The sequence below is a fragment of the Ruditapes philippinarum genome, unplaced genomic scaffold (genome assembly GCF_026571515.1).
Source record: "Ruditapes philippinarum isolate M1 unplaced genomic scaffold, ASM2657151v2 ctg1963_1_1_1_1, whole genome shotgun sequence".
Taxonomy (NCBI): Eukaryota; Metazoa; Mollusca; class Bivalvia; order Venerida; family Veneridae; genus Ruditapes; species Ruditapes philippinarum.
The window spans coordinates 1-202,500 of NW_026864594.1; the positions used below are offsets into that span (position 1 = coordinate 1).

The 202,500-nt window shown below is 32.5% G+C and overlaps 5 protein-coding genes and 1 long non-coding RNA gene across 7 annotated transcripts; 2 read left to right on the plus strand and 4 right to left on the minus strand.

The window, feature by feature from the left end:
- The first annotated feature begins 2,620 nt into the window (after positions 1-2,620).
- On the plus strand, positions 2,621-8,177 carry LOC132726222 (tubulin beta chain). Its single transcript, XM_060711498.1, has 4 exons — positions 2,621-3,100; positions 3,344-3,796; positions 6,606-6,908; positions 7,918-8,177. Exons 1-4 carry the CDS (start codon positions 2,795-2,797, stop codon positions 7,978-7,980), a joined length of 1,125 nt encoding a protein of 374 aa, XP_060567481.1. The 5' UTR covers positions 2,621-2,794; the 3' UTR covers positions 7,981-8,177.
- A 13,410-nt stretch (positions 8,178-21,587) lies between these two features.
- On the minus strand, positions 21,588-31,544 carry LOC132726224 (protein phosphatase 1L-like). The gene is made up of 4 exons (XM_060711499.1): positions 30,988-31,544; positions 24,643-24,796; positions 22,940-23,070; positions 21,588-21,974 (listed from the first exon to the last, which is right to left on the minus strand). Exons 1-4 carry the CDS (start codon positions 31,498-31,500, stop codon positions 21,594-21,596), a joined length of 1,179 nt encoding a protein of 392 aa, XP_060567482.1. The 5' UTR covers positions 31,501-31,544; the 3' UTR covers positions 21,588-21,593.
- Positions 31,545-35,166: 3,622 nt separating this feature from the next.
- On the minus strand, positions 35,167-45,006 carry LOC132726225 (dynein regulatory complex protein 9-like). Its single transcript, XM_060711500.1, has 10 exons — positions 44,867-45,006; positions 42,126-42,263; positions 41,294-41,538; positions 40,770-40,898; positions 40,142-40,253; positions 38,963-39,094; positions 37,908-37,982; positions 37,357-37,488; positions 36,536-36,637; positions 35,167-35,713 (listed from the first exon to the last, which is right to left on the minus strand). Exons 2-10 carry the CDS (start codon positions 42,258-42,260, stop codon positions 35,603-35,605), a joined length of 1,173 nt encoding a protein of 390 aa, XP_060567483.1. The 5' UTR covers positions 42,261-42,263; positions 44,867-45,006; the 3' UTR covers positions 35,167-35,602.
- A 153-nt stretch (positions 45,007-45,159) lies between these two features.
- Positions 45,160-51,581, plus strand: LOC132726226 (large ribosomal subunit protein eL33-like). The gene is made up of 5 exons (XM_060711501.1): positions 45,160-45,218; positions 46,594-46,656; positions 46,999-47,151; positions 48,409-48,556; positions 51,503-51,581. The coding sequence occupies exons 2-5, from the start codon at positions 46,607-46,609 to the stop codon at positions 51,524-51,526; spliced, it is 375 nt and encodes a 124-aa protein (XP_060567484.1). The 5' UTR covers positions 45,160-45,218; positions 46,594-46,606; the 3' UTR covers positions 51,527-51,581.
- Positions 48,416-50,320, minus strand: LOC132726227 (uncharacterized). The gene is made up of 2 exons (XR_009625167.1): positions 50,169-50,320; positions 48,416-48,600 (listed from the first exon to the last, which is right to left on the minus strand). It is a non-coding gene; the product is annotated as an uncharacterized LOC132726227 (long non-coding RNA).
- Positions 51,582-55,874: 4,293 nt separating the features above from the next.
- LOC132726228 (TSC22 domain family protein 2-like) lies at positions 55,875-148,357 on the minus strand. 2 transcript variants are annotated; one of them, XM_060711504.1, is made up of 3 exons: positions 106,795-108,513; positions 70,721-70,766; positions 55,875-63,409 (listed from the first exon to the last, which is right to left on the minus strand). In XM_060711504.1, the coding sequence occupies exons 1-3, from the start codon at positions 107,979-107,981 to the stop codon at positions 63,218-63,220; spliced, it is 1,425 nt and encodes a 474-aa protein (XP_060567487.1). In that variant the 5' UTR covers positions 107,982-108,513; the 3' UTR covers positions 55,875-63,217. The 2 variants fall into 2 exon arrangements, with proteins under 2 accessions (XP_060567487.1, XP_060567486.1); XM_060711503.1 differs by lacking the exon at positions 106,795-108,513 and adding an exon at positions 146,683-148,357 and having other exon boundaries at positions 56,680-63,409.
- Between the last annotated feature and the right edge of the window lie 54,143 nt (positions 148,358-202,500).

Genomic DNA, 202,500 nt, shown 5'->3' on the forward strand with positions numbered 1-202,500 from the left:
ATGTTTTAAAGACAAAAATTTTGATATTAATTTTAACTATTTAAGTTAAAAATTTAACAAAATGTATTTAAAACATTTACTTATTTACTTTATATATGATTATTTATTATGATGTATTGCATAATTTTATATAAGAAAAAAGGCACATCATAATAGATATCATCTCTGCCCAGCATGATCTGGTCTGCTAAGTGTATATAGGACAGACTGGCTTAGTGTAAAAACGTTTTATGATACGAGCATACAACTTGTTGATAAGCAGGCTAATTAACAAACTATTACTTTTATTGATTTATAACTATGATAATGTGTTTTCTGATTGATAATATGTTGTTTGATTACATTAATAAAAAGATAGCTAGTCAAATACAATGTGATTTCAGATATCTCTTACCAAAGTCGTATCATTTACATGTATCAAATGCCATGAATCATTATCATAATATAAGAAACACATGGTATGCTAACAGTATAGGTAAAGTACTTCAATTAACAAAGTGTAGTTTAACAACTACACAGATATCAAAATCAAACTGCATCTGATACATGTGTAAATGACTGGCCCCTCATATAAGGGAAACTCATGTTGATAAGAAATAAGATGAAATTTTATTTACCAGCATTTGAATATTAAGAGTCTTACGTACTGCATTTAACTTTTTATTGATTTCAATTGCTAGGATATTTCCTACCATTGATTGTGCATTTATTTGGCATGGCGATATAGTGTGGGAAAAATGATCCGATTATATAGACAGCAAATGATAAAGTGTTCTTACGTGGAAACAACAATATTTATCTCGCGAAATCACGTTACATTAAGTTTTACCAGTCAAACATTTCAATGATCAAATAACCATCGAATCCATGCAAACATGCGGTAAATTAGCATTGAAAAACAATATATAATGTTTGCCTACCTTTTTCTTTTGTTTTGAATAATTATACAACTTTGTCTGTCAACCCGTCGTTTTTTTGTCCGCCAATACAATTGAATTTCAAATCCGATAAGTCGCAAATTCGAATTTACTACATTATTTACCACTATAAAATGAAGCCCTCAAAAATGATAACAGCTTCATTGTAAATTATATAAACACTTCTTAGACAAATTCGAGGAGATAAGATATTATTTAAACGAAAATAGAGCAAATATATTTCATACTGATCTGCGACTATCCGTTTACAGAGCGCCACCTATCGAATATCGTACGTTAGCCACCCACGTGATACTGTTGTTTTGATGGAGAAAATAAATATATAATGTTCCCTTTCTAAACTTAAACTTAAAATTCTCGCTGTTTATGCTTTCATTTATATATATATTGGTTTCATAAATTAAATTCACCTATTGTCAGATTACCGACCAAAACCCGACGTCGTGTCGACGTCAAAATAAAACGTCTGTTAGACGTCGGGGATTCAACGTCGATTTGACGTTGTATGAAGGTCACCGACGTCGCGACCAAATTTCAACGTTGATCCAACGTTGGGTCAACGTCGGGTGTTTGCTGGGTAGAATTATTCCATCATTGAAAGGTTTGTCCTATGAACAAAGACTTGTAAGGCTTAATTTGCCAACACTTTTATATCGTAGACAACGATTTGACCTCATTCAAATTTATAAAATAATTAATGGGTTTGATAATGTTGACCCGGATAAATTTTTTGTGTTCAATGATAACTGTACACGTGGACATATATTCCAGCTATTTAAACCAAGTGTGAATAAAACACTAAGGAAAAATTCATTTCCTATTAGATGCATTGACCAGTGGAATAACCTACATGAAAACATTGTTCTCAGTGAAAGTATTTTGACATTTAAAACTTTACTCGACCAGAGCTGGCAAAGTCAAAGATTTAATACAAGTGACATTTACTGAAGTTAACTTGATAATACTGTATAGGAGGAGCTTACAAGCCATCTTGGCTTAAATGCTCAGAAGAAGGAGAAGGTAAAGGTAATTACATCTTAGCTTAGCTTATAAATGCTCAGAAGGTAAAGGTAGGTAATCCCCCCCCCCCCCCAGACTTAATAAAATCGAAGATCATCTAACACGTTGATGTAATTTGACTCAGATGAAAATTGACACTACATAAAATTTCGCTTCAAAAGTCGTTGAAATCGGATCAAAAGATGTGAAATTTAAAATGTCTCTTAATTTACTTAAATTTTCCACACAAGTTAGTGGTGTGGGCCTCAGTCTCTGGATTTGTGGAAAAAATAACCCTGGGAATTAAAGGAGATGGTATGAAAAAACAGATTTTTGGGAAATCTTCATGATTTTTATGGTTAAATTTGTTGAATTTTACAGGCACAGACCACAGACGCTTGGGGTCAGATCCTGCCCCCCTCCCCCCCACTAACGTGATACGCCCGGCCCCTGTAAACACTTACAAAAATATTGTAATATTTCAACACGAATTGGACATCTGTTACATCAATAAAACTGGTTTTCAAACAATTTTTACATATATTTCAAAATTAATGTTATAAATACAGTGACAGGGAAAGGATTTTTTTTATGAGACAATATGTCTCATGTTCCTGAAAAAGTTTGAGACATTTTGGAAAATTTTGAGACATTTATGAAACTAACACTTATCTAAATTGTGTTTTATTTCATTTCAGTTTTGGGAAGTTATCTCAGATGAACACGGTATTGATCCCACTGGTACATACCACGGAGACTCGGACTTACAATTAGAGAGAATAAATGTGTACTATAATGAAGCTACAGGTGGTAAATATGTTCCTCGTGCTATATTGGTTGATTTGGAACCAGGTACAATGGACTCTGTCAGATCTGGACCTTTTGGACAAATTTTTCGACCAGACAATTTTGTGTTTGGTCAAAGTGGCGCAGGAAATAACTGGGCAAAAGGACATTACACAGAAGGTGCTGAATTAGTAGACTCTGTATTAGATGTTGTACGAAAAGAGGCTGAGAGTTGTGACTGTCTTCAGGGATTCCAACTTACACATTCACTTGGTGGTGGTACTGGCTCCGGTATGGGAACACTTTTAATCAGCAAAATCCGTGAAGAATACCCAGACAGAATCATGAACACATTCTCAGTTGTGCCATCTCCAAAGGTATTATTTATATTAAATGCTTTGTGTTGCACCTCTTTTCAAGCACTCTTTTACCAGAACTTCAATGAAAAACTTTTTGATATGAAAAGCAACAATTAATTATAATCGTACAAAAAGCTTTTCAAAAGTAGAAAATAAGATATTAAAAATGATTGAATTCTATTAATCTATTAATTATGATTACAAATTGAAATTGAAAGTATTGCAAGAGTGTTATTGTATAGTTCATGTTTTATATTCTAGGTATCAGACACTGTAGTTGAACCATACAATGCCACCCTCTCAGTCCACCAGCTTGTTGAGAACACAGATGAGACATATTGTATTGACAATGAGGCTTTGTACGATATTTGCTTCAGAACATTGAAGCTCACCACGCCAACTTACGGTGACTTGAACCATCTCGTCTCTGCCACTATGTCTGGAGTTACCACTTGCCTCCGTTTCCCAGGTCAGTTGAATGCAGATCTCCGTAAACTGGCTGTCAACATGGTTCCCTTCCCACGTCTCCACTTCTTCATGCCAGGATTTGCTCCCCTGACCTCTCGTGGAAGCCAGCAGTACAGAGCTCTCACTGTACCAGAACTTACTCAGCAGATGTTTGATGCCAAGAACATGATGGCTGCCTGCGATCCCAGACATGGAAGATACCTCACTGTTGCAGCAATGTTCCGTGGCCGAATGTCCATGAAGGAGGTAAGAATTAGTTATCAACATAACAGTTCTTTCCCAATATTAAACTATGAACATGAATTTTGTGGATGTTTAAAGTTTTTCAGCTTTTTTATATAGACAAATAACTTAAATTGATAACATTTAACTTTTCCATTTAAAAGCTGTTCTGTTTTTAGCTCACCTGTCGCATGGTGAGCTTTTGTGATCGCTTTTCGTCCGTGCGTCGTCCGTCCGTAAACTTTTTCACCTGTCACAAAGTGACATGGTGAACTTTTGTGATCGCTTTTCGTCCGTGCGTCGTCCGTCCGTAAACTTTTACTTTAAACAACATCTCATAAACTGCTAAGCCAATTTCATCCAAACTTCACAGGAATGTTTCTTTGGTAGTCAACTTTAAAAATTGTTCAAAGAATTTAATTGAAAGCAGAACTCTGGTTGCCATGGCAACCGAAAGAAAAATCTTAAAATAATTTTTAGAAAACTGAAAGAGCTAGAGCTTAAATATTTGGCATGAAACATCATCTAGTCGGTGTCTACCCCAGGGGGGGGGTCATTGTTTTTCCCTTTATGTATATAGTAAAAACTTTGAAATCTTTTAAAAACCCCAAAGAGCTAGAGCTAAGTTATTTATCATGAACATCTTCTAATGGGCGTCTACCAAGATTGTTCAAATAAAAGCCCTGGGGTAAAAATTGGCCCCGCCCCAGGGGCAGTGTTTTTTTTCTTTATATAACTACTACCCTAAAATGGTACTGTTCCCAATAGAAAATAGACATTCCAATGTTTAAATTCCCAAAATGGCTGTTCAAAATAACCACAAGGCCAAGTGATTTCTCTGAAATCATTTAAATCCAACATATTCATATCAATCACCACTCAATAGTTCTTCCTGGACAGTGGAAGCTGTTAGCTATCTTTATTACATGCTTTTTGGTGGTTTATAGAAATATATCAGTGATATAAAACTGGTAATTTCACTGTTTCAAACAGTGAAATTACCACTTTGATAATTTCACTGTTTTGAATTTAAGCCCCTCACGTTGTTTCAGTGAAATACCAGAGTGCACAGTACTGGGTACCAACTTAATGACGTCACGTATTATTATTTGGCGCGCTTTTCATTCAGTATTAGGTTTACAGAGATCTGCCAAGAATTTGAAAGTACTGGGCCCTGGGCCCACTTGGTCTGAAAATGATGGGCCATTTTTACCAAAGTATGGGCCTTGGGAAAATAAGTAAACATTGACCAAAATAACTGTTAAAAAGTTTGTAGATACATGTAATTGAATTTCCCCGGTAATAAAACTTAAATCATATTTTATGACAAGTGGTTCACTTATAATTCAGTACTTTACCAATAATTAAAAATTATGCCTACATGGTAACTTTCTAACTAATATTAATTGCAGGCAAAAATGAAAATATTTTTTTAATGGCTGCTCAAAAATTTGATATGCAAATTTATTCACATAATTGCTGGTTCTTACTTGTAATGTCTTATATTGTGCATTATCCATTTAATTGTTCCTACTTTGCACAAAATGTCCCTTACCAATGTATATTGACGAATTTTATTGCCCCTTGTATGCCTCTGTGTAGACAGCATACATCAAAGACATTTGCCGACAGACCTTTTGATCATGAAAAAAGTCATGCACAATGTTTCTCTGATTGGTTAATCACCCTGTCAAACATTCTGATGACGAAATATACATCTTTTTTTACACTTCATCAGCCAAAACTTGCGTGAACTTGAGTGACCTTAGGGTTGATCAAGTTGAACACCTGTCAGATTATACTGTAACTTACAGCATTTCTTAAAATAGCAACACTTTTTTTCAGTTACCGATAATCATTTTAAATATTAAGTAGTTGTATAATTTGTTTGTTTGTTTTATTGGATTAAATTTACGGTAGTAGAATTAGAAATGAGTATCTGTGTGGGAAAGGGATTATGAGAAGAAATGCGGTAAGTAGATAACATGGACAAAAGCTATAGGGGAATGGATAAACTAAAGAATATGCGTAATTACAGGAGCATGGGTAACATGTTGCTGTTGGTACCAGTTTTGACTGGATGACTAAATAACCCAGCAGACAGTTTTGTTTTCTTATAAGTCTGGCACAGATTTTAGATGCGCCCATGGCCCTTTGCTGCCGATTTTCCTGCGCCATTCTAACTTTTTTAGCGCCAATGGCGCAAAATCGCGTCTTCGGCAGATCTCTGGGTTTAATGTCTTTTTAAAACGTTTCTTTGCATGTAATAAAAAGAAAATTTGTTTAGTTTAGTGTAAGATCGAAATATATTTCACCTTGTGAACACCAAAAGTTCATATTTCACTCGTGGCTGCGCCACTCGTGAAATATACCTTTTGGTGCTCACTCGGTGAAATATATTCCGATCTTACACTGAACTAAACAAATATCCTCTATATATTCATGATGACTAATCTTGTTTCTAGCTGAAAAAAATGCTAAAAAAATTCCCAATTTAAGACAAAATAACGCATTTTTTCCCAATCAGTCTGGTACCGGCACCATTCCCAAAGTAGAGAAAAAAAAACACTGAGGGGGGTCATTGTTTTTCCTTCTATGTATATAGTAAAAACTTCCAAATCTTTTAAAAACCTCAAAGAGCTAGAGCTAAGATATTTATCATGAAACATCTTCTAATGGGTGTCTACCAAGTTTGTTCCAATAAAAGCCCCTGGTTTAAAATTGGCCTTGGCACAGGGGCCTATATACAGGTGAGCAATTTCAGGGCCATCATAGCCCTCTTTTTTAATTTCATTCCTTTAGCTGCGTTAAATAATTTGTTTTTTCTCTACAGGTTGATGAACAAATGTTGAATGTTCAAAACAAGAACAGCAGCTACTTTGTGGAATGGATCCCCAACAACGTCAAGACAGCTGTCTGTGACATCCCACCAAGGGGTTTGAAAATGTCGGCAACTTTTGTTGGTAACAGCACTGCCATCCAGGAACTGTTCAAGCGTATCTCTGAACAGTTTACTGCTATGTTCCGTCGTAAGGCTTTCTTGCATTGGTACACTGGTGAGGGTATGGATGAGATGGAATTTACTGAAGCTGAGTCCAACATGAATGACTTGGTCTCTGAATACCAGCAGTACCAGGTAGGAATTATTATAATTCTTTCTACTTCATTTTAGCGAAAGGAATGTTATATCCAAGTTTCTGCCAGTGCCTGAAATAATGTTTTCTTGCATAGCAGACTAGCGCTTCCGTGAGTTTTACCCATGTCGGAAATTTCATCTGGCACATGGGGTGCCAGATGAGTCGTGTGCCAAACAAAAACATCATTTTAGCACACTTTATGGATGATCCGCGTTAAAATGAAGTCGTTCTAGAAGGGAAATATGTGGTTAGGGTGAAGTCATTTCGCCATTGTTATTTAAGTTTAAATTCGTATGCTATTGTAAGAAATTAGTTATGGATGAAATTACTTTAATTTCCATGAACTTATATCATATTGAGGTAAACAAATTTAATATGAAATGATATAGCTGAATATGCAAGAAAAAATATCTGACGTGTTTGCAGTTTGGATCGGAATATCAAACCCTCGGGAACCCGCCCATGGACGGGTCCCCTCTGGACGGATATTTCAATCCGAACCGCAACATGACAGATTTTATTATTCTAGCTCTAGGGACATTAACAAATTGAGCTGAAAGTTAAACAGTACATATGATTTTAAAGTTCATAATGTTATGTTTACTCTTACCATTTATTGTTGTGTTTTGAAAGTAACATTAAGTTTATGAATATTTCAAAAAGTACAGTGATTAACTTCAGCTAGTATAGAATTGGTAGGCAGGACTAGGAAAAATATATTTTAATTGAAACAAAAGTTTTTGTTAGTTTAGCAAGATTTTTTGTGGTAGCAGTGATTTTTGTTGGCAAGTACTTGGAGTCGAAACAATATTTTATTTGAGCCTTGTTTTTGAAGATGATGGCATTTATTTGTAAATATCTGTCAAATATATTGTAACTAAATAATAATTATTGTCTGGTTCACTGTTGCAGATTCTTCTGATATCAGATTGTAATAATTTTGACAAAGTGACCCTCAAATAATGTACTTGTCTGTATTTTTATATTGTATTAATATATAATTTGCAGGATGCCACAGCAGAAGAAGAGGGCGAGTTTGATGAAGAGGAGGAAGATGGTGAAATGGCCTAAATTAATATTCCATCATATTTAGTGTAGAAACATCTTTGAATATATTTATTTTTGGACTAAGACCCTTTCAGTATTTTTGGAAAATTTCAGGACATTAAGAATTCCAACAATATTTTTGTGTATTTTTAAAATTTAGATATATTTGAATTCTTAAATTATGTTATGTCTCAGGAAATTAATAAAAATCAGTATTATGATTTTGTTTTTGTTTTGTTTTTGCAGATTTTTCTGTCATGAAGTATTGCACTGCTTCCTAATTTGTTGTATAACCTCAGACACGTATTACATTAGCAATACTGAATAGTGGTATTTCTCAAATGATATAAATATACATTTTAGCTTGACTATTAAAAATAAATGGGGACAGATATTGTACTCGCCAAGGTGTCTGTGTCAAATTTTGTTGAGTTTTTGCTTGCAAGTTTGTTATCTCCAAAACTACTGAAGGAAATGTGCTGAAACTATAACTATCCAACAACCATAACTCAACAGATTTTGGCAGAATTATGGCCCTTTTTGAACTGAGAATATTCTACAGTACATTATCATAATCAAGGTACTTGTTTTACTGTCAAGCACACTCTCTTACTGATGTCTTTTTTTTTCCATGTAGTCTACCTGTTGAATGTCTCTCCAGAATGTAGTTCTTCAATTTATGTCACCTGCATTTAGATTGTGTCAAAAAAGAGCATGCCTCAGATTCATGCCAACTTTATGAAAATGTATTTAAAAGTAACCAAAGCAAATTTGCAGTCATATTTACTGTCTTGGATTGACTAAGTAGCTCTGGAGACCTTAAACACCAGTGTTTGAAATTATCAGTAGTCTGATAGTTTTCTCCTTGGGCTACCAATATTTAGCAGAAACAAGCCCAACCGGACTACTTACTGCATTTTTTAGAGGCAATATAAAGAACAATTTGGAACGAATGCCTCGTTGCTTTGCCCAAGTAGGTGTGTCGATTGTCTTGTTAGTTGATCAAATTCTGCAGGGTACACTGTATTTATAGGAGAGATTTGAGCAGAAGTGTGAATATCATTCCTTCGATTATAGTTCAAGCATGCTTGGTAATCAAAATGGCCATTATTGAATTCCTAAATCATATCTGTGTCAGAAATATTTCGTCCGCATGATGTTGAGGGTCATACCAGTACCATATACAGACCACATGTTGACTTGGATTCACATACAGGAGTAAAAAGGTCGATGTTAATGACATTTAATCAGTGTTTGAAATTAGCAGTAGTCTTATAGCCCCTGACTACTAAATTTCTCCTCGGGCTACCAACTTTTCACAGTAACAAGCCCGACCAGGCTACTGTATTTTCAAAGGCAATATAAATTAAACAACTGTTTTGAACAAATAAATCGTGCTAGTGAAATGTCTTGTGGGCTAGTGAATATTCCAATCTGGTAGTCAGACCAGCCTAGTGGTTTCAAATCCGAATTTCTTACACTGTTTAATTGTGCTGTAATGTATACGATACATACTGTGAAATCAAATTTCCCTTCAGAACAAATTTCGTGTAATCATCATTTTTGGATTTCAGCTGCATCTCCAAATTTGATAAAAGCTTTCACATGTATTTAAAGAAGATTAAATTTTTACGGCTGTCTTATACTTGCATATTAATTGGAGCGCAAAAAACGTCTACATGAGGCCAGAAAAACTATTTATTACATGCTTTTCGGTGGTTTATAGAAATATATCAGTGATTTAAAACTGGTAATTTCACTGTTTGAAACAGTGAAATTACCACTTTGATAATTTCACTGTTTTTGAATTTAAGCCCCTTACGTTGTTTCAGTGCAATACCAGCGTGCACAGTACTGGGTACCAACTTAATGACGTGACGTCGTAAATGACGTCACGTTGTATTATTATTTGGCGCGCTTTTCATTCAGTATTAGGTTTAATGTCTTTTAAAAACGTTTCTTTGCATATAATAAAAAGAAAATTTGTTTAGTTTAGTGTAAGATCGGAATATATTTCACCTTGTGAACACCAAAAGATCATATTTCAGTCGTGGCTGCGCCACTCGTGAAATATACCTTTTGGTGCTCACTCGGTGAAATATATTCCGATCTTACACTGAACTAAACAAATATCCTCTATATAACAAGGGGCTCACAAAAACCTTAAGATCTGAAAACAAGTGAATTGGTATTCACATAGATTTCAGATCTGTAATCACTCCAGCCATCAGTATTAACATAGGTTTCAAATCTGTTATCACTTCAGCCATCAGTTTTCATTACCAAAAGACCTTAAAATTGAATTATTCTGCTGTACTACATATACATTCTATCAATGAGCAAACACATTTGACCGGGGGATGGCCATTTTAACATGGCTCTTGTTCATCTCTTTACACCAATTTATATACAATCATAAAAGGAAAATGTAAGAGTCTGCGGGGGAAAAAAACGATATTTGTCTTATTTTGTGATCATGATTTCTGCGAGCATCTAGAGATACTGCTCCAACATTACACTGTTTAAATCCTAAATTAAGACTGTATTATTTAAGTTACACTTCACAAAATTTTTGCTGCAAAAAGTTCTTTTGTCTGCCATTTTTTCAAACTAGACTGTTTGTCACCTAAAACTAGGTTTTATGTACAGAGACGGGCTGGAAAGGACTGCACAGATGTTTGACAATTGCAGACCTAGCTGTGTTATATGCTTACTTGTGAATTAAAGTAGCATTATGAAATCCGCAAATAAATTGTATTTGGCTTCACAAAACCTAACAAAAAAGTGCCTTGTTAACTCCTTTAACTGCTTTAGCCTGCTAAAGAGTACGGTAGCCACAAAAGGGATCACTTCTCCGTCATAACTTGCCCAGACAACTCAAGAATAACTGGTGCAATTTCATCCAGACTATACAGGAACGATCATTACCAAGTCTAGTTGTTCATATTGTGGGCATTTCCCAGTTCAATAATTTTTGTCAGAGTTATGGCACTTAACGATTTTTATTTTAAAAGTTACTTTTGTTATACTACAAATGCAATATGAATGAAACTATAAGATTGATTGGTATATCAAATACTTTGGCATAAAGGCTTTACACATTTAAGTCTTCCTGTCTTGAAACTACTATGCTTAAGAGTTAAGATATTTGACATGTATCATTGCCTTGTTCGCCTCGGCAAAACTGATATTAATCAACCCCTTAGGTCAATGATGGCCCTAAGGGTTTAGGTATTTGGCAATTGTAGCATCAATTTGTAGATTTCTACAGGTCTAAATTGGCCCTGCCCCAGAAGTCACTTGCCTCATGTAGACTAACGTATAGGAAAACACATCTTATCTTTTTGTGGAAAATACAATGCCTCTATATTTGGCATATAACATTGCCTAGTAGACCTTAAATCAAGTTTTATGAATCATGCACTTGGGTTAAACAAGACATGCCCATGGGTAGAATGTCAAGCCCGCTTGTCTTAATTCATACCTGAACCTATACGCTTCAGATCAAGGAGAAAGATGTATACATAGGTGAGATGTGCACAACATCCTCTTTATTCTTTACATTGCATCATCTTATGTGACCTTTACCTCTGACCTGGTTCATGTGCATTACAGGAAGTCTCATGATGAACATTATTAATTTGTAATTCTTTAAGGAATGAGCAAGATACAGCCCCAACAAACAAACTTTAGTATTTTTATTAAAATTGTGACCTTGACCTTCATTTTGCGCAAGACAACTCATCTCAACATGGAGAATATTTGTGCTAAATTATATAAAAATCCCTCCATGCATGTAGTTGCGCCCCGGACACGGATTTTGCACTGACCCCCAAGTGTGACCTTGACCTTTGAGCATGGGACCTGGGTTTTGTGTTTGACACACCATCCTATTGTGGTAAACATTTGTACCAAATTATTTTGTAATCTTTCAAAGAATGAGCAAGATATAGGCTGGACAAATCCAGATGGCCGCAAATACAGCCAGCTTGACAAAAATGCTTCCAACTTGAAGGTCTGACAAAAATGCTTCCAACTTGAAGGTCATAATATAGTATCATAATGATAATTAAGATAAAACATTTTTAGACAAGTTTCTTGATCAAGTCTCTACCCTATTTAAAAGATTTTTTGACTAATCAGACAAACTTACATTTGGGTGTATATTGCGCAACCTTTGCGGTGCTCTTGTTAACTTGGTTAGTCAAGTGTCTTTGTCCCTGAGATGGTTTTGATAAATAAACAGCAAATTTGAAGAAATATCTACAAGAATTGTATTTATTTCATAATGAGAGACTTGCATGACAAGGGAAAGAAATAAGACAAAATTACAAGTTTTGTTCTCTTTATAGTGCACAATAAATCATACTTTAAAAAACATATTGAAAATGCTTACAAGTGGAATGGTTTAAAATACCAAATTGACAAAAAAGAAAGAAAACATACAATATCCTAATATTTGCAGGTTAACAATGAATGACGGGATTTTAATAATGCTAAAAAAAGTTTTATTTTAAATATTTGCTCATGATAAAATGTTAAATTAGGTTCTAATTTTGTAAATCAAACAATTGATCTCAAACCATATGACATTGAATAATGGTAATTAAAGTTTTGCTTTTTGTGATGAAAAATAAGAACACATTTTCATATCTAACAAACAATAATGGATCTACTGGTTACATCAGGAGTCATGGTCATGTACATATCAATAATGATATTATCTACTATACTATCTAATGTATCTAAGTATTTACATAAAATCTCATTTACACTGTAACCCTTAATTAACAAGCTAAAGTTGAATTATGATTTTACCCTGAACTGTCCATTGTTCATGTGAGGTGAAATCCTAAAAGGCACTACATTTCTACAATGTATATACTTCAAGTAACATTAATGAGGGGTTAATGTTAAAATGCTAAAATTGCACTAACAAGAATATAATGCCTGGCTTTGTCGGCTAGTCACAATAAAGACAAATCGGGTTGTACAGGCTGGTCTGGCTATATACTCCAGTTACATACACAAATGCTGGTAGAGTCAATTAATTTTACTGCTTACATATGATTAATTCTCAAAATATAATGTATCCTAATTTACATTTCCAAAATAAAATTTTCTGTGTGTTGCTGTGGTTCAACAAATTTGCATACATGTACATTTATTTTTCAGATTTCAGAAAATAAGATGAATTATCAGAATGGTTGCTATATACATCAGGTTTAGTACAGTATACAGCAGTGCATTATTTACTTGGTGATGATTGTAACATTCTCATCTAAACACATTCCTAACAAATCACCCATCACCCATGATCATCTCAGAAAAAATAACAAATAAAAGAAACTTTGATGTCAACAAATTCAGAACATGTAATCTAAATGCAAACTAAGTAGTAAAGAAGTTTTTAAAATAAAATATCTGTTCTGACTATACCCTTACTATTGCATTCCTAAGTAATTGGCAGAAATGAGCTGAAAGTTGCGTTTGATCTCAATAACTAAATAAAAGTAATTTCATGTTCCTTAAGCAACACAACAAAATTATTTATAGGTGACATAACACAACACTTGTAGAATTTACTTGTCATTTCTATGTAAATAGTACATGTATTAATTTCTAGTTCACTTAAATAATTAAGATTCATGAACATTTAACATACAAAAACAATTGTATACATCTGTCTGGGAATCTGGTAACATAATCTATAGAATATTTCTCTCAATATATCTAAGTATGCAAATATGAAGAATTTACAATAAATGCTATAAACATGGTCTGTGCGACCTTTGTAGGTTATTTAGAATAAAACTCGGATCAAACAATAATAATTATAGCACATTTAAGTACACAAACATTTAAAACACATGTAAAACAAACAACTATAAAACAAAAAAGACACCAAAAAAAATGCAAAGTTTAACAAGACAAATTATCTATACCCTGATAATTTCTAGTGCAGTGAAACATAAAGATGATGGATATCGTAATTAAAATGTCCTTCAATGTCAGGATTAGAGTTACAGAAATAAAGTTTATATATGACAATGAAGCAAGATCAAATTTTAAAGATACTACATTTAAAAAGAAATAATTTATTTCATAACCCTCCGCCTGCATCTATACATGTGACCAGTGCAAACCAAGATCAACCTGCCTGATCATTATCTGCACTGTTTCCGATTCAGTCAGTACATTTTCCAATAAATAATAAATGATTTTGTTCAGAATTGAAAATGGACATGTTCATGATAATAATATAACATGGGATGAAATGACCATCATACAATGAGAGTTTTCTAATTAAAAGATGATATATCCCCAGTTGTTTCATATGTACATGTATTTACATTTATAGCTCTACTGGCCTCTAAAATAAGTTAAATAGTAAATTACCAGCTAACATTTGTTGCAGGCAGGCACACAATGACTAAAATGTAAATCTGAACAGTAGATTCACAGGAGTTAACCATAGTTGATACTGGAAGAAGCTTATAAGAATCTTACAACAGCTCCCATTAAGACTTGAATATCTAGCTTGAGGGTAACTGTTTACAGTGGTAACAAGGCTCTGTAGAGTTACCGCTTAACAGTTACCAAAGAGCTAGATATTCCTGTATGCAACAACAGCTTGATTCTTTTTTTTCTTGAAATTCAGTGAATTTACATGAATCGTATTACGAAAAGAAATTACGAAAACTTATAATTTCCATTAGCACTGATTTCTTACAGAAGCGTATAATTTTACAACTTCATAGTTTACATAATGGCAAAATGATGTCATCCTAAGAATGCAATTCATTCATGCTAACTGAAAAAACATGCGACTTGTCTAACCTGGGGGTGTAAGATAGGTTTTTCTAGTACCAGTGTATACAGTAGATAATCTTGTCTGATATGCAAGAAAACAATTATACTCGGTTCCTATGATATCAAGGGTTCTATAATATCAAGGTATTTAATTTTTCTGTGACTGCTAGTAAAAGCAACACATGATGATGCTAATATTTGTAAAACTTGCACACTAGATTCATTTTCATCTGCCAATAAATTTAATTTGATGAATAATGAATGTATTTGTGACAAGAAAACTATTTTATAAAACCTTCATAGTTGACTACCATTTTCCTTAATGGTTTTTACGCAGTCAATTAAAATATGTTATAAACACATATACTGACATATAGTCTGTTCATATAGTTTTAATTTAATAGCAAGTTAACTGTTGGAAGTTTTTCACAACTTAACTTGAAAGTTTTGACCCATCTATCCTTCCATACTTGCTTTTTGGGGGATTACCTTGATACCGTAGTAACCTCCTCTGAAATTACCCAAAATGGCAGACATTGAAAATATTCTAAACAAGAGGGCCATGATGGCCCTGAGGTCGCTCACCTGTATATAGCCTCCCCCCCACCCCAACACTCCCATAAGAAGATGTTTCATGCTAAACATCTAAGCTCTAGCTCATTGGGCTTTTTAAAAGAAGACTTTTTTAAAGTTTTTACTTTACACATATAGTTAAAAACAATGACACCCCTGGGGCGGGGCCAGTTTTGACCCCAGGGCTTTTATTTGAACAAACTTTGTAGACACTTACTAGAAGATGTTTCATGCTTAATATCTAAACTCTAGCTATTTGGGTTTTTTCAAAGAAGATTTTTTAAGTTTTTGCTATACACATATAAGGGAAATCAATGACCCCCGGACGGGGCCAATTTTGACCCCAGGGCTTTTATTTGAAAAAAGTTTGTAGCCACTTACTAGAAGATGTTAAATGCTTAATATCTAAACTCTAGCTATTTGGGTTTTTTCAAAGAAGATTTTTTAAGTTTTTGCTATAACACATATAAGGAAAATCAAATGAACCCCGGGGCGGGACAAATTTTGACCCCAGGGCTTTTATTTGAACAAACTTGGTAGACACCTATTAGAACATGTTTGATGCTAAAATATCTTAGCTCTAGCTCTTTGAGTTCTTTTAAAAGAAGATTTTTTAAGTTTTTACTATATGCATATAGGGAAAATCAATGACCCCCTGGGGCGGGGCCAATTTTGACCCCAGGGCTTTTATTTGAACAAACTTGGTAGAAACTCAATAGAACATGTTTCATGCTAAATATCTTAGCTCTAGCTCTTTGGGTTCTTTAAAAGAAGATTTTTTAAGTTTTTACTATATGCATATAAGGAAAATCAATGACCCCCTGGGGCGGGGCCAATTTTGACCCCAGGGCTTTTATTTGAACAAACTTGGTAGACACTCATTAGAAGATGTTTCATGCCAAATATCTAAGCTTTAGCTCTTTGGGTTCTTTAAAAGAAGATTTTTTAAATTTTTACTATATGCATACAGGGAAAATCAATGACCCCCTGGGGCGGGGCCAATTTTGACCCCAGGGCTTTTATTTGAACAAACTTGGTAGACACTCATTAGAAGATGTTTCATGCCAAATATCTAAGCTTTAGCTCTTTGGGTTCTTTAAAAGAAGATATTTAAAGTTTTTTCTTTCCGTTGCCATGGCAACCAGAGTTCTGCATGGAATTAAATTCTTTGAACAATTTTTAAAGGTGACCACCAAAGGAACATTCCTGTGAAGTTTGGATGAAATTGGCTTAGTGGTTTATGAGGAGATGTCATTTGAAGCAAAAGTTTACGGACGACGGACGGACGGACGGACGCCGGACGAAAAGCGATCACAAAAGCTCACCCTGTCACTTTGTGACAGGTGAGCTAAAAATGTCATTTTTATTGGTTCTTTTGAAATATTTTTTTGACAAACAGTTCTGGAAAAGGTTCACTTATAAGATGGAAGAAAAATCTCATTCTCTTATATTTATATTTTAATATTTTCCGATAAACGTTAAGTACCTTGATATCATAGAACCCCGGGCTACTTACACTGGACAACATAGCTCCCAACCTATATATTTGATCCCCATGTGAAATAGAAAGTAGTTGAAAAACTTTATTTACTAGCAAAACTGTAACCTATATCAATATAAAAAACTTTTATTTTATCCATGCATGTACTTCTAAATCACAGTTTAACATTATCACTAACCAAAGTTTGTTTGTTTTGTTGTGATTTTTTTTTCAAAAAAAAAAAAAAAATCAAAAAAATCTTAACAATCATAAAATAAATCAATGTTAAAAAGTGCTATTCTTTTTTCTTAACACACAAGAAGTTTGGCACAGAACTTGAGGTAAAGTTACTAAAATTACAGACTAAAAAAACAAAAGTTAAAATCAAAATAATCACATATTAAATTTTCCCCAACTATTATATTTTAAATATATTAAATTCATATAACAAAAATAATTACATCTAACTTGGTTTGTCAAAGTAAAACTGTTGTTCATCTTATTTTTTTCAAACATATTAATTTGGTGTATAAAAAGTTTGTACTGGGCAGACAAAATACATCAAACAATACAATACAAAACAGTTAAACTGATGTATAAACCTTAACCTAATGGAACTGAAAGTGACTAGCCCTTGCCACTTGTGTGGAGCCAGGCCAGCCTGAACATTCATGCAGTCTAACCAGGCTCTATACTGGTGGTGGACTTGTCTTTAGAATTTTCATCCTGACATCCCTACAGTTAAATAATGTACAGTTCCGGAAAATAACAAACAGAAAACTGGTTAAGTCTGTTTAATAAATTCTGGAGGATAATGGCTAAGCCTCCGATCAACAGCAGTAAAAATAAACGAAAAAATTCAGATCTTGTGATGTAATCTCTATAAGACAAGAGGACAGAAAACAAACTACCTACATGTATTTTATCTATAGATTTACACATCAATTTAAGCCCCAAGCAAAAATGATTAAAATACAAAACTTGTACAATCATGTATCATGTTTTCAAATGAACATGTTTAATAAACAAGCTTTTGATCAGTGTATTATTGACTAGCTTTAACATTTTTCAAATTGTTTTACATATCAAGCTGGCATAATGAATTGTCATAAAATTGTCATAAATAAAAAGTACACTTGCACTTCAAATAATATTCAGAGGAAAACCATATCAGTTTTTCCTCTACCAGCTAAGCTGAAAAGTTGCTGTAATTACTAAAACAGCTTCTGTTTCAATATTGGTCAAGAATTCTAACATGGCCAATCAAGTTAATTTACAAAATTTTACATTTCCCAATTGATAGTTGAAAGTTTCAAAAAGGAAGTTGGAAAGCTGAGACATGAAAAATGCAGTTTTGATAGTAATGTCACAATAATTAAAAAAAAAATAATGCTGAACATACATGTGTATTTTCTTGGTGAAAAATTTGTATATTAATAAGTCATACATATGTACTTGCACATGTAAATACCTGCCAACAAGACAAAAGAATAATAGAGAAAAAACAATGTCAAAATTTACATTAAAGGAACTCCACTGAGGTCCAAAAGCCTAAAAATATAAAATTTTGATTTTCTTACTTAGATCAACTTGGGCACTTTAAACAGAATGATATGCAAAAGATATTTAAGAAATATACTCAAAATAAATTGGAAATTGTATTTTTGTGCTTTTTTAGGCAGATATAAATGAAAAACATTGCAAAGCTTTACAATTTCAATTCATTTTTAAAACTTAGAATTATCATTCTGGAAAAACGGAGTGAATGAATGATCTGAAAGTTTGTACAAACATTATTGGTCTAGATCTACATCAAATGTAAATTATTCTTGAAAAATTATTTCCAGTCTTGTCTTGTCAAAAAACCTCAATAGAGTTCCTTTAAAATCTTGTAATTTTTTTCTCTAAAATTGACTACAATAATCTAGGTTTTATAATAAAATTTGTGGATTCATTGCAGCAACATTGCAACTTGGTTATCTGAGTAAAGTAAATATAAGAAAATTAAGCCAGTATGTATAAATGAGGGGAATATATCACTACAAAATAATAACAAACTTTGTAAAATTGAAACATCAATAAAATACACCCCAACCTATATTGTTAATACTGCAAAATTAAAACAATTTACAAGATTTTTGTCTACAAAGTTTAAACTTTAACCTCTATTTCCTTAATTCCTTTTCTTCTAAGAAAATTCCTTTTAATAATAATCATAAGATGATTTGAGAAAAGATTAAGATGTTTGTTTGTCTGTTTTTTGTTTTTTACGCCAATTTTAACACATCATTTCTTGGGTGTTAATTCACCTAACAGGCATTCTTGGATAACCAACCAGTAATTGACAACTTCTGCACAAGTGACCGACTACTAATCTCACATAATTTCTGAATCAGCGGTGGGAGATAAATGACCATAAGACTTAATGTCAAAGATCAAATGTCTCAGAGAAAATTATGCCTTGCCCGAGGATCGAACCTGCGACCCCTTGAATTAATAATCTGATGCTCTACCTACTGAGCTAAATGAGTGAACAGATAAACATGTAAAATATAAATAAAGGACTTTAAGTAGATACATTGTAGTTTGTAAGTGATACACATTGAAATAAGCCATTTAAGCATTTAAAGCCTATTGTCTGTAACACCAACTTGGAATAAAAAACCCTGAACAATCAAATCCTATTATAGTTTAAGAAATGCCGACTCAGCAATTGAGACAAATATTTCAAATAGGCAAAGAAAAGATTCAGAATGTTTTTTTTTTTTAATCTCATACGGTTACCGTATGCTATTTTATCTACTTATGCTAGAAATTAGGCCTGAAAATTAATAGTTTCTTTAAATGGAGTTGAATAGACAGTTAAACATTAACAAGAGGGCCATGATGGCCCTGGATCGCTCACCTGACACAACCGCATCCAAGCAATGTCTTAAACAAGCATCATGACCAAGTTTGATGCGACTGAGTCAAACATGTGACCTCTAGTGTGTTATAAAGACTTTTCCATATTTGGGCGATGTGACCTAATTTTTGACTGGACACGACCTATATTCAAACTTGACCTAGAAATCATCAAAACAACCTTCCTGACAAATTTCCAGGAAATTTGGATCAAAACTGCAGCCACTAGAGTGTTAACAAGCTTTTTCTATTTTTAGCTCCTGTGACCTAGTTTTTGACCAGACATGACCCATCTTCGAACTTGACCTAGATATCATCAAAACAACCTTCCTGACAAATTTCCAGAATATTTGGATGAAAACTGCAGCCACTAGAGTGTTAACAAGCTTTTTCTATTTTTAGCTCCTGTGACCTAGTTTTTGACCGGAGATGACCCATCTTTGAACTTGACCTAGAAACCATCAAAACAACTTTCCTGCAAATTTCCAGAATATTTGGATGAAAACTGCGGCCACTAGAGTGTTAACAAGCTTTTTCTATTTTTAGCTCCTGTGACCTAGTTTTTGACCGGAGATGACCCATCTTTGAACATGACCTAGATATCATCAAAACAACCTTCCTGACAAATTTCCAAAATATTTGGATGAAAACTGCAGCCACTAGAGTGTTAACAAGCTTTTTCTATTTTTAGCTCCTGTGACCTAGTTTTTGACCGGAGATGACCCATCTTCGAACTTGACCTAGATATCATCAAAACAACCTTCCTGACAAATTTCCAGAATATTTGGATGAAAACTGCAGCCTCTAGAGTGTTAACAAGCTTTTTCTATTTTTAGCTCCTGTGACCTAGTTTTTTACCCGAGATAACCCATCTTCGAACTCGACCTGTATTTCATTGAGAAAAACATTCTGACAAAGTTTGATGATGATCCAATCAAAACTGTGACTGCTAGACTGTTAACAACCCAATTGTTAGAGTGTTAACAAGCTTTTTCTATTTTTAGCTCCTGTGACCTAGTTTTTTACCGGAGATGACCCATCTTCGAACTTGACCTAGATATCATCAAAACAACCTTCCTGACAAATTTCCAGAATATTTGGATGAAAACTGCAGCCTCTAGAGTGTTAACAAGCTTTTTCTATTTTTAGCTCCTGTGACCTAGTTTTTGACCCGAGATAACCCATCTTCGAACTCGACCTGTATTTCATTGAGACAAACATTCTGACAAAGTTTGATGATGATCCAATCAAAACTGTGACTGCTAGACTGTTAACAAACCAATTGTTGACGACGAACGACGCACGACGACGCACGCCGGACATAGCCCCATCACTATACCTCACCATGACCACTTCGTGGTCAGGTGAGCTAAAAACACTGACATTGTATTAGTTTATGTGCTATAACAATACAAGATATAAGAAATTGTATGTGTCATTTAAAACTACATATTAATTTTTTTTGCTGGATTTATTTTATCATCTATTTTTTGGTCAAAACATCAATAAATATTTTTTGTCAAACTTTAGAAAACACTTAAGTGTTATAATCAAGAAATAAGGAAAGTCAGGAAATTGCAAACATATTTCTTTATGGCTTAAAAGTTACTAGATATTAATATTTTTAAACTTGTATGTTACTTAGAATAGCACAAAAACAATATCTAATTAACTACAAAACTAACTACTAAAATCATAAAAAAAAAATTCCTTTAACCTTACAATAAAAAGTTTGAAGTATCATTTGAATCACTGGATATTTGTAGAAAGACAAACAATGAAACATTATAAAGTTAAATAAAATACATGAATACTAATGCCTAGCCTTTATATATATAATCATCATAAATTATAATTACAATTGTGACTAGCTTGTTTTAGTTTCAAAATTACTTTTATCGAATTTAACTACCATAACTGTTATATTATCTAAAGATCCACGATAATATGCTTGTAGAATAAGGCTTTTAGCACCAAAATGTGGTTCGTCTAAACGTTCTAAAATAAATTGCACTGCCTCCTCGTTTGAAAAACAATCCCATAATCCATCTGTAGCTAAAATTATAAATTTAGGTTGAACGTCGTTTAGATTAAATGTTAGAATGTCAGGTTCAGCAATTATAAAACGTTTGTCTTTTAACGGGTAATCTCCAAGTGCCCTCGATGTAGCTAGAATCCCTGCTACTCGCCATACACCGTAAAATCCTACAAAGCCACCAGCGTCTTTAATTCTTTGATGTTCCTTCGTCTAGAATTGAAATAGAACATAAACTGTTTGAGCTAGCATTCAAAGAAAAACATATTTACGAAAAGTGAAACTTACAGACCACATAAAGTATCTTCAAATATAATTAATGCTATCTGTGTAAACCTTAAATAAAACTACAATGATAACAATATTACATTTTGATGGCTTAGTGCAATACTGGTCTAACTGCTATTTTTGAAAATTTTCAGGAAACACAAAAAAACTTACTTTATATGCATGAACTTATATATCAGCAAACATTTTTTTGCTAAACTGACATGAATTAAGAAATGGTAAGAAATATTGCAAACCCTATAAATTTTTTCAAGTTCTGTGGTCGTCTCCAGACAGTTACATGTATTTACTAACCATAAATTGAATCATCTTTTACTTCTTTTGTATTTTAGCATTTAGTACAATTATAATGTATTAATATTTTGTATGGAAGTCAGTTTCTGTATTTATAACACCTTTATCAGGCCACAATACAATATTAGAGAAAATGCACAATCTAAAAGTGATTTACGTAATATCGATACTGTGACAGACTGACAAGTCACAATGCAATTGAAAACAAAGACCTGAAGTGTTCCACCATGCATTTTTTTCATATTAAAGCCAGCACCTTAGTAAAAATTACTGACATTAGGCCAGCCAACATAATATTGTCATCACAATGAGAGACTTCAATCAGGTCAATGACCCTGCCTGGCAATATCAGAACAGGTCAAATGTTCTTATATACTTCACCATCAATACCTCCTTATATATTTGTGGATGTTGGATACTGAAACAATACTGAAAATTCTTTACTTTGAAAATTTTGTTTATAACTTTATTCAGAAAAAGATGGCTTTTGGGAGTACATGTATAAAAAAAACCTAAAATTCAGTTATAACTCTAAAAACTTTCATTCACCCATGTTTAAATATATTTTCGGGATTTTTTTTTATACTTATCTTTACCTCATTAGGTTTATGATCTACAGACAGTGGAACTGTTTTACCATCCTTATCACACATTACACCTCTGGAATCACCTACATTAGCTACTGTCAGTGTATTGTTGGTTACCATAGCAACTAGAGCTGTTGACCCTGAAATAAAAATAATATTTTACATTTGGAATGAATCAAATTCAAATTTTCTGCCATACATAGATTTCCGTGCAGAGACACACTATCTATACCATTACACACATTCCAGTAAATGTATAAATTTTGTAAATTTGGTAAAGTTTTGCATTAATAAAATCAACATTAGATTCAGTTTGTAAAACATGAACAAACCACATGAAAGGTAAAAGTGTAGGCAAGTTTAGAAAGCCTTGACATTCAGCATAATTTTACCTTGACCAATCTTCAGTCCCTTTTCTGAAACAGTTTTGTAAGGACCTTATTTTATTGGCAGGGCACAGGCCCTTCCAAACATGGAGAAAAATAACACAGTATTTTGCAAACATAGTACATGTACATTGATTAAAATATGACCCTGGTCAAAGTTTATACTCTGTAACCTTAGAAGCTGTTATAAAGTTCACCTTTATTCATCAAAATCAATACTAATTATACTAACAAAGGCATATCATATTGATTCAACCTACACTTTACCCGAGTTATTACATTAATACTGATATAGACAGCTTCTTTATACAAAACTATTAAAGCTAATATTTCAATGAGGAGGTAAACCTAAAAGATTCTTTATTTATAATAAAAGAAAGTCGGTTACCACAGATTTTCATACTTTGACAATATATATTGTAATTTCCAAGTATTGAAACAAGAGGGTTAAACAATCTCGCGTATCTTCCCAACCTGTCACAACTTAATTATTCACCATACTGAAATTAAGGCAACATATGTAGATCAAAATGCCAATGTGTACCTTTCCCAACCACCCACCAATCACTCAAACAAAGAAATAAATTGAACGCAATAATAAAATCAAGTAACATATGTACATCAAGAGGCCTGTCATACAAGATTTTTCAATCAATAATTAAAACAGAGAAGTCACTGTGTTACTGATTCAGCAAACATTTCTCAATAAAAAATTGTCAACAATTTACTGCAAAGGTTAAACATTTTATCTATTTCCTGCTCTCTATTTTTCCTCTTTTATTTCCTTTTTGGTCAGATGTTAAAGGAATATAATATTATATAATAATATAAAAACTGGACACAATTTTTCATTTTGGCATAATAACAGTAGTTTGTGAAGAGTTGTTCAACTTAAAAACAAACTAGAAATGTATTCATAGGAGATTGATACCCCCACATAAATCACACACTCCACTGTTTGTCAATCTACTGACTCCAGGTCAAATATTTTTGGGCTATACGCAACATAAGTCGAAAAATGCAAATCTTTTACTAGGTCAAGGGCAATAACTCTGACAACACTTAATAAATCCACAAACGAAAACCTAGATGAGCAGCTTCACAAGCTGATCAACATTCCTGTAAACTTTGTTGGCTCTAGCTTAAGCACTTTTAGAGCTACATGACACAACATGAGAACTGATGGTCAGACAAGAGCAAATCTAAATGCCCCCCACCCCCCTCCCCCCGAAATCCCTAAACTAACAATTCTAGATGGTTCCAAATTCAAAGCAAGACATATCCATTATAATAATTCAGCCGGGTTAAGGTAAAATTTCCACATACCTGATAAATCATCTTGTTTTTTTGTTTGTTGTAAAATCTGTTCATCCACCTCTAAGATTTGTTTGGTTAAAATCTCCCCATGTTCTTCATCATTGTCATTCACATTGGATAGCACCATGGAAAATAAATTATCTTTTGCGTATTGAGCTACAAACTGCAATAAGAAAATAATAATAGTTCTAATAGTGTGCAGACTTGTTAACTATTGTTGATTCAGATCATTTGAGATTGAGCAACAAGTGGAACTGTGTTATTGACAGTATACCTGAAAGGAACTTTCTGGTTTGAATAACAGTAGAGTGGTTTTATATATTAATGTGATTTAATATCAGATTACACAGTGACAGTGAACTTTTAATAAATTATATATCATACGAACCAAAACCTATTTGGATTTGTTGTTACTTTAATTTAACTGCAAATACCCAAAGGTAACATATAATTCCTATATTATGCTTTTTTCCCTCTTTTGGTAATATAAAAAAAACAGCATTTCCTTGAAAAATTCTCAAACTCGTGCTACAAATATTTTAAACAGATGTTTAGTAATATTTTGTTGTACTCTTATCAGAAATAAATTTTTGTTTCTTACTCTTTCATCATCGTACACCACCAGTATAGTGCAAGGATACTTATGGACCTACTTAGATTGATTATGCTGATGGGTGCTCAAGCTTAAACATTTCACCTGCTTGAACCAAAAGTGATAAGCCTTTTCCACCAGTATAAAGTCTGGCTAGCTTAATTGTGCTCATTTGTGTAGACTAACCAGTGAGGCACTATTTTTTTGGTTTGCTCAATATTTGTATCTTGATATTGAAATCTCTTCAACTTTGAATGGAAAGTTCTAAATTCAAAGAACAAATATTTAGTGATATTTATAGTGTTTATCATTGGACAAGCCTTTTTGTTAAGTAAAAAGTCTAATTTGATATGTATTTAAAGGGACTCCACTGAGGTGTTTTGACATGATGGGACTGAAAATATTTTTTTTATATTAATTGTACCATTTGATGTAGGTTTAGACCACTAATCTTTGTGCAAAATTTCAGATCATTCGCGCACACCGTTTTTCCAGAATAATGATTCAAATTGTAAAAAACTGACCCAAACTGAAAAACGTTTAAACGCTTTTCACTCAAATTAGGCTAAAAAAAGCATAAAAATACGATTTTCAATTTATTTCACGATTTTCAATTTATTTCAAAGTATATTTCTCAACTATCTTTGCATATATTACTGTTTAAAGTGCCCCAGCTCATTTATGTAAGAAATTCAAATGCTATGTTTTTAGACTTTTAAACCTCAGTGGAGTCCCTTTAATAATTCTTTGATAGACGTTTGTGCTGATTTTAGTATCTTTAACAGAAATATAGCAGAACTATTTTTACATCACTCAGTATGCAAAGAAAATATTTTCAATGACTTCAATGGAATAAATTGTAAAAATTGTGAAGTAGTTTACACTTAAGTCCTTGTTACCACAATTTTAATTGGCATGGCTGAATTTGAAGTGTGTGGTAACAGAATTTAGCATACTAGTGATTAAGATGGAGAAGAAAATCTAGCACTAATATCAACAAGAGGGCCATGATGGCCCTGGGGTCGCTCACCTGTACATAGGGCCCAAGGGCCGGGCCAGTTTAAACCAAAGGGCTTTTATTTGAAAAAACTTGGAAGACACCCATTAGAAGATGTTTCATGATGTTAAGTTTTTACTATACACAAATAATGAAAAACAATGACTTTTGCCCCCCCCCCCTCCCCCTGGCAGGGCCAATTTTAACCCAAGGGCTTTTATTTGAACAAACTTGGTAGACATCCATTAGAACATGTTTCATGCTAAATATCTTAGCTCTAGCTCTTTGGGTTCTTTAATAGAAGATTTTTAAGTTTTTACTCTATGTATATAGGGAAAATCAATGACCCCTGGGGCGGGGCCAATTTTGACCCCAGGGCTTTTATTTGAACAAATTTGGTAGACACCCATTAGAAGATGTGTCATGCTAAATATCTTAGCTCTAGCTCTTTGGGTTCTTTAAAAGAAGATTTTTAAGTTTTTACTACATGTATATAGGGAAAATCAATGACCCCTGGGGCTGGGCCAATTTTGACCCCAGGGCTTTTATTTGAACAATCTTGGTAGACACTCATTAGAAGATGTTTCATGCTAAATATCTTAGCTCTAGCTCTTTGGGTTCTTTAAAAGAAGATTTTTTAAAGTTTTTACTATATGCATATAGGGAAAATCAAAGACCCCCTGGGGCGGGGCCAATTTTGACCCCAGGGCTTTTATTTGAACAATCTTGGTAGACACCCATTAGAAGATGTTTCATGCTAAATATCTTAGCTCTAGCTCTTTGGGTTCTTTAAAAGAATTTTTTTTAAGTTTTTACTATATGCATATAGGGAAAATCAATGACCCCCTGGGGCGGGGCCAATTTTGACCCCAGGGCTTTTATTTGAACAATCTTGGTAGACACTCATTAGAAGATGTTTCATGCTTAATATCTTAGGTCTAGCTCTTTGGGTTCTTTAAAAGAAGATTTTTTAAAGTTTTTACTATATGCATATAGGGAAAATCAATGACCCCCTGGGGCGGGGCCAATTTTGACCCCAGGGCTTTTATTTGAACAAACTTGGTAGACATCCATTAGAACATGTTTCATGCCAAATATCTAAGCTCTAGCTCTTTGGGTTTTTTAGAAGAAGATTTTTAAAGTTTTTACTATATGCATATAAGGAAAATCAATGACCCCCTGGGGGGGGGGGCCAATTTTGACCCCAGGGCTTTTATTTGAACAATCTTGGTAGACACTCATTAGAAGATGTTTCATGCTTAATATCTTAGGTCTAGCTCTTTGGGTTCTTTAAAAGAAGATTTTTTAAAGTTTTTACTATATGCATATAGGGAAAATCAATGAGCCCCTGGGGCGGGGCCAATTTTGACCCCAGGGCTTTTATTTGAACAATCTTGGTAGACACTCACTAGAAGATGTTTCATGCCAAATATCTAAGCTCTAGCTCTTTGGGTTTTCTAGAAGAAGATGTTTAAAGTTTTTTCTTTTGGTTGCCATGGCAACCAGAGTTCTGCATGTAATGGAATTCTTTGAACAACTTTGTTAAGGCTTCACACAAGGAACATATCCCTGTGTAGTTTCATTATGATCTGCCTTATGATTTCAGAGGAGATGTCGTTTGAAAAGTGTGAACAACGGACGACGTACGACGGACGACAGACGAAGAGTGATCCTAATAGCTCACCCTGAGCATATGCTCAGGTGAGCTAAAAATATATTTTTCTCATTAATGCAGAAGGGATTATTAACTATCAACATTTTTAAAAAGTAAGAAAGTATATCACACAAACAGGGCTTCTATTAATTTGAAAACCAGGGACTGCAAAATGTTTGATATTGGAAGTTACATTATATAGGTAAAGAAGGAAAAGCATTATATTGTAAAGTCACACGTCAAGGAGTATAATTTGCTCCTAAACTTCCCTGACAAACAAGACAGGGCCTTTTCACTAGTTTTGGGGAAGGCGCCCTAGCCCTTTTTGTGGGCAAAAAATGCGCGATTTTCACACTTTTTGGGAAAATATCATATTTTCACACACTTCGGGGGAATATCATAATTTATTTGCATATCTTCCTCCAATCACATTTAAGGTTTACTATAGTACTAAGCTTTCTGTCCAACAGGAGTAAAAGACATTTTTTACAGATCAATTTATTGCCCCTTTATATAAACTCATATTTCCTAATTAGAGAATTTTACGTAGGTCATGTGAGGGTTCTTGCTTTGATTCAGAGGGAACATTATTATCAGTTCCCACTGTATTACTTGCACTGTTGTGCTAGGCTCGCTTTTTCCGACAGTTGGGCATGTTGTGCTACTAGGACACAGGGAGTTTCTAGGGGATACATGTATTGGATTCTGTTGCACTTACAAGGTCATCAATTCATCCAATTTGTAATAAACAATTACAAACGTCACTCAATCGTATTTTCTTCATGTTCTGTGACATTGTTTACATTAGCGACACCGTAAATCGGTCGCCATATTGTCGTAAAAAATCACATGTGCACTAAAAAATAAGGCAGGGTTTTCCCATGCTGTTTTTAGAAAGTTGCAAACTCAGACCGAGGCTCTGAGTTAACATCAATTGTATTAAATCAAGGTATCCCTCTATTGCGTATTTGAATTATTAGCTTTCATTGGAGAAAACAACTATCATTTTTTTACAAGTTTTATTCTTCAGTTTGTCTTTTCTTTACAAGGGGAAATATTTGCCAGAAGGGGAATTTTAGACTATTTTTGGGGGAAAAAAGGTAGTAATTTGGCTTGGGGAAGTAGCCGGATAACAGCTACAGCAAAGAAGGGTAAAAAGGCCCTGCAAGAATAGCTAATAAACATGATATGTTATAAGGTTATATATGTGTCTATGATTTGATATAGGCAGTCAGTAATTACCGCACCAATCAGTGAAATACAGCTAATTTGATTGTAAAATACAGCCATTATCATTAACAAGTAAATGAAATATAAACATGTTTCTTAAAAGAATGCAAGTCAATACTAATCTTTGGCTCTTTCAAAGTTGAAACTAGCAAAAATTTATATTGCAGCTTAAGACAACATTAAATTCTAGGCATGCAAATTTGCTTTTGTCTTATTTACATTTATATGTACTGAAATATGTAAATAAACATGCAATGATATATGTATAATAATGATCTGTAAAGTTTACAACAAACCACAGATGTCGGGCAAATAAATCATATATTTTATATATATATTTTATGCCCTATGATGAAAGTAGGCTTCTACATGTAAATGATTGGCAAAACATCATTTAGTTATCAATCATTTGTCATAAATATAAAAATAAGAAAAAAATTCAAGATTGCTATGTTTCAGTTGCAATTCTGATGTTAATTAACACAAAACAAGTGGAAAGAATATTCTCGAATCAATGAAAAAAACATTATTGTGAGATTTATAGCAAATTTCTCTTAAAACAAACAAGCATTGTAGATTATGTGTTTGGTGTTAAACATTATATCACTAGTTACCTGGCAACACGTTCACCCAATTGTGAACACTGCAAGATCTACATTAATTAATAAAAGTTTGTGACAAGTTATTTTAACAAGCATCTAATGATGCCCAGGCACATTGCTTTAGATAAATTTTTGACATTTGACTAATTGTGATAACTGATTTTGACTTTTGGGTAATTTGAGATTCTAATAATAATGCAAAAATCATAGTTAATGATAAAGAACATGTGACAAGTTTCTTTAACAAACTTGTCCAGACAAGAAAGTTTAAACCAATATATAACATTCAAGTTGAGATTAAATGTGACCTTGACCTACATGTACAAACATTTACCATTTGGCTATCAACACAAAATAATCATTATTGAAGTAGTAATTATTCTGTAACCTACCAAATATTTCCTTTAAGTAATGAGTGTTAATAAATCTTAAACCTGCTAAATGTCTTCCATTTACAAATTTAGTACTGTCTTTTATCAATTTTATGTTATCTAGATGAAAATTTGAAGCTGGTTATCAAAAATAGGGTGTCCGTTTGACCTTTGAAATGGCTCTTTGACCCTTCAAATTTCCAAAAGGCCTGATATGACCCTTAGGATTTTAACTGGAGGGTCAAATCTTTGTTAAATTCATGGGGATTTGACCTTGTAGTCGGTAAAACTAACTAAAAATGACCCTCAGGATTTAGTGGCTAGTGAACACCCTGTAAAAGAAATTATTCGGACAACCACTTTGTATTTTGAACAACAAAATTTTCTTGAACAGGTTGCCCGAATGACAACCATATCTAAATCCTAATTTCACAGACTGAACTTCTTGCCTGTTGCTGCATCACAATCGCCAGATCATCTGACATCAGAACATTGCACCTTGATCTATCTTTCTTGCATTAATGTCAAATTCCATTGCAAGGAAGTAGACATGACTCTAGACTTCAGATATAAGGGAATCCTGGAACCAATCCCTAGCTCTTATTGAATAGACCCCTTGGTTCTTTTACATGCCCAGTGAATAGCACTGATAAATGCGAGGATTTCCAGGATATCTTACCAGTACACCTCTCAGTAGGTGGGAAACACTTAAAGCATCTCTGAAAAATCCCAACAGTGTTACCAAGGACGTAAGGGGTGACAGTCAGTGGTCTAACCAACTGAGCTATCGCGATCTACCCACAAATTTTTAATAAAAATAACATTTGGAAAATAAAATAAATTCTTTAAATTTAAAAAGGTATACATTTGTACATGCGTAAAGAAGTTAAGTTAAAGAAACTACTCACATCACCACCGTGTCCATCAAAAATTCCATATAATGAAACTTCACTGCCATTATTATGAATTCGAAATCTATCTTCCATATGCGGCCTACGTCCTTGTATTGAATAGGCAGCTACATTGCTACTTTTAAAATCCCATGAAAATCTGTTAGGGTCAGATGGCCAGTATAGATCATCACTTCTTTGTGAACTACTGCCACTTTGATATATAAAATTCCTGGAAGGAATCCCTAGTTTTTGTTTCGCTCGTCTCCATAGAGGTGGGACGTTCACAAATGTGTTGTAAAGAACCACTAACAAAACTATGAGAATAAATGACTCAGGACACAATATATATCGACGAGCCATTCGCCACAAATAGGACCAGTACGACATTTTACCATAGTTAGTATGATTTATTCCTTGTTTGTTTGACTTGGCAGCAACTTCCGGGATTCTGCTTTCATCTGCATCACCTAATGTTTGCTTATCGTCAGATGTAATGATCGTCTGCATAACTTTGAATCTTGGGTTCATGACCACTAAATTTATTCCTTCAGTATTCGTTATGCAGAGTTATTGCTTTTAGAACTATATCTAAAATCTTATTATTTAATATACAAAAAGTTTTATTTTATCAACATCACACATTGAAAAGAAAATAATTTTATTCTAAAAGTTATTATCTCAAAATGATTGTTAAAAAAAGAAAAAATAACTCAGGACTGTGGTTGTTAGCATTAAGTATCTAATAAGCAACTAGCAGAAATTTAGATCAACAACTTAGAATAAGCAGCTGACATAAATTAAATGGCAACTGGCAATAAATACATTAACTGGAAATTGGCAAAGAATAATCCATATCTTGCAAATCACAGGTATTTCCCAACTTTCAGAGAAACAGCATGCCTATTGCCTACTTTCATATTAAAAGGGAGCCTTAAAATATGTAATCATTGTAAATAAAAGGAGAAATGTTCATAAAAAAGAGAAATGTAAAGCATATACCTGTACAAGATAATTTCAAATTTAATTAACAGATGACAATAAGCAATAAGCTTAATTAAGGTATTTATAGCAATCATTAGTTGTCATTCAGAATTATGCAGTTATCAATATGCAAATGGTATTATGCTATTGTCATGTCCCTGCATGTATATTCCATAACTTAAAACACACATTTTCATTAATTCTTCATAGCCCCAAATCCCAAAATTGCCTTTTATAAGCAAAGTGTATACATGTATAGTCAAAATTAAATAAAAGTGCCTTGGTGGCCCTAGATTACTCACTTGAAAACAATTATTGCAAAAAAAGCTATAATTTCTTTTATGCATATGTTAGACATTTGGGTCATATTTAAAATCATCAAAGCCATTCAAGTTTATAAATTTTAAAGATTGACCCTAAAAGTAGGTCACTTTGTCTCCCTTGTGTTCATCAAAGATCCAAGTTCAATACAATATAAAAAATTGCTCTTCAGGTTCAAATTTAAAGACCCTGGCTTCAAAATTCAAAAGTAAGTCAACAGGTTAAGCTCAATGTTTTCCAATGTGAAAAGTTATTTGGTATACACAACTCTATATCTGATTTTAATTTGAAAGTCGTTGATGGTGGAACATACTTAAATATAATAGTCAGAAATGTTTTGAGTATAAAAATCTAACAAAGATTTTGACACTTTTCTCAACAAATCCATCTAACAATATTACCCGGGGGAGGGGGGAGCAAACATATAAGCTCTGGGTAGTTTCTGTAACATGCACCGATAGAAACATGCTTTTTATGTATTGAACTCTGCTGCCCTCACTACATTTGCCTTTTTTATATTGGCATGTTTACATATTTTGCATAATTATTCCATAATTGCCAAGTGTTCATTTTAATAAGAAATATTTAAAGTATGAATGTCTTATAATTAAAAAAAGATCAATAAAAAAATCAAAAACCTATGATTGAGGAAACAGTAAGTACTGACTACACAAGGATATTGCCTTAAGTGTTACTGTAACATTGAACTAATGACTTTTAAATAAATAGGGGTCATCTACTGGCTGTACCAAGTTATAGTAAACCACCCTTCTCATGTTATTGATTAGACAAAAATAACAAAATGTACATACTACATTAAGGTAACTGATGCATGTACTGTCAGGGACCACCCCATTACAGTTGGTCCACACTGTTAGTGGGAGATAAAAATGAATTTATGTGTCATAATTTACTGTAGTGTGCAGTGTATATGCCAATTTACTATAAAAATTAACATGTTTATTTATACATGTGTATATGTCAGCATCTGTATATGATTTAGTGTGCAATTCTAACTGCAACTTTAAAAAACCTCAAAACATTAATACACCTGATGGCATTCTTTATTCCCTTTTTTTACCCTGAACATGAGTAACCGATACAGCTACAGTTTTAATGACTATCCTGAATACATTGTAAACATTAAGTCAATAGTCACCTGGTAAGTGAAAAGTAAATCCCTATATTTTCAAACTGTTTTTACAATATTCAAACTTTCATGACACTTTAGATACTAAGTAGTAAAATAGTCCGATATTTTCTTTATAGAATTTTTTATAAAACCATTCAGGCACAATGTAACATATGTAATACACTTTTTTTCAATACATGAATTTTACCTATACGTTTATACATATTTTTTTAAATCTCCTTTCATCAACCTTTTGCACTAAATTAAAAAAATAATCATCATTATAAATTGAATCTCCAAATCTCCTAATCTTTGACCTATGAACTTACATTGTATTTGACAGTTCAATGAAAAATTAAAGATAGAATTTAAACTCTAAACATTATCCAAATAACTCATTCCTTTGTTTGAGTATAAGAATATAATAAATTATTATATTATCTTGTAAGACAAGCTTTATACCTTAATTAAACACCTATATCCAATAAGATAACAGTTTCAGCTGATTTCTTTACACAATCATTAATGCATTTGAATATTGTTAAAGAATTGTGGTTTGTTGTAACTTATAATATTGTAAACATTAGTTGTAAACATTTTCCAAAGCGTTATAATTCTATTAAAATAATTTGCTTACATAAACACATAAAAACATCAGTTATATTATGAAGTGTACCTTTGAAAACTCTTTTGACAAAATTTGCTTATAAATATTATAAACATAAATAAAACAACAGTTACATTTATGAAATGTACCTATAACTCGCAATGTAAATCAATTAAGCGATTTACATTTTAATCCAAGACAAAACAACAGCTGTGCATCAATTGAATTTTATTTTAACACGGATTCAATATTGAAATACAAAAGTAACAGGCTTCAGTAGTTTTGTTTTTAAAAAGACTCTTATATTCCAAAATTGGTGGAAATTCAACCGTTATAGCTAGATGTATTAATAATACTGCAGATTTGTAATGGCGTGTTTCATTGAATAATCACGATTTTTATATAAGCAGTATACATGGCTACTAAACTGTCAATTTCTGAATTAAATTTATTTTTTCTCAAAAAAGGGAAGGTTATGTATTATAAATTTGTGATAAAAGTTCTTGACAGGTAATATAACTGTATATATAAGGTTGTTTTTAGTTATTAACTATTTAGCAGCTCTGATTAAACAACCATTTATAATAGGGCCAATTATAACCTAGCGCAATGTAAAATAAAAAAAATAAATAAAAATCTTTAAAACTATTATTGTGAATTTTGTGGACATGAAATTTCATGGTTTTGTCACAAAGAACAATTTTTGGGGTACATAAAATTCATGGACTGTTTATTTTTCCAAAAGGTTAGATGTAAATAATGTGAAGCAAAATAATCTTACAGCAGATGAAATGAAATTTTGCTGGATCTTAAATTTGTGGATTGACCTATCCACAAAAACCACAAAAATTAGTGCCCCACTTTGATAATGATCTTGCAGTAATATATTAACTTATTAAGTAAGGTCACATTAAAATTGGCAAGGTCAAATTTTAATTTCAAGCTTTACTGGTGAGAGAAGACCTTATCATAAACAAAGAAAAGTTACAGCTAAAAGACTGGTCAGAGTAAAACTAAATCTTGTGATCTAAACAAACTATACAAAATAATTGTTTGCAGGCAAATATTCAGAAGTTCTGGGATACGAGGACAGTAAACATTTTTGGGCAGAATTAGACAGTTTTTAAATTGTATACTTTGACAAATAACACAATTAAAAGTTTAAAATAAATTTATTATTGAGTTCATAATGTTGAAGCCAGTGCTTCAAAACAAACTTAAGAAAAAAAAGTAATTAATACAATAAAGTAAATTTTTTAATCACAAATTATTTTGTACATCTAATATATCTGTTAATCACAATAGTCTAATACTATATAACCTTTTTAACAATGAATATCTTTTTTTGTAAATAAAAAATGGGATACATTTAAATGTTAATATATATTCTTTCCCTATCATATTTAAAATCAGCAGCAAATTCATCAGCATTTTGAAACATTTGATTTTTTTTAAAAATCTTTATATATCACATTATTATAAAGAAATATAAAGACACAAATACAAAATACATATAAAACAATACAGAAATGCACATGAATTTTGGTCCATAAAAATATCAACAAATATCACAGTAAATATTTCACAGTCTACTTCTTTTTCTTTCCCTTTTTGCCTTTCTTTCCTTTCTTCCCCTTCTTCTTTTTGGCATAGGGGCCATAACCCTTCCGCACCATAACACCACGCCACCATGACTGGACCTGGAATATGTAAAGGTACACATTTAGCCTGTTTATTTTCTAGAATAGACTTATCTAACATAATAGTCCATTATTGATTCAAGGAATATCATATTGAAAACTTGAAACTTAATCATCAGACTCTACAGATATGTGGGCTGACTTGGATTGGTGACAAACAAAGGCCATGTATTTTTGGTTACATCATAAATATCAAATACTAAAATAGTTTATGTTATAATGTGTTTTTTTTATTAATTACAAGATAAGCAATAATTATAAAGATGAATTTCATTTATTTAATATATAAATTAATCATAAGACCAATGAAAGATGAATAATAAGTAACTAGACATTTCTAACACAGATCATTTGATTATCCATGAGTCGACAAAACTTTTTTAGCATAAGCAGGGCTTTAAGTTAGACACAAGAGCAGCATATGTGTAAGCCAGCGCCAAAGCAATCATAATAGACAGCCAAGCCGAAAATGAAAAAATTCAATACCTTCCTTACTTATATGACAACAAAGGCAATTCATTTCAAAAATGTGATTGTAAGAGAAAATACAAATATGGAGTGATAATGCAACTGCCAAAAATATTTTGCCTATGCCATCAGTTTCATATAGTCTGTCCAGAACATAAACTATAGGCTGCTTAGTACTTTGAGCTTTCTGATATCAAATTCCCTTCAAATAGCAACAGAAAATTCTGAAAGTCCATGTCATAAGTGAAGGGTTAACTTTGTGCTTAATGAGTAGCAATACCACAGAATGCACTAAATAAAATTAGAAAAATGAAAATTATTAAACAAGACATGACAAATGATAATTGGACAAACCTTGATAGAAGCCTTCAGCTCTATAGCCTCTTGTTCTTGCTTCCTTCTTGTCTTCTCTTTCTCTATTCTGTCCTCTACAACAACTTGTTCATATTCTCGGTACTAATAAAATAAAACAATAATAATTATTGTCACTAGCATTTTTGTTTTAATTAATTCTATTGAGCTCATGCATGAGGGAAACTGATGACTTGACAAATATACTTGTTTCAATAGTTCTGTTTCCAGTGCAAGGAAACAAATGAATATAAAACTTTGACAAGTTTGTTCAACATTTGGTTTGACTTTTTGTATATCTTCCTTAAATCAGTACCTGGAATCTTTATCAGTGTACGAAACCTTGAACCATTTCTTGCAATAATTAAATGTTATATCACAAGCATAGACGAAAGACAGCATGAATTCCACCCAGACTACCCAACTTTATATTGTTGGCTACTAAACTGTTTTTTGGTCACTAAATTCTGAAAAACAATCATTCTTTAGCTTCACACTATTCCCCTATCAAACAGATAGGGCAATCAAGTGCATTTTTACATTACAAATGCTTTGTAATTAATAATTCAGGCATATTGGCCTTTCAGATTTTTGTACACATTCCTACGCATTTGTACTCAAACTGTGCATTATTCTACAACAAATTCAATGCACTCAAAATTGATAAATATTTCCTAAATAAATTGCTCCCAATTCAGGAAAAATAAATTTCAAAGTCTAGATATTTCAAATGAACCAATCAGATGGCAATGTCAGTGAAAAGTGTGACTGTTCTTCAATTTCAAGCTTTAAATCAGTGAGAGCTAGATATAAATATTACATACCAGTTTAGTTAATTCTTGAAGTTTTTCTAGATCTTTGGCCTTAGAAGCTTTCAAGACATCAAGTTCATGCTGCTTGGCTTCCACATCCTTCTCATATTTCTCCATCCAGAAATCTACTTTTCTTTCTAACTCCTGCATAATAAAAGGATATATGAAATTACTTTTGTTCACTCACATTATATATTAGTTATTACTTTAAATTCTATTGTCGCAAAATTTTAATTTGTAATTGATTTTTTGATTTGTATACATTGTATTATGTATTTAAAACTGAAACCTGGAAATAAGCCCCTCCTATATAAGTAACAAAGTTAAAAAAATCTTCATTAGATTTTGAATAAGCAATTAGCTTTCTTTTCAAAATTGTAAGGATGAATTAAACACAGGCGTTCAGCAAATAATAACTATCCAGCACCTGTTTACTGAATAAAATATATATTTTATATATTAAACTGTATTGTCATGGAGTACAAATAAGTTATGTATTGATCTAAACAGTTTAATCCAACACATTTAGATGTATCACTCTCAAACCAAATCTAGATACTCACTGTTTGATGTGTTCTCAAGAATGATTCAATTTCTGCGTTACATCTGATCTCTTCATCTATACCATGTCGTAATTTCTTTAAAAAATAATAAACATAGCAATGCAGTTTGTTAGATTGCATAAAACATTAAAGCAGAGATAAGTTTCTGTTTTATTTTTGTGCCAGTTTATGAAAGGGTATAAAGCTATATGTTATAAAATATTTTTGTAAAATTTATCAACAGTAAAATTTTATTGGTTTCATAATCTTATGGTCAATTCTTTGTTTTGTTTGGTTGGGTTTAATGTCACACCAACACAGTATAAAACATATGGCGACGTCCCAGCTTTACTGGTGGAGGAAGACCTCAAGTGATAGTCAATTCTAGAAATAGTTGAAACATAGGATGTCCTTGTTATTTATTACATGTAAATATTGTACTTTAACAAAATAACATAACATTCTGTTATTTTATGAAGGTTTTATCATACAGGCATTTTGGAAGCATTCTTTTTTAAAATTCTGCAGTAGATATACAGTATAGCTTTATACACTATTTAGTAAATTCAGTGAAATATTGGTAGGTAGTTACATACAGTATCAAGTGTTGTTGGATTCTATACTTTATCTGCTTTACTGTAAATTATAGCTTACATTATCACCATAATTATGTTTTAAATCAGCTATACTTGAGAATGATGTTTGGCAAGTATATTTTTGCAACATGATCATATGCCAACTTCAAACACCAAAAATTGAAGATGTTTGTTTGCTTGTTTCATTTTACGCCTTTTCCCAACAGTATTTCAGTCATATAGGCGGGTAGTTTCCAAACCATCGTTCCTGGAGAGTTACACCAGTACTAGACTACCTTCCTCCGTGCTAAACTACCAAAGCAACTCAAACCCACGTCAGAGAGGTAACTGGATTAGAAGTCATCGACTCTAACCCCTCGACCACAGAGGCGGTTAAGGATGTAGATCCAGTCACCATTCAATGAGCTAATAATACATGTCACAATAAGTAAAAGTACAATTGGATAATAAAGCAGGTAATGTGATACGCAGGTTCAATACCTCTATTTCATCTTTCATATCCTTCTCGGAGATTGAACACTTTTTCTGTGTCTGTGCAACACCAACTTCCGCACATTTCTTAATGTATTTACCTTCCATGTTTGTTTTGGCCTTCATTTCTTGAAGTTGATCCTGTAAATAACAAGATATTAGATAAGTTTTGAGTTGCATTATAAACAATAAAATTTAGGTCTACATGTATATAGCAATCCCTATTCTATTGGACAGAATAAACAAAATAAATAAATGTGTCAGTATGTATTTAAAAATTTTAATTATAGATCCTGTAGCTCAATTTTTTTTATGGTTTTACATCCTAAATATAATGCTCAAATGAAGATTTATTCCAAAAAATGATTTTTTTTAAAGATATTTCCGAATTTACATTTCGTGTAAATAAAGGGAGGTAATTATAATTAGTAATTCAATTTGATAAATTCTCAGCAAAAGTTTTCAGTAAAAAATGAATGCATATATTTTAATTATTACATGTACATAAAATGCGCATAAACATTTGCAGAACATATTTAACATATTTATACATATATAAAATTTCACAATAGTGTTGTTATATCCTTAATTACAGCATACAGTATCTTTAAAGCCTCTATAGTCTTCAAGAAAACAGTTTATCAGATCAGACTTTTATCTAAAATATTGCCAGGAAACAAGTTTAAAAACTAGAAGAATGCTAAATATCCAGTTCCTGTTGAAGTTTCGATGAATAGGTACTGTTGTCTTCCAAAAGAAGCATTTTAGCAATGAAAACAAAGTTGAAATTCAAGACAGTGTTGTGTCTTCTTTTAGCCATAATATATTGTTTGTTTTGGTTTTATGGTTCACCAACACAGTATAGGTCATATGGTGCTGAAACAGGAATGATGATTTTGGCTAACCTCAGGGGTAAAAAATTCAAAGCAACACCAGGGATCAAAACCATCTAACGTGCTGGAGCTAAGAGATGCATAGACTCCAGTTATTCAAACCCATTTAGTCTCCTCTTACAATTAAGAAGGGATACACTTCAATTCTAAAACCTTAACCATTAATGGCAACCCCGCAGTCAAAACGGGCAGCCATAATGTAATCAAGCAGCACATAATGCATGAGAACAATGTTGAATGTGTATTTTGTATGGTACACACGTAAATCAATATGAAGAATCAGAGAAATTTTTACCTTTAAATGAGCGATCATTTCATTTCTTTCCTGTATTTCTTTTTCTTTCTCCTTTTTAATATCTCCAAGCTGCTTTTGTAGAAGTTTTACCCTCTTACGACCATTCTCTTCCCTGGTGGACATAAAGTTATTTACCATTTAACTACTTAATTTGTATCATGTATTTGTCTTGAATTGAATTTGCAGTTGTTTAAAAGGAGGTTCAAAATAATTTGAACAAACTTTGTAGAGGCCATTCAGCTTGAGCTATATCTAAACAAATGACTTCATCAGTTCAATTATGACCATGTGGAAGAAGTCTAAATTACAATGCCCACATACCTAATGTCTTAGCTCTAGGATTTCACGTTTTCATACAAGATTTTCATAGTTTTTCCATTGCAACAAAGTTCTTCATAGTATGGATAAAATCATAAAAGTATGCATGATACATTCCTGTAAAATTTCATGAACACTTCCCCAGTCAAATAAGAGATCCTGATTAAAGGGAAATTTAAGCTGATATAATGGGTACACCATTTGACAAAACTGTAGATGTATTATTTTTAAACAACAATTTTATAGATTCTTATTTCTGAACTGTAAAGCTTAGATGTTAAGGATAATGAACAGAAAATGTTAAACTTACTTGAGGATAGTTTCTAGAAGTTGTGCCTTCCTCTCTTTCTGTGTGTTTACTGCCTCTCTTAGCACTTGAAATGTACAGTTCTGTATAAGCTCTGACAAAGTCTCGGCCATTACACCTTCCACAAACAATCTGTATAAAGAAACCACTTGCAAATTATGTTCTTACACATATCCAGTGATTTACTACATCAAATAATCTATAGGTGCGTACAAGACAGTGTATATCCAAAATACCAACTTCTATAGTACATTTCTATTCAAAGTATAAGTATTAGTGAAGTTAATAAAAAAAAAGTATAAGTATTAGTGAAGTTAATAAAAAAATTCATGTAAATTCTCAACACTCATCTATACATTTCTCTTGAAATGAATGGCAAAAGATGAATGATCTAATTATATCATCAAAATGTAAAGAAAAACATATGCCAAATTCAGTGATCGAAAGTCACATTAGTGATAAAAGGTTCCATAAAAGGTAAAATGTCAGTCTGAAAATGAAAGTGCTTTGTAAAACTTGTTTTGTACCTATCATCCTGTATTTTAACAGTGTTATCTCCTGTGAGGGGATTTTGTCGGACACTGCGAGTAAACACATGTGTACTATTCTTCAAATCTCCACCAGTCTCCAAAACCTCTTTCTCCATTTCTGTTAATTTTTCAGCATTTCTTGTTGAATGTTTAAGATCGAGTTTCTTGGCAAGTATTGACTGATATCTTGACTCCAAGTCGCGCTGACTGTCAAATAATTCTGTCATCTGTGAGTGCACCATCTATATAGAAAATTTATATCACTACAATTATTTTACAAATAAATACAAAACAATTGTAATGTATGACTGATTTATACATTTAGCAAACACTTCAAAAACATTGATATTGTAGACATCATTCAAATAACATCAGTCATGTTGCTTTCTGACAGTTTCTTATCCAACAAAATTATATACAATTTTAACAAGAAATTGTGCGCCAGGGCTTTTTATTATATAAACAATGGTCGCCAACAGCTATGTAATGTCAATTTTGTAAAATTGGTCTGTCTTACAGTCAAAATATTGACTCTTAACTAAAGGAAACCCTTAACTGTCCCGTCAATAGAAATGCCATTGAGCAAATAAATCATTTTGACATTATATATACATTTTTAATATTTTTGTTGGGTTTTAGTCACAATTACATCATAAGTTAAATGGTGAATTTCCAGTTTAACTGGTGGAAGAAGACCTTGGGTGCTCCTCTAAATGAATCATTCCATGGTATCCGACATCAAACTCTGGTTAGCTTGTTTGCTTCCTCCCAAAAATGATCTGATAAAGCCCCTTTAATTTTCTTTAAAATAAAGTACTTGTTAACTTACACTATAAGCATCTGGTCTACCATCATAAGAAGATGGCATAATTTTACCAAGAACTGAAAGCTGGTCCACACAATCCTCAAGAACTGTGGCAATATGAATTGCATCAGACCCTGCTAACAACTGGTCCGACGCCATTGTCTAAAATAAAAACATATAAGTAACATATAAACATATATAACTAGCATATAAACAAATGATGGCAACATTATGATTATACTTATTGCTTGATGGTAAAATAAGGGCCATGCAAGAATTCCTTAGTCTACAAAGGAAATTAATTCAATCTGTGCAAGAGTCATGAACCTTGGTCTGTTTAATTACATTTATGCCCATAAAGAATTATGTGAGTGGTTGAGTTGACAGACTTTCAAAACAAAACATTGGAATAGTCAGAAGTCCATAATAAAATGAAACCATACAAGTTAAGGTATTTTTTGGATGCATTTTCCAAAGTTGTAAACAAATAACAAATCTTTAGTCTGATCAGCAGTGTTTAGCAGTAGGGGTGTAACAATATGGCAAAAACCGTATTGCAATATATTGCCATTTTGCTGAAGCGTATTGCAATATATTGCAATACGTATTGTCGTGTTTACAAATGTTTTGATGTAAAGATGGAGTAACATTATATATTATTATTATATGTATATATTTTTAGTAGAAAATAAAATGTAAGAAATAAATAGAAAGTAAAAGTGTCACACAATTTGATAAACAAAACTAGTCGCGGGTGACCTTTCACATCTGGGTCGCTTATTGACTTTTAAGTGTACTAGTTGTTGGATTCTTTTATCTTACGTTGGCGCCAATAAAATTCGCCAATGAAAGATTTTATGTAAAATTTGTACAAAATTAGAAGGCAATTAATTGAAAATTATGATTTTTATAAAATACCGGTTCTCCACAAATCGTACCATGGTACGAATTTTTTTTATTCATATTGCAATATATCGGTAAACCGGTAAACCGTTACACCCTTATTTAGCAGTATACAAAGATAAATAATGTATTGGTTCAAGCCCTTGCTAATTTCTCCGTTGCATTTTTTTAGTGAAACTCAAATGAAGAAAAAGAAAACCAAATCAATTTTAAGGAAATACATATATTGGAACATCAATGTTGACAAGATTTTGATTCACACATTACTCAAGATTATCTTAGTTTTCTCTTATTGCTAATGGTATTTTTATAGAATTATTTACAAAGCAAAACATTACAAAATGACCGTTTTTAATTTTTGACTTTGGGTAAAAGCCAGCTGGAAGAGCTGGCCAGAAGGGCCTGTTCGCAAAGAGAGATTTACGGTAACGCGTTGCGAGTATCTGCTAGATATTAATGAAAACTTTCGTCTGAAGTACCGAATTGACACATCGCAACTTTCCGAATTACAAGATAACGATAAAAGCTTAAGTATTCTGATTGAACACAGAAGCGTAAACTGGTGTCCTGCGCACTTATATTCTGAGCATGGACAAAAAATTTCTAAGGATGATCAATCTAGCTTCAGCATGTCAAAATACAATTGACATGATATTGAACGATTCACTAATTAGGGGACATTTAGTGTGCAAGCGGTCGCGGTAGAGTCCCGGTACTATATTTTGAAGGTCCCAATCAGGATGCACATATGGTAATGTAACGATTCGCCACACTAACGATTCGCCACATAACGATTCGACACAGAGTAATAACGATTCGCCACAGTTAAATAACGATTCGCCACGTGTTCAAATACAAACTTTTTCACACCTGTTTTCAAATTGTTGATGGAATTTTTTTTTAACATAACATAACATATTGTAGTAACTCTACTAATTTATACACATTTATATAACTAACATATTTTATTACAAAATTTACATAAATACATGTAAGCTTAATTGCCGCATTATATTGAAATCTGCTCACATTGTCAGATAATTAAAGGATTATTTCGGCGTCAATTAAATATTTCTACAACAAGCTTAAGATGATTGGCTTATTAAAATTAAAGGTGTGACAAATGTTTTAGATATGCGTTCTTTAATCAATTATCGTAAATCAATTTTCGTAATGATCACTATCATGTTTTTGCAGAGACATAGATAACATTGTTATCTATGTCTCTGGTTTTTGCAATATTTTCTTTTTATGAAATATATATTTATATATATAAATATTAATTGAAATTTATGTTTATGATTAATTCAATATTTATTTCAACATATAATTACTTTCTTGTAAATGTACTTCTGTAATAATGTTACTTTGATAAATTGAAAATCCGCGATGGGGACTTTAAGTTCATGTTACTTGTATTAAGAAACATTATCAAATTATTGTCGTTGTCAAATTATTAAAACAAAAGGAAAAACTTTGTTGATAACTTAATAAAAAATCATTGTTAGATCTATAATCATACTGTGGCGAATCATTATTTAACTGTGGCGAATCGTTATTACTCTGTGGCGAATCGTTATGTGGCGAATCGTTAGTGTGGCGAATCGTTACTAATTCGCACATATTTCTCACCCTGTGACTAATTTGGCTGGATGCTTAGAGTTAGATGTTACTGTAGGCATGTTATTTGAATCCGGTCAGCTCGGCCCTAAAACGTACTCGGCCCCCGAGTTGACTCTTTTCCTGTTATTTTGCTTACGAGTTTCAAAATATAATCGCAACTGTGTAACTTGAGTAAGAATTCGACGTTCTGCCAAAAATCTTTAAACAAACTTTTTATTAAATATTGATCTAATATTTACCCTGTTTTCCTTTTTCTAGTCAGGACATAGACTAAATATAAGAAATGCAATTGAAGCTGTTGATTCGTCACTAGGAAAGCGATCTTTGTCGTTAGACGTTTGAGGCGGACTTGATTGACAGAACCTGTTCTATCTCTAAAATAAAACACATAACACATAATTAATTGTTGGATTCTTCTAGAGTTATAAAAATTTCAATTTAATGATTCAAATAACAATTTCTTGTGAAAATAATTCAAAATAAAGCAAATTTTGGGAAATGAAAAGGAAACTCGATTAATCAAAGGGTAATATTGCTTAAAATGAATCAATATAGTCTCAGCACTTCCTTTTCCGGTTATATACTTTCTAAGTATGTTGTTAAATTTGTTTTCGCCTTTATATCCGATAAATCCATTCTATTTATCAACGGATCTTACCTGAAACCGACAATAATGAAAAGCTAAACTATGTTCCTGCATCACTTGTTGTTATTTTTAGTGCAACAGTTGTCATCCTGTGAAAATCATTCGTTTTAACTCGATACCCTAGATAGTTTGTTAGAGTTACTGGTTTGGTCATTCACTGGTGTTTGTCCTTTTTATAATACCAAACACTTTTTAAGAGAACTTTCCATCTTACATTTAGTCCTACACTCCTGGTGGACACGTAGTGAAGGTGCTAGAAATCTGCTTGATAAATATATATATTTTTTGTCAATAATGAGCAGACACTGGACTGTCACTGTCAAACGCTGATCGTTTTTGCTCGTCATTTTTTAGTAACTTTTAACATGAGTGGGACAGGCCTCTTACAGTCTTACATTTGGTTCACTTTCTGCTGGAATTAAAGCCCCAAGTAGAGATTGGAGACTCTAAAATTTAAATATGAAATGTGTATCTTCGGTATCTAATGTAGTAATTAAACCCAATCTAAACCTTGATTATTGATGTATCAATGATATATGAGAAGAGCTCAGATATTCTACATTGCAATTAGTGAGCTTGAACCTAGTCCTTTTACATAAGACGTTTCCGTTAGTACTACGTACTCCAACGTCTTATCGACTTCTTCATAAGTTCCTTTAGCTAAACGCGCAGCGATTTTGAAGCGCTATAATATTAACTATCATAATTTACTACAAAAACAATATTTTGAGTCAAAAGATATGCAGACTGTAAATTGAAACATTTTTGCATCAATGTGCAGCAAAAAAATAAATGACTCTCCTTTGAATGTAAATAAATCCAATCCAATACATATTATACCACTTTCACCGCTATATACATTCGGCCATATTACCTGCATGCATGTGAGCGCATTTTGCTAAAGGAACTTATGAAGAAGTCGATAAGACGTTGGAGTACGTAGTACTAACGGAAACGTCTTATGTTATAGGACTAAGCTTGAACCCAGACTGTGTATAGCAAAGAAAGATGACAATCTAAAGCCAGGATCTTTTCTCAATCTGGTATTGGTTTGAAGTCAATCTGCAAATTTTACTTTATAAAGACTTGCTAGTGAATTGGATTCTTTTTATTTGCCTGGACAATGTTTTTAAACAAGTATTATGATTAGGGTGGATGCCCAATTTGTATTTAAACTTAAAATGTTAAAAGTTTTTGTTGACAGTATATATGATATTTTTATTAAATATAATCACTGCTCTGATTTCTTTAATCTTGCAGTGTTTTATGTTTCACAAAGCAGTATTGTGTTCCATACTAAAAATTGAATTTTCATTTCAGGTGAAGCCACACAATGGCTGAAACAAAGGCACCAGAAGCAAATCCCCCAAAGAAGTCGGGCAGGTTTGTATTTATTGTCATTTGCACAGCTAATTGTAAAAAGGTTTCAGAAAATTTTAATAGTTAACACTGTTACAAAAAGTGGGTTGATTTGCTCCTCTTATTGATGATAGTAAATTCAACCAGAAAGGTGAAATTTCTTTCTTTAAGGTATCTTATTTAACTGCCATACAAAGTCAGTTGTTCCATTCAGATTTCTTATTTATAAAGAAAGTTTGTGGAGTAGCCTGGAAGACTAAGTTATCAACTCTGTAAGTGAAAAGTTGTCTTAGCTTTTTTACTGGAAAACATATAACAGAAATTGAATTAATGATTAAGTTTTGTATCATCTATGCTTTATTTCAGATTGTACTGCAAAGCTGTATTCACAGGATACAAAAGGGGGTTGCGTAATCAGTATGAACATACAGCTCTTCTAAGAATTGATGGTGTAAACAAGAAAGCTGAAACTGAATTCTACCTTGGCAAAAGATGTGCATACGTTTTCAAGGCAAAAAAGTAGGCAGTTGTCCATTAATAAAATCTGATATAAAGCTAGAGCTGTCATTGATTCAGTGCAAAGCATATCAACGATATATCGATATCAAGTAACAAAAATCAACGATATATCGATAATATCCTATACTCACTTGTCTGTCATTCACTTTCATACCTGTTTCAATGATTTCAGTCAAAAACATGTTCTGTACAGTGTCTTGTCCACTGCATGATTTTTTCCAGACAATATTTTTTGTCACCATTGCTATGAAATAATTCCACTATATAACAAAAGCATAAAATTAGATATAAATAATTGTTTCTGCATATATTTTAGGTGAATTGTATAATTTCTAGACATTTAATTTATAAGTCAAAAGTATCGATTTTTTAAAATGTGTATCGATTATTGATCGACAAAAAAATATCAACGATACATCGATATTGTCGATATCGATGACAGCTCTATATAAAGCAAATACATACAGAAACTGAAAGTTTAAAGCTCAAATTATTTAGCTTGAGCAATCAAAGATCGATTGTATGAGGGAGAGCTATTGCACTCGTCTTGGTGTCACAGTTTAGTTAAGTTTTTGTGTGCAAGATGGTATTTCAAAATTTGAAACATTTCACACTTATTAAAGAGCATAATAGGAGATCACTATCCAAGGTTCATTACACTAACATTGATATTGACAGAATTATGGCTCTTAGAAGTTTTGAAATGTAACATTATTATCCAGGCTCTTGTTTTACTATTAAGCACTGAGAATGGTAAAGCATGCTGTCCTATTGACAGCTCTTATCTAGTGATAGTGATGTACTTTTTTAGCCGCATGTAACTGATATTTGAGTGTTTAAAGATCATAAGCTATATCTAATGAAATATTTTCACAAAATTTACATCGGTACAATTATACTGTTTCCATATACTGAAGTTATATTCTTAAGAGTTGTAACATAGAATGGCTTCTATTTAACACACATAAAATATGTAAACAGAATAAAATGTACTTTTATATAAAGATTTTTAACTATTCTATTCATCTATGATATTGTGCATGCGCAGTGTCATTTGCTCAAAAAGAAATTTACAAACATATTTCTTGCAAAAGGTGTTTTGGACTCGTTCTTTTCAAAATTCAACTAAAATTTTTGTAACTCTGGGTGAAAGATATAGCTATAAAATTAACTGAATTATTATCATTTATCATGTTGTTTGATATTGAACAATATTGTTTGTATGCATATGTCATATTAAATAATTTTGTTATTCAGTAAGACAGCATGTCCAGGTCACAAGGAAGCTAGCAGACTACGTGTAATCTGGGGTAAGATCACCAGATCACATGGTAGCAGTGGTGCTGTTAGAGCAAAGTTCAAGAAAAATCTACCAGGTTCAGCTATGGGCAAAAGAATTCGAGTTGTAAGTTATTTAAGTGTGGTTGTTTTTGTAACTGTAATTTTTAGCTCGACTATTCGATAAGAATAAGTAGAGCTATTGCAGTCACCCGAGCGTCGGCGTCGGCGTAACCACTTATTAGCTCGACTATTCGATAAGAATAAGTAGAGCTATTGCAGTCACCCGAGCGTCGGCGTCACCACTTATGTTAAAGTTTTTGTAATAGTTCAAATATTTTCAAAGTCCATAGACATATGGCTTTGAAACTTTGCACACTTGTTCACCATCATGACCCCAACCTGTAGACAGGAGGAGGTAACTCTATCAAGCATTTTGACAGAATTATGCCCCTTTTTCGACTTAGAATTTACGTTAAAGTTTTTGTAATAGTTCAAATATTTTCAAAGTCCATTGACATATGGCTTTGAAACTTTGCACACTTGTTCACCATCATGACCCCAACCTGTAGACAAGAGGAGGTAACTCTATCAAGCATTTTGACAGAATTATGCCCCTTTTTCAACTTAGAATTTACGTTAAAGTTTTTGTAATAGTTCAAATATTTTCAAAGTCCATTGACATATGGCTTTGAAACATTGCACACTTGTTCACCATCATGACCCCAACCTGTAGACAAGAGGAGGTAACTCTATCAAGCATTTTGACAGAATTATGCCCCTTTTTCGACTTAGAATTTACGTTAAAGTTTTTGTAATAGTTCAAATATTTTCAAAGTCCATTGACATATGGCTTTGAAACCTTGCACAGTTGTTCAACATCATGACCCCAACCTGTAAACAGGAGGAGGTAACTGTATCAAACATTTTGACAGAATTATGCCCCTTTTTCGACTTAGAATTTACGTTAAAGTTTTTGTAATAGTTCAAATATTTTCAAAGTCCATTGATATATGGCTTTGAAACTTTGCACACTTGTTCACCATCATGACCCCAACCTGTAAACAGGAGGAGGTAACTGTATCAAGCATTTTTTTTACTATCAAGCACTAAGAATAGTCGAGCGTTGCTGTCCTACCGACAGCTCTTGTGTTAAAGTTTTTGTAATACCTCAAGTATTTTCAAAGTCCATTGACATATGACTTTGAAACTTTGCACACTTGTTCACCATCATGACCCAAACCTGTAGACAGGAGGAGGTAACTCTATCGAGCATTTTGACAGAATTATGCCCCTTTTTCGACTTAGAATTTATGTATTTAAACAGTTTTGTAATACCTCAAATATTTTCAAGTCCATTGACATATGGCTTTGAAAGTTTGCAATGTACTTGTTGACCATCATGACCTCAACCTGTAAACAGGAGGAGGTAACTCTATCAAGCATTTTGACAGAATTATGCCCCTTTTTCGACATAGAATTTACGTTAAAGTTTTTGTAATATCTCAAATATTTTCAAAGTTCATTGACATAAGGCTTTGAAACATGTTGAAATTTTATACTCTTCTTTGAGAGCATAATAGGACTCTCTCCAAGGCCTATAACTGTAATATGGATTTAAAGAGAAAAAAATTGCCTTTTTCTTTACTGAGAAAATTTTACCTTTTAATCAAGGCTTTTTTTACTATCAAGCACTAAGAATAGTCGAGCGTTGCTGTCCTACCGACAGCTCTTGTTACACACCTAAAGACATGTCATCATGAAGTCTTATGGTATGAAATAGTCTGGTTTTATAATGATTGTGCCTTTGTCAGATTTGATTTTCTCTGTAAAACAACTCATTATTGATTGAGTTTGGCCCCTTTTTTTGCAACAGAAAGGTTATTGAATTGTTGTTAGCTTCAGTATATGCAGGATCACTCTTCAAAAATTTAAATACTTTTGTTAACATTTGATATGTCAGAGTGTTTTAAATATCAGAACACAAGTTACATGTAATTTTCTCCACTATCAACACATTTATGAGATTTATGCCCCTTTTTGTGAAATTACATGCATTTGCTTTTTGAAAGATATGTATGGGTCACATATAACTGTGTGTGTAATGTTCAGATTAATGAAGTATTTCATTTTAACTCGGTTTTATGGCCTGGCAAGGCAGATTTGAATTTATCATTAACAAGTAAATTTTTAACATAAGCTTTTTGTTGATACATATGACATAGAGTTAGTTCAATTTGTGAATAACTGAATTAGAAAAAATATGTATATTTTCCTTAATATTCAATGAGAAATCCGTGTCATTTACTGTAATGACTTGATACCTTTAAGTCATTGGTCATTTATTGATGTGCATCAGCAAAGCTCATGTTGAATTTATATCAGAATTTTTTAACAAACCATGAGCAGTTCAAAGGAAAAGCAGTGATTTTTCACATTGTGAAATAGGGGCCTATAAAATGTCTTTTCCAAATCAAAATTTTCTTAAAAGTCTTGCAGTTTTCCCCCAAAACCCCTAAAGAGTTCATTGAACATGTGTTTTCAATATGCACAGATGCTTTTATCATTACATGCATTTCAGAAAGTTTTCTAAGACTGAAAGAATGTGATTAATTGGAGATTATTATTAAAGATCCACCATTTATGATCGATTAATCACTAACATGTGGATTTGATTATTTACAATTCGAGGTCCTACTAAATGACTACATGTCAATCTACTGTATTTTTGAAAGTAAGGTATTATTTTGAAGACTGGAGAAAAAATCTGGACTTAATTGTTTTGCTGTAATGTAATGTTATAATTGCTGTAATGTTATGTTACAATGTAACATAGAGAAAGTGTGATATTTTAAAAGCATGTATATATCTATTTGTAAGTGATTCATTCAGAAGAAATTAATGAATATGATATAATCTTGAATTCAATATTTTCTGTTATTTCTGATGCTATTTAATTATCAGAAATAATTCATTTTCTTTACATAATTTGTGACATATCCTACAGATTAAGTTTAGTAATATATTGAAAAAAATTGGATTTATCTAACAATGATTTCTCATTTATTTTCAGATGCTGTACCCATCAAGGATCTAGATTGTAAATGCTGTGTAAAAAGAAAAAAATACAAAAATACCGAAAAAAAAAACAAGTTTTTGTTTTCATTATCTTTGTTAAGGTTTGTGTCTGTCATTTTCATGACTTGTAGAGAGTACAGTGTTCGAAATTAGCAGTAGTCCTATAGCCCCTGACTACTAAATTTCTCCTCGGGCTACCAACTTTTCACTGCAACAAGCCCGACCAGGCTACTGTATTTTCAGAGGCAATATAAACAAATGTTTTTAACAAATGATTCTCGTGCTAGCGAAATTTCTTTTGGGCTAGTGAATATTCCATTCTGGTAGTCCGACAAGCCTAGTGGATTCAAATCCTAATTTCTAACACTGAGAGTATATGGGCAATATCAACTGAATTGTTGACCACTTGCCTATCACTGCTGTAGGTTCAAAACGTGCCAGTGTCTTCGAATTCTTTAATGTCAAAAACCTTATAAGCTAGCTTATTGAAGTTGTTACGTTGGTGGTTCTATTCATGTGCCTGAAATAATGCACAAAAGGGCCAATTAGGTCTTCCTCCACCAGTAAAGCTGGAAAGGCACCATATGACCTGTTACGTTGGTGCAACTTAAAACCAAAATAGACACCAGTATATTGAAGAGCCAGTTTGCCAATTTGCATAAAACTAAACATTGGATAAATCCATTGCCTTAAAAGAACATATTTAATACTTGAAGTGACTTGAATTCACAAAACTTGAATAGCTGTTGAAACGTTTAATAAAAACTTTTTCTTGCATATCAGACTGGCGTTTCCGTTAGTTTTACCCATGCTGGAAATTTCATCTGGCATGGGGGGTTCCAGATGAGTCGCGTGCTGTACAATGGCACGATAAAGATGACGTCATTTTACCGTTATGAATGATTTTGTAATTCATACGCTGTTGAATGAAAGTAGTTATGGTTGTAATGATATAAATTTTCATTGAAAATAAAGATAAAGAATTTAAAATATAATGGAATATGGTAGAATATGCAAGAAAAAATATCTGACATATGTTTGCGGTTCGGATCGGAATATCCGTCCCTCGGTCACCCGCCCATGGGCGGTAACGAGGCTTGCGGGTCACCTCGGGACGATTATTCCGATCCGAACCGCAAAATATGACAGATATTATTAATCTCCACTGCAGGATTGCTTGTATGATAAAAGTACTGTATATTTAACACTGCAGGCTTTCTCCACAAGTCTTGATGTGGAGAACTGGTAGTGGTAAGGGCATGAGGTATATAGATTGCTGAACATTTGTTTTAAGACCACATTTTCTTAACACAACTGACAATTGTGATTAAAGATTACTTGTCCAAAGGTACTGTTGGTTACCCTCATTATTTCATAGGAGGAAAGCTATTTAGCTAGCTTACAGAAGGTCAGTGGTTCAACTTGGATGACGACTTGTGCCTATAATATTGCTTGAAGTCTTCTTACAGCAGTAAAGATGGAGAAGCGCTTTATGACCAGAGTTCACAGTGTTGGTGTAACCAGAAAATTAACAACAAAGATTGAATTGAGTAGAAGACGCCTTGTTTATTTAAATTAGGCTGCAATGTTTAACTTCAAAAAGAAATCAGATTTAGTTGGATACAAGAAATGTTCTACTGGTACCAATGGCTTTATATGATACACAATTACTCACTAATATCAGGCCAATTTGGGAAATCACATAACATAGGTTTCTACGTGTATTTTCTACAGTAAGCTCCCTTTCATCTTTATGCTACTCGTACTTAACATATGTATTTACTTATTTCCCCCAGTTATTTCCCTTTATACATTTAAGAAATTAGTACAAGGTTTAATCTATTTGCATGGAAAGCTGCTTTATAACTATATACACCCCTATTATGGAAATAACTTCAACAGTCATTTTGTATATTTATTTTCCCTTTATGCACTTTCAAAAAAGGTTTGATAAGTTGATACAGGTCAGTTGCAGGTACTGGTACTGATGGGCTCCATATGAACTCCAGTGACATTATAGGATGAATATCCATGCTCAATCCATGCACACTTTACTTGTGGGGAAAAAGGTATGGGGTTCAAAGATTAAAATAATAACCCTGTAACATCAACTATGTCCGTCTGTCACACTTTGTGCCCAGTCCATAACTTGTCTTTTCATCAAGGGATTTTGAAACAATTATGAAATTATTTGGCACAAATGTTCACAATAATAAGACGCTGTGTAATGCACAGCAACTGGACCCCCCTCAATATATTTATATACATGTAAATTAATATCATAGCCAATTAAACCATTAATTTATTTGACCCTTAAGGTTCAGGTCATTAATGGGTGAAGGTCATAATTAATTTAGTCTAAAGGATTGTTGTGTCCGAGTTTGAAGACGGCACATTCAAAAATAACAAAGTTGTAAAAATCTATCTGACCTTGAAGGTTAAGGTCATTTATCAGTCAAGATCAAGTTCAGTGTCGTCTGCTTGAAGGTCTTGTCCAAAGTTTTGATGTGTCCAAGTATGATGACAATCCATTAACAAGAGGGCCATGATGGCCCTGAGGTCGCTCACCTGTATATAGGCCCCCCACCCCCGGGCCAATTTTTACCCAAGGGCTTTTATTTGTTTATTTGAACAGACTTGGTAGACACCCATAAGAAGATGTTTCATGCTAAACATCTAAGTTCTAGCTCATTGGCTTTTTTAAAAGAAGATTTTTAAAGTTTTACTATACACATATAGTTAAAAACAATGACACCCCTGGGGCAGGGCCAGTTTTGACCCCCAGGCGTTTATTTTAACTAACTTTGTAGATATTTACTTAAAGATGTTTCATGCTTAATATCTAAACTCTAGCTATTTGGGTTTTTCCAAAGAAGATTTTTAAGTTTTTGCTATACACATATAAGAAAAATCAATGACCCCCCCCCCCCGGGCGGGGCCAGTTTTGACCCCAGGGCTTTTATTTGAACATACTTGGTAGACACCCATTAGAACATGTTTCATGCTAAATATCTTAGCTCTAGCTCTTTGAGTTCTTTAAAAGAAGATTTTTTAAGTTTTTACTATATGCATATAGGGAAAATCAATGACCCCCTGGGGCGGGGCCAATTTTGACCCCAGGGCTTTTATTTGAACAAACTTGGTAGACACTCATTAGAAGATGTTTCATGCTAAATATCTTAGCTCTAGCTCTTTGGTTTCTTTAAAAGAAGATTTTTTAAGTTTTTACTATATGCATATAGGGAAAATCTATGACCCCCTGGGGCGGGGTCAATTTTGACCCCAGGGCTTTTATTTGAACAAACTTGGTAGACATTCACTAGAAGATGTTTCATGCCAAATATCTAAGCTCTAGCTCTTATGGTTCTTTAAAAGAAGATTTTTTAAGTTTTTACTATAGGCATATAGGGAAAATCAATGACCCCCAGGGCGGGGCCAATTTTGACCCCAGGGCTTTAATTTGAACAAACTTGCTAGACACTCACTAGAAGATGTTTCATGCTTAATATCTTAGCTCTAGCTCTTTGTGTTCTTTAAAAGAAGATTTTTAAGTTTTTACTATATGCATATAGGGAAAATCAATGACCCCCTGGGGCGGGGCCAATTTTGACCCCAGGGCTTTTATTTGAACAAACTTGGTAGACATTCACTAGAAGATGTTTCATGCCAAATATCTAAGCTCTAGCTCTTACAGTTCTTTAAAAGAAGATTTTTTAAGTTTTTACTATATGCATATAGGGAAAATCAATGACCCCCCCGGGCGGGGCCAATTTTGACCCCAGGGCTTTTATTTGAACAAACTTGGTAGACACTCACTAGAAGATGTTTCATGCCAAATATCTAAGCTCTAGCTGTTATGGTTTTTTAAAAGAAGATATTTAAAGTTTTTTCTTTTGGTTGCCATGGCAACCAGAGTTCTGCATGGAATTAAATTCTTTGAACAATTTTTAAAGGTGACCACCAAAGGAACATTCTTGTGAAGTTTGGATGAAATTGGCTCAGTGGTTTATGAGGAGATGTCATTTAAAGCAAAAGTTTACGGACGGACGGACGACGGACGGACGACGGACGGACGGACGGACGCCGGACGAAAAGCGATCACAAAAGCTCACCCTGTCACAAAGTGACAGGTGAGCTAAAAAGTAAAATAATAGCATCCTGATTAGCATATAACTTGATTTTTTTTTGTGCAAAAGTCAAGCTAAAAATGACGAAACATTTCACTATGGTTTAAATTTTTTGATACTCATTTAAACAGCTTAGAAATGGCAAATTATCTTCATAAAACTGATGAAACTTTCAGACATTCACAAGGTAATAAAGAAAGCAATATCGGGGGATATATGAAAGAAACAACAAACACCAGGTTACATGAGGAATTCTGATTTTAATTCTTCAAGACTTGAAACATGCATTCCTTTTTTTAAATAGATAGGTCTTTAAAACCTTTTACCCAATAGGCTATAGTTTTATCTTTTTTTTTTTCAAACATTTTATAACCATTTATTTTTTTCTTCACATAATTATCTTTTGTTATACAATAAACAAACACTTGATTAAAATCCACAATGACCAGATATATAAATATACTGACAAATAATGTATAATAGGAATTTCATCTTGTTCTTACAAATACTTATTACAATGTAATATACTTAATTCGTGAGTGCAAACATATACATGTACAAAACCATTTGAAGTAAATCAATTAATTTGATGATGGCCCACCTTTTCTGCTTTGTTCAATCTTATGTAAAAAAAAAAAGAAGAAAAAAAAAATACAATCATCTAAGTGTTCTGCTCTTAATAAAATAATTCTAAGATTATTTTCATAGGAAAAAAAAAGATGCATATAATTATATTAATTGTAACAAATTACTGCTATTTCTCTTAAATATCACATTACACGTTTTCAACAAAAGCTTAATTAACTTTAACAAGAACACATTTACAAAAAAATCTTACTCATAGAGTATAAATATATGAGCACAGTCACAACGAAACCAACATAATGGGTTTGCGACCAGCATGGATCCAGACCAGCCAGCGCATCCGTGCAGTCTGATCAGGATCCATGCTGGTCGCAAACCCATTATGCTGGTTTTGTCGTGACGCGGCTCAGATGTTATTACATTTTTTAATTTTTTGCTAATTTTAGCTTCTTTTTTTAAAAAATCTGTTTTAAGAAAATGAAATATTAACAAAACACCTGTTTACAACACTAAAATATAATAGTAAAGCCAATAAGCAAGAACTAATTTTGAAAAACGAAACATTTACTATTAAATATATGCTTGAAAAGTAATGCAGAAATTTGATAATACTAAAAGTAAAATAAATAATTAGAAAGTAAAATTAATTATGATGTTCATCTCAACCCTTAGACTTCTGGGTGGCGATTAAATTTACCAGCCCAGCCAGTGCAGACCAAGACAAGCATGATTTCTGATCATAGTCTGCACTTTTCACTCAGACATTGTATTTTATTCAAATTGTTATTTGTCTTACTTTGAGAATGAGTTAAATTTTTTTTAATGCAGTCTTTTCACCAAATTAACAAATTTGCTGTCTTTTTTAATGCAGAATACACAATTTTGCAATCTTTTGTAAGATGCAATTTACATTTTTTTGCAGTCTTTTGGAAGACCAAAGTAAATTATTTTGCAGTCTTTAGTAAGACAGAATAAACAATTTATGTTAAAAAATGGCTGATTAAATATGAAAAGCATGAACTTCGCACAACAACAAAAAGTAGAAAAGCATGGGGCATATCATTGTTAATAGCTGTAGAATCTGGGTCAGCATCACACACAGGTGGGTTCAGGAAGCAGAGAAAAATGCAACAAAGGGTTCCGCAATGCTTCAAATGTCTCAGAAATAAAGTTCATCAGAAATATTTGAATCCTCACAACAGGATTAAAAGTAACAAGTTTGACTCCAACAAATCTTTAAGAACAACAGAAAAAAAAAATAGTATTATGTATTTTCTTTGTAATTATATATTTACATATGTACAGACTATTTTGTCACATTTGTTCTGTTCAAATTCTATATACAATGTACATGTATACACACTGGCCACTTAGCAATTTTTCTTACATTTATTCTACAGTAAAGTCATACAAAATTTCACAAAATAGAACATTTTCTTCAAAAAATAAATTTGACATAAATTTCCTTATTAGAAAACCAATTTACAGTTATTTTATTTAATATCATTAACTTACTTTTCAATTGAAATAGATCAATAAGTGCAAAAGAATCTGAAAGAAAAAAATTGTTACCAATTATGAGGGTAAAATATTTAATGTAAAATCTAAAAAAAAAAGCATAAAAAATACTGAATTTTTCATCAAATATAAATTTGATAATGTAATAAATTTGTTTAATCAAAAGGTCAAATGTTACACACCTTCATATAATGAAAATTACGACAGATACTGCCAAGAATTCTATTGACCTAGTTATGTAATGACCTCTTAAATTTTGCCAGTAACTGTTATGCATTGACCTCTTTAATATTGCTAGTTATGTATTGACCTTTTTAATACTACCAGTTATGTATTGACCTCTTTAATTTCGACACTCAATTGACAGTTTTGAAACGGTTAGTAGCTGCCAGATTTGCACTGACTTCTTTTGAATATTAATACTTTTGTATTGCCTACTCTTAGATTGCCAGTTTTGCATTGACCTTGTGATTCCAGTTCTTAATTGACATCGCTCTAATAAATTGCTGATAAAGTTTTGCATTGAACTGTAATATTATATGAAATCTTGTAGTCATACTGTATTTGACATACTTGTTAGCTAATTTATCATCTCACAATATACACAATCTTTCTATCATTATTCATAATGAGCTGATATGTACATATTGGAATTATTTATAAAATGTGAACAAGACATTACTTTCACACGATTCTTTTTGTATGATAAAATTCATACTTCATGTTTAATTAATCAACAGTTCAGCAATACATAGGTGTAAGTAGATCTGCAAGATCACTTGAGTTAACAGCACAAACTTGAGTTAACAGCAGGATCATAGAGTTAACAGGAAGACAACCTAAGTTTACAGCACAGTTATCCCAGTTAACTGCATGATAATCTGAGTTAACAGCAAAAAAAAATGGTGTGCTGAACTATCAAATGAGCCGCGTCACGACAAAACCAACATAGTGCGTTTGCGACCAGCATGGATCCAGACCAGCCTGCGCATCCGCGCAGTCTGATCAGGATCCATGCTGTTTGCTTACCAACCCTATTACAAGTAGAGAAACTGATAGCGAACAGCATGGATCCTGATCAGACTGCGTGGATGCGCAGGCTGGTCTGGATCCATGCTGGTCGCAAACGACCTATGTTTGGTTTGTCGTGACGCGACTCTAATTGCTTTCAATTAATCAAAATCATTTCCGCAAACTAAAATCAAATAAAACTATACACAATTTAATCATACAAATTTTGTTTATTCTTTTCATATCTTAATGCCCTGGGCTTACATGAACAATAATAAAATGCCAGAATGGTAACATCTTAAAATATACAAATACACAGAAAAAAACCCCAAAAAACAACTGGCCAATAAAATGATTTCCTTTTTATAGTATAATACAAATGACATTAAAATTCTGTTTTCGTTAAAATATCGAGGAAAACCTTTGTTGAGATTGAAAAAGTAACATTTGAATATTTTGCTGCATACAAATTCTAATCCATTTGTTTTTTCTTTAAAATTATTGCTACCTTTTTGAGAGGATGGCCACAGATGCTCCATTTAATTCAGGACATATTTAGCACAATTAAACTAATTTTACTTTTAGGCAGCTCTATAATTTTCACTCAAATCTAACCTTGATAAATTTGTACAATGAACGTGTCCTTTTCTGGATTCGGAATTATCCATTTTTAGTTCGAGGTTTTTCAGAATTGAAATACTAAAATGGACTAGGCCAACAGTAAACAGTCTGATTAGACTGTATTTGACATTTTTTTAAGCCATATCTTAAATGTTTTTACCTTATGACAACAATTTTTATCTTATAGCCCCCTAGAAATCCCTATAATAATTTTGAAACAGATATTCTTGTATTGAATTTTTCACAAAATATTTATAATCTGTCTTCATGTAAAAAATGATATAGATCTATACACAATATAAAGATTAACAAGTTAAAGAACATTGTGAAAGAATTTTTAAGAATAGCACTATCTCAGTTCTCTCCCTTGAACTATAAATGATATAGAGAAATTGGTTGTCAAATAAAGAAAAACATTCTTATTTGTAACCATGTCAGTTTGAAAAAAACGGATATTGAAACTGTCCTGGTTGAATAAATTAAACTTAAAACAGAATCGGTTTGTATGACAGACAGGTGAATTGTCACTGTTCGAATAAAAATAAACATGTGTTCATACTGAACAAAAATCTTAGTCATCATTCAGGTTGAATACAAATTTGTCAAACCTTTTTATTTATATATAAATCATATCTTGAAAGTTCTCGGATATTTCCTCACTGAATCGATAAAATCAGTTACAGAAATTGAATACCTATCAAGAAAGAATAAATGCATGTGCGATTTGAGTCGATCATTTATCAAGTTTTTCCATCAGTCAGTTTTATCCATCAATAACTATTTCTTTTTAACTATTTCAATAGAAAGACCGTAAAGATGTATATGACCAAGACTTCATTATATTTCAGGGTCTATGGAAAGGTCTAAGCTTCTCCCCGACTCTCCGTTACTACTTTCTACAAACATTTCGTTAAACTCTGTTAAGCGAATATTATGAAAACTAATCAACACTTGGCGAAATTGGAACAGTATTTTTCCATCAGCCTTTACTGTTATCTTAAGTTATTTCACGCTTGATGAATTTTTACAAAATGTTTGCAAATTTCGTAAACAAAATTTTAAAACTAGGTCACAGAAAATGTTTGCAAGTAACTCATTAATTATTCATCAGCTGTATCTATAATGCATTTCCTGTGAAAAATTTCGTGTTTCACTGCTCGTAAATTTGACGACATTTCGTAACATCTCTCTACGTATTTTTTTAATATAACAAATACTCGGATCCTCGTTAATATCTCAAATTTATTACACATAGAACATTCAAAACTTTATTACACAGTTTTCAATTAACATAACATAAAATCATGACATTCTTTATATTTTAACATGAACTTTATGCCCTTGTACACATTTACAAATTACATATTGTAAAAACTAAAGCCTTCACCACAAAAATCTAGATTTTACTCGTTTAAGACATGTTTTGTTTTCTTTTGATTATGTATTTCAAAAAACTCAATAATTACACATGAATAACTTCTGATGTATAACCCTGAAACTGGTTTTAAAAATGCATTTTCATCATCTTGATCAATGACTTAAGGTCGTCTTGGTTTGATGGTAAACCAAGTCACATGACAACACAAAATGTTGTGGGCGGAAAACCTTTAAACCACGAAATAAAAAACCGCAACTTTAAAATGAAACAAAGCACTTGGAAAGGCGGTATTCCTCTTAACTGCATATATAAACACACGAGTCATTATTCTATAAATAGATATACAATTTGTTGAAGGAAGTCCTATTTTTAACTTGAACATTTTACGGTTGTTCTAAATTTTTCATTTACATTAAAATTTTGATATAAATTGAATGCATTAATATTATCATAAAACATTTATTTCCTCCTCATCAAAATGAGTAACAAATAATCATGATTTAAACAAGGGCTTTGGACATGTTATATGAAGTATTAAGTTGATCCATCTTGACAAGTCTTTTGAAAGGCTGATCTAAATCATCTCAGTAATATTTGCCCCCTGTCCAGTATGTGGTCAGCAGATGATAAGAGTTCATATCATCAAGTCACCTGTGTGATAGAACAACTAATGTGCCACCTGTTATCTGATATTAAGGTGAAGGCTTTAGTTTTCAACCCTAAATACTAGATACAGTAAACCCTGCATTAAAAGACCACCTCTGACCACAGGTCATTTGTCGTCATTTGACTAACCACCTTTTTTATCCATGGTTTTAAACAACTCAGGGTTTCCATTCAAAAGATTAACATAACTGTCATGAAAAAATAACTCTTTGAAATCATTTCAACCCAAGCCTCAAACATTTAAGTTTGTGTAAACCTGCACTATATGACCACCTCCACCAACAGACTGCCCTGAACTCATTAATAAAGAGATCTTTTAATGCAAGGATTATTGTAGTTATCACAAATAACTCTTTATGATATCACTGTTTGACATACGCTGTCAATAATCTCATAATGTTTTCATTGCTTTAAAACATACAGATTTCAGTTTCCTCTCTCCAAATAGTGATTTAAAGATCGCAATAAAAAAAAAAGAACAGGAAACAAAACAACAGTTTTTTCTTCTTTTTCTTTTCAATTCAGAAACAGAGAACATATTTTAACACCAAGATATTTATGATTATATTACATATATGATATTGGTAAGGGTTAATCACAACACAACACTTTACTCATGGAGTTATGGTAAAGTAGCGTGAAACCCTTATTTCATTTTTTAAATGTGTAATAATCATGAATGTTTTTTGTTTTTGTTTATATAGTATAATGCCGGTATGACATGGACATGCATGTAAAATAGTTCATATTACAAAAATTGATCTTTATGATTAAACAAATTGTCACCTTATTGCAGTAACAGGTTAACTCCTATTGAATTATATAAGGTGTTACCTTTTACTGCACTAAGGTGACTTTAAGATATGACTGCTGTACAGTAGCCGACACAGCCACTTGTCAGCGTTTCTGATAAAAAAGCTAAAATTCAAAAACATCTCAAGTCAATAACTCCAGACTAATTTACAAATGTATGGAAGAGAAAGTCTTCGTAAGTAGTGGAAAGAAATAGAGAAATGATTCTGTACATAATTACAAATCCAAACATGGATGTGCAAGATTAAAAGTAGACATGTGAAAAATAAGAAATCTTAGAAATAGAATGAGGAAAAGATTGATAAAATTTGATAGGCTACAGTTGGTTTTTTTTCAGCACGATTTCTTTCATATAAAGCACTTAAATGGTGATATATGGCTAGTTTAAAAGCAAGAATGGCAGGGTAGGGTTGGGGCTTTATTTTGTATAAGGAGTAGAGTCTATCACTGGATCTTCCACACAAACATCCCAGTCAGTATGGAACTATTAATGTTTTGTACAGGTTTCCATAGTCCTACTAGGTCAGTTCCATTTATTGTTCTTTACTGTCTTTTTATTCTTTTCCTTTATTTCATACCCATCAATATTTCTATTTTATGTTATATCCTGTCATAGTCTTACTCATTAAGCTGGTTTGTTTCCATCCTTAGTCACTGAACTAACTTCCTTTAGACCATATTTGACATCTCTTAAAACGTTGAATAAACGTTGAATCGTTCTCATATTTGCATACATAACATCTGCAAACAGGAATTCATTGAGAGAACACGTCATCGGTCTTATCATTCTTCATTGCTCCCCCTTTTTTTCATGGACTGTTCACAGTTGGAATACTGAACAAAAGGGAGACCATTCTTCCCTTACCATTTCCAAGGCAGGTAACTTTCACATTCTTATTTTATCATTATGAAGTTACCTCCCTTAAATCCAGTGTTGTGAGCACTGAGTATAGAGTGTAAGCGATGTGTATAAATACATCTTGCCGTCCCTTCATGATGATGATGATGGTAATGGTTGTCGAGGTTGTGCCAGTTTAGCTAACGTTTCCGGACTCGCAGCAGCGCGCAGGATACCGTTCTCGTACTCGAGTTGATTGTTTCTCTCGATAAGCTCGGCGATCTGCTCCTTCAACACCTCAACTTCTTCTCTTACAGCAAACATCAGATGACTCTTCACCAGATCCTGAAGGTAGAAAAGTAAATAAATCATTAAAACAACTAGCTTTATTGGTACAAAATAACAACATTCCTTAAAATGGTAGAAAATTGCATGGAGACGGCAAATTATTTTCTTCAGTGCAAATCAAATATGTCTTAAACTTGAAACAAGATCAATTTCATTTCCTGGGAAGTGTCAATGATATGCTGAATATTAAAATGATGATGTTATCATGTACTTTAACATTTGTTATCTTGCCACATAATAATCAGATATTTATTCTTTTTTAATATTTGATTTACAATAAATATAAATCATAAATGTCTCCTATAGAGGAGATATATTATACACAGCAGTTAACAGTAATTATTTCTTCTATTTTCTGTTGATTTCATCTTTAAATAAATTAATAGTTACAAAAGTTACAATTTTAATTTTATAAGAATTATACAAATTTAAAGTCAATTTCATTTCCATTATGTACAAACCCAAGATAAACTGATTAAAGTAATTGTCACTCCAGGTGCTTAATATTTGCTATTCTTTATTGTGGATATGTATACCTGTATTGTGAAAACCTGTATTGCGAAATCCAATAACAAAAGAATATATACAATTGCAGAAAAGAACACCTTACCAAAATTTAGGAGCCTCTGACCTTGCGAAATAATGACTATAAACTAATCAACAAGAAAATAATTAAATTTTTATTTCAAGCTCTTACCAGATAATGATCGTCCCTTAATTTCTGCTCAATCCTTTGAATGAGAAACTGATCGATTCCGACAGCTTTAAACTGAGGAGCCAATCTCAATATATCAGCCATTATTTTCATTTAATTTTAACTATCTATGCTATAAATATTTCTATTCCTAGAACAACAACTTCCTATTTGCTTTAATTTTCCAAAAATATTTTCTCTTCTATTTCAGTTGTGTGTGTGTTCACTACCACTGAAGAGCGTTAAATGAACTTTTGTATCGGCAACCAATACACTTTATATATATACACAATCATACCGACCAGAGGTGATTCACAGTTCATTATACCGCCCAATGTTTAACATGGCCTACTTTACTGCCACATCCTTGAAAATACACACAACACATTCATGTTTTTGCCAGTGGTCAATAACTCTAAAAGGACTTGTTTTGCAAGCTTTTACAGATTAATCAATATATCACTTAAAGCACAGTACTCCCACTATTAAAGCATTTTTTCAATATGATTATTGTCAATATTTACTTGCAGTTGTTAAAAATAATTTTACAGATTTTATGACGAAGTTTATATTGTCAGCTTTCTAGAAAATTTCCGTTTTAAAGCGAAATAGACCTAGAAGGCTTTGATAAATCAATAACATGTGAGATTTCCCTCAATGGAAAATTTTGCTTGATGGTTGCTGAGTCTGTTTGTTTGTTTGTGTTTTGAACTAATATTGGAAAATAGAAATTAGAACAACAGCAGGCTACATTGAGTATGATTGCAAAATAACTTGTAAATGAAGATTGCAAGATAAGCTTTCTATGGTACAAAACATACAATTTTCTGATGAATATGTCGCGAATAAAGCAACACAAAATAAGAAATATTTTGAATGTAAATTTGACACTTTTCAAGTATCAACGCCGTCTTCCCTGCAGTTTAGGACTACTGTGCTTACTTAACAGAGATTTAATATGAGGTTTATTAATGCTAATGGTTTTATACATAAAAGTCTGGCCTTAGTTAGCCAGTTTCACGTTGGTTGATATTTGAAATATGATTAATAAAGGTCAGTCTTCCAGCTGACCTGATTGTGATGGTATGTGGTCCAGCAAGCAATGATTTTGACATCCACCGAAGTGGGAGTTTATTAATAACCTTGACCTATATAACAGTGTCCAAGCTCGTATACAATAATGTCTGACACATGACCTTAAAAGTGTAGGTGTATTAGTATCTAATGTGTTTCAAAAATATTTTTTTGGTCCTGGATTCTGACAGAAGGAGGGAAAGAAGTTTCTATAACAAGTTTCTCGTGTCATTAACAAATGAGTTATAACAAAAAGAGAACCAAACTATTAGCTGTTTTAGTTTTTCTCCTAACGTCACAACAGCAGGCTTTACGACTGAATAAAATTTGTGTTGCAGAAAATACACTCGCTTGACGGATGTTTATAGGTCAACCTTCATAACGCAATCCTATTAAAGACACATTTTCCTTTGTGTTTGACAGCTTAACCTTAAATAAATCATTCCTCTTTAGCCTAAAATAACTTTAATTAGTATGCATGCCTTTAACTATTTCTTGTCAATAGCACACAAGGAAAAAACTAAGGCTTGATAAAAAAAAATCAGTAAGATTACGTGTTGACGCCCTGCCCTAATCTATGCAAATTCAAAGGAAGTTCTTATTTAAATCTACAACAATGACTAAAATTGCTATTTATAGAATTGATAGTAACTGCTGAAAATTTATCAGCTGATTTTTCAAACCACAAATATGTAAAATCACTCTATCCACAACACCTACAAGTTAAGTTCCTGTTCAATCTAAAACCACAATGTTTGCTTTACAAAGGGGTGCATCTATGACATAAACAGATCTGCCTTAAGTCATCTTTAAACAAACATGTAAATCAGGATGTTTACACTTAACAATACAGGTGTTCTAAATGCATACATGCAAACTTTTTTTCGATGATCAAGTTGGAGATTTTCTTCAAAATGAGGGAGATTATAAACAAAGAAGAAAGTTCTGACATCAAAAAAGAGGGAGATTTCTTTAATTTGTGAAAATACCCCTTATTTTAAGAAATATGTTTGAAAATATGGCTGCAGAAAGTGGGAGTTTCTCGCTAAAAGTGGGAGAGTTCACATGTATGTAAATGCACATACATTTATCTTATTTGCAGATCACAATACGTTTCCTTTTATCTTATTTACATATTTCAAACAGTTTTAAATGTTTGTGGGGGAGGGGAAGGGATATGAACAGACAGATACAATTACTTTAACTGTAAGTTTTAAGTTTTTAATGGACTTACGTACACACAACAAGAAAAACCAAGTGTGGCCAAAGCATAGGTCAAAGGTCATTTCTGCATGTTGCAATTCATAAAATACTCTGCATCTCAAACCATAGTCAACTTTTTAAAACTTTAATCCATAGCCCTGCTGACATTTAAATCTCTTACGTTTTAGAATATACAGAAGTACAGAAACATTTATCATCAGTTTATAAATGACCATCAAAGATAAGAATATAAATCTTGAGCTGTACTTATAATTGGAACATACAGCATTGTTTCCTGACCTTGTCATTGTGAAAGACACTCTCGTTTATCATGTGACCACAGTAAAGGTCAGCCGATATTAGACTGTTAAATAAACAAAAATAGCTTGTCTTAAAACCAACATGAGTGTACATTTTAACACTTTATCTATATTGTAAATTTAAACATAACTTTCTAAATACTGAAATGATGGTATATCTGTAACCTTGACAGGTGAAGTATAGGACTTAAATTTCACCCTCAAGTTATTGACCATGCACCAAACAGAGGATATCTATTTACAGGTACATGTATTGTACATTCAAAATGACAACAATATCCGTTTGTGGACAGCACCATCCCCTATGCTAAGCAGAAAAGGGGCATTATTCTGGAAGTGTTTGGTAGACTTATCTGCCCTTACAGTGAAAAAAATATTTTGAATATGTTAACATTTTCAAAGAAAAATCACAGAAAAAAGTCCACAATGGGTTATAATTATGCCCTTTAAAATGCATTCAAATTTTGATAATGAAAAAATGTTACAAGTCTGAATGATAGTTCTAAGAAATGAACCGATTACAAAAAAATCAAATTGTAAAAGGGAAATAACTTTAAAAAAATTAAGTATCAACCCTTTCACAAGCCTCATTACCACTCAATTGGCAAGTGCTCATGTAACTGCAACACATGACAGATATTATCACATTATTTTTCTTGTTACACTTTGCATTGGCCAAGCTGCACATCTGAAGTAAAATGGATATGGAACATTATAGATTTCAGACAAGATAAACTATTGTCATATAAATCAGTTACCTAGAAATAAGACAAATGAAGAGTGTTCACTCTTAAAACAATAGCTCCATAATGAACAGACCAAGGTTACCATTTTTTATTGATCATGACTAGAAAATGCCCTGTCTATGTATGACACTACATAATATCTCACACCCACAACTTGGCCATTACCATAAAACTGTGTCAACCTTTTCATACCACCCATTTACTATGTCCACTTTCTGTCAGCAATTCCCAGCTTCTAATATAAATCTAACAAATCTAATGTGCCCCAAATGAAACACCCACGCTGGATATTTTTCACATTCACATGTAAAACCTATTTACTTTGATAAGTGAACATTTACCTTTTAAGGACAAAAAAGCACTGGCAATCATTTATGCTGCTTGAGTGAACATCTAAATTGCATTACCTTGCTTTGAAATTATCATAAATAACTTTAAGGTTATTTCCCTATTTAAAATAAATGTTTTTGTGGTTAGAGTAGCCAAGCGGGCAATAAAAATTTTGTTTACACATTTTAAATTAAGATTAAGTATGAAGAATGAACACCTGCATTTTTTTACAACAGATTACCATATATGGTATGTGCATTTTAGCTATAACTCAGCCCAGGGCACGACATAAATCTTGCAAATTCAGGACATTAATGACAATAATTTGTGCAAGTTTTTAATTTTGGTTTATTTTTGTGTCATTTAATCCAAAGAATTAGTTTGTCCTATTTTACATTTTTTTCTTTAATGCTGGAAAGATCAAAGCACTTTATTGCGGGCAGGTAACAGTTTAGAATATTGAATGCAAGTAGCTTTAGCATGGACTTGCCTTGCTTTTAGATGTGTGCATTGTTATTTTATGGGGTTGCATAACAAAAAGCTAATATTGAGCACAGACCAGTTCAGTATGTGATAAGATTGTGTGGATGTGGTTGTCAAAATTATTCACCTCCAACATTAGGTCATTATGAGTACAAGTCTTACAATATCATACCTTAAACTGCTGTCTCCCTTTAATTGCCTTTGTCCAGTATTATTCAAGATAAAAAAAATAATTGAGCCGCGTCACGACAAAACCAACATAATGGGTTTGCGACCAGCATGAATCCAGACCAGCCTGCGCATCTGATCAGGATCCATGCTGTTCGCTTACAAACCCTATAACAAGTAGAGAAACTGAAAGCGAACAGCATGGATCCTGATCAGACTGCACGGATGCGCAGGCTGGTCTGGATCCATGATGGTCGCAAACCCATTATGTTGGTTTTGTCATGACATGGCTCATATGATGGTCAGCTAACGGTATAGAGCCTGGTATGTGTAGGCTAGCCTTGCTGCATGCTCAAGGTATCAAGCAAGATAAGGGTTAACTTGAATATGTTCATTCTTTTCAAATTCATAACTGAATCGCAAAAGTTATTTGCTAATTTTTTGTTGGTTTGTTTTTGTTTTTCTTTTTTAGAATTTTATTTTTTTAAATTCCAGTCTGTTAATTTTTCAAGTAATTAAGAAACAGGTTTCTCATGCCCAATGACATAATTACATTAAATTCTTTTATTTTTGGAAACTTGAAAATTTGCAACTTGGCAACCGATTGTTAGATAGAAAACGCCACAATTCTAATGCAGTTTTTTCAAACCTTCTATCACGATAAATAACCAAAAATAGCGCACTAACTGCTTGTTTGTTCCACAGGTAATAACATCAGCTGATTACAAAAAATTTCTAAGAAAACCACATTTTTTAACCCCATATTATTTTTTGCTTGTTGTTTTGTAACGATTTTCCCAGAAGGATCTAATTAATAACGTAAGCCTCTTTCTGACAGAGGTGTGCCAAACTCAATTAATAGCAAACACATAATAAATAAATCATTAAATTCTGAGCCAATCGCTTCTGCCTGTTTTTCCAGGTAATTAACTTTGTTTGCTCTCGGAAAATGTTGCAAAATAGCAAAATAACAAGGATCAGATCTATTAAGCGGAGCCATTTATTTTCAGGTGATATGGTAGAATAGAAAGAGATATCTTTGCCAGACTGTTCTTCTTTGTTTTCTGTCAGGTTGATAGATTTAAAGACTTCTATTCTCAGTTAAAATATTTACTTTGGCATGTTTTTATTTGTTGATGCACAAAAGAGATCTGTAATGTCTCTTTGCATTAATCTCAGCTGACTTCATGACCTAAATTTATAATTTCAATTTCGGTCTAAGATCCTACCTAACTATACCCTTGTTATTCTTACAAACCCCTAACAAATATTGTTAACTTTTAAGATGTGTCTTTTGTGCACTAATTGCATGTATTTTGTATTGACGTTAAGAAAATTCACTTCTTAAAGTTTATATATATGTTAATTTTTTGTTTGGTTTTACGGAGCACCAACACAATTTAGGTCATATGGCGCAGAAACAGGAAAGATGATTTTGTTTTAACATCCTACTCACATGCCAGAGCTAAGAGTTGCAAAGACTCCAGTAATTCAAAAGCGTTAAGTATCCTCTTAAAATCACACAGAGATAAACGGTGGCTGCAAATCTGATGCCTCAACCCTTAAGCCATAAAGGGGTATACATGGACTAAACTAGTTTTAATAGATGGTGAATGACATCCATCTGTGCATTGTAGCAAACCAAACAGGCATTAACCATGGACTGAGTAGTATGATGCTGCTTCAGAAATGGTCTGCACCATGATCACCAAACTGTCAATATTAACTTATACATTTTTTAAGAGTTATGGCCCTTTAATATCAATTTAAATTGCACAAATTTAAGATAATAAAGCTCAATTAAAAGCATTATGTCAACTTTACACAAAGTTCCTCCCTTAAATTTTACTTTTCATTTTATTTTGTTTCTTGATATTTTGTAAATCTACATTTAAGCTATGAATATGTTTATGGAATTTTTACGTGATAAGTATATGTAACTTTCCTAAAGTTTACAGTTCATAGGCTTTATTTACATCATTTTAGGTCAATGATCTACTGGCATAGTTTATTACTATTTATTAAATCATACTTACCTGTATTAACAAACAATCTCTAAATGGGACAAGTTCCGCGTCATCAAACTATTTTAAAGGTACTCACCTTTATCAACCATCTATCAATTCAGTCATTCACCTCTTGACATATACTTTACCTTCATTCAAACTAAAAAATATTTGCATCTAAACTGAACTTATTCTTCAGGTCTGGGAATATAGCAATCAAGCACATCCTGTCTGTCTTGGATCAAATTATATTTTTTCCCTTAAATAAAATCAAGCACACTTACCATGGCTTGCTCTATCTTGTTATCTATAGCCACTGTACTTGATCCACTGAAAATAGAAAATGGGAAACACTTAAGTCATGGCTGACAGATTGGTCAATACTTTTATAGCTATCCAGGGAGTCATTAAAGACCTTCCCTGTAAGACAATTGTTCCACAAAAGTGCCTGCAATGAAATTTACTTTTATAGTATGGTAAACAGCAGTTAAATGCATGCCATATCTCTGGTCTAGACCCTGTGTAACAGTAAAAGCAGTTAATAACAAATAATATCTAGAATACAAAACAGATATTCATATTTTACAGATTATGCTGGCTTAAAAGTTCAATATTCTGAGAGTTTATATTAGCTAAAAATACTTTTTTCACCTAGCAATGAAAGATATATTCAGTATCAAACAATAATTTCATATTCCTGTTTCCCCACTTCTGATAAGAAACTGATAATATTTATAAACAGTTTTCATAAAGTCCTAGTAAACAGTTCAGGTATCAATGTAAACAGTTACAACATAAATCCTTTGGAAAATGTTGAAAACAAAATTATATTTAGAAGAAGAGAAACTGAAGCCTTGTACAAATTGTATCGAGGACAAACACTTGTCTTTTGAGACAGGTTTTTCATAATAAATCAATTTAAATTCAGTGTTTCATAATAATGTAATCCTTTCAAAAATTGACACAATCAAGCATTGCCAATGAATTAGTTCCTGCCAAGTTGAGCTAAAAATATATTTAAATGAAATTAACCTGGTGTTCTTGTTCTTTAAAACCAGAACAAAATGAGCATCCATCATGAATGTAAAGGCAAAAAAATCCTGCATTTATAATCCCAGAAAGAATAGAAAATACAAATATAAATTTCCGATATCTGACTTTTTGTTGACAACTTTGCCCCAATTTCTGGGACTAATGATTATTTGTCTATACACCCTGATACAGTAATTCAGTTTCTAGCACCAAATCAATAGTCCTTGTTTTTTACTATGAGAAGGGAATGTCAAGAACTTTGTCTGTTATCAAGGGGGTAAATATATATACAGTTGACTCTCGGTAACTCGAAATCCAAGGGACTGGGCATTTTACTTCGAGAGAAACGGAATTCGAGTAATGTGGAACTACCGCCATTACGTTGACATTCGTACATGTATATACATGTGCCTGATTGAATGTGTAAAGAAGTAGGTTGTTATTGTTGTTAGCGGCAATGCTGCAATATTTGACCATTGAAATGACGGTAAATAACTTACAACTACAAATTATAGATGAACAAAAATATATCATTCAAAATTTAATACATGTATATAAATAGTGAAACATAAACACACAATTATATTTGATTTAATTGATCATCGGACGAAAATGAAATTAGCAACTATCGTGAACCGGAAGTACAAATTAATGTATGCAATATGACGGAACATTAATTATACAAATGTTATTTACGTTGATAACACACATCAATATCTAGGCTTTTATTTGACTACCACCCGTCAGACTGGCACGAGTCAACTTTCTTAAAGCAATGTAATTAAATTTTAATTTAGTTATCTAACTGTTAAAACCAATTAAGTCCTGAATCGAATTAAAGCCACTTTTACGACGTGTTAATAATACATGATGACCGGCAATTAAAAATTACTATGAAACGTGTAAATCACGAGTGACAACATCTCACCTTGATGTCGCCGACCTTTGATCAGTCGGCTGTTTTCACACTTCGACTAATAGAGATGAAAATATGTTGTTCTTTAATTGACGGGACCAAATTTTCTTTTCGACTAAACAGGAGTCTTGGTTAGTCAAAATTTGACCTAAGCGGAGTTAAAATACAAAGTTAAAGAAGGAAATTCGACGGGACTTTAGAAATTTTTCGACTAAGGCGGAATTTTGAGTAAAGCGATTTTGACTTATTGAGATTCAACTGTATATGTATATATATATGAAAGTACTTAATTACATCTTCTGGGACAATAACTATAAAAGATAATTTTTTTCTCCCTCTAAATAACAGTATAATAATCAGTATTATAGCGACCATCTAGCAAGAATCAATATTAATTGCGCTTTGCTTAATCAGTGGTATTTTAGACCTATTACTCATAAGTAACTTCTTTTCCAAGACTTTGTAAAAACAAAATCATGACAGTGATTTTTCTCACTTAAATGAGAAGAGGCCTTAGCCTGGCCTTGTTTTTGGGGAAAAAATATTGCTAAAATTGCTCATTTGGGAAGTAAAAGAGCTGGTTTAAGTTCAGATTTTTGGGAAAACTGCATGATTTTAAAGAAAATTTCAATTGGGAAGAGGCCTTTTTCTAGAGTCCAATTATATAAGTAGGAAAATCACTGCATGAGTAACTATTTTTCAAGATTTTGTAAAAAAATCACCAAAAAAACAACAACATTACTTAAATGAGGTTTTTCCACAGAGAGGTAGTTATTTAAGGCATATAAATGTCATCATGAGAGTATTATTGTCTAAAACTGTGATAATGAAAGTATAATTTAATTAATGGCTTCTGTCCTGTTATGTCAACTTGTTCATATACATTTCTGCATGCTTAAAATTAACCACATAACTTGAGCTATATTAACCATATAATATGTGTAAAGTCAACCACATAATTTGTGTTTATATTAACCACAAAAATTGTATTTTATTAACCACATATCTTGAGCTATATTAACCACATAATCAGTGTTGTATTAATTAACCACCTTATTTGTGTTAAATTTACTACATAATTTGCCTAATATTTGCCACATTATTTGTATTATATTTACAACATAATTTGCCTTAATATTTACCACGCAATATGTGCTATATTTACCACATTATTTGCCTTATATTTACCACATAATTTGCCTTATATTTACCACATTACTTGCCTTATATTTGCCACAAAATTTCATATTATATTAACCACATTATTTACATTATATTTGCCACATTATTTGCCTTATATTTACCACATAATTTGCCTTGTATTTACCACATAATATGTCTAATACCACATAATTTGCCTAATATTTACCACAAAATTTGCCTTATATTTACCACATAATTTGCCTTATATTTACCACATGATTCGCCTGATAATAACCACATAATTTGCCTTATATTTACCACATAATTTGCCTTATATTTACCACATAATACGCCTGATAATTACCACATAATCTGCCTTATATTTACCACATAATTTGCCTTATATTTACCACATAATTTCCGTTACATTTACCACATAATTGAATGCATAATCATATAAACCACATTATTCCTTAAAATACAAACCTTACAGAATTGTGTGAAATTTTCCAGAAATATTAGCAAACAGAATTGTATTTGCAAACATTCAATTAAAATTCTAAACTATAATCATTATCTGACAGAAACAAGGTTGCATGAATTAATAATCAAAACAAGGAAGAACATACTGGATAATTATATACGGGCAATATTGATTTGGTTGGTGATATAACAATATGTCACTAGTGTATCATATATATTTTGTACTTAATTGCAGGCCATCATAATTCTTTCAGTCAGAACATAAAATTATCACATAGATCAATGTATGTCTTTAGTTAGAATTTCTTCTTCTTCAATAAATTGCGCCACATGCATGCATTGCAACTGCACCTGGAGCAAATCGATATATTTTTCATAAGAACAGTTACCATATAAACCCATCCTTATAATCCCTTTATAATATTATGTTTACATCCCTGTTTACATCATAATATTTCATGCGAAATGGAAGATGAAAATCAGAAAAAAATAAATATATTGGATAATAAATCATCATGGCGTTCCAAAAATAACTTGTTTACCTTGATGAAAGCCTCCGCCTCAATGTAGGAGAATTAACATATGCAACAACATGGCAGCTCATTTTTTCCTCTTTTAATATCGTCTACTTTTTACAAGGTATCTCTCAAACACAACAATCTTTTCCTTAAATATATTGTATTTATCCTATTTCTAAAAATTCACTATATTCCTTCTTTCTGTGTCACTATGTTATATAATGACATCGAAATATTTGTGTAACCTGTTTATGTAACCTGTACGGCCCTATCAATTAATTATATTCCAGATAGCTTGGTATTATCACAGCAATCTATTTTCTTATCTTGCTAAATGTATAACTTCCTTTCAAGACCTTATATCATTTTTAATAGCCTTATTGTTTAGAGATATGGCAGTTTTTTGTGTCTTTTTTTTCTTTATCTTAATTTCTTATCATCCAATCCATCAGAACCCCTAGCTATGATAATAAGTATCTCAAATCTACTTTATCTCAGTTTACCATCAAAAACCCTGAATCATTATGTAATTTACATCCAATTGATCATTATATGCAATTATCATCCAATTAAGTGTTTAGTTTTCTTTTTTCAAAATGCCCAATCAATACTTGATCCGTCTGACCTGATTCTGTTTGTTAATCCCTATTTGAGTAAAACGTTTCTGATATATCCAATTTTCATCTGAACACAGCACATGTTGCTTTAATTGTTTTATAATTATCCTTTTATGTCGCCACAAAAACGTTAATCTTCTCAAATATTCAGATCAACTTAACATTCACAGAAATACATAAGACATGAAATAACAGAAAAATATACAAACAAGCATATCACTTTTGCTGATAATGTTTGAAGTCGGCTGTATACAGTTATATATTATATATAACAGTGAAATTTTACCTGTTTTTAAAGAGCACAGGTATTATAATACACACACATAAATCTATCTTAAAATACTTACAAAACAACCTTGACATTTCTAAAAAAAAGCCATAAAGACATAAGCGCATCAGCTGTTTTTCAAGTTACGATATTTTTGTTTATTTAGAGACTTACGTAACCTACTTTGTTCCATCTATAAAACCTACATAAAATATAGACTTCACTTGGATTTATTGATTTCCCATGTTTATCAATGCATGTGCATTCAATCATATCAGAGATCTACGATGGCGGAAAAAATCAGCATTTATTTTTTTAAAAACCTGGCGGAAAAGGGAAAAGCTTTGCATGCGGATCTGCAATAATACATTTGATGATGAGAATCTTGATTTTCCTGCATCTTCAAAAGAGCACTAGGGAGAAACTTACTGATGATAAAGACCTTACAGATCTCCGAGTTCTTTGATTAAATATTAAAATTTTCCATCGTCATGACAAATTTACGTGCAGAAATTACAAGTATTAAAATTAAGCTCTAACGCTGGCCCCTAGGATTATAGTCTACAAGCCATGACTTTTGCAATATAGAAACAAATTATCTTAGTAAAATGCATTACAACAAGATCATTAACGAAAACATGACACTATTACTAGACAATACAACAAGTTAAAATGTCCTCTATATTGGATAAGATCTTACAATGCACTGAATGATGCTCTTGTTTATTACTAAGTGCTGCTTTACTTTACGACCTATAAATATATGTTTAAGAGCACTGATATAAGTTATAACACATGAAATGGAACTTCAGTGCATCAAAGGCACACTTAAAAGACTTATGAAGATAGAATAACAAATATAACACATTTTGTAACGTCTTCACTTTTGTCAACAGTCCTACATCAAGAACAATAATGTCACCCTGACCTTGCTAAATCACTTCTCTCAAAAGTCAAGTTATCTTATATAAAATTCTGCTTTCTCTACATAGTAAATGAGAATAACCAAAATTTATTGTAACCCCACATAAGAAACAAAGTCCCAAGTTAAAGAAACATTATCTTTCGCTTTGACAATATTTGAAGAACAAAAAGGGAGACAATAAAATTTCAATACCTTCTAGTCCAGCCTGGTGACAGACAGACAGTTGTTAAAACCTTGTTTCCACACTGAAACTTCAAAGTTTTCCTATCTTGAGGAACGCTCATTTTTGTAAAGACCTATTCTTTGATAATTATAATCCAAATTATAACAATTTTAAACACTCAACAGAAACAAGGATGCAAATCACGGAAATGAACCTGAATTTAACTTCCTAGAAGGAAAATAAAGTCATGTAACATAAGATAACTTAGATAATCTGACCAATCAATATTCTTTCTCCGAATAAGTGAGAAAAAAAAAGCAATAACGTTATTGACCTAGATTTTATCGACTTGGGAGTCAGAATTGCGTCAAGCAGGCATTGATAACTATTGATTTACAGTTTATGAATGATGAATTCATCAAGTTTCATAATTAGATTATTTGTAATAACTTATTTAAATATTACCTCCCTTTATTATTACAGAAATGATTATCGTAAGAACAATTAAACTGCCAAAATTCATTGCAAAGTAAACAAAATTCATTGCAAAGTAAACAAAATCCTTAAAATCAATTTTTTGAGAAAGTACTTCTCATATACCTCATTTTTCTTAAATAAGTAACGATTAACACAGTTTATCATTACCTCCCTTTTATACAATTAGAGCCCAAGTTCTTTTTTCTCCTACCTATCAAGAGTATCAATCCATTCAGGTGAAGGGAAGAAAATATTTCTAGACTATTTAAATTAAACAAATTCCAGCTGAAGAGCATTGCAAACAAATAAAAGAAGCCGATTCAGACATAATTGCAGTCCTCTAACAAGAAACAAGCTGTTGATAATATATTTTCATTTCAACTTGATAGCTCAATGGTTATATAAACAGACATCTAGAATTCACCAAGTACAGTATACAATTTCAGCAGCTGATAATTATGCCTCTCAAACAATAACCCTTTACAACTGTTTACTTTGTGTTGCAAACTAAGTTTTAATTTTTTCAAAGGAGATCTTCATTGTATGCTGTTCTTGAGGGCCATCTCAAAGTTGTGTGTGCATGTATACTTAAAAAAAATATTTCTTTTTCGTGACTCTAGAATAACTTGCGCATTAATAAAAGAAGAACTATTTTCGTGACTCATACCGCGGGTTTAGCTGAATATTCAGCAGTTATTAATAAATTAGATACAGTACAATGGTTAGCATAAATATCTATTTTTGAAAATGCATGTAACAAGAGGGTTTTCAACACTTTTCCACCATGTAGTCTTTCATTGTTATTTTTATTGAAGGAAGTTATAATATCAGTTCTACTTCCGATTCTTGTGGTTTGTTTACATATTTTTCTAGGTCACGATATGAGTTAACCTTCGCTATTCTAAAAATAGATTCTGCTGCACCTGTGCTGATTTTCGGACAGGCGATTAGTACATGTAATAAACCAGCGGATACTTACTTTATTAACATGCAATACTTTTAGAAATTCTATACAATTGTAAGAAGCAAACAAGTTGAAAATTGAATTTAGTGTGAAAATGAAAAGGACAACTAAACACCGTAGTGCTTTTAAAAAGTGACATTTAAATTCAAATAAAAACGATGTGCTCTGGCCCTTGTAAATAAAAAAAAATCTTAAAAAATACACTATTAATTGCGGATGATTTTAACCAAAAATATTTTTAATGAGACATATCTAAGAGAAATAAAAATACAAATGACTTATATTTTATTGTCTATATGCCCACTATGTTATAACACGAAGCAATTGTAAATTTAACATTCTCATATGTATAATGTATCATGCTTGAAGTTTATTTGCATGGTTTTATTTTAGAAATATTTCATTGACAGTTTTTTTTCTATTTACATATCATTTCTTGGAATAAATCGATAAGGACACTGATTAGAGTTTTTAGGCATAAATTTCATTCTGTATTTAAATGCTTGAAAGTAGAATATCTGAATTATATCAGATTGGGACACAAAATGTATTGCTCTACAAATCTCGAACTTGTATGGAACAAATTTTCTCTGTTATACATTTTGTGTTTTATTTTTGTTGTTATTTTCTAAAAAAAGCCTTAGTGTCTCTCCGGTTGCATGTCCGTCGCATTCAGTGCTGCAGCACTTTGATTTAAATGTGTGGCTTCTCTTAAAGAAATTTGTAGAAAGTATCTATCAAAACAACAACAACTGAACAACAACACTTATTAGCTAATTACCTCCCTTACAAATATTTACACCATTTGCCAATCTTTAGAATTTTCTTTGTATTGTATACTTTATTATACTTTTTGTAAAGAAATACTTTAAAGTATTGTTCAACAAAAAGCAGGAAACACAAAAGAACTCATTGTTCTTCTTAAAAGGAATTTTACTGACTTTCAGATGTAAACAAAAGGCGTAAGTCTAACCAAAAAACAAATAAAACTTTTCTATGACTTTAAAATTATGTACTGCCTTAAAACTGCTTCAAACAATAACATAAGAAATGTGAGACTATCCCCAGTAGTCTGACGACCCTTCAACATGCAATAGGAAGATAAATAACTGGCTGACATCACTGCATATCATTGCACAATTCTTGTTAATTTAATCAATTTTAATTAAGGTGCAAGTGTAATTCAGGTGTAAGTACAACCTAAGCAAATTAAGCTTCTAGATTGCTAGAAGAAATAATCAAGCCAGATTGTACATCAACTAAAGTGTCCACAAGGCATTTTTTGGTTAACTTCCCTGAAGTTATACTGGTTTATACTGGTTAAAGACTGCCAAAACTAGTCCTTCACATATTAAGTTCACCTGGTCAAAAGGTCGATTATTATGACGCAATTAGCAATAAGTTCAAAATGTACCAATATAAAATAAACATTGTCTATGATCGGCAAAAGTTCTGAATATAACTACAAGTATTAACAATTTTTTCATACCACCTAGATACTGCTTGCTTATTTAATTACATCACACTTACAATTTGGCAATACAAAAAAAAAACCCAATCAAAATTGCAACATATGCATTTACCATTAGATAGAGTAACTACATTATTATACTTACAAAATATTAAGCTCATTGGTCAGTAAAGCTGCAAACACATCATTCATATTTTCACCATTCTCTTGGGAAGTCCCTATACTATCTTGCACTTACTGTTCACACAATGCATATATCATCAAATTCAACACTTTTTATGTTCTTTAAAAAAGAAAAAACTATCGCACATGCATCACAATTAAAAATGCATCAAACTCTACAACGCTCCACTGCACTTGTTATATAACACATGTATCGTTTCAAGTCAACAGCTTATGTACATGAAGAAGTTTTAAAACATTCAAGTCGGAAACATAAACGATGCACACAATGACTACTATTTCGTTATTCTTTGCATCCAAATAAAATCGCCCTGAGTATAAGCAATGCTGCACATTTTTTAATGAATCCCCTTTTTAAAGAGTTAAGCAGTGCCCCTCACGTTGTTATTGTATGATTCAGGTATAAAAATCAATGCTCATCAGAATGTATAACTTTCATATTCAATTTTGGTGGTCAAAGAGGGTTCAAGGTCCTATGATGTTTGCATGTACCCATTAATACACTTGAGTATATCTGACTGTTATGTATCAGAAAATTCTCCCTCAAAGGTCAGTGCCCTCTTGAAAACTGAACAACAAGTGTTGTAACTCCTGTAAGTAACTTTGGCAAGGTTGATCATGTTTAACCATTAGATCAGTGTTGATTACTTTGAAATCCTATCACTTTGTAACAGGGCCTATAACTGTAATTAATGACATTAAGTGACATCTTTTACATAATTCCATGTTGGAGGTTGAAAGGGCAATGGTAGTGCCATTATTATACATCACTTGTTTGTATCGCAAAAGGCTCCCAACCCTTAGCTAAATGATGGGGAAGGGGCAAGGGAAGGTGACTGAGGTTTAACCTTCCTTACTGTAAGTACATTATTTTTTTTTCATTACAAAAACTTTGGATGAATATTGCCTACACTGCAGTTAAAGTAGGCCATTGAGCATGGATTGTAACATTTGTTCCTTGCCTCATCCCTTCCTTTCAAGGGTTTCTCCAGGTGTATTTAACAGACTGAAGTCATGGTCCCCACTAATCCTAAAGCTAGCTTTCACCAGGTCACCTGGTTAAGAAGACAAAAGGCTCTAGTATCATTATACATTCATGATGATCAATCAAGATTTGTCATTAACTGCCTTTCCATACCATCCATCATGCATCTAACCTACATGGTCATTCACTCTTCATTGTTAGGATTTATTAACAAAATCACTGCAGCTACATTGAACTTGTTCACACTGTCAGTCCAGTGATGAAGGTATTTTGTTTGTTTGTTTATTTGTTTGTTTGTTGGGATTTACATGGTACCAGCACTGTATAGGTCATATGGCACTTTCCAGTTTCCTGCCTCCCTGATAGAACCACCATGTTTTTTAATTAGATGGATATTTTCTCACATAAAAAATAAATGGCCGCCCCATGAAAAAAACCAACAAAAGTGCATTTCGACCACAGATCAGACCAGCCTAATCAGGCGGGTTTTCCTATCATTTCTCTACTTTAAAGGGGGTTTGAAACGAACAAATTGGATCCTAACAGACTGGCGGATTCGGGCTGTCTGGACCCTGCTGGTTAAAACACACTATGTTGGTTTTGTCATGGCGTAGCTCAATTATAATGTCCTAATGGACTGATTTGAACCAACACAGAGAGAGAGGCAAGTGGTTTGAAGTCAATGACTATAAACATCCGCCATGGATGCCCGGGCAAGTAATTCTTATGATATATGGATAAGTATGAGAACACTGAATAAAATTTTATATTTCCTACACAGGATGTCTTAAATAACAATTTAACGACAATAGCTTGACAGACATGTAAATTAAAACAGCACACATTTGGGTTATTTTTAACGCCTCAAGGCCAGATTTTTGCATAAAATTATAACATTTAATTACAATCTAAATTTAAAATGTAGATGTATATTTACGAGACCAAAAACTGTCAACAAATACCATCTAAATATGTAAATTGTGAAATGGTGTTCTCAAAATAAAAATCTCCATAAATTGTGAGAAAATATTTTTGATTATATTTTTTACTATTATCTATGTCATTTTTTCTTTTACATTTTAAGTGCTTTTGTTGATCTATTTCAGATTTCTGAAATTTGCTTTTTATGCTTTTGCACTTTAATTAAGTTCTTTTATTATTCTTAAAAGACTATTTACATGTCCTGGATTCACATATCAATTAAATTCCTAAGATTTCATTTATCAAATCTGTCACATAAAACATTATCAATTACCAATAAGGAAATCTAATTATAGAAAACATTATCCTAAAGGAAAACATTTTGAACTTGACATTTTTATATGCATATTATGCTGAAAATAACAGGAATTCTGTATCATTAATGGACACCTTAATCAATTTTTCATTATTTAGCAGAACATGTTCATCAGCCTTGATGACATATCTGCAAACCAAACAAGCCATTTCAGATAAAAATAGATATCTGTGTTTGATTGATCACTTGAATGGTTCTGGTGACTTAATCAAATTACATTATACATATTGTACAAGGTTGATGAACTTGGGCAAAGTAGAATTAACGGAGGCTTCCCATGTCCCCTTTCAATGCCCTTTTAATGACCTGGTCAAACTTTTGTTTAGCATAAACATATTTTCAATTTCAACTTAATATCTCTTGCATGCTCTGACCATTATAAATTATTGACCTGTCCATGAATCAAGTCCAAGAATATTGCTGACCATGCGATGTACCTGTACTAACTCTAGTCCAATTTTTGACCTGCAGTGATCATGAAAACATCAAAACATCGAAATGACCTTGCACAGCAAACAAAAGCTGTTCCTATCTCAAATGATATAACTCATGAAATATTTAAAGGTTGTTGAACTCGTTTCATCCCATGACCTTGAAATACCCTGCGCTGATAAGGTATCAGACCATGGTTTATCTATGAGACTCAGCCAATACATGCATAAAATTTTGTTTACAAACTGCCTGCGGTCTTCCTTTATCACCAGTTAGTTAAATAAATATTGTTTATTACCAGATTATCAGAAACAAACACAAAAATGTTTTAAAAGGTTAAAAGGTTAGTTTTAGACACATGTTTAGTATTAACACATGTTTAGCAAAAGGTCAAGAGCAATCTGTGAAAGTGTTAGTGACAATATACAGTGTCCATGAACTTTTAAGGGATAACAATAAAAGCCTTAATTACAGGGTCAATAAAGAGGCTTTTGGATTGAATTTGATTTGGTCTTATTATATTATTGATTTCATATCATATGGTGGTAACCTGTCCCAGTTGCTGGCTAACTAAATTTCCATAAATTCCATTTTTTTGTTCTGATTTATACACAGATTTTAACACATGCTTTTAGTTGTATCTCGGCCATTAATCCACCTATGCAACCAGCTTTACTGAATAACTAGCCAGTATAATAACCTGTTTCTCCACAAGTGATCTACTACAAATTCCACATGATTTCTGAATTAGAGGTGAGAGACAAATGGCCATTTAGACCCGGGGATGTCCAAGATTACTTTGTCACAGAGAAATAAAGCCTTGCACGAGGATCAAACCACCTACCCCTTAGATTACTAATACAAGGCTCTCCATTTTTGCACTGGATACTGAACTTCAGAACAGTATTACTACATGCATTATAAATCAATTACTACATGCATTATAAATCAAGACAGTTTCAAAACTAGAAATATGTCCAAATGAAACAGAAGCCCTAACATATCACTGCAGATATTTAGTGTGACAACATGATATTGCAAGTTGCGAAAAAGACGCAACAAAATTCTGAGTTGCAAAACATAGGGTTGACTATGAACCATTTATGAACAGTTTCATCAATTATCAATTTAATTCTCTTAAAGCAGTCGTTATTCTATTAGAGAGTTAATAATACTTGATTGAAAAAAATCTGAAATTAAATCATCATTTAAGACCATTAATATATTATAAATTATATACAATAATCAAAAGATTATCTCATTGATCGAGCAATAAGTCATTAAGAAAAATACCAGGAACATCAGTATGTGAGGTTAACGCCCTAGTAAACCACTTGATTTACACTTCACGCATGTCCTGAACTTCAAGTCATTGATATTATAATCAGAGATAGACAGAATGACTTGTGAAGTAATCATTACTACTTCAATAGTCCGGCTAGTTCAATGACTCCTTCTATATAAAGCAACCACTTCTAGTGTAACCGCACACACACGCATGTCATAATTATGTGTAGTAAGTAGATTTGTAAAGCATGGTTCCCACATCAAAACATGAAAACAAATCTTCAAAATACTGCACTTTTACTTAATAAACATGCACAGTTGACTCATCTGGAAGAAATTGTTTGATAGACATTAATGATGAAATCAACTGATGTAATAAAACAGAACAAACAAAACAAAAACCCATTATGACAAGATAATGAAGCGTACATGCAGTACTTTTGTTGCGCTTTTGTCATTTGAAATTTTTTTTTATATTTTTCACAAAAAAACTGAAATAGTTCAATGTTATTTTATACATTTAGTTACTTATACTATATAGTTTAAGATTTCATATTACAATAATTTATAATGTATTATCAGAATATCAGTAATAAAAGATTGCACAACATCACATAAACCTTGGGATTTATATTGGAAACACAAAAGAAACTAACTAAAAATAGAAAGTTTAAAAACTCATGAGTAACGAAGTAACAAAGAAATCCTCAAAGCTGCTTTTTAATGATTAAACGTAACATTTAAATCCCAAATAACCCCCCCCTGCAAAATTGAATAATTTCATATCCATAAAGTTTTAATAATGCCAACCGACAAGCCACCAACCGACAAGCCATTGGTCAAATCTGGATCCATTTCAAAAGTATATATGTAATATAACATTATTAAATGTAATCTAGGAATTATAATGCCTCATATTTGTAAGACAATGCAACTGTTAGTCAATAATCAAAAGCAGAACATTACGATTATGAAGGTTCTTTAAGGATTAAATTAAATGTCTGACTTAGATTTATCAGCTTATACACACTGTACCCTTTATAAAATGTAATGTAACAAACTTAGTATGGAAAGCTAAATTGACGGCCTTGCTATTGTGTATATTATTTAAAAACTAATCTAGGATTTAAAGACAGTTCACTAACCTTTATCTGTGTTACATAATGTAATTTTTATGTAAGATCATGTAACATGTAAGCAGACAAATTTTACAGGAAAAATAAAATCTCTCTAAAAACTGCCGATTCATGATTCATTCACACTGTTTTGTAATAGGAGATCCAACCTGCAAGCAGTAACACCCAATAAAATTGTCCATAAACCAGGACATACTGCATACTTGACCTTGAAAACTTGTAAACAGCTGATCATGAGGTTGACTAATGGTCATGCATGACTGTATACAAAACCATACAGTACTGACAAAAACGCTTCAAAATACCAAAAGATCCATAATTTACAATCCACATGTACTTGACTTCGGGTAAACATGACATTCAGAAATTCAATAAAAGGAAAGAACAAAATATGGGTCGAAAACCGGCCTATTAATTAATCTAGACATTCCGTTCTAGCCATGCAACAAATGACAATACAAAAACAAAAGACCCGCTGATACATACATAATGCAATTACTTCAATCACGTCATTGATTAATCATTCAATCCCACTATAAATTAAGGCATATACTTTGAAGATAAAAAAACAAAGGCATTAATTTGCAATTTTTTTTTTTTTTAAAGTAAATCGCATGGGTAATAAAATTTGCATTTAGAATATTTGTTACCTAAATATGGTAATATGCAGTTTTAAAAACCATATGACTCAGAAATTAAAATCTAAAGATGGAAAACTAATGAATCATTAAAATGCATTATGATTTCTTAACAAACAAATTATTTTTCTCAAAAGCTTTTTTATGAAAAAATTCTATAACACAGATTGGAGTGTCAGATAAAATATATTTGTATTCTATTAAAATAGCAGACGTAATATTGTCAGTAATTTAGGGAAGGTACAGATAATTTTTGTTGTTATTATATTGGATATCAAATAGATCACATTTATTATATTGGTTATCAGACTTCATATTTATCTCATGATGCAACTGCTATTTTTTTTTCTACTGAATTACTGAATATGTAAACAACATGTTTGTTATGTTGATAAAGAAATGTGCAACTTTCAGTTCATCATAACAGTCAATGCGAAAGTCAAAATTTTTTTCCAGCCACAAGGACTGGGATCCTTAGATTTATTTCAGGCCCTGATGATTTTTTTGCGGCCCGGACTCTGAAAGGTATTTTTTGTAGGGGTGGGTGAGGGATTATTGCCATAATTAACAAAAATATTCAGCATATATGAATTATCAGACTCAACTATAAGATACTATGAAGAAAAAAAATACAGAAACATAATAAATAAAACAGTTTTGCATATTTTAGGCCAAAAATTGTTTCAAACTGGCTGAAATTTTATTCGGACATGAGGACTGACTGTATCGAAATTTATCTCGGCCCTCCTGATTTTTAGTTGGCGAGGTCCGAGGACCGACAGACTTTCGCACAGACTGCATAACAATACATCAACATAAATTTTCCGAAATCAATGGTAAACAAACATTTTTTTATTTTTTTTTAACAACATCCCGTCCTCCCCACCCAAAAAAGACTGATTGCTATGGCAACAGTTAGGTAATATTTTCCAAAATATAAACAAACAGGTGAGTGATTCAGATTTTTTAATCTCTAATCCTTGATCTACCTTGGCTACATGATTGTAGTCTCTAAACTTGGTACCTGACACAATTCTGTATAATAAATAATCTCTTAACCACTCATACATTATTTTTTGTATGCCAACAAGTGGAATATGTAGAAAATGCTATTCAGGTAATTATGTAGAGTGACAGTTGTTTCCGAAGGTATCACAAAAAATCATGTTCTTTTCATTACAAACAATCAGCTCTGGGGAAATATTGTTTGACATAATTCCAACTCTCTGTAATCACTCCAGTATGCCACTAATCCTGGGCGTAGTCAACTGTTGACAACAGCAGTTCCAGAAATTGCCTCATGTATTTTATTGCCTAATGTAAACAAAGCTTTAATGAGCTCCAAACTTGTGGTGTGCTTGATTGTTTGATGTGCATGATTATCAATACAGAACATGTTCTCTGTGCTTGACATGTTTGCTCTCTACTGGGAATAACCAAAAAAATTTCTGATGCATAACAAAGTACATGTTCTAGCATTAATTACATCTACATGAAACAACAACTATAATACATTATGCTTAGCATGCAAACTATACTTGATATGCAATTAAAATGGAATCTGCATTACCTAACCCTATCCATTCCATTAACATTAATTACATAGCAAAAAGCAACCTAATTGAACAAGAGCCATAGCAATTTACAAAGTAACATAATTTTATTCATTATAAGTGAAAGAAAAAAAACCTACAAAAAATGTTATAAAAACATTTGTATCGATTTTGGTATTTGTTTAAAAATCAACATTTCAACAATGTTTGTGAAATGACACTGCTTGAAATCATGGCCATAAAAAACATATTGACGCAAGTCTTCAAGATTTGTTTGATATCTGTTCTTCAAATATTTTATCTAAACAGGACATTCATAATTACAACATCTGGAATCAGGACCGAAGTTTATCTTCTTATAAGATTGAATTCAACCGAGTCATTTATGTTTATTCAATCATTCTACATCATATTCTATTTGAGAAAAAAAATTATAGAGCAGAGTTCTATTAAAGACGGTACTTAGTTAATCTGAACATAGAAAGTAATAACTATTATATTTGACCCCTTCCATAGGTAAATATCAGAAATGGCCCTGATCTTTCAATCTGGACAAAAGTGTTCATCATCTTTAAGGAACATTTCAAAGTATGAACTGACTGAATAGCGGCAATGTAAACAGTGCAGACCATCATCAGGTGGTACAGAATTGTGCCGGCTGATCTTGGTCCGCACTGTTTACATTCGTAGAATCTGTTGCTGACAGCACGCTCAGGAACAAGAATTAGTTGGAAGACCAAAATTACAATGGAATGGAGAGCCAAAGTGGCCTCATTCCCCTTTTCATTAACCTAATTAAGTCAGGATATGATTGACTCAACAGGTAAAGAACTCAAATCACTATGGCTATCATTCCTGATATAGTTCTCAAACACACCTTCCTGTCTTCTACTCAAAACCACTGGGAAAAATGATACCAAATGCCCTATTTTCAATTTTTTTCAGTGCTTTTACTTCCTGACAGAACTATAAGAAAAAGACTTTGATGGATATGAATGTGTAAGGTGCATAATAACATATCTTATAAGTCATGCAATATGGCAATTTACAGTCTCTGAAGAGGAAAATAAATGCCAGTATCTGCCAAATATGTCGGGAAAACTTTCCATTTCTTTTTGAGATATATGGCTATAATTTTTAATCATTTTATGACATCTTTAGTACCTAATTTTACCAATATGATAGAAGCAGAAAATATACACTTTTATCATATTGTGAGGCACAGTAAATTCAACATGGCTGATAGCCATGTCCAAGTTGTTTCTGACTACTTCTTTCTTTTTTAAAACAACATATCATACATAACATGCTTCTAATAATATACACTTATATAACCTTTTCACACTGATAAAGCTTCCCTTATATTAATATATGAACATTTTTTGGATTTTTATAAAGCACAGACAGAATTTTATCATATGCTGCCAAGATCCAGTATTTTTCACCTGAGATTTTTGTTCAAGTGGGTGATATGGGCTATAAAACGTTAGGAAACAGACAAGATAGTACACATCAAAGGTGTAAAATATATTTTTAGCACACACAGGAAGTAATGTAATGGATGGCAAACTGAGTTACATGCATTATACTGATAAGTAAATCCAAGAAAATCTCCTAAGAAATTTAAATGAAAGAAGTTTTTTAATAACTAGTACCCATTTGATTGTATGGTTTTACAGCACACCAACACAGTATAGGTCATAATTGGCACCAAAACACACCTGCAGGAGCATGCACTAAGTCTCCAGTTATTCAAACCATTTAATAGTCTCTTACAGTTACCCAAGGATAAATGGTGGCTTCAATTCTTGTGTCTCAACCATTAAAGACAACTCCTCAATCACAAGGGACCAGACCTCATTTAACAAAAGTCAAAATTCAAATTATAAAGGAAAGGTAAGAAGGGAGGTAAAAAAGCAAATGGAGCAAAGGAAACAAAGGGAGGTAAAAAATGAAAAGGTAGCAAAGGGAGGTAAAAGGAAGCACAAAGGCAAAGGGAGGTTAACTGGAAGCAAAGGGAGTAAAATGGAGACACAGGGTGGCAAAGGCATCAGGGCAATAAATAGAAAGTACTGAATGACAAAAGTGTTTTACGGTGAAGTCTGCTTATGGCTTATGCATCTTAGACTGCTTAATAATATTGTGATCAATAATCAATTTAGCTTTATCTGTCATTGCAAAAAGTGCAGGTTGACCTGGCTCAACATCATTATGACATTCAACAATATGTCATTATCAACATGTCATTAACAACAACTAAGCACTCAAAGGGGATTAATTAGCTAAGACAGGCTGTACCACATCTGTATACTAAGCTGACCTTTACTTATATCATACATTCTATTCATCAATCGAAGAGACATATACATAATAATAAGCTAGTAATTAGCTAGCACAATAGACATATTTAAACAATCTAATGTAACAAATGCATGTATTGATTTGACAAATGCTTTTGACAACAGACAAGAAGATACAAAGAACTAAGCACATTGCAAAAAGCTTTGAAATGTTACAAAAACAATAAAACAAGCCATTAAGTTATTCAACAAGCTGCTGCATTATTTTGCAGATTGCACTGGTTACAATAACAAACAGGAGATGAATGACAGTGATGTTACATTAATTCATCCTATATCTTCTGAAAGACTTGTTACAACATAATAGATAGCCATGGTAATTTAATAATACTCTGTGAACTTCAATCAGATAAGCAATTATGCCAAGATTATTATAATGTAACGATGTAGCTAGACTTGCATGTAACTAAAAACAGGTGACCTTGAAAAATCAAGTTAATGAATGAGTTGACATACATACATAAATGTACATACATTAATTATTATCTGACTTAGATAATCTTTCTGTTACAACATCAGAGGCTTTGTCATTATTATTTGTTTATATTCATTATCCAAGCCAGTTTCAACAATGATGTCATTAAAAGCAACTTTAAAACCATGAATTGGAATGGTGACAAAGTGTCAATATTTCATTGAAGAAAACTAATACTGAAGAAGAAAAGATCATTAAAACATCCTAAGATTGCATCTCACAGACACATGTTGCAGACAGCTAGTTTTTGTGCCACTTGTCAATATAAAGAATGTTTAATTTTAATACTAGCTGTTACACATGCAATCTTGGCCAAGTCAGCACAACATATTCTTTATATTGATGGACAATATAGCAGAGCATTCTGTAGATGATGAAGCATATTCTAATCAAATCATATTATACAGAAACACCTCTCAATATATAAATAAGTAACAATGTCTTTACTATAATATAATGCAATATGACGTTTTGACTAGCAAAAGTTGTGGATTCAATACCAATTTACTAAATTGTCTCTAAATAAGCTAAGAACAATTTCTCAACATATTATCATTCATCGGTTTAAACTCCTCTAACCCAGCTTAATTTGAGCTGGTTTTCAAAATCAACAGAAAAGTTACCAGATATGCAGGCTGGCATGACTCTATACTGGTGGCAAAGGCTAATCACATTTGCTTAGATCCATTTAACATATAAACAATATTTTGTCTATGTACAATACACAATAGGCCAATTTAGCAACTTTCTGTATCTAATATTTATTATCGAATGCATAACTTGACAAATATTTATTGTCACTACCGAGTCAAATTGACACTCATGTGATTAGACAAAATGTTACAAAATATTGATGAATTTTTCAAATGATTTTTAAGGACGTATTACTATAAATTGAGGACACAATTACTGTATGACTTTCTTGCTGACTGCGTATATGTTCAAACCCCGTCAGTGCAAGCTGTTTTTTCTTGACACTCATTGCTTAGAACTGGTTAGTTCCGGTTTTGTTGTTATTTCAATAAGCATAATTATAGCTTTCAAGACAATCAAACTTGAATAAATTCATATAAACTTAAGCTATATTCCATAAATTTAATAATACTAACAATAACAAATTTTATAAACCCTAAATCTTTCAACAGATAAGTTTAAAATGAAAAACAATAAAAATCAAATTAACATACCATAGAGATTTACTAAGATATTCTAGCATAGTTAGAAGAATCCCGTCACTAAATGGTGACGAGGCGGTGGTCTTCTCCGGCGGAGAGAAGTGCTCCAGACAGCGGCACACATGCCCTGTTGATATGACCGGTGATGGCAATGACCCTGGCATGACTAAAACTGTACTCATTAGTCCAGTACTTTTACGAATAAATCAAATTTATTTGATAATTTTCCAATTTTAAAACTCCTCTCGAAAAGTCTATCAACCATGTAAAGTTAAATTAACTTCTCTTTTTTTCAGTGTCTTTCTTTAAAAAGATATTTTCATATATTTACGATGTCTTCACATCAAATGATTTAATCCCACAATACCTCTTGAAATTTATATAGCTTATAATCTGTGTTTGTAATCACAATTTTTATTTTTATATCCCATGTCAATGTAAACAAAATTGAAATCATTTCAAGTTTATTATTAACAAAGTTATCGCATCATTTTCATGTTAAAATGAACATCTTCGTAACAAGTAAACACACTATAACTAGATAGTGTAGACTCCAATCCGAAACTGGAAATTCCCGGATTTCAAATATTGAGAAATATAACTCCAACTGTTTTATTATATTGATGACGTCGGTTAACGTTAAAATGTAGATTGCAACAATTAAAACCGTGTAAATAAATCTTAATCGTTCTAAAGAAGGTTTAACTGTGTCAAAAGTTGGAACAAGCTATTAAATCAATAGCAAACAGAAGTCTTTCTGCATATAACACAGCCTGGTAACTTCCGAACATAAAGGTAAATAGGAATATTGGTCATGTATTAATTCTTCGAATATTAGTATAACAGAGGCGGAGTTAATTGGGGCACCTGACTGAGCAAATAACCAATGATTAGACCTAGTAATTTCACTCGTTTGACATGCAAATCGATGGGCAGACATTTGCATACTTATTTCTGATGCATTATTGCATAGCAACATGTAATAACATTACTACAACTTGCGATTTTCTTTACTGTAATTGATTTGTGAACTTCAAAGGGGAACTTGCTAGATGATTGAAGCAAAGAATTATGTCTCCTTTTCATGTACACAGGCAATTTGTTTCTAATCAATTAAAGCATGTTTACATATTCTCCTTATTTTTATTTTAATGAATTGTTGTAAACAAAATGTTTAATACTTGAAATTTCAAACTATTTATGATAACTCTTAACTTTATATATTGTTTTTCCTTTCACTCCTTCATTAATATTTGAAGATTTCTTATCTTACGGCTTTCAAAAACTGAATCATCATACATATGCAAATAGATTTAAATGTATTTATCCACAAGTACTTCTAGTTACTTCTGAAATTCAAGAACTGTTTGAAAGCCCTTATTGGAACTGATGCCAAAGCATAACTAAAGTAAGTTTGTTTGGTTTTAAAGTTTTATGGCACACCAACACAATTTAAGGTCATATGGTGCCGAAACAGGAATGATGATTTTGGCAAACCTCGGGTGTTACAAACTTAAAGCAACACAACCACCTAAACTGCTAAGGCTAAGAGATGCACAGACTCAGTAATTCGAACCCATTTAGTCGCCTCTTATGATCATGCAGGGATAAGCAGTGGTTTCAATTCTGATGCCTCAACCCTAAAAGGGTGACCCCTCAGCCACAAGGGGATTAAAGTAAAAAGACTAAAATTAAAATGACAAGAAGTACTAATAATATAAAATAAATTTAAAACTAAATTTGTTTCCACAGTATAAAAGAGAATAAATACATTAACCACAGTGTGCATTAGATTTCAATATTAGCTTAATATAAATGTTTATTTAAGCACATAAGGGGGAAACAGGGAAAGTCTGAAAAAAAGAGAAATAATAAGAATTGGACGTAAGGGTAATAATTTCTGTAAAATCAATTAAGTAGATGTTAGGAAAGAAGTAAACCAGCTATTACTAACCAAGTCTCTCTCTCTAAAACAATGAATTTTATGACTCTCCCAGGGTAACTATAATCAATATTTCATTTTTCTTTGTTTTTGTTAGATGAACAATTATTATACTGTGCACTGGCAGTTTTACATATTTGAACCCTTCCCACGCTAAATATGCCATCTTTCAACCGGACAAAACCAATCATAAGTAGCAGAAATCTCAAAATATAGGTACTGCCTGAAAAGTAAACAGCTAAGAGACCATCGTCAAAGAGACGGTCAGATGTGCCCCCCGCCCCCCCCCAGCAGCACTGGGCTCATGGGTAGATTCACATATAATGCAACCAGCAGATTAAAGATTAATTATTCAGGCTTCTCAGTTTTCTACGTAAATGGTAGAAATTCCTAATATTTTAATCAACAATTACAAGAAACATTCCACCTTCACAACCACAGATAAACTTCAATTTCATTACATAGAAGTACATGTATCAATAGACTTAAAAGAACATATCAGTTCTAATAATAACATTCACATTCTAATAACAACATTTACAAACTTACTTAATTCTTTTTTTTCTAAGAACATGTTTACAATTATGAACTCGTCAAAAGTGTCTTAAGTTCTTCTGATGACACATATACAAATCATTGACAAAGGAAACCCGGTTAGAATGAATTCATAATAGTTTGAAACAATACAAGGGATAGTCTTAAGATTGTTTCAAGTGTATATTACACATAACTCTGAATAATCTAATTGTATTTACAATTGTACTTCCTTGAATAGACAAGTTAGTTTCGTATTGTCATTAGCTACGTCACAAATTGATTCTTTAAATATATTTATAACATTCATAGATTGGCTTAAACCAGATCACCAGTAAAATTGCATCACTTTGGCCTAACCACATTTAAAAGCAGATTATGTCTCAGAAATGAATATACTTTTCATAATGTAAAAAAAGACAAACATGTGTTTTAAAATGTTGTATACATGTCACTTTAGAATCAGTCTGAAGAAAATAGTGCTAAATGTGAAAAAATCTCATAAAGATAGTAAATAGTGTAAACGAAGTGATATTTTGACTTCCATACAATATACTGCCATGGTCATTAATTTTGAGGATCTTTTTACAGTATCATGTCATGGCAAAGAATTACCATGTTCCTACATGACATCCACTTCACTTGGCCATGTTGTAGCCATGGAATTTGATGGTCTTTTAGTATCATTACCATGGAGAAACATGTCTTGATATTAAAATATACATGAAATATACTGTAGTAACTATTGTACACATAAATCTGGGTAAAATGTTCATGAATAAAAGTTCATGAAATAATTTGTCCAAATTGTTTTTCATGTGCCAATTAAATAAACTTGCTAATATGGTTGTTTCTTAATTTTTGGTGTCATCTCTTACACTCTATTGCTTTATTTCTTATTTCAGCATTATCAGCAAATTTTACTATATTTGCATATACATGTATAGTTCTTTAATTAGCATTCTGCTTTTGTAGTGAGTGTCTGTACCCTAACAAAGTGGCAAACATAATGTCATCTCATCAAGCAATGGGCAGACCAATAATTGAATCACAAAAATCTACAAAACGGACAATTTAATATCTCCCCTTTTTTTTGTCAAGAAATAGACGGATGATAATCAATTACTTTATAGCACAGCAACATTAAGCAACCACAGTTAAACTACATTCAAGGGACATGTAAAGGTTTGAATAACACTCACGTTTATGGCACTTAAAATAGCCAATCGTGATAATTTATATTGTCAAGATGGCCATAAATCGCCCACTTTGGTAGATTATATGCCTGATATAATGATGCAATGTTTAATCAACAACATATAAACTGTGTGCATCTTATACAGTCATTAAATTGCCACTAGAAACCCATTATTAGCAACTTGATTTAATATTTGGAGAAATTCAGGTACCCCACTTTTTCTGAGGGGCAGACAGTGTTGTTATTTTTACGTCAAGCAGTTTTATCATTCATCTGCTGAAAATGAAGTGATTTGACTTTGCCCAGGCCAGAACCAGTCATACACGGCCTGCGTGTTCATGCAGTCTTACTAAGGCTCTATACTGCTATTTTTTTTTTCTATATTGATCAATTTTCAAAGAATCAATTAGACTTAAATTCTGAATAGTTAATCTTTCAGATTGATGAACTCTCAGTGTTGAATTTTATAAACTGAACTGAATTAAATTTAACTTTCCTTTTCTTTTATGTTTTTGTACAAGGATTTTAAGCATACCTTCACATTCGACAGCTTCAATTATTTTTCAAGGCTATATGAATTTTAATTAATAATTTATACATCACATTATGCAAACCAAACTCATATGAAAAACATTTCTAATCTATTTACGGTACAGTGATTTTTACATTTTATTTTCTTTGCTAAATCCTCTTACGAAACTATGATAGAAAATCTGAACTGATCTCTGTTTGTAAAGAAGAAAATCAATCATTTTTCACACCGGAAAAAGATTAAAATTTGTTGAATTTATTTCAAAATCAATCAAGTTCTATTCTGACACACCAACAAAGCAGACAGCCAGCACTCAACCCACATAAATTAAAGAAGCAGATTCTCATATTGATTAAAACATTTAACATCTCCTATAAGCTTGTATATTATTAAGTATTACAAGGCATAATGACATTTCTATTTTCAGCATCAATATCAATTGGTATAAAACCATTCAATCAAACGGCACAAAGACAAAAGTAATGCAAACAAACTTTTCAACATGTATGCAAGTAAGTTAAATCAAAACAAACAAAACAAGATTACATCTGCAGCATTGTTTAGCTCAATTTAGAAAGCTAAATATATCAAACAATAACTTATGTTCCAGTATTTTAACAATAAATATACCTAACCAAAATTCAACTGATACTGATTGTTTTCCTGGTTTTCAACACATTTCAAGGTATTTATGGTCATATCTGGGCGGGTCAGTTCATCTAAAAAATTGTCCTTGACAACTAACCAGTAATAACAAATTTCTTTGCAAATGACCAACTACTTCGCCAACCAGATTTCTGAATCACTTGTGCCAATGTCTGAGATCTAATAGATCATCAAGCTCCACAATTTTTTTCTCAACATGCCAGAATATCTGATGATGTTTCTTTATCATCCATAAATATACATGTATATTATTGTAACCCAGGCGGCTAATTGTTTTGATTTCATGTTGAATTATTTATTTCCAGGATTCAAGTCAGCTAATCCAATAAATATGATTGTACTTTATATTATTTGTTGAATAACTCATCAAGCATGTTGTTTGTTTATTTGTGTTATGAGAGTTACCAGGAACAAGTTACATGTAAAGCTCAGCGCTTTATCCAATCATGATCTTCGTCTCTTTCACTATTAACTTCATCACAAGAATTGTGATAGAGATCAAAACCAAACGAAATGTATTACAGAAATGATTTGCTGACATTAGGTATTAATTGTATTCTAGACTATTTGATTTAAACAAAAACCCAATTGTCAAAAAAGCCAAACACCCGATCTGAAGTGCTCTTTTGTTCAATACAATCATGAACCCCATAGGTTCAAAACAACACCACAGCTTGTAAGAGTACCATGAGAACTTTATTTCTAGACAATTATGGATGAATAAAATTGTGTGTTAAGCTCATATGCTGAAGATGAAGTTCATCAAATAAAATGCTTGTGCCAGTCAAAATAATTTCAATTAATGTCTATTCCATTTCTGTTACAGACATAATCATTGTCCTTAGATACAGCCATATATGATTATATCTATAGCTCATTATTAAATGTAAGTCGGCCTAAACTGTTACTTCAGTCTCCAGCCAGACAAAGTTAATTATGATCTCAACTGGTATAAACTAGAAACATTTTTTTCTACTTGCACAATTAACATTAACAAGAATAATTTCTACCTGCACAATTTACCTGCTAATTGGCCTTCTAAATCTCCTATATATTAATAACCAATTAACTATCAGAATTCTACAATCATGCACTTATGAAATAACCCTTTCCTCCTCAAATAACTGCCAACTTCTCCACTAAAATCATTTGAAAAAGCTGTGAGGTAAGAACACAGATATAATACTTTTCAGATACTGAATGCTTTAGTAACACAAGTCTGTTGAAAACTCACGACAAAACTGACTTACAAAGAGACTGTTTAGCCAAAAAAATAACTGCTACCAAGGCTTTTCATTACTTAACAACAATAGACACTATTTCAATATATACACCAGATGTACATTTTTCTGCAAAACTTTCTTTAAAATCTGGCAAATTTCTTTCACCACCCACTAGGAAAAGCAACAATTTCAATCCCAAAGACTGTTTTTAATCAATTTAAGTAGAAATTAACTTTAAATTTCATTCACATAAATGTCAGTGTTTAATTGAGTACTTTGTAAACAATAAAACTTGCAGATCCTTATTCTGTTAAGAACTTAATGTACAATAGTTTTAATTATCTGACAGAAAAAGGTAGGGAGGGAGGTATCGTTTGCCAAACCCTAAGAATTTAGTAGAATTTTAATATAAATATTATTGGCTTGAATGATACACAGAAGCTCTGTTAAAGATCCAGGCTTTAAAATGTAAATTTGGCTGCATTTACCATTGCAATAACATATTCATCAATCCTTAGATATTTTTTTTCCTTCTCAAATTTAAGTGTTATTACTTCCCTTTGTAAAACTGATTTTATATTTATCTTCATTACTATACATGAATGAGTACATTTATTAAACCTTACGTATACACAAAGAAACAGCAGCAGTATGGGACTTTAAAAAGGATATATGACCTTGATCAGCATAAAAAAGTTGTTGACAGAAGCACTTTAGTTACTACAGAAAACACTGTTGTAAACAACCTGATGAGCCTAGTTTCCCCCTGCAGTTACATAAAATATTCACAAGCACTGGAGCATGCAAACGTTGCTGCAATATGACATCCCCATGTCGTCACCCTAGTTCAGTGCATTAACGGGTTATCTCCTGATATAATTAAATAGGATTTAACCTGTTACTGCAATACGATCTCCACATGTATACATCTAAAGTAATGAATAATTCATGACTTCAATGAATTCATAAAAATTTAATATCTCATTTTCTTTCAAATTGGATTTTAATTACAATTTTGTCCTGCATGGATGGCCAGGCAAGTTTTTTTTCTATAACTAGAAAATTCTAATTCAGACAGGTAAATTATGTGATTTTGTTTTACCTGTACAAATATAAAGGGGAATAACATATGAATTTTCTCATACAAAATATGACTGTGCAAGTTGTCCCCCTTACTTATAATGGACATAGTAAGGGAGGTAACACACTTACAGCTGTTTTAATTCCCAATATATCTAACACAGTTTCCCCCCTTTTCATTAAAAAAAGATGTGCAAGATAATATAACATGATCTATTTTTTGTATCTTCAAACATAATGCCAGGGAACACGCACTATTAATATTCTCTTTTTTCCATGGTGTTTATATAATTTGATGCTGACATGCATTATTGATTTTGGACAAAGTATGAATGTAGGGAATACTGAAAATATAATGATATAATTATGATGTTAGAAATGTACTGGGTTTAAACAATAGGAAGACCTTAACCTTTGTCATTATGACAATGGTTTTGCACACTACTTCTAAACTACTGATGGTGACCAGCTGTACCAATTTTCAAATCTCATCACACATGCAGAAGTCAAACTGCATTTAAGACAACATATGACAAATGAATCATTTTTCAGCATCTGCTTACACCTTGACCTTTCATCTCAGGTTGTAGTTGCAAACAATAAAGGGTTTATAAATGGTATTCAAAGTTGGGGGTTGGGGGTGGGGGAACCTTATATAGATCTCAAAATTGAGCATATGTGAATTTCCGCTGACCCAAATGTGCACTAGTTTTGTACATGTTTTTTCTATCACCTAAGTATGGATCTCTTCAGCACATATGAAGCTTGACTAGAATTTCATTTTGGGCAAAATCACAATAAATGTTTTAATAAGAGTTTGTCAAGCATCATTCTGTAATAAGATTTCATCAAACCTCTGAATTTCGAATCTGTTTAGTGACATACGCACCATGTTTTGGAAACATCACAACCCACGACAGAAAGAATATTTCGACAAAGATTGCATAAAAATCCAAACCAAAATTGGATATATAGAGGAAAGTCAGGAGGGTTCGGTCACATTTCAATTTTCTGAAACAAAAGGGCCAAGATGGCCCTAGATCGCTCACCTGACCCATCAAACTCATCCGAGAAAATTACCTAGACAAGCAACCTGACCAAGTTTCATGACAGTTGAGTCAAAAATGTGACCACTGGAGTGTTAACAAGGTTTTTCCATCCTTGAGCAGTGTGACCTAGTTTTTAACCCCAGGTGACCCATATTCAAACTTGATTCAAAATGTGACCACTAGAGTGTTAACAAACAAATGTGGACAGACAACAGATGACGGACATTCAACGATCCTAAAAGCTCGCCCTGAGCAAGCTCTGGTGAGCTAAAAAAGAGCTCCGAATTTTGCATATAAGTTAAAGACTTACCCTGTTTTTGACATATTTTCTCTTTCAGATATAGTGCACATCTGGATCAGTGGAAATTTACTTACTTTTTACAAATGCTCAATTTAGAGATCAAACTCCTCCCCCCAATCCCCTGTGATAAAGGGTTTATAAATGGTATTCGATGGGCATCAATTTATTTTCAAATCCCATTATGCATGGAGAAGTTATGGACTGGACACAAAATTGTATGACAAAAACACACAAATTCAATCCCCTCCTGTGACCTTGACCTTTGACTTACAGACATGGCTTTTGTGACACACATCTATTCCACTTATTGTGGTCATGTGAATCAATTTATTTTCATATCTTCAGAAGCCTACAAATTGGACACAAACGAAGGATTTAAAAAATATTGACGTTAAAAACACATTTAGTTCACTCATCTGCTAAGACCAAGCCTTCAATTTGGACACAATTTAAGGATTTAAAAAATATGAAAGTTAAAATAAAAAACACTTTATTGATGTAGAGAGTCTGTAACAGGACACATTGTCTGCATATTGCAGCAAGCACACAGAAGTGAAGCCCCAGCACAAAGTATACACATTTTGTACCTAGGGGTAAACACTATTTTTTTGTCCACAACCCATTATAAGGCAGGGGCATAAAAAATAATCCCAAATCTTCAGTCAGATAGCTAGGTAATAAAACACAAGTCAACTGTAACATTGCCCTTCACCTCAAAGAGTAATTAAATAACATTTTTGACATTAATTTTGGATCATCAACCGCCCACCCCCAGCACTCTCTTTCATCTTGCTAATTAGGTAGCTGAAAAAAACCCAATGCATGCAGCACTCAGTAGTACAAGGTCAATCTGATGGTAAGAATTGAATCATTTCCAGCCCAGCACCTTCCTGTACTCACAACAGGTGGGCGAGGAGGGGGTGGGGGTGGTATGTTTTATATTCCCTCTCGACCTAATTTTCATTTAAACATCATATTCTAGTATTTGACCAAATCAAACAAAACAAGGTTGAATGATTAAAATGAAAACAATGCCAGGTTTGACACTAACATGTAACATTTTATTTTGTAAACACTGGTTGGTACAATTCATATTCCGTTGGTACTTCACTCACCGAGTTAAGCGTGTCGATCCGGCAAATGAAGAAGAACCTTTCATAAATTTCTTGCCGGTATAAATGAGACCAGAGTTTCTGCTTGGTGAGGTTAACTGTGAAACACGGACGGGCTGATATACACTAACAGAGTTTGCTAGACTTCCATTAGGTGAGGACACTTTGACTTCTTGTAACGAATACTTCCGGTACAGACCTCCCATAATTGACACAGTTTCAGTAACCGGACTTGCGGTTCTCCAAGACATTGGACTCGTTGGAGTACTCGGACTACTTGCTACACTTTTCTTATCAAAAGATTTGGATAGCGGTTGTTTTTCTCCTAAATTTGAAGGTCTTGACGACTTTTGATTGTGTGATGTTGCATGAGCAATATGACTAGCTGTCCCTTTCTTTTTTATCGGTGCCAGTTCCTCTTGTGTCAGGGCAAAGCTGGCTTCTGGTTCCTCTGAACTATCAGCACCGGACAGTTTTGTACCAGACAGTTTTGCACCGGATTGTTTTGTATTTGTTTCCATTTTCCCTGCAACTTTAGAACTTTTTTTCTCCATTTGTAAAAACTTAAATCATCAACAACTTGTTCAAAATGGTACAATAACTTCAAACTTAAACCCCAACAAAAATAAAAAGCATGAATCATTAAATTATGTATTCAAAACAGTATCTTCTGTATATAAAAAAGATCCATTCAGTTGAAATATTAAATGAGAAACACTACACCTCTGGAATATTTAAACTAAATAAAATCCAATCTGTCTGAAGAACAGTAAACAGTTATTATTATCTAACTCTGTGTAAAATTACACACTACACTATTTACAACACAAGGTCAATCTCCTTACTATTATACTTCTGATAGAAATCTTATGAAATATGCACTATTTATGTTCCATCACATTTGGTAATGAGCCATGTAAATAAATGTCAAAGCCACATGTTCTGATATTCTAGAAGTTCTTTAATTTTTTTCTCAATATTTACTCTATCTAAATGTCACTCTACATCATATAGGGGTTTAAATATCAAAATGACCTAGAAAGTTTAAAATGTGTATTACACATTTCTACAACACTGATCAAGTCTTTACACTTCAAAACCAGAACAAATCGGAGCAAACTGGATCCAGACTGAGCTACCCGCAGCTGCTCTTTCAAAATTCACAATGCTGTTACCATTTAATGACATGAAAACTTCTTAATCAAAATGGAAGCTTTTTTATGCTGTCAAGTTTATCAAAAGTTTGTATATACAGTATTTCGGTCAACTACTTTATTGCCAATTTTAACCTAGTAAGCCTTCGGGGTCACGTTGACATTGAGTCTAATCTATTTTTAGAAACACTTTCTTTTGACATTAAATATAATAATAATAAATAATAATATAATAATTTAACACATCTTATACAGCCATTATGTAAAAACTCATATGACTTAGCTCATCATGAATGCATAGCTAGCATGAAACAATGCTGTTACTCAAGTACTACCTGATGGAAATTTACGAAAACTATATACCGGATCAAACTTTTCATGGTTAATTTTCCATTACAATTTAACATTCAAAATGTACTCAAAACTACATTGATGTGTTTTTTCTTCAATCATGAAGAAAATTATAAGCTTTATAATAAACAGCTTTTTCCAGTTGTGAAAAAAAGTCCATAGGAAATTTTTGTCCCCACTTGTCACAGTAGCATATTTTCATACACATGCTTAATAATAAGTTTCACAAACCTATTTCTGAAGAAACTTTATTATGACTTGCTTGTCCATTTCATTTGGAGCATTTCTTTTCTTGTTTGTATGACACTAAAGTAAATTCTGCAAAAATACCTCTCAGTTACCTGGGCAACACAGACAAATGTTTTTTTTCTGGTCATCTTACCTCAAATTTATGATTGGACAAGAGTTTTACAGTCACTCTGACCTTGACCTTTCACATATTGACCTCAAATTCAACACGGGTCACTGGGTCATGGACATTATAACCCTACCAATTTAAGAAACATTGGCTTATTCCTTAATAAGTTTTTTTTATCAAAGATTTTAAACAGTCAATGTGATCTTGACCTTTGACCTACTGACTAAAATTCAAAAAGGGTCATCCAATGAGTAATGACCATGAACTAGGTCCTTACCAACTTACACAAACAATGGCTTATTCCTTCATCAGTTATTGAATTGATCACAGGCAATAGAATACACAAACAGACCCACATATGGACAGACAGACAGACAGACAGACAGACCCAATCACAGCATCCTCCTGCTAAATGGTGTGAACCAAAAAATGTTACAGCTATGTCTATAGAATGCTTTGAATATCAAAGATAATAACCCAATTGTCTTTAGTCTCTATAATCAATATTGTCACAGCATTGGATAAAATACATTTCGCCAAATTGTGATCTTTTCTAGGCATCAAATATGTTGCCAAAAATGCATCTGATTACCCAAGACACAAATGGACTGTTTTTTCTTTCCTTTTTTATCCTTCCCTTTTTTATATTGTCAAAACAATTTTATATTTCTTGTAGGCAATGGTAGGATACTACGTCATCGCGCACCTGCTAAATGCTCCCACTTGGACCATTTTTTCGTCGACTCGAAGGTAAAATACAATTTTATTATAAGAAAACGTAAGAGTATTAAAAAATCATGTAGCGCACCAAAGAATGGCTATAGTACTTGAGATAATTGTAAAAAAAAGTTTATAGATTTATTGCCTGGTTTAGGCCTGAAAACGGGATAAGTGTTTTTCTCTGAATGCTCCCACTCGGACTTCTCCCGAAACATATATGAAATAAGGTTGAAAACCTTCTTTTAAATTTATTTTTAACGTACCGGAACATAAACCGAGTCATGTATACCCATTATTCTTTTATTAGTTTCAAATATTTCTATTCAAAAGTCAGTCTTTTTAAAGGTTTTTTTATGAAAATGGAAAATGCTCCCACTCGGACTCAACTTCAGAGATGCTCCCACTCGGACCTAAATATATACAAATTTTGAAAGCACATTGCTGTCTTAAGACATTATTATTTTTTTCAAAATATCTTTATATTCACGTTCATATATTCATATAATTAGTAAGAATTCAATGAAACAGCATTTTTAAAATATGATACTAATATTTAAATTACTAAACAGTCTCGTAAATATGTCTTCTTAGAGGATTAGTATAAGGGAAAAAAGTTGTGTTGAAACAATTCCTCGTTTAAAAGAGTCGCTTAGATAAGAAACAAATTGTTTATACATTTTAAAAATATAATAACGTTTTGTTTTGCAGAAAGTATTTGTATTTGTGACCAGTATGGGAAAAGGTATTAACCACATTGCGACGTAAGGAAGCACATGGCAGGACATCTTGGCACGGCAAAGCTTGAGCAAATATTTTAGATACCAACTGTGGATATATCTCATTGAGGAGGAATACTCTAGAAAACACAAGAATAATAGTTCTTTGAAGTAATTGTCTTTTGTTCAGTTTTTTTGCGTTAATTTTGGACAATGTGTCATAAATGATCAATTCATCTGAAATTTCACTGGAGGATAGATTTCAATAAAGAAATAAATTCCGCAAACAAGAATGACAACTCTCCAGTTTTGGAGTTATTGTTCTTTATATTCACTATCATTAGTTTGCAAGGACCATACCTCTAAAGGTATTTGAGATATAAACTTAAAACTTTATATTGAACATGTTTAATAGAAGTGAATAGCAGAGCATAATGACCAGAAGTGTTCACTTAATGCTTTTTGTTATTTTTCTTTGTTTTTTTTTCATGGGAGTGTTATTTTTGTCATGATTTATTATGTCTAGGCTATAACTTTTCATTAATTTTCACGAGTATCATTACTTGGAATTTTTACACGTATGTAAGGGTTACTTCCCCTTTGAAATGTACTTCCTCCTTATGGCGGGGGATTTTGCTGTCTGTGATTCCTTCTTGTATTATTGTTATTATTTTAACGTCATTCAAATATCCTGAAATCATTTTTCTATGATTTTATTCATAAATATAATGCTCAAATGAAGATTTATCAATATTGTATGTTCCGAAAAGCATTATTTGTAAAGATAATACCGAATTTACATTTCATAAAGGGAGGTAATTAGAAATATATTTTCTATTAAGTGTAAGTTGAATCTTTCAAAAAGAAATGAATGCAATATGCATACATGTATATTTTAATGATTACATATAATGTGGACAAGCATTTGCAGTACGTATTTTACATATTCCTTTATGTTTGAAAATTGTTTTAGTACCATAAATATTAATACATTTAATTTATAGACAATTTCAATTGGTAACAGCCTGAAATATAACTTACATGATCTTTAATTACCAAAATATGGTAAAGACTGTGATAAAGAAATAACTATGATCTTTGTTTTCTTATTTTATTTTTTTCTTATTTGGGTAAAAATACGTACACATGATAACTTTCAAACTTAAAATTGTCAAAGTTGTTAATAATTGTGACGCCGTAGTATGGCAGTACATTGACTTTTTAACCAGTTCATGACAAAAATGATTTACATGTTGTTCTTTAATAAACTATTCCAATCAACCGATAGATATTGACTTCTTTATGTTCATAAACGTACCATAATGCTGTTTTAAAACATAAATCACAAGTTTAACAAACACGCAAAACATTGGGTTTTAAATTATTAACAAGATAATAAAGTCAACAATTATTGAATAAATGTTGGCCTCTAATATGTGTACGAGTCCAACAGAATCTTAATCCGGTATGGTACTAAAGAATGTATAATGACTTCTTTGTAAAACACCACACTTTTTGAACATCTAAACAAAACTTTATTCTTGAGATCCAAACTGCCCATTTAAAGTCTTATAGTCCTAGCTTGTTGTTGGCAATAATTTTGAATTATCCCTTCGGATGCAACACAAGCCAAGTGCACCTTTTTGTATAGTGATCCTGTCAGTTGAAACTTTGCCATGGCACCTTGTTCCTGCCCAACGACGTCATTCTACAGAATCAAAGAAGTGATCTCTGTAAAAAGAATGAAAAGTTAATGTTGCCAAACACAGTAGTTATTGGCAAAATGGTGTTAAAATTGTGAGAATAATCCATAAAAGCTAACACAGCAATGAGCTTTCAAAATGTATAAATTTGGGTCCGAGTGGGAGCATCTCTGAAATCGAGTCCGAGTGGGAGCATTTTCCATTTTCATAAAAAAAACCTTTAAAAGACTGACTTTTGAATAGAAATATTTGAAACTAATAAAGAATAATGGGTATACATGACTCGGTTTATGTTCCGGTACGTTAAAAATAATTTTAAAGAAGGTTTTCAACCTTATTTCATATATGTTTCGGGAGAAGTCCGAGTGGGAGCATTCAGAGAAAAACACTTATCCCGTTTTCAGGCCTAAACCAGGCAATAAATCTATAAACTTTTTTTACAATTATCTCAAGTACTATAGCCATTCTTTGGTGCGCTACATGATTTTTTAATACTCTTACGTTTTCTTATAATAAAATTGTATTTTACCTTCGAGTCGACGAAAAAATGGTCCAAGTGGGAGCATTTAGCAGGTGCGCGATGACGTAGTATCCTACCATTGGTAGGACTCTATCCCTTGTATACTATGCCTTACATACTTTCAAACCTTTTATTTTGTTTTCCATCATTGTATGATAAATTGTGTTTTTTTTTAAATCTTTAATGTTAATTCTTTAAAGCTTGTACATTTGATAATATTAATCATTAAATTATTTTACTTTAATATTCATAAAAGAAATTTTAAATTACAAACTTTAATTACAAACTTTTAATTCTTATATACACAATTTTTTATCAAACACTCCAAAAAAAAATTCCAACAATTTGCACAAAACATGAGAAAAATAATAATGATTTTTAAAGCACATTTTAAAATCTCTGGCAGTAAAAACAAACTTAGCTGTCAAGAAAACACATAAATTATGACGCAAAATTAAAACTGAGACAATTAGCAATTAAATATAAACAAAAACTAGGCAACGCCTCAGCCATGTGAACAAACTCATTAAATCTAGAACATAATTTATCTATAGTAGATAACTCCAACAAGAATTGTATTCTAAACAAACATTTTTACCTCCCTTGAAGTCATCTAACTTAAATCTGAATTAACTGACAAAACCGAGACCACGTATGAAAAATCAAGTCACAACAACAAAGTGGAAAATAAAACAACTTACGGTACATTATAAGCAGTCATTGCACACATAGCAGATTTTCTCTTCTTTTCCTCATCAACAAAGCTATCAACGGGTGCACAATGTACTGTATGTCGCCGCGGTCTTCGTTCTGTAAGACAAGGTTTTTCAATTCCCTCATACTCCTTAACTAATTTCTTGGACACATTAGCCTTGAGTACATTAAATCTACCAATCTTTTCTACATCATGCTTGTCTACTTTCTCCACTTTAGATTCCTTTCCATCTTCATCCTGCGATATCTTTTTCTCTTCAAACCTTTCTCCTTTCAGTCCTTCTTTCTTTTCCCTCATGTTCTTTTTCCTGATGGCAGCTGGTGCTTTCTTCAAACCAACATATGGCTCATACATACTATCTGTATCATCATCAGTACTGGTTGGTTCTTTACTTTTCTTGATTACACCATCATTTACTTTAGCAAGTGGACTTTCAAAAGTGACATGCTTTTTTATATCAGGTGACTTGATCTCTTGTATATCAGATAGACCAGGAATGAATTCTGAAGAATAAGAGTGATGCTGTTGATGAGTTGAAACTGGTATGTATGTCTGCAAAGACCCTGGTCGTCTTGGCTGATATTCCACATATTCCACACCTGCTGGCTGCATCTGCTGAACAACACCTGGTTGCATCTGTTGAACCATTCCTTGCTGCATCTGTTGAACCATTCCCTGCTGCATTTGTTGAATTGGGCGAACCAGCTGAATTTGTTGAACAGGCTGTTGAGACTGGATCTGTGATGGCTGATTACCCATATTCTGCATAGTGGAAAAGTGACCTTGCTGATGATTTCCATGTACAACTGGTTGCTGACTGTGAACAGAATAATATGGCTGAACTTGCTGCACTGGACGATAAGATGGAGACATGCTTGAAACTGGAACTTCCACATAGTAAGACTGAGTTGGGCTGTATTGATCCTGTTGATCAAAAACTGGGTACTCCTCTGACGAGTATTTCCTCATTACACCATCATTTGGAGGTGTCTGAAGGTATTCATATTGAACATTGAACGGAACAGGACTGGAAAAAGCTGGTCCCCTGCGCATAGGGATAACAGGTGATCCTGGCATTACCGGAGATCCATTCATAGACTGGAGTACGTATTTACGACGTGGATACTCCTGCAAAGAAAGCCTTCTGAATGGGGAATCCTCTTCCATCATCATTCCAATTACAAAACAATGCAGACAACTATTGACAAACTTATTAATAAACTTGTAAATACAAAGTCGTCTTTTAAATAATCCTTGAATATCTTTAATCCAACTTTTGAAACAGTAAAATCCCTCTAAAACATCCAAAATAACAATGCTTGTTTAAAACACCTTCAATTATTCGTTTCAACCTTCAAATATATCCTCATATCCTTTTAATGTTTCACGTGAAACTTCAGACGTATTTATACTAGTTTCAAGAAATAAAAATTCTCCTTGATGAACTTGACAGTCTCATTTGAATTACTTTAAGGCTGGATTACATCTTAATTTAATGACAACATCACGAAGTACACAAGTTTTTGGCAGAATATATGAGGTTGCAACCACTGAATGGTTCAGTTCAGTTTAAAACAATGATAACATAATTACAAGAAAAGCAAAAAATTTGCATTTATGTCCATTAAAAACACAAAAAAATTAACATGTTTACTTAAACTGACAGATTATTGTTCAAAATGATGTCATACTGGTATCATATAAATCATTTCTATCTCCTCTCCTTCAAATGATATCAAGGTGTGCACCAAGGATCAGTTTTCTAGCCCATTTTGTTTCTTTAATTCATTATCCTGAATACTAAGTGTGTCTTTTTGAATAATTACACTCAATCCTAATACATTTTGCTGTTAATTATTAATAATTTTAATAAGGAGGACCTCTAAAGAATACACTATCAAATGACAACAACCAGAAAACAACCTTTTATAATCAAATTGCCTGCCAAATTGTGTATTTCTGTTGCAAGATTATCTAATTTGTAATCATTGGTCTACCAACTGATCAATGTACAAACCACAATTAAAGTCCATCTAACACTATCACAAATTTATAATCCTATATCCTATGCTATAATCTCATGAAATCATGAAAAGGTATTGTCATTCTTTTTTAACACTTTCTTTTATAAGATCTGCAAAATCTTCTTCACTAAGACACTTTAGTAAGACAAACAGGTCCAACTGTCCATTTACAATCAAATCAAGTCATTATAAGCTACAAAACATCTACCTGGCCTGTAAACCAAACCAAAATTGCATGGAGACATTATGCAAAAAAAAATATCTTAATTATTCGATAGTAATTAAGTGGTAGTCACCACACATTCATCTCTGGTGTCTAATGGATTACCAACTCCTCAGTTAAAGAGTCTATTGGCTAACTTTAAGTCTATGATGTCAAGCTGAACCTCTACTGTTATACGTAGTACAACCATTATTAGGTAAAATGCATGCTTTAAAATTTTATCCAGCACATATTTTGCAGGTTTTATGGTAAAAACCTGGGCTAATCAATCACAGCAATGATATGTATATGGTCATCACCTCATTAGACAATCATGTAAAACATAATAATAAGCCATAAAAATTGTCATTGGATATTATCAATATATGTAAATACATAGTTAATGGTAAATATCTTTATTCATCATAAATGGTAAAATTCGGAGAAAAACAAACAGTCCCCATTGACATTTTACATTTATTTTTTGGATTGTTTATGATCACAACCATAAATAATGAGAAAAATATCTTTTATTACAGAAAAACAATTCCCATTAAGTATATAATATCATGACATAAGAAGTTAGTCAACATGTAAATATAAACATAACTGTGACGATGAGTTGAGTAATTCTGATGAGTTGCGTAAATCTGACGATAGTATATTTTTCAGTCACATTATTTATGAGATCTTCATGCGGTCAAAATCTTCGGTATGGTATTTCTTTTAATTAATAGAATTCATTTAAAAAATCCTCGTCATCAGCTCTGACATTTGTTGATTTAGAACAAGAGCTGGTAATCTAATGTCAATAAACAGTATTGGTTAAAATATATACCATTGAACAGTGTATTGTTATTGTTTCAGTTCATACAGATACTCTACAATATACCACATGGGACAGTACATCACAGAATTTTCCTTATCACTAATCAAGGGAGTGAACTGTTGTCAAACATCAAAACTCACCATCAGTGGCAATCAAGTCAATTGCATGGATGTATAAATGTCAAAAACATAGTCATGTATCTAGCAGCAATTAAAGTTTTTATGATACTGAATAATTAACAAAAGTTAATAATTCATTAATTATAATGTTTAAATAATTAACTCATGTCATATTTCCCGCAGATACCCTGAACCATGACGATCCCTATATCATGGCACACATTATGTTTGATAAATCCTCATGGCAGATATTGTAACATTAGGTCTATAATATCGTAACATATTTAGCATCATGAGGCCTGTATCGTGGCACATTTTGCATTCTGAGGTCAATATTATGGCACATATCCTATCAAGAAGCCTACATCATAGCATAAATTGTATCATGAGAATTCTATCAAAATGTTCTCCCTATTAAGCAAAGGGGGCAGACTATGACTGTGAAAGATTTATGTTTCAAAGGTATAAACCAACTTGGTTAAAAAAAAACAACTGTACTTACATTGCACTAATCCTATTGTGAGACAACCTCCTTGTGGACAAGTACTCTTTAGATGGTGGAGGAAAACTATAAACAGTTGTTCCCCCTGATGGCGTCTTGGCAGCTACGGAGAAACTACCATCTTTTGAAATGTCCACTTTTCCGAAAACAGAAACTGAATTTTCCGACCCTGACTGTATTGTTCTCACAATACTTACATTGTACCCATTTGGATTTGCCATGTTTTTTGTCTTTTAAAATGTTTAATTTACTCAAAAAATATGTAACAAATCACTGTATCATGTATCATTTAACAGGAAGGAAGTCAATGTAATCTCTGTATTACCCATAATCCAACACTGAGTATTAATAATCGTCTCTTTTCAAAACCACCGTTTGAATGTGAATGGAACGTGCCAATAACTCTCTCCCTATGAAAACTGTTTCGTAAAATGTCCCGCCGGAAATTTACATTCTATTAGCACAGCAACCATAAATTTCAACACCAAAGTCAACAGATATTTCCTTTTACATAAAAAAAAATCCATTCAATATTCATACAAATGTTTTTTTTTTGTAATATAAAATTTGAATCCTGTAAGGAATTAATTTTAGTCACAGCTTAGCAAACTGGTCTTAACCAAATTTTAATATCCGAACTAAATCTCCTGTTGACTCTATAATAAATATCCAATGATTAACTATTTATATTTCATACAAGAATATCTAACTAGAACAGTTTTCGCACCTGTATACAGCTGTACCCGATGAAAATGCAAATGTCTTTATCTCTTTTAGCATAACTTATGTAAAATTTTGCCAGAAAAAAAACCTAAAGCCGTTTTAAATTGCCTCTCCTGTTCACACAATCCGAATCACAATATTTACAAACATTTGTATCGCTAAAACAATAAAACAGACAAAGTCGTTATAAAACTATCAAATTGTTCAAACAGCTTTTTAACCAGTCTGATTGATGAAGCAGCCATTCAAATCAGTGTGTATTGTATCTATTTTAGAAATATAGTATTTACATACCTTATGGTAGCCCATTAAATTTAATAATCGTGAAGTTACAGATTTTGCTTTGTTTACCATTTTAACCTGTCTTTATAAACAATCCAAATTGCTGTTGCAACTTAACATTTTTTGATCCCAGATTGTGATGACTTTTGTAATAATAAATGATCAATAGATTTTTAAAACCTTTTTAAGACTGGCTCAACCAATTTAATAAAGATCTCGTCGATGAAGTCAATTTAATAGTTATTTCTTAACAGGCAGAATATCTTTGACAAATTTTTTCAACAAGAATTGAGATTTTAGTAAGAGTCATTCAAAAAATATATATTTATAAAAAGCACTTTTATTTAGGCGGGTCTTCAGTGATTTATGATTCACCAAAAAATCAGTCAAGCATATTCATCAAATAAAATTTCATTTTTAATTTTTTCTGAAAACTGCGCCCCCGACAAACCACTGCATATAGGTAATTTAAATAATCTTCAAAATTAATGCTGTAAAATCAAGAATTTTACACACAACTTTATATATTATGCTTCATTTTTTCAAGTCTAAAATGGTTTTCACCCCGATTTATAATAATTCAAGCTATTGATCTGAACTTTATGGAACAAGTTATATCTTTTTATGACATAGCCATGCCTCTTTTGTGACTCCTTAAAAACGGTATTTCATGACTATGCCTATATTTTGCATTATATAAACATAGCCTAAAACATGCTCAAATGTAAGCATTACGCAATAGGCATGTCAATGAAAAGAGCGATTAATTCTATAATGTAAACAGTTCTTAGTTTGGGTATGTGATAAATAGAATGTTATTTTCTTGTAAGCCAGAGGCTCGCTGACGCATAAAATAATTTTTATTCAACTTGTTCAATAAATTCAGTATTGAACCAACACTCATTCAATATCTTTACCTATATTATGCTCTTGAAATTTTTTACAAATTTTATCCTTGACTGAAAAATTGTAATGTTATCGTATATATTCTAATCAATTGATATTCATTCAGCATATAAAAGTAATAAACACATGTTCCTTGCCCATAGCATGTTGGCAGCAAGAATTATAAGTATGTTTTTCTTTAAAACACTGTTTCTTTAAAATAAATGATTCTCCAGTAAAACTATATTCCAACTTTCACTAAAAATTCATCCATATCAAAAATGCTTTCATCTCAAATATAATGTACAGCTAGCCCTATAAACTTAAGCAGTGCAAATAATGATAAAATAATTGAAGAAAGCTTAAGATTTCCAGTTTTTCTAGCATCTTTATGTACTATTTTGATTTTTTGGAGATTTGACCTATATTTGACCTAAATTTGAGGTACATTTAACTTTGGGGCAAATAATCCACAGTCTAAAATCATAATGATCATCAACTGATAACTACTTAAATATATATCTATTTTTTACCAAAGTCATGTCCAATAAACAACTTGTAATTTCATTAGAGTTTTTTTAAACACCATGTAGCCTTCTACAGTTCAAAGTGTGTCTTTTTTTCAACACTTATTTGTAACGACAAACTTGACTCAGCCAAACAATCTGTAGGCCAGTTTTCAATTGCTCAAATCTTGAAGTTACATGGCTAAACTGCAGTGTTTTAAAAAACCCTGCTCGAAGATAATCCAATCAATGTCATATTATATTCCTATTTTAAAATTCAACATAACTTCACGCAGTTTGACAAAAACTATTGTCAATTACATCCCGGCATCGTTATCATTGATTCATGTAGTATAATTAATTAACGTTCTTATTTCCTATCAAATAACCATTTTATTTCAAATGTAAATATTTCATTGAAACGAATTTCTCAATAATCACAGAATAATCAATCACTTTGGATCAATTTCAAAACTCTCTCCCTTTCACTGATTTAACTGATAAAAATCCCATCTACAGTCTAAAACATACTGCTTGTCTTCTGCCACTACATTATATAAAATGAGGTTTTACTATGATGAAAATCAGGAAAACACCTGTTTTTTCAGTATGCCATAATTTTCTGGAAAATTCATCAATATTCTACACATATTGTCCCTATCAGTTAGAGATCCATCAGCCAGAAAAAACAACAACAACAACTTAAAATATAGGAATTTGAGAAAAATGTTCCCAAGATTCTTCTATTTTTATCAAATTATAGGTCCATTTCACACAACCATTTTGTCATATTATTTCGTGAACAGAAAATTTCTGTCGAAACTAATTCAGTTATACAGCGTTCCATTTTTATGTTCAAGAGAAATCATTGAAATCAGGAGGACAAATTTCTCCCACAACGGCATATAGTACATGAAGCTTTTAAATTATAAAAATAGTAGTGCCGGGAATGAACGCTCCTAATACAATATCATCTGTCAAATAACAAAAAAATCCCTTTCTCTGGAAAATTACTAAGGAATTTTTTTTCTTTGTTGATATAAATACATTAGATCACAATATCACAAGATATATAAATGAAGCTGAATTTACAAAAAAAATATGTTCTGTTTACCTGTTTAATTCACATTTTTTTTTTAATTTTTGCTTTTTTGCTTCATTTTAATATAACAGATTGTTTACAAAAATCATGAAAACCACGTAATTTTATGTAATGAAATGTTTAAACACTACATCAAACTTGCACACACAAAAAATGAACATATTATTTTCAGTTTGAGAAAGCAAATATTTTGCTACCATTTAATAGACTAAAATATAATTTTGGCTCAAAACCATTTAGTATCCAGAGGTTGGGAAAACAAACAACTTAAAACACTTAAAGATAACTTTTATACAATGCATGCTGAGATTTAGGTAATTGTGCAACTGTAACCATAGTCAACATTATTATAATCTAAGAGAAATAACTCTGATTGTCCCACTGACACAAAACATTCACAGTTACCTCCCTTCAATAGTAATATCTGGTTACTGGCATTGGACAAAATGTGTTTTTTCTGCTTAAAACAAGATACTTGTTACCCTGTTATCAGTATGATGTTCCTCAAGTATGTCATAAAATTTATATACATGTAATGAACATATAAAATCAGAACATGCAGTAATAAAACATATATGAAACTTTATACAAAACTTCAAGTATCATTCAAGTACACTTGATTACATATAAATTTTATGCACTGCACTGTATTTAAACAAGACAATTCTAACATTAAGGAAGAATTCAAGAAAATTAAAAAAAAAATGCCATCCAGAAAGATGATCCTACAATAAAAGAAAGATACAGACCAATATTCATTCACTTGCTCTGATAATTTATTAGTTTCAAAGATATTTAATAGTCTTAAGTTTTTTATGTCTGGGAGCAATTTTTAAAAAAAAAAAATTTTTTCCCCCAAGAGTCTACCTTTTTAAACTTTTTTAATGGAGAAATTTTAATTTTCCCCTTTTTTAACCCGGGAAACATTAAAAACTGCCCCCCCACCCAATTTTGACCCCCCAATCAATTACCCCTATGGAAAAAAGGCCCAATTTTTTTTCAAAGGGGAAAAAAAAATTTTTTAACTTTTTGCAGGACTGGGAAAAAAACCTTTTGTGGGCTAACAGGGAAAACCTTTTTCACTGGCCCACTGCTCTTGTTTCCTTTAGATTTTTTATCCTTTTCCACATTTTATAAACATTTTTTCTTTTCAATTTCATATAACATAATTATGTAATATTATGTTTCCCCCTATTAAACATTTTTTTAAATTTAACATGACTTTTACAAGTTTCATGTAAGGGTTTTAAACCCAAAAAAGTCTCAAAATTTTAAATTTTTTCCCTTTTGGTTTTTTTCTGTTTTAAATTATGTTTTTCTGGCAAACACTACAGGCCTCTGGGACTTTTGGGCCTTTGTAGGTTTGGGTCAATAAGAGCAAATTTTTCAAATTCCCCCCCACAAACAATTTTTGCAAGGGCTTAAAATCCTTTTTTTACACAATTTATTTTAGGGGGCCCCATGAAGGGACTAATTTTTACATGTTCCTTCTAAAATAAGTAAAAAATTTTTTCATGACATTTAAAACATACCCGCATTTACCCACTTGTCATGTCATTAATAATTTTAATATATAAATATAAATGCGACATTTAAAATTTACAAAATTAGGGTTTTAAGTATTTGACTAAGGGGAAATCCATCGCTTTTTAATTTAGGGGGCCATAACCCCGACCAAATTTAATGGAAGTTCAAAATTTTATTTTTTTAAAAACCCCTAATGTCTGCGCCTTCAAAAATGGAGAAATTTGGGCAAGCCCCATTTTGGGGCAAACCCTGAGTTTCCCGAACAAAGAAACAAAAGAGAGGTTTGAAAAAGCTACAAACCATTTCACAATTTTTGGGGGGGGGTTGGGGGGATTTTCACACCCAAAACAAAAAGAAACCCTTTGAACACTTTCCATTTACCCGGACCCAAACCTTTAGTGCCCCTCACCCTTAATTTCCCAGACAAAAAACCGGGACCTGAATGGGCTTTCAATATTCCATAAGCAATTAAGCTCACATGAAAGATGAATTCAAAGTCTAAGACAGGATTAGAACCTACAGCGGTGAGAGGCAAGTGGACTGAAGTTAAGGCCTAAATCACTTGGTCATGCATGCCCAATCAAAAGGGGGAAACAAATCCGTTTTAAATTTTTTACGAACCAAAAAATAAATCATTTCTTTTTTTCACCCATTATTTAGATTTTACAGTTTAAAACAATCAATTTGCTTTTCCTGGGGTTTAAAACTTTAAATTTGCAAAACCAAAAGCTTTTAATTAAATTTGTTCCCATAGTTAAATGTATTAGTTTGGGGGGTTGTAAACACTTTCATTTATTAAAAATAGAAACTTTTCTTGGGCAAGCACGACTAAATAGGCAAGTAGAAACAAATGGAAAATTTAAATCTGGGGCCCGCACACCAAAAAATAAAACTTTTTTGGGGAACATTTAAGGAACAATTTTAATTTAAATTTTTGGGGAAAATATTACTAAAAAATAGAACCCCCTTTTTGGGAAGCAAAATAGAACTAAAAACCCAAAAACATTTTTTTTAAAATTTGTTTTTCCCCCTCAGTATATTGACACAGTCATTGAAAACAAAGACAAGAGACGTGATCATACATACGAGTCTTCCTTCAGAGACAACTATTTAATGTAAATGTTATGTATTCCTAGGATATTCTTCCCTAACAATCATATTACTACAGTTTATTCGAATGATGAGTAATTATGAAAAGTTATGAATTTTAACAAGGATGATATTTGTAATGACCTTTAATGAAGAATCCCTGTAATTTTTAATGAGAATTTATTGATATTTATGATACTTTACAGTCAGGTATATCAATAACTCTTGCCAAAAAAAATAAGAACATAAATTATATTAATACATCAGATGTTGGCATATTTGTGAGACAATCCAGGTAAAAAAAATGTCATTTTAAGGGTTAAATTTGGGGATTTTTTTTATACTGTGTTTAAATTAAAAATGAAAAATCAAGCTTTTATAAAATTTTTTTTAATAAAAATTCCCCTTTAATTTTTATGTTAAAAAAAAACTAAAAAAACAGCTTTAAACTTTTTGGGGAAAAAAAAACGGGAAGCAGTAAGGCCCGGGAAAAAAAAAGTTTTTATTCGGGAAATCAAATCCAAGGGGTGGGGGTTTAAAATTGAAAAACAAATTTTATACCTTTGGGGGCCCCCACGGAATTCACAGGGATCAGGGGGATTGAAAACCAAAAAAAAAAGGGTTAATTTTTAAAAGGGACTTCAAATTTTCCCTTAATTTCGGAAATTTCCCCTTTCAACTTACAAAATTTAAAACCCAAAAAATATTTATTTAAAAAATGTAATTTAATAGTTAAAAATAAACCAAAATTCCTTTAAAACAAAAGAATTTTTGTTTTTTTTGAAACAATTTATTAAAATTAAAAGGGAAAAATTTTTTACTTACTTATTTAATAAAAAATTAACCCAGGGTTTTTTCTAAAACCCCCTAGCCCCCCCCACCAAAAACCCCAATTTTAATTTAATGGGGGAAAAAAACTTAAGATTCCCTTTTTAAGTTTTAAAACAAAGACCCAAAAAATTTTTAAAACTGTTTTTCCCCAAAGAACAACTCCCCCAGTTCCCCAAAAAAATTTTATATAAAGGTTTTCAACCACAATTAAAAAAATAAATTTGGCCTTTTTTACAAAAACTTTTCCAAAAGGCCTAAACAAATTCCCAAGGGGGAAAAAACAAAATTGGAAAATTTTACGGGGCTTAAAAATTCTTGATTTGGGAAATTTTAAAACGATTTTACTTATTGGGTCCAAAAATTCCCCCTTAAATTCCCAAATTCCAGGGAAATTTTCCTTGGAGCCCAAATTTTTTATTTTGGAAATGTTTTACCGGCCCCAAAAAATTTTACCCTTTTGGCCCAAAAATTTTTTTTGTGGGTTGGAATAAATTTCCAAAAACTGTTTTAATTTTAAAAGTAATAAAAAACCCCTTTAAAACCTTTTCCGGACCCCAAAATAGGGCCCTTTGCCCAAAATGGCAAAACCCAAAAATTTGGTTTAAAATTTTGGCCCAAAAAATTTTTCCCGGCTTTTTTCATTTGGGTTGGCCTTAACCTTTTAAAAACTTGGGGTTTTCCCCTTTGGAAACCCAATAATTTAAAATGAAAATGGCTTTAATTATCTTTCCCCAAAAATGAAATTTTAAATTTATAATTTTAGATTTGACCCCCTTATGGGTTTTAAAAATTTGGTAAACCTTAATTTTGAAACACTTGTTGGAATGGGGGTTTAATTAAAAATCCCAAAAATTTTTTTTTTAAGGGCCCAATGCCAAAATTAGCCGGGGCCAAAAAAAATTTGGGGTTTTATAATTAGGAAAGGCTAAAGATTTTAAAACGTTGGGAAATGGGATTGTTAGTGGAAATTTTTTTTTAATCAATATTCCTTTAATTTAAAAAACAAAACCCTTCTCCAAAAAACAAAAAAATCCTTAATTTGAAAGGGGCCCAAAAAAACAATTTTTGGAAAACCCAAAATTTTAAGGCCCCAAGGCAGAGGGGACTAAATTTCCTTAAAATTCCCTTTTGGGTATCAAATCTTTTTATTTAACTTGGGGTAAAAACTAAATGAAAGGCCCAAAAACCCCCAAAACCCATCAAAATCTGGAAAAATTTTTAAAATTCAAAATTGGGACCCAAAGACCTTTGAACCAAAAGGGAAAATTTAACAAAATACATTTAATTTTTTGGAAATTAAAAGAAATTTATCCCATCCCAAACATTCCCCTTAAAAAAATTTTTTGTTAGCAAAAAAAGGAAACCCTTTTAAATAGGTTACCCTATTTAAATTTAATTCTTAAAAAACAATATTTTTTTTATTTTGGCAAGAGTTAAAGGGTGGAAACCAAATTTCCTTTTTAAAACAAACTCAAAAGAAAACATTTTACCCCCCCCCCAAAAACTCAAAAAAGTTTTTGGTTAAAGGTTAAATCTTAATTTTTTAATAAATAAAATTTTAAAACCAGTACCCCCCCCGAAAAAAAAATTAAAAATTTTTTAAGGTGGCAAAAAAAACAAATTATCTCTACCTAATTTCATAAAACCCAACTGCGCAAAAGAAAATTTTTAAAGTTTTGGGGAAAACTATGGAACCCGAACCCGAGGGGAAAAAATTACAAAATATTTAAATTAAATTTTCCAAAATTTTACATTTAAAAATTCGCCAGGAAATTTTTCCCGGACTTGGAAATTTTTTGATTTTTTTAATTTTTAAGAATTTTTGTTTTAATTTCAAATTAAAATTTTTTTTTCCCCAAAAAAAAAAAAACCTTTTAAACCTTGCTTTCAAAATGATTAAAAACCCTTTAATTTTTTGGGGTTTAAAGGGGTTTTTCTTAACTTCAATCTTAAAATTTTGACCAGGTTATAATGTTTGGAATATAAACTTTTAAATTTTTTTTGTTACCCCCCAATCCCGAAAAAGTAATACCCGTCCCCCCCAAAAAAATTGAAATTTTACAATTAAAAAGGGAAACCCAAAAAATTCATTTTTAAAAAACCTTTTCTGAAATATTTTAAAAATTTTCCCAAATTTTTTTTAACCCCTCGATTCCCCAAAAAGGCCCCAAAAAAAATAAAAAAAGGTATTAAAATTAAATTTCTGGAATGTAAATTATTTAACCCCAAATTTCAATTTCTTTAAATTTAAACCCAAAAATAAATTTTTTAAAACCCTGTTTACCAAAAATTTTTTTTTTTATTTTCCCTTTTTAAATATTCAGTTAACATTTCCAAGTTCCCAAAACAAGTCTTGGGAAATTTTAACTTCCAAAGGCTCCCCATAAAAATTTAAAACCAAATGGGTTTGGTAAATTATCGTTTCAAAATTTTCAAAACCCTAATTTTGACCCTCAAAGGGGGACTGGGAAAACAAAATCATCACCCAAACCAAACTTTATTTACCTTTTTAAAAAACCAAAAATTTTCCTCTTAAAACCTCACCAAAATTCATGGGTTAATAAAGCAAAAATTTAAAAAGTGAAAAAGAAATGAAAAAATAAATTTTATTTTTCCATTTAAATTAAAAACCCCGGGGACAAATATTAAAAAATTCCCTTAAGGGGAAAAAATTTTTTTATTTAAACAAAATTTAATGAGTACGCTGTTTCTTAACATAAAATGTGACATAAAAAAATATTTTTACAAAAGTAGTGACATTTTTTCTACCAGTGCTTATAAATAGCCACAAGAATGTTCAAAATAAGTAAAAACTACCTTGGAGATTCCGGCTGATCAAGAGACGACAGCTGTGCCACAGAACATCGCCTGCAAATCTTTTTTGGGGTCCCTTCATCAACTGGATAATCTGGCATGCATACACATGGCATAAAAGTGATTGCCATTGTTGGAATCGAAAAGAATTTCTCCATCTCAGCAAAGAATGGGTTGCATGACGTCTGCGTGCAATTACCCGAACAGTCACTAGAACAGCCACTCCCGCAATTTCCGAACATGTCCATGTCATAGTTAATGGGAGTCGTACAAACCAGAGTGAGGGGACTCTGACTAAAGCTTCTAGCACTGCATGTTACCGGTGATGCTAATGGAGTCATTGAAGTTAACTGATTCTGCACTGGGGTCAGTCGGCCCCCTTTATATGGCAACATGTCAAATTTCCAATCTGCTTAATCTAAACACCAAACTGAGGTTATTGTGCATATACAAGTAACTGAGGTTATAATATGTAACGTTTTAAAATCATAAACACTACAAATACCACACTATATCCCTTCTCTTCAAATTCCAGATAAACTTTTTTTTTAAACTGCAATTTAATTTATTTTAAATCCAATTTCTTTATGGTAGTACTTTAAAGCCTGCTTCATTCAGTTTAAATAGGTCACTCAAATCTGATCAACACATTACACTATTGCCTTAAAACCACTGTATGTTGCAATAACTGATAAATTTATCGTCCCAATTCAATCAAACTTATAGATAAAAAATAACGTCATCAATCAAACTTGTAGATAAAAACAATGTCTAACACCGTTAGAGCATTATCTGCTTCATTGCTCACATAATTATATCCATTAGGTTATATGACAAAATACTAACAAATACGAGCAACAGATATGCATCAATCTGCTCAAAATGTTAAGTACACCATTTACGATAAAAACACAGTTTTACTGTAATGCACGACTGCTGTCTATTATCAATGTAGTATGTTTCATAGATTTTGCTATTCCTATTCTGAAGATTAGATTTCGATACTGCTCCAGTTATCAGACAAACAAAGAATAACACAAGAAAACAATCTCTGCGGTCACAAAAAACATCCAGTCCTATCACATCAGCCTCTATGTGTCAATTACAAAATTCATCACATCAAAGCTCAATCTACAGAAATCAAATATTATCCAATATTGCAATTAATTTGCTATTGCGACACTGATATTATAAAACCCAAAAGCTTTCAAATGGTATATTCCATATTCAATACCCTTATAGTTATCTATATGGAACTGTTCCCTGAGGTAAATAAGTATACTGAGAATAATTCCATCATTTTCACACACCATCACACAGTTAGATCAAAATACTGCTGGAGTAAACAATAGATTTTTCCCCCTTGTCATTTTAGATGTCTGAAAACCACCTTGTATCTTGTACCAAACATTAAGTTCCACATTAATTACAGTTAATAGTAAAAATATCAACAATTACATGCGTTGATGTAACAAAGATAACCCGATTCATCTACAAACAGTAACTGTATTTTACACCTGGACTTGCTTGCAGGTGCATAAATGTATAACTGAATTCTTCATACCATGTTGTTGTTATGTTCCAAATATAACCTACTTTCTTGTCTCTCATCAACAGGTACGTACCAATTGTTTTTTTAGAGCACACGAATTAACAGAAACCTGACTTTGTCATATAAACATTAATAAAGCAATTAATTCTTGAACTTCACGTCTTGATGATTAATTATTATTCTAAATATAAATGAAATCCATATTTCACTATGCAACTCTTCCTGACGTTTTAATTATTCAGAAATGCCATTCTGAATTTTGAAAACAAGAAATAAAATCCTCATACTTTAGTGTTAAATGAACATTAACTGTCTTCAGTATTGTTTGCACATTTTTTTATCTGCATGTACAGATTAAATCGTAACTATGCTTTATTGTAGGATAGTATACTAACCCAGAAGGACATGCGTTTAATATATTTACAATCATGTATACACTTTCCTGTTGTACTCCAAACATCCTCTCATCATCATTATATATATGACTTTCAAGTTCAATGTAAAATTTTTCAAACAGTTAATATTTCCTTTTATTTTAACACTTATAGTATTTACTGATTGAAATGGAAGAATACAATGGAACCACACGACAACACAAGATTAATATAGACAATAATTCAATTAAAATCTATCGGTTTCTAACCTATCTGGTTCTTCATCAGCCTTACAGTATTTGTGTCTTGCAGCTATCTTCTTTTGTCACCTAATATTATTCCATAGATCTTCTTTTTAAAGCGATTGTGAATATCAACTGACTAAGTAAATGGCTCAAATGAATTAATTCAAGTTTTTTTTTCATTATTTTCCTTTTCGCTCAAAAGTTTTTGACCTCCTCAAAATTATTTATCATAACCTTTAAATGAGTTATTATATTGTTATAATCCATTAATATAAACATTTCTGCATTTAATAATCCAGTCCTCCTGTTACAATTCAACATACATTGCAGCAAGTTAATATATATTTTTTAATCTTATATAAATTTGTAATGCAAGAAGCAAATAAATACTATAAAATATTTCATTATAATTCATGATTGCAGGTAACTGAATACTTTCAAGGAAGCTCTAAATGAATTAAAAGAATTTGTCCTGAAGAAAAGTTCAATACACAATTTTACTATTTTCTTTGGATACCTCGATTAAAGTATGCAAAGTGTGCAAATAATATATAGTATAGCCCTATCTTTATGACAGTCTTAATATGTAATTTATACACACTGTAAAAAGTAGGTCAAAATTGCATTTGTGAACTTAAACTCTTGATTGTAATCAATAGCGTCACCAAAGTTAGGTAACTACTAAAACAATTTTGTCAGTCAAAAAAATAGTTTTGCCCTATTTATCTCCCTTTATTGTGAATAGATGCAGGGAATAATTCTTGTTACATTTTCCCTGTCTGAGACTAACTGGATAAAGCTGATTTACATCTAAATTAATGTTCCATAGTGTATGCACAAACACATTTTCTTTTTCTTATCAGAGGAAATTTATCTACAAATCACAAAATGTCACTGGTTACCAACTTGTTCATTTGCGGGCTACTTTTTTTCCTTACTGCGTCAATGAACAATAACCAAATTGACTTAATGACAGAATGTGCAGTAAAAATCAATTCAACTGTTAATTCTGCCCTAGCATAATATAAAATTCTTCTATTCAGACTGAAATATTCAATAGTTTATTAACATTAACTGTCTCTATAGGTGCGTCTGTGGCAAAGTGGGTTAAGGTCATAGCCTTCAAACCACTTGCACCACACTTGTGGGTTCTAGTCCCAAATGGTCTTTCAAGTGACTTTCATGCCAGCTAGCTTACAAAATGTCTGTGGTTTTACTCAGATATCAACTTGTACTAAATTCACATCTTATGATCTTACTGGCATAACTATAACCTTTGTATTCTACAAGACCCTCCAGAAAGCATACCAAGTGTCAAGCTTTTGAAACCTCTACAACAGGAAATTTTTCTCATCTTTTAAAGCATTCACCCCTATCCAGAATAAAGCTGTTACAGGTGAATGACCTTTGACCCCATTGTAATTCATTATCTCCTCAGTAAGTGTGAATAACTTGAAAAACAAATAACTTTTAATCAGAGACATAGATATTAATGACCATTATTACATAGTAAAAATTTTATAATGATATATCACATATCTCAAAACAATATCAAGAATGGCTCAGCAATGTTGTTATGGATTGTTAGTGATTGATATTAAATAATCTCATATAATTGACAAAAAACAACTGATTTCACTTCATAAATAAATCTTAATTTTTTCTTCATCTTCTACAATGAAAATATCTAAAATAAAAATCCACAGTGTCACATTGAACTCAATTCACTAGACATAAGCATACAATTTCATGAAGAGAATGTGATGTTTTTTGACTTAAAGAGGACTATTTTTCTGCCTGTACTGTACAGCCATGAGAATTTGGTCTGTAATTAGGCTGCTTTGTAAATTAACTAGAACTATCACTAAATGTGATTAATACCCCCACAAGACTGCTTCGGAAATGAGGATGTTACTAGTAACAGAATACCTTGTAAAAGAATTGAAATATAGAGTTATGGTTGTGGGCAATTAAAGATAGTTGTGGTTTTTATATGTTGCATTTCCTTTCAATGTGGTTTGCCATTGATGAAGTTTAATTGAATTACTCTGTAATAAGTCCAGAAATACAAAGAAAAGGAACAAAGGGCAATAACTCTATAAATACTGAAGATAGAATTATCGTTCTTGTGCACTGCACTTCCTCTTATTGTGCTTGGCCATTGTATGAAGTTGTTTTGAATTCCAACCAGTATGTTTTAAGTTGTGCTCCTGACAAGGATAGGTATCAAAGGGCAGTACCTCTGTATTTTGTCAAAATGGAGTTATGGCTCTTGTGCACTGCACTTCCTTTTAATGTCCTTGACAACTGCATGAAGTTGTATTGAATTCCAAACTGTAGTTTTCAAGTTATGCTTGATTGTAAGTTTATTGAGACTTGATGGTATACGGTATTTTTTCATATACGTAAAAATTGTTTGAAAACCATTTTTATCGTTGTAACAGATGTCAATTCGTGTTTAAATATTAAAATAGTTTTGGTAGAGTGTTTACAGGGGCGTATCACGTTGGGGGCAGGATCTGACCCCCAAGCGTCTGTGTGTTAAGGGTGTTCTTTTGGGTTTCAGGTTTTCTCTATTTTAAGGGGAAGTAACTCATGTTTACTAAATTATTTGTTCTTTTCTGTCTACTCTATCTTTAGTATTACTTACTATTTTTTGTTTTTTATAAAATTTACCAGTTGTAAGGTCATCAAAAGCAGAGAGGCCCTGATGAGTGAATATTGATATATATTTTTACTGGCTTGATATACCCTATGCCAGATTTTTCTAGTTTGTTCAGTTGGTACATACCTATAGGTATTCTGCTAGAGGCATCTTCTAATCACTATGTGAAATTATTATTTTCTATGTGTTTGTATATGAATTGTTACTAAAATAACCTTTGGTAAAAATGAAAGGTAGAATATTTAAGCTATACATATAGGTGCTCATTTTAAACACTTGATTACATTATATGCAGTTAGTTATACATTGTATAGTAAAGTCTAATGGAAGGTTAAAAGAGGGACAGTATTTGTTACTGTAAGAGATATGCATTTAATGTTTAGACACTAACACAACTTAATCTGTATCACATGATATAGACTATTTGAGATTTTTTTTACTTTTATACTATACAATATCATGTACATTACAGTATAGTTTTCTTTCTACAAGATTATGAATTCCTGTTAATAGGATGTTATATTTATTTTTAATGGAACCTGAGAATTATTAATGTAATGTGCATACAAGTGTATCATAGTATATGGATATAATGTGTATTTCTGTATTTAAAGACTTACAGTTATGATGGATGATACTTGCATTTAAATTTATAAATGATAATACATGTATTGATCAGTCTACAGGTTAAAGATGTTTATACCCAGTGTTAGCTGGCTAATAATAGTATCTATAACAGAGTTTATATATTCTACTACAGTACTGGCCACGCGAAACCCGCAAAAGTCGCGTTATGCCGCGAGTGTAGTCTATGTCGCGACGGGACACTTCGCGGTAAAACATCGCCGCGTGCAAGTTCGCCGAATTTCGTGGCGGGTCACGAAAAATCGCCGCGATGAATCGCCGTAATTTACGGCGAATCTTCAGCAATAATTGTATTAGAAAGTACTACTTGGTCCTTAATTCCCGTGGTCTTTAATTTTGAAAACTTTAAAAAAATCTTGTAAACGTCTTGTATATTTATAAATATTTAGCATTTGAACATGTACAGCGTATACATTTTGTATATTAAAACAAAGCAATCAGGTGCTGGTGAAAATTAGTTAACAATAAAACGAGATAGAAATTACAAAAGGTAATTGGTACTACATCAAAGAACGCACGATAACAAATTGTCCAATTGTTATTTTGATAATAATACAAATGTAATTAAAATCCATTGTTTACTTTCGCACATATTCTATTTTTAGAACAATGCAAAGCGACATTTAGCACCGATTCACAGATGTAACTAATTATTACGTCTAATACGCTAATTATGATTGTTGAAAATTGTAAAAGTTTTATCACTTAAATTGACATTCTTTACCTTCAATTTCACGAGTAAAAAATGCCAGGTGCATGAGTAGGTGATGAGTAGCAAGATGCAAATCAGATTTTTTTTTATTCCCGCCAAATCAGCCAGGGCATTTGACCCAAAAAATTCCCTCGAAAACAAAAATAAAATCGGAGTTAAATCACACATTTAATATGTAAAGTAACGAGTGATCATTCATGAGGGCATTCTGTGCATAAAATTAGGGTGTTACTATTTAAAGTATTTACATAAATAGCGACCAACCAGGGAAGGATATTTTCCTTACGTCATGCAGTACTGCATGCGCGCGGCAATTAAGTTGAATTAACTAATAATAGCACGTATCAAATTAAGGTGTGGAAACGGGATTAAATTTTTTTTTTTCAAATTAATGAATATTTGTAAAGCATTTATATGGTCACTAGTTTACCATGTGGTAATTTTAATGTGCTTTGGGGTACATGTTCGTTTGTTTATGACTGACGACACTGATTAAATACTATAAGCCCATGCAATAAAACATTTCTGGTAGAAGCGTGGTCATAAAATTGACCGAAAAAAATATCCTTTCATATGCATTATTGTTTTGATAGCAGACACAAGTATTGCACAATATCTTCAAGATCATTAAAATGTAAATAAAATATCACAATCAAAATGCACTTACGATTAATAATATGTCAATAATTGACACAATCAATATCCAACATTTTTTTTACTTGAGCAATAATTAAACATGTGTAATCATTCCTTGACAAAAAGAAATGACAGTTTTTTTCTGATATATAAAAAAGAGGTGAAAGTCAATCGAGTGTCGGCATTTTCTTGATGATTCGGCAACAACTACAGGTGTGTAAACATCAAAGATTCACAGATTCTTCAGAAGAGCCGACCAGTCATTTGTCAGAGGTCATTTCGTGTGTAAATTTTGTATTCATTATTTAACAATGGAAACATTATATTCCTTTTATTTATGGATGCTTCTTTTTGCGCGAGTGTTTTTGTGTCTTTTAGCGCTATGGAATTTCAACAATCGGCGATAATTTTCGGTAACTAACAATTAAATATTTTAACATTTTTAAAACAGGGGTGCAAATATCCGCCATTCAGAAATTATAGCAGACAAATCTTGCGTGTGTTATTTTTTACAAACGTGTAATAAATTGAGTAATGATCACCCGAGAGAACGAAATGTCCCGGTGATCCACTACATTTAGAAATGAACAAGTTAATGTCGTATCAATTATGCATCTTTTTATGTAACTAAATATCTTTTTACACATATATTATATTTATATCTCTACTTTAAACTCAATATGTACCCCCCCCCCCCCTAAAAATAGTTTTACACGTGTACATGCACACTATTTACCTGCAGATGGAGCCGCATACTTGTACTGCGTCGCTTTTATACATTGAGGTCATGATTCCGCCATTCACGGAAAGTTTTTAACGGTGTTATTTGATTTCGCCGTGGTTATTTATATTTGCTGTTGGCATCAAAGATAAATAGAGAAAGGGCATTTTAGCAAATTACAAGATTTTCTTGATACAACTTCATGTAGATCTACTAATTAATTTTCGTACTTGTACATGTATATCTGGTTTCAAGTTCACAGACTACACTTATAAATAGATCTACATTTATTATATAAATGAACATGTATTATTCCCCGCGAATCGCGGCAAATGTTCACGGCAAAATCGCCGCGAGTTGAATTCGCGGCGATTGTCTCAAGTTGCCGCGAATTCGCTCGCGTTATAAAGCATGAGAGTTCGCCGCGAATACGCGAATTGTGCGGGTTTCGCGTGTCCAGTACTGTAGATTTTGAATTCCATCCATTAGTACCAATGTTAATGTTAGGATTTCATATTTATTTAATATAAACTGGGAATTATTAATGTTATGTGCATACATGTATATCTTAGTATATTGATATGATAAGACTTATAATATTTCTGAATATAAATAGTTACAGTTATGTCATTATTATTAAAAGGATGAGACTTTCATTTAAAGTTATAAATGATAATACATGTATTGATTGAAAATGTCCTGAAACTTGGATCAAGCAATATAATTGATAAAGTCTCAAAAAATCATATTTTGAATGGTTATTCTAATTTTTTTCTAACATGTGCATAGATTGAAAAGGACAGCTTCTGTCTTATCTATTTGTAATAGAGGGACACCGGTCTCAATTTCCAAGCTTAGGTCTCCTGAGTCAACCCGACAACAGACTTTTCATAGAGTAGATTGTTACTTGCCCTTGAATAAATTTGTACACTAAATTTTATAGCGGGTGATTTTTGCCACATGAAAACCAACAAAGTACAAAAAAGTAACCGGGCGCCAGACACAAAGTGGTGTGTTTGTTGCATTTTCGTGTTTTCGCCCAGTGCCCTTGATGCAAAATACAAATCAGCCTTCATAAAATTTCTTATCATAGAAAAAAGGTTAGTTTTTTATCCGTACAAAAAATAGATATTGTACATGTATTAGCACAGTTATGTTCACTTTCAAATTGACCTGTTATAAATAATGGCACAACCAATAGTTTACTGTCTAAGCCCTTTTTAGTAAAAATAATAATACATAATAAATAAATTGTTATTATCCCCCGCCGATGGAATCGGGAGGGGGATATAGTTTTGGCGTTGTCCGTCCGTCCTTCCGTCCGTCCATCCGTCCGTCCGAATTTCGTTTCCGGAGTAGTTCTCTGCAACTAATGGCTGGAATTCAATAAAACTTTATGGGAATGTTGATCAGCATGTGCAGTTGTGCACCTGGGTATTTTCTTCTGGATATTATTAGTATTTTTAGAGTTATTGCCCTTGACTCAGTAAAATTTTGTCCGAATTTCGTTTCCGGAGTAGTTCTCTGCAACTAATGGCTGGAATTCATCAAAACTTTATGGGAATGTTGATCAGCATGTGAAGTTGTGCACCTGGGTATTTTCGTCTGGATATTTTAGTATTTTTAGAGTTATTGCCCTTGACTTAGTAAAATTTTGTAATTTTCAACTTGTGTCGCATGTAACTCAAAAAGTATTTGACCTAGAGTCATGAAACTTTACGGGAATGTTGATCAGTATGTGTAGTTGTGCACCTGGGTATTTTCGTTTGGATATTTTTAGTATTTTTAGAGTTATTGCCCTGGACTTAGTAAAATTTTGTAATTTTCAACTTGTGTCGCATGTAACTCAAAAAGTATTTGACATAGAGTCATGAAACTTTACAGGAATGTTGATCAGTATGTGTAGTTGTGCACCTGGGTATTTTCGTCAGGATATTTTTAGTATTTTTAGAGTTATTGCCCTTGACTCAGTAAAATTTTGTCCGAATTTCGTTTCCGGAGTAGTTCTCTGCAACTAATGCCTGGAATTCAACGAAACTTTATGGGAATGTTGATCAGCATGTGAAGTTGTGCACCTGGGTATTTTCGTCTGGATATTTTTAGTATTTTTAGAGTTATTGCCCTTGACTTAGTAAAATTTTGTAATTTTCAACTTGTGTCGCATGTAACTCAAAAAGTATTTGACCTAGAGTCATGAAACTTTACAGGAATGTTGATCAGTATGTGTAGTTGTGCACCTGGGTATTTTCGTCTGGATATTTTTAGTATTTTTAGAGTTATTGCCCTTGACTTAGTAAAATTTTGTAATTTTCAATCACAATCATCAGTCACACGGGGCCAGAAAAGGAGTTTCAAAAATGCAAAATTAAAAAATCTTGTCTGACAGTACAAGGCCTAGAGCTTTGATATTTGGTATATGATATAACATATAGGTCCTCTGCCAAAATTGTTCAAATTTTAGCCCTGGGGTCAAAATTGGCCCCACTCCAGGGGGTCATAGATTTTCCTTATATGCATATAGTGAAAACTTAAAAACTCTTCTTGTTTGAAGGTACAAGGCTTCAAGTTCAAAGAATTTTACAGTTTATGCCATGATTAATATATAAATAAAGCCTTATGTCTTCAGTTGTTGTGTTAATAATAACCAGTACTCGGCGGGGGATATAAATTCAACGAATTTGCTTGTTTTAATTTAGACTATGAGTATGTAAGGTTTTTATTTCTTATTTATTAATTAAGAATTAATTATCTGTTAATTTAAAAATCTAAATATCTGTCACGGTTTAGAACTGTTCACTATTTAGGCCAGAAAATGTGTAAGCGGCCAGATAGTTCAATCGCTTTCAGCCGCGGTACATTATTCTGTGGGTCACAGGTTTGTGTTCTGGTCAAGCTGAAAGTTTTTCTGATCCAGTGACTGCATATAACCATGAGTTTAATTCACTATGCTCTGTAAACATCAGAAATTCAAGGACATAAACCAATAGAGTGGGGAAATATGTTGTGGTTTAGAACTATTTCATTATTAAAGAGAAAATGTCTAGCCGGCCGGATAGCTCAGTTGGTCTTCTGAAAGTCATGGGTTCGAGTCATGGTCAGGCAGTTTAAGTCAGGGTTTAGAAGTGGTTTTTCAACTGGCACATGTTTGATTCATTTAATAGATTGTATTTTATTTGAAATGGACAAAGGCAGTATTGCATGATACTTTTAGATCTACAAAAAGCATTTGATACAGTTGATCACACTATACTGCACATGAAGAAGTTCTTATTCTTCTTCTTCATGGAACTTCAAGCATCTGCCATATGTAATGACATTCTTACATGGTTCAAGTCTTATCTCTGAAAGCAGCTGGTTGATGTGGCTGGTACTCCTACTACTGCTCTGAGTACCTATGGTGTCCCCCTGATGTTCATTTTAGGTCCTCTTTTATGTCTAATATATGTCAATGACATGTCTGCAACCTGAGCAATAAGCTTTTATTATATGCACAGGCACAAGTATCAGACCTGGGAAGAAAAAATATGACCAGATTGATAAAAAAACTTGTGTTCATCTTAAAATTGTCACAAACCAAAAAAATGTAAATAATGACCCCCTTTAAAAATATACTTTAAGTTAATAGTATATTTTTAAAGGGGGTCATTATTTACATTTTTTTTTTTTTTTTTTGGTTTTTGACACTTTTAAGATGAACACAGTTTTTTTATCAATCTGGTCATACTTTTTCTTCCCAGGTCCGATACTCGTGCCTGTGATTATATGATGATGACTCAGGTATCCTTGTATCTGGTAAAATAAATCGTAAGATTAGTTAATTGACTATAAATTGTCTTTGCATCTTGGCAAGACAGAGTCTTTTCTTTTTGGTTTAAGTTTCAACTTAAACTGGGCCTAGCCTCCAGGTCACATGAAATGGTACTGCTATAAAGTACACATCTTTTGTTAAGTATTTAGGTGCAATTCTTTTGGCGTCGCCCTTTGATGCTTTGCATCAATGCTTTTCTTGTGTATATTGTTGTATATTTGATAGAGGCTCATACGGAAGACTGCCGGCACGCCTAATTGTGTTGCCTCTTTTACAACTTTATCTCATTTTATATGCAAAAATTTAGTAAAATTAAGACCTTGTTTTTATAGACAGTGTTACTGTTGATTAAATACAGCACTTGATTAATGAGTCTGTAAAACTGCACTCCTATATACTTAGGGCAAAAAATCACAGCTTATAATAGTTTACACTAAATATGGAATTGAGCCAAAATGAATGTCAGAAAATTAACTTTCCATTAATCTTACACACAATTCCCCAGGTCACACCAATAAAGTCATGTCTCCATAGTAATTAATTTATTGATTTCCTATGTGACCAAGATAAATCGCTACCACTTAATGACTTTATTACAACAGTAACAACATCAACAATTAGTTCATCTATTAAATCTCCTTCCAATTTTCATTATTGCTGAGTAAGGGAAAATTGTGGGATCATCATAAAAACAGATTTGTTGCTTTCTCCTATGTATACACAAGTAACTAGCAACTTCTTTGAAGTAAGGTGAAAGTTTAAACAAAAATTTACCACCATCTTCCAATAAAAGTTAAATACTGATATTATCACCTTGGTACCTCATTTGACTTCACATGTGTACAAGAACATTATACCTCACTTAAATGCAACTATATTACCTAGACATTATCATAATAATAATATATACCTTTAATACATAGATGCTTTAGATGGTCCGGTTTGTACCAAGGGAAATAATATGTAGTAATGTGACTTAATTTTTTTAGTAACATAATTTTGAACGAATACCATGACAATTTACTATAAACATAAAAAATCTGGATCATGCAAAACAACTAAAAGCCATTATTTAACCATTTTGTTTGGGAGAATTCATAATTTAAATGAAGATAAAATTGCCTGTCACTTTCAATTACCATTCCACAGACTTTTCTTTACATACACCACAAATTACCATCTGAATTTAGTTCTTTCCAACAAAAACAAGACAAAAGTCCCAATGTGACTTAGATGTCAATGTTTGTCAAACAAATCAATATTCCTAAAGAAATTTATTTCCTAGTGAAAGGGAAACAACTCTTACAGTCATTACTTCTACAGTATTTATAACAATTTGTGTCCCCTGACAAAATAAAATTCTGATCTTTATATCAAAAAGATAGAAATTCCTATTTCACATTATATATCATACAGATAATTGGGAGTCACATATTGTGTAAAATGAAAATTATGATGACAGCAAATTATCTGCTTCATCTAATGTTTACCAGCAATATAATAAGCCTTGAAAGTCACCAGCTTTGGAGACTTAATCAACCATAAAATCCCAAAAATTTATAAATTTGCACACATAAGATTTCTCTTTATGACTGTTATAAATACTATAACTGAACGAATCACCAATCCTTTGCTACATAATCATAATGTCATTATTTTATTTTACACTATTATGATCATAGGTACGGCAGTGATTTTTAACCTTCTAAAACCCTCTTCCCAATGAATTTTTTTTTTAAATCATGCAGTTTTCCCAAAAATCTTAAGTTACACCAGTTTGTTAATTTCCCAAATTTGCAATTTAGCAATAATTCTTCCCAAAATTAAGAAGCTAGGGCCTCTTCCTAATGAAGTTGGAAAAACCACTGGAAGACTTTTCATTTTAACTGCTGGAGGAAGACCTCTGTTGGGTGCATTTTTTATTTCAGACATGAGCCGGCACCCTAGTAGGACCACAGAATGTTCTGTAATCTAGCTGTACTGCTTCCTCACATGAACCAAATTTAAGTATATTGAAAGATTCCAACTCACAGTCATCAGGGACAAGTTGTCTGAAATCAACAATCATAACAACTCAGCCACAGAAGCTACAGGATAATGTTAGTAACAATTGAGCATAAAGGTATTACATTAAGTTGAATATTTTCATGTAAGGAATCTATCAAACTAAGCCAAATTATGGAAGTGTGGTATATTTAATCAAGCTAATGCCTGTTTTGGACTAGAAAAAGTAAAGGAGCGGCAACTTCGGCCTAGCTTGTAAAGGAAGCTAGGCTATTGAGCGCCACCTGCAGGACATAATGGAGACTGCACAAAAATAATGGGTATACCTGTAATCACACTAAACTCTAAACTTCAGACCACAACTGTAACTTAGCTTAATTGTTATAGCAAGACTACAAACTCCTAATTCCTTAGACAGACTATTATGACTGGCTTTAAACCATATCCACAGCAATCATAATAAGCCAAATTCCTGCCATAGTTTGATACAATAAAACCAAAACATCTGTTGTGGGCACATAAAATGCTATTTTATACTTTTCTACAGTTCATTATATTGGCTTATATGAAACAAAACTTGATAATAAGTTTATCATTCTCATTCTGTTATTTTTTTCCTAATTTATTTATCTCCCGACAAGTAAAGGAATTTATTACAAGAAACAATATAAATGTCCTGTTAGCAATTCTGACTCAATGAGAAGTAAAATGCATTCAACAATTCAAAAATAGGAATGAATTTAGTAACTTGTTTCTTGCATTCTGCACTAAGAGCTTACACTTGCACTAAATGCTGACACTTGCACTAAATGCTATTACTTGTAATGAAGTAAAATTAACTAAATCTTAAATTTACAAGATACGTTGCATATGTTTGCTTAAGTCAGTAACTTAAAAAAATAAAATTGTCAGAAAATAAAACAAGAGGGCCATGATGGCCCTGAGGTCGCTCACCTGTATATAGGCCCTTCCCTTCCTCACCCCCCCCCCCCCCCCCCCCCCCGGGCCAATTTTTACACAAGGGTTTTTATTTGAACAAACTTGGTAGACACCCATAAGAAGATGTTTCATGCTAAACATCTAAGTTCTAGCTCAATGGGTTTTTTAAAAGAAGATTTTTTAAGTATAGTTAAAAACAATGACACCCCTGGGGCGGGGCCAGTTTTGACCCCAGGGCTTTTATTTGAACAAACTTTGTAGATATTTACTAGAAGATGTTTCATGCCTTATATCTTAACACTAGCTATTTGGGTTTTTTCAAAGAAGATTTTTTAAGTTTTTGCTATACACATATAAGGAAAATCAATGACCCCGGGGCGGGGCCAATTTTGACCCAAGGGATTTTATTTGAACAAACTTGGTAGACACCCATTAGAACATGTTTCATGCTAAATATCTTAGCTCTAGCTCTTTGGGTTCTTTAAAAGAAGATTTTTTAAGTTTTTACTATATGCATATAGGGAAAATCAATGACCCCCTGGGGCGGGGCCAATTTTGACCCCAGGGCTTTTATTTGAACAAACTTGGTAGACACTCACTAGAAGATGTTTCATGCCAAATATCTAAGCTCTAGCTCTTAGGGTTGTTTAAAAGAAGATATTTAAAGATTTTTCTTTCGGTTGCCATGGCAACCAGAGTTCTGCATGGAATTAAATTCTTTGAACAATTTTTAAAGGTTACCACCAAAGGCACATTCCTGTGAAGTTTGGATGAAATTGGCTTAGTGGTTTATGAGGAGATGTCATTTAAAGCAAAAGTTTACGGACGGACGACGGCGGGACGCCGGACGAAAAGCGATCACAAAAGCTCACCCTGTCACTTTGTGACAGGTGAGCTAAAAATGTAAATGGTAATGCATTTCAGACATACATGAGTCTACTACTGCACTGATTTGAATACAGTCTGTAAATAGGCATAAAATATATCAATATCCTTCATTCATCATCTACCTTCCATGTATGACTCACCCTTAATTGTAACATGCTTTCTGTGGCATTTGACTCCATGAACAAGAACATGCTTATCTAACTAGACGTTACACTTACGAAACTTTTATCGAACTGGGAAATTCAGAATTCCTCAAATCTCGCCAACTGCTTCAATAATCTTTGTCGTGAATCATTATATATGTTTCACATGAAATGTTTATGTTTTACTTAGGAGAAAACATTAAAATATTTATTGTCTATAATTTTATATAATTATGCCAATACTTAGCTAATTTCATGTATGAACAGCATATTTCATTCACCCATCTATTTGCTCTTTATTAAAGTATTGCACCATTTATTTAGTCTTCATCTATTGTTTTCTTGTTAAAGGCAGTCATAATGAGGACTGACCTTTCCTTGGTGACCACACCACCCCTGGTAAACAAGTATTAGGGTTTCTTAATCGGACAAAAATCATAATCGATCATCGAAAATAATCGAACAACCTTTTTCGATCAATCATCGATTATATAATCGAAACATTTACGATAAGTAAATATGTACACTGCACATATCATGCTTTAATATTTATAAGAATTCCATTAATATTCTATATTTTGTGTAACTACCACTTAATCAACTGAAATAAACTAGTTACTCATGCTATGTTCATCCTTGAGTAAAATATTTTAATCAAATAAATTCATTATATCTATGAAATTATTATGTCTCAATTCCAATAAAGGAATGAATAAGCTATGTATGGGAACAAGAGAAGTTGGTCATTAACAAAATGCCAGGGTTTTTTAATGACACTATATATTGATATTGTAACCATCTTTAGTGTGTAGAATAATTTTATACATATCTTCTTTGTTTGAAGTCAAAACATGTTTATTTCATATTTACAAATAGACTGTGTCGCAATTTTCTAATTTCAAATTTGAGCATAGTATTGTGGCCAGACGCCCTTTTCTAGTTCTGACCACTCGGGGAATTAGCTTTAAATCTTAACTTCACAATTGCTTTTGAAATTTATATAACAACAAACTTTAATTTCCACATTCAGTTTCTTTTATTCCATATGATAAGCTAAATCTTTTACACCAGTCCACCTTATTATTAATTAACTATTATCTATTACAATATAAAATTAAATCCTTTTATTCACTTCTAATCTTTCTACTCAATGTATTTTCTTTTCTTATCCTAACCTTCGTAACCTAGACTTAAACCTAAACTGACTTAACTTTCCCCCCCAATCTGTATGTCCAAAATTCTATCCAAAACAAAGTATCTGCCCCCTTTTTGAATTTATCCAATCAAATAATATATTTCTTATCTTTAATCTGTCTATCATAATTAATAAAACATTATCACATGTGCATTTGACCATCTTCTAAGTTTTTACATCAAAGGATTTCACACCTAAGTGATATTGCTTTGAGAAGCTGAAGGAAGCAGACCAAACTAATTTCAGTCTATCCCCCTCAGCTTTCCAAAGAACCAAAATATGTTATTAGATCACATATTAGCATAATATTAGGTTGATCATAAACATAAAACAAAATATTGCCTGGCTACATTATGTCTTTAAACTAGAATGCCTCACTGTCAACTATTAACCTCATGGTCACCAGTATGCTTTCTCATTCATTAAATGAAAATTATTGGGTAAACCAAAGCTGGCTTTAATTTAAAGTGTTGTTAAAATACAGTGAGTCACTTAAGTAACAGCAAGAAGATAAATTACCGATAATCGATTATTGAACTTTGCATTCGATCATCGCTAATCGGTCCTATAAACGATCAATTATCGATTATACTCGATCATCGTTTAATCCCTAACAAGTATACAATAAATTACTTGGTGACGCGTACCACACAAGGCTTTTCAAGGAATGAATGTGTTACATTTAAGTTTCCAAATGCTCAAGTATTAGGGAAAAAGCATGCACTCACCACCACTGTTCATAAACAAGCTCAATCAAACCAATTAAGCCTGCAGCATTAAAATTTTTGTAATTTTGGACATTCTTTAGCGATTCTGTTTTTCTGTATTGAATATATAATAATTTTCCAAAGATCTTCTAAATATAGTAGATATATCAGAAGTCTAAAGAAATCTGTGATTAAAGCCACCTCTTTATAAAGGCCATTATCTGAAAAACCCATCATTGATAGAAATACAATTACAGTACATCAAATTCAGTTCCACAAATGTCATTCGTCTTTCCGTAGAGTGCACTTTGTTCAGAGGTGTTTGAAAGTCATAACTATCCATCAGAACAGAGGACAGGTGAATGTTTGTTTGCTTGCTCTTGGTCATTATACCCTGCTCTGAATTTAGAAATTATCTATGGTTATTTAATTTGAGGTGTTTCAATATAAGCTAACAGCCATCTGCATTGAATGCCTGGTCAGTTTGGATGAATTTAGCTCCAAGTCCTGTGTCTAGTTAAATTGTCATTGTTAGGTCACTGTCAGGGGATACAATAAACATCCCATACTTTGACATTTTTGTTTTTACCTTTGCCCCAAAATTACCAATATTACCAAAATAAATTCCAATTAACTTTAATTATCTTAAATAAACATTAAGCTAAGATTCAAGCCTGTAATATAAGGTAAAATTAAGGACCAGTACTAAACAGACAGATACTTATATTTAAGGTATAGTTTCATGTTTCAAGTCAATTACACATCAATAGAGTATAGGCATTTTACACTGAACTTGTGGTGACATAAAATTTGCCTATTCAAATATCAAATCACAACAAAACTTTACATTTAAAAATTGTGACTTCAAAATTTTTGGATGACTTGAAATATTAGAAGCTTTTAAAAGAATTTGTACTATAACAATGTAATGCCAATCTAGTGGCATGTTAACCAAACATCAACGTAAAAATAAAATCCTTTTAATCAGCCATCTATCTATATATAGGTTAAAAAAAAATCCATATATAATATGAGCTGCGTCATGACAAAACCAACATAATGGGTTTGCGACAGGCATGGATCCAGACCAGCCTGCGCATCCGCGCAGTCTGATCAGGATCCATGCTGTTCGCTATCAGTTTCTTTACATGTAATAGAGTTGGTAAGCTAACAGCATGGATCCTGATCAGACTGCGCAGATGCGCAGGCTGGTCTGGATCCATGCTGGTCGCAAACCCATTATGTTGGTTTTGTCATGACACAGCTCATATGTATTTTTACAGTTTTGTCAAATCCATAATCCATACCTTACTAAATTTGCTTATCAGACTTATCTATGCTTCAAAATCTACACTGTCAGTTGATAGTTTTTATCCTTAAACTACTAAATTCCTTAATAAAAGGACTTGTCCAGCTTCCATTTCTTAGTACAGTTCATTATCAGAAGAGAATTATGAAGATGAAAAGTTAAAATGATAGTCAGCCCACAACATTCTTACTGGCAAGACTGCAAGGATGTGCACTGTGCAGGATGGCTTGGCTCTCATAATACTGGTGGCAATAAGGCTAATGGTTTTGGGTTTTAGCAGAGTAATAGGTACAGTGCTGGGGACATAGACCAAATTATTATCACTATACTAGAACTAAATATGGTCCCTGGGTAAAGAAAATCCATGAACTTCACACATTTAAGTCCTGTTTTATTTAAACATAAACTGAACTCTTCTTCTAACTTATCTTCAAATAAAAGTTAAAGAGAATCTTTTCAAATCATTGATCGAAAAACAATCATTAAATAATAAATGAGAACTCTAGAAGGCTATAAAATCCATTCATGTTTATCTTCATTTAAACAGAAAAAATATAAATAATGAAAACATAATAGCTTTAAAAGTAAATGTTTAAAGTTCCAGTGACCCACATTTTAGAATTGTCAAACACTGTGTCACCGACGTCAGAGTATTGTCTTGTAAATGGTACCAGTACATAGAGTTGAAGGGGAAAAAATATTACTTTATAATTAATTTTTGTATCAATTTCATTTATACATTTGCCTTCTGTGAGTTGCGGCCATTTGAATTCTAACAAAATACTTTAAAATAAAATAAATACACTTCAGGCACAATGACATTGTGACAAATGGGATTCGTTTAATATAAGATATAAAACTGCATCCAAAAACAAAATAACAAAGATTCAGTGATTTTTTACCTTATAATTAACAGAAAGGCCTATAAAAGGTCTTTTCTCAATAGGAATTTTCTTTAAAATCTGAACTTGCACAAGCTTTTATTATTTCCCACTAAGGAATTTCAGTGATTATAATATTTTCCCAGAAGCCAATTAAGGCCTCTTCCTTATTAAGAGAGACTACATCCAAGAGATGTTTCTAATACATTCACAATCAATGGTCCTTTTGACTAGTAAAAAAGTTTAGCCTGGTTTTATAGCAGATTATATTGCCTCCAGAAAAAGTAGTATTCTTGATCTAAAGTAATCAGAAATAATATTACAGCCAAATATAGGACCTAAAAGTCGGACACTGTCTTTGCCACAGCAAAATAACACTAACCAAGAATTATATATAACCCCATCTTTAAATAACTACTGCATTCATTCGGTTGAAAGATATCAGCTAAAACATCTTCATATCAAATAATATTTCCGATAGCAAAATAACAATGTTAAACACAAGATAAACATGTTTAACACTGACATTTTACACACTGCCAAGTCCAAAATGTCACAAAAATAGTTTTATCAAACAAACAACTCTTGTACAGATTCTTCACTGCCAAAATTTCTACAAAACTTGTCTGTAAAACTAACCTAAGGTGCTAACTACAACTGAAGGACATACAGTAATACTGACACAAACTGTTAAATAATAAATTACTAGGTCACGATATTGCACAAAACCCTAAAAGACAAGACAGTGACAAAACCAAATGATAAATTACTATTGATAGCTTTTGAATGATCTTTTAACAACTGTGCATTAGTATAAGGAAAGAAACAGAGATGTAACCATTTCTACAACAATCTCAGTAGCAACCGACTTACTCCAGAATTAAGAATATTTTGGGTTTTCCCCAGCTAATCCAGGGGTTACGACTTGCAAACTAATAGTTTTATAGTTAATACAGCTTTAATAATATTAATATTCATTTCGCAGCTAGGGAATCATTTAAATTCAAGTAAAGTAACAGATGATGGGAACATACCTAAATTATCATTTCCTTCAAAATTAACAGTTGATCGCAAAACTGTTGCAAGTCCTACTTTATTTCATATAAGTTACTGCAGTTTTGCAGTCAACCCTCGATAATTTATATTAATGTTTACAAAGTCATATAGTAAAATAGTGGGCGTGACTTATATCATCATCCACGCACCCATATCAGAATGTAAACAGGTCACTGGGGTGATATTACATAGTATTACGCCACATCAAAATGTCAACATAGACAGTGAAATAGCTTCAGGAAAAAATTTCAATGATAATACATAAACAAGCATAACTGGTTTACATAACTTTACTTTAAATACTTATAGCACTTTACACTGTTACTTATAACGTTTATATTACCACTTAAGACATTTAATATGTACCGCATACTCAAATTGGCACAAATGCTAAAGACAGGTCTACTTTGCCATCTTTTATGAACATATAAGATGGGGAATAATGTAAGGAGACACTAAATGTTATACTCTTTAGCATGACTGTAAAATAAACTCAAATAACCTATCAACTGCCATAAAATAAATTAACTGCACAAGCCAGCAACCTGGAACTGGAAAAAACTATAAATAAAACCTTCATTAGGAATAAATAAGCTATAAACTACTATGTCTTCCATGGAATAATCAGCTTCAAACTGTCTTCCACTAATCAAAAAGAAACAGTTACATGTTTCAAGATCTTCTATGAGGGATTTAAAACCAAAGAAGTAAAGTCACTTGTTCAAGAACTTTCATGAGGAATTTAAAACCAAACAAGTGATGTTACATTTTCAAGAACTTTCATGAGGGATTTTAAACCAAAGAAGTGACTGGCAAATGATTCAAAAGTTGTCACTCCACAACAAGGGCCAATGCATGTGTTATTAAGTTTATCCAACTGCAGATAACCTAAACCAATGCCCGTCCATCCATATTAAATTAAAAATACTTGAAATAAAGTTAATTAACACTTGTATGGGTAATCTATTTAGAAAACCCAAAACAATAGGAAGTATCATTCTTTTCATAACTCAATTATTAAATTGACACATATTCTGCATTGATCCAGAGAATCCTTTGGGTGTAGTTAAATTGTGCACATCCTTGCATGTCGCAGTGCAATTAAGACCCCAACATCCATTTGTTATTATTGTCTACAAAATGCACAATGCAGGAAAGTGACTGAGAGACAAATACAGACCCTGTCTGAATGCATATCAATAACTCAAACTTTTATCGTGGATAATTACCTCAACATTTCAGGAAATTTCAATACATGTTTATTTAAGATGATAATATTGCAACATAAATTTTCTGATTTTTTACCATTCCCCTCATATTCTCATAGATATTTATAATTTATAAAGCTGGTTTTTTGTGTTGTTTTTTGTTGTGTTTTTTTGCAAGGAAATTATTAGAGAATTCTACAAAATTCAACTTCTCACTACAAGTGAGTATTTAACATGTGATTTAGTGCTTAAAAAATGAGGGCATGCATAAATCTTTTTTTCATGTTTCAAAATCATGATATCTTGTTACAATTTATTAAATGACTCAAAACTTTTGTGCATAATGACTAAACTTTATAACAAGTTAATTTATTCATGATCAAACCACACAAATTACAAGTGTAAATTTAAACTGTGCTCCTAGACAAAGATATGAACGTAAATCAGTGCAAACACTAGGTTCAAAGCTTAGTATATCTAAACAAAGCCAGGGATTTGAACCTGCATTTATACCATGTAACCATGTACCATCATGATCCCTTCGAACTCTATAAAATATTATAAACTTTTAGTCTTTCCATCCAACTTCCAAACTTTTAGTCTTTCTATCAAGCTTCCTTAAAACGTGACCTTCCTCATAGAACTGCCTAAGACTTAATTCTACTCCCAGTGCAAATAATTTCCATGATTTTAACCCCAAGATAAATTGTATAACCCAAGACTTAGTGAAAGTTTTAAATATACATATATGCCCTAGCATTTAATAAAGTTAGATAGATTACAAACAGGTTGACATGAAATCAATTACGGTACAAAACTGTATTTCACTTAGAAGTTAACAGCTCTTTCCATATCAATTTCCAACAAAATCAATTATCAGCTCGCCACACTGTGTAATACCTAAAATAAAGACTTGCAAAGAAAGGCAATATTTAATTTAGTCAATCATTTTACTCATCATGCATGCACACTTATTAATTGTTGAATTATAGATATATCTATACTTAATAATTTATAACTAATACAAATAGTAACAGGCGTTTACCTGACAAACCCATATACAAACTTAAGTACTTAAGAACCCTAGTTTTTTAGATATTGCTTACTGAAAGAAGCTGGTTGCCCATAACATTATCAATTCACATACTGACAAAATTGATCTCTGCAGCTCAATTTCAATCCTTATATATGTACATTTGTAACTGCACTGATTGAAAATATTTTAGAGCCACTTGAAAAGTGACAGACTGCTGCATTATACTTGTCCTGCATGTTACAGTGCATGTACTTGTTTTGCATTTTACAAATTACAGTTTGTGCACCAAGGGTGGGGAGGGGGGTGGGGGGGTGAAATTTGGTCCCATTCTCCATCCAAATAAGATACACCAATCAGCAATTCTGTGTGACCAGCAAGCCACCTTTTTCTACTTGTTACTTGTGCTGCCACAGATTTTATTTCAAAAGAAGGAGCAATGAATTTTCAATCAATGATCTGATAATTCTTACAATAGTTTCTGTGAGTCAAGTTCAAATGAATTCCAAGACATAATTCTACATAGAAGCTATGAGAGGTATAAATCCTGGGTTCAATTCATAATTATTTATCTTATGTATATGTAGTATAAATTTTCTTAAAATGCATGTTCCCAAGTTGGTCATTGTGGTCTTTAATTATGATTTTTTTCTTATATTGCAAAGCTACATTGTATATATATATATAAATTATGTAAATATTTGGCAAATTTTATCACAGTATCCCCAAGTTTTGTGTGAAGGCAGAGTCACTATAAATACTTAATGCATTCCCAATATTATATATATATATATATAAACATATACATGTAAAATTATCTTATTGAAGTAATTAAATCACATTAGGCTTACTACAAATATAATATATTTATTTACCTATGTGTATAATGCTACACATATAAATACATACATTCTGTGCTTCATGTCAACTATACATCATGGTTATACAGAAAGCCTTTTCTGCCCATGGGAAATTTGTATAATTTATTATTCCATTTAGTACATACCATAATATGAAATCAATGACTCATTTTGAATGGTAACCACATGGTCTATTGTTATTCAACATTAACTCCATTACATTTCAGAAGCTGTTTCAGTTGCATAGAGAAATGTAAATGTCTCGGCTATATTTATAACAATGATCCTCTCCCAATTCTTTAAGTTTATGTTAACCCTTACCCAGCTTGAACCGAAATAGTTAGCCTTGGCAACCAATATAGAGCCATGCCAGCATGTGCTTTTGTACAGTCTGACCAGGCTCTTTACTATTGGCCGACGGGTCCGTTGGCTGACCAACATTTAATTTTCTTCTTGATATCACGAAAACAGACCCTGGACAAGTCTATTTAAGAATATCTGCAGGTTAAAGGGACTCCACTGAGGTTTAAAAGCCTAAAAACATAACATTTAAATTTCATACACGAATGAGCTAGGGCACTTTTAACAGAAATATATGCAAAGATAGTTAAGAAATATACTTTGAAATAAATTGAAAATCATATTTTCATGCTTTTCTTGGCACAAAGATTAGTGGTCTAAACCTACATCAAATGGTACATTTATCTGGAAAATATTTTTAGTCCCATCATCTCAAAAAACCTCAGTGGAGGCCCTTTAAGGGTTAAAACCTTTTATGAATAATAAAAAGTTTAACCTTAAAAAGTAAGGAAATTGTTCTGCTTATATTACTTATAATAGTTTCCCCTCATTGACACCATCCAGTATTTTAAACAACATGGGGAAATGTGGACAAAACAACCTGGACTCAAACCCAATGCCTAACATTTGTGAGGCAGAAAATTTACTCTCTACATGCTGCAATTTTCTAGGAGTAATTGTTCATTAAAACTTTACTAGACATTATTTAAAACATCAGTAACATTCTGCATAGTAACAAGAGATAATGCACTCTTTATACTTTTATAGTACTTATTAAAAAGTTGAAACTGTATACATATTATTATAAGTTAGACACCCTTTTCTTTATACGACCACCACACCTGACTTTATTGTGTTCCAATGGTGACCTACAGTAAAGTGGATCATGCATCATACTCACTGTTTATATTCACATAAATTGTTTGATTCTATAGTGGCATTTGAAGTTTGGCCTGGTTACAGTGGTAGTTCTTCAACGCCGTAAAAATGCCATATGAACGCTGTATGAAGGCATAAAGCAGGATGCTGGTGGAACGGCTAGTTGAAATTTGCAATTTGTCAATAAAAGACATCAGAGTTCCAAGTACGACTATGATTTTAATTGCCTGAGGAAGGTGTTCTTGGAAGGCGTTAGAACGCCATGTCAGTGTGACCAGGGTATTACAAACAGATATTCACAATTCAATTTCAATGTTACACCTAAACCTCAAATTAATTCTACCAATGAAAATGACAAATTGATGTACAAGAAGTTAACATTACAACAATTTTTTTTCTATGCACTGTATGCAGTGTATCAAGTTTCTCTTGTATAATACTATTATAGCGCACAAGTTCTATTATTTTATCAAGATGTAAAGCGAGTTAGTAACAACTTTATCATCTTTTATTATCGCTATCCAACCAATAATAAAATATTCCTAAATATTTCTTCATTTTAGTAAATATAGGCAGTCACCAGAAATGTCAAATCTCTCTCTTGATAATGCCAGGCTCATTTTCAGATTTTATAGTTGAGTAGAGCAAATAAATGTATATATATCACTGTATAAGTCAACAGAATATATGTAAACTACATGTATTTTAGGGCAGTATTATGCTCGGAATAAAACAAAATCAAAGCTGATCATATTTAAACTATCAATGCCAGTCTTTACTCAACCCTCACAAACTATTAACTTTTAAATACATAAAAGTGGTAAGTGCTTCACTAAGTTGGGGCAACATACAATGTACGCCTGATGGAAAATTGACAAATGGGTATAATGGAAAATATATTTATGTCTTATAGAAAGACAGCAAATTTAATTGTTGTAAATTCTATGGCATAGATGATGATTTTTTTCCCAAATGTGAAAGAAAAAACATGTAGTGTATATTTTTTTATGAGGAAACAAAATAACACATAATCAAAAGATAATATTTAGAATACTTGATTTCATTTTGACATATTAAACAAACAAGAGCAATCAGTGATCACATGTTAGCCAATTGCATGTTGCAGCTAGCAGGAGACACAAAAATCATTAACAGGGCAAAACATGTTTTTTATTCAAGTGCCATAACTCAGTCAAAAATCATTCAACCGGATTTCCAAGAATTTTCCTAGGGGAAGCAGCCCTTACAATGGCCCCGCCCTTACAATGGCCCCTGCTATAAAACGAAGAAAAAACACCTGCTAATATTGTTCATGTTTGTTTCAGTAGCAATAATTATCTCTCTATTGTAAACAGTTTCTTTTAAAAGGCGTAGTAAATGAAACATTGAAAATTTGAAATTTGTATAACTTTCCTAAAAATGAAATTCAAATATATATATACTAATTACTATACATCATTACACGATAATGTAAGAGACAGGACTGAATATAAAGCTACAAATGTTTGGATTCATTATTATGGCCTAATTGTTTCATATATGTGTGACCATTGACCACTATTCAATAGTTTTTTAATCTATATATACCAATATAGACTTACACTTACAGAGTTACATATAAACAACCAATGCAATAAAGTATACCAATCAAACTTAAGGTTGTAAATATTAGTACAAACCTTTTGTCTTCTTCTGTTGGACTTTGAAGATCACCAACAGCTGCAACAAGGGCTGGGGACAAGGCTTCTGCATTCTGTATCACATTAAGATCTTTATCTAATGCACCATATAAATTATCTGCTGCACCACTTCTGAAATCAGTTTCTGAAAGCTCTGCCGGCACATCATTGGGATTACTACCTTCAGTGAGCGGTTGCTTAACATTACCTGTTGGCTGTACTTCACTTGATGGCCTAGTTTCACTTTGACCACTTTGTGATACAATTGGGTTTGGAATTTGTTGCCCTAAGTGTACGTAAGTTTGAAAGGTAGACGACTGGCCCTGATTAGGCATTTGAATATTAGAACCGGTAGAACTGTTGTTATCTGTAGACTTTATAGTTGACTGGCTGTGAGTGGGAGGGAATACAGACTGAACTGACATTGATGTGCCCTGTACAGGACCAGGTCCTGAAGAGTAATGAGGCATAAACATTCCGGTGTTTTGAACATTGCCTGTATTTGAACAATCTATCTGACTGTGAGTGTGACCACCTATAACCTGTCCACTGTGATGAACTGTTTTTATATCCCCTTGCATGGGTTTTTGACCAGATGACACTATATTGATCGTATCTGCTGATGCTATAGAGCTAATACTTTGTTGTGAATGTGACTTGTTTACTGTTTGGCACATTGATGAGTTACCTTGTGAGGCATCGCTCGTGAAACCTTTTGATGTGGCTTGATTCTGTGGATTGTTAGAGGGCTGATTAACAGCAGTATTAGGAGCTGGATGGATAGGTTGAAAGGACTCCTGACCACCAGCAATCTGGCCCTCAGGTATAAGAGTATATACTGTCCCAGTAGCACCTGCAAGTAATGGATTTTTAGTTGGATCATCAACTCCATATATATAATGAATTGAACTACCCGCACTAGAACTCCCAGAATTAGTATCATCCTGGTTAATTTTGGTATCACTTTTATCTATATTAACAGACGGCTGTGGATCTAAGAAATCATGACATATCCAACGGCCTCTTCGGAATGGTTCTTTAGTTTCTATTTTAACTACTCTAAATCTAGAATGCATATCAGACTTTTCTTTCACATCACGAACACCTTGATTGTTCAGTGGAATGTCTTCAACTGCTGACGGGGTTTCTTGTTCATAGTCAGTTGCCCGTGATGCATCAAGAAGCTCTGAACTATAATCTTCTGTCAACTCTGTATGACTTTCATCTAAATCGTCCATGCTATCTGCATCACCAGTGTCATTGAGTTTTACACTGGTTATCTTAAATGTTCCCTTTTTCCTAGGAATACCATCAATGACAGACTTAGGACTGCTTGAACTAGCTCTATAATCTAAGTCTTCTCTCGGCATAGTGCTCTTTAAATCTTTATTTTCTGAAGTGACTGCCATTTGTACTGTCGAAGGTCTATCAGCCATGATACTTTGACATGTACAATTTCACTAAAAAAGTCTATTTTTCTCAATACTTGGTGACAGGTACCGAGTATAAAGGTCTTGAAATAAATTTTCCATTATTGAGTCATTTATCTAATGAACTGTTACATTCAGTTTAAGTATAACAAACCGATTAAGTCAACTTTTTTGCTGAACAATCCTTCTATTTCCTATCGCAAGGAGTAATGGCGGACATTATTCGCAAAGACTTATGGGAAAATATCTGACGTCAGAAGCAGACACTCGCTGTGTTCGATTGGAAATATGTGCACTCAATTTTTTTTCCTAACGGCAAAACACCTCTAAATCTTCTTCAAGACACGCACGATGAACAGATTTCACACTTAAATATTGGTGTTGAAGAACGAAGTACATTTTGTAGTGTATATTTATGACTTATAAATATGGACTTAAGGATATTAGGTAGTACTTAACGCGGGACCGTGTCCCCTTAGATAACTAAGTATTCCGAACAGCGCAATATTATTGTCACTGGTCATTGTTTTACATTGATGGAATGTGTACTTTAGTAGAGATGCTACAGCTAATCTCAGAAATGAACATTTTTTCATTCTTTAGAAAGGGCTTACATGAGTGTTATACTATTAATTGAGTATGCTAAATGCTATTTAAGAAAGTAGCTCTGTTTCTGACATAATAAAAGTAGGAATGTAAACAAAGTAGATCTAGTATTTTGATTTCAATAAAAAATCACTATAACTGTACTCATTGCCAAACATTTACAGAAGGAAAAAGACGATTCAGGTCAATAGTCAATGAGTTATTTTCTTGAAACTATAATTAACAAGACAAACATAAAACTATTTTGAGACATGAAAGTATTTGGGCATACTGGACGTTTAATAACTAGTAAAATAAGTTCAGTAAAAATATATTTATTAAGAAAATTTACACGCATGTATCATTTTACATCACAATATAGATGGATTGGAAAACAAGCATAACACTTTTTAATTCCTTAATTTCCATGATGAAGTTTCGTCTTTATTATTTCATTTTATATAAACAGTGCATGTTTTAAATTTCAATATTGATCTAAATTAACAAAATTTAATAAAATAAGTTTAAGTAAGATAATTTCAGAAATACAATTTTACTGAATTATTTATTATTGAGGGACACCACATATACTGCAGAAATAAGATCTTATTTTTTATGTTAAGATTTATTGGTATTACATTATTCGATATAACTGCTTATGGAACAAGCGTAAGAATGACCAATTCAATGATTTAAACAATTGTTAAATTGTGATAAAATATGACATTGCAGCTGTACATTTATAGAAACATATAGAAACATGTCCAAAAGACGTGTAACACATGTACACATGGTTTTAATAGTTAATTGACATAACCATATGAATCTCTCAATGAAATGAGTTAACCACGGTGCACAGGCTCCTAAATGCGGCTAACTTGTTCGTGTTGCATCACACATGTGTAAGACTAAGAGTAATAGCTGAAAAGTGTTCGTTTACAGGTCTATTTAAACATACAAACATATTAAATGAATTTACAGCAAGCAAACAAGAATTTAATGTACAACTGTATAAATTTCAATGATAAAGTGACATTAAATGCTAACAAAAATATGATATGATCGTCAAGTTTCTATGGTAACAGTCGATGGTTTCCTTTAACTTACGATACAATGGTAGTTCTAGCAAAACGTATCAAAGATTTTCAAAACAAAAATCGATGAACTTGAACCATACCAATTTGCATTTATAAACGTATTTCGTTGCTTTGCTAGACCTAAATTCTTAACCATAGTTATACCAAGTGAATACGTCCTCATTTGACATAACCTTTGACCTCTGTCACACTACAGAAATGTGTTATTTTGCTGAAATTCGGTCAATTACTATTTTACACGCTGGCGTTTTGTACAACCTTACAGACAGAATCTGTATTATGGCGCGACGATCGATGACCTTAAATGTCCGATTGTTGTGTTTGTGAATTTTTAATGAGTAGCTGAAAGCTGTGAAATTTCGCTTGTTCGATATATATAGAATTACTTAGTACGGAGTTAATATTTAATCTGCAATTGACTCTCTTAACCTTAATTAGATCTACTAGAAATCGTTTTCATACTTAATTAATATTTTATATAGCGAATATATAGATCCATATGATATTATCACAGACGCTTGTGGTTTGGAGCTCAAAACGCCTTTAAAATCCAAATAAAATGCATATTTGTCAATCCCAGGACATGTACTGATCATATATATCAAAAAATCTTAATATATGCCGTTTTGAAAAAAAAATCATATTTCAACAACTATAATATTATTATAGTTGTTGAAATATGATTTTTTTTCAAAACGGCATATATTAAGATTTTTTGATATATATGATCAGTACATGTCCTGGGATTGACAAATATGCATTTTATTTGGATTTTAAAGGCGTTTTGAGCTCCAAACCACAAGCGTCTGTGGATATTATAAGTACCTGCATTAAAAAACGACATCATCATTTAACCCATTACGCGATATACACGCCTTTTAACGCCTTTTTCATCCCCCTTCCTTTTTTGTTGTCTCAAATGGTGAAAAAATGCCTTATTTAGGCCCCCAACACTTGTTTTTGTTTGAGAAATGTTGTTAAAAAAAGTGACCACTTTTTCGGCGCGGCCCCCAACCAAAAGATACATCAGGGGGTTGCCAGAAGGGGGATGTGCCCCCTTCTGTTTTGGGGGTTTGAAGGGGGGCGGCAGTCCCCCTCATCGCCAAGAAAATTTTGGACTTGTGAGAGGCTAAAAATGACCCCAGATCGATCATAAGGTAACGTGTAACCAACGCTGAAAAGCATTTGACTCTTTCTCAATCCATTGAGAAGTTGCAGCACTTTGAAATCAATTTCAAATGATGGAAAAAATCAACGCAAAATAGTGTTTTTTGGCAATTTTGAGATGTCCCCTCGTTGCCATGGTAACAGAAAATTTAAGCCTGAGCATGTTGTTGCAAAGGCAATGGTCTGGTCAACATCTGTGCCAAGTTTGATTAGTATTGAAGCAGTTTTTATAGTTTTATAGCAATTTGAACTTGTAACGGGAGACTTTTCAATGAAAACAGCCACTTTTCACAAAATGCCCATGAAGTAATGGGTTAACAGCACTCCTCCACATTTTCATGAACATTTTGAAAATGTATTTAAAAGTAAAATATTGTGAAGAGAACACAGCTATTAATTTACACGATTACAATCCAGGTAAATTACAAAAAAAACAGAGAAATGTTTGAAACAGAAGAAGTCAAATTATGCAAAAAATAGCCCTTTAGTAACGCAGAAAAAATATGGTGATAAATATACAGCAAAACCAGGCATTGATCGCACAGTTCTAAGATATAAATTATTACTGGAATGTTTTGATTTTTCTTATAATCTTATAGAAATGTTTCCCCAAGTTTGATTTTTAAAAAAAAAAATATTTTGGCTCGGCATGCAACTTTAACACGTAAAACCAAACATGCATAAAATTTTGAAATGCATTTTGTAATACTAGTAATAGGTTTTCTTATTTAAGCATGCAAAAGGAGTTTTAACGCCGACATAATGAACCCGCATTATTATAATCATAGTGTGTCAGATCAACTCGATCAAGCGATATGTACAGGTGTAGCTCGATCTGCACGCGTGATCGGAGGTCAGAGAGGTCTACCTTGGTCAGCATGGCTTCCTTGACATGTCAAAAAATTCGATTATCGATTAGTACCTAAGCAGTCGAGAAGCGATCGTATAGTGATCGAGTAGAAGATCTAGTTGATCAAAAATCAATCGAGTAACTGTCTAGTTTGGTTGGGTATGTCATACATCTGTTTTATGCTATGTTTTCACCGTCAATCAGATCAACTCGATCGTCCCCCGATCACATAAATTCCCCATGAAGCCCGACCAAGCTGGATTAAATGCACATTCACGACTCCTACACGACCTCAAGTCCACTCTTTACACGATGTGTTACGACTTCGTCTCGACGACAACGTACCCGACCAACATCCCGACTTCTTCTCGATCACCCAGACCTATACGCGAGTCATACACGATCTCAACCAGACTAACTGGACCTCTGCTCGATTTCCACCTGACCAGATCGGATAATGCTCGAGTAGAAATCGAGATGATCGTGTACAGATCGGGTAGGAGATGTATACCCGACCAAACTAGATCGTTACGCGATTTATTCTCGATCAACTAGATCTTCTACTCGATCACTATACGATCGTTTCTCGGCCGCTTATCTACTCGATCGCTACTCGAATTTTTTGGCATGTCAAAAAAATGTATACCAACATGCTGAGTTGTGTAAAATATCAGGGTAAATTCTCAGAATGGTTCAGAGTACTACAAGGCACAAGACAAGGGGGTAAAAGCTCCCCGATGTTGTATCTCCTATACATAAATGGGCTTATAGATGAGCTAGAGAAAAGTGGATTTGGTATCTGTGTTTGTAATGTTAGAGTTAGCTCCCCTACCGTAGCAGACGATATGCTCTTAGTGTCTTATTCTGTAAATGGACTAAATGGTATGCTTGATATATGTAGTGAATACTCAAAGCGGTGGCGCTATAGTTATAATGCAGAAAAATGCGCTGTAATGGTTTTTAATGAACGTACAAATAATGATCGTGACAGAGAATTCTATCTTGGTAATACAAAAATCTGTGAAACATCGAACTATGTACATCTTGGTATCAACTGTGATCCGTTTCTGTCAACAAGAAAAATGGTTGAGGACGCATGTACTAAACTTAGAGGTACCTCCCTCAGTATAATTAATAGTGGAATCAGTCCACAGTGCTTAAACCCTATTACCTTAAAGAAAATATACGATGTAACAATTATCCCAAAAGCGCTATACGGAAGCGAGTTGTGGTCTTCTATCACTTCTACGGATATTATGCAACTCGAAAGGTCTCATAGATTTTGTATTAAAAACATGCAGTCATTTCCAAATGGTACATCAACTGAATTTGCATTGAGTGCATTAGACGCCGTTCCTATTGACATTATCGTTGAACATAGAAAATTGCAATTCCTTGGACAATTATGTAGACTTTCTGATGTATATCTTGCTAAACATATTTTCAACAGTCGCCTTGTTTGTTACCTTAATTATGATAAGCAGACTTCTGGATTTATTCCTACTATATGTGCAATTCTACAAAAGTACGGATTATATGATGTTATTAATACATACATAAGAGAAGGTACATTTCCGTCCAAAATAGCTTGGAAGCGGATTCTGAATCAACAAGTTTTAAGCCAAGGAAGGATCAATGTGAGTTTGAATGCAATGCCCTTGATGTCGTTATTACAACAGGGGGCGCAACCTTGTAGGACTCTATCGAAAAGAAAACCACGATTATCGCGCCTATGTTTCAAACTGATGAATATTTTAGCGCGGTACTTGTCCAGAAAATACATTTGTAAATGCTTTAAGTGTGATCGGTTGACTGAAGACATTGTACAACATTTGATATGTTATTGTGATGTTAACTCACATATACGTGAACGTTTGTGGAATTTGATGATAGAAATTAATGGTCACTGTGATTACATGTCATTTGTTCTGTTAACACCGTCTGAACAGTGTGATTATTTGCTAAGGTTAGCTGTTACAATTGATGGGGACATGTTTAAACATATACATTATACTATATGTGTTTGCAAAATGTTCGATTAGTGTGATATAGAACAACTCACTTTATATCAGATACTTTGAAATAATCAAATTACATATGTAATGTAGTTGTGTATTTTCGTCATAATTTCTATTTATAGCTTTATAACTTAATTGCAGGAACAAATTCCATTGTAAATTGACTAGCCTTTCGTTTTCGTATCTAGTTAACTTTGAACCAGTGGGCATTGTTTTTTGTCAGTTGTTTATACTTAATAATTGTTACTGTGAATAACGCTTTTGTCTGACATTTTCGATCTTCATTTCTTCGTTTAGACAAATGTGAGATTCTTAAGGACGCATTTGCTATTTTGATTCTGATTGATTTGTACATATATCTCTATTTACTGTCTGTAAAATATTATTAATTTGTTATATGTATTATGCTCTTCAATATTGGAGGAATAAAAGATATTATAGATGTATACCCGACCAAACTAGATCGTTACGCGATTTATTCTCGATCAACTAGATCTTCTACTCGATCACTATACGATCGTTTCTCGGCCGCTTATCTACTCGATCGCTACTCGAATTTTTTGGCATGTCAAAAAAATTCGGGTAGGAAGCCCTAACCATGCCAACCAAGGCAGACCGCTCCGACCACCCCCGATAACACATGCAGATCGGTGATCTTCGATAGTCGCAGGTTATCTTATTTAGGTCCCACGACCAATTTCAGTCGTAGAGAGGTTTTTGAGCTTGCACAAAAACCTCTCTGCGATCAAACAGGTTGCTAGTGATCTTATAATGTCTTAGGCTGTCGCACGATCGTCGCTCGAAAGTGCGACAATCTTACGACAGTCTTTACAAATTGCTACTAGTGACTGATAATCTTGAGTAGTCTTTAGTAATCGTGTGATGGTCGTACGACAAGTTGTGGGTGATCGCATGACAGTTCACGGGTAGTCGTAAGTAATCCCAGGCAATATTGTGACCATCGTACGTTTGCTGATGATCTGTCGTGTGATTGTCAATGATAATTGGTCGTACTAAGTCGCAGAAGTAAATTTATCTGTTCAAGGAGGGCTTGATCGCAGACAATCGCCGATGATCGTCGGTTTTACACGTCGCCGCCAGTCGCAAGTAATCGTAAGCTCTAGTGTGACTGGGGTTTTACCCGATCTGTATACGATCATCCCGACTTCTACTCGAGCATTATCCGACCAACATAACCTGTTTGATCTATTGTCCAGAATAACTAGACCACTGCCCGACTGCTACACGACCGGACACGATCGCTTCCCGATAGTTATTCGACCATACACAAGTTCACGCGACCAAAACAATATATAGATGTAAATTTTTTGTTGGTGCAATTCGATACACGACCATTCCCGATTACGATCATTACGATCATCATCTGGTCGGGTGGAAATCTGGCAATGATCGAGCAGAGGTCTAGTTAGTTAGTCTAGTATTTGCCTCGCGTATATGTCTGAATGATCCAGGAGGAGTCCACAGACGCTTGGGGGTCAGATCCTGCCCTTAACGTGATACGCCCCTGTAAACACTCTACCAAAACTATTTTAATATTTAAACACGAATGGGACATCTATTACAACGATAAAAATGGTTTTCAAACAATTTTTACATATATGAAAAAATACCGTATACCATCAAGTCTCAATAAAGTACCTTACGCCCCTGTAAACACTCTATCAATTTTTTTTTAATATTTAACACGAATGGGACATCTGTTATAACGATGAAACTGGTTTTCAAACAATTTTTACGTATATGAATATAAATAACGTATACCACCAAGTCTCAATAAAGTATGAGACTTGTCTTATTCGTTGTCCTATTCGTGTTTAAATATTAAAATATTTTTGATAGAGTTCTTACAGGGGCGTATCTCGTCAGTCGCAAGCAAACGTGCACTTAATCGGGCATCTTTAAGGCTTATCATTCTATATGTATTCTGGCATGTATTACTTACAAATGTAAGAATCGAAGAGTTGTAAAAACGAAAGATTTGTTGGAATAAATGACAATAATGTAAGATTTTCTTATCACCTATATCCAGACTTTTTCTGTGTGTGTGTGGGGGGGGGGCGTGGGGCGGAGGATGTTGGAAGGGATGAGAAGGGGGTTAGGTTGTTAATCACACCAATTCTATTACAATCGTGAAGTCTTCCCCGCATTAAAGGTGGAGGAAGATCTCACAGGCCCTCCGTGCAATATTTCAAGCACGTGCGGGCATCTGAGTTAAACCACAGGTTATCACATAAAATATTCCAAGTCTGTGGCTAGATTACAACCAACAGCGTGACGGGCAAGTAAACTGACGTCACAAACTTAAACCACTCATATTCAAACTGACTTACTTATTTGTTGTCCCTAAATAACACATAAACAGTACAAGAAACGGTACAATAAAAGAGATCGTATGCTAAAACATAAATTGTTTTTCTATCAATTTCCCATCTTTAGGTATTTGTTGTTTAAAAAAGGTAACCCAAACACGAGCAGTACTAAATCAGACCCCGTTTGTATTTCTGTGTTGTAGTGGTTCTGGTCAATAATGGAAATATCATATTAAGTCTAGATCAAATATGAAATATGAATACCCCAGGTTTCATTGATCTTCATAAATGAGTTTAAAGCTTGGCGATAGGTTATGTAACCGATATGTGATACGATTTCTAAGGTATGTCGGAGTTCTTCCCCTTACATTAAAATTCCTCTTTGAAGACCAATAAATTGGTCCACCCCACATAGTATAACTAAATCGCTCACCTGGCGCTTATAATATTGTCATATGATCAAAACCATGCGTTCTTAAAAAGTAGACTCTTTCATTATCAGTTCAAATTAATTTTGCGAACCATTTGTCGGATTATTGCCGCCTACAAGAAATTCTAAATTGAACATCATTTCTTTCAGAGAGCAGTTTATTGAAATATGATGTTTTTGTTATTTAATTAAACATACCTACTTCTCGTTTTTGTTTATACAAAATGAATTACAATGACCAGTACAAGCTTTAGTGATTTTTTATAATAAGCTTTAGTGATTTTTTTTATTACTTTTTAATGTGCCCGTAAAATTATCTTATTGAAAAAATTCCTTCGTTGTTGCTAGTTTATGGTTGCTTTGGCTATAGCAAGTCATTGTTTGTTATCGAAAGTCAAAGTTTGCTATGGAAAGCAAAAAGGTTGCTATGGGACTTCAATGTTTGCTTTGGAAGTATTTCGATGCTAAGGAAAGTCATTGGTTGCTATGAAGTCACTGATTGATATGGACAGTAACTTGTTGTCATGGGGATCGCTGATTGCAATGGAGAGTCAATGGTTGCTTATGAAAGTCAATGATTTCTCTTGGAGTCACTGGTTGCTATTGGAAGTCGCTGGTTGCTATGGAGCTAGATGGTTGTTTTTGTCGAGGTAAACCAGACAATATCTCCTCTCTAGCCCTTGCAGTGTTCAAGAATATTTTCCAGATTTTCATAATTCACAAAACAAGTGTCAAGTGTTGCGCAGCAGCTGTAAAAAGTTGCCAGTGTCGTTATAATATTTTTTTTGGATCTTCAGGTTCATTGATTTCAGCAAGTGTTGAAAAGGGGGCACCAAAACAGCAATATATTATGAAAATTGCATTAAAATTGTTTATCAGTCTTTTGTTGTGAACTTCATTAAAAAAAACAAACAAAAAACAACAAAAAACGGAAAAGGAGTGTATTCTCGTAAGCAGGGAGCCTCGTTTTCTCGTTTTATAAACAGAGAGGTTAGCTGCTATTAGCAGATGGTTCATGTGAAGCTTTGTATGATGAGTTTGAATTCACTAGGGCCCAACAGGCCTAAGAATAAAAGTCCAAATACATGAAGAAGTGAAAAATAATGAAGATGAGAACGCCAAAAATAACAGACATGATAAAACTGACAATGAAGAAGAAGAAAATTTCACACAAGAGATGGTGGAAATGAAATATGCAGCGGAGAGTATGTTCCTGCTGTCTATGAAAATAATTGGTTTATTTGCACAGCAGTTGACAAGCGTGAAATATGCGTAGTTTTCAATTGCAAATAAATAACCATCCCATTGACAATGTTGGAGACCGTGTCCGGTCATTTTAATTAACAGTTTGCTTGAAAAGGATGAGTGGTGTTTACTAGCTCGTTAAAATCAATAAAACCCTGATAAATATGTACAAGAGCAACGTTTCATTAAAATGTCTAGGTTGTTTCATGACAAATATTTTTCATTCAATGATGTCTTATGAACATTCATATATCTGTTCCTCTACGTTATGACATATTGTTGGCCGTTTTGGACTTGTGATAGCGCAACACATAAGGCGAAATCTGAAGAATTCGAGTCAACGTGTCCATTATATATCGTCAACATAATCTTGGATATGCAAGTACTGTTGCTTTAAGAGTATCAACTAAACATTTCGATACTGACAGATTACTTAGGTATGAATATGCGACCTCATTAAACGTCCTGTAATCTATACAGGATCTTGTAGAAACATCCTTCTTTGAAACTGAAACATCTTATAAACGGCCAGGGACTGCTTAATGGTTCTATTAGCCATATATCAAGCGTCTTCTCTAACATTTCTTTTTCCATTTCACGTCCACCATTTCATTGTTGCCTTACTGGTTGACGTAACAATTAGGAGCTTCCAGTGTTTATCTTATGTGCCACTAGATTTGTACATCCAAAGTCGTCTGAAAGATATCATTTTATGTTTTTGTTTATTTATTTATTTAGTCAGCAAATGTTTCTTTTTGCTCGTCGTCAAAGTCTCCAGAACATTTTCTAAACATGTTTTTAATGCTCCATTAATGGATCAAGCTCAGACTTTTGACCTTGTTCGATACATCCTGGCCACAAACAGTTCATTATGCATTTCATACCCTTTTTTTCTTGCATCCAGTACAGGGAATATCCGAAGGTATTGTCAAATAATGACATTTGTTTCGTTGTTGATACTCTACCGGACCTTTTTCCATTGTGAAGTTTTTTTTTTGAAAATTTAAATTTGATTCACAGCAAGGATTGTCACCTCTTATACAATTGACGCCTCATAACATCATAATATCTGAAAATGTCGATTTCATCCTTAACATTTATCAATAAATGAATAGGAATGTATATTTCAAATGATAATAAAAGCCTACATTATAGCAGTAAGCATAAATTTTACTTACTTAATAATATAATTAATTTTACCGGTTAATGGTGCACAAAACCTCACTCTTAGCCCAAACATGTTCCTTTTACACGAGGCAAAGTAAAGAATATGAATCCGCACCATGCGAAACTCTAACAGTTGTTAATTTATTATAGTTACAAAAGGTGAAATAAGTATAACACAGAAATGATCATGTATATACATATAAAAAGTATACCCAATAACCATAACAAAAGTGCTCTTTGTCTCAAAGGAAGACAGAGCAGCAAGAAAGTCATCTACAAAGGTTAGGCAAAGGCAGAAGACTAAAATTTAGAATTGCAGTCCCGATTAGTATGAACAGTCCATCATAGAGCCTCTAACTTGGTCCGTCATATGTCAAAAGAGGAAAGCGTAGTGCCTAACAAGACGAATTGAACACTAAGTATACGATATGTCTAATAGAAATGAGCCATAACCGCCTTGAATACAGTACAGACAGCAGACAAAATACCAAGATCCAAGATCTTACCAAGTTTGTAAATCATATCCCCATAAAAATCGCTAGTTGCAGAAGAATTCTTAAATCGCTATTGACTTTTGAAATAAATCGAAATAACGAAAATAAAATAATAGTAATATATTTTCGTAATTTATAATAGCGGTAGCCCTGTTTGAGGAGCTTGCAAGTAATGAAAGTATTCCGTTCGTTAAAATCGTGTTCATGGCTACAAGCCCTAGCGAATCTAATTTACCGAGATACATATACCCAGTAAGATGTTGCATGGGGTACATCTCCATCTTAAAGTGGATGATTTACTATACCAAAAGTAAAATAATCTCTCTTATAGATTTTCGTGTGAAAAGTATGCGTAGTTTTCTATTGCAAATAAATAACCATCCCATTGTCAGAGTTGAAGAAGATCGTGTCCGGTCATTTTAATTAACAGTTTGCTTGAAAAGGATGAGTGGTGTTTACTAGTTCGTAAAAATCAATAAAACCCTTGATAAATATGTAAAAGAGCAACGTTTTATAGAAATGTCTATGTGCATTCCAAGTATTTGGAAATAAGACTAACTTTAGGGCTAACTAAACACAGTTTCAATAAACATTTTTATCTTATGTCAACGACTTAAGATTTGAATTATTCAATTAAATAAATTCTCTCGAGAAAAATTAATAAATACGGACTATAATTATGGTTATGTCTTGAGTAGGAAGTTCAAGAAAAGTAGGAGCTCTATTGAAGTCTAGAGACCTTAAACTTTAAACTTGATATTTTTTCAACAATCATTTGGAGCACAAACGAAAAGATTGAGAAAAAAATAAGAAGAAGAAGAGGAGGAGGAGGAGGAGGGGGAGGAGGAGGAAAAACAATAATACCAATAACAACAACAATTAAGATCATTGTATATATTCGTCTGCTCCAAATTCATTTCTTTACTGCAAAGGGATGACATTGTTTCAGATATTCTTTCAAACTGCATTGCATAAAAATGCATTTAAAACAAAACAATTATATACATTAATTTCACTGTTTGTTATTTCTTATATGACATATGCGCACCGGAAGTCATTTCTAAAACAAATCCAAACTTGTTGTCATGTCTATTCTCTAGAAATTAAGACATATATATCAATCTGTTTTGGCCGTTATTGGACATTCTAACACGACTCGCATTTTGCCCTATTGAACATAGAAGAACCGAAAGTGTGTGTTATTATGCTATAAAATCACTGTTTGACGTTCTATATTTAGACATGTGACGTAATCATTATACACGTGATGTAACCACTAAAAATGTGACGCGCTGACAATAAGTACGGAAACAAAAAAGGCGCAATTTACCTAAATATCAGGTACGGCAGCATTTATTTGTTGATGTCGTGTTAGAATCGAAACAAGAAAAGCATTGATGCAAAGCATCAAAGGGCGTTCAAACAGCAGGTGCAGATGAACTAGTAGATATATGATGACAAGATATTCTTATAAACTTTTCAATGGTTCATTGGGTTTTACCAGAATTGTATATCACTTTTGAATGAACGGACGAAAGACATTGTTCATTATTTATAACTTTGATCGGCATGCTAGAAATAAGAATATTACTTGTTATTTCTTTATGATCGTGGTTATTAATAGCAACGGATATGCATGTATACAATCATTAATAATCCAAATGTGTAACGCATGATCAACACCATACTTGTGTAATTGTCCCTGATTATGTTATCGCTATTAGCGAGGACCCCCTCTTAAGGTATCTGTTCACACTAAGTAACAATATAACACTTGTTATATTACCATGTTGATCATGTTGAGCATAATTGTTTATTATACAATAAATGTAATTTCTATTTTAATAAAAAAATACAGATTTTATGAATATTGTTTTCTTTTCTTTTTTTGTGTGTGTTTTATGCGCTATTTTAATACTGAGTTTTTACGTTTACTACTATTTTAAGAATTCAATTGTCATAATGATCGACGATTATAAGTCAAAACTTAACTGGAAAAAGTCAGTAAATCATGGTTAATCTTTCAATATATAATATTGTTTATTCTTAAACCATATACATGTACATTTGTATTTTTCTTTATCATTTTTTAAATTATCAATCAATTGAATAATTCATAAAATCTGATTTGTAACTTTGAATAATTCCTCGGAATCTTTACTAAACACGAATAACAAATTAAATAAAATGTTTTAAAGTTGATAGTGTCATATTAATGCCATAAAAATGTACATTTTTTCTAAATTATTGTACATATTTATTGTTTTTATCTCATATAGATAAAATATAACATGCGATTTGTGTTGTTGGTTTTTTTTTTTCGAATTGTATGTTTATGTATAATAATAATCAATCAACTCGAGAGTTGATCTGTGTTTATTAATTATTGTAACCAAACTAAGTGACAAACATTCATTTTGAAAAAAAAGCTTATTTATCTGTAAAATATTTGTTCTGTTCTGTAACGATATCAAACATCTACTCCAAATAGACCGGACAATAATCGTGGGGTATATTCGCAGGTCATTAGTAAATACCGGGAGAGACCGGGAATTACCGATAGGAGTACATCCCTCTATAAATAGATTTTCGGAATATTTAGGTCATCAACTCATCATTCTATTAACAGCTTTCGGAATGACATACCATAATAACCCACTGTGTACTACAAAATGATAAGCAAAAATACCCCGCAGAGCGCGATTTATCGACGGAAAAGGTTATTTCATTTGAAAATATTTGCATTGCGAAACTCTCCAGTTCGCCATTCATTGTACATATCGCGACTAATTAATAATCAAGCACCCTCATACCGATCGGAATGATCGGCTTTTATTATTGGCAACTATAAAAGGCTCGAGAAGTTGCTGTCGCCCTTTCACAAAATCTCATTTCATTCCAATAGGCGCCGCGCTTCGGCGCGGGAGCCAATAATATATCCAAATCGGTGATTTTAATGCTTGATAACATCACTGTTTGTCGTTCGGATGCGCATCATTATATCACTCGGGCTACGCCCTCGTGATATAATTCCTCGCATCCGAACTCCAAACAGTGATGTTATTGAGCAATAAAATCACAGTTTGGGATATATTATTTCTTAAATATTCACTTTGAAAACTGTTTTTTTGCTACATTTGCTCGACTTATATGTTTATGCAAGTGCAATTTGGATTTTTAGTAAAAAAAATCTACCACAATCGCATACTTGAATTTGTATTGAAATTAGGATAAAATCTAAAAAAAAACGCCATTTAGCTAACTATATACATTATAAATTGCGAATATCTCTTTTCGGAAATTTTGTATTTTTTTATTGTAAATTTGAGTATTTCTTAAAATGTATGTACAGTTAAACAATGAGATATTATGATAAAATTATGACATAAAGTCGTTTAAAGTACCGTCCTGCTGCAAAGTTCACAATAGTTTTGACTTTCTGTGCAATCTGTGTTATATGTCTTTAAAATCAGACTGCATTACTTTACAAAGACATTTTAACTTTACGTTTTATTTTACCAATGTCTTTTCTTATGTATGCCAACCGCGAACGAACTTGTAATTGCATGAAGATAATTTGACGTTTCCAAAGAACTATATTGTTCTCTTGGTGTGGCGTAGTCCTGATGTTTAGCAACTGTTAAAGGTCACTGAAATGAATAAATCTCGCTCACATCACTTGGTTGAAGGTTGAATTCAATCCTTTCCACACAGATAATTCGTCAATTATACTAGTACTAGTAATAATGATTTCATTCTAATAACGTACATTAAGTGGTTAAACCAGTTGTGGTGAACTTTAGAGTTATATCTTAATTAAACCATATTTATGAAAATCCATATTTATCACATTGAGATTGCCTTTCAGTGTATTATTGATATTTGCACAATTCTGCGACCCGGTTTCCCATTCTTTTTTTTAACAACATGTGTATGAAAAAAGTGATGTAGTAACTGAATATGTAAATTATTTCAGTTTTAGTTATAATTAGTTATTATCATCATCATCATCATCATCATTATCATCATCATCAACAACAAGAAAAACCGCTAAACGGATATGGCCAACGGAAAGGATAGTCGAAAATTGAGGAAATGAAATGCATGAAATATATATAAAAAAACTTTTTACTGACTCATTCACATTGTTTTCAACCATTATAGGTATTAGTTGTAAATTAGACCTATTATCGAAATTTGCAAGTACTGGACATTGGTCAGAGAGTTTTAAAAAATATATTTACAATTTTGGTATATTTGTATGCTCATTTTAAGTGAAAAGGACATTCCTAGGGAATAATCTGAAATTAAAGTTCAATGATATTCGTATAATGTTACATTAGAGAAGCATTGTAAAAAACTTTTAAATCTTCAGATTATAAAATGATAAAAGTGGCTGTAAAACAGCTTTGTACATGGCAAGACACCTATGACTTGACTCATCCCTTTCCTTATCTGAACTATAGGGCCTACTCTCTTATTAACGAAATTATATCATTCGTTTAATTCTTGTAGTTGGTTTCGGTGTCTTAATTACTTGAATGACATTCAACCACATTTTATCTTATGTTTTATTTTTTTCATTTCATTCAGCCAAACATAAATTATTTATTATCTTATCATTAATGTTATAATAAATAACAAACACTTTATAGGAGTAGCAATGACGCACTGAATATTTATTTCAATACACATACATACATCGACGACATGTATATAAATACTTATAATGATTTATATGTATGTGTCCCTGCAATTAACATTTAATTATGTGAAAAAATAAATGTAAAGTCCCGTGTCGCCGATCCACTCACTCCAATTCACATATACACATCTGTGGTTCCGTGAATCTTGGATACATCGTCTTAACACAGATGATAAACAAGGTTTAAAAATCATCCACAGTCAGAACCACTACACTCATACTTCTTATCCATGATATTTGTTAAGACAATAACAAAAATTGTCAACTCTGAAGAATACAAAGCAAAATTAGATTCTCATAACATATTTCTATTTTAACAAACAAAGCTGTGATAATGGGAAGCTGGGTGGGTGGGTGCTTGGGGAGATAAATTCAAATAAACGTGTCCATCTATCAGTGTGTCAAAAGTTTCGATAGTGAAAACACGCCGTTACTCACTATTTATACTCGTGCTAATGTAGTTCCTAATCTACCCGTATGTAAAATATCGCCGCCAAAACTGGCGCATTAATATATTTTGCATCATGTATTATCTTAAACATTAGTTTAATATCTTAAAGCATTAAAAATAACCTTAACGTAACGTAAATAAATATATTTATATCCTAGACCACTTGTATCGACCTTCAGTTTTGCTACATTCTTCCATGTAATTGTTCTCAATTTCATCCATCCGTTATTTAACCTATATAACATTGTTTGCCACTTGTTTTTATTCTGAAGACATGCAAAGTCTATGTGATGTAATCTCGGCAAAATATAATGAAACATTTTGATATTTTTGTTTGGTAGCAATATTAATGTTGGAGTTGTGCAAACCGCTGTTATAAAAGGTATACCCAATAACCATAACAAAAGTGCTCTTTGTCTCAAAGGAAGACAGAGCAGCAAGAAAATCATCTACCAAGGCCCGGCAAAGCAAGGCAGAAGACATTGCAGTCCCGATTAGTATGAATCTCCATCATAAGACCCTCTAATTTTGTCGCCCAATGTCAAAAAGAAAGCCGTAATCCCCCAAAAAAAGACGGGCGACACTAATATCGAATTTGTCTAAAAAGTAGAGCATTAACCTCTTTAAATAAAATGTGAAATAATTTCAGTACAGACAGCAGACAAAATACCAAGATCCAAGATCTTACCAAGTTTGTAAATCACATCCCCATAAAAATCGCTAGTTGCAGAAAAATTCTTAAATAGCTATTGACTTTTGAAATAAATCAAAATAACGATCATAAAATAGTAGTTATATATTTTCGTAATTTATGACAGCGGTAGCCCTGTTTGAGGAGCTTGCAAGTAGTCGTTAAAATCGTGTTCATGGCTACAAGCCCTAGCGAATCTAATAAACATAGATACATGTACCCCGTAAGATGTTGCATGGGATACATCATCATCTAAATGTTGATATTTTACTATACCAAAATTTAAAAAAAAAAAGAAAAAAAAGCGAAAGCGCTGTTTGAGAAGCTTGCAATTGCTAGTAATGAAAATATTCGTTCGTTAATATCGTTTTCATGGCTAGCGAGTTAAATTAACTGAAATACATATACCTCGTAAGATGTTGCATGAGGTACATCTTCATCTAAATGTACCAAAATTAAAATCACCCCTCTGCGAATAGTATGCATAGTTTTTTTTCTATTGCAAATAAACAACCATCCCATTGTCAATGTTGGAGACCGTGTCCGGTCATTTTAATTAACAGTTTGCTTGAAAAGGATGAGTGGTGTTTACTAGTTTGTTAAAATCAATAAAACCCTGATAAATATGTAAAAGAGCAACGTTTCATAGAAATGTCTAGGTGCATTCTAGGTCTTAGGACGTAAGACCAACTTTAGGGTTAACTTAACACAGTTTCAATAAACATTTTTATCTTATGTCAACGACTAAAGATTTGAATTATTCAATTAAACAAATTCTCTCGAGAAACATTAATAAATACAACGACACGGACTATAATTATGGTAATGTCTTGAGTAGGAAGTTCAAGAAAAGTAGGAACTCTATTGAGGTCTAAAGACCTGTAACTTTAAACTTAATATTTTTTCAACAATCAATTGGAGCACAAACGAAAATATGGGCTTCTCAATTTCATCATCATCATTGTCAGCATCCGTTATTTAACCTATATAAAATTGCTTGCCAATTGTTTTGATTCTAAGGACATGCAAAGTCTATGTGTTGTAATCTCGGCAAAATATAATTAAACTTTCTTATATGTTTGTTTGGTAGCAATATTAATGTTGGAGTTGTGCAAACCGCTGTTAAGCTTTACGTTCACTATAGGATTGTGAATTTAAACATTTAATTTGCTACGAAGGCACGTTGTTTTATTATAAGTAGTCTTATTATAACGTTTGTGGCTTTATTATTCTTCAGGAGTTGGAATTAATACAAAGGTTGTTTAATGCATATATAGTAAGCCTATTCCATTAAAAATTATATAAATGGTACAAATATAAGACTGCATTGGATAAAATGGTCCGGTACTCGGCATCTGGATTGGTTAATTGTATGCAAAGACTATTGTGGCCGCACCTGACCTAAATACAATCTCGTGGATTAAACACAGAGAGATTGACACGATACTACTACTCAAAATTTTAGGTTGGTCATACCGTTCTTTAACTACACGGTCTGCCAACGTTCTTAAAAGACGTATTTCGAACGCAATTAAGGTATCCCGATCGTACTTCGGACGTGCAATAATGTGCTGACGTCGAGCCAAGATTGGCAGTAAGTGCTTACATGGATCTGTTAGTTTGTAGCTCGTTCATCCCTTACAAGAACTATTCAAATCGCATTACGTTCTTAGCAGTTATAATTCCGTCTTAATTCAATAAATCAACATTAAATATTCCGTACAAGTTTGCAACATGTTTCTATTTAGTTCCAAACTTTTAAAATAACCTCTCAGTACGCTTAACTCGTTTCGAGTATGTTCTTTCGTTCTTAAGCATTTATTACAACGTATTTCCTGTTTGCAGTACAATCAGATCAAGCAATGCTTTTTCACTTGTTCACAATTGCGAAGAACTGCAAAGAACCTGGGATAATGTAGCAGCTGTTAACATGCTGGATATAGGATTTATTCATTTCTGTGCGAAGCAATGCAAGAATATGTGTACAATAAGATGGTAAAACAAGAAAAAGATGGAGAAGACGAAGAACGTGTTGTTTAAGGACCAAATTGTCTGAATCTTCTTTCTTTGAGGCACGATGATTACAAATGTCGTTGGTTTGATGCAAACTGTCTGAACGGCCGAACTAGAATGAGCACTGGCAGAAACATGTTGATGTCTAATATCCGACAAGGACGTGAACTGATTGAAAGGTCAATTTAATCAGACCTAAACGGACTTGAAACGGGATATAAACGGGATGGACGTATCCCTAACGTTTTCTAAAGTACTTATGATGGCGTTGTAGATATTTCCTGTTGGTGAAATTTACAGGTTTTAAGTAGACCACAGTCCGTTCATAGATGTTTCGAGGAGCTGGTTGAACTAGCGAAGAACTAGTTTGATGTGACAGAAGCATTAAATAGTGCCCTGAGTCAGGCATATTGAGAACAACGTACAAACATCGTGGTCACGAAAATCTGTCCGATAATGCATGTTTTCATCTCCGTTAATGTATACCTGTGCTTGTTTTTTTTTATTTAAAATAGGTTTATGTTAACAATGTCCAAGATATATGAAGTCGATATGCTTTATATATTTGTTTATTGTATCTACATGTATATGACTGTACTAACTGGCCACACTATCAGAAACCCGTCCATCCTTTATTCCATTGTAATTAAAGTAATGCCAGAAACACACAAAACAATAACAACCTGGAAATTATCGACAGTTCACAAAGTACAAAGGGGAAAAAGTGCAATATTTTTTAAAGATTTCCATTTCTTCATATTTACATTCATCCTCATAATACAAATCTCTGCAAACGATCATCAGTGTATTCTACAATATAGTACTATAACTAAAGCATTGGCGGCTGATTACTGATGCTAGTTTATGTAAATACACTCATTAAAACACAAACTATTTTTCACAATAAATAAATAAATGTAAATAAATAAACACGATAAAAATAACAAAACATGAAAATAAAAACAAGACAAAAATCAGCAATTGATATATACATATAGCATCATTGCTGTGTACCTTTCTTCTGCTACTAGCAAAAGAAGTTTTCATGTTTCATCTAACAGGTTTGTCCCTCTAGGCTGGGGTGTTATAATTCTAGTAGATTATTTTTGGCGGCCGCTAGCTGATCAGCTCCATCTTAAATACTGTGAGTAAGAACTACCGGAGATGGCCGTTTATAGGTCGGCGAACACGGCAAAAGCGGAAGTGTTGCAGGCTCGGTTTGACTGAACCTGTTCATGGCCGCTAGTAGAAAAATGCTATCTACAGTCAAAGTCTTCTAGCACCGGCTTAAGCAGAACTAACAACTTGCTTTTCACCTTTTTTTAAAATTTGATTACTTGTATAATTATGATACATGTACACTTTATTTTAAAATTTCCAGAATATGTTACAAAATTTACAATCTAATTAATAACGCACGTGCGGAAAGATTTGTCAAAAATTTACACAAATGAGTATTAATAAACAGTTTTACAATGCATATTTGTATATTAAAATCGATAAATTCAAATTAACTGATATTTTTGGCAAATAGTTTCCTAATGCGATGAATAAGTATGCAAAACAGCGTACCGGAAATCGGATTTATCCAAGCATGGGTAGCAGGGCCCTCTTACTTGTAATACAATCGGTGTTAGACACGAAAGTGTTGATTCAATAGCAGGGTTTCTTCACAATTAGCTATCTAAAATGAAATTCAACATCTTTGAATTTTAATAAGAAACAAAAGATACACACAAAAGAAAAGAATGTGTCTTAAATTTTGTATAATTTTGTCGAATTTCACATTTCAACACTTGCAGCAACTTACTGTCATGGCGGCAGGCATGAGCAATATTCCAAAGAGACGCCGTGTCGCGTTATATTAGATGCCGAGTGTGACTGGGTTAAAGAGAATTCTGGTTATGATTCACCGAATGTTTGTTTAGAATAATAAGTTATGCAACTTGTTGACAAACAAATGCACATGCGACATTTATTTCTATCTATGTTAGATATCAAATCATTTATTTAACAAAGTGAGTAAGAACTTTTCCCTTGCATAGATTTTTTACTAAGAATTGACGAAGGAAGACCGATGTTGGAAGCACAATGCAAGAAAATGATTATCTGATGTGCATTAAAATCCTAAAGAAATAAGGGACAATTATGTCATGGATACATTATTTTATCTCAACTCAATGTCGATGAGTTTACTGAACTTAATGAACTAACTCCGCCTCATGCCTTGCTAAGTACTAACGTACTAAACTTTTATAAAACACAATAATACCTTTCTATAATTCCGGTAAATCTAGGAAATAATTTTACTGAATGTGTGTGAAATAACATACACTTTTGAAATCAAATAGGCGAATACGTTTCTTATGAATATCAATCGGTAATTTTTCTATAATGAAGATAAGTGATCGAATCAAACATATTTTATTGTTATCACAGAGCAAGTGTACATGGAATACCAATAATTCGTATTGTTAGAATACTATAATGATATTCTCATAGACTTGCATTATAAGAAAAAGCGCCAAAACCTACCTTAAAATTGAGTATGTGATATGCCTGACACATGATCTTTTTTTAACAGAATTGACCAAACAAAGTTTCGCAAAATGTACTCAAAAAGGATTGTCCCCGTTTTCTTTGAAATTTTCTTCTGATCACACGACTGACATATATGTTTTTTCAATAAAGTCAAATATCTACGTGGAAAAATAGCCTAGTTTAACAGTTTTTTAAGAAAGCATTTAGTTTCTCAAATAATTTTGATAGGTTTAAACATCACAGTTTCATTAGAACACCTGATGTACAACTGAATCTTTCTGGTTTCCTGCACTTTTTGCAGCCAATCGCTGACCATGTTACAATACAATAATAATAATAACAACAAGGTTAGATTTTAAAAAAGCTAGTAGGGACTCGCTTTATCATTTCTATTTCCTGTAGTGTGTTCAAATGTCAAATTGACAGCTCTCAATTTAACAACTAATTAACAAAGTAGATTATTCCGTCCCTAACAAGGGGGTAATTGGGCACAAAGCTGAGGACTAGATATATTAAGCTTTGACTTTGTTTTCTTACTTTTCCATTGAATTTTTTGTGACTATTGGCTGCAAGACATATTTTAGTGGGAAAAAACTTCCAAAACAACAAAGATTAAAACATATACTAGAAAGTCGCGAATTTATTATATTTTAGATATCTAAACAAAAACAAAGTCCATATATATCCGTCCTTTTATTAGCTTTTAATAAATTACTGTAAACAATTTGCGTTTAGCATTACGAAACTACTTTTTAAAGCTTTCCATGTGTACGAATTAAAGATGCACCTATGAGTCCGCAAGAAGTAGTGTTTTTAGGGCACATGCTTTCTATTACTTTGGGACTATACGCCGCTTTTCATGGAATGGCACGCAAGTGTCACATTGAAGGTTCCATGATAACCGCCGCATGAACACATCTGCGGATGTTTCTAAATTCAAAATTTTACCATTTCATGTTTTAATGCTGAATTCTGCTTAGGCCGAAGCTAGGGAGCGTGGACGATAGCTTGCACTATGAACAGACTCAATCAAACCGAGCCTGCAACATTTTCAATTTTGCCGTTTTGGGCTTTCTTTAGGAATTCTTATTTTCTCTATTTTAGCAATGTACCTGGTTAAGGTTTTGATTTAATGATTATGTTTGTATGAGAATTATGACATCATTTGTTGTCATTATGTATTACTGTTGATCTGTTTGGGCTAGATTATGTATCAGTCTGTGAGATTTTAGAATAGTATCCATGTTAACGGGTACCTTAAAAAATTCTGGACGAGAGGCCTGCAATTGTTGTGTTTAGGTAACTCAATCATCGATTAACATCATAAATATTCCAAGAATCAGTCTGTTTGATTCTGGTATGGTTACTTGGTCAACACTTGTCGTCATAAATATAGACGACTTAAGTTTGTCAGTTAACACTAAGGTTACCTCCAAATATAGAGAGATAGGGTATTTTCTAAAAATACTGGTGCAAAATCTTCTAAGGGTAAACTTTTTTGCTAGAGACATGTTATTTTTGGAAAATATTCAATGACCATAAGACCATAATTTGAGAAAGAGAAACAACGTGAAATTAAGTGTTGATGTTAATTTTAAATATAATTAACAAATAAACAAAGTAAGAACATTACAAACAGTAATTTGTGTGTTTATTTAAAAGATGAATTAAAACATTAATTATGAGTGAGAAACACAAACATTTAGGCATCTTTCTTTCTTCTGACTGCACATGGCACAATCATATTGAATACATAACTGATAAAGCTTGGAAAAGGGTTAATATAACGCGTAAACTGAAATTCTCTCTGGATCGTAAATCTTCGGAAAGTATCTATATAGCATTCATTAGACCTATTTTGGAATACGGTGATGTAATTTGGTGTAATTGTACCCAATATGAACTCGAACAGCTAGATAAGATTCAAAATGAATGTGCACGCATTGCAACTGGTGCAACCAAGCTTATCTCACTAGAAACTCTGCTGGGAATCGTTATCCGAAAGAAGATATAAACACAAACTAATTATGTTTTACAATATGCAGTCGAACAAAACTCCAGATTATCTCTCATTATTAATACCAAATCCAGATCAATTTCGGTACAGCTTACGAAACTCTGAAGATATCAGATATCAGAGGAATTACATCAAGGACTACTGTGTACCACAATTCTTTCTTGCAATCAGTTATTCGTGATTGGAACAACTTGCCTGTTATAATACGAAACAGTCCTACAATATCCTCATTTAAAACTTTCTTAAACAAGGATAGGAAATATACACCAAAATACTTTTATACAGGTAGTCGTAAATTTCATGTCCTTCATACTCGGTTTCGAACGAACTGCAGCGCATAAAATCACCACCTGTTTATTTAAAAACATTTCTCTTACCCCCTTTGTGTAATTGTGGGCAAATAGAAACTACCCAACATTTCTTTTTCGAGTTCTGTGCATACGATGCCTTCCTCAGAACACTCATCCTTAAATTGCAAGTCTTCATAAATTTCTCTATGTTGATCCATCTCTTACATGCCAGGACAACGTTATTATATTTTCAAATGTACAACACTATATAGAAAAAACGAAAAGATTTACGTAGGTCCATTCTTATTGAGACTATAATCCTCTTTCACCCTCTTTCTTCTCTTTCCCAGTATTTTGTTTTCTTCTTTTATATGTATTCTTACATTTTAGACATTTACTTGTAGTTAATCTATTCTATATAAGTTTATATATAAATATGTAATTATATGTGTGTACAATTAACTAGTATGTATATACTAATTATTAACTTATTTAAGACAAACCATATAGTTCGCCAAAGGAGAAGAACTCTATAAGACTTGTCTTTCATTCTCATCCTTTTCCATTGTGTAAAAATATTTTGTTTGTTTTGTATTTGTATGTACATTATATATACTTTCGGGAATAAATATGTATAAACCAAACTAAAATACATTAATTACAACGGAGTAGAAATTATAACACTTCACAGTGTTGGTGCGACGTAAAACACCACTAAAATGTACTTTGGAATGTCTCAACGACTATCCATGACCAACCCCTGATATAATGATGATTTACCGCATTACATTGATGTTTACAAAGAAAGGAATAAATTGGAATCTTTGCATAACAAGAAAAAGATGGAAAAAGCAAAACAAATAAAACAACAACAACAACAAAAGCAGGCATCTATTAAACATGCGACAAAAGTGAAGTGAAAAAATTTCTAAATAAAAAAAATCGCCTTCCATTAGTAATTCAGTACTTTGATTAAGAATACAACAAGAAGTGTGAAAAATCTAGTGCTTTTCCCTGATATTGGCTTAGTATTTCACCAAATTGACAAATGTACAACTGATTTTATTTCATTAAAATTACAGAATGCAAGTGGACTTTTATTCGAACATGTACATGTATAATGTTTTCAACATTTCGAAACAAGTACTGGCAGATTGTGTACATGATTATTTAAGCGAACAGTAGCTGAAATATTCCTTCTTTAGGGTCGGGGGCATCCTTACTCGGAGTTCATCAGTTTGGTGTTCGGGCATTCGGATCGATTATTCAATATCCATTCAATGGGTATAGTAAGTTAAACAGACTAGCCATGTTCTTTCGCGACAGTATATGCATGTATGATTTTTGTGTATATTCCAGTATAAATTTCCTCGTATAAGTTCAAACAGTTTATCGGAAACTGTCCGACTTTTCCAAGCTGTTTTTGAGAGTTAGTCACTCTTTGTAGACAGCTGTGTTTAATGTTCGCCTCAATGTTTTCTGAAACGAATGTAATGCATTGCTATAGAATTGTTTATGTACATATTTATCTGCTAAAGTTTCTATAAATAGACGTTGTTACTTTAAGAATACGTAATTACAACCTATTATTACACAAAAGAGAGCGTTATCTTATATTTATAGTATTTATATTTCTGAGAACGACAACATTACGTCAGCTTTCCTTATGGCTGCTTTACATTAGACAATTTCGCTGTTTACGGTAATATAACTGGCAGACGTGATGTGAATAGAAGTCAGCAGCATTTCTTAATAAAAATGTAAATTATTAAACCAGTAGCTTATAGTGACAATCTTCTGAAAATACCTCCCACAAAACATATTACACTGATTACATTTACAAGTGAACATATTAACTTACTCAGTTTATTTTACACAGACACAGTTATAAATTTTGTCTGAAATAACGAGACCACCAATAACGTTCACCATCCTGTAAAAAAAATCTGGAAACAAAGTGATGCCTCGGAAGCATTAATCACAACACAATTACAAGAGAATTGCAGACTCGGTTTGATTAAGTCTGTACATGAGTGATAATGAATACGTGCAACATCCCTCACGCCCCCTAGCACCGGCTTGAGCGGTACTCAATTATCAACACTTAATAGTGATGGCATCAATGATCCCGAAGGACCAGTCGTCCAGAAAAATATAATAACACTGAAGTGAAGTACAGGGCAACTTTTTACAGCTGTCGCACGGTACTTGACACCTGCTGTTGTGAAGTATAAAAATCTGGAAACAAATTGATCCCTCGGAAGCATTTATCACAACAAAATTACAAGACAATTGCATACTCGGTTTGATTGAGTCTGTACATTAGGGATATGAATACGTGCAACATCCCTCACGCCCTCTAGCACCAGCTTGAGCGGTATTCTTAACACTTAATAGTGCTGGCATAAATGATCCCGAAGGACCAGAAAAAATATAACAACACTGAAGTGAAGTACGGGGCAACTTTTTACAGCTGCCACACGGCAGTTACGGTAAGTTTACTCATGCACATGAAAATATCGAAAAACACACGTATCAGGTACCCTTAAAATAGAGAAAAACCTGAATCCCTAAAAGCCCAACACGGCAAAATTGAAAATGTTGCAGGCTCGGTTTGATTGAGCCTGTTCATGAACGGTACTGGGAAGTGCAAGTAACCGTCCACGCCCCATAGCACCGGCTTAAGCAGAATTCAACATTTAAACACGAAAAAGGTGAAATTTTGAATTAAGTCATGATGTTAATAAGTGTCCAATGTACTATTCGCCCCATTAAAGCCAAAATATTTTGGCAAAAAAATACTTATTAACATTTTCCATTATGTTTAATGTAATCTTTAATCTTGTTTTATTTTGTTTATTTACAGACATATAACGTTACGTAAAAAGGTACAATGAAAATATTTTTCCATGTAGGGGTGCAAAAGGGTACCATATGCATACCAGTTTGGGATGAAACCAACTGCAAGAGGAGCATGTGAAATAGCTACATTTTTAATGAAAAATGCCCTTTCTATTTGCCAGAGTGTTAATGTCAAAGAAGTCATATATTTTTAAGATTCATCTGGAGGACAAACAGACATCAATTTTCGTAGCCGCGTCCCTTCTTTTTACATTATCGCAAGTTCCGAATTTAAGATTGATCAGCCACAAAGTTATTGATGTCTTGTATGGGGCGTGTGATTCTGTTCATTCGACTATTGAAGGGGCAAAGAAAATAACGCCTGTCATGTACCATCTCAGTTGTGTACTCTTATATCACTGACCAGAAAATCACAGCCATATATGGCTGTGCCAATGAAATATAACCATGTTATTGGTTTCAAAGACTTTATGAAAAAACAGTGTCCGAATCTCAAAACATCCGTTAAGGGACAAAGAGTAAACTAAATACAGGTGAAATGGATACAAGTATGGAAGGAAAACCCGAAATCTGTATTTGTAAATTACAGCTTCATGGAAATAGAAGTTCAGAACACAAAATCTAGATAGAAAGGAAGAATGTATCAGTGACCAAAAAGTGAACAAGATATGAAGTTATGATACCAAACGTCCAGTTTCAGTTCAAAAGAAAAATAACCTTGTTACCTCGAATGCAAAGTAAATTATCCCAGAAGAGATCCAATAATGCCACTTTACCAACAAACAAGAAAGAAAAGAATGATGTCCCGATGGAATCAGATGAGGATGTTACTGATTTTGAATAACAATGTGTTAGACATTTTACATAGGCATTAAGATTGATCACAGAGGAAGACTTTCAAAACATGCAGTGTGATAGTTGTATCAGACATTTACTGAAAACACAAAAGTTTCATATCATTATTTGTATCATTGTATGAGAAAACTGCAACCAACTTATGCCTTTTGTTGGGAAAAAAGGTGTAAAGTGCCAAATTTTATCTTTTTGTGATATAATCTAGAGCAAATGTTAAACATTAATACAATGCAAAAAGGGGCCATGCGATCATATGGTTCCTTCTTGCATTTGTCGATTAAAATATTTATTGGTGCAAAAAGGAACCATTTCATTCAATTGTTTAATTATCACTTTTTTGTAACATATTAGCCTTCCAATCTTTTGAGCATGTTCATTCAAATACATATATGAAGCTGCTCTGCTAGGTTGTAACCTGATTTGATATGGAACTTCCAATCTTCAAACGCGATTTTCTCAAAAACATACATTTAAATGCGCCGTTTGATGTGTTCAGTTGGTTTAATGTTTAAAATAATTTTCACATGTTTTTGCATATTAATCAAGCACTTATAAAGACATTTGCCTACCGACTGCATAGATGTTGGTGTTCACTTTCTGAAACACGACATATTCATTTAGGAACACATACATCTCACAGTCTTCCATTTTACAAGATAAATAAACACATTGTTTATTCTGTCAAATCAATAAATAGAAATAAATAAATGAATATGTGTCGATAACCTAGAAGTAACATATACAAGATATAAAAGAAGTATCTGTTTGTTTAAAATGATATGATGCAAGTACGTAATGAGCCTACTTGACATACTCTTGGTTAAGACCCCGGGGTCATATCCATGATGTAGCTGTTTGATATAATATATCTCTGTTTAATTGCAAATCTGGTTATAGCACACTTTTCATTTTAACGTGGATGACAAATCTGGTTGTAGCACACTTTTCCTATCAACGTGGATTTCAAACCTGGTTATAGCACACTTTTCCTTTAAACGTGGATGTCAAATCTGGTTGTAGCACACTTTTTCGTTTAACGTGGATGACAAATCTGGTTATAGCACACTTTTACTTTAAACGTGGATGTCAAATCTGGTTATAACACACTTTTCATTTAAACGTGGATGCCAAACATGGTTGTAGCACACTTTTCCTTTTAACGTCAATGCCAAATCTGGTTATGGCACACCTTTCCTTTAAACGTGGATGCCAAATCTGGTTATAGCACACTTTTTCTTTTAACGTGAATGACAAATCTGGTTATTGCACACTTTTCCTATCAACGTGGATGTCAAATCTGGTTATAGCACACTTTTCCTTTAAACGTGGATGTCAAATCTGGTTATAACACACGTTTCATTTAAACGTGGATGCCAAACATGGTTGTAGCACACTTTTCCTTTTAACGTGGATGCCAAATCTGGTTATAGCACACTTTTCCTTTAAACGTGGATGTCAAATCTGGTTATAGCACACTTTTCTTTTAACGTGGATGACAAATCTGGTTATAGCACACTTTTCCTTTAAACGTGGATGTCAAATCTGGTTATAGCACACTTTTCCTTTAAACGTGGATGTCAAATCTGGTTATAGCACACTTTTTCTTTTACCGTGGATGACAAATCTGGTGATAGCACACTTTTTCTTTACCGTGGATGACACATCTGGTAATAGCACACTTTTTCTTCTAACATGGATGACAAACCTAGTTATAGCACACTTTTTCCTTTCAACGTGGATGACAAATCTGGTTATAGCACACTTTTCCTATTAATAAGGATGTCAAACTTGGTTATAGCACACTTTTCCTTTTAACGTGGATCAAATCCTGGTTAAAGCACACTTTTCCTGTCAATGTGGATGTCAAACCTGGTTAAAACACACTTTTCCTTTTAACGTGGATAAAAATCTGGTTAAAGCACACTTTTCCTGTCAATGTGGATGTCAAACCTGGTTATAGCACACTTTACCTTTTAACGTTGATGAAAACCTGGTTATAGCAGACTTTTCCTGTCAATGTGGATGTTAACCTGGATAAAGCACACTTTTCCTTTTAACGTGGATGAAAATCTGGTCATAGCACACTTTTCCTGTCAATGTGGATGACACATCTGGTTATAGCACACTTTTCCTTTTAACGTGGATGATAACCTGGGTATAGCACACTTTTCCTATCAATGTGGATGTCAAACCTGGTTATAGCACACTTTTTCTTTTAACGTGAATGTCAACCCTGGTGATAGGACACTTTTTCTTTTAACATGGATGAAAAACCTCGTTATAGCACACTTTTTCCTTTTCAACGTAAATATCAAACCTGGTTAATGCACACTTTTCTTTTAACGTAAATGTCAACCCTGGGGATAGCACATTTTTCCTATCAATGTGGATGTCAAACCTGGTTATAGCACACTTTTTCTTTTAACGTGAATGTCAACCCTGGTGATAGCACACTTTTTCTTTTAAAGTGGATGAAAAACCTGGTTATAGCACACTTTTCCTGTCAATGTGAATATCAAACCTGGTTATAGCACACTTTTTCTTTTAACATGGATGAAAACCTTGTTATAGCACACTTTTCCTGTCAATGTGGACGTCAAACCTGGTTATAGCACACTTTTCCTTTTAACGTGGATGAAAACCTTGTTATATAGCACACTTTTCCTGTCAATGTGGATGTCAAACCTGGTTAAAGCACACTTTTCCTTTTAACGTAGATGAAAACCTTGTTATAGCACATTTTTCCGTAGCACATTTCTCCTTTCAACGTTGATGTCATGTATAAATATAGAAAGTGTGGTGGTACTTTGGAAAGTATTCGTATCTTTGTGTCTTACTTCATATCCGTCATTCAGTTTTAAATTACGCAGTTTTCGAATAATTTTGGACAAAATTAATTAATAACAATACATGAGACAAATTCTAGGACCAAGCTTTACAGAAATACTTTGATCAAGTATTAAATGTCCATATCTCGTAAATTAAAAGAACCTTTCATTTTCTAAAATTTCATAAACATGGTATTTCATGTCCACTTTTTTCAATGCCTAGGTCACAAATAAAACGTCCGGACGGCGTCTGTGCGATTTATAAATGGATCGGACGGTCGCCGCGTGGGCGCCGGGCGGTAAAGGCTTGGTATTTTATGATATTCTTTCAAAAATCAGTCAGTGTTCAATATGTCAGCAAAGAAGGCAGTTGATAGAGACAAGATGAAGACTAAGCAAAAATTCAAAAATTGTAGTTAGCCTTATACTTATCCGCGTAGACGTTCTTGCTTGACCATAAGGTTCATACTAAATCCAAAAGAATTAACAGATATATTTTTAGGCAACTACAAAAATCTCAAGCCGCAATTACAAAAAAGTCAAGCCGCGCGATCGCTGTACGACAAAATGGTGACCGGCCGGTGCCTGTGCATGAATTGTCTGGGTACCGGGCGATACTCGTTCGCCAAATAGTGTGTATTCGGGCGCCGGGCGATGTTCGCCCTGGTGCCTCAAAAATCGGACGGTGTTTTTAAATAAAAAACAATTGTCCCATCCAAACGGGGCGGTCCCCGCCAGAAGACTATTTGAACTCACTGACCCAAGAAATTATCGTCTTAAGTAGTACTTAAAGTCGACGACGCCCGCCCGATGACCAAAATGTTCAACTGCTGCCGTCCGATTTTCACGGTAGGTCGATATTAGGATTTGTTTTGAGAAAAAGGCGCCGCCCGGCGGCCGTTTGTCATTAATTTGTGACTGAGGCATTATAGGTTATATTGAAAAAATTTAATCTATGAGAATCACAATAAACGATATTACTGCGCCCTGTTTTGCAAGCACATACTATTCCCTGCTAGCAGCCTATATAGAAACGTGTTTACAAGTACATTGTGAATATAAACAAGGGGGATTTTTTTTTTATTTATAATTTTGATCTTGGTCCTCAAACCTTAGTGAACACAGGGCGAGGAGCTATAACACGTTGCAGTGATCATTTTCAAAACACCTTTTTACTACCGTGCAAATAACTTTTAAAGATGAAAAATACAATTGCTCTTTAACACGATGATTACTTAGGTTTTTATTTGCTATGTAACATCAATTAATTAGGTTAAACACAGCAACAAAGCAACAGGACGTGGTTTTATAGAATTTAGCAAAATTAGGGTGTCCATGCATGGTCAAGTGAATATGGTCATTGACCTCGAAGTACTTCTCCGTTAATGTCTAGAGATAACTATGTATGCGAAGTCTTACAGATTAAGAGATCGTTTTAAGTTTGATCTGCATGAACTAATATGCAAATATATAACAAAGACTTTAATGTTATCGGTGCGACAGTTGATAACATCATACAAATAATTTACCAATATAGACCTTGATTATCATAAATAAGTTTAATGGCATGCAATTATTATATATCAAGTGCGAATGCACCAATTTTAAAACGCATTTACGTAATCTAGTATTAGATGAATAAAACATAATAAAATGAAAAATATGCGAAAAGCGTCGAATGGAGGAGCTATTTGATGTGCACTCTACGACGATAATTACTAATGTACTCACTACTAATACACATTTTGGTGCTTTATTACAGTCTTAAAATTTAATTAGTTCTATACCATTATACATGTACAAGCGCGTTTAGAAATGTTTATTGTACACCCGTTATAGATAATAAATACCGACATTCAGTTTCCTTGGGAATCTTTTATATCTCAATCTTTCGTCATAAGCTTATTATAATCGGGTTTTTGATAAATGAGGCGTGTTCGTTTGTTCAGTAGTGCTTTTAATCAGATATCAGATGTAATTATGTGTCATTAATAATATTTTAATATTAAATACATTCATACATTTTAGTAAATCATTTACGTTAATGTGTTTAAATTATCCAAAATACATTACAGCTTAAACATTAACACCAATTAACGAACTGTCCACTGTGTAGTGTTGACTACGTGCAATAAAACATCAAAATTAGTTAAAATTAGATTGCGCGGATATTATGATATTATCAATAATGTTACGCCTGCGCGTGACCGTGAAACTCTCGCGTTTTATCAGTTCACGTGTATAACGAATTAACCATGCGCATATATATACATTCCATATGAGTAATCTCCCTTTCTTGTCCTCTTCAATGAGGACACACATTACAATAGTTATACCCACGAGTCCGAACTTAAAATGTGTATTCGCGCCGTGTATTGATTTTATATTGGAATAACATAGATCGCACGCATAATTTCTGCAATGGAAGTGTAAACAGAAAGAATATTGGATTATCAAGGTGGATATCAATTCAATGATAATACGGTACAAGTATTGGCATTTTTGTACCATTACTCCGTCTAGGTTACGTCAAAATATATTTTCATCGGTAGGCTTACAGTATCGTTCTCATAATATTGGATTGTTTATTCGCTCGTTCACGTGTACCAATTAGGATTTACTTCTGCGTAAATTACCAAGTGTATTTGTGAAAGTGATCAGTCTTTTTGATATACTTCTGACAGTGAAACAATTTTAACAGCCTGTTTAGGAAATTAAACAAACGGATATATAAACTTCTCATTGGTAAGTGAATAACTCTGTCTTTCCCTTTCCAATCCCTTCTGAATCCCTTTCAGAAAGACTCATTTCTTTGAATGGTTTAGGTGTTAAAATACGTATAGTCGTGTCTTTCATCAATCGACCGTATTTTAAGATATGTTTATGTATACAAAAATAGCGTTGACCTACTTTTTATACACCGGGCGTACTTAATAATGTATATAAAACTGTATGTATACACGTCTAAAAATTATGTGATATTTAATCTAATCGTCTTTACATGAGCAAAGCGGTCTGAAAATAGGTTAAAGGGTTGACGACACTGTAAATATTATAAGTCGTACTTATATTCTTTATTATTTAACCTTGACCTTTTGGTCTTCTGCTGATGATTTATTTACGCCGTTGCGCTATCAGTGAATCAGACAAATTACTTCCTGTGGGGATTTGTTTGAGAAACCGCGTAACACACGGAATAGATAATGATGGCTTTCACAGACTTCGTTTATAGGTTTAAGTTGTTTCGATAGTTCATGCAGTGTCTCGGTTCGATAAAATTACAACCAATAATGTTTGGGTATGGACGATGTACTTTTGTAATGTTATAAAAGTGTGTTCTGTTGTATATCTCCTAATTCTTTCAAATGTATGAATAACAAGTTACAAAATTAATATAAATGTCAAATTTTATAAAAAATTATTATGTTCCAAAAAGAGACGGTTTAAGCACGTCACTATTTTGAAATCTTGATACGTTTGCAACAACTAACATTCCGGCCAACTTGTCATAGAAATGTACGATTTAAATGTCAGAATTGAATCATTACATTATAATATACATGTTTTTTTTTTAAATATATATACAAGGTTCATTAAATTTAATTATTGACACGTGTGTTGAACCAGAGTATGTTTTAATGTATATAACGTTCTAGTTGAAGTCATTCAAATTAATAAATCGACAAAAAAGGAAAACAAAAACAGAAGAAGGATCAATGAGCGTGTGAGACTGGATGTAGCATGTTTGAAACAAGTACATAACAAGTCAGTTTGAGTACTGCAAACAATGCTTTTAAGTTTACTAAACAAGTAAACAAGTACTGGCGAGAGTCTGGGAAAATCAACAGCTAGCAGTGTAATATAACCTTTACATTATGTATACCCCTTTGCGTTTGAATGATTCTTATTGGAAATAATTGATGTACAAATGTATTTTTAATGTAATATTGTTAATTCATGCAGCATGGTATTTTAACAACTGCACAACAATACTGATAGCGACTTATTTACATATGTTTGATTTTCCGTAGTTGTTTGTTTTTGGTGTAACTAACTCATACAAATTCAGTGGTTTAATATTAAAGCCGATAGATCATAGCTGGTTCCCGCTCGGTTGGGTAAGAAATTTTGTCCCTTTTTTTCGGTACTTCTCTGTGCAAAGCCGGAATATCACCGCATGTCATTAATCATGAATGTCAACATGAAGTTAAGATATGATCAAATATAGGAAAACGGGATATCAAACATTCAAATGGTACTTCATGCGACTTGAACTTTACCATGATCTCACAAATAGCTCAAACTTGTTCATGCATTTAAGATAATGATGATTCAAAAAAAGTTTTGCTATAGTGTGTGTATACATTGAATGTACATGCAATCTTTTATTTAATAATCTGGAAACAAAGTGATCCCTCGGAAGCATTAATCGGAACAAAATTAGTTAAATTACATGAAAATTGCAGACTCGGTTTGATTGAGTCTGTACATAAGGGATAATGAAAAGTGCAACATCCACCGACGTCCTCTAGCACCGGCTTGAGCGGTACTCAATTCTCAACACTTAATAAGTCTCATAACATCAATACATGACATACATTGCACAAAGCCATTCTAAAAGTGAAGTAGACATGCTAAGTAGGTGAGCAAGTGTCAGCTTTTATAAATTTTAATCAGTCTGGTGCGGCGTCTAGTTGACTTGCGAACATGAAAAGATAGTATCTGATGACAAGTTGATGACGATTAAATGTATTAAATGTACCAAAGAATTTAAACGATCTCATCGGACAAAATTTAATTTCAACAACGAAACATGTTATAAATGTATTCCAGTCATAATCACTTTTGTTTCAACAAACGTAACGTTATATATCTCATATTAGTTATCGAGATAAATGCCAAATTGTATCATTTACAAGTCATTGTAAAGAATACTTCCGGGCATTACGTAAAATAAATATGAGATCTTAAGATAAATGAGCCGCGCCATGACAAAACCAACATAATGGTTTGCGACCAGCATGGATCCAGACCAGCCTGCGCATCCGCGCAGTCTGATCAGGATCCATGCTGTTCGCTTACCAACTCTTTTACAAGTAGAGAAACTGATAGCGAACAGTATGGATCCTGATCAGACTGCGCGGATGCGCAGGCTGGTCTGGATCCATGCTGGTCGCAAACGCACTATGTTGGTTTTGTCGTGGCGCGGCTCAAATCTCGCTTACTGGGTATCAAGTATCAAGTCGTTAATGTACATGTATTAGCAAACTCTCAAAGTCTCAAATGTATAATCAATCATGATTACGTGTGATATAGCATTTATAATTTTAAATTAGCGATTTACTTAAGCGCTTTTCTGGATGTTTATGTCAGATAGATGATATATCACAGGAATGTCTTTACTGATTTATTGAAGAGTGATAAATTATGTTGCTTACTTACTTACTGTAGTCACGACCCATCCACCTCTGGGTTAGGGCGGAAGATTTTTTGGGGAAATAGGCTGGTCTTAGTCAGAAATTCGTTCTCGCTCTGCCGGGTCAATATGGCGCAAAATTGGCCGGGGATATATGTAATAATAATAATGATGATAATAATGATGATGATGATGATGTATTAATGATAATAATAATAATATTTAGAGAAGGTAACACATAAGCTATACCATCGTAGAAAACAAAACAAAAACATATCAAAGTGGCAGTGTCGGGTTAAGCAGGTATTTTACCACCTAGCCGTCATATGGCCGTCATAGGGCGATGCTTTTACCAAGGGATTGAAAATCAAAATGTGATGTTCCCGCTATTTCCCGGGTGTGGAGAAGGAATGTCGGAACTAAACTGAGTTAATATATACTGTGATCTGCCAAATTCATACATAAGTTTATACCAATATTCCTATTTTGAATAATTAGAAAATGCAATAAAATGTGTAATGATATGGCTGTTAACGAGTAATATTAATATTCTAGAAAGTCAGTCATGGTGATAAGAAATGACAGTTTATTTATATATAAAGATAGATAAAAAGGCAATAATAAACCTTATTTAATTAGTTATATTTCACAGGTCATAAAATGGCCCATAAAGCAGACGACAAACGCCTCGCTATGTTGAGCACGACGGCCCTCGCGTTAAAACTAACAAACAGATATTTAAAATTAATTTAAACGTTCTAATTTGTATTCTCTTTCTCCTAGACGCTTTCAACGGAACCAGTAATAAAAACAACACCCAAACCAATCCCTCTTTAAAAAAAAACAACAACAACAAACAAACTAAAATCAAAACACAAACCGAAACAAAAACAACGTAAATAATTTTATTGATACAAGACCACAAAAATAGAAAACGGAAGACGAGAAGATAGAAAGACACGTAGACTTAACGCCTATTTATGTTGTGGTACAGTACAAACTAAATGTTAATATATTACGAGCAATGATTGATTGCGAAGGACATTTAACTCAAGCAAAGCAATGATTCGTGCGAAATAGCGCACTTTTAATATCACACGGGTGTGCCCCGTCATTTTTTCCCCCTTAAAATGCGTTATTTAAACAAACTTTTTGGTTGAATAGTCTGGTTACTTTAATTTTAATGCATTGACGTACGAACGCTTCAATGAACATTTTACCATAAAACTGGATTATTGGTTCATTCACCTCAAATAAATAAATTACATCAGTATGTCGTATGTACTAGAACATAAACAGGGTAAAAAGTAATCATTGAAAGGAAGTAAACAAAGTCTAGTGTAAAAGTTGAACAAATGAAGGTAATATCTTTATACCTTTTTACATTTCGGTGGTCCATATAAGGTTGAACTTCTGTGTGTTATATATCTGGGCAAATGTCTTTAGTTGAAAAAATATACGCCGGTTTTTTGTTTGTTTTTATTGGTTATGTACGGTGTCGTTAGCATATGATTTCTTCATTATAAAACCTCCTCATCTCCTCACTTGATTTGAGTTGAAAGAGAGCACTGTTCCATCTTAAGCGTTAGGTGCAAAACATCTTTGTTAGTCGCTCTAGAATGTAATCATTACTTACAGCACAAATGTTGCTACATTTTCACAAATACAATACTACCTTAAGTGTGCATACTTATGCAAAAGAAGTGATTTGCTTCATAGTGTACGTGGGTGTTGCACTTGTTTAATATAAACATTGGACGTTTAAGGTCGACTGTCATTTTAATTTTATGTTTTATGCTATGTTATATCCTCTATCTAGTCGCTTGTTGGCATGCTAGAACTGAGAAATCAAGTGCAGTAGAACTCTTTATACGTAGTATTGTAGTTTGGGAAATAATTATGATATTGAATACAAGTATCACGTTCCAGACCATATAATAACGTCATATTAAATACAAACACACCTGATAATGGTGTAGATTTACACATTTGTATTGGTAATAAAGTGAAAATTATATTGGTATAGGTTTGTTATTGTACTTACCGCACAACATGTCACATATGGAACAGAATTCGTTCGCTTATTACTAGAAAGTTCGTTTATGGTTATAATTTCATACCCCTTTCTTTAGCTACGTTACGGACTTCGGAATAAGATTTTTACTCAAGGATGAGCATAGTATATCTTTAAACGAGTAAACATGTACTGTAACCTTTATCGTTATCTTGTGCACTTCCTTCAAGATGACTGGCAAGAGAAACATCACGTATCACTTTGCTCTTATCAGAATTTAACCCGATACTTTGGTATTACATGACAGGAACATTCCGACAATATTCAATATAAACCGGTAATTGCTGAGAGTTTTATAAGTTTTTTTTCATTACGTCTACGTCTATTAGAATAATTTCCGGAATATGCAAGGCTAGTAACATAAAATACAACTTTCTATTCACCACGTACTTAGAAGATATAACTGCAAATCGGCTCTTACTCGGCAGTAATTAGTGTAGCCGCTATTTCATGAAGAAACCAGTGGTGATATTGAAAATTGTGATTGGCATATTTTAATTAGCCAGGTCAGGTGTTTCTAAAAAAGCTGATAACACTGTAGCAATGTCAAATTTATTACATAGATAATGCACGTGGAGCTCAGCTCGCAGAGACAAATGTGAACACAGTAACATTTTGATATCCTTAAAACTGTATGAAAAATGTCAATTATTAATTGCTGACTTTTTATAATAAGCAAAACATTATTTTGTTTCATATGACAGGAATGAATTGCATTAACAATCCTAGATATTGTTGAAAACTCATTGTTTTACATGCCAGATTAAGTAATTGGACCCCATCCTTGTTTTTACGTGACTGCTGGAGAAAAATAATGTTATGCTTAATTAAAAAGGTGACACTTTCCTTATTTTTATCTGATATCGAGTTGTAAGAGCCTATTTGCAGTTATATGGGTAAGAGTTCGATAAGACTCCCTACGGTCGTCTTAATACGAACTCTTACCCATACATACATTTTTGTATTCTTAGACAAAATATTGCACTGATAAGAGACGATGTTCTGATAAAGGAATCCTATAACAAGTGCGCTCAAATAGCATAATATGACCTTGGACTCAACAATAAGTAGTTGATGGTCCATATAGAAGACCACTACTTGCGTATTTGCTTTATAGCTTAACATCTTTGGAAGGAAGTACTTTGCTTTTGTTCGAATGTTATTTACATTACTAGATAAAAATGTTGCAAACATTATATTTCCCGCCTGTCTCTCTCTCTTTACTTAACCGCATTCATTTAAAGCCATATAGAATAAAATTATTAGGAATGGGGAAATTTATCAGTTTAAAAATCATTTTAAACTTTTATCATAGAATGAAATTTTAAACTTACGAACGCACGACCGAACTAGTGAGTGAGCGCTAAACAAACAAATAAACATTGCAATGTAAACGTGAGAGAAATGTATAATTATCAAATCATAGCATTTTAAATGTTTGTTTAGATGATTTTAAAATCTTTATAATGACATCATTTATGGTTTTGTCGATAGAACAACCCGAGATATCTCTCCTCATAAAGATACGATCAATATGTAAATACATTCTCGTCTGCTGCCCATGCTGCGGAAATGATTAATGTGTTTTAATATAGAATGTATCCTCCATAAATCCCTGGCGTCCATTAAGACCAATCATACAATGATTTATTGGGTTTTAATAATATGGTATCTTCTGTTCACATGACCCAATTGTTATGACTGTTGACGCGCCCACGTGGAAATCATAGATATTTATATTCGCGCGAAATTAGATACTTAACTGTGTAAATTATCATAATGCATTTTGTGCATTTTTTGCAACAGAAGTCATGAAAGTATGACAGAAGCCGAATATATCAACCAGGTCTGGAAACGTTTTGCATACAAATGTGATTCAAATCTGACGATTAATTTACAAGTAATTCAAACAATATATCCATTTATCAAGGTATGCTGAGAATACGTGAAGTGTGTATGTCTGTAATTGATAACGAATTCCACTTTTCTGCCAAAGAATGTGATTACGGGAAGATATGTTGAAAGGAACGATTCTGCTGCATTTTAATGCGCAAAAAACTCTTATAGACACAACAGGCGTCAGACTTAGATGACTGATAGTTATATGAGCCGCGTCACGACAAAACCAACATAGTGCGTTTGCGACCAGCATGGACCCAGACCTGATCAGGATTCATGCTGTTCGCTTACAAACCCTATTACAAGTAGAGAAACTGATAGCGAACAGCATGGATCCTTATCAGACTGCGCGGATGCGCAGGCTGGTCTGGATCCATGCTGGTCGCAAACCCACTATGTTGGTTTTGTCGTGACGCGGCTCATATGTATATCCCCCTGCCCCCCTCCCGATTATCACTATGTACTTGTTTCACTAATGTACTAAATGTACTAATATTGTATATTTACAAAATTGGTTGGTAAAATGTTATAAAATAGACTTAGCTATGAACTCATTTACCAAAACATGATTAATGTCACTCGTCCTTGCTTAGACACGAGAAAAGCTGAGTTGAGCTTTTTTATCAAGTGATTTATGAAGCAAAACTCACGAGATTTACCAAGCAAAGATGGATCGTATAAAAGGTATGCAAACTGAACGTTAAGTTAACCGATGTAAATAGAACATATTTTTAATTTCAGTGTTTCTATATTTAAATTCGTAACAATTTGATTGATATGTGTACTTTTTGCATTGGATCAGGATTAGTCAGTACTTTAGAATGAAGTAAATTCATCGGTGATATATCACACAGGGATTCTTAATATAATGTACAATGTATAAATATATAAACAAACGTTCATCGCATTTCACGGAGTTATGCGAATTGATTTGCAATGTGTATTTTCATATCTCAACAAATACGACTTCCAAGTTATTTTCAGAAGATGATATTTAAAATATACCACTTTATATGACATTTAGTACCCGCAAAACGAGACAATAAACATTCAAAATGTTTACAGAAACTGATAACGTTTGACTTCCGGATATTACGTTACGTGACAAGAAACCGGATGTATTTTATCAAAGTAAATGGATACTCTTTATAAACATTGTATGACAAAATTTCAAAAAGTCTTTGATATCAGTTTATAAACTATTGTAACTCTATGCCCTTCAACATTATAGTATTACAAACTCTTAACTTAAAAGTAGGCTTTATTATGATGAAATGGTTACCAATAACTCACGCTTGGATGCTATATGGCAAAATGCTTTCTGTAATTTGTGCAGGTTTTTTTACATTGCAAAAACTGCCGATGTAGGTCTGCAGCTCTTTACAATGCAAAACTGTGTTATGCGTTTGTCAATAGCTCTAAGTTCACTCGGGCTACATTTTTGTATATATGGTGTGTGTGATTGTGCGTGCGTGTGTGCCCGCGTGCGTGCGCGCGCGCGTGTGTGTGTCTGTTTGTTCAAGTTTTATGGATTTCATTGTGAAAATACAAAATCGAGCTACCAACAGTATAGAGCCGTGTCTAGTGTAGACTGCCAGGGTTTTGTACTGGTCGCATATGGTGATTACATTCTGTTCTAGCAGTTATAGGTTAGAGCTATATCTGTTAATTACATATGAATAATGATTAAGTTTAAATTGTATACGAAATGCTTGCATTGTAGAAGGCGTAAAAGTGACAAAGAGAGAGGGGTCCGCTATCATGCATCCGTGTTGTGATACGTTTAGATGAGCATGATCACGTATTGTTAACTTAAAAGGTTAACAATTGTGATTGACGACTAAACAAACTTGATTACTATTAATTTTGAAGTCAAATGACATTGAACCCGATACCGGATCTTCAAGGGGGAAATACAAATATTTTATGCCGGATATTATTTTTTTCTATTCAATATGTTGCAGAATGTTTTTTTCCATGGTTGTTCACGAACTATAAAATATTTTAAGAGAGGCGAAACAATATCGTAAACTATTTGTGCAAGTATAGGAAAAGGGCGGGAATTTATCCATGAATCAATTGTCCAAGAAACATGCTAATATTTCCCAGTCCACGTTCCACTTACGACCGGTTGATTGATTCTAAACGAGCGTAAGGCTGAAGGAAGAACGTTTGCATTAACTTCCGGTAAACTTACTTTTGGCATGCTATCACATAGCCACTGTAACATTTTACAACTTGTTTGAAAACGCAGACAATTTCCGTGCAATGATAATAAATTGAGCAAACAATTATTATTAAACGAACATTTTTTTACTGATACAGTTTGCTTAATAGATAACTTGCCAACGCAAATGTTGCTTGTTCTTAGGTAAAAAACCAGTCATGTCATATAATAAAAGCCAGAATCAATATGATTTAAAACTTCGCTTGTAGAACAATTAATAGTACTTAAGTTGTTTTTCTCTGTATAAACCACTCGTTATGTTGGAGATAAAGTCACGTGATTTCCCCAGAGACAAATATGCAACAATATTTGATTGAAAAATTCCGACAATTCGGTTGAGAACTTTCTATTTTAGGTTCACATAGGTAAATGGTTGTTTCGTGCCAAAGAACATTGGCTGTTTAAGACAGACTTTCATTACAAAGTGATTACAAACATGATGTTGCCTTAGCTTTTACGTATGCCAAGATACACGTGCAGGTAATTTGGAATAAATAAAACACGTGTTCAATGACGTAGCAGATTTCTAGTTTAGCAGTAACAGGACTATATATCAGATCAACATTTAATTTTATGCACATTACGTGCACAGTTTTATTAAATCCAAAGATTTTTATCTTATCCAAAGACCAATTACTACTAATATATAGATATTTTCTGCAATTTTAAATCAGTATTAACAAGACAAAGACACGGACCAATATTTTATTAAACTTATAGAAATTAATTTGACACATGTCATTCCGCATTGATGATGTATATTAATGTGTCAGATGTTGCTTTCAATAAATGAGTTTCACATGAACAGATTTTATACACTTTTCGTTAATACCAATTCAGTGCATATAAACTTAAATCAGATAATTACGAAGCATAGAAAGAAAAGTGGCAAAATATATATTTATCAAGGAATAACAACGTTTATACATTTAGGTGTGCATTATCAAACTCAAAGGTTAATAATCTAACGAGTATACAAAGGTAGCCTACATGGAGTTCGATGACCTCAAATACAGGTACTTAGTGACAACATCCTCATACATACATAAAGTGTTGATATGCGTTGTAGCAAAACATGAAAACATACGTTGATATGAAGGCTCGTGAACTTATAAATACCAGTTAAACATGAATAGTTAGGGTGTACTAAACCACTAAATTAAATTGAAAGAAAAAAAAAACAACAACCCAAAATAAAACAAACGGGATGAGGGAATGATCTGAAAACTTTCTCACCGTATTTGATACAGACCACCGTCAAATGTTAGTATTTTAAGTCCCGTCATATAACACCCTAAAATAAAATGAAATGAATAAATAAATAAAAATATAACTCTCCGTGTTAAACGGGGGTATACATTCGTCTTGCATAGTCACCACTAGTAAGCGGACAAAACCAATCTTTATATTAGTCAGATGTCAGAGAACTTATTAATTTCCTTTAATCTTTGTTCTACTTTTTGTACAATGAGAAGGCATCTATTTTGAAATTTCTGACGGTTTATTTTCCATAATCTGTCTAAAGCTGCGTTTAATTAAGCATTTATTTAAACCTTATTTGGATAAACAAAATCTCGCGCTTACGAAAAGTTGGCCAACTAATAAAAAATTGAAAAATTAAACGAGACGAAAGGAAACGAGACGAGACGAGACGAAACGAGACGAAACGAAACGAAACGAAAAAAAAACAACAAAAAAACAAAACAAAACAATACTATACATAATTATACAATACAATAAAAGTACAATACAAATACATATACAATAAAATACGCTAAAAAAGAAATAAAATAAAATAAAGATAAAATAAAATACAATGCTCTTGAAATCTTACAAGAGTGTAACAATTTGAATTACGTAGTCTTTTATTAAGACAAACAGCAATTTCAGTTTCAGATCTCCCCCATTGGACGAAAAATTAGGACTTATATCAGTAGCCTGTTTAAATGTTTATGACAGTCCCACCAATTACATTGTTATTACCTTAAATGATACCAATACTATTGATATCATCTTTAGCTTGCTATAGAAATATTTATCTGGACTTGCGCCTGCAATTTACAAAATAATACGGCTTATGTAAATGTCGTATTGTACTGCTACTTGGCGATGAACATGTATATGTTTTTGCCAATAAATTATTTGACTTGACTTGACTGTTGACGTCATTTAAGGTCAATGGGTACGAAAAAAACGGTTTCTTTGAAAATTCACGAAATGATATTTGTTATTAGTTAGAATTGCTTTATACTTAACGCACTTGCGGTAATAATTTGAAACTGGTTCTTTCAAGGTATCTCTTTAAGTAGGTTCGTCTGCAAGATATATACTAAAGATAATAACGTAGAATGACGAACAAAAAGGTAATTTATCATATACTTTATTTCACGAGTTATATTATATTAAATATCAGGTTCTTTTATTAGAGGCATAAATATAAAATGTCAGATAGATTTATCTGTCTATATTAGTGATTTATCAACGTTGTACATATTTGTTCTTGTTTATATTTTGTGCTGCACGTCTCTCATTATTGGTGTAATTGTAAAAATGTTAATAATGCGAAAGCACCTTTGTCATAATATATTAAAAATATATGGTAACTTTCCTTTTAAGGCTTCTATAATGTTCTTACATTGCCATTATATATGAAAAATATATGGTAACATTCCTTTTAAGGCTTCTATAATGTTCTTACATTGCCATTATATATGAAAAATATATGGTAACTTTCCTTTTAAGGCTTCTATAATGTTCTTACATTGCCATTATATATGAAAAATATATGGTAACATTCCTTTTAAGGCTTCTATAATGTTCTTACATTGTCATTATATATTAAAAAATATATTGTAACATTCCTTTTAAGGCTTCACTAATGTTCTAACATTGTCATAATATATATAAAAATATATGGTAACATTCCTTTTAAGGCTTCACTTATGTTCTAACATTGTCATAATATATAAAATATATGGTAACATTCCTTTTAAGGCTTCACTTATGTTCTAACATTGTCATAATATATAAAAATATATGGTAACATTCCTTTTAAGGCTTCACTAATGTTCTAACATTGTCATAATATATAAAATATATGGTAACATTCCTTTTAAGGCTTCTATAATGTTCTTACATTGCCATTATATATGAAAAATATATGGTAACATTCTTTTTAAGGTTTCTATAATGTTCTTACATTGCCATTATATATGAAAAATATATGGTAACATTCCTTTTAAGGTTCTATAATGTTCTTACATTGCCATTATATATGAAAAATATATGGTAACTTTCCTTTTAAGGCTTCTATAATGTTTTTACATTGCCATTATATATGAAAAATATATGGTAACATTCCTTTTAAGGCTTCTATAATGTTCTTACATTGCCATTATATATGAAAAATATATGGTAACTTTCCTTTTAAGGCTTCTATAATGTTCTTACATTGCCATTATATATGAAAAATATATGGTAACATTCCTTTTAAGGTTTCTATAATGTTCTTACATTGCCATTATATATGAAAAATATATGGTAACTTTCCTTTTAAGGTTTCTATAATGTTCTTACATTGCCATTATATATGAAAAATATATGGTAACATTCCTTTTAAGGTTTCACTTATGTTCTAACATTATCATAATACGAGTATAATGCCGCAATAAAGGCAAATTGTATCTTCCATATTAGAAGACGTACATACGATTTAAGGTCAAATTTTGTTTGTTTTTGTGTAACGCACGACCTTGATTTGTATTTATGTTTACTTTAATTACTTACATGTTTAAATGAATGATAGTATCAGACTTAATGTAATGGGTTGGCTTTTATCCAAATTGTTTTCAATAAAATAACTATATATACATTAAATATGATATATTGGTAATGAAAAGAGTTCGTACTTTATGCTTGAAATATTTCATCACGAAGGTAAATATTTGATTTGTTATTTTTGACAATATTTCTAGAACACTGGCTAAAAAAGAGATATTTAAAGACAATCTTTATTTGAACGTATTTGTATATATATTTAAATACAATTGCGTCTGTTGCAAAGAATGATGGATAAGTAGACAACAGTATATGGATAAGTAGACAACAGTATGTTGATACATTGAACTTATTAGTATTTAAACCGCGACACAATCTGACACTGCTGTACTTTATATTTCATGACGGATTGATTGAATAAAATCAAAAAAATCTACCAGCTCAGAAAATATGTTCTAGTCATTAACCTGTATCTGATACGTTGGTATGCCAATTGATAAGTTCGTCAATCGGAACTACTTTAAGATTGTTATTAATAATAATAATCATCTCGGATTGAAAGTAGTAATACCACGTTGTTTTAGATGTCAACAAAAGCAGAGCGTGTTATTTTTGAATAATGTATAAAGAATATAACTATTTTGGTATCCAAATGTAAATAAAGTCTATTTCGGTAAACTTTGAAATGAAAATTTTGTCTGGCACTCATAATTCATTTAAAACGTCACGTGATGTAAAATTATAACCAAATACGAATTAATGTCATGTAAAATTACAACCAAATACGAATTAATGTCATTAGTAGACCTTAATAAGTATAATATGAAATTAGGCAAAGCCTATGAACGGGGAAGTCAGTTAAATTTTCCGTTTTAAAGGTGTCATTCGGTATTTTATGCACCGCTTCCGTTTTCACTCGGAATACTCGACGATTATTATTTATCCGAAAAGTTGCGATTGTCCGTTATCGGAATATCCCGCCTATTATCGTTGAATTACATTGAAAATGGCTCCGCCCGACTAGAACCGACACTGAAAATTTCATTGATAGGTATAGAATTCTATGTATTCTTTAATTGTTTTTTATTTGATTTTCTTTTAAATATACACATGTAGTCTATAGCCGGGCAAGCTTTTGACTTCCACGTATAAATTATGAACTGTTTACTTTTATATCTATAAATCTACTTAATTTAGGCGGTGTTTTACTTGTTATATTGGATAAAACTTAAACAAATCCTTGCATTTACTTACTTTTTTTTTAACATGTATCGGTTGGACCGAAATACTGCATCTGTTCTGTGTATTCTTAAATTGTGTTCGAGATCCTTATCAGAAGACTGACGGAAAGGGTCGAGAACTTGCTATTAATAAGTTCATGTTCAGTCACAATGGCTAAATTTTGCACAGTGACAATATTATAATGGTAATCGGCGAGGTGTCCTCTTGAATATCGACATTCTCGACATAATTGCAACATTTCGGCCTTCGAAAAATAATTCAATATGGAAATAAGCGAGGTTTTCCGGAAAGAGGCAAAATAAGCCGAAATATGACTTGGAAATAGGTATAGCAAAATTTATCGCCAGGCTATATAGAAAATGTGATTGACCATTGCTAGATATTCTGAGAAGCAGACCACATTTTAGATTTAAAACGCAATAGGTCTAAGTGTAATTGTAACGTCACGTTACGCTTGTTGAAAAATTAAGCTAAAGGCGGAACGCAGAACATCTTAAGTTTTATGATTTTAGATATCTGTTAATATGCTTTTGTAAAATGTAATACTGTAAAACATGGCCAACTTTCATAACCGGACAGTGTTCCAATGTTAATTTTAATGCATGTGTGTTTGTGTATGTTTTAAGAAAGACGATATTAAATTTTACCAGTACTATTACACTTGTGTATAACGCCGGAAATTTTCAACAGCAGACGCATTGTGAATTTTATAACGCAACATTTGCATGATTCACCGACTTACAACGAATGACGATGATCTTAAACATTTTTGTAACTTGTAAGGCATATAATAACTATTTTATTTCAAGGGATTAGAGTATGAAAAAGAGATTTTCATTTAAAATGTTTATTATTCTATTCATATGTTAAACTGGTGTGTCGCCTGCTTCTAACGTTTTCTTATATAGAAGTTATTATGTTATTGTACATATACAATTTTTGATAATCCATAATACAGTATCAAATTATATTCAGCATAATTATGCGCCTACGCGGCGTTATACGAAACAAATTCCTACAATAATTGTTTGCCTTACTGTCCTTGAATGTAGGGTTTAAAAAATAAAAAAAACTGATAAAGTATGACATATAAATGTCGGTTAACATTCATCATCATGCATTAAAGCATAAATAAAAATGTTGAAAAGCATGCCAGTTTATAATTAGTTATTAATATAACAGGCTTTGTTAACTCGATTTACGTCACTACTACTTAACATTTATGTGTAAGTTTATAGGACATTTATAAATGTCAGATGGTATAAACAATAAAAAGCCTTTGTTTATGATTTGTACTTAAAATACACCGATTTTATTTTTTGGTTTACATTTTTGACATACAGATATTTGACATAAGCGGTATGCCGTCATGGCGACCTTTAAATTGAATTAAAAATAGACTGTTTTTTTATATTCGGAACATGAGTCCTTAATCATAAGCTATCTGTTTGTATATATTTACACGAGATAATCTCTTAATACCATATCAGTTAACAATAGTGGCTTCCGCCCAAATACCATGGTATAGAATTTGAATGCCAAGGGCAAACGCTTGACATTTGATAGTCTAATGTTTACATTTTAAGTTCACTGTAAACTCGATAGAATGATGTGTGTAAATATTAAACGATATTTAGTTATTTATACAGCATTGACGATACTAAGATATCCCTCAAAATAAATAAAAAAATGATAATGATAAATAAATAAATAAATAAATAAATAAATAAATAAATAAATAAATAAATAAATAAATAAATAAATAAATAAATAATAATAAGGCCATCCATAAAAAATTGTTTGTTTGTAGTGCTCCGACCGACCCATGAAAATGGCCCCGACTCTAAAAATTTTTTACACCTTCGAGGATTTTTTTCTTTTTTTTTTTGAGATCATTATATACCCATTCTGTTAAAAAGATCTTTCTCCAATAACTTTTCAGACAGATTTTGAACTGAGAAGTAGAAGAGTGAAAGAATTTTATTCCAAAACCAAAATAAACGCACGCTTTTCATCGATATTTTGCCAAACTTCACATTCGCCAGAAACCTTAAAATTTCGCAAAGGGCATAAAAATTCTCAGTTTCCAAGCCAAACATGTGAATGAATTGTTCTTTTGTTAATTATTTAACATTAAATCTTATAAAAGTCGATCCCCTTTCGAAGATATTAGCTAAAATAATTGCCGATCGGATGAATCTCTTACACACTGTGTGAAGCTGTACTCGATTTTCCTATTCATTCCACTAAATGCTGCATATATATACGTACACGGTACAGTTTATGGAAATGATGCCCTCTTCAAGATATTTTTACAAATATAAAGTTTTTGTCTGGACATATTAAACCAGACTAAAATTCGATTTATTTTTTATATAAAAGTGAAAAAAGATTGCCACTTTATGTGAAAATGGACAGAAATGGTACCCTCATGAATTTTTTTTTACATGATTTTACATGAGTTGACATATCTAACTTGAATACAATTTGACTTTTTTGGGTATAAAAATGAAAAAAAAAGATTGCAACCTTGCTTCAATGATAAAATACATACATCAATGAATGTTAAAATAGATTACCCTCCGTAACCATAGGCCACCACTGTATACATACATTTTTACACAAAATAATACCAGAAAAACTTTATTGTTGACATAAATTAATTTAAATCATTTTGCCATTCATGACTGTCAGAAAATGAGGTTACACTAAAACTTGTTGAAAAAACAAGTTAATTGATACAATTTTCGCGGGAAAATCGCTGGAATTTAATGGGTCTTTTCCCGATACTTTTAAATAAGTTATACCTGTGTTTTCTTTATATGGTAAGTACACACGACTGTGTGACAGGTGTAACATACATAATGATCTATTATTATGCTGGCTAGTGAATGGAGTTAATTAACATGGTTTGTTGGTTAAGTGGCAATGTAATCTAAATTTTCAAGTGTACCCCTAAAATTTAACAAAAAACAAACAAACAAAAAAGAAAAAAACAAACAAACAAAAAAGAAAAAAACAAACAAACAAAAACAAACAATAACAAAAAAAGAGCTAAAAAATTCTGCTGTTAGTCATTTAATTTCAAATAATTATATTCTAACCAGATTAATATTATTTGCAGGATAATTCCTTTTATTCAATAGTAATGAGAAAAATGGATTTGCTACACCCCTCCCTTCTTTGTGCATTTAGTATCTGACAAGTCAGGACCAGTAAATGAAATCTTAGGTGGTCATCAAAAAAGGTGGTAATCATTGATTTTACAAACAAAACACCTATACTTGCAGTGTAAATTGCATTTTCAAATAACACTGAAATACTGGTATTGAGACTAATTCTGTTCTATTTTCTCAAAGGGCTAGATCTGTCAAGTACTCATATTGTATATATTTTTCTCATACCACTTGTTTTATTAAAGGTATTGTCACTTTTTTCTAGACATTGTTAATGTCAGTAAATAAGGAACAAGTTCAATTATTTTGTTTAAAGATGAAACAGATGCAAAATAAACAACAACAAAAGTGTTACATTGTATGTCTGTTATCATTTGAAATATTAAACAAAGAAAATATCAACAGAAATACATTTGCCTACATCATACGGGCATCGATTTGATCCCGGAAAAAAAATCATGATAATTTACAAAATGTTCATAAATTTTCTTAAATCAAATCTCGCACATTTCACCTCTAGATCGTAAAACATAATCTGACCTGGTACACATAATACACAGGAACGTTGACACTTACAAGTTTACAATATACAGCCCCCCGATTATCGACTGTCGATTCCCCTCGGCAATAGATTCTTCATGCATCGGCAATTAACATTCTCTGTTGAATTCGGCAGCGTTTAATGGTCGGGTTAATTAATTGTTTACGGCCCTTAACAATTATCGTTAATCCCCGATAATCATTAATTTTTAGATCAATCGCTAACTTGCCGAAAGTCTAATTATTACAAACAATGTAAATATATCTATCAAATAAAAAAATTAAAGGTGTCAAATAAATCACCTTGCTGTGTTTGTTTTTATGACTGGAAGAATTGCATTACGTGACATGTAGTAATTATCATGACTTTAAGATATAACGGGTGAACAACATGGCTGCGCCCATTCACCGGGTTTATAACTTACAACTTACTTGCTTTTAGGGAATAATAAATTAAACAAGCAAATTCGTTGAATTTATATCCCCCGCCGAGTACTGGTTATTATTAACACAACAACTGAAGACATAAGGCTTTATTTATATATTAATCATGGCATAAACTGTAATATTCTTTGAACTTGAAGCCTTGTACCTTCAAACAAAAAGAAGTTTTCACTATATACATATAAGGTAAATCTATGACCCCCTGGAGTGGGGCCAATTTTGACCCCAGGGCTAAAATTTGAACAATTTTGGTAGAGGACCTATAGGTTATATTATAAACCAAATATCAAAGCTCGAGGCCTTGTACTTTCAGACAATATTTTTTATTTTGCATTTTTGAAACTCCTTTTCTGGCCCTGTGACCTACTTATGCAACAGACCGGAACCATTTGATCAACTTTTGCAGGGGACCACCCTAGGATCATTCCTATAAAGTTTGGTTGCTGTGCAGTCATTTGTTTCTGAGGAGATGTTGTTAAAAGAAATTGCTGACGACGCACGACGACGGACGGTGGGGGATCACAATACCTCACCTAGATGTAAAAACATCTTAATCTCCAGACTTTATTGCCATTTTCAAGGCATCAAGAAGGGATCTCACAATTTTCAAATATTTTTAAATGTTATTGTAACAAATCATTTTAATTCTTCTTTAATAAAAACTAGAAATGTGTCCATAGGACACGGGTGCCCCCACCGCGCCACTGTTCTGTCAATCTTATGACTCTAGGTCAAATATTTTTTGAAAACTAAACATCTTTTTACTAAGTCAAGGGCAAGAACTTTACAAATACTTAATATATCCCCAAGCAAACCCCAAGTTGAAAATTGCAAATTTAAACTACTGTAATTCAAGGGCAATAACTCTAACAAAACTGAAAAAAATCCACATGCAAAGTCCCAGGTTCATAGCTTCACAGTGAGGTGAATCATTATTCCTGTAATTTAGTGATGTTGATCATTATTCCTGTAAAGTTGGTCGATTCTAACTCAAGCACTCAAGGATCAAATAACAACATAATGAAACAGTTTTTACTAAGTCAAGGGAAATAACTTTACAAACACTGGGTAAATCCACAAGCGAAACCCCAGGAACAAACTAAATATGCTGAGCAACTTTCCAATAAGGTTTAATGACTCTATGTCAAATCCTTTTTGAGTTACATGCGACACATGTTGAAAATTGCAAACATTTTCTAAGTCAAGGGCAATAACTCTTAAAATACTAAATAAATCCAGACGAAAATACCCAGGTGCACAACTACACATGCTGATCAACATTCCTGTAAAGTATCATGACTTTAGGTCAAATACTTTTTGAGTTACATGCGACACAAGTTGAAAATTGCAAAATTTTACTAAGTCAAGGGCAATAACTCTAAAAATATCCGGACGAAAATACCCAGGTGCACAACTACACATACTGATCAACATACCTGTAAAGTATCATGACTCTAGGTCAAATACTTTTTGAGTTACATGCGACACAAGTTGAAAATTACAAAATTTTACTAAGTCAAGGGCAATAACTCTAAAAATACTAAAACTATCCAGACGAAAATACCATGGTGCACAACTTCACATGCTGATCAACATTCCCATAAAGTTTCGTTGAATTCCAGCCATTAGTTGCAGAGAACTACTCCGGAAATGAAATTCGGACGTTTTACTAAGTCAAGGGCAATAACTCTAAAAATACTAAAAATATCCAGACAAAAATACCTAGGTGCACAACTTCACATGCTGATCAACATTCCCATAAAGTTTCGTTGAATTCCAGCCATTAGTTGCAGAGAACTACTCCGGAAACGAAATTCGGACGTTTTACTAAGTCAAGGGCAATAACTCTAAAAATACTAAAAATATCCAGACAAAAATACCTAGGTGCACAACTTCACATGCTGATCAACATTCCCATAAAGTTTCGTTGAATTCCAGCCATTAGTTGCAGAGAACTACTCCGGAAACGAAATTCGGACGTTTACTAAGTCAAGGGCAATAACTCTAAAAATACTAAAAATATCCAGACAAAAATACCTAGGTGCACAACTTCACATGCTGATCAACATTCCCATAAAGTTTCGTTGAATTCCAGCCATTAGTTGCAGAGAACTACTCCGGAAACGAAATTCGGACGGACGGATGGACGGAAGGACGGACGGACGGACAACGCCAAAACTATATCCCCCTCCCGATTCCATCGGCGGGGGATAATAAAGAAATACTTTTAAAATGATAAATATGTCGACCTAAAAGACAACTTATTAAACTAGTAAGTTAACTGTTTATCATTAAAATTCAGGAGAAAGTCGTCCTAATTTAATAACGTTATACGATTGACACCCCCCCCTTTTCCACAACTGCCTACACATCCATTATTGCCGCGATGAAAAGTGTCCCGGAAAGATGTCCAAAATTTATGGCATGTATGGCCTACATATTTTAATTTGTCTAAATACAATGCACAGTATATCATGGGAGGCTATATACTGTCTATTGCTATACTCAGTATGCTCCAATTTTGTAACAATTTCCAAAAAAAAAAAAAAAAAAAAAATCCCCTACCTACCTACCCACCTCTTGAACATAGGGTCGGAGCACTACAAACAAACAATTTTTTAAGGATGGCCTAATAATAATAATAATAATAATAATAATAATAATAATAATAATAATAGTAATAAAAAGGAAAATAAAACAACAACACACAAACAAGCAAGCAACTTCGTACGCACCCCCCCCCCTAAAAAAAAAAAAAACACAAAAAAAACAAACAAAAAACAACAAAACAAACAGAAAAAATCACGCACGCACGCAGTATGTAATTCTCATATCCTGACTAAGATAAGGATGGTTTATTTAAGTTTATAGTTCAGACAGATGTGGTTCATTGTACTGTCTTGGCAGAATAACAAAATCAGTTGGGGTAATGTACTAACAGTTAATGATTTCAATCT

Bases quoted from the DNA above. Each gene is read 5' to 3' on its own strand.
- LOC132726228 (XM_060711503.1), bottom strand. From the start codon at position 148,118: ATGGCTGATAGACCTTCGACAGTACAAATGGCAGTCACTTCAGAAAAT. The intron at 70,767-146,682 runs GTTTGTACTAAT...TTCTATTTTCAG, and splicing joins CCAACAGAAGAAGACAAAAG to TGGATCAAGTACAGTGGCTA. The intron at 63,410-70,720 runs GTAAGTGTGCTT...TTCTACCTTCAG, and splicing joins ACAAGATAGAGCAAGCCATG to GATCTGGTGAAGAGTCATCT.
- LOC132726225 (XM_060711500.1), bottom strand. From the start codon at position 42,260: ATGGCGTCGGACCAGTTGTTAGCAGGGTCTGATGCAATTCATATTGCC. The intron at 41,539-42,125 runs GTAAGTTAACAA...TTTTCTATATAG, and splicing joins GTAGACCAGATGCTTATAGT to ATGGTGCACTCACAGATGAC. The intron at 37,983-38,962 runs GTATTGAACCTG...TATTTTTTAAAG, and splicing joins ATATGAAAGATGAAATAGAG to AAATTACGACATGGTATAGA.
- LOC132726222 (XM_060711498.1), top strand. From the start codon at position 2,795: ATGGACTCTGTCAGATCTGGACCTTTTGGACAAATTTTTCGACCAGAC. The intron at 3,101-3,343 runs GTATTATTTATA...TTTATATTCTAG, and splicing joins CAGTTGTGCCATCTCCAAAG to GTATCAGACACTGTAGTTGA. The intron at 6,909-7,917 runs GTAGGAATTATT...TATAATTTGCAG, and splicing joins CTGAATACCAGCAGTACCAG to GATGCCACAGCAGAAGAAGA.
- LOC132726224 (XM_060711499.1), bottom strand. From the start codon at position 31,500: ATGAACCCAAGATTCAAAGTTATGCAGACGATCATTACATCTGACGAT. The intron at 24,797-30,987 runs GTGAGTAGTTTC...TTCTTATTGCAG, and splicing joins TTGATGGACACGGTGGTGAT to TTTGTAGCTCAATACGCAAA. The intron at 21,975-22,939 runs GTAAAGATAAGT...TTTCAATTCTAG, and splicing joins TAGATCATAAACCTAATGAG to ACGAAGGAACATCAAAGAAT.
- LOC132726226 (XM_060711501.1), top strand. From the start codon at position 46,607: ATGGCTGAAACAAAGGCACCAGAAGCAAATCCCCCAAAGAAGTCGGGC. The intron at 46,657-46,998 runs GTTTGTATTTAT...GCTTTATTTCAG, and splicing joins CCCCCAAAGAAGTCGGGCAG to ATTGTACTGCAAAGCTGTAT. The intron at 47,152-48,408 runs GTAGGCAGTTGT...TTTGTTATTCAG, and splicing joins TACGTTTTCAAGGCAAAAAA to TAAGACAGCATGTCCAGGTC.